This window comes from Macrotis lagotis, chromosome 3 (genome assembly GCF_037893015.1).
Source record: "Macrotis lagotis isolate mMagLag1 chromosome 3, bilby.v1.9.chrom.fasta, whole genome shotgun sequence".
NCBI lineage: Eukaryota > Metazoa > Chordata > Mammalia > Peramelemorphia > Peramelidae > Macrotis > Macrotis lagotis.
The window spans coordinates 54,613,832-54,902,189 of NC_133660.1; the positions used below are offsets into that span (position 1 = coordinate 54,613,832).

At 36.1% G+C, this 288,358-nt stretch overlaps 2 protein-coding genes, 1 non-coding gene and 2 pseudogenes across 4 annotated transcripts; 4 read left to right on the forward strand and 1 right to left on the reverse strand.

Annotated features, from left to right (window-relative positions):
* The first annotated feature begins 15,150 nt into the window (after positions 1 to 15,150).
* Positions 15,151 to 15,993, forward strand: LOC141516086 (large ribosomal subunit protein uL2-like; annotated as a pseudogene).
* Positions 15,994 to 68,141: 52,148 nt separating this feature from the next.
* Positions 68,142 to 181,245, reverse strand: ENPEP (glutamyl aminopeptidase). 2 transcript variants are annotated; one of them, XM_074228707.1, is made up of 20 exons: positions 180,503 to 181,245; positions 153,888 to 154,029; positions 148,453 to 148,584; positions 133,798 to 133,918; positions 127,710 to 127,864; positions 125,887 to 126,000; positions 121,592 to 121,726; positions 119,881 to 119,946; positions 111,473 to 111,538; positions 111,201 to 111,352; positions 100,414 to 100,493; positions 93,575 to 93,711; positions 93,414 to 93,469; positions 80,525 to 80,675; positions 79,403 to 79,476; positions 79,199 to 79,300; positions 76,849 to 77,019; positions 75,829 to 75,969; positions 69,805 to 69,883; positions 68,142 to 68,393 (listed from the first exon to the last, which is right to left on the reverse strand). In XM_074228707.1, the coding sequence occupies exons 1-20, from the start codon at positions 181,120 to 181,122 to the stop codon at positions 68,247 to 68,249; spliced, it is 2,841 nt and encodes a 946-aa protein (XP_074084808.1). In that variant the 5' UTR covers positions 181,123 to 181,245; the 3' UTR covers positions 68,142 to 68,246. The 2 variants fall into 2 exon arrangements, with proteins under 2 accessions (XP_074084808.1, XP_074084809.1); XM_074228708.1 differs by lacking the exon at positions 119,881 to 119,946.
* A 2,946-nt stretch (positions 181,246 to 184,191) lies between these two features.
* On the forward strand, positions 184,192 to 184,295 carry LOC141519820 (U6 spliceosomal RNA). Its single transcript, XR_012477455.1, has one exon. It is a non-coding gene; the product is annotated as a U6 spliceosomal RNA (small nuclear RNA).
* A 16-nt stretch (positions 184,296 to 184,311) lies between these two features.
* LOC141516087 (UDP-N-acetylglucosamine transferase subunit ALG13 pseudogene) lies at positions 184,312 to 184,576 on the forward strand (annotated as a pseudogene).
* Positions 184,577 to 280,696: 96,120 nt separating this feature from the next.
* LOC141516089 (adenylyl cyclase-associated protein 1-like) lies at positions 280,697 to 282,134 on the forward strand. The gene is given in 2 exon segments (XM_074227393.1): positions 280,697 to 281,453; positions 281,455 to 282,134. Coding segments are annotated over 2 exon segments (1,425 nt in total). The 5' UTR covers positions 280,697 to 280,704; the 3' UTR covers positions 282,131 to 282,134.
* Positions 282,135 to 288,358: the final 6,224 nt, after the last annotated feature.

A 288,358-nucleotide genomic window follows, 5' to 3' on the forward strand; every position in this document is an offset into this window, starting at 1 on the left:
AGGTCACTTCCTAATCCTTTCCATTATACCCCACGCTGATATTCCCCTCCCCAAAAAACTCCTTAGAAAAAAATCCTTTTTTTCCCCTCCTAGCTCTAGAAAACTGAAAGGGGGAACCAGTCGATCTGACCAGCGATGTGGCCCAGCTTAAATAAAGTCTGTGCCTCCTCAGTGCGCTATTCATTCTCTATCCACAACCAGAACGGGAGTATTTCCAGAGTTCGCCAGATTAATTGTTGTATCTTAGTTGCGCAAAGGAGAAAGGAAACAAGATATATATATATACATATATATATATATGTATATACAGAGAGAGAGAGAGAGAGAGAGAGAGAGAGAGAGAGAGAGAGAGAGAGAGTCTCTAATGTTTTCTTTCTATTGTCCCAGCAAACCAGACTTAATGCTGGCATTTGAATCTGCAAGTCTCGGGCCTGTCCATTAGAGACTGGTTTTTCATAATTTCACTATTCTCATTCCCTTCTCCCCAAAATGACCTTCTTCAAGGAAAGGCTGATTCCTTCATTAGAGCCAGATTCCACTCTCCTGACTCTTTTTGTAGCTCTCACTGTAGACTACGCTGAGTATTTTTAGCTGCTGATTTGGGGAAGGCGCGGGAGTTGTGAGTCTGGGGGACTAGGACTAGGGAGGAGGCTGGGACGTGAGCAACATCAGAGTTAAATCAAGGCAGACGCTTTGATCTGATAAGGCAGAGTCTGGTTTATCTACTTTTCCAGAAACAAACCCCTTGTAAATGTTTGGCCTGACTCTGAGTGTCTTCCAACCCAGCCCACGACTTCTTTTTCTAGGGGAAGGAATGAACAGGGGATAAGGAATGCTTCATACTCAGAGCTCGGAGCGTAAAAAGTACACAACCAGGCGGCTTCTTTACCTGATAACCAGTCCAAATGTCTCATTTAACTGCTAACGATAGAACTGGAAGTGGCCTTGGAGGCCAATCCCCTATTTATGAAGAAACTGCTGTACAGAGAAGTTAAGTAACTTGCCCACAGTCACTCGGCTAGCAAGTGCATGAGGTAGAATTTGAATTCAAATTGTTCCTGCCTGCAGATGCAGCGTCCTCTCCTGTACCCCCTGTCTAGGGGAGTCATATTTTAGTTGTTGGGGAGACTGGGGCTGACTTGGAGAGTCCCAGTTGCCCAGGACTGCACTTTCCAAGAAAAAAACCAGAAAAGCCTCGTTTCTTTGTGTTTAAGAAGCAAAGTTGAGGAAAAACCGGCATTCTCCAGCTTATTGATATCTGTATTGATATGCAGAAAATTGCAGTATTATATGGAGGGGACAGCCCTGTGCCACTCTCCTTCCCTTCCCCCAAGCCTTAGTCCCCACAGCCTGGCAGTCCTGACTGGCATCCGCTTCCAGTTTGCTCTGGAGCAGGTTTTTGCGTCCCCTTGGGCAAAGCGCCCTTCTCGTACTCGCATTCCCAGCCACGCCTTTGGCCCTGAGCGCACGTGCTGGGCTCCTCTGGGCTCTCTCTGCCCTGGGCTCGTTCTGCCCTGGGCCGCTGGGCAGAGGCTAGCCCGTTTTGCCTGACTCGAGCTGGCCACTGCGCACCGTGCCCTACCCGCGCGCGAGCTGAGGCTTGGCGCTTCGTGGGCGGTCCACATTCCCTCCTCCTCCTCCTCCTCCTCCTCCTCCTCCTCCTCCTCCTCCTCCTCCTCCTCCTCCTCCTCCTCCTCCTCCTCCCGATGCGCCGCCGCTCCAGCTGCCCCAGCCGCCTTCCGGGGCCCCAGAGAGCTCGGCCTTGGCTCCCGGGGCTCCTGCTCCGCGGTCTCCTGCTTCACGAGCGCGCTGCGCTGCTCCAGCCGCCGGATACAAGCTGGGGGTCCCTGCCGCGCCCTGCAGGGCCCGGGCTACCCAGGGAGCTCAGCCGCAGTGGAACAGAGCTCTTCCTACTCTCCGGTTCCCGACAAGTACAACCCGGATCAGAGAAGGCAGAAAAGCTCCCCCGAGGATCAAAGAGGAACTCAGCAGAGGAGCTTCAAATCAGCGTCAGGAGGCAATCCAAACCGCATTTATCTTCATTCCCTCTCCCGCCTTCTCCCTCCCCCCAGGGCCGAAACACACATAAATGCATATACCTTGAATGTCACTCCCCTCAGGCTCCCCTGCTTGCCTTGCTCCCAAGTGTCTGCGCAGTTGAACATTAACCTCCCAGAGCTATAGTGTAGGGTAAAACGTTACATATAAAAATGAATCATCTATCAGAATCTAGTTTCGTCCCCCCAACATATGGCTATTACTCACTTGTCCCTTTCGAGGATAAAAGTTGAGGACTCTAAGAATGCGTGGGACAATTAGCCAATCACTCGCTTTTACCTTTGAGGTTTCTCCTCTGTGAAGGATTGATTTGAATGGTCTTCTGAGGAGTGAACTTGTAACCATCTTGGACTCGTGTGGGAGCTGAGGGGGGGGGGAGGTGGAGGTGGAGGAAAGGATAGAAAGAAAGAACAGAAGAATGTGTATGTCTGTGTGTGTGTGTGTGTGAGAGAGAGAGAGAGAGAGAGAGAGAGAGAGAGAGAGAGAGACAGAGACAGAGACAGAGAAAGACAGAGAGAGAGAGACAGAGAGAGGGGGGAGGGAGGGGTTGGGCAAGTGTTCATAGAAGAAATTCTTTGAAGGGTTGAAAATAAGAAAACGAGGAGAAAGTGGAGTCTTGCAACATTAAGAAGAGCGAAAAGCAGGCTTGCAACAGTGCCTACTAGTCAGGGATAAAAACAAGAGAGATGGAGACACATCGGTGGGCGGTCACTCCAGGAGATCAGAGGCTGAATGTAAGGAGACACCTTGTCTCAAGAAAATTGTAGAATGCCTGTTGGGAAAGGGGAGAGAGAGAGAGAGAGAGAGAGAGAGAGAGAGAGAGAGAGAGAGAGAGAGAGAGAGAGAGAGAGAGAGAGGAGAAGAAGAAGGAGAAGAAGAAGGAGGAGGAGGAGGAGGAAGAAGATAAAGGAAGAGAAGGAGAGGTGGAGGAGAAACAGAAGTGGATGAGAGAAGAACAAGAACAAGAAGGAAAGGGATGAGATGAGGTAAGATGACATGACAAGAGCAGAGAGTTGTGTTGTATTAATCTTGGTGAGATTTTGAGAAATCAGTAGGCTTGACCAAGGCAATGATTAAGATGTGAATACAATTAATTCCAACTTTGGTCCTTGATCACCCCACTCAGAGTTCTAAAGGTAAAAATGTATAGTTTGTATTAAGGCCTTTAATGAACCAAACCTGAGAGTTCCTTTGGTTTTAGCAATGTTCTTTAATAAGAAACAACAATTTAAAAAGGAAATGGAGTAGGGACAATTTTGCTTTAATATATGTATGTCATCAAGAACATACACATCCGTGAATACAAGAAAATAAAGAAAAGAGAAAATTCAAGATACTTTATCTTTTGGATTAAAATCAAGAAAGACTAACTATCTTGTTAAAGGAAAGCATACCTCTCAATTTTGATTCATTTCTCTCAGAATCTAATAAAAATTTCTTCAAGGGACTTTTCACTGTCCATTAGAGAGTGTCATTTTGTTTATACATGTAAAAGTTTTACATTTAAGAACTAGCACTCCTTTCTTCAAGGATTCGACCTTTATGGATTGGTCAACTTCAGGTAGAAGCCATTGGATTGTGAGCACCTTGTTGGAAGGAACTATATATTCTTACCTTTAAAAAAAAATATCCCTAGTACCTAGCACAAGTGCTTAGCACATTAAGTGCCTAATAAATAATTGTATCTGACAGTATCCAAGGGATATGGACCAGAAGGATTAGGAACCAGAATTTTGAACTTGAAGTTTTGAGTGTAATAGACATAGTTATGTCACTATCTCTTAGGTGTCTTCTCTGACCTGGTCTTGGATAAGCCCTATGTCTTACAACTTCTTATTTGGCTGTACACTCCATAAATGGTGAAGATGATAAATATTTAAAAGGATTGAGGTTTCCAAAAGCATCTGTTTCTCAGGCAAAGTGTCCATATATTGTATACTCTTGTCTTTATAGTTTACAGGACTTAGAAGGATAGACACCAAGTAAATATTGCCTGTTGGAGTATCTTTGTATGTGTGGTAAGTAGCAGAAATGGGTTCGATCACCTTCTCCAGAGAAATTGGCTTTGATTTTAAGTTGACGTTTCTAGATAGGTACCATTTCATCTGGCATCAATACATCAATATTCTAACTTCTTAATTCTTTGATAATGAATTCAGCAAAGAGGCTCTCTCTCTGTCTCCCTCCCTCCTTCCCTCCCTTCCTCTTCCCCTCCTTCCCTCCCTCCCTCCCTTCTCTCTATCTCACTCCCTCTCTCTTTCCCTTCCTCCCTCTCTCCTTCTCCCTCCAATCAACTCCTTAAAATATAGAAAAGTTATTCTCCACCCCAGTCTTCCATATTAACTCCCTCTTCCCTCAAAGTGAATTCACTCAAATGTCATTATAGCAGTCTGGCTCCAGAGAGCTAATTTGAACATCTGAACAGAGATAAGCAGGAGGTGTGATTCACCCATACCCCGTATCCCTCCAGTTCCATAATTGGGCCAGTGAAATTTTGAAGGAGAAAGAGCATGGGCTACAAGGGATAGGATGGGTGTTCAGGGCAGGAGGTGGTACAACAGAGTTGACTTAAGCAGTCCTCTTTCAGGCAAATTACCATGTTATCCGACACCCTCCATCTATTTGTGTCCAGGGTAACTGACAATTCCACCAAGAGGTCACAGACTCAAGAGCTCAGAAGTCCTCTGGTGACTGGAAACAAGTTTGACAAGAAAGGAATCTGGGTGGGGTGCTCTTAAGACTCAAAGAGTGAGAGGGGGAGCCAGCTGACATAGCCTTATTGTGGAACTTTTCAAGGGCCCCAGATTTCTCCAGAATTTGCATCAAACATTGTGTCACACACTACACTTCAAGTTGAAAAGATCTGAGGCCTGAAATTAGTTATCAACATAGCTTCACAGAAGAGAACAACTCATTTGTCTCATCTCTACTTCCTTTTTCTCCTCCCCTGCTTCACCTATTTTTTTCTTTCTTTCCTTCTTACTTATTTCCTTCTTCAACACTCTGCCCCACCTGAATGCTTTTATTCCTCTTTTAAGGCTTTAACTCAACCCAACATCTCCTTGATTCTTAATCTTCCTTGAGAATTAAGATTTCATATTTGTTTTATGCATGCAATTTTCCATATGTAATGTCTTTGTCATCCTTTTCAAGAGTCAAAGGTTAGCTACCTGTGAATCATTCATACTTGTATTATTCATTTGTTGGTATTAAAAACAGAAGGCATGTTAATTCCAATACTTAGAGAAAGCATCATAGGAAAGTTAGTTTTGTCTATGCATGAACCTCAGCCATTCATTATAAAGGAGGATAGGAACAATTGAGGATACCTAGTGGCTTAACAAAGAAGCACTTAGGAACATGGGTGTTAGGGAGAGAAGCAGCTTAAGAGCACATCCCTTCAAATCAGTCAATATTTTAATATGGAATATTACTAAAGTATCATCAGAATCCTTATCCTGGTATGTAGGTTACCCTAAATTGTTTAAAGCAATTGATTCTTAATTTGGGGTCTGTACTATTTTTTCATTGATAATTGTATTTTAGTATAATTACTTTCCTCTGTAACTTTATGCATTTTATTTTATGCACTTAAAAAAAGATTATTCTGAAAGAGGGCCTGGAGGCTTCACCAGACTAGTAGAGTGGTCCATGACTCAAAAAAAAAAAGTGAAGAATTCCTGCACTGATATCCGTAGAGAACAGGTTCTGATATTTCTTGGAGAAGCTTCTAAGTAGTTTTTGTTTTGTTTTGTTTTGTTTTTAGGTTTTTGCAAGGCAAATGGGGTTAAGTGACTTGCCCAAGGCCACACAGCTAGGTAATTATTAAGCGTCTGAGGTCGGATTTGAACTCAGGTACAACTGACTCCAGGGCCAGTGCTCTATCCACTGCGCCACCTAGCCACCCCAGAAGCTTCTAAGTAGTAACCTTATAATAGATGTCTGTTATCTAAAAACCAAACTTAAACTAAGTTTAGATAAAAGATTGATCATTAGATGATGAATATTTTTTGGAAGGTGGCACATCAATTTATTGACCACATACATTTCAAAGGCCATACATTCATTTCTAGGTAACATATTCCTACTATGCACTATCTTACTAGTTCCTCCTACCTTTCTAAGACTATGGATATTTGTAACCTGCTATAGTTAAAGGAAAACACAACTAATAAAAGTCTTTGATAAGATTGTTTCCTAATCCCGGGATGCTAGGTGGTGCAGTGGATAGAGCACTGGCCCTGGAGTCAGTTGTACCTGAGTTCAAATCCGACCTCAGACGCTTAATAATTACCTAGCTGTGTGGCCTTGGGCAAGCCACTTAACCCCACTGCCTTGCCCAAAAAAAAAGTAAAATAAGATTGTTTCCTAATCCCTTCCACTCTGTCTTCATCTCTTGAAAAGCCCTATGAGCCATAGTTCTGAGTTGACCTTGGTTTAAGCTAGAAAGACTTACATAAACTGATGCAAAGTGAAGTAAGCAGAACCAGGAGAACATTGTACACAGTAATGTGTTCGATGATCAACTCTGAATAATGTAGCTCTTCTCAGCAATACAATGATCCAAGACAGCTAATGAAGGAAAATGCTATCCACAGCCAGAGAAAGAACTGAGGAGGATTCTGAATTTAGAACAAAGCATATTATTTTCACTTTCTTGATCTTTTTTTTTTTTGTATTTTTTTCCTTTGGTCTGTTTCTTCTTTCACATGAAATATTTTTAAGGATTGTACATATATAACACTATTTAAAATTCTTACCTTTTAGGAAGGTGAAGGGAAAGAAGGGGGGAAATGGGAACTCAAAAAGTATTTAAATGTATGTCAAAAATTATCTTTGCATGTAATTGGAGAAATAAAGTATTATTTTACAAAAGAGTTTGGTTTAAGGATAACAACATTTCTGTTGTTGATTCATTCCTCCCCAACATTTTTCCTCCTTCATTCCTTCCTACCCCCACCTGCTTTTTACTTCCCCAGTCCAAAGGTCTCTCTCCTCTGGGACCCCAGAACATGGTCTCTACCAATCATTTGACACATTATATTCAGCTTTGTACTGTTTGTTATTTTTATAATTATCATTCTTAATATTCATCCCATCTTCCCCCTTACTTCATTATAATAAACAATGATATGTTTTTCAGTTGACTGATGTGATCTAGAAATAAAATAAACAAATCCTGAGTACCCTACTTACACCAGGAGAAGTAATGGAATTCACTGACTTTCGATGACATAAATTTCAAAGGACAGAGATAATACATTTACTTCGAGGTAACACATTCCTACTATGCAGTTATTTTACATTTTGCTTTTGCAGTTCACAAAATATTTTCTTCAAGTCCTAGGTAGTAATCAGGGTAGGTTTTATTTTCAGTATTCTATAGATGAATGGACTAAATCAGCAAAGTCAAGTGATTTGTCCAAAGTCAAGCAATTAATGTAGAGCAATAACTTGAACCTGGGTCTTATAACTTCAAGTTCAGTGTTTTTCCACTGTATCATGATAAGAACACATGGATTCATAAAAAAAAACCCCAACAGAAATCAAGTAGAAATATCAAGTTTCTCCTCCTCTTGACCTTCTTCCTTTTTCCTCTTTTTTTCTTCCTCCTTCCTCCTCTCCCTTATTACCAAGACCATTACTGGGCTATTCAGTAAACTTGTGAGACCTCAAATATGCTACCAGATTCTTTTTTTTAGAAAAAAATTATGAACAGAAGAAAATTATCTTTCTGGGTAGGTTTAATGCATGAGAATAGCAGAATCAGTTAAACATTCCAGGTCTATGATTCTCAAATTCTAAAATTAGTAGAAAAAAGTCAGGTTTATAATACAGTTGTCATAATTATTTGAAACATACTTTCATTCTTTATGAAATATTAAAAATCTACATGCATTAAATTAAGGCTTTGATATTTATGTAATTATGGCAATATTTTAAAGAAATGTTTCTCGGGAATTTGAAGAACTAAGCCACTTTGATGACATTACCAAATGAAGAATTTTACTCATTTACTTTTGAGAAAAGAAAACCCATCTTGCTTTCATTTTATAATCATTGTTCCTTTCGAGTATAATTTGCTGATACTTGAACTTTATATGAATAATATCAATAGTTTATCTATCCCCCAAAATAGTTATTCCCAGATATAAACCATGGGAGAAGGTGTACAGGGTGGGGGGAGGGGATTTGAAGAGGGTACACAGGGGAGGAATCACAGATCTCTCCAAACCACAGCCTCAAACAATCATTGTTGAAGGAATTAACTACTATGGACTAGGGGCTAATCATTGCCACCAACTGCCACCACAGGGCAGTCAAACCAGCCTAACTGAAGCAGCAAGGCACCCTGAAGGAAAGACTGCCTTGACCATCATCTACCTTTAAACCTTCCTGAAGATAGCTCAAGACTCTGAACAATTTTTCTAGACCAGTTTCAAATGTTTGACTATCATAAACTATATGATTTTATCACTGGAAATAACATTAAGGAAGATGCATTACCATCTGTTTTTCTTCTGCACCGTGGAACCTTTCCATTTGCCTTTCCTTTGCCTTTGCTGAAACCCTACAATGGGAGTTGTCTCACCATTAAACTTTGAGCTTCTTGAGACCTTATTTTACTACCTGGATCACCAGCCCTTAAAGACAATATTTTACTCATATTCTACCTATCCATCCTTTCATCCATTCATTTAAAATAGTCTGGCATTTCCCTAATTACTTTTTTGGTCCATAGAACATTTAATTGAAGTATAAAGTTCTAATAAACCACCTATCCTCTAATCTTCCATTTGCCATCTGCCACTACAAACTGCTTTAGGAAGAATAAAAAAGAGAGGGCAAAATAGTGCAACCTTTTATGAAATACCTTTAAGGGACAGCCACTGGGAGAATGCTCAGTGGTCAAAAGGTTATACCTTGAAAAACATTGCTTCAGTTAAATCCCATTGATTTAAGCAGACCTCCTTTGTAATTATTATGGCAATTGGTTTATAGAGTAATTTCATTAATGAAGATTCTAGATAATCAGGAAGGAAGAAGTTTGGAAGAGCAGACTGATGAGTCACTTCTGCTAAAGAAATGTAGACCTTTTACTTTTAGTCTATGTTTCTCCAGTCAGAAGATACTCACACAAAAAAATATACATAAATCACCAAGACTTTGAAATTGACAGCAAGATTCTCTTAGTTGAATAAATAATATTTGTATATAGGGCTTATCATATACTAGAGATTTAACGAATACTAACATATGTATCCAGGTTTGTGCAAGAATTCTCTGTCTGGCAAAAAACAGAGCAACAATAAAATTCTTGACAGTTATCTTTGACTTGTTTTTATACAAAAGGAAAGAACTGATTGATTGAAGTACAAATTATTGAGAATCTTTTCAAATAAGTAACCACTCTATGTTTAGAACATGATAGGATAGAAAAGCTGGGCATTCTCTGATCTGAAATTAAGGGATACTGAATGTAAAAGAGTACAAAATAAGGATAATAGCATTTTATGACCGAAAATTTTCTGGAGCAAGTCAGTCCAAGGAAGATAGTTCTCAACAATGTTTTCAACATGAAATTCAAACCACCAGAACAATTTGTGCTAGTGATGAAAAAAAAGGAAGAGCTATCTAAAAAATCTGATAGGAGTGTGCAGAGAATATATCAACCAATTCAAACTTTTAAAAGATCATAGATATAGAACTGGAAGGACCCTTATATACATTTAATTCAAACTCCTTATTTTGTGGATGAGGTAACTAATACTCAAAGAGATTAAATTGCTTGTCCAAGGAACCATAGGTAGAGATTTTCTTCTCCAGCTTATTTTATAGATAAGCAAACTGAGGTAAACAGGCTTAAATGACACACCCAGCATCACACAACTAGTAAGGTCTGAGGACATATTTGAACTCAGAAAAATGAGTCTTCCTAACTCCAGGAACAAAAGTATATCCACATTACCACCTAGGTGCCCAGCATAAAGCATTTAAGTTCAGAAAAAGTGAAGAATTGGTAGTTAATACTAATAAAACAACAACAAAAACTTTTGTACAAAATGTGTTTGGGGTAATGGAAGATAAAAAAGAAGGACCAAATCTGGATTCAGAATCAATGGGATTATGGTAGATAGGTGAAAGTTATTTAATTTTTATTTTACTTCAGTATTTCTCTGCCTAGGAGGATAATATTTGGGATTGAAAGGAAAAGAACAAAAATCTCTAACAGAGAGAATGAAATCCAAGCCATAACCCAGATTATAAAAAAGAAAATACCTGCCCTTAATAAACTGAGTTTATCAAGGACAGGTATCAAAAAAATTTAGAAAAAAACCTGGAGAATGAAAGAGGTGCTACAAAACTAGAGATGAGTAAATGTCTTGATTTTCAAAAAAGGAAGATTTTGGAATCTCTAATCTATAAATAATTCAATTTTAATTCCATTTCTGGTGGGGTAAGGGGAATGAATACTTAATGTGTTTTTATTTAAATATTTTATTTATTTTTCCCAACTATATGCAACAATCATTTTTTGCAAGATTTTGACTTTTACATTTTTCAGTCTCCCTCCCTTCTTTCCTCCCCTCCCCTGACAGAAAGCAAACCAATATAGCTTCAAATGCTAAACATAGATCCATATTAATCATGTGAAAGAAGAAATAAATCCAGAAAAAAACATTAAAAATGACATAAGATAACACTTAAAAAATTGAAAATCAAAGATAGTAAACTTTTAAATTCTACAGTTCCTTCTCTGAATATGGATGGCATTTTCCATCACAAGTCTGTTATAATTGTCCTTGATTCTTATACTGTTGAAATAAATAAGACCATCATGGTTGATTATCATCCAGTGTTGTTTGTGCATATAACATTCTTCTGGTTCTGTTCACTTCACTCAGGATCAATTCATGCAAGTCTGTTCTGAAATCCTCTCCCTCATAATTTCTTATAGAATAATAGTGTTCCACCACATTCATATATCACAATGTGTGCAGTCATATCCCATTTGATGGGTATCCCCTCAGTTTCCCAATCTTTGCTAGTATAAAAAGAGTTGCTATAAATAGTTTTGTACATGTGGGACTTATCCTTTTTTGTGATCTCTTTGGGATATAGATATACTAGTAATCCATAATTATTTTAAAAGTGATGGTTTGTGAGGGAAGTTTTGTTCATAATGAAAGCATGGTTTCATCAAAACAAGTAATGTCAGACTAACCTTATTCCCTTTTCTTGGCAGGGCCATCAAACTAGTAGATTAGGAGAATAACGAAGACATAGTTTATCTGAATTTCAACAAAGGATTTGTCAAAATTTCATATTCGCCCAAGGAAGAAGATAAAGATATGTAGGCTTCAGTTCAGTGAATTCTAATCTGACTTAAAACCCGGATCCAAAGAAAAGTTATTGATGGGATGATATAGACTTGTTTTACTTTTGTTTGCTTGCTTGTTTGTTTATTTTGTCCCGTACTTTCACTGACATAGTTCCCTATAAATAACTTTCTCTGCCAATGCAGGACAGCTCTTCAGCTTTGTGGCACTGGGCCTGGAGTCAGGAAGATCTAAATTTAAATCTGACTCAGATTTGACACTGTGTCAGACCCTGGGTAAGTCATTCAACCTCTGCTTTCTTCAGTTCCCTCATCTGTAAAATTAGGGTAGTAATAGTATTGCCCAGGGTTATTGTAAGGACCAAATGAAACATAACTCTATCTAGAATGAAAGAGATGTTTGTCCTGATCTGTTTTTTCCCCATAGAAACCTATATGGAATAGTATATTCATCTCTAGATATCATATTTTAGGCAAATATTTACAATATGGAGAGGAAGGCAATTATAGTGGTTAGTGGTACAATGGCATAGAAGGATTGATTGGAGGAACTGGGGTAGTTTTACTTGTTAGTTGGTTCTTTTTCATTATCGAAGAAGATCAAAATAACATTACTATGTTTAAGACAAATTACAGTGTGTCCTGTGGCTGATCTTGCCAATATGAGCTTGGAATGCTCTATCACAGATCCGGTACAAATAGTCCCTGTGAACACCTGGGATGTTTACTCAACTTATGTATCTCATGCTTCCTTTGAGCTGCTTCCATTTTGCCTTCCTCATAGTGTGCAGCACTCTCACTGATGAGGGCATACCTTGCTGGGCAGTCCTGTGCCAGTGTCTCCCATGCTGCACAATCAATTCTAAAGTTCTTAAGAGAGACCTTCAAGGTGTCCTGGTATCACTTCTTTTGACGCCTTTGTGAGTGCTTGACCTGGGTGAGTTCTCCATAAAATAGTCTTTTTTGGCAGGCATCCATCTGGCATTCTAACAATGTGGCCAGCCTATTGCAGTTGACTTCTCTGCAGTAATATTTGAATGCCTGACTGTTTAGCTCAAGAAAGGACCTCAGTGTCTGATATCTTCTCCTCCAGGTGATCTTCAGAATCTTTCTAAGACAAGTTAAATGGAAGTGATTTAGTTTTCTGACATGGTGCTGGTAGAGGAGGACTAAAAATTGTTTTCAAGTATTTGAAGGGTTGACTTGTAGAAATGGGATTGCACTTCTTTTGTTCAGTCCAAAAGAATAGAAAAAGGTATAATGGCAAGAAACTGCAGAAAGGCAGATTTGGGATTGATGTAAAGGAAAAACTTCCTAAGAATTAAAATCATGCAAAGTTTAATGGCTGTCCCAGTGGGAGGTATACCACCCTTCAGGAGAATTCTTTGAATAAAAGTAAGATGAATATTTACTGATGATGTCATAGAAAAGATTTCTGTTCAGTTATAGATTGGATTCCATGGTTGCTGAAGGTTTTGGTTGGGTTTTTTTTTGTCTCTGAGACTGTAATTGTGTGTTTGTATGTTTGCATAGGTTGTGTGATTTATATATGTTGTGGTGTGCATTTGATTTGGATTTTAAAGGTGGGGTAGGAATTTAAAAAATAAAAAGTGGGAAGGTGGACCTTTTAGTCCTTGTTTGACAAGAGTTACTGTCTGACCAAAAACAAGTCATTCAATTAATAGGGGTTTCAATTCTCTTCACCATCATGCTATTAAGTAATCAAAAATTGGACAACTCTTGCCTGCAAAGCAGAGATATTTTTCTCCTTATGACAGTCTCTCCCTTATTCCTTAGATGACCAATTGCAAATTAATTTCAATTCATAAATGTCCTTTCTATATATATGTGAATTATATATATATATATATATATATATACACACACACACATACACTTCTTTTGTTAATCTCTTCATTCTCACTCATATTTCCTAATTAATTCAACAACCTTTCTCATCATCTCTTTTACTTTTCTCTTTCTCTGTCTTCCTCTTTCCTGTTGCATCTCTTCAGTAAATTTAAAAAATATGTGATTTTTTTTTTTTAGTTTTTGCAAGGCAATGGGGTTAAGTGGTTTGCCCAAGGCCATATGGTTAGGTAATTATTAAGTGTCTGAAGCCGGATTTGAATTCAGGTACTCCTGACTCCAGGGCCAGTGCTCTATCCACTGCACCACCTAACTGCCCAAAATATGTGATTTTTATCATGGGTAATACATGAAGACTATTAAAGATATATCCTATTTCAAGGCAATCAGAAAACATTAATTTGGTCATTAACAAGGACTAATGCCATCAATTTCCAAAGCTCTTGAGAAAGGATATAAAATATTTGTTTCAGAATATCCACAAAAGTTTCCATCCATTTCTTCCCCCGTAATTAAATATGATTTTCTATATACAAATATCAGGATTTGAATTTAAAAGAAATTATTTGTCAATTTGATTGTTTTCTCTTCTTTATTGCTCATATTCCAACAATATTGTTCTATGCTGCTATACATTGCAGGGTATATCTGTTCTATCTATGTTATTCATCTAAAATCAAGAAATAATAAACACAATTGAGACATAAGAAACATAAACTCATGGCCACAGGATGGTCCCTTTTAGGGAGAAAAGGTAACTGTGACAGCATCTCTCATTGTTTTTGTTGTTACCTCTCTCTACACCTAGAGGTCCCACTATTTTTTCATGTTCCTTGGAAGGCTACCAGGGAACGAGAGTTCTTTCATTTAGTTGATCCTTATTTATCTGATTCAGCAGCAAGTGACAAGGTTTTTGGTTGCCACACAGTCTGAGAATACTTACTATGATAGAGGTAATCTGCCACCTAGATTGGCACCAAGAGGAGAGTATTTCTGCATCCTCTAAGGACTAGACTTTTATTTGTCATTCTTCTCCCCCCCCCCCCAAAAAAAACTTTATCTAAATAGTTTTTACTACTGAGAAGAATTCATTAAAGGGGCTAATCCATGTTGTACTCCATAAAAGGAAGATTAATGACTAAGATATTAAGACTACCTCTTAGAGTATGGTAATTTCACAGCAGGGAAAATGTTGAAGATTGATGTATTAAGGAGAATATTTTTAACTAAAGAAATTAAACAGAATAGAAATTTTCAAGGCTGTAAACTCCTCAACAGAAGGGATTGTTTTCTTTTTATTTCTTTGCATCCTCAGAACTCCAGATAGTCCAAGGTTCATGATCAGTGCTTTACATGTGTCCATGGTTTGAGAGACTGAATCTAATGGAGTGATAAAGAACAAAGTATTTCATGTATTAGAGTGGGAGGGAATTTTTCATGGGGGAAAAAAATTACCCTATAGAAGAACAGAATGGGAAAAGTATGCCAGAGAGGAAGAAAAAAGACACAGAAGCTAATTGTCTTGATTTCTTTGTCTCTGGAAACAAGAGATTAGAATCGATGCTCTTTTTAGGTTCCTTCCAGATCTAATAGACCATGACTCCAAGTCTTTCAGAGAATAACAAATAGATGAAAAATCCCTGTATTTCATAGGACATCTAATTTCCTGTTCCCTTTTTGAACCTAGAATATTAATAATCAATATGAGAGTTTGGGAATTCTCCGTTTTAATGTAAATAGATCAGTTTTAAGGTGCATCTGGAGCAAAAAAGATTTGGAGTGACTTGTCCTGAATCACTCAAGTTGGGATTAGGAAAGAAAAGTGTTTTGATTGAGGTCCTCACAATGTGGTAGCCCTTTTTCTTTAAGAACATTAAACTGGCTCTTTCTAGCAAGTCCGGAGGCAGACCGCGCAACATGGGCCGGGTGATCCGTGGTCAAAGGAAGGGCGCGGGCTCCGTCTTCCGCGCTCATGTGAAGCACAGGAAAGGAGCCGCCAAGCTCCGGGCTGTGGACTTCGCCGTGAGGCATGGCTACATTAAGGGGATCGTAAAGGACATTATCCATGATCCAGGGAGAGGGCTCCTCTTGCAAAAGTAGCTTTCCGGGATCCTTACAGATTTAAAAAGAGGACAGAGTTGTTCATTGCTGCTGAAGGCATCCATACAGGCCAGTTTGTGTACTGTGGTAAAAAAGCTCAACTCAACATTGGTAATGTCCTCCCAGTTGGCACTATGCCTGAAGGGTCCATAGTGTGCTGTCTTGAAGAAAAACCTGGGGATCGGGGTAAGCTTGCCCGTGCATCTGGAAATTATGCTACAGTGATTTCCCACAATCCTGAAACCAAGAAAACACGGGTGAAGCTACCTTCAGGCTCCAAGAAAGTGATCTTCTCTGCAAACAGAGCTGTAGTTGGTGTTGTTGCTGGTGGAGGTCGTATTGATAAACCCATCCTTAAGGCAGGTCGTGCCTACCACAAATATAAGGCCAAGAGAAACTGCTGGCCTCGTGTCCGGGGTGTGGCCAGGAATCCTGTGGAACATCCCTTCGGAGGAGGTAATCACCAGCATATTGGAAAACCATCCACCATTCGAAGAGATGCCCCAGCTGGACGAAAGGTCGGTCTTATTGCTGCTCGGCGTACAGGTCGACTCCGGGGTACCAAGACTGTACAGGAGAAGGAGAACTAAAATACAAAATCCTGACAATAAAAATTATTTTGGAAATTGTAATTAAAAAAAAGAACATTAAACTGAGAGAAAGGGGGGGGGGGGAAGGGAGAAATAAAGACAGAGAGATACAGAGAGCATTCACCCCAGGTAACCAATATGCTGAACCTGAAATGGGATATGCATTTGGTATCCCTAAAGCACCCAGTGGTGAGGGTTAAATCTGGCCTGTGAATCATATGGCAAAACTAACAGAGGATTAGCAGGAAGGAGAAGAGGACTGAAATCTCAGAGCACTCCTCTCTACACTCTTATCCTTCTTCCTCTACATACTTCCAGTGTAGGGTGGTGGGACTAGCCCTATTATTCAAGGCAGGTGGCTGGCACAATGAATAGATAGAGTGTGGGGCTTGAAGTCAGGAAGACCTAAGTAAAAAACCTTGCCTCAGACATTCTTTAGGTTTGTAAACAAGAACAAATCACTTACTGTCACTCTGATGCAGTTTTCTCATCTGTAAAATGCGGATGATGACTGCACTTCTATCACAGAATTATAATGAGGATCAAATGGGTTAATATATATAAAGATCTATATAAACATTAACTAACATTATTAGAGAGAGAGAGATCAATAGTATAATTTTAAAATATAAAAGAATATACAAATCCGATAGGGTTGTTTCTAACACCAGCACCCTATTAGTTTAGGTTTTATCTTGGGACAAAATAATGACATGTTCAATGTCATATATAAAGGTTTGTAAGATCGTATCTTTAAAGGGGGGAAGGAATCTCAAAGCTAGTGCAATTAAACCCCCATTTTACAGTTGAGGAAACTGAGATTTGAAGATATTGAGTGATTTACCTAATATTTACCTAAGACACACACAGGTAGTATCAGAAGAAAAATGTAAATCCAGTTCCTCTGACTTCAGAAACAATTCCCTTTCCATATACTAAAAATTAAAGCTTTATAAATTATAAAAAAATATTTCAATATAAAAATTATGATAGCAATCTTTGGATGGGCATTCTTATAGAGATTTGAAAAATGCATTAATATCTTTCACATATCTACTTTAGTTATTCTCATACTTCCTCTCTCACCATTGAACTCTCTTTTGTACCAAAGAAATTGCAGAACAAAATTGAACAAAATAACTTTGCCTGATATCATCTGCAACATTCCAAACACATAATCATTATAGCTAGGAAGGTGAGTTTTAATATCTTTGAATGGAATCAAAAGCAGTCATTATAATTATACTATTTTCTTGGAAGAGTATTTTTTCCCTCTCACTTCCCCATTTTTCCCTTAAATTTTGAGCTTTCACCTTGAAAATAAACTTTTGTTGCAAATGATATAAACAGATTTACAATTGAAATGCTTTTTCAATATAACTTATTGAACATATATGCATATTTATGTAATTTATATATATATATATTTAACCAAACTTTGAGACACATACTACATAAACTGAATCATTTACTCATTATGTGAAATTGTAGATGAAGAGCATGACTTGCCTTGAAATTCTAGATTTATTCATGTCAGTTTAATGACTGTGTCCCCCAGAAAAGCATAAATGAAACTAGACAGTCAGTCCACATGAATGTAAACAGAATAAAGTGGGAGTGTTAAGGACAGATTTATATTTCAACACTTGGTCAAAATATGTTGGCCACTGATTTTCACATGGTTTTGGGTCTTCCTGGGTGGGGAATAGTTATAATAATTGGGAGCTCTTCTCTAAAGGGAAAAAAAAGTTTTGCAGTGGTATAGGTACCAACTTTTACTCTCCTAGTGGGTGGTCTAGCACAGAATTCCCCAGTGGATGAGGCTATAGAGCCTGCCTGGGCCTCCCTTAAGCTGAAGTGTTTAAAAGATTTTCTTATGTGTAATTTAAGATATATTCAGGGGAAGTTATAGACTTATACTTAACAATAAGCATCTTTGAATTTCTCCTATTTCAAAATTTGAAGGAATTCTCAACATATTCTATAGAATAAAATTTGAACCGTTGTCCATATTATGTGAAAAAAAAATCCTAATTTCTTGTTGACTATGCTAGTAATGATTCTATTTTCCATGACTGCTCACTGTTTACTCTTTCTTTTCTTCCTTTCTTTTCTCCCAAATTAATCTAAACTTTTCCTCTAAATCTAAATGAATATTTAAAATGTATATATTCAATCATTTCCTTGATTATTTATTGAGTTTATACCAGTACATTCTAAGTGTTGTGGGGGACAAAAATTAAATGGATAAGGCTGTTCATGTCCTCAAAGAACTTATCATTTATTAGGAGAGAAAAATAATAAGTTCTAACAATTAAATATAGGACGAAATATAATCAACTCCACAAAGGAGGAACAAGCCAAGCACTTTTGGAAGAAAAAAAGAGTTAAGAGATGGCATCTGAGACCTAGGAAAGTGAGTAGAATTTCAATAGGAGGAAATAGGAATAAGTATTCCAGACAGAGGGAATAAAAGGTATTGAAATGTAAAGTCACCAGGTCTGTGCCAATAAGGACAAACAAAGGAAAAGAGGACAGCAGTAGGAATTATGATAGGTTGGGAACAGATTACAGAGGGAGGAGGAGGAGATGCATTTATATAACATCTTAAGGTTTATGAAGTACTCTATTACAATCCATTTTGCAGATGAAGAAACTCAGACTGAGAGATGTTGAAAAATTTGCTCCAGTTACTCATCTGGTAAGCGTCTCAGGTAGGATTTGATTTCAGGTCTTCCAGATTCAAAGTCCAGCACTCTAACCACAGTGTAACCAATTGACTGTCAGCTAAAGAAGTTTAGACATTATTCTTTAGACACTATGGAGGTTTGGAAAGTTTTAAAAACAGGATTATGTGTTTGGGGAGATAACATAATATAGTGGAAAGAAAAGGTAGATTTAGAGGATTTGAAACCTTAATTTCAGTCTTGGCTTTGCTATTCACTAAATATTGCTACTCTAGGCAGCATACTTCAGATCTTTGAACAGTATAGTTCAATCATCTACAAAATGGAAATAGAAAGTTGGTACTCTCTCCAGTGATACATATCAACATTTATTCATGCTTTCTTGTCCATGTTCTCCCATAGAACTTCCATAAAAGGTACACTTAACTTGCTAGGGTTTACACAATGTATATAAAGTACTCTGTTACTGTAAAACACATTACAATACAAAGGTCAGCAGTCATTATTATGTTGCACTTTAAGAAGATTAATCTGACAATAGCATATGAAATGGATTGTAGTAGCGTGTGATTCAAAACTAGGAATCCAATTAAAGGTTCTTTAGGTGAGAGGGAGAGGGCATGGCCTAGAATATTGACAATGGAAATGAAAAAGGAATGACAGATTCAAAAGAATTTGGAGTCAGATGCATTTGAACTTGGTGAAGGGTAAAGAAGGGAGAGAAGTTGAACATCATTTCAAGGTTTTGATCTTGAATAAAGGAAAAACTTGCTGTCATTTACAATGATAGCAAAGTCTATATTTTGATTGAGAAATATAAAAACATCATATACATATTTTCAAAATGTTTTATTTATCATAGCCTTTGTCTGTCCATTACAATCATTTCTCATCATCCTCTGGATAAAACCCTCTCCTGTGGCATAGAAAAATAATTAATTAAAAACATAATATTTTATTTTTGTAGTCCCCCCCATTTCTTGGCTATTTTAATAAATTTTTTCCAGAACCTCCACTGTTTTTTATTATTACTTAAAGTTCAACTTTTTGCTGATTTTTTAATTTATATTTTTGTCATTATATTGTTCTCTTATTTCTACTTGCATTCTATAATCAATTTCATGTGTATTTTCCCATACTTCTCAAAATTTTTCATATTCATCATTTTTACTTTATGTAACCATTCCACTACCTTCATATCCCAATAGGGTTTGTTTTTTTCAGTCATTCTCCAACCAGTGGGCATACTTGCTACCACAAAGAGTGCTTCTATGCTATGAATATAATTTAGTAGACCTTTGTTTCTATGCTTGTCTCCCCTGCATGATATACTTAATGATGGGATTTCTGGGTCAATGGATATGGAAAATTTAGTAACATTTTTAGTAACCTATGTTGTTGGTAGTGTGGTGCTATGAAGAAAATAAGAGCTGTTCTCTTTCCTGGCTCTACATATTGTGGCCAGTGCTTTTCCTTTGTAGTCATGACTTTTTTCTATAATCACTCTTTCAGTGTCACCTTTCTGGCATGACTTAGCTTCCTTTCAAGTCAGCCAGTGGAAATAAACAATGAGAAAAGATAGTTACCAGGATCCAGCTACCTATATCAGACTATATCAGTCTTTCCAACTAAAGCTTCTGACTTGTTTAGCTAGAAATATTCAAGATTTAGTTTCCATTCTTTCTTCTGGGCGTTGTAAAACTGAATCAATAATTTTCTCATTTTTAGCTCTGAGCCCCCAGGTAGGAAAATTTGTCCCAGTGACTATATATCACAGTTGAAAATAATCTATTTCTTTTTTTTCCCTTTCTTCCAGGCACTCCTCAATAATTTATTTTCTTTCTCTGCTGCATTTGAGTAATGAAACACATAGACTAGAAATATAATGATTAACCATATTTTTTCTTTAAAAAAGACTTTTTTTAAGGGTTTTGCAAGGAAAATGGGGTTAAGTGGCTTGCCCAAGGCCACACAGCTAGGTAATTATTAAGTGTATGAGGCCAGATCTAAACCTGGGTACTCCTGACCCCAGAGCAGGTGCTCTTTCCACTGTGCCACCTAGCTGCCCCTAAAAAAAGACTTATAAAGGTAAGGTGAATAGGAAAGCAAAAGAAACATTAAAGAAACAGTAATAGGAAGACATATTGAGAAGAGAAAGGGAGAAATCACTGGCCTTGGGTCTGGCTCCATAAATGAGATCAAGAAAATAAGATCTACCAAAATATTCCTTGTGGTTAGAGTATCCCCTGCTAGCAACTTCATTGTTTCAGTTTCACTCCTGCTTCTACAATCCTTGATTTCTACCACCTTTGTTTTCCTGGTGTGTTATTACTCTGTTTCTTGTGTTCCATCTTAGGGTAGCCTTTTCTTGGGCTTACCTCTTGCTTCCTTTATGGTTCACAGGCTTTTCCAGGGATGCCTTTTCTTTCCCTTGGGACAGGAGAGCTAGTCTGTCGACCAAAATCTGATCTTAGACAATCGCAAGATCATGGCATTTCCCTCAGCATGTCAATGCAAAAGACCTAGGAATTGATCTCTGGCATCCTTTTATACTTGCTAAATTCCAAATTTATTGTCAGAACTATAGGATTACTTCATAACTCCACCAACAAACCATACCTTATACTACCACAGCCTTTCCAACATTGTTTATGCCTATCTTTTTTTCACCATTGTCAATTTGATCAGTCATGTAAAAAACTTCAGAGCTGGTTTAATTTGTATTTTTCTTAGTAGTAATTATTTGGAGCATATTTTCCTGTGGTCATCCTTAGTCCACAAAGCTTTAGTAAAGTGTTTTTCATTGAGGAACAGCTATTGGGGAATAGCTCTTAGTTTTATATGTTTATATTAATCCCCCCCAATTTTGAATATTAAATTTTTATAGGTAGTGTTTAATGCAAATAATTTATCATTTTAAAATTTTCTTTTCTAACTTTTTATTCAAAAGTTTTTAAGTGTTTATATAGCATAATGATTAATTTTGCCTTTTATAATCTTCTCTACCCCTAATTAAGATTTCTTCCCTTATGGGCAGCTGGGTGGCACAGTGGATACAGCACTGGCCTTGGAGTCAGGAGTACCTGAGTTCAAATCCAACCTCAGACACTTAATAATTACCTAGCCGTGTGGCCTTGGGCAAGCCACTTAACCCCACTGCCTTGAAAAATCTAAAAAAAAATAGAGAGAGATTTCTTCCCTTAGTCATCATGCTGGTGAGAGGTGCCAGATCTTGCTCAATCTGTCTCTCTGTCTCTGCATCTTTCTCTGTATCTCTTTCTCTCTTACTATGATTTCCTGTTTCTCTCTCTCTCTCTCTCTCTCTCTCTCTCTCTCTCTCTCTCTCTCTCTCTCTCTCTCTCTCCTCACATCCCAGAAAGATTCAGATCAAAGAGTGCATTCACTGAAACTTGATCTTAAAAATGACAACTGAAGGGTTTGAAGGGTTTGGACAAAGGGTTTGAAGGAAAAACAAGAGGGGAGGGATATGAAACTGAAACCATATAAGCATAGTAAGTGTTACATAAATGTTAACCATTGTTATTATTAGCCAATCAACCAACAAATATTTATCGAGTGCTTGGTAGGTACATAAAACTGTGTAGAGAAGAAACCAGTAACATAGAAGACAAGCTCCTACTCTTGAGCTTACAAGATTGAGAGAAAATGAACAGGGAGAAAAGACAGCAGCAAAGACAAGTTTTTGCCTGCTTTCTAATTTTACCCAGACCTGATTCTTTGTGCAATTTTGGCAAGCATGTTTTTCATAATGCAAAGAAAGGCACAAATAGTCTCTTCCCTCAAAGGGCTTACATTCCATTAAAATTCCAATTCTCATTATAATGTCCCTTTGAGCTCCCAATTGAAAAAAATGAAGACAATTTAAAAATCTTTATCAGTGGTTTGTCAGAAGTACCTGGTAGATCAATTAAGGTTTCTTGAGGAAAGTACAGATGCCCCCAAGCTAACAACAGAAGGTGGAATGCCAGTGCATTGGCAAAGGTGTAACCTTATTTATATTTGGTACAGGAACAGGAACTGAATCTGTGATTTCATGGGTAAAGGAAACACCTAAGTAAGGAAATTCTAAGAGAACTGGGAGTTCATTTTACTTTGCCCAAGGTCACACAGACAATATGGGTAATAGGTGATGGTCTTCCTAACCAAGTCTCTTGGTCCCACATTTGATATTTGACAGAGGTGTAATATATATGTGATAATATATATGTGATATCTGTATTGGGGGATTAATTTGATCCTGGGAGCATGCTCATCAAATGCATGTAGTTCCCTTTTGCACCTATTGTTTATAGATAGAATTATAAAATATTCTATACATACAGATATACATCTATAGGCATAAATAGATATCTGTATACACACACACACACACACACATATATATATGTACACACACACACACACACACACACACACATATATATATATATATATATATATATATATATATGTATATGCAACTTAGTATTCTTAGAGAGTTGTAACTTAGTATTTTAGAGACCTGTCTAGGGACAAAGTTAAGTGACTTGCCCAGGCTCATACCACAAGTGTATGCCTGAGGTGAGATTTGAACCCAGGTCTTACTGATATCTCTGTGCTTTCTGTCCCCATATGCCCATTTAAGATCTACTCTATTTAGAGCATGTTTGATATCTTTATTTCCTAGGGGGGAAAAAAGGCCAACTTGGTGGACATCACAAATTTATTGCAATTCTTCACTGTTAAAATAAATTTTTGTTTTTGTTTTCAGTTATATTATTATTTGGAATTGCACTGTTAGGAGTTGGTTTTTTTTAGAACGTTTTCCTTTCCAGGGCAGCAGAATCTCTTATTTGGTTTAAGGTTCAAAATGGCCTCTCTGAGAGGGTTGATCTTTCTTTTTTAAAGCTAAGATCTAAAGATGGAGTTTCCTTTTAAAGTCTGAAGGATAGTGGATCAGTATGATTTATAAGGTTTAAAATTAACTATGCACACCACAAAGTACAAAGTAGAGGTGTGTAAATCATTTTCTCTGGTGTCCCAAACAGCTCTGTGCAGGGTATCTTCTCAGTATCTGCTTGTGAAGTTTACCTAAAGAATCTATTAAAAACCATGTGTCCAAGTTCTGGAGTCTTTTTTGTTCACCTCATTACTAGAAAGTCCCACTATACAATTTTACTGCAATACATAGAAATTAAATGATTGAACCAAGGTCACACAATGAATTACTGACAAAACTGAGCACCACACTGAAGTCTACTGGCACTCTTTCCCCGAGTTGTTTTAGGAGAAGTCTAGTAAATTTTCTTTATACAATATAATTTCAAAAGATGAAATTATCTCTAAGCTTTCTATAACAAAAATTCAAATTTAGGAATGACCCCTAAAATCACATTCAAAATATCAAAAATAGCAACTTTGCCACAAGATTGTGCAAGAACTTTATTGTAACTACTTTACATAAATGTGAAAGATAAGTGCAAAAAATAAAAGTTCTATATTTTACCACATTTTCTTTGAAGTTTAAATGTCATCCTTTCTCAGTTTCCCTATTTGTAAAAAATTAATATTTTTCTAACTCACAAATGGATGTTATAACAAGTAATGAATTAATATTTGCATAAGTTTTGAAAATTAAAAATGTAGAAATGTATGTAGAAGAAACATTTTTATAGTGAATATTATTAATCTTGAGATTTTTCTCCCACGAAAAGTAAAATGTGTTTTTTTAATTCTGTTTCAGAGAAACAAATATTCATTTTGTGGCATTATCAATGGTCTAAATTTACCTAGCACCTTTCCAGGCTAATATAATCATATAAAAGAACATTCTGTCAACCCTACCTGAGAAATATATACTCAGAATCTTTTCTTGTTTCCATTATCTTTTCAGCTAATCTAATATGTTATTTTCTCTTGTTTTGTCTGCATTACTATTGCCAGTACTGACTAAATAGAAGGATATACGAGGATGTATTTAGAAGGACTTCAGCATATTAACATGAGCAAAACGTAGGCAGCATGCTAAGATTTTTAGACAGTTGTTCAAACAAAATTCTTAAGCTCTTTGCTTTATAACTGAAGAGGAATGTCTGTTCCTGAACTCCTTGAAAAACATATTCCTGGGCTGTGGTTCTTACCCCAGTCTTTGGGATCTACTGGGATTAACATTTGTAAACTGCAAACACACTAAGAGACAAGGGCCAAGGGCTTTCTAATCAGATATGGATTCTTCCTTTTTTCTTCTTTCTTTCTTTCTTTCTTTCTTTCTTTCTTTCTTTCTTTCTTTCTTTCTTTCTTTCTTTCTTTCTTTCTTTCCTTCTTCCTCTTCCTTCCTTCCTTCATTTCGTTCTTCCTTCCTTCCTTCCTTCCTTCCTTCCTTCCTTCCTTCCTTCCTTTCTTTCTTTCTTTCTTTCTTTCTTTTCTTTCTTCTCCTTCCTTCCTTCCTTCTTTTCTTTCCTTAACTTAATATTTATCCAGATGAGGAACCAGTAGCCCAACTTTATGTATGCTCTAAGTAATTCAACAAAGTTAGTTTGAGGTTGAAATCTGAAAGATTTGAAGAAAGCTTAATCTTAATAAATACTTGATAAATATCTATTTGTTTCTGATCAGTTGCTTTGTTCAAGTTTTTCAGCAGGCAATTTATGTAAAGTAACAAATATTCCAAAGTAATTGAAAAATTAATTAAGGAAATTTCATTCTACTTTCTAGGCAGGGACAGATACTTAAAAAAAATTCTCAGTTAGAGGGCAGCTAAATAGCGCAGTGGATAGAGCACCAGCCCTGGAATCAGGAGTACCTGAGTTCAAACCTGACCTCAGACACTAAATAATTGCCTAGATATGTGACCTTGGGTAAGTCATTTAACCCCATTGCCTAAAATTAAAAAGAAAAAAGAAAAAAAATTGGACAATTTGAGAGGTACATTTGGGTTTTGAGGTTCAAATAGGGCTACTTAGGACTAAATAAAAATGTAGGGAGCATCATCATCCCCAGTGGATGGAAATTAATTCTTGATTTTTATGTAACTGTAAACTTTACATTACGGAAACCAACCCTAAAACTTTTAAGGAGAAGAAAATATTAAATTACACCATTCGCTTGACTGATTTTCTGCAAATTCAAAGACTAGTTCTGCAAGAACTCTTTCCACTGGTACATAGGTACATATAACAGAGAAAGGTAAAAGTCCAACTTCCCTTCCTCCCTAGGTCAAATAGCTAGAGTGGAATTTTCATATATTAAGCTTAATTAAACATCTTGTACAACTAAGTTAAACATTTCCTCCCCCTTCTACTAATCATCTATATTTTCTCATTTTGACTTTTAGAAACTTCCATTTTAATTGCAAATGGTATGGGTCATCACAGATATTCTTCTATAATGGTAGAGCTAGAAATTCAAGAGCCAACCACCCTAAATTTCTAAAATTTATAGCTAGAAGACATTGTTGATGACCATATAATCTAGACTTTTTTTAAACGAGGGAAGAAGCAAAAGGATTAGATCATTGGCCAAAGTTATATAATAAAAATCAAACATGACAAAAACAAAGGCAGCTAGGTGGCATAGTGAATTGAGTACCAGATCTAAAGTCAGGAAGACTTACCTCCTTGTATTCAAATCCAGCCTCAGAGACCTACTAACTTTGAACCCAAACAAATAACTTAACCTGCTTGCCTCAGTTCCCACATCTATAAAATGAACTGAAGAAGGAAGTTGCAAACCACTTCAGTATCCTTGCCAAGAAAATCCCAAAAAGATGATGATAATGATGGTGAACATGAAGAAGAAAGAAAGAAAGAAAGAAAGAAAGAAAGAAAGAAAGAAAGAAAGAAAGAAAGAAAGAGAAAGAAAGGAAGGAAGGAAGGAAGGAAGGAAGGAAGGAAGGAAGGAAGGAAGGAAGGAAGGAAGGAAGGAAGGAAGAAAAAAAGAAAGAAAGAAAGAAAGAAAGAAAGAAAGAAAGAAAGAAAGAAAGAAAGAAAGGAAGGAAGGAAGGAAGGAAGGAAGGAAGGAAGGAAGGAAGGAAGGAAGAGAGAGAGAGGGAGAGAGAGAGAGAGAGAGGGAGAGAAGGAAGGAGGGAAGGAAGGAGGGAGGGAAGGGGAGGGAGAGGGGAAAGAGGAGGGAGGGAGGGAGGAAGGAAGAGAAGCAGGAGGACAAGGACAACATAAATGGGTATGAACCCTCATCTTCTTGACTGCAAGGCCAACACATTTATCTCTATACCACACTACTTGTGATCTGTGGCATCATACATGATTACTCATGAAATCCCAAAGTTATTTGATATATCAATGACTTTAGAACTGGGTCCAAAAGTTTTAGACTAAATAACCTAAATTATAGAGAAAAGATTGGGTTGAATGTGTGAGAAAATGTTAAGTGCACCTTGAGTTTGGCTCCCATATTATGTCTCCTCTGCTTCAATTCCTTCAATGTAAAGTGATAATACAAATGATTAGCCACAAACTAATCAATTTTTGCAGATAGTGTATTTTTTTTAAAAAGGGCATTTAATGATTGATGAGTTTGGGGCATTTGGGGTTGGTAAGTAATTTAGGGGATCTTCGAGTCCATGAATATACAAGGCATGTAATGGTAGGATATACTTGAAACACCTGGGTCTCCCAAAATAAAGAAAATTTCCATTCTCAGGGAGAATATACACTAGAAGGTTGTGAAACATCTCCCTGAAATTTGTTTCTATGGGCCCTTATCTCATGGTATCCTGGTAATAAAAAGGGTTTAAATGTCTCACATTTTAAAGAGAAGTATTGTAAACCTCTTGAATTATTCTAATAGCTATGTATTTTCTGTTATATTAGAAAAGTAATAAAAATAATCATTCTGTTTAGAATCGTCTACAAATATCATAGTTTGGGTTTATAAGTCAAAGAATGTTCCATATTAATGACTCAAACTTTCCATTATTTTAAGAGATAAAGTATTTGCTTGAATTACATTGGAACAACTTTTGAGTATTCTGAGATCAGAAATTTTTTTTAAATATTAATTTTAAATTAATTTTGAACAAAAGTTTAATTTACTCACTATTAGAAGAGTTTTCATTTGTGAAAAGAAAAGCACTATTTGTTTTAATGTTCTGGAGCATAGTTATAGTTATACAAGATATATCAAATGTTCATAGTTGAATGATGAACAGCTAAAAAAAAAGCATTTACAGAGAAAAGCTGACAGGCAGGCCTGGGAGTCTGTCATTCTCAGTGTTTATTATATGGCAATGTCTATTATAATGATATTTTGACATATATATTTGCGTTTATGGCAGACAGTCAGAAACTAGTTGTTGTTACTCTGGGTGGTGTAAGAGATTGAGAATATTGCTTTCTGTGGCAAGTTTAATTAGGTAGTAATTACTTCATAACAGTATTAAACCTGATAATGAAAGCATATAATGGAATATTTTTTGATGTTCACTCTATACTTAAAATTATTCTGCATTCTTTTTTCCTATTCAAAATATTAACTTTCAAATCATCTAGTGATAAATTTTAATTTAGATTTTTCTCTTGGATTATGTATATTTTGTCATCTTTTATTAGATTCCCAGTCCTGTTACTGGACTACCTTAAACCTCTAATTTTTAAGGTAATACTGTTATTTCAAAATGAATTGTGCCCCCTAGTGAAAACAGAGTAGTATTGTCACCTCTAAGATGTAAACTTGAATGTCTTGGCAAAACTACATATATATATATATATGTACATATATACATACATATATATATATCTTAAACTCTGTGTCTGGAAACAGAGAAATTTTATAATTTTTTTTTGCAATTTTCTCTTTGCACTATTGAGATCAGTAAAGTAAAAAACTTCATTTTGAAAAAATCTCAGGTAACTGCTCAAAAACCTTCAGAAAAATTTATTTTGAAGTACAGAGTGGAAGCTATGGTCAAATTCATCTATATAAAAATAGGCATAATGATCATAATCTCTTTACTTTTCAAAGTTACTGTGGAGTTATGGTGTGTTTGTATATATTTTGGGGAAGAAAAATCCTGTAAAAAATATCAATTACTTGGATATTCAAATTAAAAAATGGGATTGTTGGGAAAGGAAAAACTGGTCTTAAAAAGAAGTCATTCATGTCTCTGTAAACGTAAAATGAAAATGAAGTCATTTTCCATAAAATTCAGTGAAGTAGATAGAACCTAATGTTAAAGAGTTGATCAGGGACACCTGATTCAAGGTATCTTTGACCCATACTAGTTTTTTGATCTTGGGCAAGTCGGATTCCTCATTTGTAAATTTCTCAGTGCTCTAGGCAACTCTCAAATAAGAATAAACTGCTGAGATGGGACCAACTCTGGATTTATTAAGATAGTTTGTGTTTTCCTCTTGCTCTCCAATTTTCTTTCAAGGTAGAATGTCCTTTTAGTGAGGATATGAGGACTCTGGAGACCTGGGTTCAAATCCTGTCTTTTACACATTAGCTAACGGAGAGGTTGGACAAACCAATTGGCACCTCTTAGTCTGAGTTTTCTTATTTGTATAGTAAAGGAGTTGGATTAGATGGTCAATAAGACCCCTTTTCAATTCAGTGTGAATCCTCCCTGCTCTGTAGACAGTCTTGTTTTGTTTTTCAATGTTGCTCTGTTAATAGAGCAGATGGCAACGGGTAAGGGTTTCTCTTCTAACGATAATAATAATAATAATAATAATATAGTAATTCCATTAAGTCTTATATAAGATTTTCATCTTCCAATTGCTTTGCAAATATTAATTCATCCTTGAAACACCCCTGCGAGGAGGCAGGCATTATTAATAAATAAAATATAATAAAAAACCTAATCTTGAATAATTTACTTGAAAGCACAGGAGGAAGACACAGAGAGAAATAATAAAAAAAATTAAATGATTATATTAATTATAGGAAAGAAGAGAATATAATTTTTATGGTTTCATTTTCCTTTGAAGTAAAACCTCGAGTATGGAAAAGCCCAGGAGCTCTCCAATTTAAGAACCTGCCAAGCGTGTGTGTGTGTGTGTGTGTGTGTGTGTGTGTGTGTGTGTGTGTGTGTGTGTTTGAAACTCTTTTTTTTCACGAGATGTAAGGCAGCTCCGGTGAGGCACAACCCTAGCCCCAGAACCTTCGCAATCTGCCTCTTCCCATTCTCGACAAGCACCAGCAGCCAAGGGGCCCCCGATGCCTCTGGGACTGCACTGAGGGTCGCCCTGGCTTGAAAAAAAGCCTTGGGCCAAGTCTTCAAAGTGCCTACAGAGGCGACACTCCGCGAGGACCTCCCTGGGCTCTAAGGGAGAGCATCGTGAAACAACCGTTGTCAAAGGCACTGCGCTCCAGGGGCCACAGCCCTCGGACCCACTCAGAGCTTCTGAGTTTGCTCGGGCCGAAGGGTCCCTTCCCCACCACCTCCAAGGAGGAACCCATTACTCTGTAGCTCCAAAGTAGCCCCCACTTTGGGGACTTTTTTGGTCGCTCGCCCCCTTCCCTGGGGAGAGAGAGAGATGAAGAAGCCACTGGAGAATAGCAGAGCCAAAAGGCAGGACCCGGAGAACTGCGACTAGAGCTAGGGAGACCCCGAGGGAGAGAGGCTTAGGGCTTGTGACGGACTGGCCAGAGCGCGCTGGCTCAAGGCGAGCTGGCCGAGGCTCCAGGGTGGCGCTCCTAGAGGAGCTGCGGCCCTTCTCTCCCGGGAAGTCGAACTCGGGTCAGAGCAGGAAACCCACGCCCGACTCCTGGAGCTGGACCTTGAGGCCATCGGGGCTCCCCTCTTTGCCCAGCTCACACTGGCCTCTGCTCCCTAACTGTCCTGCTTCGGGGGTTGCACGTAGTAGGCGCCTCCAGAGGTGCCTCGACCACGTTCCTGGTGATGCTGACGCTGGGAAGGGGCTCTTTGGACCCCGCTTTGCTTGCAGCTGCGAACCAGGGGTCGCCTCCTCCCTCTCCTCCGCCCCATTCCAGGCTTCAGGTGGCTCGGTCAGGTCGTTGTCCTTGGATCTCGAAGAATGCTGAGCTGCTAAAAGGGGAAGAAAGAAAAAGCCCCAGAGCTGGGGAGATCGAGTCAGCACCGACAGTCTACGGGCTTGCGGAAACTCCTTGCTTATTACCAATAATAAGGAAACTACTGGGCATAAGGTCAAATGATAAAGCAGATGGTTATGAAGGCTGCGTGGGCCTGTTTCCTTTGGGAGAGTGAATAGTCTTGCTCTGAGTCCTGGGTTTACTCCATGGATCTAGGCTAGTTTTGGGGGGGAGGGGGGAGAGGAGAGAGAGGGGTGAAGTTAATATTTGCCTAAAGATAATTTAGAGCTTTTGAAAAACTCCTATAGACTATTTTGCCCCGGTGGGCTAGGCCACCTATACAGATTATTCAGTATCATTTAGAAAGGCTTATCTTGGAAAAGCAGCAGTGTAGCAAGTAAATGATGGCAGCCCCTTTTCCTTTAGAAGCTGAGGACCTATTGAATAGAAGAACACTAAGACCCGAGTTCAAATATGGCCTCAGAAACATAATAGAGTCTCATCAACAGTTTAATTGCTCTGTGATCCTGCATGTAACTTTTGTTTTCCTCCATTTCTTAACTATAAAAATGAAGATAATAATAGCAAGTTATCTTTTAGTTCCCTTATGATGATCTTAATAAGATAATAAAATATTTGTAAAATAGTGTAAGATTATAAGATACTGTAGTTGTAAGATTGCAATATAAGATATTGTAATTTGATCAAATAAGACATTTGGAAAAAGCCTGCAGCACAATGTCTTAGACAAAGTAGAAGCTATATTGTCTTCCTCTCTTCCTAAATTATATTCAATTTAAGAGATATCAATTCAGCACCCACTAAGTGCAGAGCATTGTGATGTGAGTTCATGGAATGGATTCAGAACTGGAAGGGACTTCAGGCTACATTAACTACCATATTTTGCACATGAATAGTTGTGACTCAGAGAAGACATATTATTAAAGTCACTTAGGTAACAAGTGGTTTAGCCAATATTTAAATTCAGCTTCTATTCACTCCAAATCCAGACTCTTTCCCCTAAACCAGACTGCTGTGCAACCAAATGCTTCATTTAATTCACCCATTCATTTAACTAGTCCACTTAGGAAAATCACTTACTCACCCTGGGCTTCAGTTTACTCATGTGTAAAATGAGTATAACTGATCCAGATGGCCCTGAGCCTAATTCCAGGTCTAGAACTATGGCCTTACCATGTGCAACATGATTATATTCATATTACACTTGAATATTCCAGCAGGGAGGAAAACTGAAACTATACAGTATTGCAAAAAGAAGACCTCCTAAATCACAGTACCTTCTACTAGCTCACAATTCCTTAAAAAAAAAAAAAATTCTTGGTGAAGACTTGACTTGAGCTTCAGGTAGGTTCTTTGTTTTTCTGGAAGGGATGCTTTGTTTTCTCTCTAAAACTTTTGGTCACAAGTACTTAATAGGAATTTAAAGCAAAGTTTAAAAATCAGCTTAAGGTTTCTAGTATAAAATAAAATAATTCCAGGATTCAGATGAATCATTCTCAATTTGCTAGGATATCTTTTTTAGAGTATGCAGCATAAACTAAAAAAAAAACAATTTTTAATTCAGGGCACAGGACAAATGAATCATATATCTGTTTGCTTCTTGAATTGACCTTGCAGTAACATGTAAAAGCTTTGACCTACCACTAGAGGCTGCTCTTGACACATTTTAGCAACTCACATTTAAAAAGTCATTCTTGTCACCCTTTATGAGGGAATCCTCCACAACTGTCAGTTAAAAAATGAGTTTGGATTTTGGTGGAGGATATATTTTGATATCTTTGATATATTTCGATATCTTTCCTTTCCCCAAATTCTTTTCATTTTTAGGTGAAAGAAGGGTAGCAGGTGAACAGCCCAAATACTATACAGGTATCTACAAAATATGTAAAGAACCAGGGGAAGGTCTTTGGTGCTTTGGGTAGATTCCTTACAGGACAGCTATGGAAAAAAAATGAACAGGAATTACAGAATACAAGAAAGTATGTGGATGCATTGGCTGTGCACCTGTTGGTGCAGTAGCCCCATCAGTAAACACTTAAATTTATCAAAGTATGGGTTATTTCATTGTATGACCTTCAAGAATATCTTAATTGAAAACTCAGAATGATCCTCATGAGCATGGTTTTTACACAGTATATATCATATAATTTTTGAGAAAACTGAGTAGATTTCATTTTTTTCAATTAACCAAGATATGCCCCTCTCACTTTGTCCCAATTGAAAAAAGAAAATGAGAAAAAGAAAACCTTGACTGAATAATAGAAGTGAATGTTTTCATACTGTAAAATTCTATAAACTCCAATCTTAATTAATTTCATTCACTTTTGACAGCAAATCATATAGGCTTTATCTGTGGCCCTACCAAAACAAATTATTTTTGCCCTTGTAAAGGGATGCAGTGTATAGGAAAATAAAGTAAGTTGAGCTTACTTTAAACTTACTTAAAGTAGGTATAACAAATTTAAGAATCCTTTGTTTTGAAATAACTTTGCAGTCTTCTGGAAGTATCTGTGGGACATCTTATTCATATAGAAATCATTCATTCAATTCATTTTTATGACCTCTGTTATGTACATAGCACAATACTAAAAATTGAGGCATATCAAAACCAAAGAGTATGAAATCCCTCCCCTCATGGAACTGATGTCTAATCCATCAATAATAAATTTAAAATTTTTCCTATATATATATTAGTTACTGGCTTAGCTACTAGAGATAGAAATACAATGAAAAAACCTATTCCTGCTCACACAGAGTCTACATTTTAATGAAGGAAATACATATGTAAGAATAAACAGAACAAAAATAAAAAGAATACACATAAATAAAAAAGAATGACTATAAATAAATGCAAATTAATTACAGACATGAAGACATGAAATTAAGACAGACATGAAGAACACAGATATTTCAGGGAATCAGGAAAGGCTTCCTGACAAAAGTGTTGCTTGACTATGTTCTGAAGGAAGAGAAGGATCCTTTTGGGTAGAGACAAAGAGTGCATCCTAAGCTTGATGGGGCAAGCAGTAGAATGATGCAGATTGGAGGAGGAGTGTATTATATGAAAGACAGCCAGTTTGGTTGAATTTCCTAGCTCAGGAGAATGACATGTCCTATGGAACTAGAACAATAAGCAAGAGCAAGGTTGTGAAGACTTCAAAAGTTAATAGAGGAGCTTATATATGATCTTTGAGGGAAGAGGATCAATGGAGTTAAATAGGACAGTGACTTGTTTAGATGTTTGATTAAAGAAAATCATTTTGCAATTGTGTAGAGGATGAACTGATGTGGGGAGACACTTGGAGCAGGGAGAGCAATTAGCAGGCTCTCACAATAATCTAGATTAGAGGTGAGGAGGAACCTGTGATGGTTTGGAGGTAGCAATGTGGTAGTACTGGACCTGGAGTCAGGAAGACCTAAGTTCAAATTCAACTTCAGACACTTATTATCTGTATTACACTGAGCCCTTCTCCCAGGGATGTTCTGAGATTCAAATGAGATAATATCTGTAAATGGCTTACTACAGTGTCTCTCATTCAGTAGTTGCTTAATAAAAGCTTGTTCTCTTATTTCCTCTGCAAGCAGAAAACAGGAGTTGTATAAATGAGATGTGGAGGAAGATCTGACACCTGATTGGATATTGGGATAAAAGGGAGTGAGGAGTTGGCAATAATTTCAGTTAGGAACCTGAAAGCTCAGAAAGAAAGATAGAGGCTTCTAAAAAAAAGTACAGAATTTTCACAATGGAATGGGTTTAGGGGAAAAGAAAAGTTCTGTTTTGGACATAATTAGTTGAAAACATTTCCAGGATATCCAGTTAAAAATATCCAGTCTGCAATTGTGGAACTGAAGAAAGGGAAGAAACTAGGGGTGAATATGTAGAACTGTGAGTCATTTGCATAGAGATGATGATGCATAAGAGCTGATGAGGAACATAAAGAGAAAGAAAAATAAAGGGCTTTAGCCAGAGCCTTGAATACAGAGCCCCATCAGTGAGGGGACCTCATATGAATAATGAACAAGCAAAAGTTATTAAAAAGAAACAGGTAGTAGAATGAAGACTAGAAAATCATAATATCCCCAAAGAGGAGACAATGACTAGGAAGAAAGGCTCACTCACAGAATGAAACTTTTCATAGAGGTTGAGGAGGATGAGGTCTGAAAAAAAGACAATTAGATTAGGAAGTAAGTGATGGCTGGAACCTTTCAAGAGAGCAGTTTTAGTTGAGTAATGAAGTCAGAAGACAGAATGCAATGGTTTGAAGAGTTAGTGAGAGGCGAGAAAAGTATGAGTTTGTAAATGAAAAATAGGTTTTCCTAAAGGTATAAGAAAAGGAGAAACATAGGTGGTGTAGTGGATAAAGCACCGGCCCTGGAGTCAGAAGTACCTGGGTTCAAATCTGGTCTCAGACACTTAATAATTACCTAGCTGTGTGCCCTTGGGCAAGCCATTTAACCCATTTGCCTTGCCAAAAAAAAAAACTAAAAAAAAAAGAAAAGGAGAAACAATATTAAGTCGATATATTGACAGATTGGTAAGATCTAAAGGGTTTTTTTCTTTTTAAGGATGGGAAATCTTGGACAGGTTTGAAGTAAATAAGGAAGAAATCAGAAAATGGAGAGAAGGAGAGAGAGAGAGAGAGAGAGAGAGAGAGAGAGAGAGAGAGAGAGAGAGAGAGAGGTGATTATGATGCGATAGCACTCTTTGGTGGAGATAAATATTTGCAAAAAAAGACAACCCCTACTCTTAAGGAGGTTCCAGTCTGGTAAAGAATGATGCCTCTTTGGGGTTATGGAGAAGAACTATTGGAAATTGTATGGATGCCTGGGCTGAAGTAAAATAAGGCAACAAAATCAATAATCAAAGCAGAGGATAGGGATATAAGGAGATTCAGGAACTTAGGGAAAAGAGATAGGGTATGATTAAAGATTCAATCTGCCAGAAAAGACAGAAAGGGATGAAACTGAGGGTTCATGTGGAGAAATTGTTCTTCACAAGGAAAAATTTACAACATTGTCAGAGATTGAAGGAGAAGAAAAGAGAATAAAAATAATGTCAATGAAGAGGAGGAAAAAGAATTTTACATTTTCTCAGTAAAGTAAGAGTGGAGTTGCTTGATTTTAAGACAAGAGGAAGAGAAAAGTATGGGAGGTTTGAAGAGTCAGGAAAATTTGAAGAGATTTTAGATGGAATAAGATAGAGAATTAATTAGGGAGAAATAAAAAGATTGCTCTGTTACATTAATGGCCCATTAATGCAATGGCCCAGTTGATATTGGATTACATGAATTTGTAATATATATTCAATCAGCATGATTCTTGAGTTCAACTTCCTGAGTTCCTGATGTCCTCCAACTCTATTCAACATCAGGTGAAAAATAGTGAAGGAGTTGTATGGTAGAAACAATCTAAGGCTAAGTTTTGTGAAAGGAATGAGGGAGAATGAGACAAGGGGGCAAGAAATTTGAATATAGTGAACAATACAGAATTTAATTGGTGCACTACAGAACCAAGGGAAGAACATAAAATTAGAGCAGGGGGTCTGAGAATATCCTAAGCGGTAGAGGAATTTCTTAAGAGTAGGGGATGATGGGGAAGCATAAAGAGAGATGGAATTATAAGGGGCTGTGTAAAATAGGCATGCCCATAGATAATATTTTTGTCTACTTAAGTAGTTAGAGCTGGATTATAGATAGATGAGGGAATGTCAGATATTCTAGTAAAAATGGTAAGATAATATATGTATGACCATCCCTATATATGGCTGAAATGGAAAAAAGGAATGGGTCATAGGATTTAAGGAGACTAAGGATATGAGAGAGAACTAGGGAGATAAGATATAAACAAATGAAGCCACAATCACAGATAGTATGTATTGCAGAAGCTGCAAGAATAGAAAATAGAAGTACTGATATTTCTGAATAGAATCCTTAACTCCTGAACACAATGTATGGTTTAGTGGTTGAAATGTGGGATTTAGAGCTTTAAAAAAAAGACCTATGTTCAAATCTCACCTCCGACACTTTCTAGCTCAATGATCACAGGTAAATCATTTTGACTAGTTGAGCATCAATTCTTCATCTCTATAAAGAAGGGATATTGGACTCCTTGGCATCTAAGAACTCTTCTTTTGAAATACAAAATGATTATTAATAATTCACTTTGTCAGGGGCAGCTAAGTGGTGTAGTGGATAGAGTGCCTTATTTAGAATCGAAAACTCATCTTCCTGAGTTCAAATCTACCCTTGGACACTTCCTAGCTGTGTGACTCTGTGAAAGTCACAACCCTGTATCCCTCAGTTTTCTACTCTATAAAATGAGCTGTAGAAGGAAGTGGCAAACCACTCCAGGGTTGTTGCCAAAAACACCCCCAAATGGGATCACAAAGTGTCAGATACAATTGAAAATGATCCAACAATTCATTTGGTTTAATATATTTATTTTTTTCTCTACATTTGAAACTTTTTCTTAGATATGCAAATAAAGAAGAGAATTGAGGCAAATACTAATATTATTCAAGTGAAATAATCTTATCAATGCATCAAATTCCAAATACTGTATAAATTACCTGGATATTCTACATAAAATATAGTCCTTGAATTGATTTGATTTCCAGTTTTCTTGAGTATAGATATGGATTTGGTTAAATATTTAGAATATTCTATTAATCTTAATGTTCCTATAGAAATGAAGGTTTGGAAACATATACTCTAAGATGTCTCATTCTTCATTTAGGTAGATAGATAGATAGATAGATAGATAGATAGATAGATAGATAGACAGATAGACAGAGATACATGCTATTGAATTTGTTTATTTTATAGTTAAGGGAAAATCTGTGACAGACTTATCTAACTTATTTGAACAATGTAAAATAACTGCCTATTATACATTTGCAGCTTGAATTTCTCTGTGATTTTAAATAAGCACTTTCCTATCTCCAATCATTCTAATTAATTATTACTTAGTATAATGAATAAAAGCAAATTTCTTAAAGTGCTAACCTAAATATTAACCTGTCATCATCATTTCTTATGAATATAGTTTCTTAATACTTTGAGTAAGATTTTGTTTATTATCAAATTTTAAGTATTTTGTTAAGAAGCATTAAATTTGTTTTGAAGAGTGCTATACAAAAAAGGAGTCAGAGAATTAGTCATTGGAAATTGACTATTTATTAGAGCGCAAAATCTAACAGTCAGATCTGTTAATCTACCACCATACCAAAAGGATTCTATGGTAAAGGACAATAACCCCTAATCGAACATAGTTTTGACATCTGTTTTATGCATGCATGACCATTTATATTGATAAATACTTACTCCATTGAATTAGTAATTCAATGATTAATACATGAAAAAGAAAGCCAAACCTATGACTCTCAGAAAGTGTCATTAATATTCAAAGTTACAAAGATAATTACACCAATGCACTATGGGTGAGGTTATGAATTAGGAGAACCATTCTAGAAAGTAATTTGGAATTATGCAAGTAAATTGATTAAACTATCTATAACTTTTGACCCAGAGATTCCAATAAAGTAGGCATCAAAGTCACTGAAAAAAAAAAAAAAGAAAGGCTTCATATTGATTTCTATCAGTTGTGGTTGTTGAATGTAAGATCATTCTATATAAAACAACAAACATAATGGCTACATAAAAGCATGGGATAAGTTATATAAATTGTTGCAAAATAAAACAAACATAATCAAGAATATTATATGTAATTATTATAATAATGTAAATGGAAAGAACAACCAAAAATGAAAATCTGTATTTTGAAATTATAAAGAAGTATGACCCTAAAGTAAAAAAAATGAGAAGATACCTCCCCTTTCCAATACCTCCTTAACCATGGGTATGGTATATTGCATATAATAGCATATTTTTTCAGTGCATTGATCAATTTTGTTCAGTTTCTCTTCTCTTCTTCTTTCTCTTTATTTCTTTTTATAATCTTTGTTATAAGGGATGCATTCTGGGAAGAGGATAGAGGAAGGACAATGAAGAAATCTCAGCATTACACAAACAAAGAAATCATTAAAATATATTAAATATTCATAATGAGGCTATCATTCAATTCTGAAAAGCATCCAAGAAAAAATATTTTTACATCATCTAACTTCAAGTTAATATTAATGTGCAAAATGTTATAAACTTCACCAGGATACAACATAGAAATTTTGATTGGCATTCCCTGATGCTAATTACAGATGTAATATAGAATAGAATGAACCTTTCAGTGGATGAGGAACAGGACAATTTGTGTCACAATTAGAACTTTTTTTTTATAATTCTTTTTCATATTAAATTGGATAAAGGTGGGAAATGTGGAACTAGAAAACTAAGCACAAATTTTGAAGACTAGTCTATTGAATAGTATACCAGGTTCTTGAGGGTCAAGTAAACAAAATTAAAAAGCTGTGTAGCAAATTTCCATAAAATTCATATTGATCTCTCTATATCTTACTAGTTCCTATGTTAGAATATTGTAGTATTCTGTTCTCTTACTTAGTCCAGCACGTACATTCCAGAAAAGGGCGAGGATGGAGTGTCAAATTTTGCTGCTCATGAGTATTTTCCTTCTCAGAGAAAAATGAAGTATCTTAGATGAAAAAAAGTCATCTGTCATATAAATTAAAACCCACCTTAGGCATATACATTTTCTTGATACATAATTTAATATGACACATGGTTAAATGATCAAACCAATTTCCTTTAGGCTACATTCATTACTTGTCCTCCTTTTCCTTTTATATATCTCAACTTTACCCTTCCACACCCATTCCTTGGCCATTTGCTTTAAGGAAATTTTTTCTCTTTATTTTAAACTAAGCCATTTCAACATATAACATCCAGGAGAAATATAAGGTAAACATTAAAGACCAATTATAAGGGACTCAATAAAGTTAAACTGTTTACTTCATATATGTGAACATATTAGCTGTATTCTTACTTGCCATTAGTTGGGTAGACTAAAAGAAACATAGGCTAAGTTGAATATGATGAGGTGATTTTAAAAAAATAAAGCCATGAAGGAAGAGAGATATAAAGGAGTAATTATCTCATACAAATGAGGCAAAAATGATAATAGAAGAAGTTGGTAGAGGGAGGACTGATAGTACTGGACCTTATTCTCACTAAGAATGTGTTAAAGAGAGAACAACATGCATATTAGGAAGAGTTTAAAAATCTCCTAAATTCAGAAAGAAATAAAGGAACAAGAGGATAGGGTGCAGCTCTTCAAAGGGTGGATAGGTTTAGGAAGAAGAGGGCAAAGTAGCAGGTAGAACTAAAGCAGGCAGTGAAGAGGGTTAGAGTAAATAGGGTGAGAAGGATGGTGAGGAAGCATAGAAAGGAGGAAAATACACAAGTAATTGTAACTTTGAATGTGAATGGGATTAATTAACCCATAAAATGGAAATAGAAGCAGTTTAGAAATTTGAATTCAGCACTATGTTGCTATAAAAATGAGAGATACATGCAAAATAAATACAGATAAAATACAGGTCTGGAGTAGAATTTATATGAAAAATCAAGGAAAGTAACCATGATCTAAGACAAAGTTAAAGTTAAAATAGATTGAATCAAAAAATGAAAAATAAACTACACTATGTGTCAGCAATAATATTCAACATTGTTTTAGACAATTTAAAATACTTAAACACTATAAAATATCTAATTGAATACCTGCCAAAACAGACACAGGAATTATGTGAACATTAACATAGAACACTTTTTCTATTAATTAGCTTACATCTAAATAATTGAAGTGATATTTATTGTTTATGGATAAGTAAAACCAATATACTTTTTAAATGACAGTATTTAACTAATCTATTTATTCAATGTCATCCCAATTAAATTACTTAAAAATATTTTCCATTAGAAAAAATAATACAGTTCTTTAGAAGAACAAAAGGTCATAAATTTCAAAGAAACCAGGGGGGAAAAGATGTAAAGGAAGTAGATGTAACAATATCAGATTTCAAACTATTCTATAAAATGAGAGCATTATTAAAGTATAAAAGGATAATTTCAGTTATTTTAAATTAATTTTTTTATAAATAAAATCCATGTAACCAAGAATAGAAAAATTAGGGGGAGGGGGAAGACTTTCTTTTTTTTTTTTTTTTTAGGTTTTTGCAAGGCAATGGGGTTAAGTGGTTTGCCCAAGGCCACACGGCTAAGTAATTATTAAGTGTCTGAGACCAGATTTGAACCGAGGTACTCCTGACTCCAGGGCTGGTGCTTTATCCACTGCGCCACCTAGCCACCCAGGGGAAGAATTTCATAGACAATCAGATATGATGTGATTGAGTTGGAATATTGCTGGGAGATAGAAAATAATGAGCTAGTTGAGTTAGATAACATGCTTCACCCTGTGACTTCTGGAATTGTGATTAGTCATTGTGTTCATCAGAGTTTCTAAATCTTTTAAAGTTGTTTGTCTTCACCATATTGCTATTACTATAAAAATTGTTTTCTTGGTTCTGCTCACTTCCCTCTGCATCAGTTCAGTTCATTCAAGTAATTTCAGATTTCTCTGAAACTGTTCTCTTTATCATTTCTTGAATCACATAATATTCCATTACATATATATGTCACAGCTTTTTCAGTCATTCCTCAATTGATGGGAGTCACTTTCTCACCTTCATTTTCTAGGGATGGTATTGTGATGCATTAGAAAGAGTCAAGAGACTTGGATCCAAATCCCACTTCTCACACAATCTGTTGGACAAGTTAGTTAACATCCTGGGTCTCCATTGTTTTTGGCTATTATACAGACATAGATCTGTTATCCTATGATATAGAAAATTGTTAATTAATAACTTGATTATCAAACTGTGTGACCTAGACAAAATTACTAATTTTTCCACCAACTCCTGTTTTCCTAGTGTGAATGGAAATGCAATGGTATACCCTTTCTCTTCCTTATTAGAACATGTAAAAATGAATTGGACAGTGAGAATTATTTTCCCTTTTGATAATGAGGGCTGATAGAAAATATGTGCTGGTGGCAACTATGCTCATCTTGCCTCCCTCTCTTTTCAACCTTTTAAGCAGTTATATTTTTTGTACTTTTATTGATATATTTTGTTTTATATAGTGCTTTCATTTCTGAATTTTTCTCTCTCCTTCCCATACCTAGGCATTCATTCTAAATCTGACATATCAATTGAGATGGACTGTTCTGTTCCACACCCACAGCCTCCTATCCTACCTAGGAGTTCATTTTCTATTCCACCCTACAGGTGGTATAGAAACAGTTGGATCTTTCTTTGGTTCCCAAAAGAATTTAATTGACAATATTTAAGATGTCAAAATGTCATCATTATAGCTATGTGGCCTTGGGCAAGCCACTTAACCCCATTGCCTCACAAAAACTTAAAAATGTCATCATTACTGGACAAACTCCTGACATGCCAGGTTTAGGACTATGGAGCCTTACTTCACAAGGGGAGAGAGACAGAAAGAGACAGAGAGAGAGAGAGAGAGAGGGAGAAAAATAGTTCTACCTCCAGAAGAATGCAGAAGTAGCAAATGTTCTTATTTTCTGCTTCATTTTGTTTTTTGCTCTTTTAGAAAAAAAATTTAAGTTCATGTATTTTGTTTTATATCACTTCATTTCCCAAAATAACTCCTCTTTCCTTTTCTCATTCAGAAAATCATCCTTGATAACAACAACAAAAAAGAGTAGTTCAGGAAAACAAACCAAAATATCAATTAAGATGACAGTAAATTCAGTGTACATATCCACAGATCCCCTCACTTCTTAAAAGGAAAGAAGGAAGGGCTCCTCTATATCAGTTTAGGGAAAAGGAAAAGCAGAAGTATTTTTAAATGTCAATTTTGGTGCAAAGTGCTTGCCCTGGACATGCCCAGATTACCTAACATGGAGACACCCTACATCTATGTCTCCCTGTCATGGGAGAGTGTAACCTCCTTTGAGGCTACATATTAGGAGCTTTTGCTTTCAGTTTGCTGGGACTGAGACAGTTTCTCTTTTTTCCTGCAAGATCTCTTTGGCTGGGTCCTGAGGATAAAGCACACTGCTTCCCATCTATACAGTATTTTGATCCAGGACAGTAAATACACATCTTTACCCATCTTCTTACAAGTTGAGCTGAGGGTGTTTGTTTCTGTTCTTGTTTTATTTGTCTTTCTCAGTTTTAGGTGGTAGTGATTCCCCACTAGACCTAAGACTTCAAGTCATGGTGACATTGGAGTCAAGATTGCAAATAGTATATTTTAGCTAGCCAGTCAGGAAAGGCCTGAGAAACCAGTATGAAGGACTTGAGATTGAGTTGAGATTTTGACTTGGATCTGAGACAGGCTCTATAGAAACTGAGCTAAGCTCTGAGCCCAGTCCCTCCCCCTCCAAAAAACTTGAGGTGAGACAAGGAAGGAGGAATATTATGCCTCTCACATGTTGGGGAAATACATCTCTGTATTTGTGATTATGCCTTTTGTAATAAATATTTCTTTGAAAAAGCTAACCCAATTCAATGGTTAAATGAAACTCGGATGCAGGGGCTCATCCCCTACACTTGGGAGATTATAATCAGCTGAAATTTGAGGTATATGCAGAAAACCTGGACACCCCAGGCCCCTCTACAGTTATGGAGAACCCTGGCAGTGGGATAAATGGAATCTGTGTGGCCTGCAGCCAATGGGAGCCAGGGTAGTCAGTCTTATAGCTTTTTAAATAACCCCTTCTTGTCAGAATAGAAGGATAAATCAAACTCAGACTATGTGAAATAGATAAAGATTGTTCAGGTAAAGTTACTATGAACAATTGAAATATTTTTTTTCTTCTTTGCAGAAGGAAGAACAGGTTCAAATAAACAGATGTATATGATTCACACACTCAGTGTCATAAGATGACTAAACTATTGTATCCATAGCACCTTCAGGGCAACTTTGAAAGCCATGTAGTCTAGGGTGTGTTAGGGAAAGAGAAGGCCAATTCAATTTAACAGATGTTTCTTAAATATCTACTATGCTCTATATACTGTGCTAGACACTGGAGCTCTAAAGGAAATATGTAGCCTACCTTCACTGTTATCACCTACATTTCTTGGAGAACTTTAAAGTGTGCATGCTCAAATTGTGCCTAGCTGGCTTTGCTTCCAATTTTATTTGACAGCTCCAACTACCTATATTTATTATTGTAGAATTATGAATCTGGAGCTAGAAGTACTGAAGTGATCTGTCCAAGACCACCTCAGTAGTAAGTGACTGTGATGAGATTTGAACCTGGTGGTTGATGTCCTTTGTTCTATATGGGGTCAAGGCACAGAGTCCAACTGTGACTGATCAGACCAATATGAGATCAAAGAACTCTACTCCAGGTGAGGCACAAATAGTCAATAACTATATTTGAAATTGAGGCTTAAAGAGGTTTTGATTGGCATCCCATAGAGAGATGAAAGTAAATAATTCGCTACTCAACATTGTAATATTGACTTCCCATTAGTTCAGCGGAAAAAATGTTACCAATTAATATTAGTAGTTGGAGTAGACTTTTGTGGAAGTTTCCTAAATTATTAAATTACAGCTTCAGTACTTATTTCCTCATCTCTAACTTGAGCATATATCATCTGAGGATCTCTACAAGTTCAACCCAAATATCAATTAGTGCATCAAATATTTCTAAAAGAAACTTTTTGAGATTGAAATTTGTTCTTCTGCAACTCTTTGAATGATTGAGAAAGGTTAGTAAATTGGAATACAAGAGGTTCAATGATGAAAAGATTAATAATAAATATAATATAATTATAATGCTACATTATACATATATTATGCACAATATATAATTATAATACTATAATACTATGGTCATAATAATGATCATAATACTTAATAATTATTAAGAGTGAAAAATGGTGCTGGCAAAATAGATAGACACCATTTTTACTTTGAGTACATAACTGAATAAAAATTTACTAGAAATACCAAAAAATCCCTGCAAGTGATAGAATAGTAATAATGCTAAAAAAAAGTAATAGGATTTATGTAACTTACTAAAGTCTACATAACTCTTTGTAAACCTTATCCCATTTTGCCCTTACAAAAACCCTAGAACTATTATTGTCTCCTTTTAGAGATGAGGAATTTAAAGCAAATAAGTTGATTTGCCCACAGACAAGTGGCTCCAGGTCCTATACTTGATCTATTGTGCCATCTACATATATTGCCAGATCTCCATACAAAAAACTAAGTAACATTTCTAAACATTAATATTATTTAGAGCTGTTTTAGAGACTTCTCATTAGTTTCCCATGAAGTCTCATGCTGAAAGATTGGTATATAGGCAAATTAGATATTTAAAAATGTCAAACTTTTTCATTTATTTGTAGTCTGAACATAAAATAGAAAAACAATATACATATGACATATACATGTGACTTTCAAAGCTTTCCTGATTATTTATGTTTCCCTCTGGCCCTTCTTCTGTGTATTTATTTTTTTTTAGGTTTTTTTGCAAGGCAAATGGGGTTAAGTGGCTTGCCCAAGGCCACACAGCTAGTAATTATTAAGTGTCTGAGACCAGATTTGAACCCAGGTACTCCTGACTCCAAGGCCGGTGCTTTATCCACTGCGCCACCTAGCCACCCCTCTTCTGTGTATTTCAAAACATATTTCAATGACCTTTTGTTTCTTCCTTTTGGGGGGTGGAGATAAAAACTCTTTTTCTGTACTATAATTGCAATTTTTTTAAAAAAGAAAGTAAAGAAAACCCTTGTTACAAATATGTATGCTTTAGCAAAATAAATCCACACATTGACTATATATGAAAATGTGTGTGTCATTTGGCATCTTGAATTCATCCTCTCCCTGTCAAGTGGGTAGTTTGATTCATTGTTAGTACTATAGAACCATAGTTCTATGGTTGGCCAATGCATTTAACAGAATGTTTAAGTCTGAAAAGTAATTGATAAATAAGTTTTAAAAGAGCCTATGAAGACTTTTGATGCACAGGAGTATTAATATTCCATATTCCCATGTTAAGTAAGAATTTTAAAATATTATCTCTTTGTAATCTGCAATATTATGAATAAAAACCAATCAAGTAGGGAAGATCCACACCATGGTACTGCTCTCTGTGTGGGCTCAAGTTCTTCTGATTGGACATGATGGATGCTGTGGAGCTGGCTGGTTGGTTGGTTTTTATGGAGAACTCACACAGGGCAAGTGCTCACAAGTGCTTAAAGACCTTGGGCAAGTTACTTAACCATGACTGCCTACAAGAAGAAGTGATACCAGGACACCTTTCTTAAGAACTTTAGAATTGATTGCATAGCATGGGACAGGACTGGCACAGTATGCCAGGGAGGCATGCCCTCATCCATGACAGGGCTGCACTCTGTGAGGAAGGCAGAATTGAAACAGTTCAAAGGAAATGTGACATACTTAAATTTAGAGTAGCCACCCCAGGTGCTCACATGGATTATTTGTGCCCAATCTGTGATAGAACCCCCAAGCTTGTATTTATTTGATTAACCACAGTTGGACACACTGTAATTTGTCCTAAACATAGTGATGTCATTTTTGGTCTTCAATAATGAAGGACAAGAACCAACCAAACAACCAATCAACCAATCAGAACTAATCATGCATCTATCCAACCAACTTGAGAATGCAGCTCAAAGTGGAGGCAAACTCCATCTAAAGGTTAATATCAGCAGAAAATGGATAGTCAACAAGGATCAAATGTCCCTAAGTTAAAACTCCCTAAGACTGAGGATACCTGGGCACCAAGGTGTGTATGAGTGATACTGAAAGGATCTGTATCTAAAAGGACCAAGATTTCCCATTGTTTCCAGACCAATCCTGTTCCTACTATATCAGGTCATTGAGTTCAAAAGGGTCTAGAAGAAGTAGTGAGACTGATGTCTCTGCATAATACTCCCTCACTTGAATCCAAAATTACATGCATTTCATGACATCATTTACTTAATGTCATGGTCTTTTTCAAGAATGAAGGACAGGGGGCGGCTAGGTGGCGCAGTGGATAAAGCACCGGCCCTGGAGTCAGGAGTACCTGGGTTCAAATCCGGTCTCAGACACTTAATAATTACCTAGCTGTGTGGCCTTGGGCAAGCCACTTAACCCTGTTTGCCTTGCAAAAACCTTTAAAAAAAAAAGGAATGAAGGACAACAACAAAGAGCTAGACAAAGATAAAAATGAAACTGTAACCTACCTCAAGGAGTATGCAGAATAAATAACATACACATAAATAAGTGATTACAAAATATATTTGAAATAGCAAAATATACATTCTTTAAGGTGAGTAGGAGAGTGCTTAAAGTCAGGGATGAGGAAGAAAGCTATGCAGAAGATAAGAGCATGAGCAAAATTTTGGAAGACTAATAATATCCAATTCTAAAGGGATCCTAATAGAAGGGGGTAAGGAGGAAACATATTACAAAAGCAATAAGGATAAAGATAGCATTGAGTGCCAACATGATAAAGTTATTATAGATGTTAAATAAAGGGGAAAATATTTTTGACAACAAAATCTGTATTCAAAGTTCAAATAACTACAATGTCATAGAGGGAGATAGATGGTACAGTGTCTAGAGCACCAGTCATAGAGTCAAGAAGACCCAAATTCAAATCTGGCCTCACACATTTGACACTTATTAACTGTGTGACCTTGGGCAAGTTACTTAACCATGATTGTCTCGGAACAATTTCCAGTCCAGAGCAATTTCCAGTCCTCCTGCTTGATATCTGACCACTGGACTGAGATGGCTCTGGAGGAGAAAGGGATTTAGCACAGCATCTCCTCACTCAAATCCAATACACAGGCTTGTCCTGGCATCACCTCCCTGGTGCCATGATATTTTTCAAAAATGAAGGACAAACAGCATCAACAATTAGTGTAAACAACTATAGTGTCATAGTTTTATGCATGATGTTACTCAGTTAAACAAATTTCTCTAAACTATATGTTTTGCTCTTCCAAATCTGAGCCTGCTTCTGTTCCAGATATCTTTTGAAAATCTAACTTCAACAAAAAAGAATGAAATATTACTTATAATCTTGACACATTTATACACACATTCTCTGATGTATTTCTAAATATTTTGTATGCTTATTTTCACAGAAAGTCAATTGGAAGGCAACTTCCAAAAATCTATTCCTCAATGGCCCTATTCTTTTTTGACTATCCTTTCCTCTTAGTATTTCTTTCCCTTCTCTTCTTTTACCTTTTTGCTTTTCCTACACTCATCCTTCTCTCTCCTTTGAAAAAGAAAAAGAGAAACAAAGGTCTTTTAACAAATTTGCATAGTCAAGAAAAACAAATTCCCAACAATATGTCTTATTTTTGCATCTTCTACCTTAAAAAATTAGTAAAAGGCTTCATTGTGAGTCCATTAGAACCATAGTTGATCAATGCATTGATTCAAGTTCTCAAAATTGTTTTTTAATTCGTCATTATTGTATATTTTCTCTTATCCATTATTTCCTCTTATTCACTTCACTCTGCATCAATGCAAAGGGATCTTTCCAGGCTTTTTAGAAACCATATATTTCATCATGCAATAACTTCATTTATTTAGCATTTCTTGTTCAAGTCATTCCCCAATAGATGGGTATTCCTGTGAGTTTTCTCCCATGTTTTCAGTTCTCTACTGCTATCAATAATTTTATAATTTTTTGTCTCTTCTCTATTTTTTAATCTTCTAAGAGAATAGCCCTAGTAATAGTATCAGGTAAAAAAGCATGCTTTAATGACCTTTTGGGGTATAAGTTCTTAATTCTAGAATGACTGAATCAATTCATAACCCATGAGCAGTCCATTAGTATATCTGTTTTCCTGAAAATCCTTCAAAAATGAAATTTTCTTCTTTTTTAATATTTGACAACTTGATGGGATTAAGGTAGAAACTCACATTTGTCTTAATTTGCAATTTATTGTCTTCTTAAATGAAGCCTAAGATCCTTGCTAGTCTTGCTTGGTAACTAAGTCATTCATGATGCCTATTACTACTACATACCTACTACTCCATTAAAGATTCAGAAACTTTTTTCACATGAAGTTGGTTAATCATCCTTCCCCATCCTGTTCTAATATAATTGATATCAAGTGTCAGATGTTACATTTTTGTCTATGATTCTTCATCTTATTTGAATTAGTTCATCCTTCTAACCCTTCCACTGATGATAAGGAATTTATAAAGAGAAATTATTTTTTTTAGCTACTCTGATTTTGTCCAAGATAACAAGCAAATCCAACAGATAACTAAATAACTGAAATGCCCTGTTCCATCTATATCATGATTCCATATCAGGCTTGTGATTTGTTTGATCCTAACAATTCTCGGTTCTTTTTGTTTCCTGAATGCCTCATCTGTTTCCTTTTCTTATTGGTGTTTGGTAGTGCATGTCCACAACAATGTTACTTTAGAATAGTTCTGGTTCTTACTGACCAGGGAAAACTGGTCAGAACTGAAAAACATGATTGAATCATTGCTATGTCAAGAGTTAACACAATGAGAACTAGAAACACTGGTTTTACTACTTGATTTTCAGAGCTTTGAGAAATACCTAAGCAAACTCTACTGAATACTTTAATACAATAGGAACAAGAATGATTCACCCAAACCATATACACATCTTCTATTAAGGAATATATAAGGAGTTATAGACCATTGTAATTTTACAAAATGCTTACTGTGGTCATTCCTATGACCTCTATCATTGTGAGTATTATCATTCTTATAGTTTTTGTGCTTGAAAATAATATTCTGTTTAAACCTTTGCAAGTGTAATTGGAAAAGTAGAGGTAGATTTCAGCCAGAGAATTGAAACTATATAAATTAATGCTAGCATATCTATTTAGTGTTTTAAGGCTTGCAATGTGTTTGACAAATAATCACTTTCTTTCATCTTTGTAAAATCCCCAGAAGGTAAGTGGTATTATTATCCTTATTTTACAGATGAAGAAACTTAGACAGACAGGGATTAAGTAACTCGTCCAGGGTCACATACCTAATAAGTGGTATTCCTGAGTGCCCAGCACTATAAAATAACAATCTCTAATGTAATTATAATCTTTTGATATCCAAAAGAATCTTGAAAGATATAACTGCAAGTTTCTTGCATTCAATTATAGTTGTTCTTGAGATCTTTTTTTTTAATTTGGGAAATATTTCAGGAGATATTTTTTGTCCAATTTTTCCTTTAGAAATGGATATAGACAATCTTTGATTATTCTAGGATAATGACCTACAAAAATGTATATTGTATGAATAATCTCTTTTGTCTTTTTCTCTTTTCAAGATACAGGCCTAAATAGACTTAACTTTACAAATCTATTCATGTTCCTATTTTTCTGGAATCCAAAGGAGCTGAATTCCAATCCCATCTCAAACTCTTAATATTTATTAGCTATGTGACCTTGGGAAAGTCACTTAACCCTGATTGGTCCATCTCCAGTCATCCTGATTGATATCTGGCTCCAGAGGAGAAACTGAAGTTGGCGACTTAGCACAGCAGCCCCTTACTCAAATCCAAATCATTGCTTGTCATGGCATCACCTCTCTGATGTCATGGTTTTCTTTTGATAACTTTAACAATTGTCATTTGTCCTTTTTATATCCTCATTGTCAATCTGGTATAAGGTGGAATCTCAAAGTTATTTCTACTTGCACTTCATCTATAAGAGGTTTAAAACATTTTTATATGACTATTGATTTCTATTTAGATTTCTTCCTTTGAAAACTGTCTATTGGTATCAGCTGGCCATTTTCCACTGGAAGATCACTTCTTGTTCTTTTAAATTTTCATTTCCTCCTTATATATCTTGTATATTAAAACTTTATCAGGGAAACTTGGCAATTTTTTGCTAGTTAACTGTTTTCCTTTCAATTGTAGTGGCACTGGGGTTTTTGTGCAAAGACTTTTTAATTTAAGAATTATGCATTTTATTTTTTATAATCCTATAATCCTCATTACCTTTGGATATAATTTATACTGGTCTCTAAACAACTTCTACTTGATTGCCAGAAAATTCACTTTGACACTGTACCATGCAGACTGAGTCCATGACAGTCTCAATGAGACCCACCCCATTGCAAGGCAATTCTTTTACAGTTCTCTAATTCAGTCATTACAAGATCACCAAAAGAAATTGATGCCATTTACCAAAAGCTCTCTCTTCTCTCCTCATTTCACATCATTCAGATGCCTTACACTTCTATTTAGTCCTTCATTCCTGTCTCATATGAACAAGCAGACCTTTTTTTTTGTGAAGAAGTATATACCTTTCTTGACTTCATCCTATCCTTTCTTCTTCAGGAGACGGCCTGTTCTGTCATTCCCACTCTTTCACTAATCCTCAATCTCTCCCTGTATTCTTTTTTCTGGTAGATGGACTAGATTGGTGAGAAACCTGAGCTTACTCGAAGGCTATTTCAATAGTCAGGGAATAAGATGATGAAGACCTGAGTGGTAGCTATGTGAGCAGAAAGAAAAGGATGTATGTGAGAAATGTTGCAAAGGAAGAAACCACAAAACTTGGTATTAGGTTATATAAGGGGGTTAAGTATAAATGGGAGTTGAGTATGACATTAAGGTTGAAATTCTATTGAATGGTCATGCCCTTGACAATAATTTTTTTATTCTTTGGTTATTTCTCAGTTGTGTCTCACTCTTTAGGAGCCCCTTTTGGTGTTTTCTTGGCAAAGGTACTGAATTGGTTTGCCATTTCCTTTTCTAAATCTTTTTACAGATGATGAAACTGAGACAAACAGGATTAAGTGACTTGTCCAAGATCACACAGCTAGTAGGTGTCTGAGTCTAGATTTGAACTCAGGTCATTCAGACTCCAAGTCCTACACTCTCTCCACTAATTGTCTTAGCCTAAGTGCCCATTTGTCAATAACAGGGAAGTTCAAAATAGGGACAGGTTTGTTTTGAGGGGCTTTTTTGAGGTAGATAATGTCAAAAACCATCCATAATACCACATCCTTAAAACACTGTCATCCCTATTAGCTATGTTATATTGTTATATTTCCCCTCCATGAGAAAACTATCTACAACTGACAATTCCATCTCCTCTCCACATGCTCTTCTAAATCATTTGCAGTCTGACTCCTGACTTCATCATTCAACTGAAACTGCTCTCTCTAAAGTTGTCAATGGTCTCTTGAATTGAAAAATCAAAAATCATCCTCATCTTTCTTGACCTCTCTTCAGCCTTTGACACTGTCAACCTCTCTTCCCAGTTCTCCTTTCCTGTTCAACCACCTTTGCTTGTTCTTCCTCCATATGCATTACTTGTGGGTGTTTTCCAATGCTTCTCTTGTCCCTTTACATACTTTATACCATTTCTTCTGGTAATTTCATTAGCTTCTACAGGTTTAATTATCATCTTTGTATTGATGACTCTCAGATTTTATTTTAGTCCTTACCTCTATCACATTTCTAACTGCCTATTGGACATCTCAGACTAGGAGATTAGTAGAACTAAACATGTCTGAAGTAGAACTCATTATCTTAAACCCCAAATTCATCTTCTAAATTTCCGTATTTTTACTGAAGAGTTGTTTAGAAAGGAAGGATGCCTTAAATGCTATCCTAGATTTTATTCATTAGGAATCAGGAAATCACGGAATATTTTTGAGTCAGAAAGCAGCAGCAAAATAATAAATACTAGTTGACATTTATAAAACCCATTGCAACTTACAAAATATTTTATGCATCATTACCCTAATTTTTGAGATGAAGTTTAGAGAAAGAACCTGAACCCAGGTCTTTTAAAAATATTTTATTTGTTCCCCAGTTACACATAAAGATAATTTTTTTTAGGTTTTTTTGCAAGGCAAATGGGGTTAAGTGGCTTGCCCAAGGCCACACAGCTAGGTAATTATTAAGTGTCTGAGACCAGATTTGAACCCAGGTACTTCTGACTCCAGGGCCAGTGCTTTATCCACTGTGCCACCTAGCCGCCCCTATAAAGATAATTTTTAGCATTCACTTTTTTTAAATTTTGAGTTCCAAATTTCTCTCTTTACTTCCCTAAGACAATAAGCAATTGTATAGGTTATACATGTTCAATCACACAAAACATAGTGCCATATTCATCATGTTGTGAAAGACATTGACCCAAAGAAGAAAAAAATTTTTTAAAAAGTGAAAAATAGTACGCTTTTATCTGCATGTAAACTTCATCGTTCTTTCTTTGAAAGTAGATAACATTTTTCATCATTAGTCATTTGAAATTGTCTTGGATCATTGTATTGGTGAGAATAGCTAAGTCATTCACAGTTAATCATCATATAATTTGCTGTTACTGTGTACAATGTTCTTCTGATTCTGCAAAATGCAGTTTGCATCAGTTCATGAGTCTTTCTGGTAAAGCCAAGTCTTTTGATGAAAAAAAAATCAAATACTTTCTCCACCAAATTATGCTTAGTTATGTTTTAAATAAACTACTCTAGTGATATGTACAGTATGGTATGTTTTTCCACGCACATGCTTGCAGAAGAGATAGTTAGGGGAAAGCCTAAAAGTAAATGACAATTCTACATATATTAAATTACTTATTCAGTGTCATACCAATTAGACTGCCAAAAAATATTTTATAGAGCTAGAAAAAAATAGTTACAGAATTTATCTGGAGGAACAATGCATAAAGAATATCAAGGGAATGTGTCTATTTTTGAGCCAGTAGAATAGGTCTACTAAACAAATCCTATAACCATTATTTTCTTCAGTTTTCTCAATTATAAAATGGGAGATAGCAACAGCATCTACCTTCAGGGTTGTTGTAAGGATCAAATAAGATATTTGTATACTTAATACAGTGCCTACAACTTAAAAGAGCTCAATGAAAGTTTATTTATTATTATGTGGAGTATACAATTGATGCAAATCTACCTAAGGGATTTTGTGCTTGCTATTTCCCTACTCTTCATTTTCATGGGAAAGCAAAGGTTCTTAGAAACCATAAGTCAGATATTATCTGACACAAAGAATGGGTGTTCAGTCAAAATATAGAATTAAAAAACAAATAAGTAAATGCTTAATGGCTCTCTCGAGCTGACACTCCCAGTTCCAATGGAAATGACCTCCTTGTTCTTAATAAATAGCATTTCACTTCCCATTTTCCTGTCTTTATATAAGTTGTTGCCTTGTGTTAGGTATAATCCTTTCTCATTTCTGCCTCTTAAGACTTTTATTTTCTTCATGATTCATCCAGTTAACTCCTTTATCTCTTATCATGATCTACCCTCTCCTAGGATTCTTAGTTCTCTCCAGTAAGAGCTTTGTATTTACTTATGTGTATTTTAATTTTTAAAATTAATTTAATTTATTTCCCAATGATATATAAAGATAATTTTCAATATTCATCTTTATAAAAAAATTTTCCCTTCCATTATTCCATCCCCCAGTCTTAGGATAGTAAGTAAGGTTACACATGAATAATTGTGCTACTCAAATTTCCATATTAGTCATGCTATGGAAGAATCAGCGCAAAAAAAGAAAAACCATGAAAAGGAAAAGGAAAAGAAAAAAAATTAAAAAGGTAAAAATTGTATCCTTTGATCTGCTTTCAGATTCTATAATTCTTTCTCAGGAAGTGGATGGCATTTTCCTCTACAGGTCTGTGATTACTGTACTGCTGAGAAGAGTTTAGACTATCATAGTTGATCAGCACCCAATGTTGCTATTAAAGTGTACAATGTACTCCTGGTTCTGCTCAAGTTCATGTAAGTTCATTATCAGTTCATGTAGGTCTTTTCAGTTTCTTTCTGAAATCTGCCCTGAAAGTTATTTTTCTCAAAACTGACCATTAGCATTCCAAGGACAAGGAATCTTTTATTTTTCTGTATTTATCTCCAGTCACTAGTACAGGGTCTGGTACTTAGATAATATTTAATATATACTTGTGGAATAAATGAATGATAAGTTTTGTGTTTAAAAGAGCTTGGCACTTCCGGCCAAGATGGCAGAGAGAAGACAGGCACAGCTCTAAAGCCTCCTGATCTCTTCCCCATCTATCACATTGAAACACATTTCTTAAAAGAAATCCAACCCACAAAACCCAGAAAGAAAAGCCAGGAGAAAGAACAACTACCCCAAGATTTGTCTCCAGCAGCTGCACTGGACTAATTTGGGTGGGTGAGTCTGGGCTCAGAGGGAGGATCAGCCCCGGATCAGCCAGATTAGCAGCTGAATTTGAACCTGGAGTCTGAGGGCCCAAGAACTGGACCTACTGGATCAGCAGTGGGGCTAGACAGCAGGGGCTTGAGTCAACTAGGGAGCAGAGGCACTGGTGTTGGCACTGTCCTCCGGGAGCTTGCTGACAGGGCTGGGGGAAGAGTTCCAGAACAGGAGAGCTGCAGACACCATCCCAGGGCTCCTCTGGTCTGAGGAACCCAGAGTCGAATTACAGCTCAGACCTCCTCCCAAACAAACAAATACAAACTAATTCTGCCTCAGGCCTAGGTGTGTGAGCAGAAGAACCAGCCCAGCTGAGGAATGACCTCAGGCCAGGGTAAAGCCCACCACTGATTGAAGGCAAAAGAATTCAATAGCTCCAACTCCTCCCTTCAAGCAAAGGGAGAAGGCCTCAATCAAGGTCACACTCCAGAGAAAGCAACCAACACCTCCTATTGGACAGCCAGAGAAATTGCACTCAATGATTAAAGCCTTTAGCAATCCCAAGCCCCTGTGAACCAGCCCCTCTCCAAATCAGATCTCAGCAAAATGAAGAAGGGTGGGTGGAAAGGTGGATCCATAGAAAAATTCTTGGAAGGGAAAGACCCTAACTCAGAGAGACCTGGAACCTCTGAGGAGAATATGATCTGGTCTTCAGCACAGAAAGACTTCCTTGAAGAAATAAGGAAGGAGCTTAAAAATTTGGGAGAGACCATTAATACCTTGCAACAAGAAAACAAAACCTTAGAAAGTACAATTGGACAAATACAAAAGAAGAATAAATCTCTCAGATCATCAATTGGACAAATACAAAATGAGAATAAATCCCTCACATCATCAATTGGATAAATACAAAGTGAGAATAAATCTCTCAGATCCTCAATTGGACAAATACAAAATGAGAATAATTCTCTCAGATCCTCAATTGGGCAAAGGCAAAAAGAAAATAATTCTCTCAAAACCTCAATTGGGCAAATGGAAAGCTCTTTCAAAAATAGAATTGACCAATTGTAAAAGGAGTTGCAAAAGATTAATGAAGAAAACTCCCCCCCCCAAAAAAGAATGGAATCTACAGAGACTAATGACTCCATGAGACAGCAAGAGTCAGTTAAACAAAATCAAAAAACAGAAAAAAATAGAATCAAATCAGCAGAGCCAAGATGGCAACATGAAGGGATCCACTCTTAGGAGCTCTCTGATAAAAACTCATAAACTAAGGACTCTAACTAAACTTTTGAGAGACAGAACCCGCAAAGGGACCCAGTGAGGCAGTTCTCCTACTCAAGGTAACCTGGAAAAGAGCAGAAAGGCTCTGCTGTCCGGGGTCAGAGGGGTGGCCTGCCAGAAGGGTGGCCCACCAGAGTCAAAGAACTTCAGCCTCCCGGAGGTAGCCCCAGGGTACTGGGAGCCATGGCTCACAGCAGCAGGGGAATCTCCTGATCTATGCCCCAGGGAGCACCGGGCATATATTTGGGGAGCAGTGGGGACCTCTGCTAGAGAGCATGTGAAACCCAGCCCTCAGGGCATACAGCAAGCAGCATGGTCAAGGCAGTCCAGATCCAGGAAAAAGAAGCAGGCAGAGCCAGTAAGCAGGAGCCCCCAGGGCATGAGCCCATTGAACCTAGGGAGGGGAGTGAAGAGAGACTGCTGAGCTCTGTCCTCTGCCCCTGGAACAGGACACTGGGGCTCTGACAACATTCAGATCCTGATCCCAGTCTAGGGCCCCCATAGAACAACAGGGCCCCCCCCCACCTCAGCCTCATGGCAGAGGGAGGTGCTTATGGTCATTCACAGACCAGGAGGGAGGACAGAACCTCACACACTGAGACCCTTGTGGGAGTGTCCCAAAAGCTCAGGAAGCACCCCAAACCAGGCCCAGGCTCGGAAAATGAGCAAGCAGAGAAACAAAAAGAAGACTATTGAGAAATATTTTGCAAATGAGCCCAAGAAGGATCAACATACTCAGTCTGAAGATGAGGAAGCACAAGCTCCTGCATCTAAAGACTCCAAGAAAAACAGAAATTGGGCTCAGGCTATGACAGAGCTCAAAAAAGACTTTGAAAATCAAATGAGGGAGTTGGAAGAAAAACTGGGAAAAGAAAGGAGAGAGATGCAGGAAAAACATGAAAATGAAGTCAGCAACTTAGTCAAGGAAATCCAAAAAAAGGCTGAAGAAAATAGCATGCTAAAAACCAGCTTAGGTCAAATGGATAAAACAGTTCAAAAAGTTATTGAGGAGAAGAATGCTTTAAAAAGCAAAATTGGCCAGATGGAAAAAGAGATAAGAAAACTCTCTGAGGAGAACAAATCCTTTAGACAAAGAATAGAATTCAGGGAGATTGATGAATTTACCAGAAATCAGAAATCAATACTTCAAAATAAAAAAAAAGAAAAATTAGAAGAAAATGTGAAATATCTCATTGAAAAAACAACTGATATGGAAAACAGACTCAGGAAAGATAATTTGAAAATTATTGGAATACCTGAAAGTCATGATCAGGAAAAGAGCCTTGACATCATTTTCAAAGAATTACTACAGGAAAATTGCCTTGATATTCTAGAAGCAGAGGGCAAAATAGAAATGGAGAGAATCCACTGATCCCCCCCCCCCCCGAGAAAGAGATCACAAAAAACCAGCCCCCAGGAATATTACAGCCAAGTTCCAGAATTCCCAAGTCAAAGAGAAAATATTACAAGCAGCCAGAAGGACACAGTTCAAATATCGTGGAGCTGCAGTCAGGATCACACAGGACTTAGAAGCAGCTACATTGGAAGCTCGTAGGGCTTGGAATACAATATACCAGAAGGCAAAAGAGCTTAGAATACAGCCAAGAATGAACTACCCAGCAAGGCTGAATGTCCTCTTCCAGGGAAAAAGATGGACTTTCAATGAACCAGGGGAATTTCAAAGGTTCCTTTTGGAATGGCCAGAGCTGAACAGAAGGTTTGATCTTCAGATACAGGACTCAGGTGAAGCATGGAGATTGGAGGAGAGGGGGGAAATATGAGGGACTTAATTAAGATGAACTGCATGTATAGAAAAATGATACTGATAATATTCATATGAACCATCTCAGTTAATAGAGTAGGTAGAGGGAAATTTTATAGTTGAAGCACAGGAGAAAGCTGAATTCGAAGATAAAATATGGTGTAAAAATGGAGTCAATAGGAAAAAAGGGAAATGGAATGAGAGAAAGAAAAAGGAGAGGGGGAATAGTCCAAGATATTTCACATAATAACATTTTTTTTATTACAATGAGCTATTGTAGTGATATGGAAGGGGGGAGGCAAGGGGGAATGAGGGAACCTTTGCTCTCATCAGAGATGGCTAGGAGAGGAAACAACAAATATACTCAATGGGGTATAGACAACTGGAGTAAGAAGGAGGGGAGAGCAGGGGGAAGGGATGGGGATGTGAATAAAGGAGGAACAGATGGACCATGGGGGGGACAGTGGTCAGATATAACACATTTTCTTTCTTACTTCTTGCAAGGGGCTGGGATTGGAAGGCCTGCCCAGGACCATAGGGCCAGGTGGATTCTGGGCCTAAGGGGTGGTATGGGGGCTCAGGGCTTCTTGGCCTCAGGACCAGGGATCTGTCTGCTGCGCCACTCAGCAACCCTACAGCAGAGCCAGAGTGAAAGGAGAGAGAAAATAGAGTACATGGTAGTGGAGAAATAAGAAAGGAGGGAGTTGCAATCAGCAATGGCAACGTTGGAAAAATATGGAAGTAACTTTTGTGATACACTTATCATAAAGAATGTGATACACTCACGACAGAGTTGATGGTGTTGGAACAAAGACTCAAGCACATTTTTTGTTATTATTATTTGGGGGAGGATGCAAGTCAAGTGGGGCTGAGTGGCCTGCCTGGGGCCACATAGCAGGGTGATCTTTGGGTGTCTGGGGCCAGATTCAGACCCAGGTGCTCCTGGCTCAAGGGCCAATGCTCTGTCTGCCACCCAGCCACCTCTACTTTTATTACTATTTTATTTTATTTGGGGTCTTTTTTTTTTAATTCTTCTTGGTTTTTGCAGGGCAGTGGGGATCGGGTGGCTTGCATGTCACATGGCTGGGTGATTATTGGGTTTATGAGGCTGGATATGGACTCAGGTGCTTGTGGCTCCAAGGCTGGTGCTTCATCCATTGGGCCACATAGCCATACCTACAATTATTACTATTATTTTTTTTAATTTTAATTTTTTTTCCTCTCCCCTTTACTTTTTCACCCAAGCAAGTCTATCTATATTCATGGGGGAGGTATTTTGTTTACTTGTAAACAAGTATACTTTATTAATGTAAAAAAAAATTGTACAAAATGAGAATAAAAAATAAATTAAAACAAAAAGAAGCAAATCTAAAATACCTCATCAACAAAACCACTGAACTTGAGAATAGATTGAGGAGAGGCAACCTGAAAATTATAGGACTTCCTGAAAACATTGAAGAGGAAAAAAGCCTGGACTTAATATTACAGGATCTAGTGATGAAAACTGCCCTGATATCATGGAATTGGAGGGCAAAGTAGTTATTGAAAGAGTACATCAATCCCCACCAGAAAATAATCCCAAAATGAAAACACCAAGAAATGTTGTGGCCAAACTCCAGAACTATCAGATAAAAGAGAAAATCCTGCAAACAGCCAGAAAGAAACAATTTAAATATCAAGGAGACACAGTAAGGATCACGCAGGATCTGGCTGCATCAACATTAAGGGATCAAAGGGCCTGGAAAGAGATATTTTGAAGAGCAAGGGAGCTTGGAATGCAGCCAAGAATCTACTTTCCTTCAAAGCTGAGCCTTCTATTCCAGGGAAAAAGATGGACATTTAACAAAATGGAAGAATTCCAAAAATTTCTGATGAAAAAACAAGAGCTAGACAGAAAATTTGGACTTCAAACAGGAGGTTCAAGACACACACGAAAACGTAAAAAAAGAGGGGGGGTGGTAAAAGGAACAAAAAATGCAATCCAGTAAGTTGAAACTGGCTATATCCCAGCATGGGGGAAAAAGATTCCCATAAATCTTGAGAATTGTAACTCTAAGAGAGAGAATATACCTAGCCAGAAATGATGGACATTCATGACCTATCCATGAGACTGCTATCTAATGGGATGTAACTGGCTTAACCCCACTTGGGAGAAAGATTCTAATAACTCTCAGGAATTTTGAATTCTATTTGATAGAATATACTGAATTAGAAGGTAGAGACACTCAGAATTTTCTATGACTTAGATAGAATGATCTAAAAAAACTACCTCCTTAAAAAGGGGGACAGGAAAGAGATGGGAGGAGGGAGGGGATTGAATGGGGGTAAATCTCATTACACTAAGAGGTACAAAAAACCTATGGTAATAGAGGGGAAGAAGGGAGCAAATGAGAAACATCTGAATCTTCTTCTCATCAGACTTGGCTTAAAGTCAACCTACACATACTCAGTTAACTTATAAAACATCTAACCTTTCAAGTATTAAAAGGGGAAAAGGGGAGGCGGGGATGGAGAAAGGGAAGGGGTGGGGAGGAAAGGGGGAAATAACAAAAGGGAAGGGAAAGGGGAAAGAAAGGGTAGGGGTGATATAGGAGGGCAAACACACTGAAGGGGTTGGTATTCAGAAACAAAATACTGGGGAATATGGAGAAAGGGGGGAGAAAGGGGGGAAAATACAAATGGAGGGGAGATAGCACAGAGGGCAATAAAGAATTAGTAATCATAACCTTGAATGTGAATGGGATTAATTCTCCCTTTAAAACCTAAGTAAATAGGAGAGTAGATTAAAAAACAGAATCCTACAATATGCTGCTTACAAGAAACGCATTTGAAGCGGAGGGATACATATAGAGTAAAGGTGAAAGGTTGGGGCAAAATATATTTTGCTTCAGCTGAAGTAAAAAAAAAAAAAAGGAAGGGTAGCAATTCTTATCTCAGACAAAGCAGCAGCAAAAATAGCGTTAAAAGAGATAAGGAAGGAAACTTTATCCTCCTAAAAGGTACCATAGACAATAAGGTTATTTCAAAACTGAATATATATGCACCCAGTGGGAGAGCACCGAATTCTTAGAGGAGAAGCTGAAAGAACTACAGGAAGACATAGACAGCAAAACTCTACTAGTGGGAGACCTCAACCTCCCGCTAAATGATTGAGATAAATCAAATCATAAAATAAAGAAGAAAGAAGTTAAGGAAGTAGATTGTTAGAAAAATTAGATATGGTAGACTTATGGAGGAAACTGAACAGGGATAGAAAGGAATATAGCTTTTTCTCTGCAGTACATGGAACTTATACAAAAATTGACCATGTACTAGGACATAAAAACCTAATGATCAACTGCAGAAAGGCAGAAATAGTGAATACATCTTTCTCAGATCACAATACAATAAAATTCATATGCAATACTGGGCCAAGGAGATATAGACCCAGAACAAACTGGAAACTGAATAACCTCATTTTAAAAAATGAATGGACCAAAAAACAAATTATAGAAAGAATTAACCACTTTATCCTTGATAATGATAATAATAAAACAACATACCAAAACCTATGGGATTCATTCAAAGTGACTCTCAGGGATCTATTACAGCTCTAAATGCTTACATGAATAAGTTGGAGAAAGAGGAAATCAATGAACTAAACATGCAACTAAAAAAATGAGAGAAAGAACAAATCAAAAATCCCCAATTAAATACCAAATTAGAAATTCTAAAAATTAAAAGAGAAATTAATAAAATCAAAAGCAAAAAAACCATTGAATTAATAAATAAAACCAAAAGTTGGTATGATGAAAAAAACCAATAAAATTGATTAACCTCTGGTCAATTTGATTAAAAGAAAGAAGAAAGCCAAATAGCTAGTGTCATAAATGAAACAGGTGAACTCACCACCAATGAGGAGGAAATTAAAATAATAATTTGAAATTCTTTTGCCCAACTCTATGCCAATAAATTTGATAATCTAAGTGAAATGGATGAATATTGAAAAAAAATTAAGTTGCCCAGCTTAAATGAAGAAGAGATTAAATACCTCAACAATCCTATCTCAGAAAAAGAAATTCAACAAGCCATCATTGAACTCCCTAAAGAAAAATCACCAGGGCCTGATGAATTCATAAGTGAATTCTACCAAACATTTAAGGAACAATTGGTTCCAATTCTATATAAACTCTTTGGAAAAATAGAGAAAGATGGAACTCTGCCTAACTCTTTCTATGAGACCAACATGGTACTGTTACCTAAACCAGAAAGAGTTAAAACAGAGAAAGAATATTATAGACCTATTTCCCTGATGAATATAGATGCAAAAATCCTAAATAAAATCTTAGCAAAACGATTACAACTAGTCATCACTAGGATAATACATTATGATCAAGTAGGATCTATTCCAGGAATGCAGGGATGGTTCAATATTAGGAAAACAGTTAGTATACTCAATTATATCAACAGCAAACCTATCAGAAATCATATGATCATATCAATAGATGCTGAAAAAGCTTTTGACAAAATACAGCATCCATTCCTATTAAAAATACTAGAGAGTGTAAGAATAAATGGACTGTTCCTTAAAATAATTGGCAGTATCTATCTGAAACTATCAACAAGCATTATATTCAATGGGGAGAGGCTAGAGGCATTCCCAATAAGATCAGGGGTCAAACAAGGGTGCCCATTATCACCATTACTATTCAATATTGCATTAGAAATGTTAGCATCAGCAATTAGAGAAGAAAAAGAAATTGAAGGAATTAGAATTAGGAAGGAAGAGACAAAACTCTTACTCTTCACAGATGACACGATGGTCTACCTAGAGAATCCCAAGAAACCATCTAAAAAACTACTGGAAACAATTAGCAATTTTAGCAAACTTGCAGGTTATAAAATAAACCCTCATAAATCCTCAACTTTCATATATATATATATATATATATATATATATATATATATATATATATATATATATATATATATATGTCTAGCAAGAAACAGCAGGAAGAACTAGAAAGAGAAATCCCATTCAAATTAACCTCGGACAGTGTAAATTATTTGGGAGTATATTTGCCAAGACAGACTCAGAATCTTTTTGAAAACAATTATAAAACACTTCTCACACAAATTAAATCAGATTTAAATAACTGGGCAAATATCAACTGCTCATGGATAGGGAGAGCTAATATAATAAAAATGACCATTCTACCAAAACTAAATTATCAGTTTAGTCCCCTACCAATCAAAATTCTGAAAAATTACTTTAATGAGTTAGAAAAAATTGTAAGTAAATTCATATGGAGAAATAAAAAGTCAAGAATTGCCAGGAGCTTAATGATAAAAAGTTCAAAAGAAGGTGGCTTAGCCCTACCTGATCCAAATTATATTATAAAGCATCAGTCATCAAAACTGTTTGGTATTGGCTAAGAAATAGAGTGGTGGACCAGTGGAATAGACTAGGTGTAAAAGCATGAGATGATTATAGTAATCTGCTGTTTGATAAACCCAAAGAGTCCAGCCATTGGGATAAAAACTCCCTTTTTGATAAAAAAACTGCTGGGATAATTGGAAGTTAGTATGGAAGAAACTTAGATTAGACCAACACCTCACACCCTTTAGCAAGATAAGATCCAAATGGTTACAGGACTTAGACATAAAAAAGAATACCATAAGCAAATTAGAAGATCAAGGACTAGTTTACCTGTCAGATCTATGGAAAGGGAAGCAGTTTATGACTAAGGAAGAGTTGGAGAACATCACCAAAAACCATTTAGATGTTTTCAATTACATTAAATTAAAAAGCTTTTGCACAGATAAAACACTGTAACCAAGATCAAAAGAAATGTAGTAAATTGGGAAACAATCTTTACTAATGATTCTGACAAAGGACTCATTTCTAAAATATATGGAGAACTGAGTCATATTTTTAAAACAAAAAGCCATTCCCCAATTGACAAATGGTCAAAGGATATGCAAATGCAGTTTACAGATGAGGAGATCAAAGCAATTCATAGCCATATGAAAAAATGCTCTAAATCATTAATTATTAGAGAAATGCAAATTAAAGCTTCTCTGTGGTACCACCTCACACCTCTCAGATTGGCCAATGTGACCAGAAAGGATAATGGTCATTGTTGGAAGGGATGTGGGAAATCTGGGACACTATTACACTGCTGGTGGAGCTGTGAACTCATCCAACCTTTCTGGAGAGCTATTTGGAACTACACCCAAAGGCCAAAAAAAATGTGCATACCCTTTGACCCAGCAATACCACCACTGGGTCTATATCCTGAAGAGATGAAGAAAAAGGGTAAAAACATTACTTGTACAAAAATATTTATAGCAGCCCTGTCTGTGGTGGCAAAGAATTGGAAATCCAGTAAATGTCCTTCAATTGGGGAATGGCTTAGCAAACTGTGGTATATGTATGTCATGGAATACTATTGTTCTATTAGAAACCAGGAGGGATGGGATTTCAGGGAAGCCTGGAGGGATTTGCATGAATTGATGCTGAGTGAGATGAGCAGAACCAGAAAAACACCATATACCCTAACAGCAACAGGGGACTGATGATCAGCCTTGAAGAACTTGCTCATTCCATCAATGCAACAATCGGGAGCAATTTTGGCCTGTCTGCAAAGGAGAGTGCCATCTGTATCCAGTTAAGTTGCTATGTGTGGAGTTTGAACAAAGTTCAAGGACTATTCCCTTTAATTTAGGAAAAAACCAGATATCTTATTGTCTGATCTTGTTACCTCATAGAATTCTTGTCTCTTCTCTAAGAATATGATTTCTCTGTCATCACACCCAATTTGGATCAAGGTACAACATGGAAACAAAGTAAAGACTAACAGATTAGTTTCCGTGGGGGTGGGGGGGGGTGGGGGAGGGAAGTAAGATTGGGGGGAAAATTATAAAACTGAAATAATATCTTTAATAAAAATTAATTTAAAAAAATAAAATAAAAGAGCTTGGCTCCTAGAGATGGAAATTCTCCTTTTACAGAGAAATATCCCAGATGGCTAGGACTATAGGAAGTGACACATCCTCCATATGAGGATAAAAGCAACTAAGAGTTTTTCACTAGTCTGATAAGGTCTGTGTGTGAAATTCTGCCTTCATGCTTAAAAAAGTGAAAGTTTTAACTCTCTGGATTCTAAGTTAAAAGCAAAATGATAGAGGTCACTCCTCATCCTAAAAAAACCCCAACACTTTAGCTTGAAATAGAACTATAATCATGTGACCAGTGGAATATCTAAGCTGTGATTAACTGATCACCTCTTTGGAAATGAAAAGCAGAGACCAGATGAGTAATTCCTGGTCGGGATGACCAGATGAGTAATTCCTGGTTGGGATGACATGCCTGGTAATCATGATAAGCCATATAAGCCCACCAGAGAGCAGGTCCAGTAGAAAAGGGGTATTGGGTAGTCCTGCCATGTGAATTGTGCCTTCATGCATAAACTGTGTTTCATTATACATGTACCCCTCTAAGCAGATTCCCAAGATGTACCCATTCTTACTACTGATGAAATATTTGTGGGAGAAAGCTCTTTTACTTATTTTTATACAACTTCATCAAAGATCTTGTTTTGAACAAACTGTACCCTTTGAGTAGTATAAGGGGAACTTATGACCTATATAGTATCTTGAACTTCAGATAACTTTTCTGAAGACCTATATATGTGAGAAGAGGTACCGTAGCTGTTGCATCCATGAACTACATCATATTCATAACATCTGCTCCTATCTGTCTCTCAGGCTTTCTTTTGTTAACTCTACACCACATACTCAATGTCAGCTTGACACCATGGCTGTGATTTGAAAATCTGGAGTTAACTCATTGGAAAGAGGGAGTTTTTTTTGCTATGAGAACATAGACTCCATTTTGAAAAGCAACCCATTCACCATGTCACTGAGCCCTCCATGGAAGCTCATAGTTTTAATTTGTGAATAAATTTATTATTTTTGTAAATGAAACATTGCAGCATCCACCCCCCCCCCACACACACACACACACGTTCTGACCATAGTTCTGGCTATTGGTCCCTCACAATGTTTTTTCCTCAGTAGATCCTGTTCACCCAGGGAGTGGCAGAACTGCTGATTTCTGTCAAAGTATACAGTTTGTAGTTATGTTGATTAACAAGGACCACAATGACCTCAGTTTCAGTGTACCCTGTAAAGGACTGAGGCAAAATTCCCTCCCATTTATTTTAGGAAGGGCTGGAAAAGCAGCTCACTACTTCCTCCTTCCCTTTCCTCTCCCTTCATCCCCCAATAAAAAGCAGAACAAGTCACCCCACTTGTCCAAATGAACAAAGCATGGTTCTCATTATGGTTAGGATTTGAAGCTGGAGCTCTAATTCTCCTTAATGGTCAGGGACAGTCTGCTAAGGGACATCAGCTAGCATTTTATGACTGCTTGTGCATTTTCTTTTTTAAAAGCAATGAAGAATAATTTTAAAAAATCGAAAGTTCTTCTGCCAAATTTGCTTTCATTTTATCCTTTCTTTAGTTTTGTTTTGAAATTATAAGCTGAGGTACTTTGCCTGTCTTTCAATCAACATCTCTGTTAGGAAATGAGGCTTGCAAAAGGACAATGATATAGTATACAGTATGGTCCCAGGGTATATAACGAGAATGAGGAGAGGAAGGACAAACCCAGGAAGCCTTTGTTGGACTGCCTTAGGTTGCACCCATCACATTTTAAGGAGGATATTGTTAAACTAGGGCATGTCCTGAGGCATGTCCCATGATATGATTATTAATTTTCACTAGTAACAATGCTTATTAATGATAACAAAAAAAACTAATCTAGGTAGACACAGGACTTTGGGACAGGAAGGTTTGGATTGAAATTCTTCCTCTAAGACTTATCTATATTACCTTTTCTCCTTCACTGGATTGTGAAAATGTATATGTTAAAAAATGTATTTGTGCAATTTTATGACAGTTAAGTGGCACAGTGGCGAGATCTGGAGTAAGAAGAACCTTATTTCAAATGCAGCCTCAGATACTATAAGTGTGTGACAAGTCCCTGGGGAAATCACTTAACTCTGTTTACCTCAGTTTCCCCATCTGCAAAAAGTTAGAAAAGGAAATGTCAAGCTATTCCAGTATCTTTACCAAGAAAACCCCAAATGGGGTCATGAAAGACTGAATGACTGGGTCAGCTAGGTGGCACAGTGGCACTTAGCCCCAGAGGCAGGAGGACTTGAATTCAAATCTGACCTCAGACACCTAATTATCTAGTTGTGTGATCTTGGGCAAGTCACTTAATCCCATTGCCTTGGAAAAACAACAACAAAAAAGACTAAATGACAAAAACAATTTGATGAAGGACAAGAACAAATACCTGTCAAGTTTTGAGAAGCTCAAAGATTCAGGATTTTACTATTGAGTTTCTCATTGCAAGACAAATTGTAAAATTCCGTCCAACTTCATATAGCTCTTAGAGAAAGAGTTCAGGAAGAAGATTCACTCTGGAGTCAAAGGATCTGGATTCAAATCCTGCCTCTGTTAGTACCTGAATGATCTTTATCTGTAAAATGAGGAGGTTGAAGCATTTGGCCCCTTGCGGCTCTTGATCATATTCCTATAGACTTTGCAGTCTATTTACCCTGTGCTAAATGTGAAGATAAAAATGACATTTGAAAATAGTAATTTTTTTTCCAGGTAAATTTTCATCTTTATTCAAAAAAGGAAGGTAGAGTTCTCTTGTTGATTTTGTGGAAAGTGAAGGCAACTGTCTCTTTCCTGCTCTGGCTAATTCATGCACTCACTGAGTCTGATTTAAGCTCTAGTTACTTTGACAGGATTTAAAGTAGTAAGACAAATGTGAATAAAATGAAATTAGGTCTGTAGGATTCTGAATAATAAAATAAAGATTAAGATGGTAATATTGGTCCCTCAAGTGCCAGTATTTAAACTTTAAAAATCAATCAGGAGAGAAGATTAAGTGGTGTTTCTTTGGTCCTAAGAATGTAAAAGCTAAGACTAAAATGTTCCTCCCCCTTCCCCCCCCTCCAGCTTTAAAATGTAAAGAATGATCCTTAAAGACATTAAATGACTATTAAATTCTCTTCAGGGTGTAAAGGATCTCTATAAAGTACACTCGGAAGGAATCATTGAATTTATACCATACTCTGCTAGAATATTCCTTCATAAACAAAGGGGGATTTCTTTTTTAAGGCTTTGCAAAAGAGGCGCTCATGAACACACACACACACACACACACACACACACACACACACACACACACACACAAACATCATCATCATCATCATCAGAAGAAAGTCACAGTATTTGTGCTTTTAGTCTATATCTTTAGCATTTCTGAAATCAGCCTAATTGCTGAATTTGTAAAACTGATTTTGTAAAATTAAAATATTTTGAATTCCTTAGACATTTCAAAAGGAAGTATAGCGCAGCCACTCTCCGATCTCCTCTCTATTAAGTTTCAACCATTCAATGTTATTCTTCACTGTTTCCAGAACTTTCTGTCGAGGAGTTGCTCCTGCTCCAGCTTCAGGGTATTTCTTAAAAAAGGTCTCCATCTAGGAAAGAGAGAGGAAGAATTTCTTTAAAAATTGAGCTGCTAATTAATTTTCTAGTTTTTGAGTGACCTTCAAGGGATGATGACACTATATCCATTCTTCCCTAGAATTCCACTATGCTTTATGTCCAACTTCTAAGTTGAGATTCATCCTGTTAGTTTAACACTTCCCAAGTCTTCAATCTTTGAGCAACTCATCTGACAGCATTAGTCTGACATGACAGCAAACTTGCACCTCACAGATCAGCTTGCCTATCTCTGGTTTCTATTGGTTGCTAAAATTTAGGTGTATAGGATAGAACATAAATTTAGAATTGGAAGAGTTGTCAGAAGTCATTTAGTCCAATCCCTTCATTTTACAGAGTGAAAATGAGCTCCATGGAAATTAAATGATTTGCCCAGAATCATAGAAGTAGTTCTAATTCAAACCTAAATCATAAAATTAGGATTTGGATTTCAAAGGATCATGGATGAAAAAGACTTTCATAGTCAACTACTTTTATGGTCATCCAAGACTTTAACTAAGACTTTCAGGGTTATGAAGTCTACCCACCACCACCACCACCACCACCACCACCACCACCACCACCACCATCCCATCCCTGCCCCCCCTCCCCCATTTTACAGATGGGGTAATTTAGGCTCACTGAGATTAAGTGACCTGCCTGAGGTCATATAAGTAGTAACTATCACAGGCAGGATTTAATTGTGACCCTATTTAACTCTCTGTTTTGAGAATTTCTTACTTCAGGGGCTAATAGCATTTTAAAATGGTCAGTCAAGGATTCCAAATCCCTAAGCCCTTTATAGGAATGTTCTTACTTGTTCCTCCAAAACAAAAGGAGACTATCCCTGGGACCACAATGACTAAAATCCTCAACCAAATAATAAAACATATGATTCTAATTCCAATAATCATATAAAACTTTCAAAATTTTGTTTCTCAGAGTAAACAGCTCTCAAAGTTTCCCCCCTCCTTCCATTTTAGAGATGGGGGAAGTGAGGGGGAGAGAGAGAGAGGGAAAGAATCTTTACCTATGAGAAGTAAAGCAATTTTAACCTTTGGTTTTGAAACACTAAACACATGAGTCTGAACGGAATCTAATCTTAAGACAAATCACCCCAGTATAAAAGGGTCATATCTCTCAGGGCAAAAGGAATAACCTTGGTTCCTTGGCAACCTAAACAGTCTCATAGAACTAACTGGTTTAAGGGCTCTGAGACCTTAGATATTTCCCTTGTAATATTCCAGATAGAAGAAAAATAGTATCCACATTTTCTAAGATCTCATTATCTATTTTCCTCACCTTATCCATGTAATTCTACAGCATTTCATGGAAGAAATTTAATAGAAGAGTAGTCTGGGCTATGTTTGAAAAAGAGCAATGTTGGAAAATATTTTAGACTCATACCTGCCAGAGTTGCAAATCTGTATTGTAGGGCTCTGCTATTGTCACAATTCGGCCAAGGTTTCGGTCATTGAGAGTGAATCTGAAAGGAAATTCACAAGAGCAAGAGATAGATATGATATACAATTCTAAATTACTGATTTAATTAAGAAGGTATTCCCATCATTTGGGAGCATTTTTTGTTCTTAAAGTAAATTGTTAAACTACTAGGAAGTCATAAATCATCCTATCTTGGAGACAGAACTTTTTAAATTGTCTGTAATGTCACTGCTAAGCACTTTACGATTCTTATCTCATTTAATCCTCCCCAAACCCTGCAAGGTAGGTGCTAATTAGAGCCATATAGGGCTTTAGAGATCATCTAGCATAATCCAGTCCAACCCAACAAGCATTTATGGAGTACCTACTATGAACGAAGCACTGTCCTTTGTGAAATTAGTCCCAGTGCTCTAGGGGGAGGGAAGGGAAGAGCATTTATTAAACGTATCTTCCACTAGCTGCTCTCCTCTGCACAGGTAAGAAACAGACCAAAGATTATACACCTAACTGGATTGGATTAGGGCTCCTGACTGGAATCCAGTGGTCTCAGTAAAAAATTAAGAAAAGTTTAATGAAATTATGATTCTTTTAGGCCACTTAATAATTCCTCTTTTTTAGGAAAAAAATAAATCCAGTTGTGAATTCTCTTCTTTGGATCAGAATTGGGAATGAGAAGGATAATAGAATTTCCCCCAAATTTCTTCAAGGACCCTAGGCAAAGGCTTTATCATAAGCTGTCCATTCAACATACAGTTACTGAATGCTTATAACCTGCCTAATGTTTACTTTAATGTGTAGTATTTTATGCACATGTATTCTACCAATAGGGAAAAAAAACAAAATGAAATCCTCAAGGAACTTATATTCTATTGGTCAGAATGGAATCATGGAGCAATGCTCCATAATGAACATACAATATTTTTACACAAAGAATTACTGGGAAGAAAAGAGTACTAAACTCAGGGAATACCTTTCCCAAGGTAAACCAGGCTAATTTCTATGGTGATAGCGTCCATCTGATTTTTTTTCCTTCTAAAACAGGTATTCTTAAATTTTAAACTATGAATTTTTTAAAATGACTGTATTGCAATTTAATTAATTTCCTTTGTTATTCTATGTATTTTTTTAATGCATTTGAAAAAACATCCTGAGAAGAGATTCTTGTCAATGTCCTAGTTTAGCACACAGCCTTTGGGAAACAAGGGTCATCTCAGTGACTCAATAAGGCAGTAGAGTGGGATGTCAGTAGGGATCACAACAGCCTGGGTAATGGAGCATATGGCTGTCATCTTCATATTTAAATTTAGAGCTTGAAAGGAACTTAGAAGCCATAGAGTCTAATTATCTATTTTTTTTTACATTTTCTATGTTATTTTGTTTCCCCCAATTACATGCAAAGATGTTTTCAACATTCATCTTTTATTTTAAAGTTTTTGCAAGGCAAATGGGGTTAGGTGGCCTGCCCAAGGCCACACAGCTAGGTAATTATTAAGTGTCTGAGACAGTATTTGAACCCAGGTACTCCTGACTCCAGGGCTGGTGCTTTATCCACTGTGCCACCTAGCCACCCCAACATTCATCTTTTTATAAGCTTTTTGAGTCTCAATATTCTACAATCGAGGAAACTGAAGTTGAGAGAAGGTTTACACAAGGTCACAGAGTCAGTGACAGAGTTTAGCTAAAAGAGAAATTGCTCAGTTATATTGGCTACAGGTTGATGAATTTTTTGGCCACAGTCACTCTTGAAGACTAAGCAGTAATACATTAACAAACTACATTTGGTGAGCAGTAGGGAGTAAAGATGCCATCTTTGGTAAAACACAGAAATTGATTGCCAAAAGCAAGAAATGGAGATGGAGGAGGGAGGGGGAAGGAGAGAGAGGGGAATAGATTTATTTTTAATTGTGAATTTCTCACTTTAAAAAAATCAAAGAAATATCTGCTACTATATTTATTTTTTTTTCTGTGCCTACCTTAGGCAGTATTGTGTGAACTACCATGGTTAAGCTGACACAATAGCCTTCATAGAAGGAAAGGAAGGAAAGAAATTTCCATCACAAAAGAACTAAAAAGTGAAGGAGAAAATTTTGAAAAATGCCTAATGTTGGGGCGGCTAGGTAGCGAAGTGGATAGAGCACTGACCCTAGGTCAGGAGGACCTGAGTTCAAATCCAGTCTCAGACACTTGATACTTACCAGTTATGTGACCTTGAGCAAGTCACTTAACCCCATTGCCTTGCAAAAAAAAAAATGAAAAAAGAAAGAAAAAGAAAAATATACAGTGTTAACATCAAAAAGAGTTACAAAGAAGAAAAGAGCACTAAACTCAGGGAATGCCTTTCCCTAGGTAAACCAGATCAATTTCTATGATTAAAAAGCATCAAGAAACTGAACTAGATCTTCATAAGCAGGAACAGTAAAGTATCAGCTATAATTTCCTCTTTCTCCTCCCCTTCCTCTTCTTATTAGATTGACAGGAGGATATAATGAATGATAAAAGTGATTTTTGTCTTTCAGTCTTTTCTTCTCATGTGAAAAATGGGGATGGGGAAGCTAGGTAGTGCAGTGAATAGAATTTCAGGCCTAGAATCAGGAGAACCTGAGCTCAAATCCATTCTCAGACATTTACTAGCTATGTCACCCTGGACAAGTCACTTTACCCTATTTCCCTAGGTTTCTTCATCTATAAAATGAACTGGAGAAGAAAATGGCAAACCACTACAGTGGTTTTACCAAGAAAACTTAAATGGGATTAAGAAGAGTTGAACAAGTATTAAAAACAGCTCACCAACAACAAAATGGGAACAAAAGCAGCACCTACCAATCCATAGTATAATGAGGAAAAATGCAATAATATTTGTAAAATATTTTGCCAACCTATTATTTTACACATATGTAGTCATTTTTAAAAAGGGATGATTGTAGTTCTCCATGGTTCTTACCATAACAACATTACTAAGGCCATGGAAAGAAAAAAGTTTTCAGAAGCAAGAACATCAAGCTTGTTGCCTTAGAAGACACTCTTGAGGGTTTTAGAGTTTATGCCCCCTTGAATGGGTCTCTCATTCACACTCATAAACTATAATTAAAAAGGAAGCATAAATTTTTATCCCTTTGTACCCATGTTATTGGTGGATTCATTGAATCCTGAGGCTTCATCCTGAAGTTTAGCAGGAGAAGCAAAAATGAAATAATAATCTTCTAGAAATCTGGGGTTTTGTAGCTGATTCTCAATCTGGCAAGGAAATTGCTAACATGATCATCAGATGTCCTTTAAGGCACATCATGAAAGCCAAAGAAGCTAACAATAAATTGTATCTAGATAGAAACTGCCAAAAAAAAAAAAGTCATTTTTAAAGTTTGAGAAAAAGGAAAGTGACCTGGGGGGAAAGTTTAGATGGAGTCTGGGTCAATTTTTGTTCAATTCTCATAGAAAATTTAAAATTTATTTAAGCTAGTTGTAATTAGGTTATTTACTCCTCCTGGGTTTTTTTTTTTTTTTTGGTTCATTTGTTTTTTGTATTGGGCATATGGTTATCATATAATTTCACATACTGGATCATTTCAAATATCACATGAAAATTAGGTCATAAGACTGGGAGGAAATGTTAAAGGCCTTGAGCCAGTATGGTTAAGTTAGAAACATAACTTGGGCGGTGAGAAAACTGAAAGGTAGAAAAAAGGAAAGGAAGAAAATAGCATATCACTGTAGCAGTCGATGTTCCTTATATTATTGGTAATATTCACTGTTGTTTAGATAGGGTGCTAGGAGAGAGGGTAAGAAAATGAAGAAGGGAGGTTATGATAAAACTAAATGCCTTGATATTGTATGTTACATTAGATCCCATTGATATGAAACTCCAATGCTTACAAAATACGTTCCTTACCAACAAGCATCTTAAAATGGGCAATATAACCAATATCACCTCCAATATTTGGATGAGAAAAACTGAGACCCAAAAAAAGTTAAGTTACTCAGTTATTGTAACAGTTGCATTTTAATCTGGACCTTCAAATTCCCAGACAAGCTGATGTCTCAAGTTAAGGAAGACAGAAAGTTAAAGTCTATAAAGGTCAATTTTGATAAATATATGTTTAGAATATAATGGGCTACCCTTTACCAATATCCATAGGAATTAACTTTGCAGAATAAAAGTCTTGTTTCAAGGGCAATTAATTCTTCTACATGTAGAAAAACAAGAAAGGCAGATTGAAAATGCAGTTCTCCTTTCTTTTTCACCAAAGTTTTCTCCTTCATTGTTTCCTTCTTTGTGTAAAATGTTGCAGAATAAGATATGACACTTTTGTCATGTACAATTCAAAAACATTCAGGATTGTTGTCAGGTCAAGAGTATTACTACTAAAAAAATAAAAATTTAAAAATTTAAAAAAGAGTGTTACTGCTGCTGCTACTGCTACTATTGTTGGTTCCTGTCCTTTGAAGAAGATCAAAGCCACTATGTTAGATATGAGTTACTTGTGACTGATCACACCAATATGAGCTTGGAATGCTCCACCAATGGTCAGGCACAAATAGTCCATGTGAACACATGAGGTGTTATCTTACCTATTTCATGTTTCTTCTAAGCTGCTTCCATTCTGCCTTGCAGCCCTCTCTCTGGTGAGGTCTTGTGCCAAGATCTCCTATGCTGCACAAACAATTCCAACTGCTACTACTACTACTACTACTACTACTACTACTACTACTACTACTACTACTACTACTACTACTATTACTACTACTCTTGTTGTTAGGACAAAAGGGAGTATAGAGAGATATGGCTCATATTAGAAAAGGAAGAGATTGATTGCTGATATCATGAATTAGCATTTAGAGAACCTTAGAACCTTGAGTCCAATTGCGCATTTTACAGCTGAGGCAACTAAAGTCATATGACCATAGAATCCTAGACAGAGATGAAAAAGAGTCTATCTGGCTGCTATCTAGTCAAATCCCTCACTTTACAGATGAGTTCCAGAGACATCAAAGATCACAGATGTAGAATTGTAAAACACTTTAGTTGCTGTCTAGTTTTACACCTTATTTCGTAGAGGAGGAAATAGAGGCCTAGAAGGATTACATAAGTGGTAAATTACAGAGATTTGAATATTCTGGCATAGTGGATAGAGCAACAGAGCAGGGGTTTGGAAGACCTAGGTTCAAAATCTACCTCAGATGCTTCCTTAGCTTTATGATCCTTGGCAAAGGAAGGGAAGGGGATTATTATTATTATTAAGTTATTAAATGCCCAGGTTCTATGATAAATACTTTTCAAGTGATATTTTATTTAATTCCTTCAAAACAATAACAAATTTCTCTGTATGTCAGCTTCCTTATCTGTAAAATGAAAGTATCAGTCTCAATGATCTCTAAGGTCCCTTCTATCTTTAAACCGAGGGCAGCTATGTGGTGCCACCAGGCTTGGAGTAAAATCCTGAGTCAAGACACAAGTTAAATCTGGCCTCAGACACGTACTATCTGTCACACTGGGCAAGTCATTTAACTCTTTGCCTCAGTTTCCTCATTTGTAAAATGACAAACCACTCCTGTATCTGCCAAAAACAAACAAAAAAACAAAACAAATGGGGTCACAAAAAATTGGACACAACTGAAATGGCTGAACAACAAAAAATCCCTAAACTTAGGATTCTATGATCCTTATGTTTCTGATATTATGTTGTTTACATTAAATTTTGAATTCAATTCTAAGATTTCTAATATCCCAATGGATATTATATAACATATATGAATATTATTTACATACTATATATAATTATGTATATGCTAGAACTGATTCACTCAAAAGGAGGTGACATGAAGTCAATTTTGTTCCTTTGATGAAAAATATCATTCTTCTTGATCTCTAATCACATGCCTCTTGAGTTAATGGCCTTTATAGACACTAAAGAGAGTTATCTCATGAATAAAATGTCAAAAAATAGTCAAAAGCAAAGAAAACAAGCAAATAATGATCAGAGGATAGCTCACCTATTGACTAAATATTCCCAGTTGAATTGTATCCAGTTCCAGGCCATGTACTTGCCATAGCTATTATATGAAATATATCGGATAACAGTAAACACATCCTGGGATTTAATGAGGTCAGAATCCTTGAGAAGGTCAAGATACCTAAGAGAAACCAAATGGAAAATAATTCAAAAGAAATTTTTAGTGTTCACTCTTAGCTAAATTCACCAATAACCTACTTGCAAATCCAATTCTTGAGGTACAAACTGACACAATTAATTGGATGGGACATAAGATGAAAAATATGTTTAATTCTTTCATCTCTTGGCAAAGGCCAATCAATGATTCTAAAAGCTAAAAAAAAAAAAAAAAAGCTAAGTTATTTGAACCTTGGAATTCAAAGCACATTATCAAGGAACTTTTGTTTGTAAATGGCTTTTAACTATGCCTACTCATGCTTTCCTACACTTCTCTATTAGATAGCATTCTTATAAAACCAGCAAAGAAGCCAATATTTTCTGGAGAAGGAATGAAAGAAATATTCATATTATCTCATGCTAAATGCATTTGGTTCTTTTCTGGATTGTATCTAATAATATGCTAAGATGATATTGTTAAGTTCAATTGTCTGTAGGAGTAAAAGTGAGTCCAATGTCTTGAACTGAATAGATCCATGAACCAATTACATTAACTCTCTTCTGTGATAACAGACTATAACCCCAATGATCTTAGTTTAACTATCTCAAGAATGCATGTTGGTCACAAGGCAGGATGGGTGGGATGAGTTAGCAAGAGAATGTGGATGGAATGGGACATTTTCCTCACCACCACTTGGAAAACCACGAATAATGCATAATTCAGTAAAGCAATTAATGCATAATACAGTAATGCACTAAATAATTATTCTAGTTATATTGTGTTGTTGGGTTTCTGTGTGAAATAAAGTTTATATATCATATGTCTTGGGTGAAAAAAATATAGTACACATTTTAATTAAGAAAGATCTATTCCTTTTAGGAGTATTAAAAAGTCATTAATAACCTTGATAAAAGTGTAACATTCTTCACAGATGCTAATCCATAAAGTAATTTCTCTTTTTCTTGAGCTAGAGTGGTCTTCTGGTACTGTGAGAGTGTGTAGTTCCACGCAGCTTCATCACCTGAGTTCTGCATTCCATATCGGTAAACCAGAAGACGGAGATTCACAGGTTGACTAAAAGACACACAATATTTCATTTGGGAAATTTCTTTTCTTTTTCTTTAATCAAATGACCTTCTTTTAGTTCTCCTTCAGACATTTCTAATTGCTGTCTCCTTTCATAACATCTGCCATTCTTTAATCAAAGCTGTTTCCAAACTCTGCTCTCTCTCTCTCTCTCTCTCTCTCTCTCTCTCTCTCTCTCTCAATGAAAATAACCCCTCAATCTAATTTGCTAGCCTTGACGTCTTTCTTGATTGCTAGTCTAGAATTTCTATTGATCTGTTGGAAATTTCTACTTGTCCATTAACATATCAATCTTACTTTACATTTGTAAATGAGTAAATTCATTTTTTTCCATGAAAGAAATATTCTTTTACCCTTTTATTGACATCTTTCTAGAGGCAGCTGGTGGCACTTTTGACCTGGACTAAGGAAGACCTGAGTTCAAAGCTGATTTCAGACATTTAATGGGGATGAGATCCTGGTTGCCTCAGTTTTTTCAACTGTAAAATGGAAATAATTATAGTACTTACCTACTGAGACATCTATCAAATGAGATAATATTTCTAGTGCATTTTATATAAAACCTGGTATATAGTAAGTAACATATAAATGTCAGTTATTGTTATTATTTTTATTACCATTATCATTTAGTGGCATCACATCCATCCTAGCAAACTCTCTAACTTCTCCCTTCTGGTTGCCCACATGTCTATTAGCCAAGTGATGCAGTGCATAGAGTTATGGCTTGGATTCAGGGAGTCTAAATTCAAATTCTACCTCATAAACTTACTAGTTGTGTTATCCTGGGCAAATCAACTAACCCTAGCCTAAGTTTCTCCATCTATAACATAGCAGTCAAATAACAATTCTTCTCACTTCTTTTCATTCTACTTCCACAATTAAAGAATTATCTCCCTCAAATCATTCCATTCCCCCTAAATCTTCAATAGCTCCCCACTGTTGTAATCATATTTATATCAGATCCAAAAGGCCAAGGATTCCTACAGCATTTAGCTCATCACATGTCTTCTTGCTTCCTATCAAAATCAGGTTATGGGGTGAAAATGATTCTGGAAAAGGCAGTGAGAAGGATGTCTTTGCACACATTGTGCAAGGCGTATCATCATTCATTTGATGTCATGGTCCTCTTTGATTGTGAAGGAAAACAATAACTCTTCACTAAATAAATGATAGGCTACTTAGTCTGACATTTTAGGCTCTTTAGATTCACTGCACTCCTTTTTGTATACTTTGTTTTGGTCAAATTGGATTACTCATTGTTCTCTACCAATTCTTATCCTGTCATCTCCTATGTCCATGCTCTTGCTCATTCTGCCCTCTATATTCAAAGTAGCCTTTCCCCATCTCCACTCTTCTACCCTACCCCTTCTTTAAGATCCAGCTCAAATGTTACCTCTTCCATGGAGTTGGCTTTGATTTCCATAAGTGAAAATGATTTTTCCCTTTAGATATATTTTTTACAATTATATTCTAATTTATGGATTGTAAAGTCTTTGAAGACAGCAATTGTTTCATTTTTTTCCTCTATATCCTCAATGCCTTTCATAATGCTTATTAGGGGCTTAATAAATTCTAGTTGTTTGATAAATTAATTGATTTACATTACATTCATTTGTACATATGTCTCATCTCCCTTTATCAGATTGTAAGAATAATAGGTACATTTATGTAGTTCCCACTATGGTCCGGGAACGTAAGTATTCTACAATTATTACCTGATTTGACTCTTACAACCACGTAAAGAAGGTGCTATTACTAACTCTATTTTATTTTATTAGGATTTTGCAAGGCAATGGGGATTAAGTGTCTTGCCCAAGGATTAAGTGTCTGAGGCTGAATTTGAACTCAGGTTCTCCTGACTCCAGTACTCTATCCAATGCACCACCTAGCTGCCCCTGTATATCTATTTTAAAGGTGAGGAAAACAGAGCTTACATGACTTCCCAGGGTCACATACCTTGCAAATGTCTAAGGTCAGATTTGAACTGTCTACCTGACTCTGGACCCAATATTCTTAACCACTGTGCAAACAGTGCTTGCTTCTTAATGTTGGAGACTATGTCTTTTTATCTCCTCTAATTCACAATGGAGGCATTTAATGCAGTAGGTGATTTATTCATGTAAAATGAAGTAACAGATAGGGCAAATTAAACATTGTAAATAGTCACCTAGTTCCACTTTGCCATTCTTTAAATAATTTAGAAGCATTGTTCAGTGCATCTGTATCTCCCATCTTGCATGCTAGCCCTAGGACAGAGGCACGAAGTAACCTTGAAAAAGGGAGAGAAAATCAAATGCCATTGTTTAACCATTGTAACCAATTTTTTAAAATAAAAATGTTCATGTCAATAAAATAAAAAATAAAGAATAACTTTTCAAGATGTCCTCCTTCATCTTTCCAACCCAGAGAATCTGCCACAGGCTTCACCCGACTGCGGAGGTATTTCTAAAATAAAAGAATCATTTAAAAAATGAGTAGCCTTTACTGTTTGGTCAACTCTCTTTCATTTCATAAATAGCCTAAGAAATCAGAGGATCTAGTAAAAACCATTGAACTAAGACTCTTTTCTGTTAACCACTCAGAACCCAAACTTTTGATCAGAGGATTGGCGTCATCACTCTACAAATTTGAATCCATCTTGACCCAGTCTTGCTTTACCACTAATTCCTTGTTAGATAGTGAGCACATCAACATTCTTCTCTGTACCTTACTTAACCTGTCCATCATAGAGTTATGATATTCTTCATTTCAATTTCCTCTTTTTTAAAAATGGGAATAATAATAATAATAAAAATAATAACAGCACCTAGCTTGGCCCATATAGAGATGCACAGATGCAATATGATCTATCCACATTATAATTTCCTCTTGAGAAAACCATTATATTCAAATTGAAATTCTTTTGGGTATAGGATATTATAGAACATTATACAACATCATTTGTTATTAGTGAAACTGGCAATGATGAGAATAACCAAAAACAGAGATATATCTTAATACTAATAGAATCTTTGTAAAATTGTGCTTAAATATCAATAAGTTCATTTAGTACATTATGGTTTTCTTTTCTTTTTTAAAGATATATACTACATGGTTTGCAAATGCTTTACATTTCTCATATTATTTGATCTTCAAAATTACCCTGAAAAGAATGTGTCATTGTTATCCCCATTTTTAAAAAGAGGAAACTGAGACTAGGAACATCACATTATTCCTAACAATGTGATCCCTATTATGAGATCTTATGTTCCTAGAATTTGCCTTAGCATACTATATAGTTGTTGAAGTTTCTTATCCTTAATAAAACCTCCTTCTGTCAACATAACTGTTAATATGCAAACTTTTTTCGTGATCCATAATTGGAAAATAAATGGCTTGTTTAAGTTAATACCTTCATCTCCACTTCATTTTGAAAATGAAGATGTTGACTTCTGCTCTGACACCCCCAGCTTACTCTACTTTTTTTTATATTTAATCCCCCAATTCAGTATACCTGAAGCAGAGGATATAACTCTCTATCATCTTCGAGCATGCTGGTCATATAAGATAGTGCTGATACAACTCTCTGCCATGTTAAATATTCCTGTTCTCTGGTCAGATACAAGGTCAGGTTCAGAGGAACTCTGTAATTCAGAAGATTGGCCCTAAAGAAAGAAGTGTAATACAATTAATTAAAATTTCATTCTCATTTGACTGAAAGCCATTAATGGAAAGCAACATATCATTCAAAGACAATTAGGCTTCTTTGTCATCAATAATGCCTCCATGAAATTATTTTTAAAATTGTATTTATTTGTTTTTTTAATATTTATTTATTCTTTTTTTGTACAAATAATTTTTTATACATTAATAAAATATTCTTGTTTAAGAGTAAACAAAATATCCCCTCCCCCATATAGACTTGCTTGAGCGATAAAGTAAAGGGGAGAAAAAAAAATTAAAATAAAAAAATAATAGTAATAATTGTAGGTATGTCCAAGTGGCGCAATGGACAGTGCCCTAGCCCTGGAGCCAGGAGCACCCGAGCCCATATCCAACCCCATACACCCAACAATCACCCAGCCGTGTGACATGCAAGCCATCCCAACTCCACTGCCCTGCAAAAAACCGAAAAAAGGAAAAAAAAAGACCCCCCCCAAAAAATAGTAATAATAGTAGGGGTGGCAGGGTGGTGGACAGAGCATTGGCCCTTGAGCCAGGAGCACCCGGGTCCAAATCCAGCCTCAGACACCCAAAGATCACCCTGCTATGTGGCCCCAGGCAGGCCACCCAGCCCCATTTGCCCTGCACTCCCCCACCCCAAATAATAATAATAATAATTATAATTATAATAATAATAAAATGTGCTTCAGTCTTTTTTCCAACACCAACAACTCTGTCGTGGGTGGATCACATTCTTTATGGTAAGTCCATGGCAAAAGTGACTTCCATATTTTTCCACCACTGCCATTGCTGATTGCAACTCCCTCCTTTTGTATTTCTCCACTATCATGTACTCTATTTTCTCTCTCTTTTCACTCTGACTCTGCTGTAGGGTAGCTGAGTGGCACAGCAGACAGATCCCTGGTCCTGGGGCCAAGAGGCCCCGAGCCCCCCTACCACCCCTTAGGCCTAGCATCCACCTGGCCCTATGGTCCCGGACAGGCCATCCAACCCCAACCCCTTGCAAGAAGTAAAAAGGAAAATGTGTTATATCTGACTACTCTCCCGCCATGGTCCATCCTTTCCTCCATCACTCACATCCCCCCCTTCCCCCTGTCCCCTCCTTTTCTTCTTACTCCAGATGCCTATACCCCATTGAGTATATATGCTGTTTCCTCTCTTAGCCACCTCTGATGAGAGCAAAGATTCCCTTCTCCCCTTCCATATCATTGCAATAGCTCATTGTAATAAAGAAAAAACTTATTATATGAGATACCTTGGCCTATTACCCCTCTCCTTTTTCTTTCTCCCATTACATTTCCCTTTTTTTCTATTGACTTCATTTTTGCACCATATTTTATCTTCAAATTCAGCTTTCTCCTGTGCTTCAACTATAAAAGCTCCCTCTACCTGCTCTGTTAACTGAGAAGGTTCATATGAGTATTATCAGTGTCATTTTTCTATGCAGGAATACATGCAGTTCATCATCATTAAGTCCTTCATATTTTCCGCTTCTCCTCCAATCTCTATGCTTCACCTGAGTCCTGTATCTGAAGATCAAACCTTCTGTTCAGCCCTGGCCATTCCAAAAAGAACATTTGAAATTCCCCTGGTTCATTGAAAGTCCATCTTTTTCCCTGGAAGAGGACATTCAGCCTTGCTGGGTAGTTCATTCTTGGCTGCATTCTAAGCTCTTTTGCCTTCTGGTATATTGTATTCCAAGCCCTACGGGCTTCCAATGTAGCTGCTGCTAAGTCCTGTGTGATCCTGACTGCAGCTCTACAATATTTGAACTATGTCCTTCTGGCTGCTTATAATATTTTCTCTTTGACTTGGGAGTTCTGGAACTTGGCTATAATATTAATAGGGGTTGGTTTTTTGGGGATTTCTTTCTTGGGGGGGATCGGTGGATTCTCTCCATTTCTATTTTGCCCTCTGCTTCTAGAATATCAGGGCAATTTTCCTGTAGTAATTCTTTGAAAATGGTGTCAAGGCTCTTTTCCTGATCATGACTTTCAGGTATTCCAATAATTTTTAAATTATCTTTCCTAAGTCTGTTTTCCATATCAGTTGTTTTTTCAATGAGATATTTCACATTTTCTTCTAATTTTTTATTTTTTGGGTTTTGAAGTAATGAATCCTGGTTTCTCGTAAATTCATCAATCTCCCTGAATTCCATTCTTTGTCTGAAGGATTTGTTCTCCTCAGAGAGTTTTCTTATCTCTTTTTCCATCTGGCCAATTTTGCTTTTTAAAGCATTCTTCTCCTCAATAACTTTTTGAACTGTTTTATCCATTTGACCTAAGCTGGTTTTTAGCAGGCTATTTTCTTCAGCATTTTTTTGGATTTCCCTGACTAAGCTGTTGACTTCATTTTCATATTTTTCCTGCATCTCTCTCATTTCTTTTCCCAGTTTTTCTTCTAACTCCCTCATTTGATTTTCAAAGTCCTTTTTGAGTTCTGTCATAGCCTGAGCCCAATTTCTGTTTTTCTTGGAGTCTTTAGATGCAGGAGCTTGTGCTTCCTCATCTTCAGACTGAGTGTTTTGATCCTTCTTGGGTTCATTTGCAAAATATTTCTCAATGGTCTTCCTCTTGTTTCTCTGCTTGCTCATTTTCGCAGTCTGAGCCTGGTTTTAGGGTGCTTCCTGAGCTTTTGGGACACTCCCACACGGATCTCAGTGCGTGAGGCTCTGTCCTCCCTCCTGGTCTGTGAATGACCATAAGCACCCCCTTCTGCCACAGGGCCGAGGTGGGGGGGGGGGCCCTGCTGTTCTGTGGGGAGGCCTAGACTGTGATCAGGATCTGAATGTGTTCAGAGCCCCAGAGTCCTGTTCCAGAGGCAGAGGACAGAGCTGGGCAGTCTCTCTCTCTCTTCACTCTCCTCCCTAGGTTCAATGGGCTCATGCCCTGGAGCTCCTGCTAACCGGGCTCTGCCTGCTTCTGTTCCTGGATCTGGGCTGAGACCATGTTGCTTGCTGTGCACCCTGAGGGCTGGGCTCCACATGCTCACTCTGGCAGAGGTCCCTCCCCCAGCTGTTCCCCCAATTTGTGCCTGTTGCTACCTGGGGCATAGCTCAAGAAACTCCCCCGCTGCTGTGAGCCCGGCTCCCAGGGCCCTGGGGCTGCCTCTGGGAGGCTGAAGTTCTTTGCTCTGGCAGGCCACCCCTACGACCCCGGGGGAGCAGAGCCTTTCTGCTCTTTTCCAGGTTACCTTGAGTTGGAGAACTGCTTCCCTGGGTCCCTCTGTGGGTTCTGTCTCTCGAAAGTTTAGAGTCCTTAAGTATCGAAGTTTTATAAGAGAGCTTCTAAGAGACGTTGCTCTCTTGTTGCCATCTTGGCTCCGCCCCCGAAAAATTGTATTTATTAAGAGCAGTTTAAAACTGCCTGGCTGGCAAGTTGGAAACCTATCAAGTGCTTATGTTAGTAATGATCTGTTTGCTTCATCATACAGTCAGCAATGACAAGATAGTAAAAGCAGCACATGCATTTTAAAAGACACTGGAGCTAAATTCAAAGACAAACAGAAACTATCATGTTATATGTTTAACTCCAAAGAACATAAAGATTAAAATATGTTCAGAAGTAGATATGATATCACCATTAGAGTCACAATGAATCTGCTGTAAAAATAGGTTATTGAAATTACTTTCATTTGTATTTTTTAAAGAGGAAACATTAATAACTGTTAGTTCATTTTCCATAGGTCCAATGAATATTACATGGAAAAGTGCTTACATTATTCAACCAATCTATGTTTCTTAAGTTTCCTCCTATGGAAATTTGTCTTATTTCCTAATGGTCTTCTTAGATTAAAAAAAAAATCCCTCTGGATGTTTTGTAGACATTTCTAGAATATGTAATCAATACTGATTGCCCCTAGTACATGGTATAAAATTTTTGAATATCACTTCTCTCTTCTCTCTCCCACTCCAATCAGATACAATCTAAATTTTAGACAAAGAATCCTAGATGGAAAATGAAATCTACTTTCAGAATTTTTAAATGTATAAATAAATGTAAAATCTTTTTTTTTTGTTTTTATTTTTTTAGGTTTTTTGCAAGGCAAACGGGGTTAAGTGGCTTGCCCATGGCCACACAGCTAGGTAATTATTAAGTATCTGAGACCGGATTTGAACACAGGTACTCCTGACTCCAGGGCCAGTGCTTTATCCACTACGCCACCTAACCACCCCTTAAATGAAAAATCTTTAAACTTGAAGATATGTGAGTTGACACTTATTGAGTCATTATAGTGGGTAAAGAATGTTTTCTGAATCTCAGTTTAAAATAGAGGTAATCTATTAAAAAGTGAAAAGGGAATATGATCACTATTGAAAGGATGCTGTCCTGGATTGTATGCTGAATATTGTTCGGTAAACTAAATCAATATTATTTTATCAATAGCCTAAATCTATCTATCTTGATCAAGGTTGACAGGCTGTTCAGACCCTAACTCATCCACTATGGAACAATGGAAAGAGAGTTATATTGGAGTCCAGGATTCAGATTCACATCCAGGTTTTCCCATTTACTATCTGTTTGAACTTGACCAAGTCATTTAACCTTGGTGGATCTGTTTCATTAACTGTGAAATGATAGAGTTGAACAAAATAACATCCTCCGTCTCTCCCAGTCTCTCCCAGTTCTAACTCCATGACCCCCATTTTGCTCATTCATCCTCTCTTTGTATTTGACAATGACTTCCTTGCTGTTCTTTGAACAAGACAATCCATCTCCCAATTCCAGGCATTTTCATTGATCCCCTCATATCTAGAATGCTTTCCCCCCCATCTCTCCTCCACCTGACTTATTTCATGCCCCAGCTAAAAATTTTTCCTTCTATATAGGGAACTTTTCCTGTATCTTCTCTCTCTGTTGATTCTTTCTAATTTGTCCTGTCTATAGACTGATTAGACTGTGAGCTCCTTTAGAACAGGGACTGTCTTTATTTTGTATCTCCAGAATATAGACAGTGCTTAGCATCTCATAGGTACTTATTAAGTGTTTATTGACTGACTGATTTGAACTTCCTGACTACCAATGAAGCTGATCCATTGGAATGAAGAATGTTTCCCATTCTCTAAAAGAGATATAAAAAAAGGTAAAATTTATCCAGTATTAATTAGTTAAATGGAACTGGCATGCTAGGACTCAAATCAATGGTAGGAGAGGATAAAATCTGACTGAAACTTTTTCCCATTTAAACTTTCTCCCATGATAAAAAGTTTTACTCAATTGTACATAATGTATACCAAATTACTGATGATCTTATGGAGGAGAGAGGGAGGAAAAGAGGGATAAAATTTGGAACTTAAAATTTTATTTTAAAAATTAAAAATTTTTCTTTTCATGTAATTGCAAAAAATAAAATACTGTTTAAAGGGGGGTGAAAGAGAAAGTTCTTTTATGACTTGTTCAATTTCTTCCTCTGAAACTAGGTTAGGTTCTCTTGTTCATGTTCTGTTGATTACATTATTTTATATATTTGTAAACACTAAATTTTTAAAATTTGTTTTACTAGTATATAATTAGGTAAATATTTTTCAATAAGAGTTTTATTTTTTATTCATTTATTGAGAATTTTCCTTGAAAAAATTTTGATATCATTTAGTTTTCTTTTTAATCAAATAATCTAACAGTTTACCTTCTTGTTGTTTTGTCTAAAGTCAATTTTCTTTTTTTGTATTTGTATACTCAGTAATTAATATTATGTCTGGAACTGAAAAATGTTTACTGATTAATTGATTGGTTTTATTTATTCACTATGATGGATTTCTGGAAGGACATACTCAAAAACTGCATAGAATAAGAGGTCATAGAAAAGTGGTATGCTGTGGCAGAGTGAGAAACATGCATATTGATTAGATCACAGAGTTGGTTCAGGCTTTAAAATGACCTTAATATTTAATATTAGTGTAAAATTTGCCCTCAATTTGGATCTTGAGGTTCCAATGCAAGTTTGGAACATTTGGCACAACCTGCACCTATGTAAGCTTTTAGAAGAGAAGTCTTATTTTTTCTCATGGGCCTGGCTATTTTCACAGATCAAATGAGAAGGTAAGCTCTTGGTTCTTTTCTCTTAGAGGCAGTTAGGTGGTACAATGGAAAGAAGGGCAGAACTTTCCAAAGAAGTTTCTGAAGGAGTTTTACTGCATATTTAAAAATATGTGTTGGAGGATGAAAGATACAGAGGAGTTTTCCCATTACCTATCTGGTGGATCTAAATCAGAGAGTCAGAGGAATTTTTCTGGTTAGGTCTCTCTCATTCAGTATTGAGAATGGATTGGCTGGTTATATAAGTTGTTAAATGTAAGTCTAATTCTTTAGACTGTTTTGGGATACAGTGGATAGAGTCCTGGACCTGGAGTCAAGAAGACTCGTCATCCTGATATCTGGCCTCAGATACTTACTGTGACCCTGGGCAAGTTACTCAACCTCTGTCTGTCTTTGCTAAAATTGAGTAAAATAATAGCATGGTTGTTGTAAGGATCAAAAAATAATATTTGTAAAAGTGCTTACCATATTGACTGGCATACAGTAGGTTATATATAAAAGTTCTTTTACCTTCCCTATTGTATTCTCTTCCCACCTCCTTCAGACTGAACTTTCTCTCTCTCTCTCTCTCTCTAGGTACTTCTTAGTCCCTCTGCTCTCTGAGGAAGCTTTTTTTGAACCAGGATGGGTTGCAATGAATTTCTGATAGTGACATCAAGGTAGCTTCCAACTATGTTCTTGAGTCATTATGATGCTCAAAGCAACCCAAGTAAATTTATATTTTGTTCTGGAAATTTAAAATAAATCAATAATTTTCTCCTTTGACTATCAGTCCTCAGCCAGAAATTTCTCTCTACCATATACAAGTTTTAAAACACCCCTCCCCTCCCCCACTTATTCCCTATTACTCTCCAATACTGCATTAAAAAAAAATTTGGTCATTGAAACAAAATAGATTTTAAATAGCTCTACCTGCCTGCTCATGAAGCACACATAAATGAAAAAGATACCATTTTATAAGCTTTATATCTACAATTAGCCGGGAGCAGTGACTGGTGATCCAGAGACTACACATCTCAGGATAGCACAGACAGTAGATCGAAGGTCAAGTGGATTGACAAATTTGGAGAAATTTAAAAAATAACTGCATTTTATAGCATTCTAATATTTACAAAGCTTACTTTGCCTCCATTATCTCTTTGATGCTTACAACAACTTTATGAAGTAGGTACTAGAGCTATTATTGCAAAGAATTGTTTTCCATTGTATCTTATGCTCACTTTTTTAATCTGGCACCTCCAGTTCTTTGGAATTTAGAATAGTTTAGGAGAAAGGGAAATCAGGACAATCAGGACTTGAGTTGTTTCTTACTGTAAACCCTTGAGTAATTCACTGAGTCCCTGTAAGTCTGTTTCCTCATTAGTAAAATGAAAGGTTTAGACTATATGACATATACATATGACTATATCTTAGAGTTCTGTAAACTTCACATTTCAGTGATTCTGTGTTTCAAAGAATTCCATTTAACTCCCCAACCTTTCAGCATTTGTGGGACTATTGCCAAGAAACTGTAAATGGAAGAGAAGACTTTCCAGTTGCCTGAGTCATCTTCTTTATACATGGTAACTCACTGAGAGATTCACAAGGGTTCTTCAGTTTCATCCTGAAGCAAAACGAATTGTCTGAAATATGTTATAAATGAGAATTAAAGGGCTGAAGTTATTAGACTATCTGATTTTTTTCAAATAGCCAAGATAATAAACTTTCAAAAAAGTTATCATCGAGACCCAGGGGATGCTGTCCAAAGAAAGTTTTGAAAGGATTTTACTGCATGCTTAAAATATGTGCTGGAGGATGAAAGATGCAGAGGAGTTTTCCCATTTCCTATCTGGTGGAGTTAAATGAGGAAAAACTTTTTAAAATTGGATGCTATCTCAGTAGTGAGACAGGATAGGCTGAATATGCAAGTTGTTCAGGCATTTCTTCATGACCCTTTTAGGGGTTTTTCTTGGATATTAGATGGATTTGCCATTTTTCCCCTCCAGCTCATTTTATGGATGAGGATATTGAGACAAATAGGGTCAAGTGACTTGCCAGAGTCACACAGCTACTGGGTCTGAGGCCAGATTTGAACTCAGAATGATGAGCCTTCTTGACTTCAGGATAGGCACACTATCCACTGTTCTACTTAGCTACCCACTGAGATGGAAAACTTATTTCCCAAGTCTATACTCATAACCTAGATTCTTCAGTCTCTATGCCTCTTATTCTTAGTTGTTCTCCCATGACTAGAAAGAATTCCTTCCTCATCTCCTCTAGTTTCCTAGAGCTCAAGATCCACCTCTACCTGTCACCTTTCTTGATCCATTCTCCCCACCATAGTAGGGTCTTGTAAATTACCTTGTAATTTTTTCCTATAAAATTTTTTGCAAAATAATTCTGTCTATGCCCCTTCCCCCAATAGAATGTTTAGTGGAATAGGAAGTTCATTTTTTTGGTCTTAGTATCTCCCCTCCATACTGGTACACATGACATTTTTAGTAAATGTTTGGGGGTCCAATGATAGACTTGGTCCATTGGTCGCTTACCAGCTGTATGCCAGGAATCTTTGGAAGACACTTTGACTGGACAGGAAGGAAATACTATTTGGGAAGCAATCTTGAGCAGGTTGATACTAAGTAGTGTCCTGAAGTCCTAAAGACTAACATTTCCCCAAGATCACATTCAGAACTCCAAAAGTAGGTTATATCATCATGATGTTTATCCCTAGGCAAAGTTGCCAAGACTATCAGGTCACTCATGTTCCCTTCTAACTATGAAAAGGGATGAAGTTTACAACATAGATGATGAAGGAATCTCTAGGGTAGCTCAAGCTGATTTAGTTGTCCTAACAAGGACCTAGCTCTCTCAGTTCCAAATCCTAATGAAGGAAATTGGGAGATTCAAGTACAACCAAATGCAAAAAAGCAAAGGAATGAAATGCATTGTATTCCCATTTTATTAAATCATAAAGGAGTTCTTTTTTGTACCATTGCTGCCAAAGGTCATAGCCCCATACCTAGGAGTCAGGAGGGGACACACCAACATCTACGACTGCCACAACGTGTCAAAGCAAGGTGGGAGCAAGGAATTCATGGTTTAATTCATGTCTTAAACAGGAGAAGCCTCAGGGAGGCCAATTGTGTCAGACAATCATTTTGCCAACGCCCTTGGTTACATGCCTTCTGATTTTCCTACAGAACTCATTGGCTTGCTGTTCCTGCCTTCAGTTCCAACTTCCTGTTTTTCCTTAACCCTTTGAATTTTTACAATCCCAAGAAACTCTTGTTCCTGACCCAGTCTGGCCTTTGGCTCACATTCTCATTTGAATATGGATTTGGATTTAAGGGAAAATATATTTTGGGAATTTTTTTTTCTTTAAGTTTAGTGATTGTTCTAAACACTAGAAAGCTTTGGATTTGAAATGAGAGTTCTCATTTTTTTATGAATCTATGACTTGGATATCTTAAACTTCATTCTAAATCACTGGGCTAGGAAACTTTCACAATGTTATAGAAGGTTAGTATTATTTTTTGAAAAGCATGGAATAGAATTGACCAGAAATCAGACTTGTGTTCTGGTTCTGTCATTAGTTAACTATATGACCTTGAACTTTTATCTCTCTACATCTGTGTTGCCTCATATCATACAGGAAAGTATTAGGTATACTATTTCTTTAGCATGTACTCATGTAGAGTACTTAGTGTTGAAAAAGATTGAAAAGTGTTTTTCTGTAAAGAGATTTAGATTAAACGATTAAAGTTGTAAAGGATAAAAATTATTGTCATTGTTATGGGCGAATATTTTTATACTTAATTTTTATACTTAAGCAGAAAAAGAATTGGGGTTTTTTAGGTTTTCTGTTTTTGTTTTTTGTTTTGCAAGGCAAATGGGAGTAAGTGGCTTGCCCAAGGCCACACAGCTAGGTAATTATTAAGTGTCTGAGACCGGATTTGAACCCAGGTACTCCTGGCTCCAGGGCCGGTGCTTTATCCACTGAGCCACCTAACCACCCCAAAAGAATTGTTTTAATATAAACCAATAAATATGTATATGAAGAACACTTTCAGATGAGATTTTTGGACAAATCTGAAGGGGAAATAAATTTGTGGTACAAATTTGAGGAATTATTTCTTTATTAAACATATAGAAAGAATCGCTACTTATATGTAAATAGTTTAAGATTATAAAGAGATTTTAAAAAATATTTTATTTATTAAAACTAGAGAAGTATCAGTGTAAAGAAACATTATTTCAAGGGCACCAAAGAGACTGGATGCCTTAGAGGCATTTAAGAAGAGGAATGAATGGCACCTCCCTTATTTGTATATACATGTTTTATGACTGAAGAGATTAAAACTAAGAAAATTAGAAATCATATAAACATTTGAAAGTTAAGATATGATTGAAATAATATTATTGATCTGATAGGAGAAATATAGGGAGTCAAAACTTTTTAAGTAAAAACTGAGTCACTGATAGCCAGGAAGTTTTTATGAAAGCCATCAAACACTAAAATAATAATATCAGGGGATAGTTTGGAGAAAAGAGCAATGGAAAGGGGAGATACAAAAAGGGGACAGAAAAGTTGCTCCATTAGAATTGTGGCATTGGGGTGGCTAGGTGGCATAGTGGATAAAGCACCGGCCCTGGAGCCAGGAGTACCTGGGTTCAAATCCGGTCTCAGACACTTAATAATTACCTAGCTGTGTGGCCTTGGGCAAGCCACTTAAACCCATTGCCTTGTAAAAAAACCTAAAAAAATTAAATTAAAAAAAATAAAAAATAATAATAAAAACAAAAAGAATTGTGGCATTAATTGATTAATATTTGTCCTTTGCTCTGGAAGATTATGACATCAGAGAGGTGAATTGGATTTGAGTGAGGGGGTCTGTGCTAAGTCACCAGCTTCACTTTTTCCTCCAGTGCCATCTGGATCCAATGGTCAGATGTGAATCAGGTCAACTGGAGATGGCCCTGGATGCGAGGCAATCAGAGTTAAGTGACTTGCCCAAAGTCACACATCTAGTAAGTGTCAAGTATCTGAGGCCAGATAGAAACTCTGGTCCTCCCAACTCCAAGGTCAGCACCACCTAATTGCCCTTACGGCATTAGAAGCAGTCCTTAGACGCTGTCAGATGAAAGATGGCTTCAATTAACTGATTTGGTCTGAGAGAACTGACATCATTATCTAAGATTTCCTTTAACAGTTGTGGCCTTTCAGCACCATCTAGAGGTTCTGGAGGAAAGGCAAAACTTTCTCAAAAGGGTTTATTAATCTCTGCTTCAACCTCTGGATTAAGAAGGAAAAGCAGGGCTTTGCTACTACCTTGCATCTTGGTGATTGAAACTGTGCTGCTATGAGTTCTATTCTGATTTAACAGCACAATATTCAAGATGTAAAGGGTTGGATAGGTTGTTTTGTAGAGCCAGTTTGATGAGCTTGACAGTTGTTTGGCTTACATTGCTCTTTATGTTAAAAAAAAAAAAACTATTTCTTTCTATATGTCCTTTTAATAGTGATGGTTACCTGAAGGAGCTTAGTAAAAGCTATTTTTTTGTGGGGCAGTGGGATTAAGTGACTTGCCTAGAATCACACAGTAAGCATCAAGTGTCTGAGGCAGAATTTGAATTCAAGTCCTCCTGACTCCACTGTGCCATCTAGCTGCCCTAGAAGGCTATTTTTTGAAAAGAAAAGGGAAGATTGTTTTCCTAATGGTGGGAATCAACAGTCACAGACAAGTAGTGAGCAGAGTTGTTTCAAGTGTAACAATTGTTCCTGAATGGTTCAGTCATATTGAAGCCTGAAGTTTAGAGTGGAGATGCCCTAAATATGAGTTTTCCTTCTTCATGTTCCTATACATATGAGAGCATTGTTGGAAGAGTGTGATCTAGATTTATTTATGTATATATGTATATATATGCATATATATAGATATGGTGATGCATTTTATTATTTATTTGCTTCAAAATAGTGATATCTATAAAAGATTTTTGCCTTATATAAATGAAAACATTTAAGATCTAAAAGGATTATTAATATGAGTTGTTGATAGGGTTTGCAGAAAACTTAAAAAGTTTAAGATGTCTTTAAGATCTATGGGACATCCTGTATATTCTATGAGGGCTCAAAAGCTAGAATGATGGGAAGATGATGTATATTTCCTCTAAATAGGGTCACCCTTGGGATTCTAGAAAAATTTGCAAGTAGGTAGTCATCATCTGTTGCTGGGGACATAGCCTTGCTGGAGTGAGAACAGAATGGAGAAATAAGCAAAATAAGACAGTTGTGAAGTGTTTCTCATTCAACAAGAGGCAGGAAAGTCCCAAATATGACATTAGAAGGTGCTTATACTTCATTTTAGTCTTTTTTTTATCCTACTTACCTCATTCCAATGTGGAAGCATTGGAATAAAACATGGATAAAAGTCTTTTTATCTATAGTATGAAGGGATTAGATTAAAGTCTATTATAATCATATGAACTTGGAGAAAGCAAGAAATTTGGAGTTTGAGGGAGAAATAAATTATAATTGAATTAAATAATAAATTATAATTGGTTCAAATTGGTTGATTTAAGCTAAAATAGATGGAATTTAATGAGTAATATATTATTTTTATATTTTTTCAAGGAGATCATTGAGAAAATGAACATTATTATGAAATACCTTAAATCATCTGTTTTGTTTTTAATAACCAAGCCTACCTTGACAGAGCAAAGGCATCATCCAAAAAACTTGCTCGATCACCAGAAGAAAATACCTGGGAGGGAAAGAAAAATAAATAAAGAATACAGGCCTAAATGAAAAAAAGTACTTATACTCTCAAAGCAAAACTAAAACAATCCATCAGCTTCTTTTTCCTCACCATGTGGTTGCTTAAAAGGTCTTTAGCTAACTGATTCCAAGTTGACTCTTCATAATTTACACGATAAAATCCAATATGATCTGGGTTTATTTTCAGAAAAGCACTTCCACTAGAGCCTTCAGGATTCAAAGTGATTCCTGGAGTAGTAAATAAAAACTAATGAGAAACATGTTTGCATCTATCATAAACACCTAGAAGTTAGATCTAGTGTAGAGGAATGGAAAGGGGAAGGAAAGGAAGGAAGGAAAGGAAGGAAGGAAAGAAAGGAAGGAAGGAAAGAAGGAAGGAAGGAAGGAAGGAAGGAAGGAAGGAAGGAAGGAAGGAAGGAAGGAAGGAAGGAAGGAAGGAAGGAAGGAAGGAAGGAAGGATAAGAAGGAGAGAAAAAAATGAAAAAAAATGAGGGAGCATACACACTAATTTTCATCAAGGAGTCAATTCTGAATTTGATCTAAACCCCCAAAATCTGATTCTTATTTAGTTACCTAAACTGAAAAATGCCATTGGAGTGTGTGAGATGAAAAGGAAATAACTAATGTGCATAAATGCTCTGTAATACATGGCTTTAACTTTCTGGTGGCAGAAGTTGATGATGTTTTTAAAAAGGGGTGGGGGTAGAGCTCATGTTTTCTGAAGGCAGTCCATATTGTTCTAGTCATAATGGATTAACCAATAAGAAATATTCCCTGTAACAGTCAAGAGAGAAGGTAGATAATGTAAAAATTTTAATTATTAAAATCAACATTCAGTTTAATGGAAAAGGGTTTCTGTTAGGGCGAACATATATTTGAGAATTAGCCTTATTTCTAAAACTTGTCAAGGAGATCTAAAATCATATTCAAAAACAATAAAAGCAATAATTCTGCCTCAAGTAATTCATGTTTATTAAGTTTTTACAGAAAGTTGGGAAACAATTTTTGTAGGTAGGAGTTCTGATAAAGCTATCTTAAAAATATAGAGAGAATTGCATCAAATTTGTAAGATTATAAGTCATTCCACAATTAATAAATGGTCAAAGGATATAAATAGTTTTCAAATGAAGAAATTAGAGCTACATCATATGAAAAAATCATTTGAAAAAATGCTCCAAATCATTATTGATTAGAGAAATGCAAATTAAAACAACAATGAGGTATGTCTCACACCTATTAGATTAGCCCAGATGAGAAAAAGGGAAGATGATTAATGTTGGAGAGGTTGTGGGAAGATTGGGACATTGATGCATTGTTGGTGGAGTTATGAATTGATCCAACCATTCTGGAGAGCAACATGGAACTATGCCCAAAGAGTAATAAAACTGTTCATACCCTTTTGACCCAGCAATCCCAATTCTAGGCCTATATCCAGAAGAAATCATAAAAAATGGGAAAAGTCCCACGTGTTCCAAAATATTCATAGCAGCTCTTTTTGTCATGGCAAAGAATTGTAAATTGAGGGGATGCCCATCAATTGGGGAATGGCTAAACAAGTTATGGTACATGAATACTATGGAATACTATTGTTCTATAAGAAACAATAAATTGCCAGACTCTAGAGAAGCATGGAATAAATTACAGGACCTAATACTGAGAGAAGAGAGCAGAACCAAGAGAAGAATGTACACATCGACATTGTGAGATGAGCAATCTTTTAAAATTATTATAATTTTTTATTTTTATTTTTCTGGGTTATTATTTATTATTTATTTTTCTGGGTTAAGTGACTTGCCCAAAGTCACACAGCTAGGCAATTATTAAGTATTTTGAAGTCAGATTTGAAGTCAGACCCTCCTGATTCCTGGGCCAGTGCTCTACTGAACCACTCAGCTGCCCCGAGATGAACAATTTTTTTTGTTTAAATCTTTTTTTAGGTTGTTTTTTTTTTTTGCAAGGCACATGGGGTTAAGTGGCTTGCCCAAGGCCACACAGCTAGGTAATTATTAAGTGTCAGAGGTCGGATTAGAACTCAGGTACACCTGACTCCAGGGCTGGTGCTCTATCCACTGCACCACCTAGCTGCCCCTTGAGATGAACAATCTTGATGGATGCAGATCCTCTCAGTAATTCAGAGAGCTAGGAGAACCCTGTTAGACTGGCTATGGATAATACTATCCCCATCCAGAGGAAGAAAAATGAAACAAAACAAAATTCTTCAGAATCTGAGGAACACTACTACATTCACTTTTTAAAAAATTTCTCTTATGTATTTCTTTCCCTTAATCCTTATTCCTCTTACCTAAAATGACTAATCTGTAAATATGTTTATTAAAAATATGTATGTACAAAGCTAACCTGACTGTTCGCCCCTGGAGGGGAGGGGGTGTGGGAAGGGAGGGTGGGAGGAAATTATGTAACTTATTTCTTTTTTCTTTTTGGGGGGGTTTTTTTTTGGAAATTATGTAACTTAAAAATATGCACATGCATGTGGGTTCATAACATGTGTTTGGAAAAATAAAATATCAATTAAAAATAAGTTTTTAATATCAGTAGTTAATATCATAGAATTTTTTCATTAAATTGCTATTTCTTAATTACTCTAATGTACATATTTTAGAAATATAACATTTGTGTCTAAATAAAAGGAAATGGTTCATGTTTTGGTATTATTAAAAATAACCTTAATCAGACTTTGTCAAGACCTGATCTGTATCAACAAGATTCTAACAGTATTCACAAATCACCTACCTGCTGTTTTGTTTACAAATGTCTTATACTATCAAAATATTGTTTTCTATTTTGAAACATCTTTTCTAAGTGAAAAATTTGGGTTCTTTTCAGGGAGTTCCCTGTAAACTTTACATCTTTCAGAAAAATAGAAACCTCTAGAACCAGCTCCATTTGACAACAAAATATGTGACTATTTCTATACTTGAGTTTGTAGAAAACAAAAATAATGACACCTGAAAATGAGAGGTCCATCTAGAAAGGTTCGAAGTCTGGAAGGGTTCTTATTATTATTATGTACTTTTCTCATGTAACAAGAAAAAGTAGGGGAAGAGGAGGCAGGAACTCAAGATCCTATGAAGGATATGTAAATCCTTCATTACATGATTTTGCTAAGTTATTCAAAGCATTCTACCATGGACAATCATACTGAAAGTCAATAGGAACAATAATTATAGTAAAAGCAAGACTTCATTCAACAGTGTAGAACTCTCTGGAACACTAACTATTAGAGTATGTAATATTATATATTATTATTTCAGGGAATTATTAGATAACTCAAAATTATTTTTCAAGCATATAAATGCTAATTGCATGGATTTCTTTCCATAAATGATACTTTTCTCCAAACATATTTTGTGAAAAATAATCCTGCTAATGATGCCAGATTCAAATTATGACACTGAAAATGGACTGGCTTCCTGTCAACAGCTTGTATCAGAGTATGTGAGGGTGAGCAATGTGTAATTATTCAGTAAAATGTGTAATTATTCAGTAAAGATAGAATGGAGTCAGAAATGAAGGGCTGGGTGGCACAGTTGATAGAGTACTGACCCTAGAGTCAAGAGGATCTGAGTTCAAATCCAGCCTCAGACACTTAATAATTACCTAACCTTGGGCAAGTCACTTAACCCCATTGCCTGAAATAAATAAAATAATAATAATAATAATAATAATAATAAAGAAATGAAGGGCTTTCACTCCCAAGCAGAGAGGTTTATGTTTTATCCTAATGGTATTGGTACTTATTCAATTTCTTGAGTATGGGAATTGACATGGTCAAAATTGTACTTTAGGAGCACCAATTTATCAATTATGTGGCAAATAAATTGAAGAGGGTTGGATGCCAGGAAATCAATTTAAGAAACTTTTGCAATATTATATAGTATATAATGAAGGAGTATGCTGATAAATATTTAACAATCGGGTAAAAATGTTTGCATGAAAGTCTTTTAAGTTTAATCTCCATTACTTTTTAAAATCTAGACAATTAACAAAACAATAAATCAAATCTTTATTTGTGTAGATCTAAATATGAACACTGAAAATTTACCAATTGCCTGGCTCCAGCATACCCATTACTAGTGGGGTTGTGGTATGAGTAGAGAGAAGGAAGTAGATGCTGAGGAGAGAGAATGAATAAGATTTACAGTTGATTAGATATGAAGGAATGAATGAGAGTTACTTATTGATGATGACTAGGTTGTAAATTTGGGTGAGTGGAAGACTTCTAGAGTGAAACATTCTTCTTAAGGTTTAAAATACTCACAAAATTCTTTTAACTTTAATCTCCATTATCATATTGTTTCCATGACTTTATAAATCTAAACAATTTTGTTTGTAGCACCTGCTGATTGGTTAGGTAAGAAGTTTCATTCCAGAGAGGTTATGTTTGTGAAACAGTAGGCAAGTGGAGCATAGGGATAAGTTAATGTGGGAGTTATGATAATTAGGAGTTTATGAGGTTACCAAGAGAAAGGTGTAGAGGGACAAGCAGAGAAGGTCCTCTACTTAGCCATCAAAGCTATTCAAAACCTAGACCTTTCCCCTACCTTTCTAAGATTTTACTCCACTACCTCAAACCCCTATCGTATCTGTAATCCAATGACATTGACCTCTTTGCTATTCCTTGAACAAGATACTCTATGTCCCTACTACAATTATTTTCTCTGGCTCTATCCCATACTTGGAATTTTCTACCTCCTGACTTTCTTAAATTTCTACCTTCTACAGGAGGCATTAGTTTACTTAATTCTAGTATATTCCCTTTTTGATTACCTTCTAGTAATCTGTATATAATTTATTTATACAGAGTTGTTTGCTTGTTGTCTCCCCCCATTAAATTGGAAGCTCCTTGAGAATGTCTTTTACCTTTCTTTATATCTCCAACCTTAGCATAGCACCAATTATACAGGAGATACTTAGTGATGAACTGACTTAATAATATCTCAGAGCCCTCAGGCAACAAACCAAGACTAAAAGTTGTTGTACAGTATTGGAGGGGTAGAGGAGTTCTTCACCCAGGACCCTATATCAATGAAATCACTAGCCTAGTAAAAAAAATTGTTGTTCAGTCATATCTGACTGTCTTTGACCCCATGTGGAGTTGTCTTGACAAAGACTGGAGTGGTTTGTAAGTGTGCTTCTCCAGCTCATTTAATAGGTGAAGAAATGGAAGCAAAAAGGGCTAAGTGACTTGCCCAGGTTCACACAACTGACTAGTAAGTGTCTGAGACCAGATTTGAACTTAGGAAGATGAGTCTGCATTCAATCCACTGCACTAATTCTTCCGATACCAAATAGAATATAATTGTGTTCAAATAGTAGCTATTTGTAGCATAGCCTCAAATGCAGGAGTAAAAGGAAAAAGGGATAAGGAATAGCCAGCACAAAACACTATTATTATTATTGTTATTATTATTATTATTATTATATAAAAGAGAGATATAAAAACAAACACTCAAGAGTTCCAATAAATATGTATGCATGTGTGTATATACATATATGTATGTATGTATGTTCGTCTGTATGTAAAAGAAAAACACAACCAAATAAACCTCTGAATATAGAAAAGAACTTAGGTAGTTGTCCCTTCTAAGCATTTAAATTTGTGTAGACAATAGAAAGATGGCAAAGCATAACCTCTGTTTGCCTCATTTTCCTCAAATAAAATTTTCCTCAAATATAAAATATTGATAGCAAATATATAATGGAAGTTTTCTGTGAAGAGCTAATTAGATCTTATTTGTATAGCATTTAGGACAGTGTCTGAGTTGTAGTAGATATAATATCAAGGCTTGTATTCTTCCCTTGACTTCTCAGAATTGTTTTTAAATAATTGGAAGAAATGATAAATTTCAGCTAGAGGATAGTAAAAATAAAGAAGTAATCTTCTCTCTACCCAAATTCTATCCATGAATTCCTTGGGAATCTGTGAAACCCACAATTTTTTCATGAACCAAGCAGTCAATTCAAATTAATCGGAGGGGGGTGGGAATGTTAATGAGGGGATAGGGTCTTTGTTGTTCTAGGATTACATGATTTTACAAGTAGGACTTAGAAGAAATCCTTCTTGGGCATATCACCTAACCCCATTGCCTTGCAAAAGGAAAAAAGAGAGATACCAAAATCTTTCATTTCTGAATGATATAAACCTATATGGTTACTTAGGGAAATTAGGATTTAATTGATTGTATGGTTCATGTAAAAGAGAGCAATAACACCCTGAATCACATATATGACAATAATGTGAGCAACAGAACATTGGACTGAATGGACTAGGAAAAAAAATCTGACACCATATGGCAATTTCTATATTCCTATGAAGAAGAAAGAAAAGCAAGGGGCTTAGATGATCAGCCTTGGATAACAGTAAGTTTTCCATAACAATACACTGTATCAAAAGAAGAAAATTTCAACTAATAACAGATAGTACTTGCATTGTACATTTCATCTTGATTTGGTGATAGTTTTAAATATAAATCAAAGATAGACTTAATTTCTTCCTGCTACATAGATTATAAAACCTGGAACTAGATGCACTTTGTAAATTTAGACAAAATGAAATTATAATCTGTCTATCTTGATAACCCAAAAAAAATCCCCCAACAATAACAATTCTGTGCCATGGACATGAAATTATCTCAGTTGTTTCTTATCAGGAATGACAACTAAAGAAGTTTGTCCAGGAAAAAGCTTTGAATTCATTCTCCCACTGTTTGTGGGCTAGCAGTGTTTATTACCATGTCAGATTGGAGTATCCAAAGATAAAAAAAAAAAAATTCCTTTTAATCAAGCAAATATTTAAAACAATCACCAAATCATTTAGGTCCTTAAACACATTTGCTTAAAGCATCAGAAATAATTAATTCACTTCTTCACACTCTTTCCACTTTTAAACAATCGTTAGGTAATATTTACCGTCTGTTGCCGACATATTGTAGAATGTAACATTTGTGTTGTTCTCTACAGACCATCTAACTGGAATATTCCATCTGTAACTAAAAATTGAAAAGAGGAAAATCTTGAGTTGTCATTTCATGGAATCAAAAGAAGTTTTAGAAACTAAGATTAAAAACTAAAAACATTTAAAATCTATTTGTCTTATAGTTAATTCTTTCAAAAAGATCTGTATATAAATAAAACCTGTATACATAATTTTGTATATAATAATACAATATTGTTTATTATACGTGTTATCTAAGTCATTTCATTGTTTTATATCTTCATCTAGAATGAAGGAATAATACTTCCCATAGAAGACAAAAAATGGGAGTAAAGGTAACTAAGATTGTTTTTGAATAAAATACTTTGTACTTTGGGGGAAAAGATACATTTTTAGATTAGATAGATATGTGTTTACATGAAAATATGCATTTCTTTTGAGTTATTGCTCCATTCATACTTTGGACTCTTCTATTAGACTTTATATTTTGAAATCTTTTTATTTTATGTAGCTTAGAGATTTAGTTTATGATCTTCTATTAAAATTGTTGTTTTTAAAGGACAGCTAGGTGTAGCATTGACTAGAGCATTGAACCTGGGATTAGGAAGTTTGAATCTTAGATGCCAGTAGCTGTATGACCCCAGGCAAATCACTTAGCCTCTACCTGCTTCGGTTTCTTCAACTGTTAAATGAGGAAAGTAATTATCACTTACCTTCTAGGGTTGCTGTGAGAATCAAATGAAATAATATTTGATGCCTGGCAAGCAGTTGGTGCTTAAAAATGTTTTTTCTCAATTATGGAAGAGGGAAGGAAGATAATTTAGAACTCAAAATAGTAAAGAATGAAACTAAATTTGTTTTTATGTGTAATTAGAAAAAATAAAATATTAAAATTAAAAAATATTTAAATACCTGTTGCCTCCCTGCACCCTTAAATTTTTATGGATTGGTTCTATATCTGGGTTCTATGGGCAATTCCTCAGACTATATTAAGGATCTAGTTCCATCAGAGTTTATCGGTTGAGTTGTCCAAGATATTTTGATATATTTGAGGTCTGAAGCTTTCTCATGTCATCCTACAAAAGAGCCTTTGTCATAAATTTCTATCTACCAGAACATGTCTTACTACTTAAATTTTTTGTAGCCATGCTTACATGGTTTCTTGATATAATCTATAGGGATTACTTAGTCTGAATTTCTGAATACCCCTTTTTGAAATTCTTTGATTCTTTTCTTAAAGTTATTTAATATTTTATTTTTTCCAATTCCATGTAAAAATAATTTTGAACATTCATTTTTAAAACTCTGAATTCCAAATTTTCTCCCTTTCTCCTTCCCAGATTCTATGATTTTTTTGGCCAGAAATCTCACACAACCAATTCAACCAATTCTTTTCTTCCTTTTTCAATTTCTGGACAGAAAGTCTTCACTACCTTTTAGCATTGCTTTTTGTGAGTTCATTTTCCACTGCTCCCATCCACTTGATGTTAATGTGGCTAGAACTGAATAACTGTGTGTCACTACTAACAGTTTTTCACCTGTTCATTTGGTGACTTCTGGCTAAAGGGCATCTAGAGTCCTTCCTTAGGAAGATGAAGTCTGTTGAACCACATTGAATCTGAACGAAGGAACAATCTGTGTATTAAACTCAAAGGTCATGATAACACAAACTGCTAGCAATTACATAATACTAACTTTTTATGGCACATTAATAGAATGGAAAATTAGCACAATGAATAGAGCACTGGGTTTGGGATCAGGAAGACTCATCTTCTTACTAGCTGTGTTAATCCTGTTGGCCTCAGTTTCCTCATCTGTAAAATGAGCTGGAAAAGGAAACAGCCATCCAATCCAGTACCTTTGCCTAGAAAACCCCTACAATTGAAACAATTGTAAAACAAAAGACTACAAAGTGCTTTGTTCACAGTATCTGTATTATTAGATCCCCAAAATATTCTGTGAGTCCATTTTACAGATGAACTGATGATGCTCAGACAGATTAAGTAGCTTGTCCATTGTCATAAGTGTTGGAGGTTGGATTCAAAATCACATACTTCTTTCTTCTATTCCATTGTTGTGTGATTTTTAGGAATATTATGAGACTAAAATTATTTAAGAGATGGTACATTCAGTTTTATATCTTTGGAATTGTAGATGTTAACCTGACAAGCTGAATAAAATAAAGAAAATGACAGACATTATCTTTTATAGATATAGGCTCCTTAATAACATGGGCTGACTCACTTTTACATTTGTATTCTCAGCATTCAGCACAGTGCCTTGGATAGAGTAGGTGCTTAATAAAGGTTTGACATTAGTTGACTTCTCCAACTGAGAACTACACAGCCTCTAAGCCTCCTCCCTACCTCAGCCCCCAGTAAGGAAGTTATAGATAGAGTGTGGGGGGCTTGAAGCCAGGAAGACCTGTATTGCTCACACTTTGAAGCTATGGGCAAATCATAATCTCTTTGAGTCTCAGTTTCTTTCTAGGGAAAAATGAGAATGCTGGACTAGATAACCTCTAAGAGAACTTCCAGCCCTAAATTTGTGATCTTCCATTTTATTTTTAGAAATAAAAGAAATGGGTTTTTACCTTCTTTGAGTAGAGATTACATTTTTTCTTTTTTTTTTTGATCCTTGTTTATAACGGAAACACACAGAGGAAAGTGAGGCATGAGAACTGGTCCCATAATGTAAATATAATCATTTGATTTCTTTTTGATGTTGACATTGAGAAAAATAATGTAAATTTAGAAAAAGTAAATTTCAAACTATCTTTCTCTGATTGTATAATCTACTATCTAGTTGAAACACAAACACATTTCTGAGATAATTATCTTTCCTGGCATTGGGGAGGGGATCTCGGGAGAGGGGACACAATTCTGGAGCATAAACTTGGCCCACTGCTTCCCTGGCTTCTTGGGTGAACAAGCATTTCCTAAGTATTCACATGGTTCCTTTCAAGGGGAAAAAATCATTTCTCCCAGTACAAGAGGGTATAAAGCTTATTTGATCACCAGGGCCTGGCATGGGAATTAGTTGTATTACTCCAAAAAAAAAAAAGGTTCAGGCTTCCAAAATCAAGACAGAAATTGTGAGCATTCTCAAGAAGGGAGGAAAGATAGGTATGATGGATGGACTCTCTTGCCCCCCCCCTTCCCACTTCCTGAAGCTTTGTCAGCTCCCCATGGCTGAATGTATTCTCTCTGTCATCTAGGATTATACTAGATTATCTGGTGATGGAAGACCACTCTTTTTAAAATTCATGACAGATCAATAATAACTGCTTCAGATACTACCAATATTTATATCATATATGTTCCTTTGCTAATAATGTATCAAGTTCTGCATAAGTAGAGAGGATACACACAGAGCCTTCAGGGGACTCACTTTCTAATGGGGGGGGCACTACTCAAATAGCTACAGACTTGTAAGATATACAGTGTTACTGGGAGGCAACTTCACAATTAACCAATCAATAAAGTGCCTGCTTTGTATCAGACACTATGCTAATTACTCAGGAAACAAAGGGGAAGCAAGGTGGCACAGTCGATAGAGCACTGCCCTTGGAGTCAGGAGTTCAAATCCGACCTCAGATGTTTAATAGCTGTGTGACCTTGGGCAAGTCATTTAACCCTGACTGCCTCACATCCAGGGCCATCTCCAGTCCTGATGCCTAACTGGCCACTGGACCCAGATGGCTCTGGAAGAGAAAGTGAGACTGGTGACAGCACAGCCCCCCTCACTCAAATCCAATTCATGTTCTTGTCAGGGCATCACCTCCCTGATATCATGATCTTTGAGAATGAAGAACAAACATTATTATTATAGAAAACAAAGAGAGGCAAAATATAGCCCCTCCCTTCAAGAAGCTTTCAATCTGATCTCAGAGAAAAAGAACTAGAAATTAGTGCAGGAGTTTAACTAATAGCACAATGGTGAAAGGATTTGCAGCTTTTGGTAGAATAGTTTTTCTTTCCCCCTGAAAAAATGAATATATGAGGGGCAGGCTAGGTGGTGCAGTGGATAAAGCACCAGCCCTGGAGTCAGGAGTACCTGGGTTCAAATGCAGTCTCAGACACTTAACAATTACCTAGCTGTGTGGCCTGGGCAAGCCACTTAACCCCATTTGCCTTGCAAAAACCTAAAAAAAATGAATATATGTATGCATGTATATATGTTGTATATGCATTAATGTAATATGAATAAATGTTGGCAAGTATTCTCAATGGGAGAGAACAATAAATACACAGATTTCCATTTGTAAAATTTAAATGGTAACATGTTTCTAAGAGTAAGAGTTTCTAATTCATGCAACCAAAATCTATCACAAAATATATCTTCTTAATTATTCTAATTCTGAGATACAGTCAGGAGGAAATAGAAAACTGTTGGTAGAGGAAGTTTCCTTCACCTATGCAAGTCAGCACCTTATAATAATGCAAATTATTACATTAGAAGAGTATATAAAATATTGAGATGCTTTTCCAGGGTCACATGGCCTGTTTGGGTCAGAGGGTCAATTTGAACTCTAAAACCAAATCTCCCCATAGTACACTGACTACGTTATCTCTCATGATCTCAGGTCACTGTCTAAGATCATAAGAGATGCTAATGTGACCCAGTGAATTCAGCTCCTGCCTGAGACTCTTATTAATTGGGTGATTCTAGGAAACTTTCTCTCAGAGTTCCTCTATAAATTAGGTGATTGGATTTCATAGTTGGTTAATCAATAATAATTTATTAAATATATAGCATTGTGCTAAGTGCTGGGAATAAAAAGAAAGGTAAAAGAATCCTCTGATTTCAAATCTTTGCTGCAGAGTATTTTTGTAAAGGGAGTTTTCTCAAGGGGGGTTCTTTGCCAATGAAATCAAAAGTTGGAACTCATAAAACTGTCTATTACAAATTATGGCCTTTTAAAACACAACTAACTTGCTTCTGTTGAATGTTAACAGAGAGTAATTAATGAATTCATTATTTTTCCCTTTCTGTTTCAGATTTTACCAGTGTTTACATCCTATATGTTTCTTTGCTATTAATATATCCAGTGATGACAGCTAAATAAACAGATCTTTGATTGAGAAATATGAAAAGCACCTAATGGGGAAAAGAAGACAAAGTTAGAACATGTTGTCATTTCACTCTTATCCAATTCTTTGTGATCCCATTTTGGTTTTTCTTGACAGTCATACTAGATCATTTTACAGATTGGGAAATTGAGGCCAACAGGATTAAGTGATTTGCTTAAGATTACACAGCTATTATATCTATTATATAGCTATTATACCCACTATACTACCTAGCTGCCCCAAAGTAGACCATAGCTGATCACTTTTTCACTTATTATACTTCTGATGTAGAAGCCATCAGTTCATTAATTGATCAAAACCTAAAGTGTCAACTCAGACATAATATATTAATTTGTTGATCAGTGTTGGTCATTATCCATTGTATGTGCTTCAAGATTTCATTCATTTCTAAAAGATCACTCTCATTAAGTTTGGGGGGGAAAGAACTACTTTAAAAGCAGTTTTTTTATTCTTATTTATGGCACCACTAACTAAAAATAACAGTGAAAGTTAAGATCTTTTCTTTTACACTTCACTGGTTCAGAGGGTCTGCAATTTGCAACTGGTCTTTACTAGTTTGCAGTCTTTCAATTGTACAGTTTAGTAGATTGCTTTTGGAAATTGTTATACTTGAAAAAATTCATCTCCCCACGCCCATCTTGTGTGGTGAGTAACCTTGAGCTTCCAGGATTGGTTTGCTGGACAACAGACATTCAATCTATTACAAGATGCTCAAAGAGGGGGCAGCTAGATGGCACAGCGGATAGAGCACTGGCCCTGGAGTCTGGAGGACCTGAGTTCAAATCTGACCTGAGACACTTAATAATTACTTAGCTATATGGCCTTGGCCAAGTCACTTAACCCCATTGCCTTACCAAAAAAAAAAGATGCTCAAAGTCTTTTCAATTTGGTAGGACCATCCAGAATGTTCATTTCAAAAGCATGATCATTAAGAATACAGTAAGGGTAGCTAAGTGGTGCAGTAGATAGAGCACAGCCCCTGGAGTCAGGAGGTCCTAAGTTCAAATCCAGTCTCAGATATTTGATACTTATTAGCTATGTGACCTTGGGAAAGTCACAACAGACAAAACAAAAGAAAAAGAACACAAGGGAGTTTTAGAATATCACTTTAGTGGAAATGTTAATGTCACTCAATAAATTGACAAATGTTTCTTAAGCACTTACTATATGTGGGTACTCTTGCTAGGCCCCACAGAGAAAGACAATTTTTAAAAAATTACTATTTCTGAGGAACTCTTATTCAATGGGAATCATTTATTTACTCAAATGTCATTTATTTTAATCAAATAAGGTAAATATCATAATTCTTAAAGTTATTGGCTGTTGCGGTAAACCTCATTTTTTTTTTAATTAAAAAGGTAATCTCTGAAGTGTTCTCCACATAGACCATCCTTGTTATTATTCTATTCTGAGACAAAGCAACCCAGGTATGTACCAAAAATCATCCTGGAACTGAAGGACAAGGGTAACAAGAGGACCTCTTATGGTAGTGAAGCACATGTCATGAAACAGACAAGCCAAGATTGCTCTAATGTATTTGATGAAATTAGGAAAGTAAAGAATGCTTTATTGAAGGTCTCCAGTTGACCTGTGTAAGGAAAAATGGATGTGCAGAAAGGCTAAGATTATGAGTGATCTCACTGACTTGGGCTGGAAACCCAATGCTAATGTATTTTCCAATGAGAAAATTAGTCTGGAAAATAGTAGTGATGGTTCTCATCAGACTTCTAGGCATAGTAACTATTGACTCTGCCGATAAGTGCTGATTGAAGTGACATCTGCCTCTGAAACAGTCTAAAGAAAATGAAAACAATGTATGAATGTTAGCAATTAAGGGCAGATGTTAGGGGAAAAAGTAAATGTTGACATGATTCCATATCTTAAGCCTTGATAAAACAAAAATTGATTAGAGAGTGCTTTGAAGGAAAGATTAGTTATAGATGTGATGGTATAAAATTGAATTCAGTGAATAATAAGAATTCATTGTTTTATATGCCTCAAAGGAGGCAACTAGATGGCCTGATAACATATAACACTAGACCTCTAGTTGAGAAGAAATCTTGCCTCAGCCACTTACTAGCTGGGTGATCCTGGATAAGTCACATAGTCACTGCCTGCCTCAGTTTCCTCAAAGGTAAAATGGGAATAATAGTAAGCCAATTTCCTATGATTATTGTAAGGATCAAATATGGTAACATTTATAAAGCATTTTCCAAACCTTAAGAAACCATGGAAATGCTATAATTTATTATTATTATTATTATTATTATTATTATTATTAAACACAAAAGTATCAATTAGATTCCTTTGGAAATAGATGTTTTCTGATCATCATCACCAGCATCATCATTGTTATTATTGTTAATAGTAGTGTTGTTATTTGTTATATCAAAAATTTCTTCCAGTTTTTATATTTTTAGAAGAAGAATCATCTGGTTAAAAACTTCTGCATTGCATATAGTAGGAAGAGGTTTACTATTCATAACACATAAGCAATGCAAAATAATAAGAAACTCTGGTCCTATGATGATGCTTATGAGAAAATAAAAGTCGAAAATGTTGCTAGGAACTAATCATCCAAAGACTGGAAATCTGTTAATATGGCCAACCTAATTTGTGTGAGCATGAAACAGGAATTATAAATGGGCCTAAAATATGCTGCTGACAGGGGAAATCATATAAATCATTGACATAGTTATGCTGATTTTACTGTTGATAGATATGTGAATAGAAAGTTGAATTATCACTTAAAAACAAGTCAGACCCATGTTTATGTTCTAGTGTAAGTATAATCAGAAGGGGAAAAAATAAAAGTAACTTTCCTGCCACACCCACCCTTTTCTAAAAGGGAAAAAAATAAGATTAGACATAATTATACATTAGTAACCCCTGAGTTATATGTTCCCTTCCTTATATTAGAGTGAACTGCCAATTTTCTAAAATTGAAGGGTAAATTAATACTTGTCAGTTACACTTCAGCAAGTTGTTACTAAGAGATTTTCCTCTCATTGGATGATCATAGATTTACAGCCATATGGGAAGTCTTTGACCAATCTTGTCCAATCTCATCATTTTATAGATGTGGAACCTAATACTCAAGAGAGGTTAAGTGATTTGCCAGGGACCACACAGCTTATAAATGTCAGACTTGAACCCAGTTCATCCTGATTATCAGTCTAGTTTATCTAGTCTAGTTGGACTCCCATTACTGGGGTGGGTAGAGAGTGAGGGCAAAACAGCCACTCCATTACCACATAAACAAGAATGCAACTGCCTCTGGGAAAGTTTTTATGAAGTGCCTGCTATGTGCTAGCAACTACAGATGCAAATAAAGCAGTACCCTCAAAAGATAGTATCTAGTTATTCCAATCCTATAGAAAGATCCTGATTAGATGCCTCTGGGATTTAGTGGATTTTTAATTTTGCATTTGTTTTTCTTGCCATCTTGAAACCTCAGAGCAATGAACCTTGCTAGTAATTATGGTTTCATAACACTGTGATCTAACTCATGTGATCTAATCTTAGAACAATCAATTGAAAGTTGGAAATAGAATGTTTATACTTTTCTCCTCTCTTTCTCCCACTTAAGGTGTATTAATCCCCATAAAGAAATTTTAGTTCTCTAGAAAGAGGATATAACCATCTGTGCCTCTATTCTAGTCAGACTGAGAATTTTTCAAGTGGAATTATTTTCTAGGATTCTGTTTTTTTCAAATTCCCTAGTTTAGCTCCAGTTGGTTATTGGGGCACAATTCTAATCCATGAAAAATATGAGTAGAGTGGACATGATTAAGCTAGCATCACATGCATAAGGCTGTCATCCAAATACTTTGAGCTGATCCTGAAGATGGAAGGCAAAGTCTAGCAAATGTTAAATGAAAACTTGACAGAATGCAATATTACAGAAATCATTTCCTATTTAGGTGGGTTTGAAGAAGCTCAGATAATTCTGTTTTTTGTAATCTAAGTTATTTTTATTTTCCCTTTCTTTAATCTTTAATGGAAGAATTAATCTGTATATTTCATTAGAACTATGCTATTCTGTGAAATTCCAGGGTTTCAGGCCCCCCTTCACACTCTCCCCGGCCCAGCAGGATGTAGTTAAAGCTTATGTAAGCAAGAAGCTCTATGAAATTTTAGAAGTCCAATGACTTTATGCTCATGTGTTTATTTTGAAAGGACTTCAATATATTTTGTCAACTTTTCTGAGGAACCCAGGCACTTTCTTTAAACATCTAAAGAGGAGTTCTGAATTTGGAGAACCTAGGGTCAAATGGGACTTTGCCACTTTCTTTCTGTGTCTGAATGTGGGCTGCTCACTTAACCTCATCTAACCTCAGTTTCCTCGTCTGTTAAAATCAGGGGACTGGTCTAGATGAATTCTAAGTTCTTTTCCTGCTCTAAATTAATGATCCTACTTCAGTTGTTCAAGCAAAAAAATTAAAAAATATAAAATGGAGACTCTTTGCAAACTTCGTCCCAGTTGCAAATAGAAATCCTGTGAACTTTTTAGACAAAGCTGGAAATCTTATTTTGGAGCTGACGATGTCTTTAGTTTTGGTATTATAACTTAGAAGAGGCAACACATTTCTTAATGCTTTGGTCTTCCAAATCAATGTTTAAAGAAAAGAGCAAAGATTCCGAGCTCTGAGGTCCTCACTAGCTGAGGGCATTGTTGTTGTTGTTTTTGTTTATCGAGTCACTTCAATCATTTGAAGTGGCAAGGTAGGAAAATTGATATTGTGAGTATGCCCAAGTAAGTCCATTTTTGAGGCAGTCCTGCTCAAGCTTCTTTAATAAATTCTATCAATGTGTAATAGTTTGTTTTAAAGTCATGTCTTGGGGAAGCTAGGTGGTGCAGTGAATAGAGCACTGGCCCTGGAGTCAGGAGGACCTGAGTTCAAATCCAGCCTCAGGCACTTAATAATTACCTAGTTGTGTGACCTTGGGCAAATCACTTAATACCCATTGCCTTGCAAAAAGAAAAACCTAAAAAAATTTTAAAAAATAAAGTAACGTCTGATTCTTTGTGTCCCAACTTGAGATTTTCTTTACAAAGATACTGGAGTGATTTAGCATTTCCTTCTTTCAGCCCATTTTACAGATGAGGAAACTGAAGCAAACAGGATTAAGTGACTTGCCAAAAGTCACACAGGTAATAAGTATATAAGATCAAATTTGAACTCAGGTCTTCCTGACTCCAAGCCCAGCACTCTGTTCACTGAGCCACCTAGCTGTGGCTAGTCTCCTACCTGTTATTAAACTCTCTCTGTGTTAATAAACTCTCTCCAATTCATTTTTATGGAAGTCAATGGTCACAAACTTCATCATTTACAAAGTTTCATAAAAGTTTATGTAACTATTTCCTACGTCAGAGAGTCTTTACTCAATGTGTTCCAAAAGACACATTTTCTGACTCCTCTCTTTTATAATTCCCAGAAGAAATACAATAGTACCTAACTGCACTCAGGAGGTGTTGAAGACTTATTGAACTGAATGCATAGAAGAAGCAAGACTAGCATTTATATCACTACCCATAAAACACAGGACCAAAATAACCATCAACTCAACATTGATTTATGATCTGGCTGCCACAGGTAGAAAGTGATGAGTTTCTTGAGTCAACCCAACATCCTCGAAGTGACTCTAGTCCTGCATTATATGCTTACCCAAGAGCAGAAGGTGGCTGTGAAGAATCTGTGTTGGGGTCCAACAGGAAACGTTTCTGTTGCAGGATACGAATATTTTGAGCATTCAAAACAGGGTAACCCATCTGCCTAGTCCATGTGTCCATTACTTCTTTCACTGGTTTATTACTTGCCTAAGGTTGACAAGTAGAGATTAACAAAAAACTTCGGATTTTTTTTTACAAAAATTTAGAATCAAACTAATACTAAATAAGAGTAATTAACAATTAGATATAGGTCTTTCTATTTCATACCTCTTCCAGGGCTGCCCAAAAATCATCTGTTCTTGCATTTCTGAACTTATATTTCTCCAAGTATTTCTGTATAAAAAAGAAAAAATTATTAAATAAAACATTAATCTTTGCCCTTCTCTAGGTGGTCTTATTTGGAAGAAAAGATTTAGAACAGGTTTTAGATTAAAGGTTTTAGGATCTTAGTTCTAAAATGGCTATTATTACTTTTTTGTGTCATGGACCCCATTGAACAAAGCCAAAGGACCCCTTCTTAGAACAGTGTTTTTAAATAATTGTAGAAAAAGATACATTTCAATTAGAGGTTAACAAAAATAGAGGTATAAATTTTTTTTATCCAAGTTCATTGTTGCTGAGTCATTTTACTGATGTTTGACTCTTTGTGATCCCATTTGAGGTTTTTTTTGGCAAAGATATTAGAGTTGCTTGCCATTTCCTTCTCTAGCTCATTTTACAGATGAAGAAGTAGAAGCCAAAGGGGTTAAGTGACTTGCCCAGGGTCACACAACTAGTAAGTCTCTAAGGCCAGATTTCAGCTCAGGAAGATGAGTCTTCTTGACTTCAGGCCTGACCTCTCTACTGCCTGAATCACCTACATGGTCATATGATCTGGATCCTCTGAAATCCAACCAGAAACCCTCTGTTTTGTTCCTCTTAACCACTTCTTAACTTTAATTCTAAAGGGATATTTAAGTAAGTCAACCTAAGATAGATAGATAGATAGATCTAAATTCTACCCAAGATAAACAGATATATCTAAACCACAAGAAATAATTACTGATTAAAAAGCTCTATTTGTTCTTTATCTGGTGATTATTTGAACCTTGGTATAATTGTAACCAAACAAGAGAGCAATTTGAAGATTTTCTTCTAAGGATTAGTTGCTTTGAAAACCAAGGTGTGTGGGGAAGATAGGTTAGAGCACCAGTCCTGGAGTCAGGAGGACCTGAGTTCAAATTTGACCTCAGACACTTAATAATTACCTAGCTGTGTGACATTAGGCAAGTCATTTAACCCCATTGCCTTAAATAAATAAAATTTAGGGAAAAAAGGAAAGCCAAGGTATGAGTTCTTCAAGGACAAAGATGCTCAGGAATTAAAAACTCTGAATAGACGCTGAGGGTCTATAGTTTTTACAAATAGTCATCATTGCTTCCTCCCTTCCTTTACTAACTCATGTATTTTTCAGTTTGGGACACCAGGCAACACATCGGTGGGGCAGGTTAAACAGGGTTGAGGTTTACACAAATAAAATAGAAGTAATGGACCTTAACCGAAGTGAACATTTGAAAATCTGCAGTTATAAAAATGATACATATGGGGAGATTATAATTATAAAAAGATCTTTCCCTGTAGAAAAGGATTCACCTTGTAATTCTTTTAAATAGCAGGTCCTCACAGTATGTTTAAAATATCCTATTTACAAATTGCTGTTTGTGTACATCTTTTTTTTTCTGGAACATGTCAATTAAAGAAAATGAAAATCACCTCTACAGGAAATTATAGGCATTCTTCTAAACCAGTCCATTATCATCAAAATCCAAGAAGTTTCCTTGGAGACTATTCATACAATTGTTGCATTTCCTTTGCTATCCAGAATAGCCCAGGACCTAATGTGATCATCTTCTTGGGTACAGGTAAGGGTCCTTGTGAATGTTAAGAAACTATATATGAAGGAAACTAATTCAATTGAAATAAAAATTAAGTGTTTGTTTGTTTGTTTTCATAGATAAGTGAAACCTTAGAGATCCCCAGATCTCAGTTTAAGAATCCTTGGATTAAGGCTAAATCAAATCAGGTAGGCTCAAAGAAACCGACCACTGTGTTGCCTTTAGTTAGACAGACTCAAAACTGTCACAAAACTGTCTTTATTCTTTCCAGGAATTAAGATATGAAAAAGTAGAAGATGCTCAGTAAAGATTGGAAAGGCCATCGGGCTTGTCAGATCTCCTACAGTCTTCCCTCCTGGAATCTGTTGGCCAGTTTGCTTCTCAGCACGACCACCAGAGGGCAGGCAAAGGAAGGGAGAAGAGAGATCATTTTAAAAACAGAACAGTTTTTAATTGTGGCTTACAGAGTTTTGTCTTGGCCACAAGTAAAACACTTGGAATTAGGAAGAAATGTTCAGTTATGGACCTACATGTACAAAAATATGGGGGAAAGAACTGGAAGATAAAAAGGCACCCTTCAATTGGAGAAGAATGACTGAACAAAGTATGGCACATGAATGTGATGGAATCCTATTATGGTGAAAAAAATGATGAAAGGGATAGGTTCAGAGAAGTTGGGGGAAGACTTGTATGAACTGATGTTAGAGTGAAAGGAACAGAACCAATCTGCATGACCTTTGGAAAATTGTGTACTCTTTTTTAGACCATTTTGCTCATCTTTAAAATAGGAAGAATAATATATTTGCAATCTAATTTTTGTTTTTGAAGAAATAATTTTTAAACTCTAAAACACTGCACATATATGCTATTCTTATCATCATTAGTGTTTTATATTCTGGAAGTTATGTGTTCTGTAAGTTTCTGTCTAACACACAAAAGGGAAGAAATGAAGTATCACACCTTCTATTAGTAATATATAAACCTTTTGTAAGTATTCCTTTATGTGTAAGTATTCCTTTATTTATACTAATGCACAAATGCTTAAGATATTCTATCAGAAGTGGCCATAGTTCATCCACGCGCTGTCACTTTTGGGCCAAATGCTATGCATCTGTTGGTGAGCTGACTGAGACTGGGATTGTTCATAGAACAGTATGGAAGGAAGAAAAAGAGCCAAACCCAACTGATTCATTCAGGAACAAAACCCATATTGCTACAGAGAGTCTGTTTCCACAGAAGACTCTAGTATTAAAGGTCCTGAAGTATATAGTAAGAGATGCCAGGGAAGTTTGGGGATCAATAGTGACCTGCTAATTATAAGCTCATGGAAGTTTCCTTCTCCAAGAATCTGAATTCAAGAGAAAGTTACAAAGTCTGTATTTGTTAAGCAAATTTGATTTGAGCAAACATACTAGCTGGGTGACCCTGGATTAGTCACTTAGCCCTATTTGCCTCACTTCCCTCATCTGTAAAATGAACTGGAAAAGGAAATGGCAAATTGTTCCAATATATTTACCAAGAAAACCCAAAATGAGGTCACAAAAAGGCCGACCTGGCTGAATCAACTGAACAGCAATAATGACAATAAAAAATTTGCTTTGAGAGTTTTTTGACTGTTTAAAACAGCCAAAATAAATAAATTAATTAATAAAGTTAATGTTTAAATAATAGCCAATTAAAAAAGGTACAGAAGACTGGTGTTTATTTCTTTGTATGGAGATACTCCTTTGGGCCTCAAAAATTATGGATGTTCCATCCTAAAATGCAGTGAGCTACCCAATGATACATTCTCACACCATAAGATTTTTATTTGATCATGGGATCATTGAACTGGAGTTGGAAGGGACTTCAAAAGCTGTCAAACTCAAACTTTGATTTTATACTTGAGGAAAGTGAGGCCCAAGGAGGTCCCAAGTATCAAAAGTAGGATTTGAACCTAGATTCCTTGACTACAGTTATCAATGGTCAAGTCACTAAAGAAACCTACAAAATCTCCCCAGAGCAATTACCAAGAATGTTCTAGATGTTCTTTGATTCTTTTAAATGTTCTTGAGCCTCAGACTCTTAATAATTACCTAGCTTGCAAAACCAAATACATATATATATATATATATATATATATATTATTCCTTTTGAATTCAGATCACTCTCTTCCCTCCTTTTAAATTCTGGGTCTTATTCAATGTCCAGTTTCAATGACAAGATAGAACTTTCTTATAGACTTGTGATTTCATTAATGAAAGGAAGTCCTGGTGAAGAACATCCTCCTGTGATACAGCTCAATTATTTTCTCTGAAATGTGGGAAAGTTGTCTAGAAGGTGAAGTGACATGCCTGGGGTCATACAACTAGTAATTGTGAGTGGTAGTAATTGTGAGTGTGATCTTACTGATTACACATGTGTACCCACGTGCACACACACACACACACACACACACACACACACACACACACACACCAAACTGCCCACCATTTTGAGGAGGGCATGAGGGAGGGAAAATAATTTGAAATCTAAATGTTAAAATTTTCATGGGGAAATGGCAGGGCAGGGAGGCTATTTTAAAAAACTATCAATCTAGTAAATAGACAACTACATTTAATTACAACACTAAAGAAAAACAGAAATTAAAGACATTATCAAGGAATAGAATGATATAAAGAGCAGGTGAGTTTGGCTATATGGAAAGAATGGGGGACAGCAGGTCAATGACTTCATTGACTTGCAAGGTCAAGAGAAGTCAAAGCCTCAACATGCACCCCCAATTCCCTTTGCTAATTTTATGAGAGGACATGGGCAACAGTTGCATACGATTGGTGATCATGAATGGGATGTAATTTATACTGTTGGAATGAAGTTCCAAATTGAGGAGATTCATTTGAATATCTTGAGTAAGTAGATAGATGAGAAAAAGAGAAAGGAAGAGAGGGATGGAGATACTGATGGACTGCTGCTAAAATTTTATGCAAACTGAGTATTTTCATCAATTTCATCAATTTTCCCAGTATGGATGATTAGGTCAATCTCTTTTGAATGACTATGGATTTCACTGAAGAGGTCTTAGTTTCCAGGGGGTATGCAAACTATTTCAATACCAGTCAATCAATACATTGCTAAGAAATTAGGTGCATTTGGGGAAGAATAAGGTTCATTAATTAGGAACCCTTAGTCTACCTGGGGGCAGCAAGATGACACAATGGATAGAGCACCAAGGCCTGGAGTGAAGAAGATTTGAATTTAAATCTAACCCACTAGCTGTGTGACCCTGGGCAAGTTGCTTAACTCTTTTTGCCTCAGTTTCCTCACCTGTAAAATGAAGAAGAAAATGGCAAACCACTACAGAATCTGTGCCAAGAAAACCTCAAATGGAGTCATGTGAAAACAAGTGAACCCTTTAACAACATTCTACCTACACTATGCTGGCTGTCATTAGTAACACTGCCAAATATCCTGTCTTTCTGGATTATATCTCAACTGATATTGCTAATCATTTGAATGTGGGAAAAAAACATTGTTGAAATATTAAATTGTCATGTAAGAAAAAAAAAGAAATAATGTTTAGAAGTTGCAGAGAGTAAGATTTGGGCTTAACATGAGACATTTCCTACCAACTAGACCTGAGTAAGAAGAAAAACAAGGTAGATTTTCCCCTCATTTGAGGTCTTCCAGGAATGTCCTCCAGGATGATCACTTGTTGGAAAAGTTGTAGTGAATACTAGTCAGGCAGAATAAGATACTATGATGGAGACAAAGTATATTTGACTAACTACAGGCAAGATTCATTTTTCCTCAATGGTGGATAATGAAAAGGTTTAAGAAAGAGTAAAAAAAAATTCTTAACTATTAATGTTTTCATGCCTCACACACAGATCCCAGAACATCTCCTTTTGACATCGAGGTAGCCAGTCCCATCTAAACAGAAAGGTGGAGAGCTAACCTCTCTTGTCAAGCACCTAGAGATTCTTGCATAGAGAGTAGAGGGGACATTGCTAAAAACATTAGAAATGTCACCAATTGAAAGGATAGAGAATAGGACAGGGATCAAAATGCTAGCAGCAGCAGCAAGTACATTCCAGTGCTGGCATGTAGTACCCTGGAGAATCATATCCAAAAAAAGAAAAAAAATCCTGCATTACTGGGTGGGAGAGTAGGGGAATGCTGGGACATGTTTCATACCCCATGGGCTGAAATGCCATCAAAAAAGTTTTGTCTTAGACACTTGGGGTATCACAACTGGGAAGTCTAGGGTAGAAGGGAAAGAAGAGGAATATTCCATTTATAGTTGGAATGGGGCCAGCCTGCAGGTTGGGGAGTTGTACAGACACTTTGTAGGATATGCTGAAAATGGCAGGCCCTAAAAGACTTGGCTTGGGGCCAGTGCTAAGAAGCCAAGAGAAACTGAGACACCCATTAGGCAGAATGTATGTGTGTTGAATTTCTTTTCAAAGTTTCCAGTCATGTCTGCTTCAGAAAGGAAACAGGCCCTATTTATTCCTTGCTTCTCCTATGCTAAGTATGTATCCTAATCACTTTTCAAATAACTTAAGTCTATAATGAGAGAAAGGATTCTTGGATTCAACATTAGGAAAGAACCTCAGCCACATTTAACATTCCACCTGGGCCATCATTTTATCATCTGTCTCTCTTCTGCTGGCAGCTTGCTCTCATCCCCTTCAACTTTCTGCTCAAAAATTTGCAATGAAATCACTACTGCAATATTGACCAGAATGGACACATCTACCCTATGATTTCACTTATAACATTTTTTAAAAATGTCTGAGTCTAAAACTTGGACCTACTCTTTCCTGGTCACTTCTCCCCTATAGATGTCTCCACTTATTGCAGGAATTCTTTTATTACACTTCTTTGTGAATTTCTTCATGGACCTCTTTGGCAGTCTGGTAAAACCTATTTTGAAAATATTGTATGTTGCTTATATCCATAATTGAAGAAAATGCAAATTTCAATAAGTGGTCAGTGACATATGTTTTTTCCCATTTTGTTTATGAAGCACCCAAAACTATCCATGGATAGTTTTAACCCAGGGTATAAAGTCCTGCCTTGTTAGAATGTAAGATCCTTGAGGGCAGATGCTTTTCTTTTATATTTGTACCCCAATTTTGGCTCAGTGTTTGACACAGAATAATTGCTTAAATTTTTTTTTATTCATTAATTATATCATCAGTAATAATAAAGGGGTAGTGTCTATATATTATAGTTATGCTATATTATATTGTCAATATTATACTTTTGCAAGGGAGACCATTTGCTATAGTAGAAAGAAAGATGATTGAGTTTTGTCAGAGAGCGTGGGTTTTAATCTTGACTTAACCATTGTGTATTATTGAACAAATTACTCTGGGTCATAGTTCTCTCAATGTGATGACTTCTAGGATTCTCCAGCACTTAGTATTGTAATAAATTGATCACTATGCATGTTGATTGAGTGATTCATTACAGCTCTATGATTCTAGTTTTGTTTAGCAGTAGATCAATGTAGATTCTACATCAGTGTAGAAACATAAGGAATTTTGGTACTAGGTAGAAGGAAATTCTTTCTCCTAGTTTTCATGATCATATCAAAATAAAAGAGAAAAGGAAAAAAGAGGTCATCTTGCTATAAAAAGTGTTTTGAAAAGATATGACCTAATGTCTTAAAATATTCAAAGAGCAGATATGTGGGATTCAATATAATATAACACATACACACATATATAGATATATATTGAGTACTAATATATCTATCTATCTATCTATCTATCTATGACTGTGAAGTGTCAATCTGTATTGGGACATAGAAAACTGCTTATACTAATTAAATCACTGATTCTAATCATTCAGGACCCCCCAAAGATTTGGACAGGACCAAGCAACCAGAAATAAATGTTTGTTGAATCATACTGAATTGGTGTATACACAAATAAGGACAAAAAAAGAGCATTATGGAGCAAAGGAAAAGAGAGATGAAATGCTTTAGGAAAATTCAGTTTAGGGGAATGCATCTAAGATTTTATGAGACAACACCTCCAAGAAGAGGAGGATTTTTGACATACTGAGATAGAGATAGAGTACATTCTTGGCTTGGAGAATAGAATTTGGAAATGAATGCAGGAAGGAAATAGAGTATAAAATTTAGTGTAATAGTCTGAGTAATGCAGTCTAGCTAGAATATGAAATTTTGAAAGGGAATAATGTGAAATGAAGGCTGAACCAAACTATGGAGAACTTTAATGCTACATTGAGTTTTCATTTTATACTAGGCAACAGTTCTTAACTTTTTTTTTGTATCATGAATCCTTTTGGCATTATGGACCTTCTTCAGAATAATGCCTTTAAATATATAGAGTGAATAACAGAAGAAAATAATTATATTAACATATAATTATTAAATTAAAGAAGTTCATATGCCCCAGGTAAAGAAATCCTCTCCTCAAGATAACAAGAAGGTTTGTTAATGATGCAGAAACATGGTCAGATCTGCAAGATTATTTGGGTAGCTTTTCAGTTTATTATATTTGATTCCAGAGGGATCTCTAGCTGCTAGTTGGTGCAAGTAACAAAGAGACAGATTTTTTTGCTCAGTATAGGAATGAATGTGCTTAAAAAGAGCTGTTTGAAAATGAAATTTGTGGCTTTCTGGGAATGCTAAGCTACTCTCTACAATAACCTCATGTAGGAAATATGGAAAAAAGATTCATACATTATTGGGCAGTTTCAATCCCCTGACTTTCTACTCCATTTCATTTTTTTCCCCAATCATGATCAGTCTCCCAATCTTTCACTATTAGTAATAACAAGTCATACTTGACATCCAATTTGAAAGTTATATGGACTTATCCAGTCTTCAAGCATTCTAAGAATGGAGGCTCCCTAAAAAACAAAAAAGAAACGTCACCATGTGAAAGAAAATCTAGAGTTTATTAGTGTGTGATTTAAAAGCAAGGAATAAAAGACAACTTCTTATGAATAAAACTTAGAGATTTTGTTTCTTCAAAGGAACGGTTGGTTCCAAGTTGTTGGTAAATCAAATCTACCAATTAACAGCTTCCAAAATACTCTTATTCATGCATTGATTATTGAACACAATTGTGGATTAATTATTTAACACAACTTAAATACAAATTTCTAAAACAAACAAAGGGTTTAGGATCAATGCCCTAAAGAAATTATTGAAATATGTCTTTTGAGGAGTCAATAAAATTACTGCATTTCTTCCAGTGAACCAGAAGATGGAGCCCTCCTAATAGAAAAGAAGTGGATTGGGGTATATGTGCATGCGTGCATCTTAAGGATTGTCACTGATGAATAATACAATAAAGCAAGTAAAAGGCAAAACTGATCAACAAATTTCCGGGTTTTTTTCAATAAAAAAAGATTATGTTGATAAATAAATAAAAAGGTAAGAACTCTACCAAAACTAATTTGTAGCTAGCCATTTTGGAGATCCTTTGCTTTTTCAGTGGAAGCTATTTTTAAACCTTTATTTTGTTTGAATTATCAGATTAGGATCTCTGTTCTCCCTCCCCTTTTGGTAATGCATGTTAAATTGTAATGTATAATAATAATGAAAGCAAATGTTTACAGGGGCAGCCAAGTGGCTCAGTGGATGGTTGTTGGGTCTGGGGTCAGGAAGGCTCAACTTCCTAAGTTCAAGTCTGACGTCAGTCACTTGATAAATAAGAAAACCCCAACTGGGGTCATGAAGACTTGGACATAATGAATATTCCTTATTTAGAATTAGATTATAGGTAAATGAGGTGTCAGAGGCACAGAGATCATCTTACTAAAAGCAAATATAGATAAATAGGATCCTGCATGTTTCTAATTCTATAGTATGAAGAAAGCTTTCCTTCATATTAAAATAATATTTTAGGCCTAAATGAAATCACCGGACCCAATCATGTGGAAACATTTCTGTTAACTGCAGTTTTTGACAGAATCAGTCATATGCCCATGTGATGATTGAATCAGCCACTGGCTAAGATGGAAGGAAATGAAACTCCTAATCATGTCACTTGTTGAAAGTGCTCAAATAGAAAGAAAAAAAAATGGAGCTCTGAATTATTGTGCATTTCTCACAAGGACTTCACACAGATGAAAAATGCACCCCATCTTTGTAATGCACGCAGGAGTGACAGATGCTGATCCCTCAGTTTCCCTAGCAATTTTGTATATATTTTCCCTCCCTGAAAAAGACTTAAAAGTCAATTAGAAGTATCCATAAATGCTTCCTGAGGACAAGATCCATGCCATTATTGACCTATTATTGACAATATGCTAGAGAAGGCCATTGTTTTCTACCCTTTAAACAAACTAGAGGAAACATTTTTAAACTCATAAAACCCAAATTATCAAAGATCAGGATAAGTAGAAACAAAACACTTTTTTAAAAAATAAGCTTTAATCCCAAATTCAATGAGATGAACATGCCATAGGCAGTTCAGCTGGAGACCACTAACCAGAAAATGTTAAGTAACCAAATAGAAAGTACTTCAAAGACAATTTTTTTATATACCTTACTGTAGGATATTCCATCAAATACAGATGTTATTTCAGCAGGGGTTGACACAGTTACAATAATCGGGTGAGAAGACATCAAGGAATCTTCTTCTTGCACTGGCAAAACATCTTCAAGTAACATCTGGTCACGCTGGAAAATAAAATGAAGCATATGTGATAACTTTTTTTTTACAATAGTCTAATTTATTAAGCATTAATTAAATAAAATCCTAATAAGGTAGAAGCAATATGGAGTCAAGATGTATGACGTTAGACAAATCACTTAAAATACTTTAGGCAACTCCTTAGGACTCACCTACTAAATCAGAGGCTAATTATGTAGTATCTGCCTTGGTGTCACCAGTTCCCAAAGCAAGAATTCTCTTGTTTGAGAAAACTAGATTTCCTTCTAGAGTGTGTCCAAGACACTACTCTAGGCTCAAAAGATGGGAAACAATTTCTATTCTCCAGTAATACAAAGGGCAATGAGCTGAGGGCCAGCTCTTCAGGCCTTCTTCAGGTCTTACAATTGCCTTTTTCTACCCATATGACTGAACAAATCTCTTAGCTTCCCTAGGTCTCAGTTTCCTCATCTGTAAAATGGACCAGTTGACCCCTGAGATAACTTTCGTTTCTAAATCTTCAATCTTGTTAGCCTACAAAGGAGCTACTAGGTGGAGTTACACTATTAAAGAGAGAAAAAGAATTTCATTTGGAGAATCAGAGAAGATGAACATAGGGGAATCAGAAAACCTATCAGAGGTGGCACCTTAGTCAAGCCCTTGTTCTAAATTAGATTCTAAGAGGTAAAAAGTAAGGAAGGAGAGCATTCTAAATGAGCAGGACAGCTTGGGCAAAGGCTATAAAGGAAGGAAGGAGATTGAATGTTGACTTCAAGAAACAACTGGTTTGGGCAACTAAGTGGCATAGTGGATAGAGTACTGGCCTTGGAGTCAGGAGGACCTGAGTTCAAATTTGACCTCAGACACTTTATAATGGCCTAGCTGTGTGACCTTGGGCAAGTCACTTAACCCCATTGCCTTAAATAAAAAAAATTTTAAAAAAGAAACAACTAACTCATACCTTATGATTAATGTCTACAAACTAGATGTACATACACATGATATACATTAAAATTAGATACTTTATCCTTACCCCACTGCTCATATTGCCTATAAATAGGAATACTGACTGTTTGACAGTTGTCATTCTTGTCGTGAAATGGAAAGAATCTTGAACTAGAAGAAACCATATAGTTCGAGTCCAAACCCATCATTTACCATTGAGAAAATTATATATACAAACAAAATCATATCTTTTTCATACTTCCAAATAGTTTTTTTGAGGAGGAATAAAATTTAAACCCACAAATTAATCCCATTTGGATGGAAAATTTGCACAATTGATTCTTCCTTTTTTTTTTTAGGTTTTTGCAAGGCAAATGGGGTTAAGGGCTTGCCCAAGGCCACACAGCTAGGTAATTATTAAGTGTCTGAGACCAGATTTGAACCCAGGTACTCCTGACTCCAAGGCCGGTGCTTTATCCACTACGCCACCTAGCCACCCCGATTCTTCCTTTTTAGATATGTGTATCTTCTCCTGCTTTTCATCTTATGACTAGCTTAGGAGACAAATGCATATACCAACAGCAAATACACGTGAAGTCCATCATGACTCCAGAAGATTGATGATGATGATGTATACTTGCATCTTAGAAGTTTAAAGATACAAAAAGACATTCGTTTTCTGACAAGTCACTGTATTAAATTATGTTGCTTAACTATAGTAATTTCTTACAAGAGGGCTTGGAGATCAGACTGAAAAAGAAAAGGACATCGATAAAACTTTTTTTTTTTAGGTTTTTTGCAAGGCAGTGGGGGTTAAGTAGATTGCCCAAGGCCACACAGCTAGGTAATTATTAAGTGTCTGAGGCCAGATTTGAACTCAGGTACTACTAACTCCAGGGCCAGTGCTCTATCCACTGCGCCACCTAGCTGCCCCCGATAAAACTTTTTAAAAATATACTGAAAAAGAAAATTCAAAAGGAGACACAAGCAGGACAATTTTGTCATCACCTTGTTAAATTTAGTATACACAAAAAATAAAACATGTAATAGAATTTCAGAGTTTTATAGGCAATCCTCTTTTTCTTTGTATATTGGAATATCTTTGCTTTAACTATTATGCTTATACTATTTTTTAAAAAAATTCAAAAAATATTTTAGTGTTATTCTTAAGGGAACTATAAACTGAGTTCCTTACTTTGTCCGGCCTTCCCAACATGTAGAAATAGTTCATCATGTCTTGATTGGTAGAAGTGAGTTACACTTAAATTCTTGGTATAAGTGGGATATTTATCTTAGGGGATATTAGTACTTTTTAAGCCTCTTACTAGCCAGCAAAGGGACTTTGGAAAGTTTGCTCATTTTATGTTTTATTGGAAATATTTGATTATAAATCAATATTTACTAAATAATTTTATTTTTACTAACAATGTACATTTTTTCTCAAAACTTTCTTTTCAACCTTTGAAAAATAACAGATTACAAAAACTAAACACCATGGGAAATTTCCCAGTATAATTCATCTTTTGATTTGTCCATTAGAGGGCAATAGTTCACAAAGTTAGCTCCATAAATTACTGCAATTCTCTATGGTCCTCCTACCATTATAGCTTCCTCATACCATACTGCTCATATTGTACATAAATAGGATCACTGACTATTTGACAGTTATCATTCTTGTTTTTGTGAAATGGAAAGGATCTTGAACTTTAGAGACTGAAGGAACCACATAGTTTGAGTCCAACCTCATTATTTTACCATTGAGAAAATTTAGGCACATAGAGGAGAGAGGATTTGTTCAAGGTCACACAGCTAATAATGTTTGGAGTAGAACAGCCTTAGCTTTACATAGGAAAAATGTGAAATGATAGGGTAACCCTTAATGGCTAGTTCTCAACTTCCTTTTCCAGGTTCTTTTTCTGGAATAGAGAGTTGAAACAGTTTCCAAGCTGCTTTAAATCAGAAATCTCGGGGGGGGGGGGGAATTGGGACTAAAAGAGAGTATTGATCCCTCTTATTTTCCCCACCTCTCCTTTGCCACTCCTTATCTCTTTTCACTCTTCTTTCCTTCTCTTAAATCCAAATTTTCCACATTGCCTAATCACTGCCAAAGAGGTAATGGCATGGAGTAGATTGCGGCAAAATAAAGAGTAAGGCAGAGTTGACTTTGCTGTTAAGAGACCTTGGTTCCAATCCATATTGACTTTGTGACCCTAGGCAAGTCAGTTTACATCACTGAGCTTCAATTTCCTCTTCTAAATTGGGACACGGGGATGCTGTGAAGTCTTCCTCTGAACTCACCTTCTGATTTCCCCTTATTTTCAGGTTACTAGCAATAGTTATCTGAAGGTTTGTTGGAGAGCATAATGACTTTCTTGCCTCCAGTCTAGCACTGTGATTTATTGTCTATACCACCTGAATAATCTTTCCAATTACAACTTTTGAGAAAGAAAGGTCTTTGTTTCATACCATTTTGTATTCCAGTACCTAGTACATTCCTCTGCACATAGGAGACAATTGATGTTTGCCAAATGATCACATAAACTGAATGTGCCCTAAGGTCTTTGATGATAGTGACTATTTTATTGAATTTTATTGAATTTTATTGAATTCCTAGTGGCAGAGGGGAGCTAGGTAATGAAGTGGATAGAACACTAGCCCTATAGTCAAAAGGACTTGAGTTCAAATTTCATTTCAGACAGCTGTGTGAACCTGGGCAAGTCACTTAACTCTGTTTCATCATCTGTAAGATGGGTCAATGAAGTAAATACAAACCATTCCACTGTAAGATATGACTAAAATGATTTCAACAACAAATCCCTAGTGACACAGAAGAGGTTTTGATTGATATAATCTTCTTTTGGTCATCTTTACAGAAAATAGAGAAGTTAGGAATTCTCTTCTTGGCATCTTTCCCCTTCATGGCTCTGTCTTTTCTTTCCCACAAGGCCTTTTCAAGTATCAAAATCAAGACAGACTCTGAAATTTGAGAATCTGGATAAACTGTCCATTAGGTAGCTCAGTTCTCTCTTCCCTTCCAAGTCTCTTTGTTCTTTGTGGGAGTGATCAAAGGTACCATATAAATATGAATGTGGATGTGAATTAAATCGGATTGAAGAGATTCTTAAACCTTAAATGTGAATTCCTTCAGTTACTTAGTCATACATGAGATACATATAACCATAGAACTGGATTGCTTCTCAACCTTTAGAGTAGTTCATAAGTGAAATAAAGGAAAGACTCTTACCATTTGCCAATCTTTTTCTGCATGATCTACTCCCAGGAACTCAAAGAAAGAGGCAAATCCTTCATTTAACCACAAGTCTTCCCACCAATCCATGGTCACAATATTACCAAACCACTAGAAAGATAAACAAGATGAGGAAAGATCAAGATAGTGGTAAAAAACATATTATAGGTCAGCAAACTTTTATATATGTTTTTATGTACATTCTGTCATTGATATCAGATAAGACTTTTTTTTAACCATCCAAACACTGAGGAGATACAGAACTTCAATTGTAAATATTTCCTGGGGGTATTTTGTTTTGGGCTTGATTTTGTAATTGCCTTAAAAAAAAACCTCTTTTTAGGGGTGGCTAGGTGGTACAGTGGATAGAGCACTGACCCTGGAGTCAAGAATACCTGAGTTCAAATCCCACCTCAGACATTTAATAATTACCTAGCTGTGTGGCCTTGGGCAAGCCCTTAACCCCATTTGCCTTGCAAAAATCTAAAATAAAAGGTAGACCTAAAAAAAAAAAGATTACCTTTTTAAATACTTTACTCATACACATAAAGCCTTTACAGTGGAGCCTATAAAACTATAGGAAAGAATCCTTGAAGACCTAGGTAAAACAAATTTCTTAAAATAGAAATACTAAAAAAGATAGCAATACTAGTAGTATTGACAGCTAATTAATGATTGCAAAATACTTTACATATTTTATCTCACTTAATCTTCAAAACAGGGGTGGCTGGGTGGTGTAATAGATAAAGCACCAGCCTTGGAGTCAGGAGTACCTGGGTTCAAATCTGGTCTCAGACACTTAATAATTACCTAGCTGTGTGGCCTTGGGCAAGCCACTTAACCCCATCTGCCTTGCCAAAAAAAATCTTCAAAATAACTCTCTGGGGTAGTAGCTGTTATGATTACCTTTTTACATATAAGGAAACTCAAACTGAGTTAAGTGACTTGCCCAGAGTCACACAGCTGCTGAGTATCTGAGACAGGATTTGAAGTCATAGCTTCCTGGCTTCGGGGCTTAATAAATGCTTCTTTATTAATTGATTCAAGATTTGTTTTTACTAAATGTACCCATTCCATCTCACATCCCTTTGTATAGGATCCTCTATTCTTTATCTCTTTACCTTGAAGAGCTTATAAAATCTCTATTTCATAGGTCTCTTCTGTTCAGTCATCACTCATGTCTGACCTTTTTTTTTGGGTGAACCTCTTGGGGTTTTCTTTTATGGTTTGCCATAACATCACATTTTAAGGATGAGGAACTAAGGCAAACAAGGTTGCCCTGAGTCATGCAGCTAGTAAAGGTCTAAGGACAGTTTTGAACTCATGAAGATGAGTCTTTTTGACTCCAAGCTGCTGTAGTCAAAGTTTTTGTAAGGACATTATGAGGTAATGGAGTGGAGTACCTACTAAGTTTTGAAATAACTCACTTTGCTCTCTTTATTAAAGATGCTCTCTAAAATAGAGAACTGGTGTTATTATACTCTGGAAGACCTAGATTCAGATCCGATATTTGTTACTTTATGGTTTTTTAACCCCAGGCAAGTCATTTACTCTCATACAACTTGCTGAGATTGCAAAGACTGTGCTATCCCTAATTAGTAGAGGGAGATCCTTACAGATAACACTCTCCAATCAAAAAAATACAGGGATGGTTAAAAAAAAAAAAACTTCATTGACATTAATGAGGCTTTTAGTAGAGTACAGAAAAAAAAAAGATCTGAAGATAACATGTTATATACTATTTATTACAATTGTTACCAGGATTTTTTAAACACTTCTATCTCCCCTCTGCTCCAACAACCATTTTTGAGATTTATTACCTGATGAACAAGTTCATGAGCAACCACAGTAGCCACTCTCTGTTTATTTGAAGAGGCTGATTCATTAGGGTCATAAAGTAAATTGGTTTCTCTGTATGTAATAAGACCCCAGTTTTCCATAGCACCAGTGCCAAAATCTGGAATGGCTATTTTATCTAGAATGTAAAAAAGAGAACAATATTTTTCATAATAAATATATTCTTTTTCTCTGGGCAAAATATTTCATCTCTGACTGACTTTAGCGGAAAACTATAAAAATTATTCTCCTAATTTGGGGGAACAAAATCCATCTGTTTCTCAATCATCTCAGTTTTCTTACATTCAAAAATTTCCAAAGGACCCTTTCCACTGACTACAGACTTATTAGTGCACACTTGAAAGGAATGTCATAGACAGTGAATGGTTAAAAATCTCTAGAATGAGATGGTTTTGTTTTTTGGGGGGGGCAGAGTTTCTGTCCTCCATTTTAAATTTTATTTTATTTTTATTTTCAGTTTCAAGTTCTCTCTTTCCCTCAAGCCCTCCCTTACCTAGAGAAGACAAGAGATGATGCTCATTACTCATATGAAATCATTCATGTTTTAGTTTGATCCAAACTAAATTTAAAGTAAGAAAAAAGAAAGAAAAGAAAAAAAATGCTTTATTCTGCATTCTAAGATCATCAGTTCTCTTTTTGGAAAACATCATTTTACATCATTAGTTCTTTGATGTTGTGGTGGTTCACTACATTAACCAGTTTATTAAATCTTTCATGATTGGTTATCTTTACATACTGTTGTTACTTTGTCAACTGTTTTCCTAGTTCTGCTTACTTCCCTATGAACTGGTTCATATAAGTCTTCCCAGGTTTTTCTAAAATCACTCCCTTATCATTTCTTACAGATGATATTGCACCAATTCATATACAATGTGTTCTGTCATTCCTCAATTGATGAATATCATGTCAAGTTCCAACTCTTTGCCACCACAAAAAGAACTGCTATAAATATTTTGCATATTTAATTCCTTGTCTTTAATCTCCTTGGGGTAGGGATCTAATAGAGGTATTACTGAGTCAGAGTACTATGGGTTTAGTTTCAAATCATTCTCCAGAATGGTTAGACAGCTCCACCAGTAGTTCTATCCTTAATTTTGAGAAACATTTCAAAATATGATTTTCCATTCCATTCCATTACCAAGTTGTCAAGGACAAGAGGATAAGGTTTTCCCAAGAGAAAGTTCTAACATTAACAACTGTTGTACCTAGAGAACCATTTTATTTGTCCCTTCAGTGTCCTATTCTAAGATCTTATCATTCCCCTTGTATTGTGGCATGTTTCTCTTGATCTAGATCTATGATTTTGAGAGTGCAGAAACAGTTCCCACAATCAATTACTTCATTTTTAATTTATATTTATAAAAAGTTGCCTGAAGCTGGAAAGGTTGTGACTTCCACACCTGTTATACAGCAGACACAGGACTTTTTCTGACCTTAGGAGTCTTCTATCCAAGACTGGACACTTCTCTCAATGGACTTCCAATATCATTAGAAAGTGAGTTAGACCAGAGGATTACTCAGGTGAGTGCCAACTCTAGCCTTCTATAATTTTAATTTTACTCTTTCTCCAGGCTAAAGTCTTGTTGATTAAATCTGTCAATGGGAGATAGTGTGATTTCATGGTCATAGTGGTCCTGACTTACATCTCTGCAACCAATGAAAGTTTTGAGAGAAAGATTAATTGAACTAGTGTAGTTTTCTCACTTAAAGAACTCATTTCTTTGTACTTAATAATCAATCTGATTTTTCTAAAATCATTCCCTTATCATTTCTTACAAATGATATTGCATCACATTCATATACAATGTGTTCTGTCATTCCTCAATTGATGAGTATCACTTCAGGTTCTAACTCTTTGCACACTCAAAGAAGATGCTTGGAATCTAATGAATTTTCATTCTATGAGTCATAGCCTAATTTTCCTTCTGGTTAAAATACAGAATCAGGGGTTAAAAATAAATAAAAGTCCATTGTTTCTAGCAAATCTCCCAGAGTATAGGAAGTTTCCATTTCTTGTTATTTTTATACTTACAATTAGTGACAAATATGTGGATTAGCAAAAGAGATAGAGTCTAGGTCACCAATTTCATTCAAAATTCCAATGTGAGGAAATTCTTTCTCCCATGGCAACTCCTTTATAACAACATTCAGTCTTTTGATAGTTGCTTAAAGATTGAGAGACTTGCCCAGGGTTAGAGAGCATGTGTCAGAAGCAGGGCTTGAGTCCAGTGCTTATACACCATACCATGCTGCCACTAGAAATTATCAATATATCTTTACTCATGTGATCTTTAGGATGATGGTGCCATGGATAAAATGAGGGAATCATAGACCTAAGTTCAAATCTGGCCTCAGACACTTCCTAGTTGGGGTACTCTGGGCAAGCCATTTAATTTGTTTGCCTTAGTTTCCTTAACTGTAAAAGGAGGATTATACTATCTACCTACCACCCAAGGTTCTTATGAGGGTCAAATGATATAATATTTATAAGGAACATATCACAGTGGTTTAGTCATTTTCAGTTATGTCTGACTCTTTGTGACCTCTTTTGGGGTTTTCTTTGCAAAGGTACTTAAGTAATATGTCATTTCCTTCTTCAGCTCATTTTACAAGTGAGGAAACTGAGGGAAACAGGGATAAGTGACTTATCTATCACACAGCTAGTGAGTATCTGAAGTCAGATTTGAACTTAGGTCTTCCTGACTCCAGGCTTCTAGCTCCCTGCCTGGAAAATAGCTTATTTCCTCTCTTCCTCTAATACAAGAATTCTCTTGTGCTTATTATTATAATTACTTCCAACATACTTTATTTTTAGAGTGTGCATTTTAGAATACACAATTTCTTCTCAAAGAATATTTCCATTACAGTCTATCCTAGATGTTTGTTCAGAGGACAAAGAAACATTATTGAAATTTAAAGCAAGATTTCCCTACATGGGAATAGAACTCCACATTTTCTAATTTGTGACCTTGGGCAAGTCATTTAACCTTCATCTGTAACCATCATGAATTTCCTCATCTATAAAATGAGCTGAAGAAGGAAATGTCAACCTCCTCCAATATCTTTGCAATGAAAACCCCCAAAGACAGAATGTGGCCTTGGGCAAGCCGCTTAACCTCATTACCTTGCAAAAAAAAAAAAAAAGAATTCAGAGAGAAGGACACAGCTGAAATTACTGAAGCAACAAAAAGTCCATTACAGACTTTTTATTTGTAAGGTTTTAGTGGAGAATACATACTGGATTCAGTGAGGACCAAAGCTGAAACTGTTAAGTTGTTCTGTCACAAGATCCATATTTTGCTACGTATTTTGCTGATGGGGCAGCTAGAAGGACTTGAGTTCAAATTTGGCCTCAGACATTTAATTCTTACTAGCTGCATGACATTATTACTTAACTCCATTGCCCCCCCCATTAAATAAATAAAATATTAGAAATATTTTTTTAAAGTATTTAACTGATTCTGGTGAAAGCTGTCTGTTTTTTCCTCCTCTCACAACAAGTCGATCTAGAAATATAACTGGCAATGTGACGTTTGGGAACTAGACTGAGCCAATCACACATGATCCAGCTGCACTGAGTTTTATGTATGTAAGGAATGTATTAGTGTAAGTGCAAAAACAGAAAGCTAGTTGTTGTGTTTTTTCCTTGTTGTCCTCATTTTCATCCTCTTGAGACATCTGTACCGATTCTGGGGCTTTCAGTCCTTTCCTAATTACATTCAGGTCTCATCACTTTCTTAGTTTTTCTCATGTTTTTCCTTGTGTAATGCTGAGAAACATGGGGAAAATATTTGTGAAAAACAATGACATTTTGACTTCAGATTTGGAATGGTTAGGATTTAGTACTGATTAATGATGGAAAGAAATGTAGAACTTGATTTTGAGGTAGAGGTGACCTCAGAGGTCACTTTACAGAAGAGGAAAAGGTGAAATGACTTTAAATTGTCTTTTTTTTCTCATTGCAACACACTGTCTCTGCCATGAGACCATATGATCCTAGATTTAAAGCTGGAAGAGGCCTTGTTATATATCCTAAAAGTTTTAAAAATTATCTTTTCAATACTCAAAGAAATTAATTCAGGTCATTCACTGTCAGGTCAAATACTGAAGCTTAAATACTCTGACTACATAACAAGAAGACAACTCCTTGGAGAAGACCCTGATATTGGAAATGATTGAAGACAAAAGGAAAAGAGGACAGCAAAGAATGAGACTGGTAAATAATCATGGAAACATGAACTCCAAGAGATAGTGAAAGATGGCAAAATGTGATGTGCTGTGAGATCCTCCTCTCTGTGGTCACAGAGAGTAAGACACAACTGAATGACAAAACAATAATAGCATTTCAATTCCTTCACATTACTGATGACTATCTGAGGTCTATATAGGTTAAATTGTTTAACCAAGGTCACAGAGGTTGAATATAGATCTTCAGCCATCAAATTGAGCATTTTTTCCAATAAGCCCCATTATCATACTATACACAGGAGATTAACAAAAAAATATTTATCATACACTTACCATGTGTTTGTCACTGTACTATATATTAAGGATACTAATGTCAAAAATAAGAAGACCCTTATCCTGATTTTTCAAGGAATTTACATTTTAATAGAAAGTACTGGTGGTCATGAGGCTATGTGTTGGTCTGGGAAGTGACAGGACAATGAGTGAAAGACAATAAGAAGTTACTGTGATCTATTATGAAGGAGTATAATAATAATAATAATAATAATAATAGTAATAATAATAATAGTAATGTTAGTATATTAGGATTACTTGCTTTGGTGTCAACCAGTATATGTCAATGGTAAGATTTAAATCTCAGGCTTTCTATCTCAGTAGATCATATCTCTTTAGAACTTTGAAGTTACAGAGCAGTTTACCAACATATCTGATCTTCATAAAACCTCTTTGAAATACAAAGGACATTTTCAATTTTTTATTTTCAAAAGTTTATTATGGAAAATGAATTTATTATTTGCTTATGGCTAATTAAGAAAAGAGCAATCTGTTTTTGAAGTTTAGTACAAAAAATACCGAATTTTGAGTCAGAAGTGATTTTGGGCAAATCATTTCACTCCCTGGGCCTCAGGTTGCTCATATATATAAAATGAAAGGTATTGGAATAATTGACCTCTATAGTCCCTTCCAATTCTAACATTCTGTGATCTCTACTTTGTAGGGGGTCTTTTTTTTTAACAAAAAGGAATTTTTTTCCTTTCCTATCTCTCCACCATAAAAGAAAAACAAACACACATATATAATACATATAGTTATAGATAAATACATATATATACATATAAATTACTGAATCTTGAGTCCATAGTCTTTCTTCAGGAGTTGGGGGAACAGACAACACCATAAATCCTCCAGAATTGTGAATTGTGGTTGGAGATTGCATTGATATGATGTACCATCCTAAAAATCATCTGGTCTAGATCCTAACTATCTGACTTTCCAAAAGTTACTTAATTTTTATTTGAAAATCAGAACTAGGTGGGTAGCTAGGTGGTACAGTGGATAGAGTACTGGCCCTGGAGTCAGGAGAACCTGAATTCAAATTCAACCTCAGACATTTAATAATTACCTAGCTTATGACCCTGGATATGTCACTTAACCCAATTGCCTTAATAAATAAAATTTTTCTAAAAAATTTATAATAAAAAGGAAATCAGAGCAAATGACATAATTTGTCCTAGGGAAAAACACATCACCTATTAGCAAAATATCCCAGCACCTAGAATAACATTATTCTCATAAACAAATACTTGCTAATTAGCTAATTAATTGACTAATGATAATGCTATTAAAGGAAGTTAATTTAAGATAATAGCAAACTATTTTATTTTTTTTAATTTGTTTTTATTTATTTCAGGCAATGAGGTTAAGTGACTTGCCCAAGGTCAGACAGCTGGGCAATTATTAAGTGTCTGAGGTCAGATTTGATCTCAGGTATTCCTGACTCCAGGGCCAGTGCTCTATTCGCTGTGCCACTGTGCCCCATAGCGAACTATTTTAAAAAAAAAGGAAATATAAAACTGAACTTACCTAATTTTGGAAGGGAATAATTCATTCCAAAATAATCTTCAAAATAGTCAAATACTTCTTTAGTGATGTCTGCAGCATATTCAGCTGTATGTTTTTGAAGTGGCTGGACATAGATTTTGAGCTAATTAAAAAAAGAAATATATTAATGTTACTTTAAGAAAACACTACATGTAAAGTTTTCTCATTTGAAAAATGAAGGACCTGAATAATTCAGTCATTAAGGGATTTTGCAGATTCATTGTGATCTGTTGATTCTGATGATGTAGTATAATTATGTGTCATTATAAGATTTGTTTTAAAGTTATGAGAATGATAGATTTCCCTTTTATTCCTTGTCTGAAAGAAATATACATGTGACTGTAATGTTGATGATGATAGGGGTGATGGTATCTGTGACGATGATCGTAATGGTGGAAAGCACAGGCTCATGACCACCACAATCTGCATGTTTTCAATTTTTTTTAGGTTTTTTTTTTTGGCAAGGCAATGGGGTTAAGTGGCTTGCCCAAGGCCACACAGCTAGGTAATTATTAAGTGTCTGAGGCCAGACTTGAACTCAGGTACTCCTGACTCCAGGGCCGGTGCTCTATCCACTGTGCCACCTAGCCGCCCCATGTTTTCAATTCTTAAGGTGATGACCTTGGAACTTTTGTGTGTACTATCCTACACAAACATAATATTCTGAATATTTTAACTATTACATTTCCAAATTGCCAAATGCAATGATCCAGATTTTCTCAGGGTCTAAGTGGTACAATGGGGGAGTTATATGGCAGTGAATAGAGTGATGGGCTAGGTGTCAGGAAGACTCCTCTTCCTGAATTACAATCTGGCCTCAGACACTTCCTAACTGTGTGACTCTGAGTAAGTCATTTAACCTTGTTTGCCCCAGTTTCTTCATTTAAAAAATGATCTGGAAGAGGAAATGGCAAGCTACTTCAGGATCTTTGCCAAGAAAATGTCAGATGGGGTCATGAAGAATCAGACTTGACTGAATAACAGCAGCAATTTCTCTTTGGGGGTAAAGCCCTATGAGGTAGCTCATGTGACCTCATTAGCTAAATGACACCCTCAATAATTTGCACTTTCAGACCGTACCCATCAGATCACTCTCTCTTCAAAACAATGAATATTTTTAGCATGGTGCTTTGTTGGATGCTATTGGGGAGGAAGAAATAAGGAATTTGAATGCAGATCAAAACATACTATTTTCACCTTATTAAATTTGTTTTTTGCTTTTTTTCCTTCTCATGGTTTTCCCTTTTTGCTTTGATTCTTCCCTCATTGCATGATCAGTATGGAAATATGTGTAACATAATTTTATGTGTATAATCTATATCAGATTGCTTGATATCCTAGGGTGGGGGAAGAGTGAGAGGGAGAAAACATTGCAATAATGAACATTGAAAATTATCTTTAACTGGATGCTATTGAGAACCAAACTGAATAGGCAGACTATAGAATTCTGGGAACAAAGAATATGACAGAGTATGCAAATATAAGAATAAACTTTTCGAATTACCAAAAAGTCTTCCATTTGGTGGACAATATAGTGGAAAATTCAAAATAATTGCATTTGCTGATCTAGAAGCATTAAAATCTACATACCAACAAGCATCATATACTTCAATTTTCTTTGATTGCCTAGTGCCAGATTTGGGATGAGAAGACAGAGGGAAAGAGCAAGATTTTTCACCTCTCAGGGCTTCCTCATTTATAAAATAAGCAGGAGAGAAAAGACATCTTTTAAGGTTCCTTGTGAATTCTAAAGTTATATAGAACATAGAGCCATAGACTTGGAATCACTTTGCATCTGTTCATTTGGTCTTTCTATGATGCACAACATTCATTATATTTGTTTTTTTACATCACAGTAATATTATGATAATCCATCCACCAAAAAGTTTTTACTCATTCTTCAAATAAGGTCTTATATTCTGTAGTCAAGCGTTTGCCCCCACATTTTTTAAACTCTGGAATTTTCCCTTTTTTGCTCCCAAATGTACATTGTTCATTTTAGTTGTCGTACTAGATATGCATCCTAAGCTTCTTTCCCTCTGCATCACCCTTTCTGGAAATAAGTGAAGTATCCTGGGATGCTCCATTAACTTTTGAGCTCTGCTAAAAATAGCTTCCGTGAAATTATTTTGGTTGGTTTTCCACTACCATTCTGCCAGAAACCTGAATATTTTTCTCTATTCTTCTTTTGACTCTTTATGTGAAAACTTGCTGTTCTCAATATTCAAAGAGAACACTACTGACATCATCATCATTCTATGAGCTATTTTCCCCATAGTGGTGATACAGCTTTGTGCTGATCCTAACATGCTCTCAAACCCAGGCTTCCTTGTGAATGAGGGCATGTGATTTCCCAATGACTTGGCAGAATTAGAGAAGCACTTTGTGTTTTGTGAACAAAGCAAAGATAACTATACTACGGGGTTTAAATGCCTCATATGCTAAACAGGTATGCTAATTGTTTCCTTCAATAGACCATTTGAATGGGTTCAGGTCACTTCATCCATTTAATATTCTCCTACAGGCAGTTGTCTTAGTGGTCCAGTTCGGGTGACCGCTTCACATTTTTGCTTTGAAAGTCTTGTGGTTGGGCGAGTGAGAATCAGATTAATATCCACATCTTTTGACAATATCAATTACTAACTGTAGTGGAGCTGAAGTTTAACATAGTCATCAGAGGAAATGCATTTTAAAGCTCTTTGCAAACCTTAAAATGTCATGCAATGCTAGCTTTTTTAAAAATCATTTTATTGTTATTATAAAATGTTACTTATACTAGTACAATAGTTAATTTACACTCCTTCTGCTGCCTTTCTTACCACTATTTTCTCCCCACCCTCCCCCACCTTGGATGCAGGTGGTTCTTCTTAAGTTAGTCTATTCTCAAAATGGTGGACTTTAGCCATTTTTTTCCTAAGGTAACTAAGTGATAGTGTGGATAGAACACTACTAAGTCTGCAGGCAGGAAGATTTCAAATCCTGCCTTGTGTGACCCCTGCCTTCTTTAGTTTCCTCATCTATAAATTGGGGATACTAATCCCTACCTCCCAAACTTGTGAGGATAAAATGAAATAATTTTTGTAAGGCACTTTGCAAATCTTACAGTGTTATATCAATGTTAGCTATGATGATGATTATTATTATAGAGTAGTAGCACTGTACGACTGGTTGGTGAGTTTCTACCAGCAGATCCACTCAAGAGTAAAATTATCTCTCATCACATTTTTCATTTTCACCCTCCACTGATTTGGAGCTTTCTCCAGACAAAAGCCTATTCTGTCTTTGCATTTTGGATTACCATCTGATTGATTTTAATAACCACTGCTATAATTGTCTGAGCCAGCCACACACTTATTGTGTGATTACAACCTATTAAATATATAGCATCCCTTGCCAAGTCATTCATTTACTCTCTACATACTTTGTAGAAGTCAAATATCCTTTTTATCCACTGGTATCATCACAATCTCTGTGATGGAACTCCAACTTCTGCCTATACTCATTTACCAGTGGAACATATGGGATTAGACACTAAAACATTCATCAGAAAGTGAATGTATTTATTAATACACCATTCAACTTAAATTGCAATGTCCTTTGTCCAAGAAAACCTACTAGACATGATACTCTAGGCTTCTGGCTAGACTGTTCTATTCAGTTCCTCTTCCAGGATCTGCTAGACTCATATTTTCCATTTAAGACCCAATTCACTTTCCTTTGTAACCCTCAGAGGCTCCCTTCAGGCTATATAATAACATTCAGACAGATGAACATTTAAGATCCAGGCACTGCCTCAGCTATAAAGCCTTATCCCACAGCAATGTACCATTTTTATCTTCAAATGCCACTGGACAGCTCAACTTGTCCTCCCACTCAACATGCATGAAATGGAATTTATAATCTTTCTCCATAAATCCACCTTCATTTGACATTTAACATTAACATTATAATAATAGGCACTGTCATTCCTCCAGTCACTCAGATAGACTGATATCAAGGCAGAACAGATGGAGCATTGGTCATGGAATCAAGAGGAACTAAGCTCAAATCTGGCCTCTTTCAGTGCAAATCACTGAAAAAAAAAATCTATCTCAATTTCCTCATCTGCAAAATAGAGATAATAATAATAGATAGCATGTACCTCACATGGTTATATTGAGGACGAATTGAGATGATATTTGTAAAGCACATGGTACATAGTAAGCAATATATAAATGTTAACTATTATTCTTTACCAGCTGAAGACATATCCTCTACATGCTCATTCATTTTCTTGTCTCCACTATCCAATCAGTTGTTATGTGCCTATTATGTGCTAGATAGTTTCTATGCCCTAAAAATATGAAAAGAGCCAAAAGACAATCCCCACCAATTCCATATTCGTGATATCTCTCACATATGATCACTTATCTCTGAATGCCCTAGTTCAATCCCTGATATCCTCTCACCTGGGTTATTAGAGTGTTATCTAGTGACATCCCTGCTCACAGAATCTCCCCACTGCTAACTGTCTTCTACAAAGCTGCAAAGTGATATTCTTAAATTAGGTGTCTGTGTGTCACTCTACTCAAAAAGCTTCAGTCTATTTCCTTTAAGATAGAATGTGAACTCCACTCTTTGAGATTTAAATCCCCATCTTCTTCAAGTGCAGTCTCCTAATTTCAGAAAATTTTTAGGTCCCCACTCCCCATTCTAAAACAATACACATACACTTTGTCAATAAATTGTGTTTTGTAGTAGAATGTGAGATACATAAGATCAGGGTTTACCTCATTATTTTATTTGTATCAACTGAGTCTAACAATATCTACAACATAATAGTCATTTAATGACCACTTGTTTTCTAGTTTGTTGATGCATCTTTTCTCCTCCCAGTTAAATAGGACAATTCAATGTTCCTCATATATATTCTGTGTTTACCTGCCTTCAAGTCTTAGTCCTTGCTGTTTATGCTAATATATACCACCCTACTTCACCCTAGTCTCAATTCATATTTACCTTTTGAAAACTGTTTTGCCTTACTCAGATGCCACAATTCTTTACTCTTGGAAATCTGTTTTCTTCCTAGTTGGCAATCTAGGGAAATAAATCAACTATCCCTATCCGATACTCTGCCATTTACTGCTTGGTTTTAATAATAATTATTATAACAATAGCTAATATATGTTCTATGTATATAATAGTTAATATATATTTTAAAAAGACTTTATAATATTTATATCATTCTATCCTTTTAATAATCCTGGGAGGTAGCTGCTAGTATTATTATTTCCCCTTTTACAGACAAGGAAACTGAGCCAAGTAAAAGTTAAGTGATTTGTTCAGAGTCACTCAGATCTGGGTGTCTGAGGCAGGATCTGAATTCAGTACCTCTTGACCTCAGATCTAGGGACCTATCTATTGTACTACCTAGCTCCCTTTTACATTTTATTGCTTGTCATATTTTTGTATGTCACATGAACCTACTATATATAAACTTCATGAGATAAGCTAGTTTCTTATTCAATATATATGCCATATATAAAAATCTTATATTAAGCTTATATTATACAAGCATATATTAAGTACCTACTATTTGTCAGGGACTCTTCCATGTGCTAGGGACAAAGAAAAAGTCAGAAAGTTCTCACTCTGAAAGAACTTACTGTCTAGTTGTGGGAACAACATATACATATGGAGATGCACAGATTGGTAAAAGGTAAGTAAGTGAGAGAAAGTGGTATTTGAGGGAATCAGGAAAGGCTTTATGTGCAAAATGGTATATAAACTCAAGCCTTAAAGGAAACTAAGGATTCTTAGAGATGGAGGTGAGGGAGAAAGTATACTTTATTCATGGGAAAACAGTCAGTACAAAGACATGGAGGTAGTAGCTAATAATAATTTGTTGAATTTAAAAGTTGATGTGCCTTGCCTAAAACATGACATGTAAACAAAATTCCCTTAATAAACTGTAAAAAAATAATGAATCAACTGATATTTTTCTATTTTATCTTCTTTTGTTTAAATGTTTTTTTCTCTTAAGAGTGATTCTTTTTCACTCTTCATGCTTTAGAGAAATAATTGTCTTTATCATTTTGAAATAATATAAAATATTTCTCTTAAAAGGTGAAGTTAAGGGGCAGCTAGGTGGTGCAGTGGAAAAAGCACCAGCTCTGGAGTCAGGAGTACCTGAGTTCAAACCTGGCCTCAGACACTTAATAATTACCTAGCTGTGTGGCCTTGGGCAAGCCACTTAACCCCATTTGCCTTGCGAAAACCTAAAAAAAAAAGGTGAAGTTAATAGTCCTAGAGACTGAGTTGGAATCCTCACTTACCTGTGGAAATCTAGGAATCTTTACCTCCTTTGGCATTAGTGTGAAATAGATGACCTCTAAATTCTTCTAGGTCTAAATCTCTGATCTTTTATTCTTTTTATATATTTTCACATAAGCAAAATAATCTTATTGCCCCAATTTATCACAATTCAATTCAAGCCATTAACATTAACCATTGGTTAATCAAATATTGTGCAACGCCCTATGGAAGATTCTAGGAATGCCTGTGTCTTATTCTTCACAAATCAAGATTTGTCCTGATTATTTTTTCAAATTTAGTTATTATTATTATCACTAAAATTCTATTAGTATTAATTTATTGTTAATTTAGTTTTAAAGTTCATCTTTTCAATGAATTTTTGTTTTATCTTTTTCCATTTGGTTCATTCTGCTTTTCAAGGCATTTTCGCACTGAATTTTTGTACCTTTTTTTACCATTTGGTCTATTCTGTTTTAAGGTGCTGTTTTTTCAGTAATTTTTTTATGCCTTCTTTACAAAATTGTTGATTTTTTACAATGATTTTCTTACATCACTTTCATTTCTCTTTTCTTTTTACTTGATTTTACCTTTTTACTTGATTTTAAAATTCCCTTCTGAGCACTTCTGTGGCTTGAGACCAATTCATATTTGCCCTCTTCTAAGTTTGTGTTTTGACACCTTGTCACTGTAATAATTTTCTAAGGTCAGAATTATTTTCTGTTTGTTGTACATTTTCCAACCTATTTCTTGACTTTCAACTCTTTGCTAAAGTGGGGCTCTGCTTTCAGGGTAGAGAGCACACCGATCCAAGGGGCAGGGGTTTTGTGCTTCAGAGATACTTCTAAGGACCTGTACTTTCACAATTCTTCCAAGATGGTATGATCTTAGGAGGAGATGTAAACATATGTAAACACACTACTCTCCTGGTCTATGAAAGACCACAAGTGCTCTTTTCTGTCCTGGAACTGTGACAAGGGTACCAGCTCCCATGCAGTCTAGTCTTAAGGAAAAACCACAGAGTCCTGCCCCCAGTGCCAACAGAGACATTGGTAATCTTCTAACCAGTTGTTGGACCCCCATACTGTCTGTGGTCTGAGAGCTCTGAAAATAACTGTTACTACTATTGATTCAATGATACAATGATTCAATGATTTACTGCATCCAGTCAGATGGAGCAGCCTATTCTGTACTGTGCTCCCGTGCAATAAATCTTTCCTGCCAACCTTCCAAGTTGGAAGTCCCACCGGTTGGAAAATTGTTTTACCCCATTTTTTTGTGGGTTGTTCTGCTTCAGAGGGATTTTAGAGAGAGCTCAAGCAAATCTTTTCTCCACTTTGACTCCACTCCAAAATATTCCCCTGAAAACCTGTTCACTTGTCTTGATGTCTCCCTCAAACACTAGGTTCTTTCTTTCTTATCTCTCTCAATCACGTGCAGCTATCCTTCTTCCTCCTGAGCCCATTTGGGACAGGCCAGAACATAACTTTCTCAAAATCACTGTCTTGGCTTGTGTGAAAGATTTTTGTTGTTGTTTTGTGGTTTCCCCCATTTACTATGGTGGTAAACTTTTCTGAATTCTCTTCTTCCTCCTCTGTCCTGTTTTAGTCATTCCTCAAGGTTCAAGGTACAAGCTCTTTTCTTTTTTAATATCTTTCCTTAATGAACTAATCCTACTTTAAAACTGTGATCTTGGATCCATTGCCTTGCAAAAACAAAACCAAAGAATTTACTGAAAAGGCAGGACATATGATATAGTCTTTGAATGCCAGAGGATTTTGTACTTGATCCCAGTGGTGACAAGGAGTCACTGGCATTTATGGAGACGGAGAGTGACATTGAATAAGTGACTGGATCTTCACCTTAGAAAATCACTTTGGTGTCTAGAGAATGGATTAGTGAGTGCAGACACTTGAGGAAAGTAGACTACTGCAGTAATCCATGTATGAAGTGATGAGGGCCTGCACATGGAAGCAATGTCAGAAGACTGATGGGATGAATGTGAGAGATGTCACAAAGGGGAAATTGACAGTCCAGGGCAACAGATGGACATTGGAATAAGACACAGTGAGGAGTGAAGTGAGCCTGAGGAATTGGGAGGATGGTATTGCTCTCTAAAAGGTGATTGTGGTGAGGTAAAAGGGAAAAATAAGGAATTTGGTTTTGGATGTATTGAATTTAAGAGTTCTATTGGAATACAATTTGAACTGTCTGAAAGATTTTTAGAGATATAATAGTGGAGGTAAGCAGAGAAGTAAAATAGGTAGATCTAAAATTCATCAACATAGAGACAGTAATTAATGAGAGCTGATGAGAAGAGATGTCCAAGAGAGAAACCTATAAGACATCTTTGGTGGGAAGTCATGGTTTGGATAAGGACAAAGCAGACTAAAAAGGAATGGTCAGAGAGGTAGGAGAAACAAGAGAGAATAGTAACCTAAAAACTTAAGAGAGAGTAGACCATCCAGGTGGAGAGGGTAATTGCCTACATAAAAGGCTGAAGAAAGATTAAGAATGAAGATTGAAAAAAGTCCATTGGATTTGTCAACTAAAAGATTGCTGATAACTTTGAAGATTATAATTTTAATGGAATGATAAGGTCAGAAGCAAGTTTTTTTTATTGTGGGTCTTTAAATGGGTCGCAAAAAGAGAAAGCCAGGATGAGTTGCCATCAACTCATGACCACTATCAGAAAACCTAACAAAGAATAAAATCCATGACTAGCATGAAATAATGAAGAGTTAAATGAACAAAGCCAAGAGAATGGGCCTATACAATAACAGCAATTCTTTTTTTATAAAAAGTAATTAATTTATTGTTATTTTGGTACAAATGATTTTTTTTAATACATTACTAAAATATTCTCGTTTAAGAGTAAATATAATGCCCCCTCCCTCAAAAAAATATAGACTGTCATGAGAAATAAAGTAAAGGAAAGTGAAAAAAATGTACTTCAGTCTGTGTTCCAACACCACCAGCTCTGTCTCAGGTGGATCACATTCTTTATAAGTCCATCACAAAAGCTACTTCCATATTTTTCCACTGTTGCTACTGCTGATTGCAACTCCCTCCATTCATACCTCCCCACTACCATATACTATATTTTGTCTCTCCTTTCACACTGTCCCTCTTCTAAAATGTGCTGTAGGGTAGCTGAGTGGTGCAGCATACTTTTAACTGGCCCTGGGGCCAAGAAACCCCTGAGCTCACATACTGCCTCTGAGACCCAGCAACCACCCAGTCCCTTGGTCCTGGACAGGCCACCTAATCCCAGTCCCTTACAAGAAGTAAAAAAGAAAATGTGTTATATCTGACCCCCACAATCCACCCTCTCCTCCATCACTCACATTCCCCTTCCCCACTCCCCTTTCTCTACTTTTTACTCTAGATGTCTATACCCCATTGAGTGTATATGCTGTTTCCTCTCCGAGCCACCTCTGATGAGAGCAAAGATTCCCTTCTCCCCTTCCATATCCTTGCAATAGCTCATTGTAAAAAGGAAAAATCTTTTATATGAAGTATCTTAGACTTTTCTACCTCTCCTTTCTCTTACTCCCAGTACATTTCCCTTTTAGCCATTGACTCCATTTTTACAATATATTATATCTTCAAATTCAGCTCTCTCCTGTGCTTCATCTATAAAAGCTCCTTCTACCTGCTCTATTAAAAGAGAAATTTTATATAAATATGATCAGTATCATTTTTTCTATGCAGAAATACATGCAGTTCATCATCATTGAGTCCCTCATATTTTACCTTCTCCTCCACTCTCTATGCTTCACCTGAGCCCTGTATTTGAAGATCAAACTTTCTGTTCAGCTCTGGTTGTTTCAACAGGAACAATTGAAACTCCCTGCTTCATTGAAAGTCCACCTTTTCCCCTGGAAGAGGATGTTCAGTTTTACTGGGTAGTTAATTGCTGGTTACATTCCAAGCTCTTTTGCCTTCCAGAATATTATATTCCAAGCCCTATGAGCCCTTAATGTAGTTGCTGCTAAGTGTGATCCTGACTGCACCTCCACGATATTTGAATTGTGTCCTTCTGGCTGCTTGTAATAGCTTCTCTTTGACTTGGGAGTTCCAGAACTTGGCTATAATATTACTGGGGGTTGGGTTTTTTTTCAGATCTCTTTCTGGGGGAGATCTCCAGGGGCAGATCGGTGGATTCTCTCAATTTCTATTTTGCCCTCTGCTTGTAGTATATCTGGGCAATTTTCCTGTAGTCAAGGCTCTTTTCCTGATATGACTTTCAAGAATCTCAATAATTTTTAAATTATCTTTCCTGAATTTGTTTTCCAGATCAGTTGTTTTTTCAATGAGATGTTTCACATTTTCTTCTAATTTTTCATTCTTTCAGTGTTGAAGTAGACTACTGCAATAATCCATGTATGAAGTGATGAGGGCCACATGGAAGCTGGAAGCAATGTCAGAAGAGTGATGGGGTGAATGTGAGAGATGTCACCAAGGGGAAATTGACAGTCCAGGGCAACAGATGGACTTTGGAATAAGAGATTTGTCTTGATTTCTCATAAAGTCATCAGCTTCCTTTAGCTCCATTCTAGATCTGAAGGATTTGTTTTCCTCAGAGAGTTTTCTTATCTCTTTTCTCATCTGGCCAGTTCTGCTTTTTAAAGCATTCTTTTCCTCAATAACTTTTTGAGCTGTTTTATCCATTTGACCTAAGCTGGTTTTTAACATGTTATTTTCTTCAGCATTTTTTTTATCTCTTTGACTAAGCTGATTTCTTTTTCATGTTTTTTCTGCATCTCTCTCATTTTTTCCCCAATTTTTCTTCTAACTCCCTTACTTGATTTTCAAAATCTTTTTTGAGCTCTGGCATAGCCTGAGCCCAATTTCCATTTTTCTTGAAGTCCTTAATGCAGGAGCTTCTACTTCCTCATCCTCAGATTGAGTATTTTGATCCTTCTTGGGATCATAGACAATGTATTTCTCAATGGCGTTCCTCTTTTTTCTCTGTTTACTCATTTCTCCAGACTGTGCCTGGTTTTGGGGTGCTTCCTGAGCTTTTGAGTGTTATTGAGACACCCTCTCCACAAGGATTTCAATGTGTGAAGCTCTAACTTCTCTCGTGGTCTGTGAATGACCACAAGTTCACCCCTCTGCCATGGGGCTAAGGGGGGGGGTGTTCTACAAGGGGGCCTAGACTGCGATCAGGATCTGAATGTGGTCAGAGCCCTCTCCTCTCCCCTACCTTCTGTAGGCTGAGCACTCAAGGCTCAGTTGCCTGGGGGCTCGTGCTTATGCTCCACTCCTGCTTACTAACTCCATGCCTGCTTCAGATTCCTTGATCTGGGCTGGCAGGAGACCACTGCTGCTGAGCTGACCATGCTGACTGCAACAACTACCCTGAAGGCCTGGGCTTCACACTTGCTCTGGCAGAAGTCCCCTCCACTGATCCTCCAATTTGTGCTGGGTGCTCCCCAGGGTGTAGGTCAGGAAACCCCCCCCGTTGCTGTGAGCCTTGACATCCAGGCACCCTGGAGCTGCCTCCAGGAGGCTGAAGTTTCTTCACTCTGGCAGGCCATGCCTCTAACCCCATGGAGCAGAGCCTTTCCACTATTTTCCAGGTTACCTTGATTTGGAGAATTGCCTCACTGGAACTTTCTGTGGGTTCTGTCTCTCAAAAATTTAGTTAGAGTCATATTTTTAAGACTTTTGAAATATTATGGAGAGAGGCTCTTCTATTGCTATCTTGGCTCTGCCCTCAATAACAGCAATTTTAATCAAAGAATAACTGAATGAGTAAGCTATTCTGAGTATTATGAATATTAAATTCAACTACAAAGTACCTAGGAAGGAAGATGCTATTCCAGAAGAAGTGATAAATAGAAATATGCATGGAATATTCTACAAATATATAATGATGGTGGCCCTCTCCAGCACAGGATGAGGAAGAAGGAAGGTAGACAGTATAGAGTTTAAAATATAACCAAAAAAATTAATTTACTTTTAAAAAAAATAACAACCATGATTGATGTTAAATGAGATGTAATTTCATCTAAAATCTATCCATTTTTATTTGCAACTTCCATGACCACCTTTAAGTCATTATATATTCCAATTATGAACACATATTGATAGCATATTTTCTTTGTTCTTTTAGGCATTAGTAATATTATTTTCATATGACATTTGTTGTTATTCTGTCATTCAATCATATTTGACTCTGTATGACTCTGAAAAACCACATTGTCTACTGGGTTTTCTTGGCAAAGATACTTCAGTGGTTGTCATTTCCTTCTCCAGTTTTATGCAGGAAGAGATTTGCCCAGGGTCACATAGTTAGGAAGTGTCTGAGGTCTGAACTCTGGTCTTTCTGATCCCTTGCCCAATGGTCTATCCACTGTGTCACTTAACTGCTCTTTTATATGTTAAACATCACCAAAATTATTTTCTGTGATTTCTAAGCCTTTCATTTAACTTTGTCTAGATTGCCAAAATAAAGTTTTCAAACCAACTGAATACAATTTATTTTCCATTTTACCATAAATCCATAATTATGGATGTAGATGCAATGGAATTAGAGAAGAAAAAGAGCTATCGCTAGCAAAGAACACACACATCTGTTGTGTACTGGAAGCCAAGAACAATCTTAAATAAAACCCTCATTGCTATATTAAGCAAGGAAAAGGTCAATGGCAATAATCTGCATGTCCAACACAAGGTAGAAAGGTCTTGCTTTTCCCTGTGGTGTTTCATTTTCACACCTCACACTGACATTTACTAGGAGTGCCCTTTACTGTGATGGGAGGTCATCTTAAAGTTAATGCTTACCAGCAGGATAAGGACTGTAACTTTAAATGGGGACATTTGCTCTTGGGAAATATACTCCTAGAGAAGCAGCTAGGTGGACAAAAGGTTAAGTTTAAGTGAATGAAGCTGAATTTAAATTCAGTCTTAGTTATTTACTAGCAGTTAGTTGGAACTGTGGAGAGAGTGCTGAGGCTGGAGTCAAGAAGACTCATTTTGCCTGAGATAAAATTGGGTCTCAGACACTTACTAGCTCTCTGATTAGTTTTCCTTAGTTCTTTCATCTGTAAAATAAGCTAGAGAATGAAATGGCAGCCATACCCAGTATCTTTGCCAAGAAAACCCCAAGTGGGGTCACAAAGCTATTTAGAAATAACTAAACAGCAACAATAGATATTTACTGATTATGTGACTGTAGGCCTAACTTCTTCACTAAACTTCTATTTACCTTAATCCATCTGAAAAGGAAATGGCAAATCAACCTGGAATCTTAGCCAAGAAAACTCCATGGATAGTATAGTTCCCTGGGTTACGAAGACCTGGACATGACTGAACAACAACCTAAATGGGGCATACATGTTCATGGCTAATACCCTCCCTCCACTGAATTTAGTGCATGCTAAGGGGTCATTGGTTATATCCCTCTAATATGAATTCCAGATAAAAACAGTAAGAAACAGATGGAAAATTTTAAGGAAATCTATGTCTATAGCATGATTACATCCTAGTTATCTATGAGTCAGAATCACAAGAAGTCAGGAAATACCCTTTCTTTTCCCTCAATGGTAGCAAGAGATACTCTTGTTCCTTGTCCAAATTTCAGCTCCCCTCCCAGGATAGCAAGTTACACATGAACAATCATGTTAAACATTTCCACAATAGCTAATTTTCAATGAGTTTTTAATGTCTTTTCTAAGCACATGTTTGTTTCTCATGTCAACCATCTGCAAATTTCTAAAGGACTACATCTGTTCTTTTTTTTTTTCTTTGTATCACCAGCAATATGATTGGCACATGTGGCACAACAAATGTTTGGTTGCTGTATTATGGTCATAATACTGCAGGACTTCTCACACTGGAAGTATACTCTGATGTCAGACAATCTCCATTTTAGGGAAAGTATCCAGGGTAGCAATATCTTTATTCCTTTTTCAGTTCTACTCTTGATTCTCTCATGTCTAGACTTTTTCTACCATGTCTTTCTCTACTACCCCCAACCCTCCCACACAGGATCCCACTTTTCAGCATTTTCTTCCACTATTAGAATATAAACTTTTTGAGGGCAGAGTTATATTTGTATTTGTATTCCCAGCACTTTATCACATTGTCTGGTAAATAGAAAATACATAATAAATGATTCTTGATTTGATAATTGTAACACTTAAGAGTCATGAACTGCACTCCTTTGGTCTTAAAAAATTTGAAGCTAGTTTATCTTTGAGTGACTAGATTTTTCTGACTCTCTGTGCAAAGCTAACTCTCAAGGAAAGAAAATAATGAAAAAGAAGAAAAAGAAAATTCTCTTCTCCCAAAAGCACATGTGAAAAATATTGAAAGTTTGAAAATATAACTTACAGGAATTCCACGCTTTGAAATTCTCTCAACACTTGTAAACTGATGTACAGCAAAGCACACCAGGTATGTGCTCATTGGAACAGACTTCATGAAAATTGTTCTCTTCCATTTATCATCCACATTCTCTTCTCTCTTCAGAAAATAAAAAAAAATCATTTTATTTGTTAGTATCATTATCATCATTTATGTCTAAATTAGATAAATGTTTCCCATTTACTATTATCTCTTTAAATTTGTCATAACAAGAATCAACACTACTGTCAGATTATTTATTTCCATTCCATAGAACAACAAACAGCATCATAGAATGTGTAAGGAACTGGTCTTGGAGTTCAAGAGCTGTCTGTAGGCATACTTGCTCAGTGGCACTGGATGAGTCTCTACCTCTCAGTGCACTAAATGACAAAGACTTTAAGAGAAGGTACCCAATTGCATTGGAAGATAAAATTTCTTTTTTCGAGAGCTACTGATACAAATGAAATTGCAGATTCAATTCCAGTTCCTAGGTACACACACACACACACACACACACACACACACACACAGAGGACAAAAAAGAGCTATTCTTCCTTGTGACTTAGATAAAGCAATTCCTCAATATATATATTTGTAAATTCAATTGTATTTTAATAGAAGAGTAATCAATAATCATTTTCCTGAATATGAAGAGCACCTTGCCTCTTTCACTCTTTTGGGAATGTGATAATTAGTATTGCCTTGGAGCTAGAGAGAGAGAAAAACACCATTGCCTAATAGATGTAACCAGAAATTTTGTACCTGAGACAAATACTGTACCTCTAAGGCAAGTGGCATGAGAGATCATTGGGAGGAACTTCAGGCTGCAGGAGAGATATAATGCTAATTATGGAGGGAGGAGTGTCTAACTCTAAGATTTGGCAATTTCATAATTAAACTAATAATTCTTTTAAGAGTTAGTGATATCTTTTGTTTCCAAATCACCTTAAGAGTACCTTTTTTATGAGAACAATGAATTCAGGAAAACAAACAACTTATCAGTCTAATCTGAAAGTATGTTCAGAGTTCCAAGTCAATAATTCTGCACCTCTGCAAAGATTCCTTCAGTGCCAACTTTGGTCAATATAATCTTATAATATTTAATTTTGATTTAAAAATTTGTTTTGATAAATTAGATACTTGGGTCAGTTGTTTCTTCAACATGTGCCTGCCTTAGAACCCCCATTACCAGGAAATTAGGGTGTAGTCACTCCTACTGTAAACCTGAGAGCCAGGACTGAGGGATTGTGATAGGATCAGTGTTCCCTATTTTCCCAAAAAAGAATTGTTTTCTTTAAAAAGTCACAAAGTCATCCTAGTCTTCTTTGGTCCAAAGTCTTATAGTCATATAAGGGTATAAAAAGTTCCCACCAGGGGTGGCTAGGTGATGCAGTGGATAGAGCACCAGCTCTGGAGTCAGGAGTCCCTGAGTTCAAATCCGACCTCAGACACTTAATTACCTAGCTATGTGACCTTGGGCAAGTCACTTAACTCCATTACCTTGCAAAAACTAAAAAGAAAAGTTCCCACCTACATGGAATCAGTGCCTCCTCTAAATGAAGACCTATCACAATACTCTGCCCTACTGTCCAGATTCATTTCCATAAGGAGATTGTTGTCCTATGTAATTGAAGAATGATTGAATGATGGCATGCCTTGTACATTATGTTTATTAGAGTGAGGGGAATATTGTGTAAAGATATCCTTCTCACTGCCTTTTCCAAAACCATCATCACCCCGAGACCTGAACTACTAGGAAATAGGACTTCTGGCAATGGCCCTGATGCCATGGGAATCCTTGGCCTTTAGGATGTAGGTGCCTTCCATCTCAGCAAGATGCCATAGAATTTCAGTAATGCCAGACAGAACACCAGTATGGTGATTTTTTTGGACAACTTTGTGATTACAGGGTATGGAAAACTTGTCTCTTGATGGTCTTAATTATCAGTAAAGTGATTGAATTGGTGTATTCAGTGCTAGAACTCAAAGACTTTGGTTTCCTGGAAGCTGCCCAAGTGGGTCATGGAAATAATATGTTGCTGAAATTTGGGTTCCCCTGATTTTGAGGGGGCCCTTCCAAGGCAGGAGATTCTGGTTTTAAGATTACAGAAAAGTACTAAGCAAGAATAAGAGATTATTTGGTCCTTCCAGGTGCACCTTGGTCCCAAGTCCACCCTACCCTACTCCCTCCTCACCTCAGAGAAATTTTAAGCAGCTTGGGAGAACAAAGTTTCTGGAGGAATAAAAAGATGGGGAAAGGCACAGACATTCCCAGGAAAACATGACCTTTGCACTATGATTTAGAACCTTTTCTCCTAATCTTGGCCCTTTTGAAATGTCCTCATCCTTCAAGCCCTTATTTTAAGGAAATGAATACTGAGAGATGACAGAATTCCTAGATTTAATTAAGTATTTTTACCATTTCCCAGATGGTCTGGTATCCCCAAACTACCAATTGTTTTTGCCCCCAGATCACTGTGGTTGATGCTCCTCAGATGGTACCATTGGAGAGGAAGACCACTCCCTCCCACCTTCACTTTTTTTTTAGGTTGTGTTGAATAATCCATAACATAGAAGTACATATGCATGATTTGTGGCTATGTTGGGGAATCATGCTCAAACAATTCTTGTCAATGGCACCTTTTATTTCCTACCCTTGGGCAAATTCCCCAGTCCTTAAAGCAATTAATTGCCTGCTAGGGACAAAAACCCAATGTTTCTGACTGTAAAATGCAGGGGATACTGGACATATTCAATGGAGTAGATATTGGTATATAAACTCTTTGATGGCACAATGTTTGGCACCAAACAACCCTTAATAAAAACTTTTTGAGTTTTCTTTCTGTAATTTCTTTCATAAATTCTATGTATTTATGCATTTAGATATATAATGTACTAGATGTGTGTGTTTAATCTGTAATTTTTTTAAGAGTTCCATCAATAGTCATTTTCTTTTGGACCAAGAATCCTGGGTCATTAATTTTATTTTTTCTACAAATTCCATGATTAATTGTTAGTTAACTTTCAGTTAAGTTGGTGGAAAGGATCTTTTCAGATCAGTAAAAATCACACTGATTTAGAAGATTCTATGGGTTCCAAAGAACTTCCCTCAGATGGAGGAGGAAAAGAAAAATTGTGGCTTGAGGAAAAATAAAACCCTAGTAAGAATAATTTGGAATCACACTATCAAGATTAAGACAAAACCACTGTAACCAAAATCAAAAGAAATGTAGTAAATTGGGAAACAATTTTTACAACTCGTATTTCTGTCAAAGGACTTATTTCTAAAATATACAGAGAACTGAGTCAAATTTTTTTAAAAAACAAGTCATTCCCCGATTGACAAATGGTCAAAGAATATGCAAAGGCAATTTACAGCTGAGAAAATCAAAGTGCTCCATAGTTATATGAAAAATTGCTGTATATCAATACTTATTAAAGAGATGCAAATTAAAGCATCTCTGAGGTACCACCTCACACCTCTCAGACTGCCCAATATATCAGAAAGGACAATGAACAATGTTGGAAGGGATGTGGGAAATCTAGGACACTAATACATTGTTGGTGGAACTGTGAACTCATCCAACCTTTCTGGAGAGCAATTTGGAATTATACCCAATGGACAACAAAAATGTGCAAACCCTTTGATCCAGAAATACCACTACTGGGTCTATACCCTGAAGAGATGATGAAAAGCATTACTTGTCCAAAAATATTCATAGCAGCCCCATTTGTGGTGGCAAAAAATTGGAAATTAAGTGAATGTCCTTCAATTGAGGAATGGCTTAGCTAACTGTGGTATATGTATGTGATGGAATACTATTGTGCTATTAAAAACCAGGAGGGATGGGAACTCAGGGAAGCCTGGAAGGATTTGCATGAACTGATGCTGAGTGAAATCAGCAGAACCAGAAAAACATTGTACACCCTAACAGCAACATGGAGGTGATGATCAACCTTGATGGACTTGCTCATTCCATCAGTACAACAATCAGGCACAATTTTGGGATGTCTGTGAAAGAGAGTACCATCTGTATCCAGAGAAAGAATTGTGGAATTCAAACAAAAACCAAAGACTATTACCTTTAATTTAAAAAAAAAACCTGTTATCTTATTATGTAATCTTACTATCTCTTATATTTTATATTTTTTTCTTAAGGATATGATTTCTCTCTCAACACATTCAATTTAGATCAGTGTATAGCATGGAAACAATGTAAAGATTAACAGACTGCCTTCTGTTGGGGGGGTTGGGGAAGGAAGCAAGATTAGGGGAAAAATTGTAAAATTCAAAATAGTCTTTCACAAAAAAAAGAAACAGGGAAAAAAAATTTCTCTTGGGGCAGCTAGGTGGTTCAGTGGATAGAGTACCGGCCCTGGAGTAAGGAGGACCTGAGTTCAAATCCAATCTCAGACACTTAAATAATTGCCTAGCTTTGTGACCTTGGGCAAGTCACTTAACCCCATTGCCTTAAATTAAAAAAAAATTTCCCTTGATGTTTTGTCTTCCTTATAAAATATTGATGTTTTAATTAATTTAATATTAATGAGGGGACAGCTAGGTGGCACAGAGCACCAGCCTTGGAGTCAGAAGGCCCTGAATTCAAATCCAGACTCAGACTCTTAATAATTATCTTGGCATGGGATCTTGGGCAAGTCACTTAACCCCTATTACCTTACAGAAACTAAAATAATTAATATTAATGTGTTTGAGTATTAAGTTTTGAAGATTCTGAAATTAAAATCAAATCACTACTGCCATTGGTGCTGGAAAGGCAGTTTCAATCCCCTGAACCATGACTCCACTCAGTCTTTCTGTAACTTTCCAAACCAAAAATGCTCCAATGAAATTCCCCTGAATGCTATCTAATTTTATAAAACTATTTTAGAGTGCTTTAATTTACTGTAAAATATTGGATATAATTCAAGTATAGATCCAATTGTCCTGTGGTAACTTTTATTAGATAATTTAAGTTTTTAAGAATAGAATGACAGATGTGATCAAGACTATTCTGTTAGAGTATTATTCATTCTATGAACTTAATGAGTCTTCTGGTTGAAAATTAAATGGCATCTTTTTTGAAAAAAACAAAAGAAAAGATATTCCCCTATGTGTCATTTCCCCTCTATTAGAATATAATCTCGTTGAGGACAGGGACTTCATGTTTGTATTTGTATTCCCCAGCACTTAGTAGAGTATTGGGCACATAATAAGAACCTAACAAAATCTTTTTGTTCATTAATTTAATCAATTCAAGATCTATACCTATGCATGGAATACTCATGAGTCTATGGATACATTGAAATGTTGAATTTTAAAGCCCTATGGATTCTCTGCTCTAAAAGGCAAGGTTAGAGAGCCATCTTGGTTTGAACATAAATTGTCTTCATGAGAAGTTATTATCTTTTTGCATACTCACCTCTACTGGCATATTTGAAAGTGCACTATATTCCTTTGAATGGACAATAGATATATTGAAAGTTGCTTTTTTGTTGGGCTCATCAAAACAAGGAAATGATTTCCGTGCATCTGTTGGCTCATGATCTGTAGCTGCTATACTCCTAAGAAACAAACAACCAAACAAAATATATGTTGACTCAACTCAAGATACCATGTTTCACATTCCTATAAAAGACAAATGACATAATCTTTAGAGAGTAAGCCCCAGTGAAGACCTGGGTTCAATTCAACATAGGAAATATGTGACCATGGACAGAGAATTTTTACACTTATGGATTTCGTATATTAATGAACCAAAGATCCGGATCATTACCCCCTTTATTTCTGACCAATACCTATCAGATAACTGCCAAACTTCTAGCCCTGAACTTTCTTCCAAGTTCCAGTCCCTCATTTCCATCAGTCTACTTTTTATCTCCACTCAGTTGTCCTGTTTATACCTCAAATTTAACATGGCCAAAGCTGAATTTATCATCTCCATTCCCATCCCTCCAAAATAGATGCTCCTCTTAACTTTCCTGATTCAATCATTCAGACTCAAACCCCTCATTTTTGACTGCATAGTCTCTCATATTCAATCAGTTGCCAAATCCTCTAAGTTCTACTTTCAAAGTATTTCTTTCATGTACCATCATCACCTTTCTTACTCCACTCTGCATCTATGGAATTTGTCAACTCCATAAATGATACTCTTCCTAGGTTAAGCTCTAATCTCATCTCCAATTTCATCACCATTCTCATTGATTCAAGCATGGTCTTGACATCACCTCCCACAGCTTCCTTCCCCCTCTCTTGATTGGAGGGCTGAAGCAGAGAGCACCAAACTCCTCCCAATTCCTTCCTTTATAAAGAATAGAAAATATATATAATATAGAGAAACTGGACTTTGGGGGGGGGGTCATTCTGTACCTGCTGCCCTGCCTGTTTTTTATTTCATTCTTGTGGAACAAGATACCACCATGTTGGGTAAGTGGGAAAGTAGAGGTACTTTTCTGCCTCTTTTTGTATGTTATCTCCCTCCCTCCCATTAAAATGTAAACTCCTGGAGGGAAGGGACTGTTTTTCTTTTTATTATATACCCCAGGGCTTTAAAGTGCCTGGCACAAGGTAGACAATAAATGTTTATTGAACTGGATTGAATTATATTCCCACTGTCATTATCCTACTTCACGACATCTCCTGCTCAAAAATTTTTAATGATTTCCCATTTCCTACAAAATAAAAGCTAAACTCCAGGGCCCTGTACAAAAATGTCTCATCCTGTCTTTTGTTGCCCCATCTTGCCAACCTCCTCTAATATTCTATACCTCACCCAGTTTAAATTTACTTATTTTTTCCCTAAATGTGCCATCATTTTCTCACTTCTTTCCATTTGCTTATGCCATATCCTCTGCCTGGATTTCCCTCCTAGATCTGTCAAACTCTTCCAAACCTTTAAGACCTTGCTCAAATGCCACTTTTTTCATTACGCCTTTTCTGGTTCACTTTAGACCATAGGTAACCTACTCCTTCACTCTATTCATAGAACATTCTATATCTAATGCCATAACTGAGACTATGAATTGCATTCAAACCAATTGTGATCTAACTTATGTCTCCTAGTAGATGGCAAATCTACTGAGAATAAAGACTGTACCATACTTACTTTTGTGTCTCATATAATGGCTTACATATGTAATGGAGTCATGACCCTATTTGGGATTTTCTTGCCATTTCCTTCTTAGTTCATTTTACAATGAGGAAAACTGGTGATGGTTACAGATGAGGGTTAAGGGACTTGCCCAGGTTCACATCACTACTACACGTTTAAGGCCAGATTTGAACTCACAACAATGAATCTTCCTGTCTCCAGGCCCAGGGTTGGATTGAATTAAAGCTTCCTCAAATTTTTAGTTTATAAAAGAAACAAAACTTTGAGAAAATCTTCAGATTCAAATGACTGGGGATGTGCAAAGGTAAAAGATTCATTAGGATATTATGGAGAGAACTTTAGACTTTTAGTCCTCAATCTGGCTTCAAATTTCAACTTCATTTACCTCTGTGACCCTGAGCCAATATCACTGCTCTCATCTCAGTTTTGTTATTGTTAAAATTAAGAGATTCTTTGAAGTGATATTTATGGTCATTTTCAACTCTTAAATCTTAAGACATGGTATAAGAGTAAGGGTACAAGTACTATTCCTTGGCTTTCTTTAACTTCAACTAAAATCACATCTTCTACAGGAAGTTTATCTAGCCCTCTTGAATTTAATGTCTTTCCTCAAGAAATAGTTTATTAGGGGCAGCTAGGTGGCACAGTGGATAGAGCACTGGCCCTGAAGTCAGGAGTACCTGGGTTCAAATCCGGCCTCAGACACTTAATAATGAACTAGCTGTGTGGCCTTGGGCAAGCCACTTGGCCCCATTTGCCTTGCAAAAAAAAAAAAAAAAAAACAACTAAAAAAAGAAATTGTTTGTTTAGATTTGAGAATTAACAGACCTGAGATCAAATTCCAGTTCAAATATTTATTAAATCTCTGACTTTGGACATATCATTTTATTCTTTAGATTACAGTAGGGGATTCAGAACAAAGAACTTTTAGAAGTCTGGTGAAACACATAGTCTTCCTTTCTCAGAATATTTTTTAAATGCATAAAATACAAAAGAAACAAAAGGAAGTAAAACATATTGAAATACAATGATCATTTTTTTAAGTTTATGGATCTGAAATTAAAAGAAAAATTTTCACCCTAAAAGCTTGTTTGGTTTTGTTTTTGTTTCTAATGAATTAGACTGGGTGATTCAGGAAACCCTTTCTAGTTTTAAATCTATGAGAATATAAACAAGCAATTGATGCCACCTGGTTGAGAAACAAGTGAAGAAGTTTCTTTGAGAAGGAACTGAAGAGGGAGAGGCGGTCTCTCACATTCCTTAGAAGTACAGGACAGCTGTGGGCTGTCATCAGATGGGAGTACATTCCATTGTCTCAGCCCCTCTCCCAAATGCCACATTCCTTTTTGTATGATGCAGGGGACAAAAACCAGAGTCCATCCTATACAGAAGGTAGAATTTTGAGCAGTCTTGCTTGTATGTTAGCTATTTTCTTTTTTTTTTAAGCCAAAACAGCCTCCTTTGACATAAAAATATTATAGTATAATATTTAATGTATCAAGCTGCGTGACTCTAGGCAAATGTGACCCAATGAATTTTTATAAATTATAGAGCAAGCATTCATTTCTTGCATTGATAGAAGGAATTTCCTGGTCAGGAGCTCCCTGTATTGATGAGACCCCAGGTCTAGCCCAAATGCGCGCGTGCGCGCGCACACACACACACACACACACACACACACACACACATGCACATGCATCCATACACCACACAAAAAATAGAATGGAAACAAAAGAATCTTTTATCTTTCTCCTGAGTAAATATTCAAAATGGTACCGCATGTAAGGTAAGTAAAAGTATTTTTTTTAAAAAGTGAAAGAGTCAAAGGAAAGGATTACTGTTCTCTACACTGATGATTTTTTTTTAGAACACTGTCCCTTTTTAAGGATTAAGGAACACAGAGTAAGAAAATGTTCTCTTCTCAAGTTTACAATCAATTCACAGAAAACAAAGGCTATGCCTTTATTCCTTATAGGTCAGAGAAAGGCATTTACTATTCCTGGATCCTCAATGGAAACATAATAAAATCATGTTGAATTTATCTCTAAATATTTACACTGCAAAAAAATGCATTTATATTGATAAATTCAGTTATGGTAACCTAGTACCATATGTATGCCACATGAAATACTCTCCTTCCTCCACCTTCCCTGGCTTTCTTTAACCAGTTAAAATCCCATCTCCTACAGGAAATTCATCCAGCCCCTCTTAAATTTAATGTCTTTCCTCAAGAAATTGTTTTATTTTATTTTTTTATCTTTTATTTAGATTGTTTGTAAATATTTGTTTGCCTATTACCTTCTCCATTTGATTATGAGTATGTTGAGAGCAGGAACTCTTTTCTCTTTAACTTTTAGTACTTAAAGTTTCTAATACCCAGTATTTGTTTAAGTACAGTGTATGATTGATTGTTATATTAGCAGATATGATCCTATCTCAAAGTAAGGAAGATATACAAGTAAATATATATATTTACATACATGTATAAATATAGGTGGGTGAGACACATGCACACATTTAGATATCACTATCACCATTATTCTTCAATAATATACAAAAATGCTAGCTCTAGCAATAAGACAAGAAAAAGAAATTGAAGGAATAAATATAGACAATGAGGAAACAAACTATAATTTTTGTAGATGATATGATGTATACTTAGATACATAATACACATGTGTACATATGAACACACATATTGCTTGTAATCTTGCTTTCTAAGACTGTTTTTTTTTTAATGTGTCTGACTCTCCATGATCTCATTTGGGTTTTTTTGTGTGTGGCAGAAACACTTAAGAGATTTTTCATTCTCTTCTTCAGCTCATTTTATGCATGAGGAAAATGAGACAGCGACTTGCTCAAAATCACACAGTAAGAATTTGAGGTCAGATCTAAACACAGAATGAATCTTTTTGACTGCAGGTCTGGCACTCTATACATTGTGCCTGTCTAAGACTATAAGAGCAGGGCAGTCCTGTCTCTAAGACTGTAAGTTGCCTATTAGGTATTACTCTGCATTGGTAGTGAGACTTTTCTCACTGAGAGTTCCCCACACCAAGAAATTCATAAGTCTAAGCAATAATTTAAAAACGATATTTCAGAATTTTTCTCAGCTGTGCCCCAGAAATAACAAACATATTCATAAAATGTGGACTATCTGTCCCTTTTCGACCCTTCCTTCAGTCACAGCATCTGCTGATTCTATTTGTGACTTCTAACAGTTCTGCTAGTGGGCTGAAGGTGGTGGCAGCCTGAATGGAGGCAGATTGTTGCCAAAGGCAAGCAGATACAGGGATACAGAAGGTTCAAGGTCAAGGCTATGGACAATGAAGGAATTTGTTTTGCTTGCCTATGCAGATCTGATGTAAAGATTTTATTTATTGTTTTTCCTGGCAGTTGGGGGAGAGTGGGAAGGAAAAGAAATGAAATTTTGTTCATTTAAAAAAATTAAAAATAAAAAACAGTGGTTGCTAATGAAATAGAAAAAAACAAGTTATCTGTTTTCTTAAAGTTCTCAGCTTATTTCTGACAAAGGCAGACATAGTGGATAAGTGACAGAAAGACCTGGGATCAAGTCCACACCCTGGTATGTGGGGGATCTCTGAGTCCTAAGGCCTAGGCAAGCCTTTCAACAGATAAATTGCAGAGCAAATATAAATATTCATTTTTAGAGGGAGTTCCTCTCCCCCACAAGAATACTAATGACCCAATTTCAGACCAAAATTATTATCCTCACAACCACACCCTTCTGAAGAATATGACTTCCTCAAACCAGGACAGTAGAGGGAATGTCTCAATCCTTTTCTCATTTTTACTCTATAAACTGATCTCTTGATCAATTCAAGAAGAGTTTTACTTTCATTTTCCTCTGAAAAGGGTGGAAAAAGTCAGTAAAGGTGGAAGTCTAAGTGTAGAGTCAGGTAAAACAGAGCTTAAATTTGACCTTGGACACTTTTTTCGCAGTGTGACCCTAAACAAATCATTTAATCTTTTCCTTATCAACTTCTTCAACTATAAAATGGAGAATAAATCACATAATCTTTTCTTTATCAACTTCTTCAACTATAAAATGGAGAAAATGATATCATCTATATGTGAAATGTATAATTATACATAATAAATCACTTAATATATCTTATCATCAAATAATATTTGTAAATACTTAACACATGATGAATGGCCAATGTATACAAGTTTATTTCTTTCCCTTAAGGGCCTGATGGCAAGAATGCTTGGTAATGCAAATAATCAGTCCATCCTGCCCACATGCCCCTAAGATATCCCCAAGTAAGCCTATATAAATATATATATATATATATATATATATATATATATATATATATATTCTTCAGCTCATTTTACAGATGAGTTCAATCTACATACAAGTTAAAACATCACTCTCAGTATTTCATTGGTCTTCCAAAAAAAAAAAAAAAACAAAGAGATGAAGAACCTGAGTTAAGTAACTTGTCCAGAGTCACACCAGTATCAGAGGCCAGATTTCAACTCAGAAAGATGAGTTTTCCTAGTTCCAAGTCCAGTGCTCTAAACACTATGCTACCTAATTTCCCCTTTTTTGTTTTATATTATTGTAACTTTCCAAACTACTCTCATCAGTATAGTACAGTAAAAGAAAACAGCTCAATACATTGACCTACTATAGGCATATACCCCAAGAAGATCAAAGGGAAGGAACAAAAGATATTTATTTATATATTATATATTACATATAAAATATTACCAATGCATATATTACTAGTACTTAATAAATATTTATGAGTTAACTTTTATTAATTGGTTTATATCCCATAATACATTGTTAACTAATAATTTATGATTTATTTATGAATGCCCTGATTGTGGTACCTGAAAATAATGGAATATCATTGTTCTGAAAGAAATGAAAACTATATAGAAAATTGAGAGGTCCCAAAATTTATAATTGTATCAGAGTTTATAGAAGAACCAGGAAAACAGTCTGAAGAAAGAGCAACAGAAAACAAATATAAAAAACCAAAGATATCAATAACTTAAAATAAAAAACCATTGGCCAAAGTATGTCTCCTACACCTGTAATCTACAAGTGCTATTCTGAGGACTGGAAGGCTACCTTCACCATCTGTCCTTTGAAAATATTTCTTGAATTCTGAAGTTGTCATTCAATGTTATTTTCTTTTATATTATTATGGTCATTGTTTAATTCATTCTCCTGGTTCTGCTTAATTCACTTCATCCAAGTCTACATTTACTGCTAAGAAAGAAAATGAATTCATAATCGTTCTGAAATTGTAATCATTAGATATCAAATTTCATTGTAATGAAGGATAACCACTTTGGAAATATCATTCTTTTATAAGAAATCAGAGAAAACCATAAATTGAGTTAAAGATGTAATCTGATACATTTTTGTGTTCAGAATCTAGCCAAGGGCAAACCCTGTTGTAAAAGTTTTCATGCAGCAACCCCCCAAATGTCAAATATTAGGAACTTTTCAGTTGATGAAAAAATCTAACTTCTGGAAAGAAGATTCACAATTCTATGAAAACTGGCTCAGGGCTACATGGTAAATGAAAATGAATAGCACTTCAGAAAGAAAATTCTTAGAGACCTTGTTTGGTTTAAATTCCATTTAAAAGTATGTTTTCATATCCATTGTGGTATAGTCATGGAAAATAGCCCTTTCAGAGCACAATGTGCCCAGTGCTATTCTTAGGTGTGCCTTGAATAATTCTGATGCCACTTGGACTTTCTGAGGTGTCAGACTATGGCAGAGTCACTTTAACCTTTGTTAAAAAGTCATTTGCACAACCCACTGATTCTTAGGAAAATTTTGCAGTTTATCCAACTGCTCTAAAATATGTCAGAACAAAATTGTTTTAGAGAGGATTGTAAAGAAGGGAACTGATGAAGCAAGTCGGAACCACTTATTCTGAGCTAGTTAAAAATTAAAAAAAAAATAAACTTTTGCATATCTTGTGTCATTTTGTATTCTCTTTTCAATGAGGATGCTCATGCTGTGGTCAGCCAGAGAGGGACATCAACAATTTGGCCAGCTGAATAGCAACGGGGGTCAAAGGAAGCCACTATGAAAAGAGCTTCCTCTACAGCTGCAAGAGTCATGGAAAAGAACACAAGACATAGGACACAGGATTGTAGAAGCATCAGACACCTTGGATATTAGCTAGTACAACTCACTCACTTTGATGCTTAAGATCTGGCTTTTTCCTACTTGAAAGAAACAAAGAAATCTACCTCCTACACATACAGACTCAAGGGATTAAGAATACAGTATTTTGTATATACAATTTTAGACTCATTCAATATATTGGTTTGTTTTGGTGAAAAACTTTAAAAATAATTGAAAGAGCCCTGGGAAGGGAAAAAAGGGAGGGGATATATATATGGAAATGAAGGAGAGATAAACTCAGAAGATGGGGTAATTATTTAAAAGCAGGTTAGAAATGACAATGAAAGTTTATATTATTTCTATAGCTCATTCTATTCTAGCATGAACTGATCCTGGTTTCTTAAGAACAGAATATATCGATTTTAACAGAACATATCAAATTTAAAATTCTAAACAAAATAGATTTGATGTTTAGTTAAGCTTAGATTGAATTTTTACAGGAAAAACATCCAGAGTTAAATATTAGTGTCTCATCAAAATACTAATGATAGAAGTTCAATTTTTCCAGGAAAAATAGGTGAAAACACCTCATAATGTTTTTTTTCCCCCCGACATGTTCCTTCCCCCCCCCCCCCTTACTACAAAGGATTCATTGTTGTGTCCTTGAAAGCTGATAGGAAAGAATTCACAGATTTTATCTCAGGAGAGATCTTCCATCTGTCCCAAGGAAGTTATTTTAGATGATCCTGTGATGAAATGAGCCCAAATGCCAGGATCTGGGGAAGTAGGGCTGTCAGGATCCCCCAGACATACCCCAAAGGGAATGAGGCATAAAGTACACTAAATAATGCTGTTTTCTTTGATCTTGACCTTGAGACATTTACTTCAAGAAAATCCCTATACTGTTCTCTGGACCTAAGTCCACTGGTCAGCTTACACAAGGGAACACTCAATAAATAACTGAACTAACCAGAAGTTTCACTGTCACAAGGTCTTATCTGTCTTTTTTTCTCTTTCCTCCAAGCATTTTTTAAAAAGATTCTGCACAAAGAAGGAGAGTTATTTTTTATTTATTTAAGGCAGTGGGGTTAAGTGACTTGCCCAAGGTCACACAGCTAGGCAATTATTAGGTGTCTGAGGCCGGATTTGAACTCAGGTACTCCTGACTCCAGGGCCGCTGTTCTATCCACTGTACCACCTAGCTGCCCCGAGAGGTGTTTTTTAAATAAATTGGAAGTTCTATGATATGCTAGCTATAGATAGTCCCAGTATTGGAGAGGCTGGTTTACTCCTTGGGGCTACCAGCATGAGTTGGTGTCTTCAGACAGCTAGTTGGTCCAGTGAGTAGAAGACTGGACTTGGAACTAGGAAGACCTGAGACCTTTACAAGTTGTGTGACCTTGGGCAAATCACTTAACCCCTATTTGCCTCAGTTTCCTAATAATAATAGCATCTTCCTTTATGGAGGTGTTGAGAGTTTCAAAGAAGATAATAGCACATTTATATCTGCTTATTCCCTTCCGTTTCCCTTCCCACCCCCACATCCTTTCTCCACAGCTCAGCTGTATTACTTTCTTTGCTTTACTAAGAATATAGCATTCTCATCTGTATCAGATTGGTCACTGCTATGGGGTGGGGAGAGGGAATGGAGGATGGTCAAAAAATGTGGAACTCAAAAACTTGGAAAAGGATGAATATTGAAAACTACCTTTGCATATAATTGAAAAAATAAAAATCAATAAATAAAATTTAAAAATAAATATTTAGTCCTCTCAGATAGATAGACTACATAACAATATCAGAGCCTTAAGGAATCTCAGAGATCATCTAGTACAATTTACATATGAGGATACTGTGGTTCAGAAAGGTCTGGTAGACTGGGAAAAGTACTGCACTTGAAATTAGGGTCAGTCAGTAAACATTTATTAAACATCTACTATGTATCAGACATAAGTGCTGGGGAAACAGAAAGAAGCAAAAACAGCCCCTGCTTTCAAGGAGCTTCCAATCTAATATGAAGTTATAATTATAGGACCTAGGTTCAGATCCTGATTCTATTACCCACTTTCAACTTTGGTCAAATCACAATCTTTCTGTGCCTCATTTTCCTTAACTATAAAACGATGACCTCTGAGATCTTTTCAACTTGATTAATTTATTTAAAGTACCCTTTTAGGGGCGGCTAGGTTCCATAGTGGATAGAACAGCGGCCCTGGAGTCAGGAGTACCTGAGTTCAAATCGGGTCTCAGACACTTAATAATTACCTAGCTGTGTGGCCTTGGGCAAGCCACTTAACCCCATTTGCCTTGCAAAAAAAAACAAAACAACAACAACCTAAAAAATAAAGTGCCCTTTTTATTTTCAGTCGAGTAATTTACTTTCTCTCCTCCCCTTCCCCCCCTTCCTCTCCATCTCTGTCTCTCTCTCTGCCTCTCTCTATCTCTCTCTCTGTCCTCCCTTCCCCTCCACCAAGAGCCACTTTAGCTAGGCTGTCCTCCTCCAGTGTTCTTGGTCTTATCACTGGGTATGATTTCCCCAGGCATTTTTGCTGCATGCAGGCTATTTGAGACTGGTACTGTGTCACTGTCTTTTGTCTCTGTAAATCTTTCTCAGTGTATTGGATGAGGAAAGCAAATTCTTATCTCCACTAACCTTTCAGTTTTCTCATGATTAGTAAAATCGTAGAAATCTTTCATGCACAGCACTTATAAGTTCTGTTTTCACCCATGACTCATTTTTTTCTCTGTTTACTTTGAATGATCTGTGTATATATACATATATATAGTATTTCTCATTTTTTATTATTTATAATGACCATTATTATTTATAATTAATAATTTGGTTACTAAATTACTTTTATAATAACTATTACTACTAATTATCATAGATCTAGAATAGGAAGAGATTGCAGAGTCCTTCTTGTCCATTCCCTCATTTTACCAGTGAGGAAATTGTATTACTTATTCACTATCACAAAATAATCATTGAAAATAGCTAATATTTATATAGTACCTAATATGTGTCATCCACTGTATTAAGCCCTTTATAATTATTATCTCATTTGATCCTTGTAGCTATTATTATTATTAGTCTGATTTTATAGATGAGGAAACTGAGGCAAACAGGTGAAGGGACTTATTCATGGTCACACAGTTAAGCAGTGTTTGAGGACAGATTTGTACTCAGGTCTTCCTGACTTCACATCTTCTATCCATTGCTCTACTAACTGTGCCGTAGTGGGGGGATCTAGACCCATGACCTCTACCAACAGAGCCCATATTCTTTTCACTGCATCATGCTTCCTTCACATTTCCTTAAGGTGATTTCTACTTTTGGATGAAACCAAGTATCTTCACTTATTGTTCAAAGCTATCTTAATTATTAATAATAGCTAATATTCATATAGTATTTTATAGTTTGTAAAGTGCTTTACATAAATCTCATTTTGTCATAACAAACATGTGATGTGGCTATGGATGAAGAAACCAAAGCAAACAAAGATGACTTGTCCAGAATCATACAATTTGTAAGTGTCTGAGACCAGATTTGAATTCAGGTTTTCCTGAATGCAAATGCTGCATTCCTAGCCACTTCTTGGTGTGGTCTTCCCAATGGTTAATAGAATCTTTATTTTGCCAGCCTAGTAGATTACCTTTTTCTGTCTAAGGGATCAGCTCTCAGTCCATTTAAGAGAAGAAGTGATTGGGAGATTTCTTTTTTTATATTTAATATTTATTTATTCTCATTTTGTACAAATAATGTTTTTTATACATTAATAAAATATTCTTGTTTAAGAGTAAACAAAATACCCCCTCCCCCCCAAAAAATATAGACTCACTTGAGCGATAAAATAAAGGGGAGAGAAAAAAATTGGAATTAAAAAAATAATAGTAATAATTGTAGGTATGGCCAGGTGGCTCAATGGACGGAGCACCAGCCCTGGAGTCATGAGCACCCGAGCCCACATCCTGCCCCATAGACCCAACAATCACCCAGCCTTATGACATGCAAGCCACCCCAACCCCACTGCCCTGCAAAAACCAAAAAAAAAAGAAAAAAGATCCAAAATAAAATAAAATAGTAATAATAGTAGGGGTGGCTGGGTGGTGGACAGAGCATCGGCCCTTGAGCCAGGAGCACCCGGGTCCAAATCTGGCCTCAGACACCCAAAGATCACCCTGCTATGTGGCCCCAGGCAGGCCACCCAGCCCCATTTGCCCTGCACCCCCCAAAATAATAATAATAACAAATGTGCTTGAGTCTTTGTTCCAACACCAACAACTCTGTCACCGGTGGATCACATTCTTTATGATAAGTCCATCCCAAAAGTCACTTCCATATTTTTCCACCATTGCCATTGTTGATCACAACTCCCTCTTTTCTTATTTCTCCACTACCATGTACTCTATTTTCTCTCTCCTTTCACTCTGACTCTGCTGTAGGGTAGCTGAGTGGCACAGCAGACAGATCCCTGGCCCTGGGGCAAAGAGTCCCTGAGCCCCCATACCACCCCAACTGGGAGATTTCTAAGCCCAATGAAATTCTAAGTCATTTCCCATTGCTATAACTGTTCATTTCCCAAGTACTTTTTGATTATTAATCCCTCAGACTACTCCAACTCTGGGAGGGCAGTCTTGCACAATTCTGATTTTGAGGTTTATAATGCAGAGAATACTTTTACCATAAATTCAGAGTAATATACATGATTCCCCCACAAGGAAGATGAGCACTTCATGATGCCATCCAACAAAATAGTCAATGACTTCTTGCTTAACACAGCCCTCAGGGACATGAACTTTTCCTTTCCCTTCTTCTGTAACTCCATAAATACTTACCATGTCAGCTCTTTTCAGAACTTTTGTACAGTATGTGGTTCAGAATATGAACTTCAAGAGTCTTATCACTTAATCATTTATTAACTGCCTACTCTTCTAGTTCTCATGCTAATTTCCTTGTCATATCCTTAAATAATAATAATAAAATGACTGCTAAGTGGCACAGTGGTTAGAGGGCTGGATTTGGAGTTAAGAAGATTCACCTTCCCGAATTTGGATCTTATCAGACACTGAGTAGTGGTGTGATCCTAAACAAGTTGCTTAATTCTATTTGCCTCAGTTTTCTCATCTGTAAAATGAATTGGAGAAGGATGGCAAACCACTTGAGTATCTTTGCCAAGAAAACTCCCAAATGGGGTCCTGAAGAAGCAGATACAATTGAAAAATGACTTGACAAAATTCATCTAGTAATTTCAAGTTTACAAAGGCTTTACTTTACGTAGTATGCCATTTGATTTTCAACCAGCCTGTGAAGAGGGTCCAATTGTTATCTACATTTTGCTGATGCAGAATTGAGATTCCAAGATATTAAATGACTCCAAATCTTATACCCTATGCCATCTGTTGCCTAAATCAGAATCAGTAAGACTTGAATTCAAATCCTGCCTCACATATTTACCAGCTATATGAACCTGGTCAAGCCACATAAGCTTTCTCAGGTTCCTCATCTAAAATGAAATGATTTAGTATGTGTAAAAGAGTAATAATAGAACCCACCTCACAGGGTTGTTATGAGACTCAAATGAGATAGCAGATCTTGTAAATATTTTATATATATATATATATAATATCCTTAAAAGACTATTTGATTTCTACTCCCAATCCAAGCTCTTCTTTGATCCCTAAGAGAGTATTCTATTTTTTCTTTTTATCTAGGTTCTCCCTCTACACCGTTGGCCCCAAAATAGTCTTTCCTGTAGCCAGTTAAGATCTACCTAGCAAGCTACCTACACCATAAATAGAAGAGCTGGCTTTCCTGGGAACAAATTGTTATCTCACCATTGCTGATAAGAACCAAATAATGCTTTCATAAGGACACACTGAGTTGATTTACCTGAAGCCATGGCCATGACCTCCCCCTCCCATCTCCTACCATGTCCCCTTTTTTGGTTGGCTCAACCCAGACTCTGATTTTTCTCTTTTTCAGTCATGTCTGGGACCAGCTCCCTTTTTCCCCCAAAATGGGGAAAAGTCTTCTAATTATTTGCAAATTATTCTTGCTCCCATACTTGAAAGGTACCAGGTAACTTGAAAGGCACCAGGTAACTTGAAAGGTACCAGGTAACAGCTTTGTAGAACCTCTTTTAAAATGTAGTGCTTTCATTGTGATACTCTCGAGTGAGACTGTAACAAAATCACTTAAGCTCTATAAGACTGAGTTTCCTTATTTATCTTATTTACCTCATGGAATTTCTGGTTAGAAAGTGCTTTGTAACTCTAAAAATAAAATGGGAATTATTCTTATTGTTACCAGAGGCCATACATTCAACAATATATTCCCCTCACCTTTTTATCAAATTTCTCTATTCCTGTCTCTCCTTTTTGGGGACTGGAGCCTTTAGTGGTTACCAACTTGGATTTAAGTCAAAAAAGGCGCTATTCCAAAGCAAACTATGACTAAGACAGGCTAAATGACCTACCCAAGATCATACAGCAGAGTCACAAATGAATCACAATTGCATCCTCATCAAAGCTGGGACTGGCTGGTACTGTGTTCCTCTTCATGGTTACCCCTGGGAGTTCTCTGACGTCAATTCCTTCCCTCCCTTCCCTTTTTAGTTTGTGAATATTTTTTCCAAGTTCCTGTTTCTACAACAACCCCAAAAATAATAATGCTTCAATAATGTGGGAGCTTCTTCTCAGCATTGACTATTTACTCCATTGACACAAATCATGAGCCCCCTTCCACTTTAGACAAGCTTTGTGAAAGGCTGCAACTAAAAGAATTCACTTCTACAAGCACATGTGTGTGTATTGCATGTGTGTGCGTGTGTGGCCACCTGTATACATAAGCATATTGTGCATATATGTTTGTGTGTGTGTGTGTGTGTGTGTGTGTGTGTGTGTGTTGTGTGGTTTTCCAAGTGAGGCTGTTAAGCAGTTATAGCAACAAAAACGGAGAAGTTTGGAGTAGGGGCAAAAAGAAGGAATTAAGAATTCAGTTGAAGACCTGTTTAGTTTGAGGTTTCAGTGAGATGTCTTGGAATATGATATACATGTGTGCACAAGGGTATAATCCACATTATTTCATTGAGCAACTTTTAGAAAGTATTTCATAATTGTGTTTATGTGTGTATATATGTGTATATATATATCTCTTTAATTTTCTTTATGATGCATTATGTATTGTGGTGGCTCTATATTATATATGCATATGCACATAAATCCAGTATTGTACGTATAGCTGTTCAAAATCTAATATATGAAAAAATTCTATAGTCTTTACATATTCTATGTATAAACATAATATTTGAACATATACACTGATATAGTGTTTTATATGTACATATATAGTTATAGAGATATGTATGGATAGCTCAATACACACACATGCATAATTGTATCCAAACACATAAAGATGCTAGAGACAAGCATAAGTACAACCACGTAGACATAGAGTTTGGAACCTAAGATGGAATCTTAAATAGCATGCCTTCCATGGATCTCTTGATCCCCCTCTGCTCCTCTTCCCTGACCTTCTCCTCCCAACTTCCTCATATTGGCTGTTGAACCCAGAGCTCTTTCAGTCTCCATCACAGAGAGACTCAGAAGTATTTTGGATTTTCCCTATCTCTCATCTCCCACATCTCTTACTGAATTCTTTGTCAAGTTCTATTGATTTCAACCCAGTAGTTGGGCCCCTAAAGCAATCAGAGTTGAATGTAAAAAAAATCACAGAATCGTACTTTTAGAACTTGAAGGGACAGTAGAAATTATTGTCTGAGTCCTTCACTTTCCAGATGAAGAAACTGTGATACAGAGAAATTAAAGTGACTTCCCCAATGTCACAGTTTCGAAATCAGGAAAACTTGGTTTCTAATGTCACTTTGGATTTAGCATTGTGGGCCTGTGGATAGCTCACTTAATTTCTCTGAGCTTCAATTACTTCATCTGTAAAATGGGGATATTCAGTTTAATAACTAATATTTAATAAATTTCAATATTTAATAAGCATTAATAGCTTTAATAACAAGATTGCACTAAGACTTTTGAGACACAATGTAAATTAGATTAAACACTTCAAAGAACTATATTAATACCCATCATTGACCTGCTATGGACAATGCCAGTATATTCAGAAGGAAAAAACCCACAGGGTCTGAATACATACTATGTGCACTTTTAAAATTTTCTTTTATGTTTTTCCTTCCTTTCCCTTGTTTTTTCTTTTCATTTAGTTCCAATTCCGCATTGACAACACGACTAATATGTAAATATGTTAAACATGTACAACTTTCCTATTGAATATTACTTTAATACCATATTAAAATACATTGACTAATGAAAACTTTCCCCCAAAAAACTTGGAACAGTTTTAAACATTTTAAGTTTTTTTTTAATATACAAATATATAAACCTATCCTGCATGGGTTGATGCTACGTGTGAACATTGATGGCTAAAAATATTCTCAGGAGTGTGGCTGCACCTCTTTTTCTTTTTTTCTTTTTTTTAAATAAATCTTTTAAAGGTTTTTTGGAAAATATCCCCAAGGAACTAAGAAAAAAGTGTCCTTTGCAGGACACTTGTGATTTTTAGATCCTCTGAACTGTACTAAAAACAAAATTTGGGTAAGGGAAGGGGAGAGAAAATGGAAATGGAAGAGGAAGAGAAAACAGGAGGAATAGTCTTGAAAGTGTTGTCTTTTGGCAATTAGGAGTCAGGACACCAAGTGGAGTCTAAAGGCGAGAGAAGGAAAAGTGCAAAACCAAAATTGAGGATGGGCATAAAGTTGGGGTGGGAGGGAAGTAGGGATGGAAAGGAGAAGGAGGGAGAGGGCAAGGGAAGGATCCTGACTGTTTGACACCATGGGGAGTGGGGAAGGGAGGGAAGGTTGTAGAAAAATGTGAAACTCATAAATTTGTAGCAAATTGATGGATGTTGAAAAACTACCATTGCCTATAATTGGAAAAAAATAAAATTTCAATTAAAAAAACAGAAAAAAATTATTGTTCTCTGCTTCTTGATCCTGGGCAGGAGAGGTAGAGAACAACCATATTTTTCTGAATCAAAAATAGCAAGTGTGATCTCAAAAAAAATGTTAGTCATCATTGTTATCTCCCACATCTGTTCCCTCCTTTCTACACCCACTGTCACCAACCTATTTTTTGCCTATAGAAAATCAATATCTATACACTTCAGGGATGAAACAACTAAAAGAGGAACCTTACCTATTTTTAGCTTTATTCTGTTGGGGGGAGCAATAATCTTAAATTCCATACCCTATTCAGATTCTGCCTCTAGAAAATCATAGAAATTTTAATAGCCTCTTAATGGGGAAATCAGGTATCTCCTAAAACTTCAAATAAAAAAACAATAGATTTAGAATCAAATGGATGACTTGGGTTTGAATATAATCTGTTTCCTGTATGGCCATAAACAAGTTATCTAACTCTCTGGGTCACAATTTTTCTCACCTGCAAAACTATAAACTGAATCTCATGACATACATTGCTGGACTTGTTTCCTTTTCTTATCCCACAAAATGAAAATTTCCCAACATTCCATCCTTGGACTTCTACTTTTTTCCCCCTTTATTTTATTTTTGTTGGAAATGTCATCCATTCCCATTAATTCAACTTATTTTCTTTTCTATTCAGATAACTCTCATCTACAATGAAGACACTAAATTCTTTTCTGAAATCTATTTCCACATTTCCAGCTATCTACTGGATAGCCTCACATGGATATTTTTCTTCTTTTTTCTTTTTCCTTTTATTTTTTTTCCAATTACATGTAAAGAAAATTTTTCACATTCATTTATAAATTTTCTCCCTCCCTTTCTCTCCCTAAAAAGGGAAGAATTTTAAATGGATTCTATGTGAAATTTTGCAAAACAAATTTCCATATTAGTCATTTTATTAAGAAGAGACAGACCAAGAGGGAAAAAAAGAGGAAAAAGATACAGAAAGCGAAACTAGTATATGCCTCAATTTGTATTCAGACTCTATCAGTCCTTCCTCTGGATGTGAAGAACATTTGTCATCTTGAGTCCTATAGAATTGCACATAGACATTTTTCAATCATCTTAAAAGTAATTTTCTAAAAACATTCCTCTACTTTACATACTTAAGTGTATTGTTTTGACCAAAAAAGTGCATCCACCCATCCTACCATCTGACAAAGTGACCGACCAACAATAACATGATTACAACATTCTACTTTTTTTAAACTTTATTGATTGTTAATAGAAGGTATCAACATTGGCCACTACATTTGACTTGAATTTTGCTAATAAGAAAGGTCTAGGCACTGTACCCATGATTTTACTAGTATAAGAGGAAGAAAACTCCCAACTAAATAAGGTTGGCATCTTTCTCTTACTTCTCATCAGAATTGCCTGGGGGATTAAAAAGTTGTTTAGAGTCACACAGTCAAGATGTGTCAGAGGTGAAACTTAAATGCAGGTCTTCCTAGCTTAGTTCCAAGGTCTTCTCTCTATCCACTTCACCATACTACCTCTTTTTCTGTACAATCTTATCTAAAGAAAACTCATCCTAAAAAAAAAAAAAAATCTTTTTTCCCCTCTCCCTACAACCAGTTTCTCCTCTATCTTACTAATTTCAAATATGACATTCTGCCAGTCACCTAGGCCTGAAACTTCAAAGTCATCTCCCTTGATCCCCAAATACAATTAGTCATCAGTCCCAGTCAATCTTCATTTATGTTTTTGGAATCCATCCCTTCCTCCCAATTCTCATTTCCATCTCTCTAACCCAGGTTTTTATTATCTCACAAATGTCCTGTTGCAAATGCCTTCTGCCTTGCCTTCTAATTTCTAATTTTCTCCCAATGCCAAATCATTTTACACATTGCTGCCAGGTTAATCTTTTTAAAAGACCACTTTTTTCACGTCATACTCTTGATTAAAAATCTTCAATGGCACCCCACAGTCTAAAGAATAAAACTGTATCTTACTTAGCTTGTATTCAAAGTCTTTCACAATGTCCTCTCATCTTTCTTTTCCAGCCCAATAATCTCAGTCTTCCTTTATGTAAATCCTCTTCAGAGTGGTTTATCTGTCATACCCTGAACAAAGATTGTTTTTTAATTCTGACTCCCAGTTTTTGTTCATACCTTTAACTTTATAGAGTCTTTCTACCTTTCTCTACTATCAGAATTCTGCTCATTAAATCCCACATATTCCAAAATGACAGAAGATCAAAATGGATTTGCATTTTTCTGAATTCTTGTGGTGTGGTTATGTTTGAGTCTTTTCAATGCTATCCAAAGCATTTGGGGCTTTCTTGGCAAAGATACCAAAGTAGTTTGTCATTTTCTTCTTCAGCTCATTTTACAGATGAGGAAACTGAGGCAAATAGGTTTAAGTGACTTAACCAGGATCACCCAGATGGTAAGTATCTATGACTGGCTTTGAACTCAGGAAGATGAATCTTTCTGACTCCAGGTCTGGCACTCTATCCACTGTGTCACCTAAGTGCCCTAGTCCTAAAATATTCATTGCCTGTATGTAGGTTTATCCCACTCAAACATTAGAATCATTCAAGATTCTTTGCAAGATATAACAATAAAAATAGACCTTTAAAATAATATACGAATCATCAATAATCAGAGTGAAGAAAGCAAGGGACTCTGCTCAAAAAAAGGTGATAAAGGAGAAACAGCAGAGTCCAAGTTAAACAGAGATTTCCTTTGAATAGTGAGGTCCTTAAGATGCTTCTATTTGTGGATGATATTGTACCTTACTGAGCAGTTAGGTGGTGTAGTGGATAACTATAGGGCCTGAATTCAGAAAGACTCAACTTCCTGAGTTCAAGTCTGACTTCAGACACTTACTACCTGTGTGACCCTAGGCAAGTTACTTAAACTCTATTTGCTTCAGTTCCTTATTTGTGTGTGTGTGTGTGTGGGGGGGGGGGGGGCGGGGAATGAGCTGAAGAAGAAAATGGCAAACCACTCCAGGATCTTTACCAAGAAAACCTCAAATGGGGTCACAAAGAGTCATCACGATTGAAAATAACTGAACAACACTAGGATATTACAGAGCCTCCTGGAAGATTTGACCTGATCATCTACCAAAGACTAAGTGAATGAAGAATGTAAGTTACCCAAACTAGAACATTCATTTAAATGGACAGCCTATAAAACTCAATCATCAATACATAGATCTGGAACAAACAGTGAAAATGATAGCTAATTGGACAAAGGAGGAGACAGACTGGATTGATTTGGGGGAATTGCAAAGTTCTTTTAATGACCCCTAGTTTCTCATGAAAACAAAGACTCTCTTTTTAATGCTGAAATTCTACCAGAGTTACTATGTAACATTGAGGAATGGATTAAAACTATCTCTGAAGAATTAAAAATACAGAATACAATGGGGAAGAACGTGGTACTTGCAGGTGGGCTGCAACATATCACCAATAAGAAACTTTGAAGAAAACTGACATAAAGATGTCATTGGGGAAATGGAGAATCAGAACAAAATTTGGACAAGTTGCATGGCAAAAGAGGGGATAACAGATAATCAGATGGCAAACTCCCCTGGTACCTTCATGTGTCAGGACAAAACAAGTAAGGCCATTAGTGTGTTTGTTGTCTTGGGACATTAAGGAAGGTTCTTAGCATGTTCCATGCATTACCTATGGCAAACTTATAAGACATGAACAAGTGGTCACACAAGGCAGATCTATATCACTGAAGGAACACTCAATTCTATGAGAGCACAGATCCATGAGAATTCTATTAATTGTATTTATTTCCAGAGCTGAGAAAAACACCTATGAACTGTATATAAGTTTGTAGAGTTGTAGAAACTTCAGAGGATCATCTAGTCCAAAATCTCATATTGTACATAAGAAACTTGGGGTTCAAAGAAATTAAATAACTTACCCTCAGTCTCACAATGAAAAAGTGTTAGAACTGGAATTTGAACTCAGATTCTGTCCCTCCAAATTCAGTATCTATTCTACTATAAAAAGTAGGTTGCTGCTAAGTTCTTGTAGGGCAGATATAACATCTTTTACATCATTTTATCCCCCACAATAGTGGGGATAGGTAATAAATTACCTGAATCTAGAAAATTTAAGTATCATACTCAGGTAATTATATTTTGATAAACAGCTGAGAGTATGAGACTCCAAATGTTATGGAAGATAAAGGGAAATTCTGAATCAAGACTGAGAAGGAAAGAAAAAGAACTGAACTCTGAAAAAGGATGAAATAAAAAACTTTCAGTCCTGAGGAGAAAAGGAGGCAGAGTTAAGAGAGTTAGATAATAAGGTAGAAGGAAGGAAGGAAACTTTATCCTGAAGCGAAGATATTTCCACATCAGGGCTAGATAGGCAGCAGAATGTACTGTGCAGAATAATGATATCAACAATCATAATAGCTAATATTTATGAAATGTTTTATGGTTTGAATAAAGTTATTTACATTTATTAGCTCATATGATCCTCATAACAAGCTGTGAAGTAGGTATTCTTATTATACTTACTTTGCAAATTGGGAAATTGAAGCTAAGAGAAATTAAATGAGTTCCACAATCAGACAACCAGTAAATGTCTAAGGTGGGGATGAACTTGACTTTTCCTGACTTCAAATTAAATATTTTACCCACTTTTCCACTATTAGAGATAGAACACAAGTGATATGTGTGCATGTAGTTTGTGGGAAGAGAAGGGAGATTCTAGAACTCTTGACAAGTAATAGGAAAGAATTCTGAGGTCACATAGAATGGGACAGGGTTATTTTATAACATCTTTTGAGGTTAACCTTCCAGACAAGCCATGTGGAGGATTGATGATAGACTCAGGGAACTCTGATCCTTCTGGTGCTGTGGAAAGAATGGTAAATTTGGTGTCAAGAGATCTGGATTGAAATCACAGCTCTGATATTATCAATGTGACCCCAAGCTAGTCTTAGGCTCTCAGTTCTTCATCAGTAAAATGAGAGGCACTGGAATATATATATGTGTATATATATATATATATATACACATATATATGCTTTCTGAGATCCCTTCCCAAATCTGATTTTGTGATCCTATGACAACTCAGGAAAAGTGATAGTTCCCATTTATTTCCACAAGCCTCATGCTAAATCTAGCCTTAGCAAAAAGGGAGGAGAAGCTGTCTCTCTTATTGGGTTGTAGAGAGCTCCCTTCATTCCCTCCATGAGTCACCCTTTTCCCTGTCCTTCTTAGCTTTGAGTGCCACACTGGCAAAGAAGTTAGTCTTTCTAATACCTGCAATTCTGCCAATCCTATCTTTGTGACATTCAGTGCTATGGTTTTTAACATGTATGTCATATAGATTTTTGCTGTGATTTGTAGCTGTAACATGCATGCTTCAAAGTGAGAGAGGCAGGGCAGCTAGGTGGCACAGTGGATAGAACACCAGCCCTGGAATCAGGAGGACCTGAGTTAAAATTTGACTTCAAATACTTAATAATTGCCTAGCTGTGAAACCTTGGGCAAATCATTTAGCCCCCCATTGCCTTAAATAAATTTTTTTAAAAATGAGAGAGGCAAATAATACATGAATGACAAGTAGGACTTCCAAAGTCAAAATTAAAAAGTCATAGTAGAATACATCAATAAGAAGCAAAGAATCTTTCTGAGAGATAAGCAGAGACAAAAAAAAAAAACACAGAGAATCAAAAAAATCAGAGGGAGACATAGAAAAAAAGAAAGCAGAAATGAGAAAGATAGGTTTAAAGAGAAATAGACAGAGACTGAAAGAGAAAGAGAGGTAGAGCCAAGAGAACAAACTACACATCAACAGCATTATGAGATGAACAATCTTGATGGAAGCAACTCCTCTTGACAGTCCAGAGAGCTAAGACAACTGGCAATATTATACCCAACCAGAGGAAAAACAAAACAAAACAAAACAAAACACTCAGAAAAAAAAAACACCCCTACTGAATCTGATGAACACTTTATAAAAATTATCTCTGATGTATCTCCTTCCCCTAATCCTAATTCCACATGCCAAAAATTATTAATTTGTAAATATGTTTAACAAAATATGTATCTAAAATGCTAACCTGACTGTCCCCTACAGAGGGAAAGAAGGGTGGAGGGAAATTTTGTAACTTGGAAATATGCATGTACAAATGGATGGAAATTAAATAAATAAATAGAAAATAGAAAAAAGAAAAGAAAAAAGAGAGAGATAGAAAAGAGAGAGAAAGGGAGAGAGACAATGAGAGAGACAGAGAAAAAAAAAGATGAGAACAAAAGTTAAGAAACCAAAAGAGACTAAGAGAGAGAGACAGACAGAGACAAAGGCAGAGAGAGAGAGAGAGACTGAGAAAGTTGTGGGGTGGGAGAAAGAGCCAATTGGCCACAGACAGGTCTAATACCAACAGACTGATCACACTAACAGCAAGGTAGCAAGTCCAATATTAGTACCCATCCCTGTACATCAAATCATCCTAAAACAGTTCATATTAATTTCTAATCTATTTTTAAATTGTATTAAAAAGATGAAAATTTGAATTGACTTGAATTGAATTTTATGAATGTCATAAATTATGAAACCTTCTCTTTTATATGAAATAATTATACTGCTCTAATTACATACCCCACACATTTCCTCCCCTTTCTTGTCCCTGCAATCTAAACACTAAATGGAAAATACTGAAGCTTATAAATCAATCTACAATCTCTCTCAGGGCTTGTAATCCACAACAAAAAGAAGATTGGTCAATCCAAGTAAGATTTTACAATTTGTTCCAGGAGATTTTGAAAACCACATGAACAGAAAAGCACTGGCAGTATAGCATGTAATGTGAGAACACTTGCCTGATAACTGATTAAACCCATGGTAAACTTTGGAATCTGTTAAGTTTCATAATGGAACTTAAAAAAGCTTAGGTCATCTTCCTTACAAATCTTACATTTATAGATTCATCCCTGAGAGAAAACTGAGTTTGGGTCTTGCCTTGTCTTTCTCCAGCCCAATTATCAATAATGGGGAAGGAAACAAATAATTATTAAACACCTACTATATGTTAATAGTTGTACCAAATACTTTACAATATCTCATCTTTTCCCAATTTTACAATTGATGAAACTGAAACACAAAAAATGAACTGACTCTTCTAAAGTCATAGTTGGTTAAGTTTCTGAGACTGGATTTGAACTGGGAGCAGCTAGTTGGCACAGGAAACAGGAAGATCTAAGTTCAAATCCAGCATTAACCCTGTTTGCCTAAATTTCCTTATCTATAAAATGACCAGAGAAGGAAAGGGAAAACCATTTCTGTATCTTTACCAAAAAACCTCAACTGGGTCATGAAGAGCTGGATACAACCAAAATGACTGAACACCACCAAATGCATCAAAAGAAATTAAAATAGCTATAATTAATAATATAACTTTGCTCTGTTTTCAGTCAAGAGCACCTGAAATAAAGTCATCCATAGACCTTGTTCCATATTTGATTCCACTTCCTCAATGATTTCATCACAATGAGACATTTATTGGGTTGACAATTTGAAAAAGTCTGAAAGTCATTGTAAATAATAATTAAAAAAATAGATTAACCAAGAATCTACTTGGGGTCTATGCATCGTGTCCTCTAATTCTTTAAAAATGAATTGTTTTGTTGATAATTTTTCCAATGAGTTCTCATTTCTTGTGCTCTGGAATGGATACCAGATTCTCAACCTTGTGTCAAAGAACAAGATCTGGAAGATACCACCAAGTTGGAACAACTCTGAACATGAATTTTACAACATTGGTCATTTATATTGGAGATGCTTTTTTCAAGAGGGTTGTCTCTGAGATGATGATTTGTTTTTAATCATTACAATTCATGAAGGCCATCAGGATAGAATGAATTGTCACCTAAATTCAAGTAGCTCATTGATGAAAACACAGATGCTTAAGTATGGAAGTACTTTGATAATTATGATGATGATGATATGAATAGAGTTTCATGATTCATTGGAAGTTTCACATGAATTATTTGATCCTCATAACAACTCCCTGAGATATGAAGATTAATATCTTCATTTTTCAGACTGAGAAACCAAGTCTCAGGGAGCATGTGATTTGACCAATGCTGATAAGTTATAGCAACAGCCAGGTGGTGCTGTGGTGACAGCACAGTCCTGAAATCACGGGGACTGGAGTTCAATTTCAGCCTCAAATGCTTAAAATATGCAGGTCTGCATAACATTATCTGCCTCAGTTTCCTCATTTGCAAAATGATCTGAAGAAAATGGCAAACCATTTCAGTATTTCTGCAAATAAACCTCAAATATGTTCATAAAAAGTCAGATACAACTGAAAATGACTAAACAACAAAATAAAGAGATCATAAAAATGTATAAACCATGCTACCCTTCTTAGTAATTTTTTTCTTATTTTGGAAGTGGGTTTATTATTCAAATTAATAAATATCTGAACTGCTGTCACCTTCAGTTTCTCATATGTAAATATCAATAGATATAACACACACATAAACATTTTGGAAGGTCCTCAATAATTTTAAAGAGTATGAAGGAGGCAGGGCAGCTAGGTGGCGCAGTGGATAGAGCATGGGCCCTGGAATCAGGATTACCTGAGTTCAAATCCAACCTCAGACACTTAATAATTACCTAGCTGTATGACCTTGGGCAAACCATTTAACCCTGTTTGCTTTGCAAAACCCTAAAAAAAAGAGTATGAAGGAAGGGAAGCCAGGTGGCCCTGGAGTCAGGAGGACTAAGGAAGCACACCTCAGAGTTATGGACCCAGCATGCTAAATGAGAGAGACATATTTTTTTAGACATAAGTGATAATAGGGTTTTTGTTGACCGCATATTTTTAAAAGGGGTTTGTTATTTTTCTTTTTTTTTTATTGTATGAGAGAAATTGATGTTTGCTAATTTAAAAAAAAGTAAAATTTAATTCAAAAAGGAAAAATAATCTCTGGGAGACACACAAATATGGTACTGAAGAATTCTTAATCCTGCTTATTTTTAAAAGGGTCACATACTAGTGGGTAGGGTTGGGGAAGAGATAAGGAAGAACAGGTAAACCCAAGAGCTTTTAAGACAGCAGAGGAAAATGACTCCTGATTCTGTCCCCAACAAAAGGGTGTGGGGAACTCTTTGGATTTTATTATACTACTACTACTATTACTACTATAATATGTCTTTTATGCCAAAAAACGTAAAGAACTGTTGGGTAAGATTCAAAGCCATAGGCTTAACATCATCATCCAATGAAATATAATAGACATCTATTCAGTATTCATGCCTCAGTCACTGATCTATCCCATTGATGGTGACAATGGCCACTCCTAGGATATTATTTAACTCCTCTATAAATCAGTTTCTCCCCATTTCTCACAGTATTGTCAAATTTAGCAAGATTCTCTTTCAAAAGTACTTGGAAATTTTCAAATCTAAGCCATTCCCATCCATCCCAGAAAGCAGTATTATTATTATCATCTTTGGATATTGTGTAGAATAATTGCCAAATTCCAGGCAATTTGGAATAATACTGAGGACAAGATAGTGTCTGTAATGTTTTTCCCCCCGAATACCATAAAACATCTCACTCATTTCCCCTAGATGTAGTCTTCCCAGTCCTCTGAAATGTTTTTGTTAGCACAGGCAGTGGGAGAGATTTTGTGTCCCACATGATCAGGCAAAATTAAAACCAAGTGGGAGAAAATAGCAATAGCAAGCAGAGTAGAAAGTTAAAAAAAAAAGAAGGGGGGAGGAGAGGTGGGTAGAAGAAGTAAGTTGGAGTGGGGTAAGAAGAGTTAAAAATGAGCATTACTTGATTAGTCCATTCTCCTCATAGGTGGTCCTGTAGAAGCCTACCAGGGAGCCATTCAGCCAGCCTTTGAAGTTCATGGTCAGGAGATAAGTGTTGCCTCCATCATTTGGAGGCAGCTCATGGTCAGGCTCAATCACCACATACTCCTGCTTCTTGTACTCAAAGCACCGCTTCACTGGGACCAGCTCTCCTGAGGATTTCTTTAGCTCTGGAAATGGTTTGGTGATCCATGTCTCCCGGAGATGCAGCCACAGGGATGGGGTGGGTTTTGTCACATTGATATGAATGGTGACCGTGCCTGTGTAAGTATCATCTTCCATCACAGGCTTCACCTCCAGGTCATAGTGCACAGGGTTGATGTGTGTGGGCAGTCGGAAAGTTGTCCACTGCCCTTCTTCATCACTGGCAGGGCAAAGACTGGCCTCATGTGGAGGGAGAGCAGAAGGTCCAGGAGTAGTGGCCGGGGGTTGTCCAGAATCCTCAGTTGTGTTACAGGATCGGGTCAGTCCCACTGAAAGTCCGACTATTAAACCCACAGCAACCACCACTGAACAGATAAGGACCACATGTTTTGTTCTTATACAGTACCTTTTAGAAAACTCGGAGTCCGAAAAATTCATTTTTGTTTGCAAGGAGAAGGATGAACCATGAAAACGATAGCAGATTTCACCACTGACAGCAGATTTCCTTTTATTTCAAGTTTGGAAATGAACTCCAGTCTGAGGTCTCTGTTTTCTATTCCCACACCTCCTCTTGGCCCGCCCATTTTCCTCTCTGCTCACATTCCTATCAGCCACTCAGTTAATGAGTACTCTCTTGGAGGCAACACACCCACCCAAAGAGACATGCCCCTAAGCCGGTGGGGGGGGGGGGGGGGCTCAGCTGGTTGGAGGAAGACATTCAAAACTGGGAAAGAAAATTAGTGGGAGTCCTCCCTTAGAAACAGCAAACCAGCATGACTCCCCCTGGCCAGCCTCCTTTGGAGGGAGTTAAAGTTGAAGCAGAACTGGACTTAGCAGTAACTGGAGAATAGTTGCATGCCAAGACACAGAGCAAGAGAGAGACGGAGACAGAGAAGGAGACAAAGATAGTCAGGGACAGAATGAGAAAGATATTCAGAGAGAAGCAGAGCATGGAGGTACAGAGGGGGAGAAACAGAGAAAGGTGGAGAGAAGCAAAGAGACAGAGAAAGAAAAAGACAGAGGGGGAGAGAGAGAGATAGAGAGAGATGGGGAGAGAGGGAGAGAAAAGGGGGTGGAGGAGAAAGAGAGATGAAGTGTTCCTGTAAAAAACTATGCAAACCTTGGAAAATTTCAACTTCTGCCTCCAAGAGGATTCCATTGTTTCCCCTGTTTTACCTTTCACCAGGAAAGTGGAACAAGTAGTTGGGTGGGTTTTTTTAAACTTGGAAAGCAAAACAATAATATTTTTTTTTTTGCAGATCATGGAATCATTCTTATTCTGTTGACAATCATATTGTGGAACAATATGAACTCAAAAGACTTGGGTTCAAATCCCACCCTTGATACTTGTGTGATCAGCGACAAGTCATTTAACTGCCTTGGGCTTCTGTTTCCTCATCTGTAAAATGTGGGATTGGACTAGGTGACTTCTGAGGTCCTTCCCAGCTCTATAACTAGAGTTCTAATGTGGTCTTAGTTTCATCACATAAAATAAGAGCCTCCTAAAACTGTAGCTATGATCTGAGGACCCTACTTGTGGGAAATCATCTGCCTTGGGGAAACTTATTAACTGCTTCTCTCCACAAGACCTTCCAGGTAGTAAGAACTCAGGGTTCTTATTACTAGTGTCTTAGAACTGTTGATTTTTTTCCCCCTGAAATTAATCCTGTCTGGAGCTTGTTTGTATAGAGTTTTTTGAGCTTTGTCTTTCCCCTCACCTCTTAGAACTCCTCTAGGGCAGGGACTTTACATTTGCCTTTCTTTGTACTCCCCAGCAAAGCACATAGTAGGCACTTTTAATAAATGTTTGTTGATTGACTAACTCATAAGCATATTTTGGATCAAATGAAACAGGACTAAGGGATAGAGTCAGATCTCTGAGTGGGAGAACATGGGAAAAGAGAAAAGGAGAGAAAAAGAAGAGAGGAGGAAAGGGGAAAAGAAGTCAGAAAAAAACATTCTCCACATTCTGAATCATAAGATAGACAAAAATCTTAAAGGTCTCTTGCAGAAAGGTGTCAAAGTTGGAAGCAAAAGACAAAATCCAAAATCCTGACCCTGCTGCAAGTACCCACTATCTGGGTGACCTTGGGCAAGTCTCAGTTCTCTGGACTCATTTCCTCTTAAGTAAAAGAATGGCTATCATCCCTTCATACTCTAAATATATCTATCAATACCTGTTGACTCTACCTCCACTGTGACTCTGATACCTCTCAGATTTTAACTGCCATCTCCTGCCACCTTGTTCAATCATTAGTCATGTCAAGCTCAGTGATTCCATGGACCACAGCATGCCAGTACTTTTCATGCGGTTTTCCTGGCAAAGTAATTTGCCTTTTCCTTCTCTAGTGGCAGAGGTTAAGTGACTTGCCCAGGGTCATACAATCTGAGGCTGGATTTGAACCTTCCTGACTCTAGACCCAACACTCTACCCAACACAGAACCTTCTAGTTATTTACTATGTGCTTGAGCTATTTTAGTTGCTTCTCTTCTGTTTAATTCATACTTTACACTATTGCCAGTCTAGTCTTCTTCTTTATATACCTCATCTATTCAAGAATCTTCTGTAGTTTCCTTTTGCCTGACCAATAACACCAATAAAACTCAATTTCCCTACTCATGAAGCAAGACTCTCCATAACCCAATCTATCTTTTTAACCTTTATCACCTATTATGAACTGGACTATCCACCCCCATACACACCCTAAACTTCCCCACCCCAATACCTTCCATTCACATTCTTTCCTATTCCTGGAATATTGTTTAACTCCCTCTCCAACCATTGAGTTCCTCTCTTCCTTTAAAGTTCAAGTCAGATGCAACCTCTTTCTTGAAGGCTTCCTTGATCCCCCTTTTTAATAACAGTGTATACACCCTTGGACTTTGCACAGTACTTAATTTTGTACTTCTTATCATGTATTACTGTGTTTTACAATTATCACTATTTCTTTATTAAACTGTTATCTTCATAAAGACAGGGACTAAGTCTCATCTCAACTCTACAGAGTACAATGACTAATGCATGTTTGGTGAAATGAATTCAGTTCAACCACCTTATTTCACTGAGAAAGAAAATGAGTTCCAGAGAAATAAAAGTGATTTGCCCAAGGTCAACACAGCTATTTAGAAAGAGAAGCAGAGCATGGGGGTTCAGTGGAGGAGAAAGGGAGAGAAAGAGAGGAACAGACTAGGTGCAAAAGAGACAGCAGGAAAAGATTGTAGTAATCTGCTGTATGATAAGCCCAAAGAGCCTAGCCTCTGGGATAAGAACTTTCTCCTCAATAAAACTGTTGGGAAAATTGGAAGTTAGTATGGCAGAAACTTGGATTAGACCAATATCTCACACCCTACAAGATAAGCTCAAACTAGATGCAGGGTTTAAACATAAAAATACAATATTATAAGCAAACTAGGAGATCAAGGAATATTTTACCTGTCAGATCTGTGGAAAGGGAAGCAGTTTATGACCAAGGCAGAGATGGAGAACATCATTAAAAACAAACTAGAGTGCTCACTTCGGCAGCACATATACTAAAATTGGAATGATACAGAGATTAGCACGGCCTCTGCACAAGGATGACACTCAAATTCGTGAAGCGTTCCATATTTTTGATCAGATCTTATCATTAGTCATGCAGGTGCAGGGAGCTGCTTAGAGACCCTGGAAGAAGAGAAGCCCTTGGTGGTGGTCGTAAATGACAAACTGATGGACAATCACCAGGTAGAGCTAGCCAGACAGCTGCACAAAGAAGGGTATCTTTTCTACTGCACATGCAGCACCCTTCTTGAGCTGTTAAAATCAATGGACTTATCATCATTAAAACATTTTCTTCCTGGCAAGCCAGAATTCTTCTCTGAATTTATGGATAAAGTTGTGGGATTTACACAATGAATACCAGTCTCTCAACCTTTACAACCCACTCATTTGAAAAGGCATAGATGCACTTATTGCCAAGCCTTCCTAGATATTGCAGTGAGATCAAATCCTCTTTAGTGTATTTTCCCAAAATAATATTCCCATAATAAAATGTCTACATTTAATGGATAAAAAAACAAACTAGATGGGGTGGCTAGGTGGCACAGTGGATAGAGCACCAGCCCTGTAGTCAGGAGTACCTGAGTTTAGATCCAGCCACAGACACTTAATAATTACCTAGCTGTGTGCTCTTGGGCAAGCCACTTAACCCCATTTGCTTTGCAAAACTCATAAAAAAAACTGGATAATTTTGATTTCATTAAATTAAAAAGCTTTTGCACAAACAAAACCACTATAACCAAGATCAAAAAAATGTGGTAAATTGAGAAACAATTTTTACAACTAGTATTTCTGTCAAAGGACTCATTTCTAAAATATACAGAGAACGGAGTCAAATTTATAAAAAAAAAAAAACCAAGCCATTCCCCAGTTGACAAATGGTCAAAGGATATGCAAAGGAAATTTACATATGAGGAGATCAAAACAATCCATAGTCATATGAAAAATTGCTCCAAATCATTACTGATTAGTAAAATGCAAATTAAAGCATCTCTGAGGTACCCCCTCACATTCTCAGACTAGCCAATGTGACCAGAAAGGACAGCTAGCAATGTTGGAAGGGATGTGGGAAATCTGGGACACTAATGCATTGTTGGTAGAGTTGTGCATTGATCCAACCTTTCTGGAGAGCAATTGGGACTCACGCCCAAAGGGCAATAAAAATGTGCATACCCTTTGATTCAGCAGTACCACTACTGGGTCTATACCCTGAAGAGATCATGAAAAAGGGTAAAAATATCACTTGTACTAAAATATTCAAAGTAGCTCTGTTTGTGGTAGCAAAGAATTAGAAATGGGAATTCAGGGAAGCCTGGAAAGACTTACATGAACTGATGCTGAGTGAGAGGAGCAGAATCAGAAGAACACTGTACACCCTAACAGCAACATGGGGGTGATGATCAACCTTAATGATAGATTGCTCATTCCATCAATGCAATAATCAGGGACAATTTTAGGGTATCTGTGATGGAGAATAACATCTGTATCCAGAGAAAGAACTGTGGAGTTAAAACAAAGACCAAAGACTATTACCTTCAATGAAAAAAAAAGTTGTCTTATGTACTACATAATTTTGAGATCTCTAATATTTTATTTTTTCCTCAAGGATATGTATTTTCTCTCAACACATTCAATTTTGATCAATGGAAGCAATGTAAATATTATTAGACTGCCTTCTGTGAGGGGGTGGGGGGAAGGAAGGGATGGTGGGGGGAAAATGTAAAATTCAAAATCTTACAAAAAATAATCAGTAGAAACTACTGTTTTACATAATTGGGAAACAAAAATATTTAAAAAATAAACTTAAACTTGGTACATTGCTACAAAGAATGAAAAATGAAGTTATAATGTAGTCTAGTTTTTTTCAGAATTAATTTGCAGCACTAATTCTTGTCTTTGTATACTAAAAACAAAAATAACTTTACAAAAGTGCTTTATGAGGGTTTGTTGGATGGAGTCATTGAAATAATTTACTTGATATTCACAGAATTCTTGGTCACATACTCTTCTATATTCCTATTCTGTTTTGTCTGCAGGAATAATTGGGGAAAATATTAAATCTTGATGCTCTTTTCCTCTTCAGAGCATATATGAAAGTTATCAGAGAATAATGGTTTTGGATTCCACTACCTATAGAACTTATGACAAGTCTTTTCACCTTGGAATGCTAATATTCTGGAATGATTAGTTCTTGTAAAGAAATGACCTGGATTTCCCTAATTGCAATTTGTGAATTCAATTTATTTGGTTTAATTTTCCTTTATTATATTTAGCATAATAAATTAAGCTGTTGAATCTAGGTTTCTTAGAAGTGTGTGGATTTTGACTATATTAAATCATTCGATCATTTAGGTTTCCTACTTGTTGTCTTTTACATTTCTGGGTTACTGGGTGTGGTTTTTTTTTCTTTGCAGTGTTTTACTGGAGCATTTCTTCCTTTCTGTCTGCCTGCCCATCTTCCTCTATAACCTTCTTGCCTTATAGGGTTACCTGGGGATTATATCAAGGGTTGATCAGTTAAGTGTGTGTCAGAGACAGCACTTCATGTCTCAGGATAACTCAGGTTTTCTTTCTCAGTGAGATTTACAAGTTCTGCAAAGAACAGAATCTGTGAAATGAGGTGAAATAGAATCTTTAACTTGTGTGATGGAACAATGGATAGTAGAGTAGTTGTCCCCAAGTCAGAGATCTGAGTGTAAATCTTGCCCCAAACACTAACCGTATGATCCTGAGAAGATTACTTACCCCATCTCAGCTTTTGTTTCCAGTAATGATGATGTTAATATTGATGATGATGATAAAATAACACATAAAGTACTTCAAACTTGGCAAAATGCCAAACATGTGTTAGATCCTCACAACAACCCTAAGGAAGTGGATACTATTATCATCCCCATTTTACAGATGAGGAAACTGAAACAAAGAGATGTTAAGTGACTAGCCCAGAATCACACAACATATATAGAGAGAGTAAAATAAAACAAATTGCCCCATCTATCATGTGAAAAAAAATGCTTCTAGTTAGTGTCTGAGGTAGGATTCAAATTAAGGTCTTCTTGATTCCAAGTACAACAGTTTTATCCACTGTAACACCTAAATACTTCTAGACATGTTTTCAACATGCTAATATATCTAAAGAAATAACTAATAACTAAAGGTATCAAGAAAAGCTTCCTTAGAAAAAGCTGAGCTGAATCTTGATGGAAATTGGACATAGACCGATGGAAGAGAGTGATCTCTTAAGGGAAAAAGAAGTAGGCTAGTTTGACAAAGTTAGAATGTAGTTAATATGAAAAAAAAAGGTAAGGTTACTTCGACTTCTCAAATTTCTGTGACAGTTATAAAGGACAACTGTATGGACCACAGGCAAACCAGTCTAATGCAACTGATCTATGACAACTTCCCTTCCTAATGTGATTAAGTTCAACTCCCAAATTTCTTCTAAAAGGACAATGATAAACATGACTGTAACTCAAAATCTGTGTTGCCTCAGAGATCCCCAAAATTAGGTATTACTTGCAGGATGCAGACAAGAATGACCAGTTTCTACTTAAACAATAGAAACTTTTGTGAGAAGATGGGAAGGAAAGAATTATAGAAACTGGATAAAGAGTCAGGGGGAAGATATGAAAAATGAGATTTATAGATGAAAGGATGAAGTTGTTTGAGTAATTATGAAATTTCTTTATCAGTACTTTATAATAGACACCAAGATGCTATGTGAGGAAAAGTAAAATAAATGTTTAATTGAAGCATTTTTGTTTTTATTTTTGAAAGGCAATGGGGTTAAGTGACTTGCCCAAATTCATACAGCTAGGTCATTACTAAGTGTCTGAGCCTGGAAATGAACTCAGGTCCTCCTGCCTCCAGAGCCAGTGCTCTATGACACCTAGCTGCCCTGAAGCATTTTTTTCACATGATAGATGGGGCAATTTGTTTTATTTTACTCTCTCTATATATGTATTGGGTTGTTTTCCTTGCTTCTCAATGAGTAAAGGAGGAAGAGATGGGAGAAAGAAGAAAAAAACTGGAGGAAATTAAATTTTAAAAATAATTAAATAACTAGCTCATTGAAAAATAAATTTAAAAAAGAAAAAAAAAACACCTGGACCAAGCTGAGTATGCAGAGAAGGAGTCAGGCAAGAAGCAACATAGTTAATTCATCTCATAATGTAGCTGTTAAATGTATACAATGTTCTCCTGGGAACTCAAAACTTTTCAAAAAATTATTTTAAGAATTAACATATATAACTGAAGAAAAATATTTCTAAAAACTAAGGCATCTTAGAACCAAATAAAGGGTTTTTTTTTTCAATTAAGCATGCATTTCCTATTTCCTCGCATAGTATGTCAAGGTTTATTATGCTAGAACATCAAAATATGATAATTCCACCATCACTGATGGAGAGAATTGTTGCCTATTTTGTTTTTTCAAACATATCTGATTCTTTGAGGTTTCATTTGAGATTTTCTTGACAGAGATTTTAAAGTGGTTTGTCATTTCCTTATCTAGCTCATTTTACAAATGAGGAAATGAGTCAAACAGGGTTAAGTGACTTGTTTAAGGTCACATAGCTTATAAGTATCTGAGGCCAGATTTAAATTCAATAAGATGAATCTTCTTGAATTCAGGACAAGCTGTCCTGTGCTACCAAGCTGTTCTAGAGGCAAGAATCATTTTATTACATAAAATGATTTTACCGTGTGTGTGTGTGTGTGTGTGTGTGTGTGTGTGCATAATTTATTATATAAATTTTATAAAATCACTTTCTTATATAAGTTTTTATAGCTCTTTCCCAACTTTAGTTAGGTTATTATTGTTAATATTCTTCCAATTTCATCCTTAAAAATGGTGTTGGAATGATTTGTCAGCATCCTCACCAATGTTTTATTTGGCAAATTTGTCTTTGATTCCACCACTTTTCCTTTCCTACAGATCCTAAGATTTCAAAACCTTTCATAAAATTTTGCAAACTTGTTCATATATGAAACTGAACATGATTATGTTTCTCTACCTGGCAAGGAAATCAATTACTGGTTTCCTGAAGCACTTCCTAGTCTATTTTGACCTATACATTATATATTCATTGATTGACATCAGTTAACTTTCTATAGGAAATAAGGATAACATGCATCAAGGATATGCATTGTATTGATAGAATTTCTGACTGAAATTTTTTTTTTCCTGATTTCCTTTTTTTTGTATTACTTGTTTCATCCTATCTTGGAAAATTTCTAATCTAATTAGACAGTTTTCCCATCTAAATAAATATAGACAGACATTCCTAAAATCTTTTTACCTGTCCCTTAAAGCAGAGAGAACAAATTCCAAGAATAAACAAAGTTGGTGATCACTTTTGCTGGAAAAAGAAATAGCTCAATTTTGACTGATACTTGTTTTTCATGCCATCAAATATAAAAGTGCCAGGAATATGATTCTCAAATCAAACTATAGACCTTAACTGTTCCCATTGATGACTGCTGACATGGGTTCCCAAGATGTTCCCTGTCTTCTTTCTGATTTATACTTAAAACACCATGTAAAGTTGCTTGTCATAACATGCTGGTAAATGCAAAATTTGGCCAATTATTGCTGTTATGATTCATCTTTTGTTTTTGATGTCTTGACTCATAAGTGAATGTCTTGACTCATTAATAAGTGAAGCATAATTGCAAAGTTGTCAGTCTTACTATCTGTTCCAGAGTCATCAAAGTCCAGTAAGGAGAAAAAAGTAGGATGCCTGTAGATGGACAGCGATGTAGTGGATGACCTCTTTGGTCTGACCAAACTCTAAGTATTTCACAGCACCTGCTTCAATCTCTTTCATGGTAGTTGGAATACTTTGCTCTCATCTCCCCATTCTGCTGGGGGAAGTCTTCATATCCTTGGGATAGATTTCCCTCTAATTCATGTTAACTTCAAAAACAAAATCTTAAAAAAAGTTTAAAATAAAATAACAGAAATTAAAGGTTAGACATGAAGTTTTATTCTCTGGGATTTACATTAACCTCTAGGTGGAGGCCATTCTAGTAGTGACTACACCAAGCTGAGGGAGATCAGAAAATTTATAGAGCTGCAAGGGGAGAGGAACAGAATATACATAACAAGAGTAGACAAAACCTTAGCAATCCCTCACTCAAATCCAAATCATGTGCTTGTTATGGTACCTCACCTCCCCGATGATCTTCTTCAAAAATAAAGGACAAACATCATCAGACAAAATCTTAAACTTCCCTAAAGATCATTCTATTATTTTATATGGAAGAGATCCATTCTACTATAATGCTATCTTGCCTGAGGGAGATAATTTATTTTATGAGTGTAAGTACCAGGAGGGCAGGGAAAGGACTCCTTTCCAAGTCTAAAGGAAGACACAACTCCTTCCAGGACTAAGGAGGGCAAGGCAAGTCTTTCAAAGTCTAAAGGAGGACACATTCCATTCCTCACAATAGCTAAGAAAATCAATCTTTGACCAGGAATATAGTTGTAAAAATGCATATTATTATTATTTTTGTTATTGCACTTTGACACTCACTAACAGGATAACCTTTGGTTATCCTCAACCTTGTTTAACCTATCTGCCAGGAAGGTTTTTCTATGGAGGTGTGGTTGCTATGCATGCTACAGCTTCTTGGAGCCACAGGTGAGAATCCAGCAATTAGGTAAATACCAAAGATTAGCCCTGCTCATATAGGATATGTCCTTCCCTAATATCCATACACTTCCAAAGAGAAAAAAAAAAAAAAAAAATATATATATATATATATATATGAATAATATATCTAAAATAGTGGGAGGAAACTCACTGCATTGAGAATCAGAGAAATAGAGGTCAAGATTTGAGCAGGGTTATGAATGAATTCACATGTTCAATGACCCAGAAATATGAGGGATATATAAGTTCAGTACATTTAAGCAAAGGTCTTGCAAGTAGGCTGGTTTCTTTAAGAGAACAAGCAAAGGAAGGAGAAATCTGCTAAGACATATAAGGAAACAGTGTAAGTGCTGAGAGAGACTTATTCACTTATTGGGTAACCTTGTGTTATTTCAACAGTGTTTGGTTACCTCAAACTCCCTTCTAGAGCCAGGTAGTCCTGGTCCCTATGTGGGGCAAGATAACTTTGACATAATATATGGGAATTGAGTGGAACTATAACTGAGTGAAGTTTCAATGAGTCTTCGCAAGAGTTGCAAAGTTTCCACTTCCCCAAGGTCAGGTGGTAACAAAGATTATACAACCCTGTGCTGATTGATCCCCTTATATGGAAAGATACAGAATTATCTCTCTGATGGGTAAAATTGAAATCTGAATAATTATGCAATTGAAAATGCTTGGCTAGACCCTTGTGGAAAGATTGTGAGCCCAGCCATCTAGCCAGTATCAAGGGGGTTGGGACTGTGGGTAAAAGGGGCTTACATATCTCCACACTTTGCACTCCTCCTAGAGCTATAACTCATGTTACAGAGGTTGTGCCTGTTAAAAATTGCTCGTGAATACTCGGTCCAGAGTGATTAAAATGGGTTTTTATTAAGACATCTTAAATGGCACACTTCTGTCAAGGGAACTGCTAGATGCTATATGCACTTTGAAAGGCTTTGTTCCTACCCCAATCCTTGGCTGGAGTCACAAATCTAATTGATATTTGTCCCCATTGGTTTTCTCCACCCTACTCATTATACTAATAAGCAAGAACTGCTCCCTCCTAGAGCATGGACAAAGGAGAAGGATTCGGACCTTAGGTTAACTCGGAACCAGGTGGGGCAAACCAGACCTAATCTCAGTTTTTGATCAGATTGAGGTCAATTCTTTTGTCTTAACTCCCATACCTGCCCATAGGCAACAATACAGGAGATGCTAGTCTTTGTAATGTAAACTAACAATGCTCCCTTCACATTCTTGTGGAACCCAAACACACCACCATATTCCTCACAGTGCCCTCTTCTTGACAAGAGCAAATAAATTCCTTTTTGTTCTCTGGTTGGGATCTTCTGATTATTCTGTTTAAGGAAAACCAATACAACATCACACCATTCTGATCACACAGGAATGTTTACAGGATACAAGATATCTGGTATAGGGAAGTTTCTGACCAGATACAGAATATGTGAGGAACTGATTATTTATCCAAGGGCAGTATAGAGAGGTACAAAGTAAGTTTTTTTCCAGAGAGGTACAAAAAATAGTCTCCTTTCAAGTTAAACATGATATGCTTTTTTGTAGGCAGAAAGTCAGATTAGAAACAAGTTAACTATTCACCATAACATTTTTCATTGCCTAGAATTTACTCATCATTTCTTAAACTGCAACTTTTTTGATCATTATCCTACTGAAGAGAATCGCCTCAATTTCCAATTCTTAGCCACAACAAAAAGAGCTTTTATAAAATTTTTATACAAATAGGTTTGGTTGTCCACCTTTCCACTAAAAATTATCTTTCTTCCTACCCCTTCCTCCCTTCCCTGCTTCTTTTACATTATTACTCCCTTCAAAATCTTGTATACTCCCACCAGAGTGACTGACCTCTGTACATTTGCATGAACACAATGTCCCATCTCCCATTTTATATCTTTGCCTTTGATGTCCTGCATACCTGGAATGCCCTATCCCTTTCACCTGGCTTCCTTCAAGAGTTCAAATCCCACATTCTGCAGACCTTTTCCGACCTTACTAACTGCTAAATAATTTCCCAATTGCAGTTGGGCAACATAAATTCCTTCCCTCCTTTCTTCTTTCCTTCCTTCTTGTCTTCCTTCCTTTCTCCTTTTTCTCTCTCCACATAGTAAATTATACCCTTAATTGCAGGTGCTCTGCCCAAAAGGAATATAAATTTTAATGACTGAAACCTCAAAAGATATCTGGGAGTTTACAGGCTAGATTCTATGCCTTAAACTCAAATCAAATCTCAATGATTGGCCAGCAATAGGTTCCAACCCAAGTCTCACTTGATTATTATTTGAACTGTGAGAAGGTTTAAATAGCCATTATTTCTGTTTTAACCAAAATCTCTTAGGGTCTTCTCCTCCCAGATAGATTTTTTTTTTGTTTATTTGCTTTGTTATGTTTTGAGTTTTGGGGTTAGGTAAAAGAGATCATTCTTTGTCCCATTTCTTACTTAGCCTTAATCTCTGCATGGGCATTACTTCAATCAAACTGAGACATGGGAAAGACCTTAACTTAAAAGGGTCAAGGTCTCCCACTCATCCAGAGTCATCTCCAGTCATCCAACTATCCAACTCTCTATCTTGCCACTGGACCCAGATGGCTCTGGAGGAGAGAGTGAGGCTGGTGACTTTATATAGCCCTCCCTCACTTAAATCCAATTCACTGCAAGACATGATCAGGAAGGTGATCTTCCTTATATCATGGTTTTCTTCCAGTAGAATATTCCTCTTTTAATTTACCTTCTATCAAACCTGGAAAGATTTACAGGAATTGTTGCTGAGTGAAGTGAGCTGAACCAGGAGAACATTGTGTACAATAATAGCAACATTGTGTGATGACCAACTATGATAGACTTAGCTATTTTTAGCAATAGTGATCAAAGACAATTCCAAAAGACAGAAAGAATGAACATCAAAGAATGCTATTTTCACTTTTTTAAAATTTGTTTTTTCTTTCTTTTGGTGTTCTGATTCTTTGACAGTTTGACTAATATGGAAATATATATATAACATTAAGAGTGAGCTCGTTTAGTTGATTAGCTGCTTATAGATTACTTACTATCTTACAGGCAGAAGAGGGAAGGTGGAAGGGTGGAAACTTTTCAAAAATGAATGCTGAAAATTATTTTTACCATAATTGGAAAAATTAACTAATCAGTTTTTATACATGTTGTCCTTCTCATTAGACTGAGTTTATTAAAGACAAGACTATGGGAATTTTCTTATTTTTCTTTATATCCTATATAATAGGTACTTAATAAATTTTTGATGTGATATCACAATGGAAGTAGATGCAAAACTGTTTATTGAAGGAACAGAGGGTTAGATTCAAGTAGACTCCTCAGTGGGTAGTGGGGAAAAGCAAGTCTTTTTATAGGATATTGGATTTAGGAGGCTGCATGGTATGGTTTCATTGGGACTGGAAGGGACTGGGGTTTCCATGGAGGATGGGTTTGTGTCCTTGGGAAAGGATAATCAATGGAGCTCTACTGGGCAAGAAGAAAACTCAGGCCTGGATCCAACACTCACAATTCAGGATTGTTGTGGGAAAATGTGGCCAGCTACAGGTTTCAGGGGTTTGAGTGAACATGAAAGAATTTATTTAAAAGATCAACTCTGACCCAGAAGAATTTGGGGACAAAAAAGATTTTTTTAAGTATTGCTGTGGTATACATAAGGGTGCTTATTTGGGGGATGAAGTTCCATGACAGTGGAGCTAGTTTCCCAAAAGACAGTCAACTCAACTGAGTAAAGGGTGAGTTTTTAAAGGGACGGGAAGATGAAATTATCCATCTACTGTGAGGGCAGAAACAGAAGGACAGTGTTATAAATGACCAGTGACTACTTAGTCCAGAGTGATTAAAATGGTTTTTGTTAAGATATCTTAACAAAATGGCATAACTCTCTCAAGGTGGGAGAGAGGGGAGAAGAATCTCAGAAATGGAAGGTCTTTTATGTCTTGTTCCTGCCCCCTCATTCCATTCATAGGTCAGGGTCACAATCTAATTCAGGCATTGGTCCCCATACATTTTCCCTTCCCTGCTCATTATACTAATGAATGAGAACAAGCTAGATCTCCTTGAGGATGTGAAAAGGAGGATAGAACCCACCTTAGAAAGGTGGGACACACCCACTTAATCTCAGTTTTTGATTAGATTGAGTCTTTTGACTTTACCTCCTGCCCAGAAGCAGAGCCCAGTCAATGTAAACTAACAATTCTCCCTTCACCTTCTTGTGGAACTCAGACACCCACTATTTCTCACAATTTCCCCCCCTTTCTTTTATAATAAGAATTTAGGGTTCCATATCTTATTAGTGATTTCTTTCTTAAATCACAACCCTTGTTATTGAAATAACTACTGACTTTTTCTTCTATCAAGATTTTTACTGTCTCATTATCAGAAAGATGGACTGTTATTTTCCAGTTTTGTGAGGGAGCACATGCCACCTTTTTGATGTCTTCTATTATTTGCCTATTGTCATCCTTTCTTTAGGCAATTGGTGTTCCATAGCCCAAACTCCCATCCTGTGCCCAGGTATCAGGCCCATAAGTCTAGATAACAGCTCTCTAACCAATCCTTTGGGTATATGCAATGGTAATCAATTTTCTTTACCACAATGGATTCTGACAAGGGATCCAGGTACTATCATTATATCTCACGTGAGTCTTAGTCTACCTGTCTCTGTAAATTGTACAGTCTAGAATTTATGTACCCTGCTTCTGGACATAAGTCCACAGACATTTGCAGTAGCAGGAAATATCCTGTCCAGACTGGTATTGACAATTGTCACTTTGAACTGGTTCAATCGTATGCCACTGGTGTTTCTCTCCTCTCAACCAGAATCCTGTGCCACAGTGCACCTCTGACCAGGAACTGAGAATCTAGGCCAGATCCAGAGGGACTGGCATTCTCAAACTGCTGTGGACTACCACAAATCCAACAGTTAACCACACCAAAAGACTGGACAATGGCTTCTGTCAGCTAGATTTTCCTCCCACCATTACTAATGCCCCATTGTCTAAATCAGAGGTAGGACTCTCCCTAGACAGGATATACAGACTCATGTAGGATATAATCATGCCACCCAATATTCTCAACTTCCTTTTCTCTCAATGGAGAACATCTTCACCCTGCCTCTCCTCCTTTCAGTAAGGAAAGGGTCATAAGTAGGGGTGTCACATTTACAGAATCAAGGGGAAGTTACAGGTACAGATATATTGACTAAACAATGTTCACATAGCAGAGCTGGAGGTATTGGAACACAGACTGAAGCACATTTATTATTATTTGGGGGGGGGGGGATGTTTGCAGGATAAATGGGGTTAGGTGGCTTGCCCGGGGCCACATAGCTGGGTGACTGTTGGATGTTTGAGGCAGGGTTGGAACCGGGTGCTCCTGGCTCCAGGGCAGGTGCTCTGTCCACTGCATCCCTTGGCTGCCCCTATTATTATTATTATTATTAATAATAATTTTTTTCTCTCCCTTTTACTTTATTGCTCATGTGGGTCTATATTTGGGGGTATTATGTTTACTCTTGAATAAGAATATTTTAGTAATGTATAAAAAAGCATCATTTGAACAAAAGAATAAATAAAATTTTAAAAAGTTCTTTCTCTCCTAAACTCTCCCCAAACACAACTTTTTCTCTTTAAGAGTCCCCTTTCTCTTTTCTCTTAAACTCTACACACTAGCACAGTTACCACCGGCTCAGTGAGAAAGGGGTTGATCACCCACGAGGGGGGTGTTGTAGACATATGTCCAGACTTATTTTCTTCTCCAACCTTCTGAAACTTCTCAGCCCAACTTCCAGCTCCCATGGTTTAAAACTTAAAAGTTACCAGACCCAGAAATAACTAACCTCGATATTTACACAAGTCAGGAATAATACAAACACATATCCCTGCAGGAGCATCCAAAGTTATTCATACATCAGACAGGATCCAATCAGCTTTCATCCTTCCAGTTTCCTTGGTTTCTGGCTACCAACCACTCTTGCCCCTCAAGTCTGAAGGCAACCTTTCCCCTTTAAGATTTTAGGGAAATTCCTGGAGAGGGAATCCAAATCCATCAAGAGAGAATCTCTAAGATATTTCCCCACAGGGTGTTCCCAAGGGAGTGGGCTTGAAATCAAGCCATTTGTGTGCATTATTTTTTTTTGTTCTTCAAGGAAAATACCGGGAAAAGAGATTTTCATTAATATCATGAGTGAACCTGCAAATTGTTATAAATGATTCCTGAATCCTTATCTTAACAAAATGGAACACCTCTCAAGGAGGAAGAGAGGGGTGAGGAATCCCAGAAATGGAAGGTCTTTTATGTCTTGTTCCTGCCCCTCATGCCATTCATAGGTTAGGGTCACAATCTAATTCAGGTATTGGTCCCCATACATTTTCCCTTTCCTGCTCATTATACTAATGAAGGAGAACAAGCTAGATCTCCTTGAGGATGTGAAAAGGAGGATAGAACCCACCTTAGAAAGGTGGGACACACCCACTTAATCTCAGTTTTTTTGATCAGATTGAATCTTTTGACTTTACCTCCTGCCCATAGGCAGAGCCCAGTCTTTGTAATGCAAACTAATGATTCTCCCTTCACAGTCTTCAGGAACCCAAACACCCATATATTCCTTACAGATAACTAAGTTGCTCCTATGACTAGATCTCTGGCTTTGGAGTCAGGAGGACAGGAGATCAAATCTATTCTCAGACATTTGACACTTACTGGCTATGTGAATTTGAGCTAGTCACTTAACCCTGATTGCTCCTCATCTAGGGCCATCTCCAGTGGACCTGATCCACATCTTGGCCACTGAACCCAGATAGTTATGGAGGAAAAAGTGGGGCTGCTGACTTAGCACAGCCTCCCCTCACTCAAATCTCCAAATCATGTACTTGTCATGGCATCACCTCCCTGATGTCATCATAGTCTTTTTTTTCCCCAAGGCACTAAACAAATTTAATGAAACTTTCAACAACTGAAACTGGCAGGACACAAAGCTCAGCAGCAAAAATTATGGTTCAAACTGCTTATTAAGATCATCTCCTGCTGAGTGGTTTGCATCTCATCTTGGCTTCTCTAGACCCTACTGTCTTGTTTTTTTAATAATTTATTTTTATTAAAGATATTATTTGAGTTTTACAATTTTCCCCCCAATCTTGCTTCCCTCCCCCCACCCTCCCCCCACTGAAAGCACTCTGTCAGTCTTTACTTTGTTTCCATGCTGTACCTTGATCCAAATTGGGTGTGATGAGAGAGAAATCATATCCTTAAAGAAGAGAAGAGAAGTCTAAGAGGCAACAAGATCAGACAATAAGATATCTGGTTTTTTTTCTAAATTAAAGGGAATAGTCCTTGAACTTTGTTCAAACTCCACAGCTCCTTAATACAGATGGCACTTTCCTTTGCAGACAGCCCCAAATTGTTCCTTATTGTTGCACTCTTGGAATGAGCAAGTCCTTCAAGGTTGAGCACCACTCCCATGTTGCTGTTAGGGTGTACAGTCTTTTTCTGGTTCTGCTCATCTCACTCAGCATCAGTTCATGCAAATCCCTCCAGGCTTCACTTAATTCCCATCCCTTCTGGTTTCTAATAGAACAATAGTGTTCCATGACATACATATACCACAGTTTGCTAAGCCATTCCCCAATTGAAGGACATTTACTTGATTTCCAATTCTTTGTCACCACAAACAGGGCTGCTAAAATATTTTTCTACAAGTAATGTTTTTACCCTTTTTCATCATCTCTTCAAGGTATAGACCAAGTAGTGGTATTGCTGGGTCAAAGGGTATGCACATTTTTGTTGCCCAAAGTTCCAAATAGCTCTCCAGAAGGGTTGGATGAGTTCACAGCTCCACCAACAGTGTAATAGTGTCCCAGATTTCCCACAACCCTTCCAACAATGATCATTATCCTTCCTGGTCATATTGGCCAATCTGAGAGGTGTAAGGTGGTACCTCAGAGAAGCTTTAATTTGCATTTCTCTAATAATTAATGATTTAGAGCATTTTTTCATATGGCTATGGATTGCTTTGATCTCCTCATCTATAAATTGCCTTTGCATATCCTTTGATCATTTGTCAATTGGGGAATGGCTTTTTGTTTTAAAAATATGACTCAGTTCTCTGTATATTTTAGAAAAGAGTCCTTTGTCAGAATTATTAGTTGTAAAGATTGTTTCCCAATTTACTACATTTCTTTTGATCTTGGTTACATTGGTTTTATCTATGCAAAAGCTTTTTAATTTAATGTAATCGAAATCATCTAATTGGTTTTTGGTGATGTTCTCCAGTTCTTCCATAAACTGCTCCCCTTTCCATAGATCTGACAGGTAGACTAGTCCTTCATCTTCTAATTTGCTTATAGTATTGTTTTTTTATATCTAAGTCCTGTAACCATTTGGATCTTATTTTGGTAAAGAGTGTGAGGTGTTGGTCTAATCTAAGTTTCTTCCATACTAACTTCAAATTATCCCAGCAGTTTTTATCAAAGAGGGAGTTTTTATCCCAATGGCTAGACTCTTTGGGTTTATCAAACAGCAGATTACTGTAATCATCTCCTGCTTTTACACCTAGTCTACTCCACTGGTCCACCACTCTATTTCTTAGCCAATGCCAAACAGTTTTGATGACTGATGCTTTATAAATAATTTTAGATCAGATAGGGCTAAGCCACCTTCCTTTGCACTTTTTTTCATTAAGTTCCTGGCAATTCTTGACTTTTTATTTCCCCATATGAATTTACTTACAATTTTTTCTAACTCATTAAAGTAATTTTTTGGAATTTTGATTGGTAGGGCACTAAACAGATAGTTTAGTTTTGCTAGAATTCTCATTTTTATTATATTAGCTCTACCTATCCATGAGCAGTTGATATTTGCCCAGTTATTTAAATTTGATTCAATTTGTGTGAGAAGTGTTTTATAATTGTTTTCCAAAAGTTTCTGAGTCTGTCTTGGCAAATAGACTCCCAAGTATTTTATATTGTCTGAGGTTACTTTGAATGGGATTTCTCTTTTTAGCTCTTCCTGCTGTATCTTGCTAGACATATATAGAAAAGTTTAGGATTTATGAGGGTTTATTTTATAACCTGCAACTTTGCTAAAGTTGCTAATTGTTTCCAGTAGTTTTTTGGATGATTTCTTGGGATTCTCTAGGTAGACCATCATGTCACCTGCAAAGAGTCAGAGTTTTGTCTCTTCCTTCCCAATTATAATTCCTTCAATTTCATTTTCTTCTCTAATTGCTGATGCTAACATTTCTAATACAATCATAGTCTTCTTTAGGAATGAAGACAAAGGGGCAGATAGGTGGCATGGTGGACAGAGCACCAGCCCTGGAGTCAGGAGTACTTGATTTCAAATCCAGCCTCAAATACTTAATAATTACCTAGCTGTGTGGCCTTCAGCAAGCCACTTAACCCTGTTTGCCTTGCAAAAACTTAAAAAAACAAAAACAAAAACAAAACAAAACAAAAAAAGAATGAAGGCAAAGCAGAACCAGAAAAACACTACATCCTAACAGCAACTTGGAGGCAATGATCAACCTTGATGGACTTGCTCCTTCCATCAGTGCAACTATCAGGCACGATTTGGGACTGTCTGCAATGGAGAATACCATCTGTATCCAAAGAAAGAACTGTGGAGTTTTAATAAAGACCAAGGACTGTTTCTTTTAATTTAGGGGAAAAAACTGATATCTTATTGTCTGATCTTGCTATCTCTCATACTTTATGTTTCTTCCTTAAGGATATGATTTCTCTCTCATCACATTCAATTTGGATCAAGGTATACTATGGAAACAATGTAAAGACTGGCAAATTGCCTTCTGTGGGGGGTGGGGGAGGGAAGTAAGATTAGGGGAAACATTGTAAAACTCAAAATAAATAAAATCTTTTTAAAAAAAAATAAAGAATGAAGATAAAAACCTACAACCCAGAGAGCTGAGATGAAGTAATTAGGGATCTGTAGATGAGTAGTAGTAGTTCAAAGATTTAATCCTTTCAGGTTAGGGAGGGGAGCCATTATTTTGTTAATCAAGACTTTTTTGGTACTTAGGAGCAGAGATTTAAGTGTGATTTCCAAGGAGAGGAAAGGTATTTTACAGAAAAAATTCTTGACTTCATCTTAATGGTTTAGACAATGGGATGGAGAGGCAGAGGGAAGTTGTCAGTGTTAATATGAGGTACTAAATCATTGCAGAGGGAATAGATTAATAATGGAACATAATTTCTCTTTTACATTTCTCTTATAATTTTCTCTACTTCAAGACTACAAATTAGAAGAGGTACTGATCCCTAGGAAGTAGTAAAGGCAAAAAGTATTGAGTAATATGGTTCAGAAAATGACAGGGCTGGAATAACCCTTGGAGATGATCTGAAATTGGAAATGGAAGAAGCCTAAATAAAAGAGATCTGTTCGTGTGCTTTTTAAAGTCAACCAAAGGGATTATAGGGCATAGGACAGAGATTCTAATCTTGGTGAATAAACATCAATATAATAAAATAACATCATAAAGTACTCTTTTGGGGAATCTCACAGGGAAGTCAAGGATTGAGGAAGAATGAAAATTATTTTTTATTTATTTTTTCAAGCCCTGAATAAAAGATTATTGGTATAATGAACTTGAAGAAGTTTACTTTGATAATATGTCTTAAAATGATTAAAAGAAGACTTCAATTCCTAGGGGTTGCAATTTTGCATCATATTTAAAGTCCAGGATTTGTTTAATCTGACATCACAAGTCAATAAACATTTAGTTTGCTGCTCCAAGTACTGAAGATACAAAGAAAATTTAAAAATAAAAAGGCTTGATTTCTACCTCTGAAGCTAACAATATTTTTGCCTTACTAATCTAACATAAACAAAAAAAAATAAGAGAAAGGGGCATATGGCATTTTGGTTTTTATATTTTATTTTTTTCCAGTTACATATGAGGAGCATTGTGGGAAACAATCAAGTGTTTTGCTTTCACAAAGGTGAAAAAGGGTATTGCTAGAGCCTCACAAGATGTCTGTGAGGATAATACATTGCAAAAGCCAGGATGTCTGGTCTTTGTGGAAACTCAAGAGATGCCAACCTGTTTACAGAAAGGAGAGAGACAAGGGGGAAAAAGTGAAAATAATTTTGTAGGGGTTGAAGAGTCTGAGCTTTTGCCCCTTGCACCTGGTCAAAGAGGTAGCTCTTCTTACTCACTAGTATAATGAGCAGAGTGAGGAAACTGTATGGGGGTAAATGTATCAATTGGATTGTGATTCCAGCCAATGATTGGCATAAAGGGAGAGAGGACTTTCAAAATGCATATAAGACCTAGAATTTCCTCAATTCAGTGCCCCCTCCCCTTAGAGAGAGGTGGTCTGTCTTTGCAAAGCTATCTTAATAAAAGACCATATTAATCACTCTGTACTAAGTAGTCACAAGTCATTTATAACATTATAAGAAAAATTAAATGAACTAGAAATGAATTGATTAAATATTCAGCTTGACAAGCTGTATTTAAAAGATATTAGTTTGAATTCTTCTTTTTACACATTAGTCAAGGTGGCCTTGTGCCAGTCACAACCTTTCTTGTCCTCAAGTTTCTCATAAGTGAAATGGGAAGAATAATGTAATTGCTATCTCAATTTACTTTGAGTCAAATGAGAATATGTAAAATAAACACTTTGGAAATCTAAAGGCAACACATTAATGTCATCTATTTTGTTCTAACACTATTTTCTTCTAACTAGAAAGTCTATTTGATTATTTTCCTTACAACTCAAATTCCATTGTTATTTAAAGTATCTATTTTTAGTTCCGGAACCATGTGTAAGGAGTAATTTTCAATGATTCTGCATGCTTTCTGATGTTGAATAGTTGACATAACAGAATAGAATCATTGTTTCTGGAAATAGATTCATTTCTAGTCTGTTGAATAAAGATAAATTAAGCCGCTGAAATGATTACTGTGTTGTAAAATACCAAGAAAAGTATTGTCTCTTGACCTTTTTTATTTCTTGAATTACAAGATGGTTTATTATTTGTACGAGATTGTGGTTACAGTACATATATACATATATGTACACATATATTATACAGTATATACATAGTTCCTTTTCTTTCTTTCTTTTTTGGGATTTTTATTTAATTTTTTCCAATCACAAGGTAAGATAGTTTTCAATATTCAATTTCTGCAAGATTTTGAGTTTTGCATTTTTCTACCTTCCTCCCTTCCCTCCCCCTCCCTTAACAGCAAATAATCTGATATGCTATACAAGTATAATCACATAAAGCATATTTTCATAATAGTCATGATGTGAAAAGAATCATAACAAAAAGGGGAAATGTGGAAAAAATAAATTTTTAAAAGTGAAAATAGTTTGCTTTATTCTGAATCAATAGTTTTTTCTCTGTACATAGATGTTATTTTTTATCACAAGTCTTTTGGAATTTTCTTTGATCATTGTACTGCTGAGGAGCCCTAAGTCTGTCATAGTTGATCATCACATATTGTTGCTATTAATATGTAACTTTATTCAGTTCATGCAAGTCTTTTCAGGTTTTTCTGAAATCCACCTGCTCATGATTTTTTAATAGAATAGTATTCCATCACATTCATATGCCACAATTTGTTCAGTCATTCCCCAATTGATGGGCATCTCCTCAATTTCCAATTCTTTGTTACTACAAAAAGAGCATTTTTAAATATTTTTGTAGATTGGAAGTATATATAGTTTCTGAAAGTACTCTTATTTCCATGTGATTCCTACCCAAAAACACTGCTTCAGGTTCAAGATACTCTGAGTTCATATTAACTCAAATCCATAAGTTACATACCTCCATCAATCTCCAATTGATATACTTATTGTCAGTGAGAAGGAATGTGCAAAAATTTCAATCCTGTTCACAACACATGTGGCACATGTAACAAAATTGACAAGGCTGTAGAGCATCACTTTATTTATTTAATTTATATGGAGAGTACATCATGCAAATTGCCAGGCTGGATCAACCAAAACTCAAACTTAAGAATACACATGAGAAAGAACAAAGACAGGCACACATATGAAGAGGTACATATAGAAATAATACATGTAGATAAAGTGTACATACGTAGGAGTATGCATAAAAAGAGCTTCATAGTCAGGATGTAAAGACAATTCACGCATCCAGTGCTACAGGGATACTAAAATCTTGTGGTGACATTTTCTTGGACTTGTTTCCACTGAACATTGCTCTCTGTGAGATCTATATCTAAGATCCAAGCCCATTTCTTGGGCCCACTTGAACTAAGAAAGGGGTAAAGAAAACTGTTCCTATTTTTTTACTGGAGACCTACCTAATTAGGGAACTATTAAATATTTTTAATGAGAGGAGTGACAATTCATGCACAGACCATAATAATTTTTCTTAAAGCACAAGTCTTGACTATGTTACACCCATGATCAAGCAAGTGACCCCTAAATTTTAAGTTTCTATTTTGTTCAGTAATATCCAACTCTTTGTGATCTCATTTCAGGTTTTCCTGTCAAAGAAACTGGATGATTTGCCATTTCTTTGTCCAGATCATTTTACAGATGACTAAACTGAGGCAAATAAAATTAAATGTTTTGCCTAGAGTCACTCAGGCTGAATTTAAACTCAGGTCTTCCTGATTTCAAACTTAACAATATTTTCTGGATTATGGAGAAAGCAAGGGAGTTTCAGAAAAATATCTCCTGTTTCATTACCTATACTAAAGTCTGCTTGTGCGGCAAGTCCTAAAAGAGAGGAAAGTACTATATGATCCTTCTTGTCTCCAGAGGAATCTGTATGTGGACCAAGAAGAAACAGTCAGAACTAAAGATGCAACAAACGATTGGTTTAAGACTGGAAAAGAAATATGCCAAGGCTGTAGAGTGCCACCTTATTTATTTAATTTAGATGGAAAGTATGTAAAATGCCAGGTGGATAAATCAAAGCCAAAAATAAGATTGTTACAGGAGAAATATCTGCAATCTCAGATGATACACTCATGACAGAAAGTGAAGAGGATGAGAGTAAAAGAGGAGAGTGTAAAAACTGACTTCAAGTTTAACCTCTAAAAAACTGAGATCTTGGTAACTGATCCCATCACTTCCTGGCAAACAAAGGGAGAAGAAAAGGAAGCTACTGCAGATTTTTACATTCTTGGTCTCAAAGATCACCACGGACAACAACTGCAGCCATGAAATTAAAAGCAACTTGCTCCTGAAAGGAAAGTTATGACAAATCTGACCAGAGGACTGAAGCAGATATCAACTTGCTATCAAGTCACAAGGGTCCATCGTTAAAACTATGGCTTTTCCAGTAGTAATGTTTGACTATGAGAGTTGGATAATAAAAATGAACTTGGTGATGCGGTGGACAGAGCACCAGCCCTGGAGTCAGGAGGTCCTGAGTTCAAATTTGATCTCTGACATTTATTACTAACTGTATGAAAGTCACTTAATCCTGATGTCCTTGAATCCAGGGTCATCTCTAGTCAACCTGATTCAAATCTGGCCACTGGACCTATATGACTCTAGGGGAGTAAGTTAGGTTAGTGACTCACTTGTCTGCCAAGGCATCACCTCTCTGATGTCATGGTGTCCTTCAAGAATGAAGGAAAAATATCAATCATCAATCATAAGGAAAACTGAGAGCTACAGAACTGACATTATTGAATTGTGGAACTGGAGAAGACTTTTGAGAGTCCCTTGGATAGCAAGAAGATCAAACAAGTCAATTTTTAAATTCAGGCTATTCGTTGGAATGTCAAATTCTGAAGCTGAAGATTCAAAACTTTGAATATATAATGAAAAATGGGACTCATGAAAAACTGTGATGTTGAGAAAAATTGAAGTCAAAGGAAAAGTAAAGGGCATAGTTGAGATGGATACAAATTTCATGGAAACAATGAACATGAACTTGATCAGAATTTGAGAGATAGTGGAGGAAAGATGGTTCTGGTGTGCTATGATCCATGAGGTTACAAAGAGTCAGACATGATTGAATCACTGAGCAACAAAACTTTCTAACTCCAGACCCAAAAGTCTATCCACTGTACCATCTAGCTGTACCAAAAATTACCACTGTACCAAATTTACCATTTGTAAAGCATTTTATACAACTTAAAGCATTATATAAATGCAAAGTAATTATTATTATTACCATTATTATTGCTATTGTCATATATTCATGACTAACTGATCTACCAGTTGTTCCACAATATTATTTTTTTCAATTCCTGATTTTGTGAATTTATAACCCTTGGGCCCCCTACTACAGAAATTCTTGGATTTGTATTCATTTGACATAGGGATTTTTCAAACACTTGTGATGTGACATTTTAAAGTCATTTCATAGGTGGGCCAATTACTCATATGCCTTTAATTGTGTTATATGGTGTAAGACGTTTTAAACTTTTTTTGCCAACCTGTTTTCATTTTTCCAACGGTTGTTGTCATATAGATAAGTGGGACTATAACTGAGTGAAACCTCCCTCATGGTTTCAATAAGTTTTTCTTTTTTTCTAAAGTTACATCAGCAAGAGTTGCAAACTTTGCACTTCCCCAAGATCAGGTAGTAACAAAGGTTAAACAGCCCTGTGCTGATTGACCCCCATATATGGAAGGATACAGAATTATCTCTCTGATAGGGCAAAACAAATTATCTCTTTGATAAAGTAAAACTGAATCTGAATAATTATATAATTGAAAATGCTTTGTGCTAAGTGGCTAGATACTAGAGGAGAGATTTTGAGCTCAGCTGTCTAGCCAATAAGTAGAAGGCCAGGGGGCTGGGACTGCATTAGGGATTAGGATGAAAGGGGTTTGCATGCCTCTGCACTTTGCACTCCTTGAGCTATAACTCATGTTACAGAGGTTGTGCCCTCTTCTTGAAAAGAGCAAATAAATTCCTTTTTGTTCTCTTGTCCAGGTCTTCTGATGACACATGGTTCTGATACTACACATAGAGATGCCACCTTCTAGTGGTATCAAATCTTGGGTTTATAGAACAAAAAAGAGAACAAAATTAGGTTAACTATTTGATTGCTACTGGGTCTTATTTATTTCATCTACTCTGCTAGTCTATTTTTTTAAAAAATCAATCACTAACAAATAATTTTATTCATTATTCGTTTATGTTTTCTGATCTGGTGACTCCAAATACTCTTCATTCTTACTTTCTCTTTGTTGTCTCATTTGAAAATCTACACCATTATTTCCCTCCACTTGAATTTTGTTACTATTTGATTTAGTTTTACAAAATCCTCTCCTTGGAGAGCTTGGAATCAGAATAAAGCAGAAAAGTAACTGAGATGACATTATTTCATCATATTGGAATGATTCAATGAAGTAAAATTAGATTTTCCTTCATTCTCGCAAAGAACTGTTTTTGTGTTACAAAATCCATTGAGTTTTTGGTAAGCAGCACATAAATATTTCGCAAATTTTGCTGTTATTTTTATTGGAATTAAAAATATTTTTCTCTTAGATTTGATCAGTAATATATTTTAAAAGTCAGATAGTTTCTGTGCTATATTTTTACCCTGCTACTTTACTGAAGCTATTATTTTGAATATTCCTTTACCATATCTCTAGGGTGCACTGAACAAACCATTATATTTTGCTCAAACAGAGCTAATTTTGGCTTAGTTTTATCTTTATTTTTTTAAACTTCTCTTTTAAAAAGTGTATTTTTATTTTTAATTTAGGGAATAAAACAGGCATTTTTCATAAAAGCACAATAAGAAATACTAATAAAAATACACATTTAACTCCAATATATTATACAATTTACTATTTCTTTGAAGCATAATAGAGTTATGGGTTAGATACAAATATTAAACAGAAATATACACACAACACAAATATATGTACATATGTATATTATTTTATACATATTTCTATTTATCAGTTCTTTCTCAAGATGCAGATAGCATCTCCTTCATAAATCCTTTATTTTTAATTTGTGCATTTATAAGTCAAAATAACTCAGTTGCTCAAAGTCTTTCTTAGAATAATATTGCTATTATGCTATACAATATTCTCCAGGGTCTGCTCATTCTACTCGTCACCATTTCCTGTAAACCTTTCAAGAACATTGAACGTATTATTTCTTATAGCACAGGAGTATTCCATTCCACAATTTTTTGACCATTCCCTATTTGATGGGGATGCCTACATTTTCTTGTTTGCCATATAGAGAGCTGCTATATACATCCATTTATTTTCAAAGTTATAATTATTATTTGTGAATTTTCTTCCATCTTAATTATTTTCACTATTTTCCTTCTCAGTCTCTCTTTTTACCCTACCCTTGTTATCTCATCTTTTCCTCATACTCTCCTAATCCTTATTTTACCCACCCTCCCTTATTGTCCTTCCCCACCTTCCTAATATTAATTTACATACTCCAAAAATCTCTCTCTAATCTTTCCCCCTACTCTCCTAATCTTAATTTATACAACCTTTTAAAAGTTCCTTCCCCACACTGTCTTCCTGTTTTCTCATTTCTCTAAAGATTCAAAAGACTTTCACACCCTTCCACTTTACACCCTTCTTCATTCCAGATAGGAGTAAGGTCCCTCCACTTCAGTCTTCTTCCTTAGTATTTGGTCTGTCTTTTACACCCCATTTTTAGTCCTCCATCTTTTTTTTTTCTTTTGATTTTTGCAAAGCGGTAGGATTAGTTGACTTCCCCAAGGTCACAGTTAGATAATTATTAAGGGTCTGAGGTCATATTTGAACTCCGGTCCTCCAGACTCCAAGGCCAGTACTCTATCCACTGTGCTACCTAGCTGCCCCCTACATACCATTTTTATATTAAATTGTTCCCTTTTACCTTCCCCTTCCCAATTTTGTTTTTAGAATCACCCTGTCATGCACAACTCAGTCACAACCCTTCTTTCAAACTACCCTAGTAATGACAATTTTAAGAATACTGATTTTTATGTTAAATATGCTATATAATTATATGATTATATACATGTAATTATATAACCTATATATAAGCAAAGTTTGATCTTAATTAGTGTCTTATAATTTGCTTTTATGTTTTCCTTATATTTTTCTGTATCTTTTATTTTGAATTTTCCATTTAAACATAGACTTTTTATTATAAATTCCTCAAAGTCAGTTCATAAAAATACCAATTTTTTTCATTCAGATTTATACTCAATTTTATAAGTTATTCTTGGACACAGTCTTAAAAGTAGAAGCTGCTATGTCATTTGGAAATCTGACTATATTTCAGCATATTTAAAGTTTTTTTCATATTTCATGTAATAATTTCTCCTTAATCTAGGAATTTTGAAATTTGAGTAAGACATTCTTATAAATTTTCTTCCTTGGATCTCTTTCAGGTGGTGAATAGTAGATTTTTTTTTCTTTTTTACCACTTTACCCTCTAGTTTTAAAACTTCAGAACAAGTTTCCTTAATAGTTTCTTGTAATTTTGTATTCAAATTCTTTTTGTGATCATAGCTTTCTTGGCAGTACGACAATTTTTATATTATCCTACAATATTCTGTTCTCTAAATCAGTTGTTTTTCTAAGAAGATGTTTCAGATTCTCTTCTATTTTTTCTAGTTTTATCATTCCTTGTTATCATTTGTTTCCTCTTGCCCAATTCTAGTTTTTACTTATTTCTTAGTTTCTAATTCTAGTCCTATTGCTATAGCTATTGCTTCTGAGATTGTATCAAATAATAATGAAAATAGTATCTTTAATCTTATTATGAAAGCTTCTACTATTTATAGTTTTTACAAATAAATGGAGGAATATGTGACTGGAATTCTGACAAATTCACTGACTAATTTAATGTATAGACTTCAATTTTTTTACCTTCTTTGAAAATTGGGACAATATTTCCTCAGCAGTCCTACAGTATCTTTCACTTCTCCAATCTTTTAAAGATCACTTACATTGATACAATAATCACATCTGTTTTCTTTTACTAGTCTAGGATGTAGTTCTCTGCATCAGGTTCTTCATCAGAACTCCCCAGGTCAGCTAAAAGCTCTCTTATCTTTACCCTTATCTTTTATCTTCCATTATGCTGGCTATTAACTCCCTATTCAAGGTTTCCATTTTTACCTCTGTTCAAAGGTCATTCTCTTTTACCCCAATTGTTTTTTTCAAAAAATCCCTCTCTCCATTTAAAAAAAATTGAAAGAAAAAGAAAACATTTGTAATTTACAAACTCAAACAAAATAAAGACCTCCTTGGCTTCTTTCAGGTTCCTGTTAAAATCTCATCTTCTATGAGGTTTTCCTGATTCCCCTTAAATCTAGGACCTTCCCTATTTTATCCCCAAAATAGCCTGGATGTAGGTAGCTATTTGTGTGTTGCCTCTTCCATTAGACAAGAAGATTCTTGAGAGTAGGGACTAGTTTTTGATTTTCTTTGTATCCTAAGTACTTAACAAAGTGCTTGGTACATAGTGAGAGTTCTAATAAAAGCTCAATAATTAACTAGCTGGAATTAAGTATATTCAAAAATATATCTCATTCTCCATCTTGAATGTATCAGGTCTCTGTCAGGAGAGTAGTAGAGGGCTTTATCTTCTGCCTTCTGATATTGAAATAGAGAAACCTGGGCATGGGAGTGATGAGATCAGTTGGAGACAAACTTTGTAAATCCTTTGTTTGCATTGTAAAGGGAATCTTCCTTCCTTTATCATTTAATTTTTGCCATACCTGAAGGCCTGACCTTCAAATTACATTGCATTGTTTTTCTGGGGCAACCAGGGAGCACAGGCCCTGGAAGAACACCCAAAAGAGACCCCTCCCCAAAAGGTAAAGGTAAAATGTCCCATGAGGGACTTGAGTCATTCCCAGGTCACCCCGCCCCCCCCCCCCCCCCCCCCCCCCCATGGACTCTGGGAGAGAATTTAAGATCTCAGGGAGGGGCTAAGCCCTTTTTGACCTTCCAGTCTCCTGCTGAACCCTGGCCAACTGGCCTGGCCAAATCAATGAACATTCCATGTGGCCTTCTCTTTAAACTCTTTCTAACTTTCTATCCCTTTCTTAATATGCTGTAACTTCCTTTAATAAATCTCTATTTTCCCCCCCAAAACCTGTATTCCTGAGTTCTATTCTTTGAGGGACAGAACCAAATCCATGAAACAAATCAGCAGCCACAATATCATGATTGGATCCATGGAAAAGAGAATTAAAAAAAACAAAATTAATGAAATCTTCTCCAGCTTTTGAGTTTCCTATTTTCAAATATTTTCTGCCTTTTGAAATTAATGTTGAATGAAATATAAGGCCATATTTGGATAGCTGGATGAAATTTCAGGAATATTTGCACATTTGACAATTGTTTTCCTCTCTAATGCAGATGCATAAAGGTATCCCAAAAGTCATTGGTGTCACAAAGGATATTTTGCACCAAATATCAAATTAAAAAATGCTTTATTAATGAAAAAAGCTTTTCGAATGTCCCTGGACATGCATGGTACCATGCTGATTAGACTAAGTCTGGCAAGACTATGAGGGCTTCAAAGGCAACAAAAATGTGCATACCCTTTGATCCAGCAATACTACTACTGGATCTATACCCTGAAGAGATGATGAAAAGGGTTAAAACATCACTTGTACAAAAATATTCATAGTGGCCCTGTTTGTGGTGGCAAAGAACTGGAAATTAAGTAAATGTTCTTCAATTGGAGAATGGCTTAACAAACTGTGGTATATGTTATGTCATGGAACACTATTGTTCTATTAGAAACCAGGAGGGATGGGAATTCAGGGAAGCCTGGAGAGATTTGCATGAACTGATGCTTAGCGAGATGAGCAGAACCAGAAGAGCACTGTACACCTTAACAGCAACAAGGGGGTGATGACCAACCTTGATGGATTTGCTCAATCCATCAGTGCAACAATCAGGGACAATTTTGGGGTATCTGCAATGGGGAATACCATCTGTATCCAGAGAGGGAATTGTGATGTTTGAACGAAGACCAAAGACTATTACCTTTAATTTAGGGGGGTGAAAACCCATTATCTTACTATGTAATTCTGCTATCTCTTATACTTTATTTTTCTTTCTTAAGGATATGATTTCTCTCTCATCACATTGAACTTAGATCAATGTATACCATGGAAACATTGTGAAGACTAACAGACGGGGGGAGGGAAGGAAGATTAGGGGAAATTTTGCAAAACTCAAAATAAATAAAATCTTTAAAGGGAAAAAAAGGCTATGAGGGTTCCTTAAGAACACATCCACTCAAAATAAATTGGCATAGTCAACTACAATAGAAAAACAAAAAGGAATTAAGAATGCATGTTGCCTAGATTATGACATGTTTTTGGATGGATATGTACTACCTTAGTTCATCTGTATGTATGTCTTGGATGGGAACTGTAGATGGACAAGGACATAGACACAGAATTTAAGAGGATGAAGAAATCCAGCTGGATTATTATTTGGGAAACTGTTACATTTTCCATATTCCAAACTGGTTACTCCTACAAAGTCTATTTTCTCAGTAATCCAATATTTTCCCTCTGATGCTGTATGACTCATGGAGCATCACAACCTCAGAAGCTTCCAAATGAACATAACTCAAAGGACAATGGAAAGATACTCAGCTGGATGTGAATAGGCTGCAACATTGTTTGTCTGACTCAGAAATAAATTGGCCATATGCCAAAAGTGAAGGACAAGACAAGGACAATTAGAGCTCTGTTTGGATGTCTTTGATATATGAAAAGAACAAGAGGAAAAGCTTCTAGGGTACTGAATTGTACCCTCTATTGGGGGGGGGGGGATAATGGAAAGACATGAGGAAAGTCCCAGAAACCAAGATAGTGTGAATGGAGTACAATTTGCAGTAATGGAAATTTCTCATTCCAATTAAAACAGATCCTCAGAAGTTTCAAAATGATTTCAAAACTTGTGCTGTTTAGTCTGAGAGCACTAATGGTATTTGTTCTGAATATCTCACACAACACTTGTTCACTTGTACTTAGTAGGGAAAGGGCTAGGGCCAAGGACTGGACCTGATATTTCACTGGCAGAGAGAACTTCCTCTCCCAGTTCTGGGTGGCATTTTGTCTGCAATTGAGAGCCTTAGAAACTAGTCTCAGGTACTGAACTATACAATCATCAGTGCCAAAAGCTTCAAGTCTTCTTGGCTACAAGGCTGATTTTTTGTAACACTACTCAATAAAGACAGAACAACCTATCTAGGGTACACCTAGAAATAGAGGGCAATCATAATAAATGATAAACCATTGAGGGGAGAAATGCTTTTCTTTAAATTTCCTTCCACATATTCCCTTTAGTTATCCTCAAGCTATCTATGGCTTTTCTGGTCACACAAGCAAGCAAAAAACAAAACAAAAACAAAAACAAAAAGCAAAGAGCCCTTTTCTCTATCTCTATCCTTGACATTTCCTTTTTTTTTCCTGTTCAGAGAATTGCATTCATCTATCTTGACTTTATTTTGTAAAGATATCAACAGTATGGATATTGAGATATTTTTACCAGTGGTGATGACAGGTGCCCATTCATGTATGTTTGTATTCATTCATTCAATAAATATTTAATAAGAGCTCACTTGGGCAGCTAAGTGACACAGTAGAAAGAGCATCATCCCTAGAATCAGAAAGACCTGAGCTCAAATCCAGCCCGAGGCACTAGCTGTGTGACCCTGGGCTAGTTGCTCAATCCCTTTTGTGTCAATTATTCATTTGTAAAATGAGATGGAAAAGGAATAGCAAGCCACTCAATTTTCTTTGCAGAAACAAGAGGAAGAAGTGGGGTCACAAAGAATCAGACATGACTGAAAATAATCAACAACAATAAGAGTTTACTATGTGAAAAGCATTGTTTTAGACCCTAAGGGAGATTTTTTTAAAAAAAAGGAAAAAAATTAACCAGTATGGTTCCCATGCTATAGGGTCTGTTAACCAGGGCTTACTGTGTAGTCAAGGAAATAAAACATTAATGTGGTTTCTGCCTCTTAGGAAGCTAGATGTACTGTAGTAGTACTGGGATCAGAAAGATCTGAGTTCAAATCCAGCCTCAGATATTTATTAGTTGGACAGCTTTGGTCAAGTCACCTATCCTCTCACACTCAAGTTCTTCATCCTACCTCCCAGGATTATTATATTTTAAAATGAGATCATCTTTGTTAGATGCCTAACACATAACACTTTTCTCCTTTTCTCCAGAAGCTTACCATTTAGTAAGGGAAATAAAATATAACCACACATAATCACAATCTAGAGTATGATGATTTGCACAAGAAAAATTCAAGGTGTTGTATGAATTTGAAGGAAAATGTTGGAATTTCCAACAAAAGTAAAGGAACTGAGGACATCTTGAAAGAGGTGTTTTGGGCATTTGTTTCTGAAATAGTGTTAAAGTTTTAAAAGACAAAGAAAGTTTACTGTAGTTGAATGGCACAAGGTGTGAGATAAAGAACCATCCAGGCTCTCTCCCCTGACCCTCTTGTGAACAGTAACTGTGAGACTACCTGACTGTAGTGAGGGGTTTGTCTGTGGTCACAGAGACAGACAAGATGGGGATCATGTTGTTGTTGCAAGCATTATATCCCAATCAGACACAGGCAAGTTACTCATCATTGTAATTCACAGAATTTTTTAGATAGCTATAATTTATAATTATAAAAACATAAATATACATATAGAAAAAAATTTCAAGCTAGTACCAGAATAGGAATCAACATATTAAAAATGAAAATTAGTTAAGGGGCAGAGCCAAGATGACAGAATAAAGGCAAGAACTTGTCTGGGCTCTCCCCAAAACTCTTCTGAAGAACTTTAAATAGTAGCTCAAAACAAATTCTGGAGTGGCAGAACTCACAAAAGAACAGAATGAAACAATTTTTCTAGTCTAAGACAAATTAGAAGACTGGAAGGAAAGATCTGTTGTATCAGAATGAGTGGAGCACAGTCTAGCTTTGACCGTGCTCCAACAGACCAGTTGAGGTTTGAGGGGACTGAATCAGTGGTGATACTGGTAGCTGTTGAACTTCTCAGCCAAAGATGATAAGATGGTGAGACAATGTCAGAAGGAGATTACAGGTGCCCTTTTGCTGTCACTGGGGTCAGAACACTGCAGTAGTGCTCATAATTGAATCTGGATCTCATTCCGAGGACAAAGAGAAGTATTAGTACACCATATTTTGTGGCCATAGGAGAGCTGGGACCTTGGCAATAAATTATCTGACATAAAAGAGGAACATAAAAAGACTGGAGAAGAAGATAGAGGAAGTTGGGGGAGGGGAGAGCATATGAACCTTGCTCTCATTGGAATTGGTTCAAAGAGGAAATAATATATAATCAGCTGCAGATAGAACTCTATCTGAACATACAGGAAAGTAGAAAGAGAAAGGGATGAGTGAAGGGAGTGATAGAAGAGAGGGAAGATAGGGTAAGATAAAAGTCAGAAAGCAAAACACTTTTGAGATTGGACAAGATGAAAGGAAAGAGGATAAACAGGAGGGAACTGGGATGGAGAAGATATATAGTAGTCATAACTGAAAAAAAGAATTAACAGTAATTTTCTCTCAAATTTCAGAGATAATTTTCTCAAATATATATATATATATATATAGAGAGAGAGAGTGCTGAGTTAATTTTTAGAAATGAGTCATAAATGAGTTGATAAATGGTCAAAGAATAAAAACAAGCTCTTTTCAAAGTAATTAAAGTATTTATAGTCATATGAAAAAATTCTCCAAATCAGTATTGATTAGAGAAATGCAAATTAAAAGAACTCTATCAGATTGGCTAATATGACAGAAAAGGAAAATGAAAAATGTTGGAAGAAATGTGGGAAAATTGAAATGTTAATGTACTGCTGGTAAAATTTTGAACAGAGCAAACCATTCTAGAGAACAATTTAGAACTATGCCCAAAGGGTTATAAAAATCATGTGACTCTTTTGACCAAACAATATCACTACTAGATCTATATCCCCAAAAGGATTTATATGTCCCAAAATATTTTTGGCAGCTTTTTTAATGGTGGCAAAGAATTGGAAATTGAGGGAATATCCATCAATTAAGGAATGACTAACCAAGTTGCTACAAAATGTTATATTGTAAAACTATTGTCCTATAGCTCAGGAAAAAACCTAGAAAGACTTAGATGAATTAATGAACAATTAAGTGAGCAGAACCAGGAGAACTCATCATATAGCAGCAGCAATATTCTATGATGATCAACTGTGAATAATTTATCTGTTCTCAGCAAAATAGTGATCCAAGACAATTCTGAAGAACTTATTATAAAAAATGCTATCCAATTCTAGAGAAAGACTGAATGGAGTCTGAATGCAAATCAAAGTATACTTTTTCTTTGTGCTTTTAAAATTTTTCTTGGGGTTTTTATTTGTATTTTCTTTCACAAGAAGACTAACATGGAAATATGTTTTGCATGTTTGTACATGTATAACCTATATCAAATTGCTTACCTTCTCAATTGGGGAAGAAGGGTAGGAGAGAATTTGGAACTCAAATTTTAAAATAATTGTAAAAAATTTTTACATGAAATTGGAGAAAAATAAAATATTAAATAAAAAAAAGAAAAAGTCTCTGCAAAATACTTAGAAATCCAGAATGTTAGCGAGAGAGGAGACCTTAGAGATTATTTAATCTATGTGCTGAATTTCTGTTACAGTAAAAAGGAGTTAATGTTGAACTGGAGTGAAGTAGTAGGTCAGTCAAAAAACATTTTATTTAAAATGTGCTTACTATGTTTCAGGCAAAAAGCCTGCATTTCAATCTCAAGTATCATGAAAAGAGCACTGACCTGAGAGTCAGGTCAATTATATACTTGGCTCCATGAATAACTTTCTGAGTGATTTGGCAAAGTCCTTAACTTCTTTGAACATTGGATTCTTCAATCATAAACTAAGGGGATTTGAGTGATGAGACAATCCATTAGGTTTCATTTAGACTGCAGTCTAAATGGGGAAAATGTCATTTTTCCATGAGTAGGCCCAGTTAAGACTAGAATCTAGGTCTCCCTACTCCATGATCAATGAATGATCTTCCACTACAAATGAGAAAATTTCAATCTTTTGTCAGTTCTAGGTAGGAAGATCATTGAATTTGGAGTGACAAGACTTGGATTCAAAATTTTAACTCTGCCTTTTCCTATTTGTTCAAATTTAATTAAATCACTTAATTTCTTTCACCCTCAATTCCTTTACCTGAAAAATGAGGTGATGATCTGGATGAGAGAAATTATTATTTCTTCCTCATATTAATAGTCAATTATTAAAAGTAAGATGCCTCCCACTTTTTTCCCCTGTTCTGTATTCTAATGTCATCTCTCAAGGACAGAGCTAATGAAGGATTAACATTCTCCACATCCTGGGTATTTTACTCCTCCCAACTACCTTAGGTTTTAGTGGAGGTGTAAAGTGTCCAAGGCTAGAAGGTAGTCTGGGTATAGTGATAGCCTCTTCGGCCAAGAGTTGTATGATGACATTCTCAGTCCCTCATTGGAGTGAGCTTACTTATTTTTGTAAAGTCTCTCATTAATTGTTAACCAGAGTTGTTTGCCACCTTCAGGAACACCTCTCTTCAAAGGGCATATAAACCTTTTTGAGTGTCTTTGATTTCAAGAATGCCATAGACCTTTCATTAAAAATGCTGGCATTATTAATAAAATGACAGTTACCCAGAAATATATCTCTGGATCATTTTAAACACCACATAGATAACCATTAAAGTCTTTCCAGAGATCTTAAATTCAATAGGCAGTTTGGTAAAATGGACAGAGAACTAGTCTTGGAGCCAGGAAGGTCTGAATTCAAGTGCCTCTGACACATATTTGCTATGTGATCCTGGACAAGTCATTTAAAATTTCAGATCTTTAAGGGAGGGGAATGATTAGGAAAGAAATAAACACTTACTATATTTATTCACCAATAACTTTTTCCAGCATAAAACTTGCTTTAAAGCATTTTAATGGTAAGGAACAACAAAAGTAACAATTTGATATTACTAGTAGAAAAATATCTCTCAAGGAAAATACCATTGAAAAATGAAATTTCTTGGCGCAAGGGAAGGAATTCATAAGATAGGAAGCCATGGGGAAGCTATTTTCAAGCAGAAAAAAGTGGAGGGGGCAGCTAGGTGGCTCAGTAGATAGAGCACTGGCCCTGGAGTCAGGAGTACCTGAGTTCATATCTGGCCTCAGACACTTAATAATTACCTAGCTGTGTGGCCTTGGGCAGGCCACTTAACCCCATTTGCCTTGCAAAAACATTTTAAAAAAAGTGGAGGAAGAGCAGAGTTGATGGAAGTTCGATTGGAAGTTATTCAATAGATTTGCAGTTTCATGTACAAACATATGTTTTTCTGTTCTGCTGTGTTATGGAAATGTTTGTTTATTTCTTAAGTTCAGAATAAAATAAGTATTCTTTTTAAGCACAAGAATGGAATTTAGAGGGTGATTGCTTTGGTGCTAACAATTTCCAAGAGCCTTTGGTCTTTAGAGAGTAACTAATTTTATTCACTCTTTTAATACTTGGAAGAATTTTTGTTAGAATGTAGCCTCCTTCTTGCAAAAGAGAATGTACCACCTCTCCCACATTCTGATATAGCTTTTACATGTTCTATCAAATAAGGGAACAACAAAAGTAACAATCTGATATTACTCAGGTAGAAAAATATCCTACACCCTCTCTCCTAAGGAAAATGCCCTTCCTTATTAGTCATTAATAGCAAAGAAGACTCAGGTGAGAGAGATGGGGGGGGGGAGGCAGACAGACAGAGACAAAGAGGGACACACACAGAGAGACAGAGACAGAGATAGAGAGAGACACAGAGACAGAGACAGAAAGACGGATAGAGATAGATAGATGTGAAAATTAATAAGGCAGCTATGTGGTGGGATGGATAGAGCACTGACCTTGGAGTCAAGAGAACAAGAGTTTGACTGCAACCTCAGACACTTGACACTTATTAGCTATTTGATCTTTTTTTTTTTTTGCAAGGCAAATGGGGTTAAGTGGCTTGCCCAAGGCCACACAGCTAGGTAATTATTAAGTGTCTGAGACCGAATTTGAACCCAGATCCTCCTGACTCCAGGGCTGATGCTTTATCCACTGCACCACCTAGCCACCTCTGTTTGATCTTGGGCAATTCACTTAACCCTGATTACTTCCCATCCAGCCATAGTTCTAAATTGTTTTCCAGAAATACTGGGTCAGTTCACAAACTCTACTTTTGCTACTTTGGTATCCCACCATTCCCATTTTCTCTCAAAAATATATCAATTCTCCTTTTTCTCATATTAACCAATCTGATAGGTGTGAGATGAATCGTTTAAATTTGCATTTCTCTGATCAATAGTGATTTAGAATATTTTTTCATATAACTATAGATACCTTTGATTCATTTGACTGAAAATAGTCTGTTCATACCTTTGACCATTTATCAATTGGGGAAAGACTTGAATTCTATGAATTTAATTCAGTTCTCTGTATATTTGAGAAATGAGGACTTCAGAGATGCTACAAATTTCTCCCCAATTTTCCACTTTTCTTCTAATTTGGTTGAACTAAATTTGTTTCTCCAAGAATGTTTTTAATTTTAGGTAATCAAAATTATCCATTTTACATTTCACAATCTTTTTATATCATGTTTGGTTCTAAAGTCTTCCTTTTTCTATAGATTTGACAGCTAAACTATTCCATGTTCTTCTAATTTACTTATGGTATCACATGCTATGTGTATGTCATGAACCCATTATGACCTAATTTTGGTATATAGTGTGAAATGTGTCTAGATCTAGTTTTTGTCATACTGTTTTCCAGTTTCCCCAGAAAGTTTTTGTCAAATAATGATTTTTTTTTAGGACAGTTAGGTGGCATAGTATATAGAGCACTGGCCCTGGAGTCAGGAGGACCCAAGTTTAAATGTGACCTCAAATATTTAATGATTACCTAGCTGTGAGATCTTGGGCAACTCACTTCCAAAAAGTAAAAAAAAAATGAGTTTTTTTCCCCAAAGACTGGATCTTTTAGTTTACTGAACATTAGATTACTCTGATCATTTACTACTCTGCATTATGTGCCTAATCTATTCCATTGAACCACCACTCTATTACTTAGTCAGTACTGGATTGTTTTGATAATTACCTCTTTATTATACAGTTTGAAATTTGGTATGGCTAGATTACTTTCTTTTACATTATTTTACACTTAGAGAATTTTTTAAAAAAGGAAAGAATTTTATTTGTTTTTCAGGAACATTTGATCTTATGAACCATCTTAAATAGTATTCATAGTTGGGATTTCCATGTTTATATTTGTTGGATATTGGAATGCATTGTAAAGTAACTCAGTGGGGACAGGCACTCTGAGTCCAAAATATACTGAGATGGATTTTATGGAATTGACCTTGGGTAGGGAACAGAATTAAGAAGAATAGGGTAAAATTATGAAAGCTGACAACAACAGAAGAATAGAGATGGGAAAGAATCTGAGTTTGTTGGAGGTGATAACAAATATTTATATTTGTAAGCTGAAGTTGAGGTGATGATGATATTTGTCCTTCATTCTTTTTTTTCTTTTTTAAGGATTTTATTTATTTTGAGTTTTACAATTTTCCCCCTAATCTTACTTCCTTCCCCCCACCCCCACGGAAGGCAATTTGTCAGTCTTTACATTGTTTCCATGGTATACATTGATCCAAATTGAATGTGATGAGAGAGAAATCATATCCTTAAGGAAGAAATGTAAAATATAAGAGATAGCAAGATCAGACAATAAGATATTGGGTTTTTTCCTAAATTAAATGTAATAGTCCTTGGTCTTTGTTCAAACTCCACAGTTCTTTCTCTGGATACAGATGGTATTCTCCATTGCACAGAGTCCCAAATTGTCCCTGATTGTTGCACTGATGGAATGAGTGAGTCCATCAAGGTTCATCATTGCCCCCATGTTGCTGTTAGTGTCCTTCATTTGTGATGAAGACCATGGCTTCAGAGAGATGATGTCAAGACAAGCACGTGAGCTGTATTTGAGTGAGGGTGGGGCTGTGCTATGTCATCAGACTTACTTTCTGCTCCAGAGCCATCTGGATCCAGTGACAAGATATGAATCAGGATTACTCGAGATGGCCCCAGATGCAAAGGAATCAGGGGACCTCATTAGGAGAAAGGGAGCAAGAATTTAAGTGCTCACTATGTGTTAAGTGCTTTACAAATATTATTTCACTTGACTAAGGGAATACAACTCCTATGTAAATGTTGTTGTTGCTTATCCTTCTTTCTGGAAGGGGGAACAACGGCATCACAAAGGTGGTGTCTTAATTTGTGAATAAATTGAATTTAAGTGAGGTTGAGCTGAGGAAAGTTCTCAACCTCACTCTTTTCTTCAGTAACATCAGAGTCCAAAGACAAGACAAGAATTGAGAAGACTAAGGATTGGTGATAGCTCAAGATACAGTAACTTTGACCTATTTGAATTAAGGTCTTTCCCAGGTTTCAGTTTGTCTGTCATAAAGCCCATTCAAAGACTAAAGGCTAGGTGGTTGTTGTTTGTCATTCATTTTGGAAGAGGACCACATCAGGGATGTGATATCACTCCTTCTTGAAGAGGACCATGGCATCAAGGATGTGGTACTATGACATATAAATGAATTATATTTAAATGAGAGAGAACTGTGTAAATTGAGACAAAAGATGACCTAGTTTACCATCACAAAATTATTCATCTGGGAGGGAAAGACCCTCAGATTTTTCTGGTCTTCATACATAGCAGAAGAAGACAGCTATCTGCACTTACTCTAAGCCCTTAATACCCAAATAATGTCATATTTACAAAAAAGGTCCATCATAATTACTTGTTCAGTAATAATAATAATCGCTAACATTTATGTAACTAGTCACTGTGCTTTACAACTATTATTTCATTTGATCCTCCCTACCATCTTGGAAGGTAGATAAGGAAATTGAGGCAGATAGAAGTGAAATGATTTGACCAGGGTCACATAGCTAGTAAATGTCTAAAGTCAGATTTGCTCAACTTGAAGAGGTCCAATGAGAGGAAACCCATCATCTTCCAATGAATGTTCTGTTCATTCCACTTTGGAACAGCTCAAATGGTGAGGATTCCTGTGATCAAACTTCTTTGTAACTTCTGTTCATGGCTGATGGCCATGCCCATTGGGACCAAACAAAATAAATTCAATTCCTTTTCCACATGAAGCCCTTTCAAATATTTGAAGATCACAATCATGTTTCCTCTGAGCTTTTTCTCCATTTGAAACATCACCAAGATTTAGAAATAGTCCTCATATGACCTGGGTTTAATAAGGCTTTCCAACTATCCTGGTTCACTGTGGTGCAAAGAACTAAGCACAAACTACAAATGAATTCTGGCCATTGCAATCACTCAGTTCCTTAGTCCAAGAAACCCCCTGCTTTTGTTAATATAGTGCAAGGTTCTATGAGATTATCTAGGGCCACAATTAAGTGTTGACTCCTATCCAGATTGCATTCTACTAAAAGACCTAAATCTTTTTTTTTCCCCGACAGCCTTTCCAAATCATATTTCCCCAATGGTCACCACATAATTATGCAGAAGAGGGCCAAGATCCAGGCAGCATCTTATCTAGAGGAAACATTATGCCTTTTCTGATCAGTTCATCAACTAATCAAACAAGAATTTATTTAGTAGTTATTTTGTTCCAGATACTAATAGGTACTAGAAGTGAAGATGATGTTTGTCCTTCATTCTTTCTTTCTTTTTTTTTTAGGGTTTTTTTTTTTTTTTGCAAAGCAATGGGGTTAAGTGGCTTGCCCAAGGCCACACAGCTAGGTAATTATTAAGTGTCTAAGGCCAGATTTGAACTAAGGTACTCCTGATTCCAGGGCTGGTACTCTATCCACTGCGCCACCTAGCCGCTCCTGTCCTTCATTCTTGAAGAAGTCCATAGCATCAGGAAGGGTGATACCATGACAAGTACATGAATTGAATTTGAGTGAGGGTTTGCTATCACCAGGTTCACTTTCTCCTCCAGAGCCATCTGAATCCAGTGGTCAGATATGAATCAGGATGACTAGAGATGACCCTGGATATGAGGCAATCAGCATTAACTGACTTGTCCAAGGTCAACAGCCATTTATTGTCAAATCTGGAGCCAGATTTGTACTCAGGTCCTCCTGACTTCAGGGATGGTGTTCTAGCCACTGTACCAATTAGCTACCCAGCTAGAGTACCAAACTAAAAACAAAATAATTCCTGCCTTCAGGTAGTTTATATTCTACTCAGAGAGGCAAAAAGCACACAAATTGTATGCTCAAAATGAATATATAAAAATAAAGTACAATTTTTAGAGAGGAGGCATTATCAACTGGGTGAGTTGGAAGAGCCATCTGAGCTGAACTTTGAAGGAAACTTCAGAATTCTAAAAGAAGGTGCTGAGGAAGGAGAGTAACAAGTTTCATTTACTTAGGTCAATCAACTTCATTTCACTGCCTCCATCTAGAATACCTTAGCAGCCAGGTGGTGTAGTGAATAAAGCGTGGGCCCTGGAGTCAGGAGGACCTGAGTTCATATCTGATCTCAGACACTTAATAATTGCCTAGCTGTGTGGTCTTGGGCAAGTCACTTAACCCCATTGCCTTCAATAAATAATAAAAGAATAGAATTCCTTAGCCTAGTCAAAAGTTACCTATTATTTTATAAAAACATATAATCTAAGGACTATGAGACCCCAATCTCTGTCTTCTATTTGGAAAGAGAATTATTATTCTTACTTTTTCATATCCTTTAGCAAGCCTTTTTTGCTTGTCTCATTTTAAAAAGTTAAATTTACACAATTTTTGTTGATATATTCATCATTCTTGATCTCCTGTGACTTTGGAAGAACAAAAGCATCTGACTTTTTTAAATGAAAGCTTAATTTTACAGACATATGAATAATTCTTTGGTTAAAAGAGAAATTTTTTTTTTGCTCAAATTTATAGATGGCCAGTGCTACCTTCAGCCCTTTCCCATTCTAACTCTTTTTGCACAGTAAAGTCTATATTCTAAAGCCTCTAATTATCCATCCCTACTGACCAAACACATTAGATCAGCTCTCAGGTATTCATATCATTTAGATTCTCATGAGAGCTATTCAAAGTCATTTTGCAAATAATCTACTGAAACTGATTGGCCATGGACAACAGAGAAAGGACATGCCTCAAACCTCCTGTAGAGTTGATCCTGGCCTGGATCATTATTGAATTTCATGTATGAAATCCATGTATAAGATGCTGAAGAATTTCTAGCACTATCAATACAAATGTCCAACACTGATGTCAGAATCAGGGTAATGCATATCTTTAACCTACTCTGGTTTTCCGGTGTGCCATAATATGGAAATGGTCCAAGAATTGCTACAGGCTGTAAATCAAGGAAGACACTTACTAAATTCTTCTTTCCTCCCTCTCCTTCCCCTTTCAGAAGAATCAAATAACTTGAAGGGCTATAAAGACACATGATGGGTATAAACAGTCTTCAGCAATATTAGCAAGGATGACTTTCACATAAAAAGTGTCATTAAGGACATAATCATCAACATATGTAACTAGAAAAGGAAGAGGGCTGGTAATGCAACAAGACTGAAGGATAATATAAAAACAGCCTGAATTATAGTCACAAATTATGAAAAGAATCAGAGGGATTATATAAAACTTCTATAGAGAATATGGAAAAAGTCCTGGACAAGAATCAGAGTTAAATGATCATATGGAAATGTAATAGAGACTTTTTTTTTTTGCAAGGCAAATGGGGTTAAGTAGCTTGCCCAAGGCCTCACAGCTAGGTAAATTATTAAGTCTCTGAGGCCAGATTTGAACTCAGGTACTCCTGACTCCAGGGCCAGTGCTCTATCCACCATGCCACCTAGCTACCCCTGTAATAGAGACTTTTTAAAAAATACATTTTCAGTCTTGATGATGCTCAAAGGCTCATGGAACAGGGGCTGGAATCTTGTAGGGACAAGGATCCCAGATCAAGAGCTGAAAGCTCTAGTCCAGCTTTTCCCAGTGAGATTAAACCACTTCTCCAAGGTTATACAGATAGATCAGAAGTAGAATTTGAATGCCATTACCTCTGACTTCCAAGTCAGTCTACCTAGGAACACTGAGGTCTTTCTACACTGGAGGAACAAAAGAGTCTGAATAAATCATCTCTTCAAAAGTCCAGATTGCTAAGGAATTAATGCAAGGGGTGTTGCCCACCATGAGGCAGTGTGCCATAGTTGGCAGAAAGCGTCTCTTAGAGTCGGAGAGATCCAGTTCCAAGCTTCTCTCTAACTCATTCTGGTTGTGTGACCCTGAACAACCTCTTAGTACTCTAGGAAATCCTGAGGCTATACATTGCAGAAAAGTTTGACTTGTTTCCTGAATCAATAGAGGTTTCCTTACTTTGATGAAAGCATGGCAGGCAGTTGGGATAAAGGCAGGAAATAATCCAAGATCCAATTTCATCTCTGTAATTTTTAGCCCCTAAAAATTCCCCCAATATTTAAAGCCCAAAATGCATCAAACTAAATTAATCATCTTTTTCTTTTATATTCATTACCCTCCCACTCCCAGTTCTCTGTTTCTCTCAGATGCCCCAGACACCTGTCATCTTCTCAGTCAAGCAAGCTTGAAATCTTAGCATTATCTTTGACTCTTCTCTCTCACACATCTCTCTAGCCACAATTGGTTCTAAGGAGGCTTAATCAAGGGAATTTGCTCAATGACTTCAAGTTTCTAAGACTGTACAAAGGCCTTCAGGACATTTGATATGTCTTTTCTTTCCCAAAACAGGAAATGAAAATAGAATATAGACTTGTCAATTGACAAAGGCAACACTTTATTGGGTCTCAGAGGTTGAGGCTGCTCCAATTTGAATTGGCTCTCTTAGGTAAGATGTCTCCTAGGGAATAGATTTCAGTGAGTAGGGCTACTGCCCCACTTAGCCTTTGAAGGGATCTTTTGGGTGAAGTGAATGCATTATTCTCTTGAGAGTCCCTTTCTTAAAAGTTCAACTGAACTAAACAATTTCCAAAAATTTTATCTCTTTTTTTCAAACCTCAGTTGAGGTATAGATTTTCCTAAGAAGTCCTTCATGATGTTACTTCTTGCCCCACTTCTATAGATCAGGATTGAATTATCACAATGCTGACCTTAGAATAGGATAGAACTAAGTTTGAATTCAACCACAGACAGTTTTGAGATCACAAGCAAGTCATTTAATATCTCTTAACTTAATTTCCCAACTGTAAAGTGAAGATAATAATAGAGCCTACCTCATGGAATTGAAGCAACTGGTAGTTCAATGGATAGAGCACCGGCCCTGGAGACTGGTAGACCTGAGTTCATATTGAACTTCAGATACTTCGAAGTTTTGTCACCATGGGCAAGTCAGTTAACCTCTGTTTGCTTGACAAAAGATTCCATTGGAGAAGGAAATGGCAAACTACTTCAGTATCTTTGCCAAGAAAACCCATGCCTCATGGGGTCATGATGACTGGACCTAACTGATAGACAACACAACAACATCATGGAATTATCATGAAGATCACTTTAGATAATGTATGTAAAGTATTTCACAAAGTATTATATAGGTATTACCTGTCATTAGCTTTCATATTACATTTTTTAAATTATGTGAATTAATTGTACTATATCAGTCATATAGGGAGATTCCATACCATGCAATTTAAGCTCCACCTTTCATAATCATTTTTAAGTGCCTTAAGGAACTTTAGTGGAAAATTATTGCAATGAATATGTAAATCTTTTTCAACTTTCCAAATTTCTACCCCCAGGCAATCTGATAGTTCAAAAAAGAACAATCAATCTGTCAATACTTTCTGTGTTCAAACTCTCTACCAGGAGTCTGTCAGCATAGAGAAATTCATTATAATAGCTTCCTATGAAAAACAGAGAATCAAAGGAATTGTAGACCTGTTCAAAAGCCAACTTGCTTTGGAAATCAGAATGCTTATTCTCAGATTCCACTGGTTAAAGATTGATTTGCATCCTTGCAGAAACCTTATCGTGTCAGGGAAACCATAGGACATGCTCACACTTGAGTAGTTGTAATTTAAATAAGATTCTAATGTTCAGTGAAGTTGTAACCATAATGTAAAGCTATGTATAACATTAGGACTTAAAAACATACAGTTTCAAAACATGAGTTTACTTCTACATAAAAGAAATATGGCACAGAAGGAGCAGTGCTTGCTAATTGCCCATGCATGTAGGACTCAGTTAAAAACTTAAGGAGGCTTCTTTTGGTGATGGTGGGGGGAGTAAATTCCCATTTTTTTTCAAAGTGAGATTATGAACTCACCAGCTAGTCTTCTTCATTCAATTTTTTTGTCCCAGTTCCCTTTGAGAGTGAATTATACAACTATATGTTCTTAGAAATGGGGTAAGAAGATAATATTAATGAGTCTATTGTCTTATTGAGAATTTTCAACATCAGCCTCATTGCCTTCAAGGATTAGCTATTCTCAATATGTCTTTTCTTTCCCAAAACAGGAAAGCTAAAAAATAATATTACTTAATGAGTTTAAAATTTATTTTCAATTAGAATTTTCACTGTATATTAGACCTTTATTTCAATTTTGACACATATAAACATTCTGGTCTGTGAAGATGAGATTTCTGAGAAAAAAGTTAATGAATTCAAATACTGCTCTTTCTGTCACATAGATCACCTAAATAGCATTACCAGAAAATAAGCATCATTTTGAAAAAATGTTTTTTGTATTCAAGAAACCAGATACTCCATCATTATTTTATAGTTCATCAGACTTATTATAATTCTGTATTGTTCCTGATGGTTTATTCATTTGAATTTGGATCAAACAAGACATCTAGTTTTGAATGTTGATAGCTCTTAGTGCTGTAAGAACAAGAGTTTGGTAAAATGCTCAAAGTATATAAATTAATCATAATAGAAGGTACATTCAGACTATTGCTTATGAAGTAAGAATTGGCATGCACTAAATGGTCCCTACTTTGCTGATAAAAGGAAAATAATTCCTCAAAGATCAAACTTCTGTTGGATATCTCATTCAATAAGATAAATTCAAGAGAATGAGAAAAAACTCAAAGTATAATTATGTTCATCATCTCTGCCTTAAAGCACTGGTCTATTTAAATAAACAATTTTAGTTTCTATCATCAGGCAAAATGACACAGAGACAATCCTTGAAATACTAATCAGTATTCACAAGAAAATACATTTTCCTGATTTGAGAAATGTTTTTTGTAGAAAAAAACAAAAATCTGTTAAGGCCATGGTAGGTGCTAAGCACTTCACAATACTGGAGTGGTTTGCCATTTTCTTCTCCAGTTCATTTTACAGATAAGGAAACTGAGGAAAACAGGGGTGAGTGACTTGCCAGAGTCATACAAATAATAGGTATCAAAGGTCAAATTTGAACCAGATCTTCCTGATTCCAGGACTCAATCCACTGCCCAAACAAGTTATATGTAGCATGAATAGTAAATATTCAATAAGGGAAAGCATTAGAATTTAGATAATGTTTGATTTTAATAATTCTAAGTTGCTCTCTAAAAGGAAGATCCTTTTTTCCCACACAAATGTTTTACAGGAAACACTATGTGGTACCTTAAAGATCAATGGAAAGATTCACAGTAGGCCCAACAGTACCCCCTCACACTAATCCAATTCATGTCATGGCATCACCTCTCTGGTGTCCTGTTCTCCTTTGAAAATGAAGGACAAATATTATTATTATTATTATTACTAGTCAAAATCAATAGAGTCAGATTCCTATAGTCACATATTGACTTAGAAAACCACAAATTAACATTATCTACATTGCATAATATTTTTGTGGGGGTTTTTATGGCATGAGGACTGGGTGTTTGACAATTCTGGGCTCTATCATATTTTCAAATAATACCTAAAATCAAGAAGTGACATAAGGAAAAGACGTGAGGGAAAGAAATGTATTGTGAAAAGGTATGAATGGAAAAGGAGATGATGAGCCTGAACTAACAGACACAACTGGAATACTGACAGTCAGTCAACAAAGTTTTGGTATTGTTATCCTCAAATCAAGAGAAGACTTAGCAGAAGGATTCCAATACATTGACAGTGACTGGTTCCTCTGTGTAAGTTCTTGTAGACAAGAATTCCACAGGATAAGAAAGAAACCAAGGATGGTATAGATTAGTCCTGATGTAGGGAATACCTTCTTTGACTGCAAATCATAGATTCACTCAGGTATTAAGTATTTAGAAGGAAAGAAAATTTTCAGAGCACTAAGATGAAGGGCAGATTATTTTGGAAAAAAAAATTCTTTTTCACTACACCTTAAAAATACAATTAGATGGAAAATTATTTTGAATTCATAATTACTTGAATATTATTGACAGCTAACATCTATATTTCACTTTAAGGTTTACAAGACACTTTATTTATATTATCTCATTTGAATCTTACATTTCTGTAAGGAAGAGGTTATTATTATCATACCCATTTCACAAATAAGAAAACCAAGGTTGACAGATAGACTGACTGACCTACCATCATGCACTTACTTTGTACAGGGCACCATGATGAGTACTGGTGGACACAAAGAAAAGTGAAAGCAGTGCCCATCCTTAAGGAGCTTACAATTTCATAGGGAAAACAACAAGAAAAGCACTATATATAAACAAGATACATAGAAAATAACATGGAGTTAAGGTCAAATAGAAAGTATTTGTATTAAGGAAACCAGGATTTCTTATAGAAAGTGCAATTTAATGGGAAACCTGGAGGATATCAAAGAAGCCAGGAGACAATGGCAAGAAAAAACAAGCAGAGTATATGAAGGATTGTTATGATTAGTTTTTGGAATAAACACATGGACGGGGAGGGGAAAGCTCTATCATTCTTTTGTCTTTCAAAATAATTTTGATCAAATATTAAGGCACAGTGTGTTCTATGCTGAATAGAGGACGTAATGTAACTCTTTCATTTAACCAGTCAGGAATGCTTTGGCCACATCCATTTTCTTTGCTTCCATTTTCACTTCATGGAGGACTATTGCAGGAAAGTAACCAGGGTTCACTGTATTTATAGGATTTTAACTTTTTCACAAAGTAGCATTAATGATTCCTTCTTTATCTCTAGGATCTATTTTGTGTCTGATTTAGACCTGTATCACTGAGGTTCCTTTGGGGAATTCTGTATGTATCTTTTAAGGAAAAATTTTATTGGTATCTTTTATTTTTACATGACCTCAATTTTCCCCAGAAATTCCTCCTTCCTTTCCCTTCCCATCTCATTAAAGTTTATTTTTATAAATAGAAGGAAAAAGAACATCCAGAGAAAGAAATATGGAATCGAATACATACTGTTTTCACCTTTTTAAATTTGTTTTTGCTTTTTTTCTTCTCATGGTTTTTCCTTTTTTTCTTCTAATTTTTCTTTCATAGAATGACTAATATGGAAACATGTGTAACATGATTATGTGTGTATATATATATATATATATATATATATACATATATATGTATTTAATCTATATCAAATTGCTGTTATCCTAGGTGAGGGAGGAAAAGGTGAAAGGAGAAAACTTTGCAATAAATAAATACTGAAAATTATTTTTACACATAGGTAGAAAAATAAATAATAAAAAAGAATAAATAAAAATAAATAGAAAGATGGAAAAAGAGAAAGAGGAAAAACTAATCAATACATCAAAAAAGGCTCAAAGTATATGCAATTTTCTGTACCAGTGGGCCTCCCATCCTTGCAAAGGCAAGAGGGAGGTATGTTATCTCTTCTTTGGAGTCATGCTTGTTCTTTGTAATTTTATAATGTTCATCTTCTTTTATTTTTTTAAATAAGCTATTTTTATATTTTATTTTTTCCTCAATTGCATATTAAAAACAATTTTCTATATTTTTCTATATTTCTATTCCCTCTTCCCTGAGACAGTAAACAATTCAGTACAGGTTATACATATGTGATCATGTAAAACATTTCCATATTAGTCATTTTGTACAAGAAGACTAGAACAAAACAGAACAGAAAGATAAGAGAGAAACAGATATATGATAGAGGAAGAGAAAGAGGGAGAAGGAAGGAAGGAAGGAAGGAAGGAAGGAAGGAAGGAAGGAAGGAAGGAAGGAAGGAAGGAAGGAAGGAAGGCAGAGAGGGAGGGAGGAAAAAATAACTTGCTTCAGTCTGTATTTAGATAATATGAGTTCTTTCCCTGGGAGTATCTTGTATTATTGTATTGCTGAGAGTGGCTGAGTCATGGTTCATCAGACTATATTGTTGTAAATATATATAATGTTCTTCTGGTTCTGCTCACTTCACTTTGCACCAGTTCATGTAAGTCTTTCCAGGCTTTTCTGAAAACACAATGCTCATGATTTCTTATAGCACAATAATATTTTATCAACTCACGTACCACAGCTTGTTCTACCCCTCAATTCTTGTTGTTGTTGTTGTTGTTTTGCAAGGTAAATAGAAGTAACTTTTGATCACCAATATGGGAAATTGTCCTTGAATTTATTACATAATCAATCAATGAATGATTTATTAAGAACTACTAGATCCGAAGTACTTTGCTAAGTATTGGAATGTAAGTGCAAAGAATTTCAGGGACTTTACCTTCTCAAGTGAGGGTAGATAAATGGTGTAGTGGCTAAAGAAGTAAACCTGTAATCTGGAAGAAGATAACTCAAATCCTGTATCAGTTTCTTGCTAGCTGAATGTGACCCTGGGCAAGTTATTTAATCCTACATCCCTCAGTTTCCTCATGTATAAAATTGAGTTGAATTCTAAGGCAATGGGGTTAAGTGACTTGTCCAAGGTCACACAGTTAGGTAATTATTAAGTGTCTGAGATCGGATTTGAACTCAGGTAGGTCCTCCTGATTCCAGGGCCAGTGCTCTATCCACTATGCCACCTGACTGCACCCTACCCCTCAATTTCTTTTTTTAATTGATATTTCATTTTTCCAATTACATGTTATGAAAGTTTTTCAGCATTCATTGATATGTACATGCATATTTTTAAGTTACATCATTTCCTTCCACTCTCCCTTTCCACCCCCCCCCTCCCTTCAGTGTTGAACAGGCAAGTGAATATTGTACATACACATTTGTGCTTAACATGTTTACAGATTAGTCATTTTTGGTATGAGGAATTAGTCTTAAGGGGAAAAAAGACAGAAAACAATGATATTGGAAAGAAATACCTGAGAAATTTTTAAAAAGTGAATGTAGTGTTCATTCAGATTTTGAAGTTTTGTTTGTTGTTTGGTTGGTTTTTGCTTTATTTTGCTTTTCTTCTTCTGGACAGTGATAACATTGTCCATAATCAGTGTCCTATAGTTGTCTCAGTTCTCTGAACTGCTGAGAGGAGTTGCATCCATCAAGGCAGATCTACTCACAATGTTGTTGTTAATGTACATTCAATTTTGATCTATGCATATCATAGACACAAATGTAAAGACCATATCAGATTGCCTTCTGTTGGGGGGGGAGGGGGGGAGGGAAGGGAGGAAAGGGGGAAAATTGTAAAATTACAAAACCTTGCTAAAAAAAATAGAAACTACTATTGTAGTTAATTGGAAAACAAATAAAATATTTATATAATTTTTAAAATGTTGTGGTTAATGTGTACACTGTTCCCTTGGTTCTTTTCCTTTCACTCACCATTAGTTCCTATAATTCGTTTCATGCTTCTCTAGAGTTTCTTATAGAACAATAGTATTCCATAATATTGTTTTATCATAACTTGTTCAGCCATTCCCCAATTGATGGGCATCCCCTCAATTTCCAATTCTTAGCCACCACTTGGAGAGCTGTTATAAATATTTTTGTACAAATAGGTCCTTTCCCCCTTTTGGGGGGAATTTCTTTGCAATACAGACCTAGCAGTGGTATTAATAGAGCAAAAGTGTGTCCAATTTTATAGACCTTGGAGCATAGTTTCAAATTGCTCTCTAGAATGGTTGGATCAATTCATAACTCAACCAACAGTGTATTAGTGTCCCACTTTTGCCACATCCCCTTAAACATTTATCATTTTGCTTTTTTGTTATATTAATTATTCTTATAGGTATGAGGTGATAGCTTGATTTGCATTTCTCTAATCAATAATGATTTAGAACATTTTTTTCATGTGACTATAGATACCTTTGATTTCTTTGACTGAAAATTCCCTATTCATAGTCTTTGATCAATTGGGAAATGAATTTTGTTCTTTTAAATTTGACTTAGTTTTTTTTATAAATTTGAGAAATGAGGCTATTTAATAGAGATATTTATTATAAAAAATTTCCCCCTAGTTTTCTGCTTTCCTTCTAATTTTGGTTGTTGGATTTGTTTGTATAAAAACTTTTTTAGATTTAGATAATCAAAATGATCTATTTCACATTTCATAAAGCTCTGTTTTCTTGTTTGGTCCTAAATTCTTCCCTTATCCATTTCTGACAGGTAAATTATTCCATGCTTTTGGGGTATTACCTGTTATGTATAAATCATGTATTTATTTTGACCTTATCTAGGTAGACTGTGTGAGATATTGGTCTATACCTAGTTTCTGCCAACTGTTTTCTAGTTTTCCCAGAAGTTTTTGTTAAATAATGAATTTTGTCCCCAAAGTTTGGTTATTTCAATTTATTGAATGCTAGATTACTATGGTCATTTATTAGGATTTATTATGTATCTAATCTATTCCACTGAGCTACCATCTATTTCTTAGCTGTTTTTTTGATGTGAGATCTAGTACAACTAGATTACTTTCCTTTCTATTTTTCTTTCATTATCCTTGATATTTTGTTCTTCCAGATGAATTATTTTTTCTAGTTCCTTAAAATAATTTTTTTGATAGTTTGGTATGACAGAGTAAAAAAATAATTTAGGTAAAATTGTCATTTTTATTATACTGACAGTCTACTCATGAACCTTTAATATTTTTCTAATTGTTTAAAATCTGGCTGTGCAAAAACTATTTTATAATTGTGTTTAGTTTCTGGGTTTGTCTTGTCAGGTAAACAGAAATATTATCAATGGTTATTTTAAATGGAATTTCTCTTTCTATCTCTGGCTGTTGGTAATATAAAGAAATGCAGATGATGGCTGTGATTTTATTTTATATTCTGCAATTTTACTAATGTCATTAATTATTTCCACTATTTTTAATTGATTTACTGTTAGCATACCATCATATCATCTTCAAAGAATAATAGTTTTATTTCTCCATAGCCTCTTCTAATTCCTCCACTTTTCTTTTTTTCTTTTTTCATTGCTATAGCTAACTTTCCAGTACAATATTGAATCATAGAGGTGATGATAGGTATCTTTGTTTCAACCTCTGATTGTATCAGGAAAGCTTCTCGCTCATTCCCACTAAAGACAATATTTGCTGATGATTTTGGATAAATATCATTTATTATTTTAAAGCAATCTCCATTCATTCCTATGTTCTCTAAGTATTTTTAATAGGAATGAGTGTTTTTTGTCAAAAACTTTTTCTTCATCTATTGAGATAATCATTAAATGATAATTTTTTCTATATCACCTGAATATCTTCCAACATTCTTCCCTTTCCCCATTTGTAAGAATTATCCCATATAACCCATTATTTTAAGAAAGAGAAAAGTAATAAGAAAAATCATCTAAACTGAACAACATATAGAAATAATTTTAAAATACTGAAACTATATGCAGTATTACACACTCTTGAACTATGCTAAGGAATGGGATGGAGGTTCCTACCTCTATCTCTTCTTGTTCTTTGCAATCTTGTAACATGCATTTTAAATTTTTTGTTTCTTATTTATTGCAGTGTTGCTGTCATGTCTACTGTTTTCTTCATTGTGTTTACTTCATTTTGTATCATATCATGTAAATCTTTCCATGCTTCTTTGTATTCATTATAATCATCCCTTCTTACAGTTCAGTAAAATTCCAATGCATTCATATATTATGCAAATTCAGATAATAGGCCAATATCTCTCACACACTGTACCAAGATAAGGTCAAAATGGGTACATAATTTACACATCTCAGGTAATACCATAAACAAATTAGGAGAGCATAGAATAGTTTACCAGTCAGAGATGAATGGAAGAATTTAAGGTCAAGCAAGATAGAGAATATTTCCTATTTCACAAGCATCTATTTAGTTTCTAGTTCTTACATATCTCTATGTAACATTCCATAAATATATATATCTATGTAATATTCCATATATATTTTAATGTATATGGTAATTTTGCTCTTCTCAATGGCCTCCTTGGATAAATGACAAGTAGTAGAATCTCTGGTCCAAAGGTATGGACCTTTTAGGCACATATTTGCATGATTCCAAATTGTTTTATGCAACAATTATTCTTTCCCCAACAATATTTCCCCACAACCCTTCCAACAGTGACTATTCCCATCTTTTATCATCTTTGTCAATATGCTTATTCTGAGGAGAAACATCAGGTTTGTTCTGATTTTAAGTAATTTGGGCTATTCTTTCATCTGGTTATCACTATTGATATTTCTTATTTTGAGAACTGTCTATATCTTTTGGTCAGTTATCTGTCTATTTATATGTAGACATAATGTTAGTTGTCTATATTTTTGATACAAAGCTTTATCTGAGAAATTTATTATGATGATTTTTCACATTCAATCACTTCCCATTTTAAACATTAATTTTGTGCATGCAGAATCTTTTCAGTTTCATTTATTGAACTTTACCTATTTGATCTTTTGCAACTGACTCTGTCACTTGTCTGGTTAAGCATACATATTCTGCCCATAGTTGTGAAATGTATATGATCTGTTTCTCTTCCAATTTTTTCTTATGATGTTTAGGATTAACTAAATATTTAGTATTAATCTATTTTCATCTTGATTTTTATGAGCAATATGGTATAAAGTGTTGATGTAAGCTTAATTTCTGCTAGACTGCTTTCTGGTTTTCCTGGAAGATTTTTTTTTCAACAAATATGGAGTTCTTTCCCAAGTAATTTATGAATTTTGATTTACTGAACACTGATTTGTTAAGTTGTGTTGTTTATCATTTTCCATTGTCTGGTGCAATTCATTGATCTCATTCTCAATTTCTTAACCAAAGTCAAATATTTTTGATGATAGCTGCTTTACAAAGTAGTCTTAAATCTGGAAGTTTTATTTTCCCTTTATTCCTTTTTTTCATTTTTCTTCATATTCTAGATTTTTGCTTCTCCAAATGCATTTTATTATTATTTTGTCAAATTCTATAAAGTATACTTTAACAATCTGGTGATCATAGATTTGTTTTTTATTTTTTTAAGGAGCACTTTGATTGAACTACAAGTATTTTGTGCATTTTGGTAAGTTGGTCAATAAATATTTTGTGCATTTTGTATTTATTTGGAATAGAATTTTTCTTTGTATTGTTGCCTCTTAAATATGGATATTACTATAAGGAAATAATGTTAGTTTTTAGAGTTCATTTTGTAGCTAACAATCTTGCTGAAGATATTGTTTCAATTAATATATTTACTGATATCTAAGGATTTTCCTAAGATATATACACATTATATATATATATATGTATATATATATATATATATATATAATATATATAGCATCAACAAATAAGAGTAGTTTAACTTCTCTTCACCTATTATTAAACCTTCAAACCTTCAATTTTATTCTCTTCTCATATTGCTACTGACAACATTTCTAGGATTATATCAAATAAGAGCAATGAAATTGGACGCACTTCCTTTACTCCTATGTAAACTTTACCTTTACTTTTTTCCCCAAAGAGAGATAACTCTTTTCTGCATATCAATACTAAGATAAAAAAGCAGAATCATTCTGATTCTGTCAGTCAATCTGAAAAAAATATTATGAGTGAAGTAATTTGGAAACATTTCATCTATAGTATATTTAGAAATTGATTTAATAATTTCACATTAAAAACTTTTCAGTAGTAATTTATTTTTTAAATTTTTTTTTGCAAGGCAATGGGGTTAAGTGACTTTCCCAAGGTCACACAGTTAGGTAATTATTAAAAATGTCTGAGGTTGGGCTTGAACTCAGATTCTCCTGACTCCAGGGCTAGTGTTCTATCCATTGTGCCACCTAGCTGCCCCATGATTTATTTTTTAAATAAATTTTTATTACTGTATTCTGTTTCTCATATCATTATTTGATATATCCCTTCCTTTTCTTCTCCCTCCCCCAGACTGCCATCCTATATAGCAAATAGCACTTTTTAGAGAGAAAAAAATCAGTGAAACTGATCAATACATTGAAAACGCGTGTAATATGTAACGCCTCTGGCCTTCCACCTCAGTGAAGGCGTGACTTGGAGGCATCTCCTCATATTTTGTTTGTCCTACTTGATCTTCATAATTTTATTACTTTCACTTTTGATTTTGGGGGGGCATTTAGTTGTTCTTCCCTTTTCATTGGTGTAGTAACTGTGTATGTTTTGTTAACTCTCCTTACTTCATTCTGCATGAGTTCATAAACACTTTTCTATGCTTTTCCACATTCATCACACACATCATTTCTCATGGCAGAGAAATACTTCATTGTATTCATGTATCACACAATTTGTTTAACAATTTCGGAAGATATTTGAAAAAAGAATTGATAGCAGCAAATTCATAAGAAAAGACTCAATCTTGGTTAAGATATGAAGGAATAGATTAGTCTATTCATAAATTTCATTTTCTGGAAAAATCAAAATAAAAAAGGTATTTTTTAAAGTCACAATGCTAGTTATACTTTTTGACTCCAAATTATCACTATTATTAATATTTTTCAAGGAAGCAATTATTTCAGGAGCCCAAGATTTTATTAATTTTTTAATATAGAAATTTAGGAGTAGGTAGGTTGCACAGGGACAGCTAAGTTGTACAGAAGGTACTATGGTTAGAGTGTCAGATCTGGAGTCAGGAAGACATTGGCTATGTGATACTGGACAAGTCATTTAACTTCATTTACCTCAGTTTACTCAAATGTAAAATGAGTTGGAAAAGGAAATGACAAATCATTCCAGTTTCTTCATCAAGAAATTCTGAACAAAGGATCTTAAACAATCAGGTACTGCTAAAAACAATTAAACAACATGTCAAGATTCTCCACCCATGTGATTTTTAAGCCTCCTAGGTTTTAATGATAATTTTCATCACTTTTTAAGGCCAAAATAAATTCAGTAACCTCTGATCAATCCTTAGTAGCATGATGAATTTCTCTGTAGGCTAGTATATTGTCATATCCTTACTTAGATCTCTCACAGTTTATTGGACTTGTTTTGGCATAGATCTTTAAGAACCAAGGGTAACTTCATTAACAAATTATGAAAGCAACATTTAATAAGCAATTTAAGTCTTCTTCAACGTTACTCATTCCCATGTACTCTTTGATCACTTTGACCTAGTGATGCTGGCTTATTTTCTATTCCTCAAACAAAACACTCCATCTCCTGATTCCATCCATTTCCATGTCTGAAATTTTTCTCTTTTCTCATCATTACTCCTTGGCTTCCCTGTATTCCTTCAACCTCAGCTAAAATCTTACCTTCAACAAGAAGCTTTTCCCAATTTCCCTTAATGCTGGTGAATCCCAGAGTTCTGTTGATTATCTCCAATTTATCCTGTATATAACTTGTTTGTATCTAGTTATTTGCATGTTTTCTTTTTCATTAGAGTATGAGCACTGGGACAGCAGTGGTTATTTTAGCCTTTGTGTCCCCATTGATTGGAACATAGTAGTCACTTTAATTTTCGTTGCACATCCTTGTCTGAACAACTCTGGAGATAAGAACATAAAAGGAAGGAGCTTCCCTCTTATGAAGGAGCTCACATTCTAATAATAGTAAATTATATATGATGAGTAATATAATGGAGAAAGGATTTTCAGAGTTTAAAAGAATTTAAAATATATTTGTAACTACACCATTTACATGAGCCCAAATATGGGAACAACCCAAATGTTAAGGAATGATCAAAGAGATTGTCACAACAAAGCAGCTCAGTACTGTAGTTCCATAAAGACTGATTCATACAAAAAGTATATGAGGAAGTTCAAAATAAAGAATGAAAAGTGAGAACCAAAGCTAAAAGCATTACATAGATATTCATTATGACTATGTACACATGACTGAAGTGCAGAATCACAAGAAGAAGTGAACAGGGTTGATATTGTTAAGTTTTTATTGCTGCCTGTCAAAATATTTCATTTATAAAATTGATTAAATTTAAATGTTAAATTTCATTTTAAAATGTATATTGTATTTTTTCTAATTACATTTAAAGATAGTTTTTAACATTCATTTTGATGAGTTTTGCATTTTTCTCCTTCCTCTCTTCCTTTTCCTCCCCTGATCCTAAGACACCAAACAATCTTATATAGGCTATACAGGTGCAATCAAGTTAAACATATTTACACATTAATCATGTTGTGAGGGGCGGCTAGGTGGCGTAGTGGATAAAGCACCGGCCCTGGAGTCAGGGGTACTTGGGTTCAAATCCGGTCTCAGACATTTAATAATTACCTAGCTGTGTGGCCTTGGGCAAGCCACTTAACCCCGTCTGCCTTGCAAAAACCTAAAAAAAAAATGATGTTGTGAAAAAGAAGCAGAACAAAAGAGACAAAAGCCTGAATGTTAGTTTTTAAATGGGAGCTTGCATCATATTTTTGTATGAAATTTCTTAGGAATTTCATAGGAAGTTACTGATTTTTAGCCTCCTAACTGTATACATTTGTGTGGTCTTCCAAGACCAGAGGAAGCTATTTGTTAGTTCAGACAGTATCACTGTAGATGAATTGACAGGGGAATATTATCTGCTATTTTTCCAATAAATAATAAGACAAAAGAGTGGCAGATATTTTTAACTTTCCATCCTTTACTAGAGATAGACATAGTTCTTTAGATGCAAGTTGGTCATACTGTTTTCAGAACAATTTCCATTATCATTAGTACATAAGAAGTAGTGTGGTGTGATAGAAAGAGTATAAGGCTTAGACAAGCAAAAGAAAAAAAGATGCAACTTGTGTCTTTGACTCTCACTAACTGAAACCCTAGGTAAGTAAGATAACTTTATGTTCTTCACACCAGAGAAAATTTTTAAGCTAAGATCCTTAATCATTTAGAATTTTTTTTCTTTTATCTGAAAAAGATCAATGATAAATCAAGCTACTTTCAAGGATATGTTTAAATACAGCAAGCCCTGTGGTTTGTATACATTTACCTGAAATTATGTTCTCATTTTCCTTTAACTATAAAATGGAAAGTTAGACTAGATTACATCTAAAGTCTTAATGTTCTAAATTATAAAACTCTATTGTATAAATTTCTACCAGTGTTATTTCCCTTCTTAGAAATCTAACCCAAAGCATCTTTGCTATTTGTATTCTGTATGTTCTCTGTCCTTGAAAGGCAACATGATGAAGTAGATAGAGAGCTGGCCTTCAAGTCAGGATGATCTGCACTCAGGTTCCATCTCTGGTCCACATTGACTATGTCACCCTAGGCAAATCACTTTCTCCCTCAGATAATTCTGGAGAGTTCTCATCCATTACTATACATAGCAGAAAATGGGTTGACCTACTTTGATAATAGGAATTTCCTTATCCAAGAGTTAGGGTGTGGAAAGCCCGAGTTCAAAGTCAACATTTATTATTGTACAGTCCTAGGCAAGCCTTTCTTTGAGACTGCCTTGATTGCAAAATTGATGATAATAGTACCCAACTACCAGGGTTGTTTTGAGAGTTAAATGAGATGACAATTGTAAAGCCCCTAGCACAAGGTTAGTAGGGCTTAATAAATGCTTCTTTCTTTCCTCTTTGCCTAACAATGAAATCACAAGTCCCAGTCCTCTTTCTGAATCGATCATTAGGAAAACGGCTTTTAATAATTGAGCCCACATTAAGCAAAGATCCAATGGTAGAGTTTTTCCTTCATGATTAGTTTACATCAATTTATATATTCCAGGCCTTCTTGACTATTTCACTACTTATAATTTCAAAATTTTAGATAATCAACCATGATTTGAAAAGAAAAAAATGTCCTAGGACACATTTGTTCCTATTTCTGACTGCCTACCTCTCTACCTGCCAACCACAATTCACTGAGCCCAGAAAACACTTGCCTATGTACCACTTCAACAGTCAAGGACATTCAGGTCACTCAGTAAATGACAACTCATGCCTGTGTTCCAGATCCAGAGGTTTATTTATTACTGCCCATAAGTGTACATCCTGTGCCAGCTACTAATAGGCCTGTCAGAAAAAAACAGAAGTTGAATAAATGGTAACTATACCATTATGATTGAAGATCATAAATAGATATTTTATTAAGGAATATTTTCAAAGGACTTCCTTATTGAGGAAAGAAAATTATACCAAAAAGATTCTTCCAAGGCATAAAATATAGTCGTAGTCGACAGTAAGAGAATACTAAAAGCTATCAGTACTTTAAATGGTACCAGAGTTAATACAGCTTGCAAAGGAGACTGCTTTGAGGGAATTTTAAAATTTTAGAACCAGGAAGGACTTTGAAGATTGTCCCTCCCTGGAATTCTTCATCTGGGATCCACAAGCTCTCAGAGGATTTATAGGTAGATTTTAGAGTATCTATAAACTTAGCTAGGAAAAATTTACATCTTTATTTTCAATAACCACTCATTGAAATGTAACATTTCTTTCAATAATGAACATGAGGGGCAGCTAGGTGGCGCAGTGGATAAAGCACCGGCCCTGGAGTCAGGAGTACCTGAGTTCAAATCCGACCTCAGACACTTAATAATTACCTAGCTGTGTGGCCTTGGGCAAGCCACTTAACCCCATTTGCCTTACAAAAAAAAAAAAACTAAAAAAAAAAATAATGAAAATAAGCAAAAAATCATTATTCTAAAAAAAAGAGTCCATAGTCTAAGAGTTCAAGCAGCTAAAGAAGCACATGATGTGAAAAAGGTAACAACTCCAATTTGGTCCAAATATCTCATTTTACAAATTAGGAAATTGAGTCTCAGAGTTACCTGAGGCCAAATGCCTAGTTAGGACAAGTCTGTGAGTGAACTCAATTCTCCTAAGTCCCAGACCAAAGTTCTTTCCACTACACTCCTTACTAGAAGTTGGTGATATCAGGGATTATATATTCAAACTTTGAAGGTTCAAATTAGAGATCAATTGTTAACCATTGGCATATAAACTCTTTAAAGGCACCTTTCTTTGTATCATCAATTACAGTGCCTGGGACAATGAACATAATAAATGTTTATTGATTGAATGATAACAATCCTAGTCAAGAAATGATATAGAAAGCATCAGATATACAGGCAAGATTCATCTACATGTATCTACAAATACAAAAGTTTTTGTCTTACCGAAAATCAGTGAGTAACAAAATAAGATAGCCTTCAAACTGGAATAGAATTCTCTCCAGCAAACCCTCAACTCTGTAATATTGTGGATTCTGCAGGTAAGCAATAAAGATAAATAGAGTGTCTTAGCAGTGTTCTATACCTGGAACAAAGTTAGAAGCGATCACTACAATAGGGAATCTTGTTGGGACCATTTTCCTATTCCCTGATCTCTCAAGTTACTCTGTTTGACATCACCAATATATTTCAGTATTTTTATTATAATAATAGCAACTCAATCATTGATCTTTGAAATATTTATATAATGTTTCATTCTCCTTCCTACTCAGTCCCTCCATTATATTATAATTTTGTTGAAAGCAGGAAATAGAGTATTTTTTCACCTTTTCACCCTTAATCAACATCAGAACCTTGTATGCAGACAGTGCTGTATATGAATGGTTGTTGACTTCAGCTGAAAACAATATTGAATGTATTTTGACATATACTCATTTACTCGGATCTTTCATCATAGTGATTTGGGAGTTCCCTCTGATGAATCAGATCTCAATCCTATGTGTCTCTTGTCCAGATTTTCTTCAAAATTCATCATGTGGGATTCATCTATTGCTCTGGAAGTCTTTCTTGATTTCTTTTTTTTTTTAGTTTTTTTTTTGACAGTAAATGGGGTTAAGTGGCTTGCCCAAGGCCACACAGCTAGGTAATTATTAAGTGTCTGAGGCCGGATTTGAACCCAGGTACTCCTGACTCCAAGGCCAGTGCTCTATCCACTGCGTCACCTAGCCACCCTTGATTTCTATTTACATATTGGCCATGGACACTTGTCATCCCTTGCTTTTGTCACTTGACCAACACATCTTCCCTTCTTAGCATCATCATACATATTATTCCTGTCAAGTTGCTCCTGGGGCCTCCATTGTGAAGAGGGATTCAGGCTCACCAACCTTCATTCTCTCAGCTGTCTTTCTTTTTTTTGTATGTCAGCACTTTGCCTCTTGTGGTCTCACTTTGGAACCTCCCTCAGAGTCTGGAATCGCCTCACCCTGGAACATCCCTTTGCTGTATGGGTCCCATTTTCTCCTGTGAATTTTTTCCAAGGGCTTCCATTTTGGGTAAGAGTAGAGGTCAATCAATCATCATTTACTATGGCTCTGGTTCTGACATTCTGATTTCAATGTCCTCTTTTTTTCCATTGCTGTTCAGTTCCCTCATTTCAATTCTTTACTGAGTTCAGTTCAGGCAGAAAACAAATAACTTTAAAGAAAAATGTGAATAAAAATATATTTCAAGGGGCAGCTAGGTGGTACAGTGGATAAAGCACTGGCCCTGGAGTCAAGAGTACCTGAGTTCAAATCCGGCCTCAGACACTTAATAATTTACCTAGCTGTGTGGTCTTGGGCAAGCCACTTAACCCCATTGCCTTGCAAAAACTAATATTACATATATATATATATATATATATATATATATATATATATATATGTATATGTATATATATATATATATATTTCAAGAGTACTAGGTTCACCTGTCTCTTTAAATAGAACTTTACAACTCACAACTCTTAAAAAAAATTGCTCTCAGATTTAGATAAGAATTTTATGCTGAAGCATATTCTTTTCAAGCTTTTCTCTAAGCTATTAGAGAATATGTTTATTGTTATTGCTCCAAATAAAAATGATGCATGCCCTGGTTCAACCCTCTGACTTCAGGCAATTAGATATCTCCAGGAGTTCTTAAATTGGGGTGGATTTTAAAAAAATATTTGATAAGTATTTTACAATAATTGCTTTCCTTCATCAAACTATGGATTCAATTGTATCCTTTTAAAAACATCAGAGAAGGGGACAGCTAGATAGATCACTGACCCTGGGGTCAGGACTCAAACACTTATTACCTAGTTGTGTCACTTTAACCCCATTACCTTGCAAAAATCAAAATAAAATAAAATAAAATAAAAACACCAGAGGAGGAGTCTATGGACCTCACCAGACCATCAAAGGCATGTGAAACAAAAAAAGCTTTAAAACACTTGGCACTAGATAACCCAGGAAAACATTTGTCTGTTTTCTTCTTGAAGATCCTTATAGGTAGATGTTTATTATTCAGTTAAGATTTCAACTCTCTCAAGGCCTCCCTTTTCCATTTCATTCTTTCCATTGTATAATGAATTAATTATCTTTGTCCCTTTTGGAGGACACAAGATGTCTAAGTTTCAGAAGTAATATTTCCCAAATTAGGACTTCTTTGAGAGATTTATAAACATATTTTCATTTACAGATGAAGAAGGAACATGGCAGGGTCTTTCCATCAAGTGGGCCCCCCAAATCGACCAATCAGCAAGCTTGATGCCAAGGTCTGTGCTTTGAAAATACTGGGGATTCAAAGTATCCCTAAGAAATGCTCCTTGCCCTCAGAGAGTTTACAGTCAGATAGAAGAGACTACATATAAATAAATATAATACATCCTAAGCAAAACAAATGCAAAGTAATGTTGGAGGGGAAAAACTAGGTACTATGAAAAAAAGGAAATCTTTCATGTAAAAAGTGGTGACTAAGCTTAGTTTTGTTGAAAATAAGGCATTCTAAGAGGTAGAGATGTATTCCAGGGATGGGAGACAGCAAATGTAAAGCCTTAGAAATAAGACATTAATGATTCAACTAAGCAACAGGAAGAAGGTCAATTTGGCTGAACCATAAGAGTGGAGAAAGCAGAGTACAGCTAGATCCCAATCGGTACAAATAATAAATTCTCTTAAATATTCTCATTTTTAACTTGTATTATATGAAATTATAATTATATAAAATATGGTAGTTGATTCCAGCCCAGTGAAAATATTCTGTACAAATACTTCAGAGAATTCATTGTTCATACTACTTGGGAACTAGCTATGATGAATAAGAGAAAAATTAACCTCCTCAGAAAAAGGAGAAAGTTTTCTTTTGTTCTGTAAATATTAAATAAGCTTTCTGTGGGTGGTGGGCCATTCAGCATTGCTCCTCGTATCTATTCCTCTCTATAACCCTGAATGTGACCAGTCTTGTCTGTAACTGAACTTTTTTAATTCTCTTCTCTGCTATCAGAGGTCACTATCCTTGAAGCTGTCTCTTAATGCCCATGGGCACACTTCTATTTCCTTGGCTGCATCTCAACTGTGCCTCAAAATCTCTCTCTTTCTTTCTCTCCCCTGCATTGGATTGCTCTTCGTGGTACTCCTTCACAAACTACTCTCCTCAAACCCTTTCTCCTGAAATAAGGGCAAGTAGGCCACAGAGACGCTATTTAAGTCTCCAAGGGGTTGTTCATTTTTTTCTCACTCAATGTCCCAGGTTTCTTTTCTAATTCAGTCCAGAAGTTTGTCTTTACTTTATTAGGTTATTAATAGTCTTAGCCATATTTTTACAATCAAATGAATCTGTATAGATCCATTGTTTACTTTCTGTGTTTATATGAGTTAACATGGGGGAAGAAATTAATTTGTCAAAGACTAACACATATTCATATACATTCTCACACAAAAATGTGTGTTTGAATACATTTAAAATTCATCTGAGCTATGGAAGTATTTATTTGTGGTTTCTGACCTCTTTTTTTGTCAATCATATATATTTCTATTAGCTCAAGGATAGACATTTTAAAAATGGATTGTTGGGGGGATTTTGGTAGTAATGATACATTTAAACTTAACCATGAATTATTTTTGGTGTTGTGTAGACAATATGAATTTATGGAATAGCTAAATGAGGTTAGAGAAAGGGGATATGTGTAAAATCAATGATTATAGATATTATAACTTCAGTGATCAGAAGGCAATAAATATCATAAAACTAAAGTAAATCCTCAAATGAGAAAGACAAAATTCATATCAATTCTCTAGGGTAATTTGATAACTTTCCTTTTAGAAAATCAGCTTAAGAGGGCAGCTAGGTATGCAGTGGATAGAGCACTGGCCCTGAAGTCAGGAGTACCTGAGTTCAAATCTGGCTTCAATCATTTAATAATTGCCTAGCTGTGTGACCTTGGGCTAGTCACATACCCCCATTGCCTTAAAAAAAAGAGAAAAAATCAGCTTAAAAAAACCTCAATAGGGCGGCTAGGTGGCGTAGTGGATAAAGCACCGGCCTTGGAGTCAGGAGTACCTGGGTTCAAATCTGATCTCAGACACTTAATAATTACCTAGCTGTGTGGCCTTGGGCAAGCCACTTAACCCCGTTTGCCTTGCAAAAACCAAAAAAAAAAAAACCTCAATAGTATTAACATTGGCTCTGACAGAGCAGTATTCTAACATTAAAAAAATAAATATTAGATTCCAACTATATGCAAACACTGCAAAGAACAAATGAACATGCAAAGAAATATAAAACATAATCATTAATTACCCTCTAAAATCATATCATTGAGCTGAGGATATTAGCTTTATACACACACACACACACACACACACACATTTTTATACCGGTCAATAAATGACAGATATCTGTCAGGACTGGTTTGGACAGTAAGTTCAGAAAAAGAGATCACTTTCAACTATTGTTTTCAAAGATGGTTCATTGACAAGGTAGAGGGGTGGAAATTGGGTCTTTAATTTAATTAAATTCAAAAAATATAGTGTTCTTCAATTCAACAAGTTGAAACAACTAAATTGTGAAGCAGATAGAGTGTTGGACCTGGAATCAGGAAGATTTGAATGCGAATCTATTTACTAACAATTGTAGCTTTGTGACTCTGCACAAAGTTGTCTACCTCAGTTTCCTCATCTGTAAAATGAGTAAAAAACATACCACCTACCTCCCATGGCTGTTGAGAGGATAAAATGAAATAATATTTACAAAGCACTTTGCAGATCTCAGGTAAATGCTAGGTAAATGCAAGTTACTCTTATTATCTTATTCTTATTATAACCTAATTGATACAGTGGAAAGGGTGCTACATTTGGAATCTGAGATTGACTCCATTTGGAGTCAGGGTTTTATAACTTGCAGTTTTTCCTTCTAATATTATTGTGACTTGGGCAAGTCAATTAAGCTCTGTGGGGGCAAAATGAAAGTAGACTAAATTACAACTATATAACTCACACTTTTTTCTTTTTTTAGTACTTTATGGTTTGCCAATCATTTTCTTCATTATCAGGAGGTAATAGGAGATTTTAAAAAAGACAAACAGATTAAGGATCTTGCCCAAGATCATACATCTAACCTAGACTTGAACATTGATGTTGGGGTACCAAGATCCACTAGTGTACTTCCTTTCTCAACTATCACATTGCCTCAGTCATGTTAAATGATCTTTCTCCAGCAGAGTGAACCTAGAGCCAGAAAGATCTTAGTTTGAATAATTGCTTCAAATTCTTTATTAGGTACATAGTCTGTGACAAATCACTTAATATCTCTCAAGCTCATTTTCCTCACCTCTAAAATAGGGATAGTAATAACACCTATCTCCCAGGTTGTTGTGAGGATCAAATAAGATTTTACACACACACACACACACACACACACACACACACACACACACACACACATACACACACACACATATACACATCATTAGCAAAAATAGAAAAGTCAGGAAGATAGATATGGTTTTAGAGAGAAGCAATTGAGACAACAGAGACCAAATGGAGGCAAAACAATCTGATCCTCCCAACAACCCTGGGAAGAAGACACTAGTATTATCTCCATTTTACAAATTAAGGAAACTGAGGTAGATAAAGATTAAGTGATTTGTCCATAGAACAGAGCTAGCAAGTATCCGAAGTCAAATTTGAACTCAGATCTTCCTTACTACAGATCTGGCAAAACTACCCTTTAATGTTTTATCTAAAGACGTGTGTGTGTGTGTGTGTGTGTGTGTGTGTGTGTGTGTGTGTAGAGAGAGAGACAAGCAGTCAATCATATAAAGAGAATTATGTATCATATAATTATATTTGGTATTTATATCATATTTTACACACACACACACACACACACACACAATTTGCAAACCTTTAAGAGCTATGCAAATGCTAGCCATTATTGTTGTTGTTGTTGCTATTATACTGATTTTTTGAAAATTTTATTTATTTAAGGCAATGTGGTTAACTGACTTGCCCAAGATCACACAGCTAAACAATTAAGTGTCTGAGGTCAAATTTGAACTCAGGTCCTCCTGACGCCAAGGCTGGTGCTCTATCTGTTGCACCACCTAGGTGCTCCTATTATACTAATTTTTAAAAGATCTAAGATCTCTTCCAATTCTCCCATTCAAGATTCTGTGATTTTAATCCATCCAAGCTATTTCTCCAGATAAGTGATGTACTGATCACTAAAAAGAAAATACTACTGTTTCATGCCACTAAAACGAACTGACCCCTCCCCTGTCTGTCTGCAAACTTGCTTACTCTGAATCTGGAGAATATTGGCTCATGTGAAAACCAATCATCTCTAATCTCCCATCACTCCTCAATGTTTACGTACCCTGCCTAACTCAAGTTTGTTTTAGGGCTTTCCCAGTCAAGCAGAATCTAGTCCCTCTCTCTCTTTCCCCTGGAGACTGAGCCATGATGCTTCTTTACCTTTATCCAAGCAATGGTAGTGAGAATGCTGATACAAGAATTAATTATGCAGAAGGAATCTCAATGACTGAGGGAAGGGAGGGTTTGAGGGGAAGACTATTACTAAAAACTGACAGGTTTGAAATCTGGTGACTTAAGGAAATGATAGCATCATTAATAGAAATATCTAATAAAATTATAGTCAACAGCATAAAAATAGCTAATAAATTGAGATAATAACACCTACCTCCTTGAGGATCAAATAAGATTCCATACATTCACATATACACATGATGAAGATGTTTATCTTTCATTCTCTAAGAAGACTATGATATTTGGGAGATGATACCGTGATAAGCATGTGAATTAGATTTGAGTGAGGGGAAGCTGTGCTAAGTCATCAGCCTCACTTTCCCTTCTACAGTCATCTGGATCCAGTGACCAGATATGAATTAGGACGACTGGAGATGGCCCTGGATATGAGGCAGTCAGGGTTCAGTGACTTGCCCAAAGACACATAGTTAGTGACTGTCAAGTGTATGAGGTTGGATTCGATCTCCTCCTGCCCTCCTGAATCCAAGGCCAGTACTCTATCCACTGTACCACCTAGCTACCTATACACAGATACATATATGTCATTATAAAGAAGAAAAGAGGGGTGGCTAGGTGGTGCAGTGAATAGAGCACCAGCCTTGGAGTCAGGAGTACCTGGGTTCAAATCCAACCTCAGACGCTGAATAATTACCTAGTCGTGTGGCCTTGGGCAAGACACTTAACCCCATTGCCTTGAAGAAAAAAATCTAAAAAAAATAAAAAAATAAAAAAAATTGAGAGAACAAAGTCAAAGAAGAGACAAAATAATCTACAGACAATAGAATGGATAATCTCAGAGATTTAATTGACATTTTTAATAATAAAAGAAACATTTTATGCATTACTGTGAATATTAAAGTAAGAAATTTGAGCAGTAACATGGGTTATGTTTCATGGGGAAATCAATAGAGTTCTCTAAGGAAGTAGCAAAGGTAAGAGAGAAATTAAGAACTATTGCCAAGGTATTGCAATGGGTCTAAAACAGTAGCCACCAGCAGGGTAACTAGGCTGAACCAGCACCAGCAAGAAATAGGACCAGAGTTATATAGAGTATAAAGGAGTAAGGAAGGAGTTAGGATGGTGCTAGGGAGGAACTAAGTAATGGATAACACAGACTACAAATATCCAATAGACTGTGCATGGCTTGAGGGGTCAACTTAGTATTTTCAAGTGGTATCTGTAAGGTAGATAATGGAATGGGAGTAGGTGCTACTGCTCAAAGACACCTAGTCCTTGAAGTGGCAAGGTACTTCACTGAAGTTCATTGACCTAATCCATTCCCTCTCATAGAGTAGGAACTCAAGTTCATTTGGAGAACACAGATAAAGTTCTAGTCTTCTAGACCAGAGAAGGGGACATCAAATTGTCTCTGCCTAGCAGGTTCTGTTTGAGGGAGAATTGAAGCTCATTCAGAACTTGACTGAGGCAGCATCCAAGGGGTGTTGAGTTACAAAGAGGTTGATATCCAGCTGGGATCACTCCTTGAAGATGTACTGCTGAAGGAAATGAATCTTATAAGAAGGTTAAGCAGACAAAAATAAACAAGAAAAGAATGATTAGGAGGGGGGTGAATATCGGGGTCACTAAGAACAAAAGTCAGGAGCCCCATACAGAGGAAGATTTTGGGAAATGAGACTCATGAACCTCCTGCTTCCAGGAGCCTTTTTCTGTGATATGTCAATTTGGAACATAACCTGTTGGGAGTTATTAATGGACATACAGCAGAAATCGTTGGCAAGAGCAAAAGCACCTCCACTGGAGGTCAAGAGATAGTCTAAGCAATGAAGTCTAAGCCTTATTATGAAGGACCGTGTTAACTAAAGAGTTCAGGGATTCTTGCAGGTCAGAGAGAGAGTATGCAGTTTCATTAGCTCTCTGATTAATGATAATAGTAAGATTAAAAAGAAGTTCACAATTCATATGCCCATACCAAGGGAGAAGGTACTCCATTCCTTTCTTTTGAGACCAGAGGGCACTTTGCCAAAAAAAAAAATCTCACTTCTGTCCTAGGAAGCTCCCAGGTAGTAGTATTTCTCTTGGTATCCCCATCTTCACTGGGAAGATGAAAGACATTATACAGAAGGAAGTCTAACCCTCTGGATCACAAATGGAAGTCTGATTAAGACTTGACTGGGTTTCAGTTCCCCATGGGTCAGAGTGATTGCATGGCAAGGTACCTAAGTGAACAATAAGCTGTAAGAGATCAATAAGGAGATTCTGAAGAGGTATTGGACTTGCAAGGGACCAGTGTAACTTCTCAGGGAGTCCTGTAAAAAGTCAACAAAGCAACCAAAAGCCCTTTCAGAAGTGTGGTCAGGTCTGGACTACTGGGTGCAGGTAGAATAGGTAGCCAAGGTAAAATTGGGCTTAGCTAATCTTCAGTGAAAGAGTGTTCTCCTAGAATGCAAGCTTGGAATCTCTCTGAGGTTTTAAAAAAAAAAAAGCTGTTTGGGGTGGCTAGGTGGTGCAGTGGACAGAGCACTGGTCCTAGAGTCAGGAGGACCTGAGTTCAAATCAGGTCTCAGTAACTTAATAATTACCTAGCTGTGTGGCCTTAGGCAAGCCACTTAACTCCATTAGCTTTGCAAAAACCTAAAAAGCAAAAAAGCTGTTTGATTCTTTTTATTTTCCATTACATTCATTCTACCTACCCTCTAACCCAAGAAGACTTTCCTTTGAAACAATTTCTTTTTAAAAAATCAGTCAAATGAGGGGTGAAGCCAAGATGGCAGTGTGAAGGCAGTATTTCCCAGAAACTCCTTTCCCCCAAAACTCCAAAAGCCAACAAATCATGACACTAGCCAAAATTTAGAGGGACAGAACCCACAGAAAGATTGAGTGATACATTTTCGCAGTCCAAGACAACTCAGAAGTTCTGCAAGAAAGGTGTGTTTCACCAGGACCAGGGGCTAGAAAAAAGCTGGGGCCGCAGCCCAGTCCAGCCCAGTCCAGGGATCACTGGGAACAGCCTGAAGGGGTCATGAGAGAACTCTGCTATAACAGAATGAATGTGGACTGAGGAGCACCAGCCACATAACCTGCCCCAAGAATCAGGGTAAACCAGCCTGCACCTCCAGAGTACAGACCACAGATGGTAAGGGTGTCAGGGGAGACTACAGAAATTTCTCTGTTGTCCCTGGGGCAGGACTCTGCTGTTTGCCCACACTCAGATCCAGGTTGTAGTTTGGCCTTCCAAATTAAGATAGCAGGGATCCTCCTCACAGCTCCAGGTCAGAGGGGAGTGCCTGTGGTCATCTACATATCAAAGCACAGACAAGACAGCATATGCCCAGGCAGAGCCAAGATGACTACAAGAGCTGATCCTGTCAGGCTCTCAGAAAACTTCTAAACTAAGTACTCTAACTAAATTTTCAAGAGACAGAACCCACAGAGGGAGCCAGTGAGGCAGTTCTCCTACTCAGGGTAACCTGGAAAAGAGCAGAAAGGCTCTGCTCCCCAGGGTTGGAGGGGTGGCCCTCCAGAGGGATGGCCCACCAGAGCAAAAGAACTTCAGCCTCCCAGAAGCAGCCCCAGGACACTGGGAGCCATGGCTCACAGCAGCGGGGGAGTCTCCTGATTTATGCCCCGGGGAGCACCGGGCATATATTGGGGGAGCAGTGGGGACCTCTGCTAGAGAGCATGTGAAACCCAGCCCTCAGGGCACACGGCAAGCAGCATGGTCAAGGCAGTCCAGATCCAGGAAACAGAAGTAGGCAGAGCCGTAAGCAGGAGCCCCCAGGGCATGAGCCCATTGAACCTAGGGAGGGGAGTGAAGAGAGACTGCTGAGCTCTGTCCTCTGCCCCTGGAACAGGAGGCTGGGGCTCTGACCACATTCAGATCCTGATCACAGTCTAGGCCCTGTCATAGAACAGCAGGGGGCCCCCTCCACCTCATCCCTGTGGCAGAGGGGGGCACATATAGTCATTCACAGACCAGGAGGGAGGACAGAGCATCACACACTGAGACCCTTGTGTGAATGTCCCAAAAGCTCAGGAAGCACCCCCAAAACAGGCTAAGGCTGGGAAAATGAGCAAGCAGAGAAACAACAGGAACACCACTGAGAAATATTTTGCCTGTGAGCCCAAGAAGGATCAAAACACTCAGTCTGAAGATGAGGACACACAAGCTCCTGCATCTAAAGACTCCAAGAAAAAAACAGAAATTGGGCTCAGGCTATGACAGAGCTCAAAAAAGACTTTGAAAATCAAATGAGGGAGTTAGAAGAAAAACTGGGAAAAGAAATGAGAGAGATGCAGGAAAAATATGAAAATGAAGTCAACAGCTTAGTCAGGGAAATCCAAAAAAATGCTGAAGAAAATAGCATGCTAAAAACCAGCTTAGGTCAAATGGATAAAACAGTTCAAAAAGTTATTGAGGAGAAGAATGCTTTAAAAAGCAAAATTGGCCAGATGGAAAAAGAGATAAGAAAGATCTCTGAGGAGAACAAATCCTTCAGACAAAGAATGGAATTCAGGGAGATTGATGAATTTACGAGAAACCAGGATTCATTACTTCAAAACCCAAAAAATAAAAAATTAGAAGAAAATGTGAAACATTTCATTGAAAAAAACAACTGATATGGAAAACAGATTTAGGAAAGATAATTTAAAAATTATTGGAATACCTGAAAGTCATGATCAGAAAAAGAGCCTTGACATCATTTTCAAAGAATTACTACAGGAAAATTGCCCTGATATCCTAGAAGCAGAGGGCAAAATAGAAATGGAGAGAATCTACCAATCCCCCCAAGAAAGAGATCCCCAAAAAACCACCCCCCAGGAATATTATAGCCAAGTTCCAGAACTCCCAAGTCAAAGACAAAATATTACAAGCAGCCAGAAGGACACAATTTAAATACCATGGAGCTGCAATCAGGATCTCACAGGACTTAGCAGCAACTACATTAAAAGCTTGTAGGGCTTGGAATATAATATACCAGAAGGCAAACCGAGAATCAACTACCCAGCAAAACTGAATGTCCTCTTCCAGGGAAAAAGATGGACTTTCAATGAACCAGGGGAATTTCAAATGTTCCTGTTGAAACGACCAGAGCTGAACAGAAAATTTGACCTTCAAATACAGGACTCAGATGAAGTATAGAGAGTGGAGGAGAAGGGTAAAATATGAGGGACTTAATGATGAACTGCATGTATTCTGGCATAGAAAAATGATACTGATAATATATGAAACTTTTCATTTAATAGAGCAGGTAGAAGGAGCTTTTATAGATGAAGCACAAGAGAGAGCTGAATCTGAAGATATGATATATTGTAAAAATGGAGTTAATGGCTAAAAGGGAAATACACTGGGAATAAGAGAAAGGAAAGGTGGAATAGGCTAAGATATTTTGTATAAAAGATTTTTTTTCTTCTTTTTTACAATGAGCTTTTGCAATGATATGGAAGGGGGGGAAGATGAAGGGGAGTGAGGGAACTTTCATTCTCATCAGAAATGGCTCAGAGGGAAAACAGCATACATACTCAATAGGATATAGATATCTAGAGTAAAAAAAAGAGAAGGGAAGGGGTGGCTAGGTGGCACAGTGGATAGAGCACTGGCTCTGGAGTCACGAGTACCTGAGTTCAAATCTGGCCTCAGACACTTAATAATTATCTAGCTGTGTGGCCTTGGGCAAGCCACTTAACCCCATTCACCTTTCAAAAGCCTAAAAAAAAAGGAGACATGGGGAAAGGGGGAAGGGAGGGATGTGGGTGATAGAGGAGAGGGTAGATCATAGTCAGAAATAACACATTTTCTTTTTTAGTTCTCGCAAGGGGCTGGGATTGGATGGCTTATCCGGGACCACAGGGCTGGGTGGTTGCTGGGTCTCAGGGGTGGTATGTGGGCTCAAGGCCTCTTGGTCCTGGGCCCATGATCAGCCCTCTGCACTACTCAGTCACCCTACAGCACATTTTAGAAGAGGGGCAGGGTGAAAGGAGAGAGAAAATATAATATATAGTAGTGGGGAGGAATGGATGGAGGGATTTACAATCAGCAACCGCAACAGTGCAAAAATATGGAAGCAGCTTTTATGATGGACTTATCATAAAGAATGTGATCTACCTGAGACAGAGCTGATGGTATCAGAACACAGACTGAAACACATTTTTTTTCTTTCCTTTATTTCTCATGAGGGTCTATATTTTGGGGGGGAGGGGGTATTATGTTTACTCTTAAACAAGAATATTTTAGTAATGTATTTAAAAAATCACTTGTACAAAAAATATTCACAGCAGCTCTGTTTGCAGTGACAAAGAATTGGAAATTAAGGTAAAAATGTCCTTCAATTGGGGAATGACTTAACAAAATGTGGTATGTGTATGTATGTGATGGAACACTATTGTTCTATTAGAAACCAGGAGGAATGGGAATTCAGGGAAGCCTGGAAAAATTTGTTTGGACTGATGCTAGCAAAATGAGCAGAACCAGCGGAACATTGTGCACCCTATCAGCATCATGGAGTTGATGACCAACTTTGATGGACTTGCTCATTCCATTAGTGCAACAATCAGGCACAATACTTTATTTTTCTTCCTTAGGGATATGATTTCTCTCTCATCACATTCAACTTTGATCAATATATACCATGGAAACAATGTAAAGATTAACAGACTGTCTTCTGTGGGGAGTGGGGGGAGGGAAGCAAGATTAGAGGAAAAATTGTAAAAAATTCCAAAATAAAATAAATTTTTTTAAAAAAATCAGTGAAACATTTAGTAAAAGTCTCCAATATTCTACACATTATTGATAAAAAGACAAAGAAAGAATTCTTATCTTTTAAGACTTTTAAAGAGTTTTAAGGAAGGAAATGGAAGAGAGATGAACATAAATGCACTGCATTATACAATAGCAGTTGAGGAAAACCAGTGACAGCATCACATAAAATGTGATATTTGATATAAGTATTGAAGGAAAGTAAGGATTCTAGGGACAAAATAAGGAGAAAGAATATTCTAGAAATGGTAAAACAACCAGTGTAAAAATTATCTTGATAATTTATTTGTTTTCTTGGTAGTTTGTTTTCTTGGGCTTATTAAGCATTACTTTGGTTCCTTCAGTTACTTCTGAGTCTATTCCAGCAATTAAATTACTAACACATAACTTTATTAAGTATGATAGCTAGCATTTATAATATAATTTGTCTATTCATGTTGTATCCCCCTTCCTTCCTTCCTACTTTTTTCATTATTTCCAATTGACAGATGGCATTAGGGACTCCAACAATGAGGAAAATATAAATCATTAATATTATCTAAAGGAATTGTTTGAGTTTGTTTGCTCTTTGTTTTTCTTTTAAGAGAACAGCCAGAATTCTCCCACATGGAGTTTATTGTTATTCTCTGGAGCTCACCATTTTGGTGAGAATAATACTTGCAGGAAAATACTAAATTCTTCCAAGAGCCGAGAGTCATTTCTGGAATTAGGGAAAAAGGTTCAGTTAATCTTCTAGGGATAAGCAGAAGTATTCATCAATCAATTAAAACCTTCTACTCTTTTCTGATTTATGTACTGTAATTCTATTTCTTTCTTTGATACTTCCAATGAGAAGCCCCCTCAGATTCCAAATGCACTCTCTCAAACTATCTATAATGGCTATTGTGAGGAATGTAGGGTGATGGTCTTCACAGGGTGTGGAGGGGCGTCCTTAGGGAATCCATTACAAAGGGGGAATGGCCCAGCCAAACATGATTGGAAGAGTCTTCCTAATCCCATTCCAGGGATAGCAAACTTCAAACCAGTTCTCAACTGGTCAAGAGTGACCTAGAGATCTTGACCTAATGCAACTGAGTTCACACAATTAGGTAATTGAATATTAACCCGCACACCCCCTGTGACCATTGGGGTTCTTTAGCATATCATGTGTTGTATGATGTGGGGGGGAATCAAATTAGGGGCATGTCATGGAATGGGTGGACCTCTTAGATTGCAACTCAAACTCTGAGAGACTATGAACACCCAAGAGGGAGGGGAAAGAGTTTCTGAAGACCATAAATTACCTGAGGTTCCAAGACCAATTCATGCCTCACATCTAGGTGAGGTACCTGTACCTTGAAAGGTGTATCTTGCAAGGTTCATGAATAAAATGTACAATTTTCTCTCACTCTAGCAGGTTTTTCTTTTCATTTATTTATATATGTATGCATTTATTTATTTATAGATTTATTCATTTATTTTTTTTTTAGGTTTTTGCAAGGCAAATGGGATTAAGTGGCTTGCCCAAGGCCACACAGCTAGGTAATTATTAAGTGTCTGAGACCAGATTTGAACCCAGGTACTCCTGACTCCAGGGCCGGTGCTTTATCCACTTCACCACCTAGCTGTCTCTTTTCATTCATTTATAACAGCTACTGCTTGCACATGGCAAATAGATCCCATGCATTAGCCTAGAATTTACATTTGTTGTCTTTTTTGTTTTGTTTTGTTTTATGCCTTTCACTGATTTGGGCATTTTCAATTTGAGTCTCTCAGTAGAAATCAACTGGAAGTAGGAGGAATTTCCTGCATTAAAGAATATGACAAGTAATAAAAAGGGAAACAAAGTCTGCATGATGGGCTAGAATCCTCTGCAGTTGCCATAGTAGTTCCTATCCTCTCCAACTATAGTAGACCAACTTGGGAAGTAACACTGCCCTTCCAACACCTAACCCCAGTATCATTCACAACCTTCTAGCCAAGCATATGCCTAGTATTGAAGGACAGGTCCATGTTGTGGTATTCTCATTCTCATTGTAAGGTTTTTCTTCTCCTTTAGTGCTGCTTATGTCAAACTTCTTGAGTATCAGAGGTCAAGGTTGATTGGGAATAGCCCTAAAATCACAAAAGTGGTGTAAGGTCTTTTATGAGACATTAAAGAGGGGAGTATATCTTATCCCCATGCAGATTAGGCTAGATTTTGCTTAAAGGCATTGAAACCATCCTCAAGACTTGATTGGCTCAGAGCATTTAAGGCTCATACTATGGACATCACTTCTGGATTCCTTAAGTACTAAAGTAGCTGCATCTTCCTTCTTCTTTTCTTTTCCTTCCTTCCTTCCTTCCTTCCTTCCTCCTTTTTTTTCCTCTGTCCACCTAGGATATATACCATGGGTATGCCTTAACTATATTCAAAAGAACAAGCTAAACCTCGCAAGGTATCTTGGGGTTTACAAGCTAGGTTTCTTTCTTTTTTTTTTTCTTTCAGCAATTAAAGTGCTTTATTCAATTAAAACCAGTCATAAATTCAGACTATTCTTCAGACACACAATTTTAACCATAAACATATTCATTTTTTTTAGGTTTTTTTTGCAAGGCAAATGAGGTTAAGTGGCTTGCCCAAGGCCACACAGCTAGGTAATTATTAAGTGTCTGAGACCGGATTTGAACCCAGGTACTCCTGACTCCAGGGCCAGTGCTTTATCCACCGCACCACCTAGCCGCCCCAAACATATACATTTTGAAATGTTATTAAATGTGAATCAAAAAAACCCTAAAGCACTTTGTGCCTGTGCAAGATTAGCAAAAGAAATTAGAATCGAGGGCTAAGGAGTTAACAGTCTAATTGATTCCCTATTTATTCTCAGACAGTCTCCCTAGAGGAGGGGCCTTTTTTGGTGTGTCATGAACCCCTTTCAGAGAATAATGTTTTTAACTGATTACATGATTACAAAGAAAACAAAATATAATGAAATAAAGATGCAATTTTTCTCCCCATCCAAGCTCATGGGTTCTTTGAAACATATCTGCTATTCACTTAGAAGTATGTAGACTCCAGTTTCAAACCCCTGTCTCAAGAGGCTGTATAATTTGCAATTATAACAGCAGCAAAAAAAAAAAAATCCAATGGATTCCTTTAGCTATGTGAAGTAGCACACTTTCACTTCCTCCTCTTCATAAAACTCCTAGCTCAAGGTTTCTTTCTTAAAGTTCATACTTTAAACCCAAATTACTCAGATTCTCAGAGATTGACTAACAATAGGTCCCAGCCCAAGCCCCACCCCAACCTTCTCCCCACATACTCACACATGGAGTTTTCATTTTTTTTTACTGAATAAGAGGCCTTTTTTGCCTTACTTCTAGTTCTAATCATTGAATGAGTGTGATCTCATTCAAAAGACATCTCATGGGAAAGACTTTAACTTAAAATAATCAAGATCTCACACTGTACCTGGTCATTTCCAGGAGTTCTTATATATATAATCTAGATGGTTCTAGAGGTGAGAGTGAGGTTATGACTTTACACAGCCTTCCTCATTGAAATATAATTCACTTGCAAGTCTTGGCATTACCTTCCTGATGTCCTGATCATCTTCAAGAAGAATGACCAATATCAACAACCAAAGGAGCATGGTATTTAAGTAAAGTACATAAAGCATTCCAGACATTCTCTGATATTTGGAAGTCCATGATAGGAAACTCAAGGAAGGGAGCTTTCTACTTATGAATCAATTCAAGGTGACTCCAATGTATATGCATGTTGAATATTCTTTACCAGCTATGGTTAATAGAAATAATTTGCTAATTTGTACATTTAAGAGAAAGATTTCAATGGAGAGTCCAGGGTTAATAACTAAAACAAATGAAGTAGTAAGAAAATACAAAATAAAGAAGTTGAAAAATATGAAAAGGATCAATATAATAATGTGGATAGGAGAGGCAGCTAATGCATCAACAATGAGATAGTAGCCAGAGATATCAAAGCTACAATGAAAGCAAGGAAAAAGAATAATTGGGGGATGGGGGATGGGGAGAGAAGCTCTAGAATTGTCATTCAAAGATTTGGGATAATGATCTTTAAATGGTCAGTTTTAGTAGAATGGGAGGGAAAGAAAATCATAATATAGGGTCTTAAAGAGATAGTATTTCCTGAAGAAGTAGGAAAAAATTATTAATTTTGAACTTGGTCCAGAAGTTTGGTAGTGAAATAAAGAAAGATAAAATTGTAGTTTGGAATAAAGGGTAAGGTCAACAAAATCAACTGAAGGTGGATTTTTTTCAAGAAAGGGAAAATATAAATTTTTGAAGGCAATGAGTAAGGAACTAGTTAATAAGAAATGAAAACTATGGGGAAAAGAAGCATAATTAGAAGAGGAATGTCTCAGAAAAGACAGAATCAAATTGAACTAAAAGCACAAATATGGTCAGAATTAATCTAGAAAGGATATTAGTCCAAGGTAAAAATGAATGATATCATGTATAACATTACTAGTTACTCAATAATAAGGAATAAAAAATATTATTATAAACATAAATAATAGCTACTTTGTAGAATATTAGTTATTTACACTAAAGGTGAAATGTTGGTGAAAAAATTTACAAGGGTCTAAATGTGATCTTCATACTGTATGGGACAATTGCCACTTAAATAAATTTCAGAGCTCTCTCAAGGTATGAAGAGAAAGCTTTATTCGTTTCACAAGGAATGGGCCCCAATCAATTACTGAGGTTGAGGCAAAAGCAAAAGACCCAAGAATCACATTTGTCCTAACTCGATTCTTCCCCCATCCACTGACCCACCCTCCTTAATGAGGAATATGGTCTTCACAATCTAGAAGGTAAATTAATCTAAGGAAAAGAGCATATAATTCAAACAGAAACCAGATTATCTCTTCAACCCTAAGAACTGAATGAACATACAGACTTCAACAGATAAGATGGGGTCAGTTGACTCTTTACCAAAATCTCAGAAGTTGCTTTGTCAAGGGAGGAGGGGCACATAGTTAACTATTCTCCAATTAATAATATTCTACTGAAGAAATCTCAGACTTTATCCCACTCAATATTAATTTTTATAACCAATTTTCACTCAAAATTTTTTCCTTTCCTGTAACATCCTAAATGTGCAGTTTCTTTCCTCAACAGCTGTTTCCTTAGTTAGTAGCTAGTGCCCCTTTGTTAACCTTCCGCAAGCAAGCTTTTATAAGAAGAGGGAGCTAACAACCTAATTAGCAGAACAGCTTAAGAAAATATAGATGGTCTTATGCTACAAAGTACAAAAATGCTTACACACAGAGAAAAGGGACCCATTTATTCCCCCTGCAAACTTCTGGCAAATATTTAGGAGGTTGGATGTAGAATAATGAGACAGCTTTTGAGACAGCAAAATTATTCAGCATTTTGTATAAACACTTTTGGAAAGTCAACTTAAAATATTATTCATTTCTGTCCAATTGCATACAATATAATTTAGCCCTACAGAAGAAAAAATAAAAGCATTATATGGTTTTAATAAAGTCAATCATATAGAAGAGACTAAAGGAACTCAATAGATATTTTAGAGTAGAATTTTTGAAATAAAGAAAAGAAGGAGGGGAGGGAGGGGAAGGAAGGAAGGAAGGAAGGAAGGAAGGAAGGAAGGAAGGGAGGAAGGAAGGAAGGAAGGAAGGAAGGAAGGAAGGAAGGAAGGAAGGAAGGAAGGAAAAAGAAACAAAGAAATAAAGGAGGTAGGAAAAGAGGAAGAAGAGAAAAGAAAGGAAAGAAAAATTTATTTAGTGGCTACTGTAGTACCTTAGCATATTGTACTGTAAGAAGTTACCATATTTCTTAATGTATAAGATGCTCCCATGTATAAGATGCACCTTAAATTTGGGGCCCAAAATTTGAAAAAAAAGTATTACATAAAGTTATTGAACTCAAGTTTTATTCAACATAAAATTCATACAACTCCTCTTCACTGTCAATACTCCTATCCATTAGCTCATCCTCATCTGTGTTTGATGAAGAAACAGTGTCTTTAGGAGAAGTTCTGACTTCTTTCCTGCCTATACTCTGGTCTGGGGTTCACCACAACCACTCCATGGTCAAGTCTGGTGCATAGACACATGCTTAGTCCATTCCGTTTCATGAACCTGGAGTACCAATTGTGTCCTCCTTGGAAATTGAAAACTTCTTCAGCAATTCTTTTGGGCTCCTGCTGAACCATCTTTGTGGACACAGGAATTCCTCTTGCCCTTTGCTCTTCAATCCAAAGCTTCAATTCCCTCTCTAACTCAGGTTATTTGGCTGCCTTGCCTCTCATGGTCTTCTTTTGCCAGGACATTTTCAGGAGGGTTTCTTCTTCCTGGAGCTGGGCTCGGATTGTTTTCTCAGTTGGAAGAGGTCCAAACTGACATTCAGCAGTGTGCTTTCCGTTCACTTTTGCAAACTGGATCACTTTGATCTTGAATTCAGCACTGTATGAAAATCTTTTCTGAGTCATTTCTAGGCAGAACATGGCAAAATGCAACCTAATATACCAGCAACAAATGAGAAACAATGAGCAGAAAGACAACAAGCACAAAAAAGCAGGAAATGCAAGTAAAAAAAATCTACAACCAGTATAAGCTACTTCGGGTTTTTAGACCCCAAATTTTTTGAAAAAGGGTATGTCATGGGGATATATGGTATGTCCATATGTGAAATCATTGTTTTCAGTGAGCAAACTTTCTACCACTTCAGGTATTATCCTTAGTACTTATAACACCATGAAAAAAGGGCAATCACAATAGGAAATTACTATTAAGTTCTACAAAGTGATTTTATTTACATCACATAGATATATGTATATGCATTTAAACATATAATTGTACAAATATACAAATGTGAAACTATATATATGTATATATACATATATGTATATACATGTGAACACCTATGTTTTGTTCTCTTTCAAGTTAGAAATGATCTGAGGATTATAGATTTAGAGTTACAAAGGACTCACTAACTCTGAAGGCAGTATAGCCCATTTTGGGGCAACTCTTACTAACATTAAATTTAAATTTACACCTGTCCTTAAAAATTTATAAAAAAAAGATGATTTTGGAGAACATCGGAAGATTTATATTGTCAACTGACTATTGATAGATTTCTCTCTTGGAAAACTATACTTGATGAACTGGTCTTATGTCTTTGACCAGCCATCAGATACCAGTTTGTACATACTTAAACATCAATGAACTGGGTTGAGTTCTAGGACTAAAGGTTTAAAGATGAATGAATTAATTTTCCCAGGGACAAAAGATTGGTTTTAGAAAGATGCAAGTATAGGGGAACAAGTTTTAGCTCCACTGTGAAAAATTCTGGTTCAGATGGAGATGAGCAGATCAATGACAGCAAGTCAACAAACTAGCAGAACAGCTCTCTGCCTCTCTCTCTCTCTCTCTCTCTCTCTCTCTCTCTCTCTCTCTCTCTCTCCCCCCCTCCCCCTTTCTTTGTCTTTTACTTTAAGTCTTTCTTTTGGAATAGGAGAGTAACAAAAGGAGAGGAGCAGAGGAGATTTCATTTCCCCTATTCTCCACATTCCCATCCCAAGAATTCACAATGACTAACTTGCATAGATATCAGCTCATGGGAGTTACCTGTATAGAACCAAAGCTTCTTACTAAATATTAGGCTGCTGGAAAAAAACTTTCTCAGTCCAGGAGATGACAACAGAGGGAGATACTGCTTAAGAAAATAGCTTACCCCATAACTGAGAAAAAAAATTCTTAGTGGGTTCCAGACTATGCTACATACACAGCATAGAAGACTATTAGAATCCACATAGGGTCTTTAGCCTATATATTCCCTTTCTTCTCCAAGGGCATATCAGAAGACAGATACCTTTAATCCTGGTGGTCTGAGACAATCTTATAGTGGTGAATGAACTGGGATAAAAGCCAAAAAAAAAATGAGAACATCTCATTTGCCCACTTTCCCTCTCTCTCTTCATATTTAGGTTTAACATACTATTTATCGGTTAAGTGAGAAAGCTAAAGAAGAATATTTACTTAAGCATTGCTGAGAATTGGATGTGTTGGGAATTCTGCTAAGTCACATGGAGGTTGATCAAGTTGTGCTGACATCTTTTCCAAGTTTTTATCATTGGTTTGGTGTCTACTTACTTTATGATGATGGTGATGATGATATTTTGTGCTTTGTTGATGTCATGACAAGCAAATGAGTTGGATTTTGAGTGAGGGGGACTGTGCTAAGTCACTCTTTCTCCTCCAGAATTATCTGGGTCCAGTGGCCAGAAATGAATCAGGAAAAGACCCTTGAACTAATAAGTGTTAAATGTCTGAGACCATCCAAGGCTGAAGCTCTATCCACTGTACCACCCAGTTACCCCTTGATGCAACCTACTCAACAAATGTAGGAGCTTGAAAAGTATCACAAATTTAATGAATATAGATAGGGCCCTTTCATGAGCAGGTTTTGGTACATTATCATTGTCCTGGGGGCTTCTGGAAGATTGTTCAGAAAGAATAAGTCACACTGTGAATTTACCATATATTTTTCATTGTGTACTTTTCATCTTGAAAGAGTCAGAGCATAGAACTATATTAAAATAGCAAGCTTAAAATGGAAATAAATTCTTTTATACTTCCTAAAGTACTGAGTGATATTTTCTTGGGGGTGGGATTGGGAGGAGGGAGAGAAATGCATTAGACCTATAATTTTATTGACCTAGAAGACTTCTTAGCTTTCTATCTGTGAAAATCTGCTCTGCAAATAGCTATAGGAAGTTTCTAGTGAACTGAGAAAAGTTGTGATTTTCCACTTTGGCAGTATTTACTTGAATTCAGGTCTTCTGACTCTGAAACTTATTTTTTATCCAGTAGGGAGTAGTGTGCTAGTAAATGTTTAAAATAACTGGCTCTCTGGGAGGAAAAAAGTGTGTTCAATACATCTTTTAGAGTAATCTGCATTAACATTTTTCCATCAACGAAACAGCAAAACAAATCAAGCCTGCATTTGTTGATTTTCATATAAAATGTTCACACTAAAATTTTAGCAATCAATTCTCAAATGTTAAATTACAGCTAGGGACTAGAAGTCACTCTTTATCCTTGTTGAAAAATCTTCCATGATTCCCCTTTTTAAAATCATTTAAAAAAATTTTGAACTCAAACCAAATAAAATAAACTAAGTAGAATACAACAATTTATTTAAAAAACTGAGATTGCTATGCCTAATTAGCTTTTTAATTGTATATAATATATTCAATATGTCTATGTTGAATATGAACATTCAGTGTATAAATTTTAAAATTGCCCTTGTCTGTGTTTATTTTTGACTTTTTTCTGTGTTCTTCTGTGTTAAAAAAAATTCTTCAATGGTCATCTTTTATTTTTTCTTTATATCTTTTTTAATTCTGATCTCAGCAACCCTATTCCTTCAACTTCCTGCCCCAATTAGAAACAAGAAAAAAATTGGAAAACAAGACTCTTCTAGTAGAAAATCATAGTTAAGGGAGAAAAAATCCCACATGCCCAAAAATAAAAGTCACATTCCACATTTTAAGTCTATCATCTGTTTGTTGGGAAATGGTAGCATTTCATCATTGATTCTTTAGACTCATGTTTGCTCTTTGCATGGCAGTTCAGTGACTCAGTAGCAACAGAAGACTTCAAATCTGACTTCAAACACTTATTAGCTGTGGGACTCTAAGCAAATGCCTTAACTTCTATCTACAACACACAGGATAAATCACTGAAGATTAAGGCAAAAATATTTCCTCTGAATCCCTGGATCCATAGAGCACTAGGACAAATGACAAATCCAAAAGACATAAATTCTGAGCAATTAAAAATCAATTTATTAATAATGGCTAGCAAATGATCAATAAATGACTCTCAAAAATCAAAGACAAATCTTGAGTTTCACTGAACATTTAAATTCACTTGTAGTTTGGATATTTCTGAGAGGAGGAAATCAACTCTGATTGGTTAACAAATAAGAAGAGAATGAATTAATAATAAAAAGTGGATCTGTTCGAATAAGGGGTTGAGTGATGTGACTCTGATATTGGTACTTATGGCCAAAAAAACTCATCTCAAGCCACACCACTATACAAAAGAAATCTAACTCCACCCAGTCAATGAACAATGAATAATGATGGGGTGAGAACTCCCAGATAAGATGGTCTGAGTAGGATGAAATCTTTTTTCTTTTAATTAATTATTGTTTTAAATTATATGTAGAGATAATTTTCAACATTCATTTTTTAAAGTTTTCTTCTTCCTACTTTTTCTTCCCCCAAGCCTACCATAGCAAGTAATCTGATATAGATTATACATATGCAATTGTGTTACATATATTTCTATATTAGTCACTCTGTGAAAGAAAAATCAGAACAAAAAAAGGGGAAAAAAACAAGAAGGAAAAAAGTAAAAGACAAATTTAAATGAAAATAGAATGCTTTGATCCACATTCAGATTCCATAGTTCTTTCTCTGAATAAGGATAGCATTTTCCATTGCAGGTCTTTGATCACTGTAGAAGGCAATTGTGAGAAGAGCAATTGATCATTATACAATGTTGCTGTTAAGGCGTTCAATATTTTTTTGGTTTTGTTCACTTCATTCAACACTAATTCATGTAATTCTTTCCAGATTTTTTTGAAATCTACTTGCTCATTGTTTCTTCTAGAGTAATAATATTTTATTATATTCATATGTCATAACTTTAGTCATTCCCAATTGATGGACATCAACTCAATTTCCAGTTCTTTGCCACCACAAAAAGAGCTGCTATGAATGTTCTTATTCATCTCAGTTTTTTCCCTTTTTATATGATCTCTTCAGGATACAGGCCTGGTAGTGTTATTTCTGGATCAAAGGGTATGCACAGTTTTATTGCCCTTTGGGCATAGGTCCAGATTGCTATCCAGAATGGATGAGTCAGTTTACAACTCCACCAAGAGTGCATTAATGTTCCAGTTTCTCCCATCTCCTCCAACATTTATTGTGTCCCTTTCCTATCATATTTGAAAATGAGAATTTATGATAAAAGAAGAGAGAACAATATGAAATGAAAAATGGATAATTTTGATTATATTAAATTGAAATCTTTTTACACACAAAACCAAAACAACCAAAATTAGAAGAAAAGCAGAAATCTAAGGAAAATTTTTCATAGCCCCTGCTTCTGATAAATATCTCACTCTTGAAATATATAGAGAATTGAGTCAAATTTATAAGTATACAAATCATTCTTCTATTAATAAATGATCAGAGGATATGAACAGGCAGTTCTCAGATAAAGAAATTAAAGTTATCTATAGTAATATAAAAGGATCTAAATCATTATTTATTAGAGAAATACAAATTAGAACAAATCTGAGGTGCCACCTCACAACTATCAGATTGGCCAATATGACAAAAAAGAAAAACGATATAGTTGGAGGGAATGTAGGAAAACTAGGATAGGAATGCATTTTTTGTGGAGCTTTGAAGTAATCCAACCTTTCTGTAGAGCAATCTGGAACTACATCCAAAAGACAATAAAACTGCATACCCTTTAATCTAGCAATACCATTGATTGGTTTGCATCACAAAGAAATCACAAAAAAGGGTAGAAAACTTATACATATATGAAAGTATTTATAACAGTTCTTTTCATAATGGCAAAGAATTGAAAAGTGAGGGGATGCCCATTCAAATGGGGATGACTAAGCAAATTAAGGTATATGAATGTGATATAGTACTATTATTCTGTAAGAAATCATGAGCAGGGGGACAGATAGGTGGAGCAGTGGATAGAGCACACTGGCCCTGGAGTCAGGAAGACCTGAGTTCAAATTTAACTTCAGACACTTAATAATTACCTAGCTCTGTGACCTTGGACAAGTCATTTAACTCCATTGCCTTACAAAAAATGCTTCAGTTCCATAAATTTCCTCAATCAAATTGATAGTCTTTTTAAAATCTTATCTCATTCTACCTCCAAAGGTTTGCTTTTATGTTTCAATTTTACCTGGTTTAGTCATAAAATAGCTATATACAAATGAACTATATGTGGTATCACAATACCATAATTCTTTGCAGCCCTAAAGTCTTCAGCAAGGTCTACCAATTTGGTGTCCTTGAAATTGTTTCTTTATGCTAATGTTTTGATAGTTTTTTTAAAGCAAAAGTTCTTTCTCTGTATATATTCATACAAAAGACAGATATAACCCTGAATCACTCACAAGGTGATTTAGGCCTTTATATTTACACCACACTTCATTTTCTGTTCAAAATTGCTCAAATCTTAACTGAAAGCTGTTTCTTTTTTCACATAATAGCAGATTTTTATTAAAGCAAAATTCTTTTTCTTCTCCTTTTAGGTATAAAAATATTCATCTATAACAATAATAATATCTTACATTCATTGACAGTTAATAACATTTCTTCCTTTAACACCTCTTTTCACAAAAATACCCTTTTTTTTGGTTTCTACTTCTGCTGTAAACTGCTCCTTTTGTATTAAAGGTTCAGCACATCATATATTTGTAACAGTAGGTGGCACTGTTTGGCAGGATTTGCAGGTACAAGATAGAAAAAGAACAAAACAGAACTGAAAAGATGGTCAGAAAGTCTCAAGGTGAGGAGCTTTAGTGGTTCAGAGATTTGGGAAAGATAGTTGACAGTGGGCAGTGACTAATATGGAGTCTATCATTGGTGCCAATTAATACTCAGAATAGGAGAGTACAGGTTCAACTGCTCTGAGGTCCCTAGTGTTCTGGCCCAAGATACCAAAAATCCTAAAGATGGTTTTCTGTATCCCAAAAATTGAGAGAAGTAGGATTCCTGGAACTGGAGTTCAGTATAAAGATCCAGGAACCCCAGATTCAGACCAAGCAAAAACAACCACCCTAACCAAAAGTACAATAGGATAAGCAATCTGGCCCCAACACAAAGCCCCAATTCAGGACCTAAAGTTGGGCAGATGAGTAAATCAAAGAAAACAACATCCAGTATCAAAATTTCTTGTAGATCTAACAACCATAGTTAGAACCTCAAAAGAAAAATAATTTTTTTTAGCAAGTCCTATATGAACATCCTAGAAAAGAAATGAAGCAAAAGATTAAAAATGAAGGAAAAGCTTTGAAAAAAAATTAGTCGGAGAGGAAATACCTTAGAACAGAAAATGGTATAATTCATGCATCCAGGTTCATCTCCAGTCATCCTGATTCATATCTGGCTACTGGACACAGATGGCTCTGGAGGAGAAAGTGAGGCTGGAGACTTAGCACAGTCCCCTCACTCAAATCCAGTTGATGTGCTTGTCATTGCATCACCTCCCTGATGTCATGGTCTTCTTCAAAAATGAAGGACAAATATTATTATTATTATTATTATTATTATTATTATTATGCCAAAGAGAAATAAATGATTCCATAAACCAGTAAGAAATGATTAAGGAAAAAAATTTAATGAGTGACCCAATGGCAGAAAATGTAATATATCTGATTCAGAAAAAGTAATTGAGAAAACAGATCAATGATAAATTATTTAAGAATCTGACTCCCTGAAAGTCATAATTTTAAAAAAATATGGACACTTTCAAAACAACTGAGATGGAAACTGTTTAAGTCTATTAGAAACAGAAGTCATAAAGAAAGCAGAAAGAATCCACCAGTCTCCACTTCAAAGAAACCCTAAAATAAAAAAATCACAGGAAAATCATAATCAAAATCCAGAACTTTGCAAGCATACAGAAAGAAGCTAGTTAAGTATCAAAGAATGACTAAAGATCACACAAGACCTAGCAGTTTCCACTAAAAATATGATGAGATCTTGGAATAAAATATTTCAAAACGGTAATGAGATAGGCTTACAACTGAGAATAACTTGCCTTGCAAAGTTGAGATTAATCTTAAAGGAAAACAAATACCCATAAAGAAATAGAAAACTTCCAAACATTTACAATGAAAACTGAGCAGGAATTTTGAAATTCAAATATGAATTAAAAGAAATCTACAAAGGTACACGTATCTGAGAAATTGGAGGGTACTGTGTTATGGTATCATATTTTAATAGGAGAAGAAATAAGTATCCTTTAATAATTTTATTGTTTTCCAAAAGTATATTGGCCCATTTCAATATGAAAAACAGAGATCTTGGGGTTGATTGTTTCTGTTTCCAGAGATTTTAGGAAGGGAAAGAAAAGGGAGAATAAATGTAGAAATACAGTAATTTAGGAAGGAGGAAGAAGAAATTGTGGAACTATCTATTGTTCATAATTGAGATGCATGAGAAGAATATACACATGTAGATGAAGGGATGAGGGAATGAGCATGAAATGCTTCTTCTTCTTCTTCTTCTTCTTTTTCTTCTTCTTCTTCTTCTTCTTCTTCTTCTTCTTCTTCTTCTTCTTCTTCTTCTTCTTCCTTTTTGTGGGACAATGTAGTTAAAAACTTGCCCAAAATCACACAGGTAGTAAATATCAAGTGTCTAAGGTAGTATTTGACTCCAGGACTGGTGCTCTATCCACTGTGCCAGCTAGCTGCCCTCAATGAAACTTATTCTTTTTTTTTTTTAGGTTTTTGCAAGGCAAATGAGGTTAAGTGGCTTGCCCAAGGCCACAGAGCTAGGTAATTATTAAGTGTCTGAGACCGGATTTGAACCCAGGTACTCCTGACTCCAAGGCCAGTGCTCTATCCACTGTACTACCTAGCCGCCCCAGTGAAACTTATTCTTGCCTGAAATTGAAGGTAGATTTGGGTGAAGGTTAAAAATGCAGTCAAATTCTATTTTATGAGAATATTCTCTTTAAGTGTAGGGCAAGAGTAAATATGTAAACACTCTCACCCAGCACTTGGGGATATAATCCCCCTTTTTATACCACATCAATCTCTAAGGGGTTCCCTTTGTTAGATTTGAGTCCTGGAACCCTGGATTCTTAGGGCTTTCCTGATGATTTGGCAGAAATATCTAACCTAAAATCCTGGCTCTAAGGTCACGGTGACTCAAGCTCCAAGGTCTAGGGATTCCATCACTTGTGCCTAGAATTGAAAAAAAAGACAAATAAAACAACACAAAAGCCCCAAGTCATTAGATTTCAGGTATATGGAGTTTAACAGGGTGAGTAGAAGGTGGCCTTTCCCACACACCCAGTTCCATGCTTCCCCCAAACCATGGTATTCATGTTTCAGGTGACCATATTTTATTCCCTGGACAATACCAGAAAGAGATGGAAATTGTCCCAGTCTGGTAATAGATTCAGTCTATTCCATGTGTATGGGAAAAGAAAAGAAAAATAAAGCCTTTGCAATGGATAATCTAGCAAAACAAATTCTCACAGTGGCCACTTTCAAAAAATTTCTTCATCATCCGTCATCAGGAATCATGTATTATAATTTCATTGATCATTGATCTTGATTTTTAAAAAGTTATTTATCTTTAAAAAGTTATTGTAGGGACCGCTAGGTGGCGCAGTGGATAGAGCACTGATCCTGGAGTCAGGAGTACCTGAGCTCAAATCTGGCCTCAGACACTTAATAATTACCTAGCTGTGTGATCTTAGGCAAGTCATTTAACCACATTGTCTTAAATATATAAATAAATAAGTTATTGAATGAATGGTTTACCTACACATACGGTACAGCCAATGGAAAGACGCTATTCTCATCCATGTGGTAGAATGAACATTCTACTTCTCCCAGAAGCAGATCACTACTTTTACCATAGCAGTATTTTCATTTGTTGACACCACGGATAGAGCACTAGATCTGGAGTCAGGAGGACAGGAGTTTGAACCCAGGCTCAGACACTTGATTCTTACTAGCTGTGTGACCTTGAGCTAGTCACTTAACTCTGATTGCCTTGCATCCAGGGCCATCTCCAGTCATGAAAATTCATATCTTGCCACTGGATCCAGATGGCTGGTGAAAGAAAGTGAGGCTGGTGACTTAGCACAGCAATCCCCTCACTCAAATCCAATTCACATGGATAACAGGGCATCATCCCCCTGTTGCCATGGTCTTTGAAAAATGAAGGACAAACATTATTACTTTCATTTGGATGATCTGAGCATGACCAACCCTCAGTTGTACAAATAAAATAAATTTGATGATCTTGAAGGAAGGATTAAAGGGGTTAACAAAACAAAAAACTAGGGGGAGGCTAGGTTGCGCAATGGATAGAGCACCAGCCCTGGAGTCAGGAGTACCTGAGTTCAAGTCTGGCCTCAGACACTTAATAATTACCTAGCTGTGTGGCCTTGGGCAAGCCACTTAACCCCATTTGCCTTGCAAAATCCTAAAAAAAAACCCAAAATTCAGAATTAACAAGGTGACCTAAATTTCCATTTAGATGACTAAAAAATGGCTGGATGACATCTGGCATGTGAATGCAATGGAATAGCTTTGCTCCTTGAGAAATAATGAGACAATTTCAGACAATCCTGGTGGTATGAACTAGCACAAAGTGACATGGGCAGAACCAAAAGAATTATATAAACAAAGACAATAAGTTTGTAAAGAAAAACAACTTTGAAACTCTTAAAATTCAGATGAAAGAAATGGTCAACCATTTCTCCAGAATCTTTATGATAAAGCATTACCATATCCTGGCAGAGAGGTGATGGAATTCAGTTGCAGACATCTGTTTTTGGACATGGCTGCCTTGTGGATTAATGCTTCATTTTGTTTGACTATGTTTATTTGTTAAAAAGTTGTTTTTCCCTTTGCTTCCTCTCAATTATTGGTGAAAGGAAGAAGGGAGAAGGAAGATAGCAATGATAATGGATCCCATGGAGAGGGGGAGGGGAATAACCATTGTAATGTTTCAGAGTATGCACATAAGGAAAAAGAAGTTAAGAAGAAATCATAAAGCAGGGCAGTTTTAAAGTAATGTGTGGGGGCAGCTAGATAGTGCAGTAGATAGAGCAAGGGGCCCTGGAGTCAGGAGTACCTGAGTTCAAATCTGACCTCAGATGTTTAATAGTTGTCTAGCTATGGGACCCTGGGCAAGTCACTTGCCTTAAATAAATTTAAATTTTTTTTAAAAAGAAAGTAATGTGTGGAATTTATTACATATGTATGCTCAAAAAATAAAGTCTTAAATTTTTATAAATCCTCTTTTTGTGTTCTGTTGTGTTTATGAAATTGCTTTTTTCAGTGTTTAAGCTCAGAATTTTAAACATTTTTAGAGGAATTGGTAGAAAGAGTTATGCTGTAGAAATCAGCGAGGATAAAGAATGTAAAGACAATCATTTGGCAATAAGGTGATTATTACTAGGGAATGTGGCTTCAGTAGAGTTGTGAAACTTATAAAGAGCAATGAACAGAGAAGAAATAGATTTCTTTTGTTTCTATCTATTGATTAAAAAGAAGAACAAAGACTTTGTAATAAACATGAATATTCTAGCAAAAAAAATTCACACATTGATCATATTCAAAAACTATTTCTCATTTTGCACCCTGAGTCACAAAGTGGGTAGCATTCTTCATCATTAGTCCTCTGGAATCATGTATGATCATTTTGTTGTTGTTTGTCTTTAGAATGTTACTATCAATCTGGTTCTCCTCATCAGTTTGTATCAGTATATGTCTTCCCAAGTTTCTCTAAAATATCCCTTTCATCATTTTCATTGGCATAACATTATCCCATTATATTCACATATCACAGTTTTATAGCCATTCTCCAACACCCCCTTAGCTTTCACTTCTTTGTTCACAAAAAGAATTATTATAAATAATTTTGCCCATACAGGTCTTTTTCTCTTTCTTTGATCTCTTTGCAGTTTGGTAGACAGAAAGTAGAGAGAACATGCTCTTCTTTCTAGAAGTTTGTCCACAAAAGACAGGAGAGATTATGACACTCTCTTGAGGAAATGTCAATCATATGGAGCTTTTTTTTTTTGGTAGATAAGGAATTCTAGACCTTATTTATTGATCAAACAAGAGGAATTACTAGAGTGGGAAGAGATTGAAGATACAATAAGACAAATGATTGGAGGAGAAATTTTGTTCTCAGTCATGAAGGCAACTGAAGTAGATACTGTGTAGCAGTTAGAGACTGAATGAACATTGAGGATATCAAGGTTATCTACTTCAATCCAAGTCATCCCCTGGGCTGTCTTTTGTCATATCACTGGAGTTCAATGACTTGGAGAGAGAGTGTAGCTGACAACTTTGTAGAACTCTGCCTCATTTAAATCCAATCAATGTGTAAGTCAAGATATCATCTATAATGCCTTCTTCAAAAATGGAGAATGAACTACAACATCCCTAACTTCTTTTAAACTTCAATTAGTCTTACTTTCTATAGGAAGACTTCCCCAACTTCTTCTCATTTAAGGGACTGCTGTCTACTAATTATCTCCTAATTATTCTTTATATATCTTCTTTTGTATTTATTTGTTGTTATTCACAAACCCATCTTTGTTATGTTTATAATTAGATTGAAAGATCCTTGAAGTCTGGGGCTATCTTTTGCCTATTTTGTATTCCCAGAATTTAGTACAGTCCCTAATACATAGTAGATGCTTAATGAACATTTGTTCATTGATTAATTGAAATTTTGCTAAGTAGGCTTTTTGCAGGTGAAATGTTAAAAGAATGAATATTCTTGATTTAGAGAAATGATTAAATAAAATGTAGTTTTTCCAGATGCATACAAGGATGACAAAACACTACCAGTTTCAAAAATAGCCATTCAGGACCAAGAAAGCAGAGTCTAGTACAAAGATCTCCAAAATTTCATTAGTATACTACCAGTTAAAAAAAAAAAAAAACTTTGCAACTTCTACAACCAAGAATCACAATATGAGAGAGAGAGAGAGAGAGAGAGAGAGAGAGAGAGAGAGAGAGAGAGAGAAGTCACTACCCAGTAAAACTGAGTATATCCTTTGGGGGGAAAATAGTTATTCAATGAAATAGAGAACTTTCAAGTATTCTTGATGAAAATGCCAGAGTTGAATAGAAATTTTGACTTGCAAATACAAGACTCAAGAGAAACATAAAAAAGTAAACAGGAAAGGGAAGTCATAAGGGATTTAATAAGATTAAACTGCTTACATTCCTGTATGGGAAGATGATACTTACAGCACACAAAAATGTTGATTATTAGGGCAGTTAGAACAGGTGTGAGTTGAATTAGTAGGGATGGGATGGTATCTAAAAAACTAAAATTAAGGGGTGAGAAAGAGGAATGCACTGGGGGGAAAGGAGATGCAGGATGGGGTAAATTATCTTACAAAAAAGAGACATGAAAAAGCTTTTTACAATGGAAAGGGAGATGAGGAAGATAGGGGTGTGAGGGAGAGGGGAAATGAGTAAACCTTACAGTCATCGGAATTGACTCAAAGGAAAAATAACATAACATATGTATTCACTAGAAATCTATCTTATTGTAAAGAGGTGAGGGGCATAAGAGAAGGGGTGGGGGAAGGAGGAGGATAGAAGGGAGGGTAGTTTGGGGGAAGCAGTGGTCCAAAGCAAAACTGTTTTGAGGAGGACAGAAAGGGGAGAGAGAGAGAGAGAGAGAGAGAGAGAGAGAGAGAGAGAGAGAGAGAGAGAGAATGGAATCAATAGGTGGGATAGGATGGAAGGAAATAAATTTAGCAATAATAACTGAAAAAATATTTTGAAGTAAATTTCTTTGTAAAGGACTCATTTCTCAGTTATATACAGAACCGAGTCAAAGTTATAAAAATAAGAGCTATTCCCCAATTGATAAATTATCAAAAGAAAATATTCTAAATCTATCCATTGGACAACTGCAAATTAAAACAATTCTGAGGTGCCACATCATGCCTGTTAGATTTGTTAATAGTATAGAAAAGGAAATGACAAATGTTGGAGGGGATGTGGAGGAAAAATGAGATATTAATTTATTGCTGATGGAACTGTGAAGTGATCCAACCATATAACCATTCTTTTTTGTTGTTGTTTTTGTTTTGTTTTTGCAAGGCAGTGGGGTTAAGTGACTTGCCCAAGGTCACAAAACTAGCCAATTATTAAGTGTCTAAGGTTGAATTTGAATTCAGGTCCTCCTGACTCCAGAGCCAGTGCTCAGCCTAGTTGCCCCCATATAACCATTCTTTAGCGCAATTTGGAACTTGCTCAAAGGACCATAAAACCATGCATACCCTTCAACCTATCAATATCACTACTATGTCTTGAAACCAAAAAAGAGATTAAAAAACAAAAAGGAAAATGACCCATTTGTACCAAAATATTTATAGCAGTTCTTTTCTTTTGGCAAAGAATTGGAAATTGAAGGTATGCCCATCAATTGAGGAATGGTTATGTGACTGTAATAGAATACTGTTGGACTGTAGGAAATGATAAGCAGAGTTCTCTCAGAAAAACCTGGAAAGAGTTATAAAAGATAATGTAAAGTGATATGTACTGTGTACAAAGTAACAACAATATTGTAAGGTGGGGAACTGTGAATGACTTAACTATTCTGAGTAATACAATGATCTAAGACAGCTCTGAAGGACTTATGATGACAAATACTATCCATCCTCAGAGAAAAATTGATGGTGTCTGAATATAGATTGAAGCATACTTTTTTTAAACTTTATTTTTCTTGAGGCTTTTTGGTCTGTTTTCTTACACAACATGACCAATATGGAAATAAATTTTGCATGACTACATACAAATTGCTTGCCTTCTCAGTGAAGGAGTGTGGGGAGAGAAGAAGGGAGAAATTTGGAACTCAAAATTTTAAAAACGAATGTTAAAATTGCTTTTTTATGTAATTGGGAAAAAATAAAATGCTAAACAAAAAAAGAAAAATAAATAAAAGATCCCTGAAAGAATATGAATATTGGTTTTTAACATATCAAAAATAAAAATGATATAAAGGAGTAGGTGTTTCAAGCTTTCAAGTTGAAAGATTTAATTTAACTCTTTGGTAGGTGAAAATTCCAAGATGATGTGGAGAAATGTTCAGATTTTAAAAGAATGATGGAAGCAAGTAAATCAGTGAAAGAAAAGTAACCAATCAACAAGAATTTATTAATCATCTCCTATGAGTTATTCACTGTGCTAGCAGCTAGAGAAAAAAATACAAAAAATTACAAAAAATAAGCAACATCTCTCTCTCAACGAAATTGTATTCTACCAGGAGAACCAACATACTTTCCAAATAAATGCCAATTGATTTTAAAAAGGAAGACACTAGTATCTGAGGCCTCATGAAGGAGGCAGTTTGAGTTGTTATCCAAAGGAAACTTGGTAGAGATTCTAAGAGTTAGGAGACAGAAAGTGCCTTCTAAGCATGAGAGATAGTTTGTGCAAAGACATAAAAAGGTGTGAAATTTTGTTTGTGAGGAACATCAAGAAGGCCAGCTTGACTAGACTATAAAGGATATAAGGACAGCTAGGTGACATGGTGGATTGAGTGCCAGACATGGACCTGAGTTCAAATCTCATCTCTGATACTTACTAGCCGTGTGACTCTAGACAAGTCATTTCACCCTGTTTACACCAATTTTCTCATCTGTAAAATGAGCTGAGGAAAATTGAAAAATCATGCCAATTTCTTTGTCAATAAAACTCCAAATGGATTTTGGACTGAACAATGATAGAGTAAAGGGGACTAATGGGAAAAACCTGAAAAGTTAGGCTAAAATCAAATTGTGAAGACATCTAAATTTCAAACAGAAGGGTTTGCTTTTGATCACTAGAGTTTACTGAACAGGGAAAGGTTGTGCTTTAGCACTATCTTTTTGACAGCTATATGAAGGATTGATTTAGATATTTAAGTCAGGGAGTCCAATCACATAAATTACAGCTAGAATCTATTTCAAAGTATGTTTATGGAATAGTGGACTATGACTTATCAATTTTGATCTAGGAGAGCAATCTGAGAACCCTGCTGAGTTTTGTGAATACATCCCTTTTCATCAGCTTCTCACTCTGCTTGGATTCAGCTCCTTGAACATCATGCCACATCCCCAGGATAAACTCATCACCTGAAATATCATTGATTTAGCTTTGATACTCAACAACTTTTCAGTTACTTCTGTGGTCTCTCCCCTCTGATCCAAAATGTGAGGACAGAGAAGTATATTTTATATGTACTTAATAAATGCTGATCAATGACTGATTATTGACAATTGATTAAAATGAACCAAGAAAGTTCTATGTATGCTTAAGAAGAACTTTTAGTCCCAATCTTGCTGTAAATTTTGTTTAACTTTCATCTAAAGTATTATTTTGATTGCCAAACCCAAGAAAGATTAAAAATGAAGTTGGAAAAAATCAAAAGTGCCTAAAATTATCAAGGACATAGAGTATATCATTCAGATCCTTCAGCCTAAAAAGATGAATCCTGCATAGGCTTTAGGAGCTTAGATTTTAGGACAAAAAGGGATCTTAGAGTCTTTCTAGTCCAATCCCTTCATTTTTCCAACCAAGGCCCAGGCAGGATAAGTGATTTGCCTGAGAATAAATGATGGAGTGAAGATCTAAAGATAAATCATCTGAATCCAAATAAAATTATGAGCTCTCTTTGACTCTTCCACTAAATGGTTATAGGACCCTGGATTAAATTGTTCTAGTTTTCCATTTCCATCCTGATCAGAGATATCCAACACTTGCTGGTCTTATAGCCAGCAACATTCCTAAATGCCAGCTCTGATTAAAATGTTATTGGAAAATATTTAAGCAAAAATATAATAGAACATAAACATGTAGTTTTAATTAACTTTCTAGATTCTATATTTCTAAATGAATACAGTCTTATTCACTGTCCAAGAATATTTAAAATGAGCAGATGCTATTGAGTGTTTGAAAGAGTTGTTAGTAAAACTGGAAGAAAGTCTTTAACACACACACACACACACACACACACACACACACACACACACATACACACACACACCTAAGTGAAATATCCCATGAAAAAGGCACAATATTAAGACATCAATAAGTCTGATTGGACAAGTCTTTATTACTTGTACATAATAAACAATAAATATTTGCTTGATTGGATTTATTAGAATAGGACGGGATATATCAATGTTTGTTAGAGCAAAATTTTCACTATATACTAGAATTTCCATAACTAGACAACATGGCATCTATTTGTAGGTATTACTCTGAACCTGTGGATTTGATGTCAAGGAGGATAACCATATCATCCCACAATACATCATTCAAGGCTCATGTACCCTAACAATATTGGACAATAGGTTTGGCATACTATGAAAAACAATATATATTATATTCAATAATATGAAAGAAAGCAAAAAATTTCATGAGTAAGTTGATTAAAGGTTAATAAATTAATAATTTGAATATTAATTGGATTGAGAAATTGGACCAAAGACCTCCAAGACTGTAAAACATTTTTAAATTGTATAATCTGTAGAATGCTTTTTCCTTCTTGCTAATCTGAGTAAAAGTTAATGAGATTATTATGCCTCTAATCATATCAGTCCTTTGTTCATTGCAATAATATACATTTACCTCTATGAATATTCAAGAAAGTAATGCCTCTGGTATTGCAATTCTTGGCAGATTTAAACTGCCATGTCTGTTTATACTGAAAAAGGAAACTGTTTACTCATCTGCACAAATGTTACATTTGCACCTGTGACAAGAAAATGTGGGTAGCTCATGTTTACTAATGAAAGAAATTACACATCTTGGGAAACCACATTAGAAAGAGTTGGCCTTTCCCTTGTTCCTTTTGTATCAGAGTTGGAGTTTAGTACTAAAATCCTACCTCATGATACAAATATATTAACATATGCTGGGAAAATATCATGTTTTACATTAATTCTTGAAGATGTAGGTTAATCAAGGGTGCCTCTAGACTTCTTTTTTTCATTTTTATTTTTAATTTTTTTAAATTTTTTAAATTTATTTTTATTAAAGATATTATTTGAGTTTTACAATTTTCCCCCCAATCTTGCTTCCCTCCCCCCCACCCCACCCCCATGGAAAGCACTCTGTCAGTCTTTACTTTGTTTCCTTGTTGTACCTTGATCCAAATTGGGTGTAATGAGAGAGAAATCATATCCTTAAAGAAGAGAAGAGAAGTCTAAGAGGTAACAAGATCAGACAATAAGATATCTGTTTTTTTTCTAAATTAAAGGGAATAGTCCTTGAACTTTGTTCAAACTCCACAGCTCCTTATCTGGATACAGATGGCACTCTCCTTTGCAGACAGCCCAATATTGTTCCCAATTGTTGCACTGACGGAATGAGGGAATGAGCGAGTCCTTCAAGGTTGAACACCACTCCCATGTTGCTGTTAGGGTGTACAGTGTTTTTCTGGCTCTGCTCATCTCACTCAGCATCAGTTCATGCAAATCCCTCCAGGCTTCCCTGAAATCCCATCCCTCCTGGTTTCTAATAGAACAATAGTGTTCCATGACATACATATACCAGTTTGCTAAGCCATTCCCCAATTGAAAGACATTTACTTGATTTCCAATTCTTTGCCACCACAAACAGGGCTGCTATAAATATTTTTGTACAAGTAATGTTTTTACCCTTTTTCATCATCTCTTCAGTAGTGGTATTGCTAGGTCAAAGGGTATGCACATTTTTGTTGCCCTTTGGGCATAGTTCCAAATAGCTCTCCAGAAGGGTTGGATGAGTTCACACCTCCACCAACAGTGTAATAGTGTCCCAGATTTCCCACACAACAATGATCATTATCCTTCCTGGTCATATTGGCTAATCTGAGAGGTGTGAGGTGGTACCTCAGAGAAGCTTTAATTTGCATTTCTCTAATAATTAATGATTTAGAGCATTTTTTCATATGGCTATGGATTACTTTGATCTCCTCATCTGTAAATTGCCTTTGCATATCCTTTGACCATTTGTCAATTGGGGAATGGCTTTTTGTTTTAAAAATATGACTCAGTTCTCTGTATATTTTAGAAATGAATCCTTTGTCAGAATCATTAGTTGTAAAGATTGTTTCCCAATTTACTACATTTCTTTTGATCTTGGTTACATTGGTTTTATCTGTGCAAAAGCTTTTTAATTTAATGTAATTGAAATCATCTAATTGGTTTTTGGTGATGTTCTCCAACTCTTCCTTAGTCTCTAGACTTCTTTTATCACCTTCAAAATGGTTGAGAAAATGTCACATCTACCATTCACATAATACGGGTTTTTATAAAGAAAAGACAAGTCGATCGCAGGCTGCTGCCAAGGCGGATGGCGGATGGAGGTGATGAGCTATGACCGATATGCAAAATCTGGTGGAGAGGTTGGAGAAAGTAGTGGGCCGGCTAGAGGTGGTATCCCACTCCACTGGAATGCATGGAGGGTGTGGAGACAGTTCTCTGAAAGGAGGAGTAGCTCCATATGTAGAAGCTTTTGACTCTCTGCTTGCTGGCCCAGTAGCAGAATATCTAAAAATCAGCAAAGAATTTGGAGGAGATGTTCAAAAACATGCTGAGATGGTTCACAAAGGACTGAAGATTGAATGCCCTCTTTTGATGACAGCCTGTCAGTGCCAGCAACTAGATGGAAATAAGCTTTCATCATTATTGGCACCCACTTCTGAGCAGATCCAGGAGGTTCAGACCTTTCGGGAGAGAAACTGAGGCAGAAAATTGTTCAATCATCTGTCAGCTGTCAAGGAGAGTATCCCTGCTTTGGGTTGGGTGGGCATGTCTCCAAAGCCTGGCCCTTATGTGAAGGAAATGAATGATGCTGCAATGTTTTATACAAATAGGGCACTCACGGAGTTCAACGATGTGGATAAGAAGCATGTGGACTGGGTAAAAGCTTATCTGAATATCTGGAATGAGTTGCAGGCATACATTAAAGAGTACCACACCACTGGCCTAGCCTGGAGCAAGATGGGACCCACAGCAAAAGAACTGAGTGGCACATCATCAGGCCCCTCAGCAGGATCAGCCCCTCCTCCCCCACCACCTGGACCTCCTCCTCCACCTGTGCCCACAAGCACTGGTTCTGATGACTGCCTCTTGGTCGGCACTGTTTGCTCAGATTAATCATGGAGAGGGCATCACACATGCCCTGAAACATGTATCAGATGACATGAAGACTCATAAGAACCCGGCCTTAAAGAACCAAAGTGGACCTGTGAGCAGTGGCCCCAAGCCTTTTACAGCTCCCAAGCCTGCTGGTGGTGCTGCTCCCAAATCAACTGCCAAGAAGGAACCCCCTGTGTTGGAGCTAGAGGGCAAGAAATGGAGAGTGGAAAACCAGGAGAATGTTTCCAACCTAGTGATAAGTGACACAGAACTGAAGCAAGTAGCTTACATATATAAATGTGTGAGTTCTACACTCCATATCAAGGGCAAAATCAATTCCATCACATTAGATAACTGTAAGAAGCTTGGTCTACTGTTTGATGACATTGTGGGCATTGTAGAGATCATAAACAGCAAAGACATCAAAGTTCAGGTGATGGGTAAAGTGTCAACTATTTCCATCAATAAGACAGATGGCTGCCACATATACCTGAGCACGAATTCTCTGGACTGTGAAATAGTCAGTGCCAAGTCTTCTGAGATGAATGTCCTCATTCCCACAGAAAGTGGTGACTTTAATGAGTTCCCTGTCCCTGAGCAATTCAAGACAATGTGGAATGGGAAGAAGTTGCTTACCACAGTGACCAAAATTGCTGGCTAAGGAGAGTGCCCTCCCCCTTCCCAAACCATACACCTGCATTCAGACAATTCTCTTCTAGATTTCCTCTACCTTTCTGCTCTTAAAGGCTTCTCTCTCCTTGGAGAAGTACAGCTACCTGCCTTCACTGAATATACCTCAGGCTGAGATGTGGGATCGAGCATCTGCATGTGACCTGCAGGAAGGTGTGTCTTCTCCATGTCAGCTTGAACCACCCCACCAATCCCTTCTTGGTGAACCTGGGACCCTTTTGGATGAGCTTCAGCTTTTGGGGGGGAAACACATATGTGTGTCTAGAATGAATGGACCAGCTTGTTGCTGCAATGGTCAGACCTTTTTGTAATGCTTTTCAGGAAGGTAGTGGAAGCTGATGTATAACCCCAGCTAGATATTCTAACCAAACTAATTCACTGGTACCAAGGGCCCTGGTGGCACGGCTACCCGCCCTGGACCAAAGGCCAACCCTTGGGCACATAGCATTCCAAGCAGAGTTGTTTCCCCATTAGCTTTCCTCTTATTCCACATTCTCCTTTCATTCTGCCTGTGCCATGCAAGGAGGTGCCCAAGGAAGTCAGGGCTACAGCACAGTCTACCCTCCAGCAGTCAGGTGAAAACTGGGCCCTCATGTGAGCCTTTGGGGTGTCAGCCAAGCACCTCCCTTCAGAAAAGTTTTTTAAAAATCATTTCAAGGAATCTGGTATTCCTTTTTCCTGAATTCCATTAACTATTATGAATCCTGGTAGGTGCCTGTCATCTATTCTCTTTCAGAATTGTCTTGGCTTATGCCACATTCCTTGGTGCCTGCTTTCTCCTTGTCCCTAAACGGTTTGACTTTTTCTTGGCTGGGAGACTTATGGCTTTTCTTTAATATCCTGAACAAAAGCATGAAGCCTCCAATACAGGCTATGCATGGGCTTGAACTTGATAGTTTCAGGCTTTGGAATAGCTTTTCCTATGTATAAATTATTTTTATTTTCCCTTTAGAGTATTTACTAAAATATGCAATTTTTAAAAAATTTTTGGAGGGTGGAGGGGACTGTCCTGTGACTTCTACCCATTCCTGAAGCTTGTGGGAATAAACCTTTATGTACTTAAAATTATACAGAAACTAGAATAGAGTTAATGCCAACTTGCTCAAAAAAAAAGACGTCATCAAGCACTTATTAAATATCTATTATGGGCTTAAGAAGGTACTGTGGATGAAAAAAGGTATAAAAAATAATTCCTATCCACCAGAAGTCTATATTCTGACTGAGGAGACAGAACTAGTCTAGAGAATAATTAAAGGCTAAATTTCAAAAAAGCTAAGGCAATGACAGAGTCTTGTTCATTGATTTCTGTGTCCAAGGAAGAGTCATACTCACAGAATCTCATGATTAAACAAAACTCAGATCCTATAAGTTCAATCAATAATTCCCAAGTACTACTTCAAATTTTGCTTGAAGACTTCCAATGAAGCCAATATCTTCCAAGGAAAACCATTCTATAGGACCCCTTCAAAACCTAATGATTATATTCTCTTCCTATCTTTTAAACCAAGAACCTCAATCCCTAGACTGAGGACCTAAACACTTTGTCTGTCAAATCCAGGTAGATAAGAGTTTTGTGGGCTATGCTATCTTCAATTTAATTAACTAACTATTAGAGAATCATTATAATGTGTTGAGAGAGCTACTTTGAGTCAGGAATATATGGGTTCAATCTATATCTGGCATCTACTGCCTACATTAACATGGGCAAATCACTTAATCTTCCAGGGACTCCACTTTCCCATCTATAACATAAGGGAGTGGGTTGGACTATCTGACCTCGAAGGCATCTTTCAGCTCTAAATCTATGAACTCCTCTCTTTGGCACTTAAAGTCCCTTAGTCCTCTCCTCTTTTTCCAGACTTATTTACTACACATTTCTTCTCTCTATGAATTCCATAGTCCATCTAAATGGACCTTACAATTCTTCATACATAATACTTCATCACTTGCCTCTATGTTTTCATGCTGGCTGTCCCCCATGCCTAGAATGTACCCCCTAGATCACCTCTATTTTTCAAAATTCTTCATTTCCTTCAAGGCTCATAGCAAGCAATATCTTTTATGTGAAACCTTCTCTGATGTCCCCACCTACTAGAATCTTAATCCCAAAATAATCTTATATCTACTGAGTATGTATGTGTCCTCAAATAGAATAAAATAAGTTTTTGAAGGACAGTAACTGTTTGTTTTCATTTTTCTTTGTATACCTAGCACTTAACATAGCTCCTAGAATATAATTGCTTAATTAATGTTGATGGTTGGGGCTTTTGAGGGAGAAATAACTGTTCCTGACACTTAATTTGGGTCTTAAACTTTTGGGATGGAGAAAATAAAAAGGATATAGAAGAGTCTACACCAGGACAGTGTAAGCAAGTTACTGAGATAGGAAAAGGTAAAATGAGAACAGAAGGCATAGGGTAGTCCAACTTGAATAGAAGAGACGAAATGAAGGAAAAACCTTTGATCATCACAAGAAAACTGTATGGTAAGGAAAGCATGCCAGGAGGAGGGTTAATACTTTGCAACAATGAGCAAAGCCCTAAGTAACTTGGTGGAAGAAAAGAGATGATAGTAAGACAGCTAGATGTCACAGTGGAAAAAGAAGTGTACCTGGGGTCAAAAAGACTTAAATTCAAGTCCAGTCAAAGACACTAGCTGTGTGACCCTAGGCAAATCACTTAAGCACTATCTGCCTCTGTTTCCCCATTTATAAAATGGAAATAATAACAGTACCTACCTTACAGGGTTGTTGTGAAGATTAAACAAGATAAGATTGATGAAGCCATAGGAAATACAATATAAATGTTTATTCTCTCCTTCATTTCTGTGATGAGAGTATGATGAGGTCCCAGAATTGTGTCACTACAGATTCATAATAAATTCGCAAATAATAGTCCTCATTCTCCCCAGAGAATTGGTCATTGGTCTGCAAAGATTAGTCATTCTCTGCAGAACTTGGTACTATTTGCAACATGGCCTCTTTCTCTCTGGGCTTGCTGACTTTAAAATAAGCCTTCTTCTGTCTTCTTGTCCAAAGAAGCATTGAGAAAATTCCATCTCCTTTCAGAGGGGAGAAAGAGGCATGACTGCAGAACCTAGCAAATATATTTAAAAAAAAAAAGGCAGATCATTGCTGGGGTTTGTTACAGTGAATTTTTTCCTCTGTCTCTTTAAATCTTAAGAGCCAGTTTTATGGAGATCTGACTCTAGAAGAGATACCACCCATTTGCATGACTTATAAAGCTTCTCTATGTTGAGGGAACTAGGCAACTGCTTCTGGGACAGCTATTATGATACCTAGGGGAGATGCTGTAAGAGGGATAGTGGACCATTAGTTTCTGGAATTGTTTCCAGTCAACTAATTGCAGTACATAGTGAAGCAGAAACATCTTCACTGGTTGTGCTGGCATTCAAAAAAGCCCTCAATTTCAGCTGCTTGCTCTTTTGCCTCATTTGCTTCTAAGTGACTTGGTTCCTTTGCTCAAGGCATCTATGAAAGCAGTAGAGTTTCTAATATATGAAAATTTGTAAGACTGGGAAATTGAAAAATGAGAATAGGGTTGTCAGTCCTAGGGAGAAAGAAGAGACCTTTAGAAGTACCTTTGACTCTTTTGTCTAGGAATTGAAGATTCCTATAGCAGCTATGCTGCATTTGGATGTGAATTTGGTAGAACTGAAGCTATATAAGAACTGAATTCTTATGGGAATCTTCATTCCCCAGAAATAAGCTACTGCTCCCTTTCATGGTATTAGGAGTGTCCACTAGAAGTTGAAATGTCTTTCTCTTTTTAAAATTCAATTGTAATTCTTCAATTAATAAAAATCTCTCAATTACTTTTTTCTTTTAAATTTATTTTTTATTCTCATTTCGTACAAATGGTTTTTTACATTAATAAAATATGCTTGTTTACAAGTAAACAAAATACCCCTCCTCCCCCATGAATATAGATAGACTTGTTTGGGCGAAAAAAGTAAAGGGGAGAGAAAAAAATTAAAATAAAAAAATAATAATAGTAATAATTGTAGGTATGGCCAGGTGGCACAATGGACGAAGCAACAGCCCTGGAGCCACGAGCACCCAAGTCCACATCCAGCCTCGTAAACCCAACAATCACCCAGCCGTGTGACATGCAAGCCATCTGATCCCCACTGCCCTGCAAAAACCAAAAAAAAAAAAAGAAAGAAAAAAAAAGACCCAAAATAAAATAAAATAGTAATAATACTAGGAGTGGCTGGGTGGCAGACAGAGCATTGGCCCTTGAGCCAGGAGCACCTGGGTCCAAATCCGGCCCCAGACACCCAAAGATCACCCCGCTATATGGCCCCAGGCAGGCCATCCAGCCCTACTTGCCCTGCACCCTCCCCCAAATAATCATAACAAAAAATGTGCTTGAGTCTTTGTTCCAACACCAACAACTCTGTCATGGGTGGATCTCATTCTTTATGATAAGTCCATCACAAAAGTTATTTCCATATTTTTCCACCGTTGCCATTGCTGATCGCAACTCCCTCCTTTCTTATTTCTCCACTACCATGTACTCTATTTTCTCTCTCCTTTCACTATGACTCTGCTGTAGGGTCGCTGAGTGGCACAGCAGACAGATCCCTGGTCCTGGGGCCAAGAAGCCCTGAGCCACCATACCACCCCTTAGGCCCAGAATCCACCTGGCCCTGTGGTCCTGGGCAGGCCTTCCATTCCCAGCCCCTTGCAAGAAGTAAGAAAGAAAATATGTTATATCTGGCCACTCTCCCTCCATGGTCCATCCTCTCCTCCCTTATTCACATCCCCACCCCTTCCCCCTGCTCCCCTCTCCTTCTTACTCCAGATGTCTATACCCCATTGAGTATATTTGCTGTTTCCTCTCCTAGCCATCTCTGATGAGAGCAAAGGTTCCCTCATTCCCCCTTGCCTCCCCCCTTCCATATCATTGCAATAGCTCATTGTAATTAAAAAAAATCTTATGTGAAATATCTTGGACTATTCCCCCTCTCCTTTTTCTTTCTCACATTCCATTTGCCTTTTTTTCTATTGACTCCATTTGTACACCATATTTTATCTTCGAATTCAGCTTTCTCCTGTGCTTCAACTATAAAAGCTCTCTCTACCTGCTCTATTAACTGAGAGGGTTCATATGAGTATTATCTGTGTCATTTTTCTATGCAGGAATACATGCAGTTCATTCTCATTAAGTCCCTCATATTTCCCCCCTCTCCTCCAATCTCCATGCTTCACCTGAGTCCTGTATCTGAAGATCAAACCGTGTACTCAGCTCTGGCCATTCCAAAAGGAACCTTTGAAATTCCGCTGGTTCATTGAAACTCCATCTTTTTCCCTGGAAGAGGACATTCAGCCTTGCTGGGTAGTTCATTCTTGGCTGCATTCTAAGCTCTTTTGCCTTCCGGTAATATTGTATTCCAAGCCCTACGAGCTTCCAAAGTAGCTGCTGCTAAGTCCTGTGTGATCCTGACTGCAGCTCCACGATATTTGAACTGTGTCCTTCTGGCTGGCTGCTTGTAATATTTTCTCTTTGACTTGGGAGTTCTGGAACTTGGCTATAATATTCCTAGGGGTTGGTTTTTTGGGATCGCTTTCTTTGGGGGATCGGTGGATTCTCTCCATTTCTATTTTGCCCTCTGCTTCTAGAATATCAGGGCAATTTTCCTGTAGTAATTCTTTGAAAATGATGTCAAGGCTCTTTTCCTGATCATGACTTTCAGGTATTCCAATCATTTTTAAATTATCTTTCCTAAGTCTGTTTCCCATATCAGTTGTTTTTTTCAATGAGATATTTCACATTTTCTTCTAATTTTTCATTGTTTTGGTTTTGAAGTGTTGATTCCTGATTTCTGGTAAATTCATCAATCTCCCTGAATTCTATTCTTTGTCTGAAGGATTTATTCTCCTCAGAGAGTTTTCTTATCTCTTTTTCCATGTGGCCAATTTTGCTTTTTTAAAGCATTCTTCTCAATAACTTTTTGAACTGTTCTATCCATTTGACCTAAGCTGGTTTTTAGCATGCTATTTTCTTCAGCATTTTTTTGGATTTCCTTGACTAAGCTGCTGACTTCATTTTCGTGTTTTTCCTGCATCTCTCTCTCCTTTCTCTTCCCAGTTTTTCTTCCAACTCCCTCATTTGATTTTCAAAGTCTTTTTTGAGCTCTGTCATAGCCTGAGCCCAATCTCTGTTTTTCTTGGAGT

Excerpts from the sequence above, each read along its gene's own strand:
- ENPEP (XM_074228707.1), bottom strand. The coding sequence starts at position 181,122 with ATGAATTTTTCGGACTCCGAGTTTTCTAAAAGGTACTGTATAAGAACA. Across the intron at positions 133,919-148,452 it reads TTTCAAAGCGTGGAATTCCT|CTCAAAATCTATGTCCAGCC; the intron begins GTAAGTTATATT and ends TTTTTTAATTAG. Across the intron at positions 119,947-121,591 it reads ATGGAATATCCTACAGTAAG|GGAGCCTCCATTCTTAGAAT; the intron begins GTATATAAAAAA and ends TTTGTTTTTTAG.